At 31.5% G+C, this 213,116-nt stretch overlaps 7 protein-coding genes and 1 long non-coding RNA gene across 12 annotated transcripts; 5 read left to right on the top strand and 3 right to left on the bottom strand.

The window, feature by feature from the left end:
* The first annotated feature begins 54,270 nt into the window (after positions 1–54,270).
* Positions 54,271–57,602, top strand: LOC121130136 (uncharacterized). The gene is given in 4 exon segments (XM_040725863.2): positions 54,271–55,023; positions 55,026–56,515; positions 57,258–57,441; positions 57,444–57,602. Coding segments are annotated over 4 exon segments (2,361 nt in total). The 5' UTR covers positions 54,271–54,407; the 3' UTR covers positions 57,515–57,602.
* Positions 57,603–63,076: 5,474 nt separating this feature from the next.
* Positions 63,077–74,735, top strand: LOC121130297 (uncharacterized). Of its 3 annotated transcripts, none has more exons than XR_011783798.1 (3): positions 63,280–69,800; positions 69,871–70,120; positions 74,686–74,735. It is a non-coding gene; the product is annotated as an uncharacterized lncRNA (long non-coding RNA). The 3 variants fall into 3 exon arrangements; XR_005868652.2 differs by lacking the exon at positions 74,686–74,735 and adding an exon at positions 72,103–72,302 and having other exon boundaries at positions 63,284–69,800; XR_011783799.1 differs by lacking the exon at positions 74,686–74,735 and having other exon boundaries at positions 63,077–69,814; positions 69,871–70,351.
* On the bottom strand, positions 74,580–89,581 carry LOC121130464 (uncharacterized). The gene is made up of 7 exons (XM_040726208.2): positions 89,212–89,581; positions 87,872–88,273; positions 84,221–85,464; positions 80,399–80,745; positions 77,332–77,864; positions 74,888–75,178; positions 74,580–74,825 (listed from the first exon to the last, which is right to left on the bottom strand). The coding sequence occupies exons 2-7, from the start codon at positions 88,103–88,105 to the stop codon at positions 74,739–74,741; spliced, it is 2,736 nt and encodes a 911-aa protein (XP_040582142.2). The 5' UTR covers positions 88,106–88,273; positions 89,212–89,581; the 3' UTR covers positions 74,580–74,738.
* Positions 89,582–92,501: 2,920 nt separating this feature from the next.
* Positions 92,502–101,688, bottom strand: LOC139907305 (uncharacterized). 2 transcript variants are annotated; one of them, XM_071893671.1, is made up of 8 exons: positions 101,558–101,688; positions 100,584–100,741; positions 98,466–98,855; positions 97,286–98,397; positions 96,050–96,363; positions 95,312–95,845; positions 94,949–95,247; positions 92,502–92,651 (listed from the first exon to the last, which is right to left on the bottom strand). In XM_071893671.1, exons 1-7 carry the CDS (start codon positions 101,643–101,645, stop codon positions 95,243–95,245), a joined length of 2,601 nt encoding a protein of 866 aa, XP_071749772.1. In that variant the 5' UTR covers positions 101,646–101,688; the 3' UTR covers positions 92,502–92,651; positions 94,949–95,242. The 2 variants fall into 2 exon arrangements, with proteins under 2 accessions (XP_071749772.1, XP_071749773.1); XM_071893672.1 differs by having other exon boundaries at positions 100,584–100,735.
* Positions 101,689–101,809: 121 nt separating this feature from the next.
* LOC121130583 (uncharacterized) lies at positions 101,810–117,522 on the bottom strand. Its single transcript, XM_040726326.2, has 11 exons — positions 117,166–117,522; positions 116,936–117,104; positions 116,677–116,882; positions 115,305–115,557; positions 112,069–112,337; positions 111,115–111,355; positions 110,592–111,058; positions 108,541–108,806; positions 106,283–106,673; positions 103,446–103,745; positions 101,810–102,328 (listed from the first exon to the last, which is right to left on the bottom strand). Exons 4-11 carry the CDS (start codon positions 115,555–115,557, stop codon positions 101,873–101,875), a joined length of 2,643 nt encoding a protein of 880 aa, XP_040582260.2. The 5' UTR covers positions 116,677–116,882; positions 116,936–117,104; positions 117,166–117,522; the 3' UTR covers positions 101,810–101,872.
* Positions 117,523–128,080: 10,558 nt separating this feature from the next.
* Positions 128,081–146,275, top strand: LOC121130446 (uncharacterized). Its single transcript, XM_040726192.2, has 2 exons — positions 128,081–128,415; positions 144,712–146,275. Exons 1-2 carry the CDS (start codon positions 128,119–128,121, stop codon positions 145,000–145,002), a joined length of 588 nt encoding a protein of 195 aa, XP_040582126.1. The 5' UTR covers positions 128,081–128,118; the 3' UTR covers positions 145,003–146,275.
* A 10,123-nt stretch (positions 146,276–156,398) lies between these two features.
* On the top strand, positions 156,399–162,981 carry LOC121130547 (uncharacterized). Its single transcript, XM_040726280.2, has 5 exons — positions 156,399–156,556; positions 158,601–158,786; positions 158,851–159,079; positions 161,775–162,459; positions 162,651–162,981. The coding sequence occupies exons 1-5, from the start codon at positions 156,417–156,419 to the stop codon at positions 162,926–162,928; spliced, it is 1,518 nt and encodes a 505-aa protein (XP_040582214.1). The 5' UTR covers positions 156,399–156,416; the 3' UTR covers positions 162,929–162,981.
* Positions 162,982–173,281: 10,300 nt separating this feature from the next.
* LOC121130376 (T-box transcription factor TBX1) lies at positions 173,282–176,221 on the top strand. 2 transcript variants are annotated; one of them, XM_040726126.2, is made up of 6 exons: positions 173,282–173,686; positions 173,750–174,071; positions 174,528–174,801; positions 174,871–175,032; positions 175,263–175,339; positions 175,414–176,221. In XM_040726126.2, exons 1-6 carry the CDS (start codon positions 173,425–173,427, stop codon positions 176,045–176,047), a joined length of 1,731 nt encoding a protein of 576 aa, XP_040582060.1. In that variant the 5' UTR covers positions 173,282–173,424; the 3' UTR covers positions 176,048–176,221. The 2 variants fall into 2 exon arrangements, with proteins under 2 accessions (XP_040582060.1, XP_040582059.1); XM_040726125.2 differs by having other exon boundaries at positions 173,747–174,071.
* The last annotated feature ends 36,895 nt before the right edge of the window (positions 176,222–213,116 follow it).

Here is a 213,116-nt window from a genome sequence, read left to right as displayed (position 1 = left end):
AAGTTTCCAGCTGGGTCCATGATGCTCGGGGTGGTCAAATCAGATGGGAAGACGAGCCAGTCCTAATGGTTCCTAAATGGTTTGAGTATCTGGACTAAGAAGTGTCAGAACGTCAAGTGGAACATAGATAAGCCCTGGAGGAATGCCAATTATTGTGGGATCTTCTAAGTGTGGAAACAGAACGGCGCAGGTCTCGTGTGAAGGCCATGGTTGCTACTGGAGGATCACATTTTGAATAGAAAATATATTTAATAGTTATGTTAATACATTTAAAAAAAGTATTAAAGTTGTCCTGGAATTATTTTGCTTAAATTCTTATTTAACAATTTTTCTCGTACCCACTACATTTTCCATTTATTGGTTAAATGGAGTTGTCGTTCAATTTTGACTAATTCAAATGTAATTTGCGGGAAACCCAAAGGATTACTAAGAATAATTTGTCGATAGAAATGGATGTTGATTAATATAATAGATTTAACCTTCCATTTTGGGAAAAACATTCTAACTACGAACCTTTGAACGCTGAGTTACATTAGAATAATTTCTTCAAAGCGCGTTGAGTAATTGAATATTGATTCGGGATTGTGTTTTAGAGTAATGGCTAACAAACTCAAAAAAGCTACCAAAGCCGCCAAACAGCCTCTGAAAAGGCTGCAAAGGTCAAATCCCAAGCCATAATTCTGGTAAATCCACCCGTGGTAGAAAGCGATCAATATTTAATGTTGTTTCATACCTAACGAAAAAAAAGCAGTCAGTTATATTTATTAATCAAATAATGTAGATAATATACGAATACATATATTTGAATGATAGGAAATTTACTGGATTCTCCAAGCCTTCAGGGCAATATAAATTATTTCACTAAGTTCGTGAGGGGTAAAACTGTGATTATTTTTACTGCTATAAAGCTAATATCATGGCAAAAATGAGACAAGGAAACCCTCAATAAAAATGTATATACGACTACTACAGATTAAATTAATCTGTATGTGTGACCCTTCAACACAAAAGCCAGCCACAATAATTTTTTGGATAACATTTGTATTCTTCAATAAACTATATTGTTAATATCTATCACAAATGATTCTTATGAAGTATTTTGGGACGACGTAAATTACACTTAAAGTAGTCAAAATTGATCTTCAGAGTAAATCAATGATAATTTTTATTTATATTTTATTTGAAAGAGCCCATATCGGGGTTCATAAAAGTCTCATAAATCAAATCAAGGTTCTCAACTATACCTAAAATTCATAAGTCCCATAACTCATCCCACTCATTTGAATAGAAAGCCGGTAATTGACTCAAATATGACTACGAAATATTAGACTGTATACATATACGAAGTAACAAAATTTATTTGTATTTTCTACTTTTCTGGATTTATTTGAGTTTTGATCATTCGAATTTAAGTTTACGCATAGTCTAGTTTTCAAAATAATAATCTTTCAAATTGTATGTCGCACTAAAATATGAGCAAAAATTGATCGATTTTATGTTTGAAAGATGCCATATCGTGGGCAATCTAAGTGTCTTAAATGAAATATCTATTTAAACTACAGGTAAAGTTCTTGGGTATCCACACTGATCCAAGTTATTTGATTAATAAGTATATTATTTGGAGGGAAAAAAAAATCAAAATCCATAGATATCTCATAAAATTACATTTTTTGGATTTTTTTTTTTTTTAATTCACAGCTATTCAAACTTTTTCTGTAAAGACTGACATTGAAAGTGCTGGAGCTGCCATTGTCGGAGTTGCAGGATCTGGAGCTGGTTTTGGGAGCGGTTTTTGGCTCTTTGGTAATTGGCTATTTCCGTAATCCATCTCTGAAACAACAACTTTTCTCCTACGCACATTCTTGGATTCGCCCTCTCTGAGGCTATGAGTCTTTTTTGTTTGATGATGACCTATTTACCTTCTTTTTACATTTTAAGAGACTTATTAATCCCCCTCTCCTCTCTCTTAACACCTAAAAATCCATGTTTCATTGTTAGTATTTTGTCTTATATCCTTTATTATTAAGATTGGTAACATAACGAGTAACATAAAAGTCAGAAAAGTTATCTCATTTCTAAAAGATTCAAAAATTGGAGGGGAAATGTCTACTGATACGGAAAAAATATATATAATATTAATTTCTCGGAAATAGGCACTTTATATATTTCTATCACTGTTGGATATCTCTTGGGTTTTTATAAGTCTATATTCTTTAGACTTATATATCTACACACACACACTTAAGAAATCTAAAGAAATGTCCTGGTTTTAGTGGATTCTAAGGAATTAATCAAAGAAGACAAACACTCATTAATTCATTTGTACATAAGAGGTGAATAGTCTGTCTAGGCATATATTGATAATTATACTTGTTAGATATAGAATGTATTTCAGTTATTTGACGAAATAAACGTATTATACATAATTAAAAAAAGCCTATAATTGACTCAAATATCCTTATGAAATATTGGTCTGTAAGTAAAGAATGGATTACATTGAATTATGTATCTCAATATAATCTTAAGTTATTTTCGAGTATGCAATAACGTACGTTTGACATAAATGTGAATTAAAGCCAATAAAAAAATTGTCGTTTTCGTAAATATTGTTCAAGATTTTTTTTTTTTTTTTGGGGGGTTAACCCACTCCATCCTACATAATATTAAAATAATAAAAGTTGTGCAGAATTTTGAGTTACGTACTTCAGGCTATGTATAATTCTTATCAGACCAAATTCTTGAAGGGTAAGTTTTTTTATTGTTTTTTTTGCTAATAAGTTAATTTTTTCACACAACAAGATCGATTCCCTATCTCTCAAAGTTTTTTTTAAGGTATAGATTGTAGATACGAAAATGCATCAAAAAGAATAAAAATCCCCCCAAAAAAACAACGAATTATTGTACAAACGGAAAAAGGGAGAACTTACATTGAATACGAATTAAAAAGGGAATTAAGAAGAGGATGAACATGTTCATCTTTGTATGTACCTTCAATCTTCAATATGGTGGAAGAAGGAACATGTCAAGCAAGTAATGACAATAAACAAATTAGAATGTCAAACATTTGAAAAAATTGCTTAATATTTACCAAAATCTGTATTTTCACATGGTCCATATGTTCCATTTTCAAGAGTGTTAAACTGGGGGTGTTGGTTTGATTATATTTACATCAAATGTATAGATACAACAAAAAAATTATATTCAAAGAGGTTTGACAAAAAAAGTTTACCTATTATCTAATGATAGTTTATTGTAAATCATTTTATTTTAGAGTTTTTACATAAATAAGCTAAACATGGATAAAATCTTTTTAATTTTCCATTGGCTATCTTTAAGATTACGTATTTGTGCAAGTACACTTTCATATTTCGAATTTTGAAAATCCGGGTTGGACTTGAGAGTGTTTTTTTTTAAATATAGAATAATATATTTGAGCAGGGGGGAGCCATTTCAGAAAAAAAAAAATTCTCGGTCTAATATAATTTCCTTTCCGAGTTCAAACTCTACTAATCGTATGCAAACCTAGTTTTCAACATACATATCTGTATATTTTATATATAAGGAAAAGAATTGTGTGTATGACTAGAAGAGGAGAAGTGGTCTGTGTAGAGGGGGGGGATATTCCCTCACACATATAGATATATATTCACCCCCCTCTAGTCCCCTCTTAGTCAGAGCTGCAAATACTACTCGTCTTAAATATTTTCTCTCTCTATTTTCTCTCAAAAAACCGATTCCAATGGGATTCTAGTAAAAATTACCATTGATAATTCAGATTCTTTAATATTTTAAATAATAGTTAAAACTTACAGTTTGGCATCAGGGGGTGTTCTCAAAAATAATATAATAGAGTGGGGGATTGGTTCTAGGAATTTTTTTGGAAAAAAATCCATAAATTGAAATTTAAAAAAAACAAATTTGATAAATTAAATCTTTTCTCAAATCTACTACTTATCATAAAAAATTTGATTTTTTGGGAAAAAAATTCAAAACCCCATTGAAATTTAATTAAATTTTCAAAAAAATTTAATTTTCGGTGAATGCCTTTGTATTTTTTTTAATTTTTCCGAAAAAATGGAATATTTTGAATAAATTTTATATTTCAAATTTAATTTTGATTTTTTTTCCTACTTACTTTTTATTTAATTTTGAGAACAGCAAGAAATATTTCAAATTTTTTTCAAAAAATTAGACTTTTTGAAGAAAAATTTCTAAAATCCACAATTGTTCCCCAAAATAGTTTTTTTTTCTCGGAACAAAATTTCAAGGTTTAAATTTTTGTGAAAAAAATTTCAAATTATACAATTTGATATTTAAAACTTTTTCACAAATGTATTCACAAAAAGTTAAACTTTTTGAAAAATTTCTGGCTGTTCTCAAAAATAAGATAAAAAGTAATTAGGAAAAAAAAATCAAAATTAAATTTGAAATATAAAATTTATTAAAAAATTAAATTTTCTCGGAAAAATTAAAAAAAATACCAAGGCATTCACAGAAAATTAAATTTTTTGTGAAAATGTAATTAAATTTCAATTATTTATAACCATTCGTTTTGGACATGATTTAATATATTTGAAAAGGGGGGGAGTCATTTCAGATAAAAAATATTTTCGGTCTACTTTAGTTTGCTTTTCGAGTTCAAACTCTACCACTCGTGTGCAAATCTAGTTTTCAACCTACATAAATGTATATTTTATATATAAGAAGAAATGAATGTGTGTATGTTAGTTGGACTAGTGGAGAAGAAGTGGTCTGTGGGGGGGAGATATTCCTTCACACATATAGATATATATTACCCCCCCTCCTCTAGTCTCGTCTCAGTCAAAGCTGCTTTTACGATTCCTCTTACAGTATGTTTTTCTCTTTCTATTTTCTCTCGACAGAAAACAACAGTCATAATATAAAGTACTAAACATAGAATATTAACATTATTGCCAAGTATACGTAAAATTTTATTTCATAGAATAAGAGGAAGGATAGGCATTAAAGCATATACAATATACATACATACATATATATATATTAGTGATGGGACATTAAAAAAAAAAAACTCTTTGCTAATGCGATTCTGGTCAAAATTACCAGTACGGGTTCTGAGTCTTTCATACTTTAAATAATATTTGATTAAATACAATTTTGCAATCAAGGGCGTCCACAAAATTATATTTTAGATCCCAAGATTGAAAGTTTTTGGAAATAAATTTGAAAAGTTAAATTTCAAATTTACAATTTCATATTTAAAAGTTTTTCCAAAATTTACAACTATTCACAAAAAATTCAAAAACTTATTGATATTTTCAAAAATATGAATATATATTTGAAAATATTTGAAGAAAAATTTCCAAAATCCACAACTGTTTACAAAAAATGTATTTTTTGTGAATTAAAAATTCAAATATTAAATTTTTTAGGAAAAAAATTCAAAAAATTCACAGTTGTTCTCAAAAAAAAAAAAAAAAATTGAATATTAAATTTTTGGAGAAAAAAACAAATTTTCTAAATTTGTTCACAATTGTTCACAAAAATATTTTTTTTTGCTGAACTTGTAAAGAATACTTAGTTATTCCCGGAAAGTTAATTTTTTTGGAAAAAAAATTGAAAAATTTAATTAAATTGCAAGTATTAAATTTTCCGATATAAAAGCTAAAATTTTTTAATTTTGTATGGGTTTTTTTTACTTTTCATAACCTAGAAAAGTAATAAATAGACAAACACCAGTAAAAAACAAGAATAGTAATCAGGAATTAAATTTTATTTTCCGGATTCCAATTAATTGTCCCATCCCTAATATATATACATATTGTAAGGTCCTTATTACATACATGACATGCTTTTTTATGCATGTTTTTACGTATATTCTATGCAAAAAAAGCTATGAAACGACATACACAACATACAATTTTAAGTATATAAAAATATGTATGCTTTTAATCGTGTACCGTAATTTACCCGCATAGATTTTCGCCTCTGTTAGACTTTGCCGCATGACATATTCCCTAGTTTTATAGCTGTATCTTCAGTCGTGATGAAAATCCGATGTATTTTGGGCATGTTAAACGAAATAAGTCAACATGGTCTCTAGTGTTCCAATAATGGTGACTAAGACCGGAGGAGTGGCCCGGAGGAAGAGCTAATAAAGTAGACGATTGGATTGGGGGTACAATCATACGCTAACTTAGATTTTACATGGATTACTGTTTAAAAGGGTGTACATAAAAACTACTATAATAAACTATATATAAATATATATGTACACTGCTGCTAAAAAAAGGTACATTCATTGACTTGGGATAAAACTAATTCCTCCGTCATATTAATAAAAGTAAATAAAATAAGGACGCCCATCAATTTGAAGAATGTATTAGAGGAGAGGCGCTTGGCTGTCATGACACTTTATTAGATCAGCCATTAGCAGCTGTGACAAAGGAGGAGGGGGAGAAGGAAATAAACAAGGATGTCGGCAAGAATGACTCTGATGTTCATCCCGAATTCTACTCTGAGTGCAACAAAGGCTTACAATCAGGGGTGTTGCTATCTTTCATCATTTCAACACTGTTACATTACTACTTATATAAGAAGATTTATTATATATATATACTGGCAGAGGGTGCTTGCGTTGTAGGGCGGAATAGAGAGGAATGGAAACAAAGAATGAAGGTAGAAGAAAAGTGACTGAGAGATGGTTGTAGAAAGATACAGGAGAGAAGGGAAATGAGGGTGGATTTCGGTCAAAATAGGCTTTTATTGACCTGGAAGGCCCAAAAAAATATCAAAGGGAATTGCTTGGTTATTTTATACGTCTATTGCTAAATTTAAGACTGATCTGTTAGACCATAACAAGTAACTAATATAAGATATGACATATCTTTATATATATATATATTTTAGAAACTTGTAGTACTCTATTAGATATTTTTTGAACTTTATATTATACTAGCAAAGGGTGAGCCGTCGTTGTTTGTCCCAACGAGGGAGTAGGAAATCACATTGACAATGTTCAATAAAATTCCTTCTGAAAGTTTAGACCCCTTCGGCGCGGGTGGGCATTATAATATATGTATTATTATGAATTAAAATATATATATCCCGATATTTGTTATTAACTTCAAATAACATACCATAGATTCTATTTATGAACTAAAAATATTCAAAATAGTATTAGCAAAAACTTATATTTATATATCTTCCCGTGGAAAATAAAAACTATTAATAATAAAACATAATTAGATAACCGTTTCAAAATTGTAATTTGGTATTATTTTAATACATTTATGATATTTTTATCATCTTAGGATTCAACCTCATAGTTCTAAAAAATAATCATTATTGCTTACGTGATTGATATAATTTCTATAAAATATGAAATACGATATTATCTTGAACTCGATTCAGACTTTTTTCAAAAATAATATTCTCAGATATCCTATAAATGATCGAAAATCATCATAAAGGGCGTCAGGGTATAAATTATTCTATACAAGAGTAAATTTAGCTCAATTTTTAACATTTTCTGGATGAAAAATGTTAGAGGAAATGTCTGTAGAACCAATAGGTCCAAGCATTTACTTAAAGCAATTAATTTTTTTTATTCGAAAACGTTGGCTTTTAATTTAAAAAAATGTTGTTGTGTTAGAAGGGACATAATTTTAAGCATGTGACCTCACCTTGTTTCCCTGGTGCTGATTAATAAGCAAGGGATAGAGCGATATTGTACTATAAAGGATTCATAGTAACAGCCAAAGATGTGGACTTGGACTCAACACTTTACTTGCAACCGAGTCCATATTTTACTCAAAATTATCTCACAATGATTGACTCCCAACTACATATGGAACACGAAAGTTCGAACTCAATACTCTGTACCATTATTATATATTATGCCATGGCCCATGGGTACATACTAAATCATATATATATATCTGATCTCCTTACTCATAAGTCTTCTTACATATCCTATCTAATATTATATATTTAAGCAATATTAAATAAATAGTAAAAAAAAATAAAAAATATAATTTGTTGAAAATGAAATGAAATGAAAAAGATAAATGAATATTCAATTATTTAATATCATCAGTTGTGTATGAGACACTCTTTGGATAACTTTGCTCTGATTTGAGGGTGTGCTTCCGAAGATTTCTTCCGCAGTTTCCTCACATAAAAAAGGTCTCTTAACATGCTCAAATTAAATTCAAATAATTTTTTACTGGTCCTTCCCTATCTCCACATTGCGAGTGAAGGAACTGAGCTCCATGTTTATTAGTTTAGTTTATTTTCGGACTTTTTTTTCCTTGTCCCTTCGGTCCGGAGATTTTTATCTGGAGAAATAGCGACTGAACAACAAAGTTGTATAAGGTACGCCGTTGTGTTTGGGGTTCACAACTCAATACGTCCCCCCGTTGTATGAGATAATCTATTAATTTGGCTGTACTCATTTGAAAGCTTTAATTCTTATATATTTGGCTCAAAAAGTCCTCCTTTTTTTATTTCGTATTTAATCAAATAAGAGAAGAAGAAATCTTTATGGTTTCAATTTCAGTTAGAATAACAAATTCAAAATTCAGAAATATGCATGACTGCTTTGAAACAAGTAATGAATTTATTAGTACATTTATAACTGTGTTTAGTGCTGATAGGATCTGTAGTCATTTTTGTTTATGAAGAGATCTTTCGTAATAATATTATTTACAGGAATTAGTTATTTTGATGCAAGATCCAACTTTTCATTATCTCTTACAATAATATATTCTAAATTAAAACTCAAAAATGTAGGAGCTTTCTGAATTTATGATTAATAGTAAAAGTCAAATATCCATTCTGCTGTTCTCAAAATATGAATGTATGTGTTTGAATTTCTTATTATGTTAAAACACTTGGACGGATATGATCAAATCATAATTATATAAATAGTTACTCTTCCATAGTTTTTAAAATTTACCTTGAGTCCAATTTAGTATTCAAAAATTTTCTGATGTTTGATGTAATGTCAAATATTCATCTAGATATGTATATAAAACAATCTTGAACATAAAAAAATGAAGAAAGATGAAAATATCAATTTTCGTGCATATATTTGACACCATGGTGGGTCAACATAAAAACAATCTTGAACAAAAATGAAGAAAGATGAAAATATCTAACATTTACAGTTTATGAATAAATCATAGTTATTCTTTATCTTATATACAACCTGTTGAGACTTATAGGATATTTCAGAGTATCTTCTCCAGAGTTTGAAAGTTACACCTTGCAATGCAAAGAAAAAAACAAAATGTCCATTAGAAGTCATGGGGAAAAAATGAGTCTCAGTAATTTCAAAATGTAATTTTTAGTTATGAAAAGAGGAGGTTAAGTGAGTACAGAGACATACAAATATCCGCTGATTAAATTGCATATTTAATCAATGATTACTATTTGCATATATATACATGGACTTCAACCAAAATAAAATATAACTTGTGGCATTTGTACTCCTAAAACTAGGTATTAATATAAATAAGTCTGAATATCACTCGTTTTAGTAAAATAAAATGTAAATTAGTAACGAATATGATATAAGGGCCTCAAGTATGCATTTAAATTCACAATTTGTTAAGAAATAACAAATCATACAATCAGTTATCATTAAATGAATATATATTAAAAAACCAAATTAATATCATAGAGCTTAGATTCTCAGATCTCAAGTAATTTACCTTATCCGACCTTATCCGAAATACTTATTTTTGTTGTTTTTGGATGTTTCTTTCGGTTTTCGTGAAGTAAGTTATGAATTCATAAACAATATTTTTGCTCATGATACAAAATAACTTAAATACATCTTGCCTCTTATATTTTTGGAATGAATGACCATTTTCAGATTGTCGTCGAGCGAAACAGTGGGCTCATTTTTCAAGTGCTGAATGAAGCTTTCAGCGAAGAGATTTTGTGGATTTGAATGATTTAAAAGTATTATTTTATTCTCAATGGATTGAAAAATAGTTACATAAAATTTTCAGGCTACCTGAATAAATATAAATAGTTCTTCTGATGATGGCTCTATTCAAAATCCTCTCGAGATATTTCTGATAAAATCCATATGTGACTCAAGGTTGTGGTATTCGATTTCGTGAAACGGAGATAGTATTGAAACATTATTTTGCGTGTTGTCCTCTCCAGTTATTAAGTAAAGTTTACAAAAGGAACATTTAACTACATGTACAAAATAGATTTTGCACAATATTCTGCTAAGATACTACTGATGAAGCATTTTCTTCTCTCTCTCTCTCTTATCCTCACCGATGTACACTCTCCTTTCCTGTAAAAAAAATGGTTTACGTCCATGTACAAAACATATATAAGAGTAATTTATTTAATATAAAATATTGACCTTTTTGACTTTGACTCCTGTATATTTATCAATGAAGCTCCAAATTGTCATTACCATACAAAGTACGTTGTATAGATCTTTTCATACATTTCCACACGATACTTATTTTTTATATCAAAAACTTTAACATGGTTGTGCAGCGGAATCAACGAGGATCAACAGTCCTTCACCTAAAAGGACGTCCACAGTGAGTGGGCTAGATGGGCTGTATCCCACCCTCCAAAAAAATAAAGGAATAATTGCTTTTTACAATTGTAAATTAAAATTTGAGATAAAATTTGATTTTTCAAATTTTTCTCCAAAAAACTTAATATTTGAAATTTTAATTCAAAATATATTAGATTTCAAATTCAATGTTTTATTCCAAAAAATCTAAAAAATTTTGTCAACAGCTGTGGATTTTTGATTTTTTTCTCGACATTTTCAAAATTAAAAATTTTTTGTAAAAAATTTAAATATTTAAATTTTTTTCAAATAATTTAAGTTTTGGGAACAACTGTATGTTATTGAATTTTTTTCCAAAAAATTTAATTTCTTGAGAACAGCTGTGGATTTTTGAAACATTTAAAAAAAATTCCAAAAATTTAATTTTTGAAATTATTTTCCAAAAAAATTAATTCTTAATATTTTCGAAAAAATTTAATATTTAAAAAGTTTCATAATATTAAACAACAATATATTTTTTTTGAAATTTTCTAAATAATTTCAAAGTTGAAATTTAATTTAGGAAATTTTTTTCCTAAAAATCTAATTTTCTTTAAATAACTATTGATTTTTTTAAATTTTTTTCCCAAAATTGTCTTATTGCGAATAACTATAGATTTTTGAATCTAAAAAAAATCAAAGACCAAGCCACCCCAAAGTGTGACTGGAGGGCTGTATTAAGGAGTTGTTGCTTTTTACTAGAAAATTTAACATTAGCATTTTCTTTCAAAAAATTTAACATATGAAATTTATTACTATTAACAGAAAATTATTACTTTTTTTAAATTTGAAAAATCGAATTTTATATTTGAAATTTTTTTCCCGAATACTTTTAATTTTTGTAAACAGCGGTGGATTTTGAAACTTTTTTCGATAAAGTTTAATATTGAAAATTAAAATTTTTATTTGAAATTTAATTTTCTGAAAGTAGCTATGGATTTTTGAAATTTGTTTAGAAAATGTTTAATAATTGAATTTTTTTTTATAAAAACTAAATTTTGTGAGGAAAGTTCTGGGTTTTGAAAAAATTATTAAAAATTAAATTTTTTGAGAATAACTATGGATTTTTGAAATTTTTTTCGAACCAAATTTAATTTTTGTGAATAGCTGTGGATTTTTGAAAAAATTTATAAAAAATTCAAAAATAAAATTGATACTTAATATTGATAGTTAATGTTCATCTTGTATTACTTAGATTGTTGCTGAATTAATGACGTTAATCATCTATTTATAGTACCTGAGTTGTTGAATTGTTGGAGTAGTAGCTTTTTAAAATTATTTATGATTTTGTTCTTATTAACTCAACCATGCTTGTAAGAATCCCGCGACTTTGGTTTCCTGTTTTTTTTTTTGTTCCATGTTCAGCAATTATTTCCGTTCGTTCTGTTCCCCATTCAAATCCATAGCAAATCGAGACTTCCACCATCATTTTTTCAGGGACACCTCATTTGAAAAATTAGGTTTCAAGATTTTTTAATAAAATAATTCGGTGAATAGTAGTATTTAAATTATATCCAACTTACTAAAATCAGTACATTCATTGTCGAGATGGAGGCCAAAATGAATCGAGCCCACCACAGCAACAAGACAAGAAAAACTGGACCATGGACTAGTCGAGAAACTCCAAGAACGACCGCTACCTCGCCAAAATAGTCGATTAGGTTCCGTTGGTCAGCTACATTGAGTTCTTAGCCTGCCAGATAATGATGAGAATCGTGGCATCAGGCGGGAAGATGATGCCCCTGTATTGGTTCCGAAAGGACCGAAAATCAGTGTCAACCTGTCTTAGGACATCCTCAAGGAGATGGTTTTACAATGGGATTTCTGGATTTTGATAAGAGCCATCAAAAAGTGGCCTCTCACTGTGCAACTGCCACGGAATAGGTCTCCAAAGTGTTAGAAACAAAAAAGTATTTAAACTTTGATTTCTTGAGTTTTTGTAAGTCTTATTGGTACTGAACGCTAAAATCTCATTTTTAGCGTTCAGCGTTCAAAAATAAATTCAGTTTTGTCCACGTTCAATAGAATGGTGTTCAATTTTGCGTTCCGTTCACAAGTTTTAATGCAACAAATGGAGTAACTTAACCAATGATAACAACTTTGGAAAATTTAAAAGACTGTTGAGTAGAAAAATTGCCTAGCACTTTTTAGAACATGATTTATACATCTCAAATTAATACAATCCAACATGAATCCGTTTATACGTACGATAGATGTGGAATAAAATAAAATTAGATAAAAAATACCGATATTTTTTTGATCTTTTTTACCTTTATGACAATACAATACACTTTAGTGAGACTGGATTATATTTATGGAGGGGGGAAGGAAAGGCCCCTTAGGTCGTATGATTGAACGTATCCAAAGCGTTAGTTTATTTAAAAATAAAGATTATCCTTGCTTTATATTAAAAACCAATGATTTGTAATGACTATCTTTTTTTTCCCGCCGATTTTACGAATTACAAGAAAAAAAATAAGTCCCTGAATAAAATTAATATTTTTTTTTTCATTATGAGGCTGCATCAACAGGTGGTTCAGACCACTATATAAACCTTGGGCATAAAAATCACGGCAATCGCCCAATAAATAAGTAAATTGGAAAGTGAAAAATGTTTAAAGAAGAGAAGGTGTCAATCAATCAATCAATGATTGAGACTCAATGGACAATGCGAATAAATAATCGTTTGAATCAAATATGTTGGAGCTCTATGTACCCTGCTCAAGTCCTGATCAACACTCCTCTATCCCGAGGTCGTCTCTGACTCTATAATTCTCAAAATGTGTTTGCCATTGGAGATCATAACGAAAATTACATAGATATTTTTTTCCGGTCAGTTGTCCGTGCGACAGAGTGTTCATTTGGCAATGTGGCTTTCACCACTAAAGTTTTTTGGCAGAGTGCATTAGAGCAAAAAAGTAGAACTAAAAGAAATGAGTCTACTTTTCACACACTGAAACATCAAGGTTAAAGTATTACAGTAGCTATTATTATGGTAGTTAAATTGTTGTAGTCGAAAATTGACACTGAATATTACTCATAATTAGGGATCGAACAAATTAGTTAAGTTTTTTTTTAAAGGAAAATATGTTGTCAATTTGTTAAGAAAAATGCAAAAATATGTTTTGGTTTTTTATGTACTTTATATTACTTATTACATTTTGAATTTATAAAACTATTACAACAAAAAAAAAATATTTCTCTTACTGAATTCATCTTGTGATTTCCTTTAATAAAGTAATGGGAACATTAATCGGAATCGGGAATCGTGTATTTTTTCTAGAATTGGGATTGACATCGGAAAAATAATCTTAAAATAACGATTTCAATTCTTATTTATAACTATTTATTACTTATTAAAAAAAAGAAAAAACTTTGTGTTTTTACTTGAAAAAAAAAAAAAATTAATTAAATATTTGAAATTTAATTTCACTCATCAATTTTTTTTTCTTTTTTAAATATTTAATTTTTCATATTTTTTTCCAAAAAATGTGATTTTCTGTATTTTGAAATTTTTCTCCAAATATATGAATGTTTTTTTTCAAGGAAATATATATTAGAAATTTAATTTTTAAAATTTTTATGAAAACAGTTGGAGATTTTTGAAATTTTTGTTTCCAATGAATTTTATTTTTTGAATGCCTGTGGAGTTTTGAATTTTTCCACCCTAAAAAATTAATTTTTGTGAATTGTTGTGGATTTTGAAAAAAATTTAAATATTTAATTAATTTTTTTTTTTTTAATTTAACAATCAAAATTTTTTTTTCCAAATACCAAAAAAAAATAGAACTAATAATCCTGTATTTTTTAACTATTCAGAATTGAAATCGGCATTGGGAATTTTTAATAGAATCGCATCGAAATCGGCATAAGGATTTTTTTAACTCATCCCATTACTAATTAATATGGGGAATTCATGTTACTTATAAAGAAATTGATCACGTATTCATTGTATAAACCATTGATTTATAGCTTTGTTTAAGTGCAAAGCTAGGTGAGCTGCACAGACTGGGCAGATCCGGCAGGGGTTATGCAAAGCGAAACTCCTTCCACATTATTTAGAATATTTAACTAATAATATTTTTTTTAATCCGTTATAAAAGGGCGAAATCTAAGCGTGTTCCTACAAAAAGTGTAAAATATTGTATTTTTGTAACCAAAAATAAAAAACATGTTGTGTTTGACCCTCATCCAAAACTATGTTATTTAAAAAAAAAAAAGTTAAAAATATGTCTTTAAATGTATATTCATATACTTTTCGGAACCCTAACATATAATTAACAAAAAATTAATCTGAATAAATCCCATTTTCTGATTAGAAAGCTATTTTCTTAAAATGAATTTTATGTCACATTGTTTTTTTGGTTTTTTCCATTAAGATGACCCCTTACTTTAAGAAATAAAGTATTTAATACTAACTCCAATTTTTGCTAATTATTTTGTAATGAACTTGTAGTAAAATGTTACAAATAATATATGTACGTCGCAAGTCATCGCAAACTTTATTTTTTATCCAAAAGATAATGTTTATCCTTTCAAAAAGGTTTTTTCATTTGAATGAAGCATTCATTGTAGACTTCACCTAGATACTATAACGCTGATAAATTGATATGGGAGTGATAAAAGTGTACAAACTAGTAAGTTTTTACCATTCAAGCTTTGATTCTTTTAAAATCAATTCCAACAACCGGAGATGGAGTAACCTAGCCTTGTTATAAAAAGAAGAAAATTCAGCAAATATTTTATTTTGTATAATTTTGTGTAATAGTAGTATACGCCAAATTATTTTCTTTCTTTCTTTTTCCACTAAATTTATTCATGTAAAATACACAAGCAACACTTGGACCATAAGAAAAACTATAACGAAATAAATTGAAAAAGTTAAATAAACAAATTTCAACTCTCTACTTCTTTATGTATACATATTATTTATATTTAAATAGTATCCAATTCTAATCAAAACTGCCCATCATTTATATTGATCTCTTGACCATCCTCTCCATCGCTTGACGTAATGCCTTTTATTAAGTGCTTGACAAGTACACGACTGACTGTATTTTTCCTATCAAATCTTCTTTTTTTTTTTAATTTTCCAGAGTGGCTTGATACACTTGGCACTAACCAATCACTCTTCGTGATTCTGCAGTTCCATTTTTACTGTACTTTCTCCTCCAGTCTGTTAATCAATTGTCGTAGGAGCCATGTCAGATATTTAAACAAGTAAGTAATAAGGTTTTTTGACTTTGCAGAAAACTTTTACTTCCAAACTCTACTGTAGTTCTATAAAAAAACATGTTTAATAAATTTGGAATTACAAAATAAATGTGTTAATTAAATGTTCTTCCGGTATGAATAAAAAACGAAAGTTGAAATTTAAACCCTTACAATTTTGATTAATATTTGGGGTAAGAGCCGCAGTTGCAGTTGTGATATAAATGCAATGGACTCAAATCCCACTTTGTATATAGCAAGATAGGGAAATAAGGACTCTTACTGTCAATCTTCAACTCAACTCTTAATATAAAAGGGTGTTAGACTTGTAATAGTAATATACTTTTTGAATGCAAAAGCATATTTTATGCCGTATAGGAAATATAATTTTTAATTATTAAGATGTGTTTGACATTAGAGTAGCCTTGTAGATAATTAAGTTCGAGCAAGTTTTTGAAACATTGTCATAATGAAATGAATCACTTGAAAGTCAATTAATTCTGAAGTATTGCGCATTGTAACAAAGAATTAAATATTCTATTTTTTTAAATTGGTGTAGTATGATTATTTTTGTTTTTCACAACGTGTTCTAGAACACGTCATACATATATATAAATATATACCAAAAAAAACAAGGATTCATAAACAAAAACACGCATCATAGTCCAGAGCGAATCATTAGAATTGCTTTCCATCATTCATGAGAGCAAGGACTTAATTTTTAGTTGGTTTTTCCCAAGAATGACAAAATAATTATTTGAGCTAAAGACAAAATAAAAAAACCCACTTCAGATTGATAAATAGAAATAAATGCTGCATTAATTTAAGGTTATATTGTTTATACATCTACATTCTACAAATGGAATCAACATTTTGAGGAATAATACATATATGAACAAGGTCAAAAAGGACTATTCAAATTAGATTTGATGTACACTAAAATTGATATTCGGAACGATTTGAATATTGGAGGAGTTCAACTTATATTTAGAGATGTGAATTTTGTCTAAATTGCAGTCAAAGTAAAAACCCTGTAGAAGAGGATTTCATGTAAAATATCTGAGTGTCCAAGTTTTGCTACTGTTGACAAATGTAAGTCCTTGTTGGGGACTCAGATTAGAATTGAGGATCCATATCGGTGTAATTCCACGCTAAATATGGAGTAAGATTTGTGTTTCTCAGTTTTGTTGTTAGGTTAACCATATTAATTTTGGGTTTGTTATTTGTTTTACATACCGAAAATGCTTACGACAAACAACCATCCTCATATACCGGGCCTCTATTTACTCATTTCTATTATGTAAAAATTTAAGAGGTTAAGAGTTTTTTTTTTTTGAAAATGTTCCGTTGAGCAATGTTGTAGAGCACATACTTAGATGTTGATTCTTATGATTGACAATCATAACAATATAATTTATTATAATATTTATTGACTATGTAATATTGGAAAACCTAATTATCATACCCAAGTCTTAAAGCGAAGTAAGTAGTCTCAGACAAACTAATTGCAAACCATCCAAAGCTATTACCCCCGTTGTTTGACCATTTAAGCAGTTGTTTTTGCCCTTTACTGAGTTGTGTATCATAATACTTGATATGTTTAGCTAAAATAGAATCGTATTTTATGGTTAGATTTAAAAAAAAAAAATGAATACTTACTGTGAGATAGTACAAAATTCAAAGTTCCATTTCGATATTCGTAAATACTTTTTACTGTTAACTTGATCGTCATTTGGTGTGGATGACTCAAAACATTTTTATATGTATTTCTATATATGACATCAGTACCAACATCCTCCATTAATTTAATGATGGTTCCTCGGGAACCAATATGTTTACCCTTGTATTTCTCCATAAATTTTTTGAACGTAGATGATTAGCAATGGATAAGGTTATATTACATGCAATAAGCATCGTTGTGAGATCAAAGTTAAAGTCTGACTTGATGTATTCATCGTTAAATTGATTTTATAGATGAATATCCATACTCTAGATATGAGATGAGGATAATGAGTGGCGTGTAATTCTAGACAGGGGACTAAAGGCACATTTATATCCACAAATCCGACAAACCATCTGTTTCTCATCCGGTAAGTTATTTCCAAATTCCTAGACCTCCATTTTCAGAAATCCAGACAGAAGGCGACGTTATTTTATGCATTTTATTCAGTTCTCTATCGACTATCCCCATCTAATATTATTATAATAATATTGAATAATAAAGGCGAGAATGATAACATTCATGATTGATAGAGGAAGATGTATAATATTTAATCAATGATGCCATAAGTATTTCTTCTTTTCTCCTCGCACGCTTTTCTATTCTTACCAAAATTATCACCCTTAATGATTGTACTAGTCGCCACCATGATAATACAGTACGAGAAGAGGATTGAGATCGTAGCATTTCCCCGCTCGGGATTGCCCCAGAAAGTCATATTGGAATAGGCTGGGTCCAGGAGGAAGACGATTTACAATGTATCCATGCGGTTGAAGGTCGAGGAGGACATCAGACACTCTCCAGGAGCAGGGAGGGAAACTACCTTGTCCGTCAACCACCTGATTTCGACCATCAAGAAAAAGCCGATGTAGTGTCTTGTCACTCCTTCTTCTTTATGTGTTATCATTGTGTACCTTTTAATACACAATGTTTCCAAGTTTATACATTTTTATATGGTTACTCCCTTTTAACCGTGGGTCGGGTCACTTCCCTCTATTTTAGCTCTTTTGTATTTTAGACGTGTATTTAAGTGCATCAACATAATATACTCTTTTTATACTATACAGCCGAATTCCTCAATTACGGACATGGCTAGGAAGGTTCAATAGGTTCTCCAAAATTTAATAGGACACCCGTGTCCCTCTGGGCATGAACGGTAATTTTTTGTTAAGTAAAAACCAAATACTATGGTTACACCATGGAGTTGAATTCTTAGCATTTATTAATTCTTTTGATATACTTTTCATTTCTAATTCAAGCAAGAAATAATTCTACATTGGATAATGGATTAATATTAATATAATAAATGCTTTAGATGCAGAAACATAACGAAGCAGTTCCTATCTCTTACCTAGCAGAAAGCAAGATTTTAAGCCATACTAATTACCAAAGTTTGTTTTTGTATTTTTTTGCTTCCACAGTAGTAACATCTTTTTCTTTTTGGTTCAAACTCCTGTAAATGTTCACCATGATTGTCTATTATAACAGATACATTTTTTATTTTCATTGGTCTAGACTAGTGGTTCTCAAATGGGCCTCCAAGTACCCCTAGGGGTACTTGAGATTTTAAAAGAATATTTTAAAAGTGGTACATAACTCAAGGGCGTCTGCAGGGATTAGCCTGGAGGATGTAGCCCCCCACCCCAAATTAAGGATTTATTGTTTTTTACTAGAAAATTTGATGTTTGACTTATTTTTTTCAAACTATTTAACATTTGAAATTTAATTGATTTTTTGGATGTCAGTAAACTTGCAACGAACATATATTTACCCTTAAGGCTATATAATATGTTTAGTTTGTTTGTGAGAGGCATAATAGATAGAAGTATTTTGCGCGTTCGGCGCGGTTTTTTTTGTGCTATTGAAAAACATGGATAAAAGTCTTTGCATCATCAAATTTTGTCTAAAAAAGGAAAAGAAAGTACTCCAAAACATTTAAGATGTTAACAGTGGCATACTTTGAAATTCTTCTGAGTAAGTAAAAAAAAATGTTTACAAGTTATACAAACTCTTCCAAGATGACCAAGAAGATGCCAATGATGCACATAGCTTTTGTATCTTTTGAGGAATGTTTTTTTCGACTACTGTGGAGTAGTACATCAGGAGTTCTTACAACATGGTCCTACGGTCAATAAGGAGTAGTATCCTTTAGTTATGACTTATGTGCCGCCTGCGATAAGCAATACAGAATAAAACGTTCGGAATTGTGGAAAAACAATTAATGGTTTTTGCATAATATTAACGTCCTGCACACTCATCTTTTGCTTGTTTGAGATTTTTGGCCAAAAATAACAGCACAATCATGCCTTATGATCATATTCCCTGGATTTGTGCGGATTTTTCTTTTTCCCAAATGGAAGAGACCTATGAAAGGACAGAGATTTGGAACGATTGAAGAGATAAAGACTTCATCGCTGGAATAGCTCATGCCTCTACCGAGGAGTGCTTATGAGAAGTACTCAGCAGATGGGGGGAAAAAGTCGCCACAAGTGTATCTAACGGGGATTACTTTGATGGGGACAATTTAAATTTTGATGAATAAATAAATATTTCCTCCTGGAAATACAAAGCCACCTTACTTTTGAACACACCTCCTATAGGTATAGTGTAATCAAAGACAACGTAATATCAAGGCTTGAGAGATAACTTGTCTTGATAAATGATATCAAACATTCACACATTTTGATAGGTCTTCAGTTATCGAGTAAAGTGCTCCAGATTGGGATTAATCAATAACAGGCTAGAATCAATCACAGTAATTAATTAGTTGAATGAATAAAATGATTTGTGAAATGATAAAATAGAATATTAACCTATTTCTTTTAAATAACAATAATCAAAATAGTCTCTTAAGCAAAATAATCCATGTATATTTTGCCATAAAAATTGAGGCAAATTTTCATCACCCATACTCTGTGATAAATCCTGATACTAACTCTCTCCCCTTCCGAGAAGTCAAAAGAGGTAGGGTTAGTTTCAGCATGGCCTGCCATAAACCGCAGTCAAACAATCAAAAGGATAAAAAAAATCAATGTCAAAATTCCCCCTGAACAGTATATTCCTCACTAAACTTAATCTCCCTCTTAATCCCACAAGTATAAATACCAAAATTCTGAAAGGTACTTCATTGGAGATTACTGAATTAAGTAGAAAATCTAATCACAGTATATATTTGGTTTTTTTTTTAAAAAACTTACATAAGTACATAAACTATTTATGTACTTATATTGATGTTTTCTATGTTTTGGAGTACTATAAACAACAAATGAGCTTTAAAGAAATGAATTACCCATCTTAGTAAAAGTAAAAATAAAAATTCTACTTAATTTTATACACTTTTAAAAAAATAGGCTGTTCTGAAATGATAGAGACTTCCAAAGGAAGACAAAAAATTACATTCCAAAATATAGTAAAAAAATAATCAATCATGTCATATAGTCTTCTCCAACTCGGATAACGTCGTGTCGGTGCAATGGTTCTCCAACTCCCAACACTTCCTGGAGAGCTCCTCTTCATTCACTAACTTTATCACCTACTAAACGCCACGTTTCGGAAGAGAAATCGGTCACAGAGATTAATGGGCCTCCAAAAACTGCTTGTCATGGTCCTGGAAGAGCTTAATAAGGAACCTACTGTAAATTCAATGGTTCATCCTTGTTGGCCAGAGAGAGAGAATGGGGTACCCACACGCTGAGGAGGGTTTTGAAGCGGAGATCATCAGTCAGGATTCTAAAAATTGATGTGGGTAGTAGGTAAAGCTCTACTGAGACCCATCAAACACTCAATCCGGGTTTGTTCTTTACAAGGTCCTTAACTTGAGCGATGTTTTTGGGTGCCCTTCCCTCCCTGGATCTCACTAACCAATTGAAAGATGGTTTGTACGACCTGTGAAGGCATCAGGCTAAACGAGGGTGAGGTCGGTGTGGATCTCAGAGACTGCTTTGGCCAGTTTGTGGCGTATCAAAAAGTACAAGGAAAATTATGAGTCTCCATGATCAGGGACAAATTGAGAAACATGTGCCAATGTGGTATGTAGGCATTAGCTATTTAGTCTCTGAATAACTATGGAATGATTTTCCACCATAAAATTTATGAGAAAATCGATGCTGGTGGAACTCTTCTTTCTTTCCCTTCAAAACAACCTTCTCCAATCATTTCGGAACTTTGTGAAGTCCTTATGATTTATAGTAGGTATGGACTGTACAAACACGAGATTGAACAATTGATTTTTTTTTTTAATGTATTGATATTAGGTTCGAATTTCGTTAGTGGTAAGAATATCTCATCAATGTCTCATCAATGGAAAACCCCCTTTTTTCCACATCAATAAACCATGTCATCAGGGGCGTCCGGAGGATTATATATATATATATATTTTTAAGGAAAGGGGGGCTAGTTGGCTTAGACTTTAGAAAAAATAATCGAAAAATTAAAAGATTTTGATACAAAAATCAAAAATCCATAGCTAATCACAAAAAACTTCAAAAATTAAATTTCTGATATTAAATATTTTATGGAAAAATTTCAAAAATTCATAGTTGCTCACAAAAGATTAATTTTTTGGGAAAAAAATTCAAAAATGAAATTTCAAATATTCAATTTTTATAGCCAAATTTCAAAAATGAAACTTCAATTATTCAATTTTGTGGAAACAAATTTCAAAAATCTATCGCTATTTATAAATAAAAAATTCAAATATTATATTTTTGCTCTGCTGCATAATTTGCTCGAATGACGAAAAAACTTTCTTGTCAAAAGTAAAAATTCCTTAATTAGCCCCTGCAATCACACCCCCTTCAGACGGCCCTGGTTCTTTGGGATACAAAGAAATGGAAAATCAAAGAAAACCTCTACGTATTTTACAAATTGCCAAAAATCGTTAGAACAAAGAAAACTACAGAAAGAACTTTACAGAGTAGGGAAAACTAACTTTTTTTGTATAATGCTTGATAAACAGGATATTGAAGTAGGGACGTGGTTCATTCTAGAGGTGAGACTTTGAAGTTTTCTTACAAATGCAGTGCCTTATTTTCTCCGTAATCTTTAAATAAAGGAACTTTTGCCGCAGGAAATTATGCTTTAAACCACTTTTCCTCATGGATTTTCCGCCTTAACCTATAAATAAATGAGATTTAGAGGGAAATTTATACTCTGTCTGTTCATTCCTAGTAAGTTCATTCACAGTAAATGTATTCCTTGTAAAATTCATCCCCAGACATTTTATTTCCGCATGGAAGTGATGTATTTAATTATTTTATACGGTGAATGTTTCTAAACTAGTTATTAGTTTTTGTGTAAAACTATAGAGGGAAGGCTTGCAGTCGGCACGGAGATGAGTCACAAGGTGATTATAAATAATATGTGTCGATATGAACTTTTGCTTTTGTTTACTGGCTATTTTGATGACGTCACAGAGGAGCCAATTTAGGAGAAAATTTGATAAAACAAATTGTATACATACACAATATAGTATATAATTTTCTCATCAGACAAAAAATTATTAGTGCAAAGTTTTCCCCTCCAACGATTACGGTGCTAAAATTTTTTTTTTTTTTTAAAATTAATTAAAAGTTTTGCTTTAATGAAAAATAGGTCAGAACATACATTTTGAAATAAATATATAAAAATATTGGGCATCTAATGGATTTGTAGAGATTGCCACAGCCTAGTGTCTCTAGAATTCTTAGAATAATATGTCAGTAACACTGAACTTGGCTCCGTTGTGACGTCATGAAAAAGTTTTCATTTCAGTAAAACAAATTATGCAGCAATATAATATTTGAATTTTTATTTATAAATAGCTATAGATTTTGGAAATTTTTTCCACAAAATTGAATAATTGAAGTTGCATTTTGAAATTTGGCTTCAAAAATTGAATATTTGAAATTTCATTTTTGAATTTTTTTTCCAAAAAAATTAATCTTTTGTGAGCAACTATGAATTTTTGAAACTTTTTTATAAAATAATACAATATTTGAAATTGAATTTTGAAGTTTTTGTGATTAGCTATGGATTTTTGATGTTCGTATCAAAATCTTTTAATTTTTCGGTTATTTTTTCTAAAGTTTAAGCCAACCAGCCCCCTCCCCCCACTTCCTAAAAATATATATATATATATAATCCTCCGGACGCCCCTGATGACATGGTTTATTGATGTCGAAAAAGGGGTTTTTCCATTGATGAGACATTGATGAGATATTCTTAACAGACTGCCTAGCAAGTTTCTTATTAACACACCTTATATATAGTGACTTTTTATGGATTAGAAATGACGTCATGATAAATCTATAACAGTGATTAGGAATGGAATCCCAATCCGTGGATATTATTTGTACCTTGGGAAATATTAATTCATCCTGTCATTCCTCCCTGTCTCCTTTATCGTCTATTATTACTCGCTCCTACGCCTTCTCATCAATCCGCAATCCTCCATTTTATTAATTTCCTCATCCCCTTTACTCTTCCTTCCTTTTTTCAAGATTCAAATCCACGTAAACAATAAGCAAGCTGGCTCGGGCCCCTCACTCCCTTTTCCAGGATTACTTACTCTCTCCTGCTTCAAGCTCAGCTCCGGATTGAATCCTACAACAATGGAGACGAGGATCATGGTAGGACTCGTAATAGATCTTTGGCATATATACTGTTCAAACTTTACAACTATGGGTTCAAAGTATTTTGAAGTAATCACGGAATCTTCTGCTACGGTTGTTAGGCAGAATCATTGACATTTTTATGCAGGCAATTTCTTTATCAAAAGGCCATGAAGAGGATTATATTAGAATTATAGAACTAGATCAAGATGAGGACCTTGTCAGGGCGTCTGCAAGGGCTATACTTCCCTCCAAATAAAGGAATTTTTTAATCATACAAGAAAATTGAATACAAAAAAAAAAATTCAAAAAATTTAATTAAATTTTCAATTTTCCTTTCAAAAAATTTAATTGTCTGCGAATAGCTAATAAATTTTTTCCAAAAAATACCAGTCTTTTTCTGAGAAACTCCGGATTTTTTAAATTTTTTTCTAAAAAACTAGTTTTTTAGTGAAAAGCTATAGATTTTTGAAATTATTTTCCAAAAAATTTAATAATTGAAATTTTTTTTCAAAAACATTTTATATTTGAAATTTAGTTTTAGAAATATTTTTCATAAATATTTCATTGTTTATGAACAGCTTATAATTTTTGAATTTTTTACAAAAAAAATTAATTTTTCAATTTTTTTTTCCCAAAAAATTTTAATTTTGATTTTTTTTTTTTACAAAATTCCAAAAAGCAAGCCCTTCCAAAATATAATCTCGCAGATACCCCTGCTAATCCCTGAAAGTATGCATGCATTTGTGAGTTTGATAACATATATATAAACTTCATTAACTTATTACAATCATAGATTGTGGTGTGCTCGCTTCGATCATAGGGCATGTGCTTCCCTACCTGTACCTCGAGAGTAAATTATCTTGCAATCTTGCGTGCTTACATCCTAAACGTATTTTGTGAATTTATATATGAACCAGGTAGTTTGTTTGTGGCAATTAACCATCATCCTATTACTGGGAGGATTTTCTATCCTAACAAATGGAAGAAGAATGGTTTCCATCCAATTTACGTTTGTATATTTTGGGTGAAAATTGATGATTCCTTTGAATTTTTTAATCAAAACACTATACAACACTTTCAATGGTTGTTCTCCCTTAGAAAAATGATTATATCATTCCCAAAATTTCAACCATTAGAACAATAAAATCTTACTATGCATTGAAATAGAACCAGAAGCAAAATAGGTAATAACTTATTTCTCCGTTATCAATTCTAACTAGACATTATGAATTATTCATACAAAAAAAGATTGAAAAACAAACATCATAATTTGAACAGAAAACAATTATTTTGTAGATTAATATTAATATTAGATTTTTTTACTAAAGAAATTTAAAAGTAGATCAATTTTAATCAAAATAAACAAAAAAAATATTATCGACTTATAAACTAGTGATTGGAAAAAAAAATCCCGATGCTGGGACAATTCTACTAAAAATTATCAATGACAATTCTGATTCTTTAATATTTTAAATAATTGATAAAAAACAACGTTTTACAATTTACCACAGGATTATATATATATTTTTTATTTTTAATATTTGGCTTTTTTTTTAAATTCCAAAAAGAATTATTTTTTTGGAAAAAAATTATAAAATTAGATTTCAAATATTAACTTACACACAATTTGATTTTTTTTTTTTTTTTTTTTTTCAAAAACCAATTTAATTTTTTGGAAAAAATTCAAAACCCCACAATTATTGATAAGAAAATAAATTTTTTGTAAAAAAATTTCCAAAATCCCCAGCTGTTCCTAAAAAAATAAAAAGAATTCAAATATTAAATTTTGTATAATTTTTTTATAAATTGTTCTCAAAATATATATATATATTTTTTTTTAATTTCAAAAATTATATTTATAAAATAGCATTTAAAAAAAAAAAATCAAATATTATTTGGAGAAATATTTAAGAAATACGTATTTATGCACATAGAATTCAATTTTTTGGGAAAAAATTACAAAAACTATATTTCAGATAGTAAATTTTATAGGAAAAATTAAAAAAATTCTTCCTTTTGGGAGGAGTGGGTGGTATTGTTTTTTATAACCTAGAAAAGTAATGAATAGATAAATACCAGTTGTAGACAAGAATCAGAATCGCAAATTAACCGAAAAAAATCCCATGTTGATCCCCATGCTCCAATTCTTTATCCGATTAATTGTCCCATCACTTGTATAAACTTCATTTATTTATTTATTAAATATCCTTGAGGCAAAATGTTTAAACAAAATAGTTAGTAATTTTATTGAAATTTATTTACATCATCGGTTGGAATAATGATGGTAATATGCTCCCTAATTTCGAATCATATAATCAAAATCTCACCATTTAATGAGCTCGAACCAGAGTCAAAATAGGAAATACGAAAGTTACCTCAACATGAAAATAGAAGCTCGTGCTAATAAAAGCTAATCACATATATCTAACATCTCATGACAGTTACTCTCCTAAGTTTTAGCCAATTTGAACATGCAGCTATAATGTAACAAAAGTTTGAGTGAGTTGAAGAGATTGTCTTTGTGGAAATGGACAAAATCGAGTATGAAGTTGTCATTAAATATTTGTTTTTGAAGGTGTAACATTTCAATAAATTCAAACAATAAATAAAGACTTTTTTCAAATTTGGAAACCTCAATTAAATTTAATTTCAAAATTTAAATTTTTTGAAAAAAATTCCATAGCTTTTCTCAAAAAAATTAATTTCAAATAGTAATTATTTTTAAAAAAATTCAAAAATTAAATTATTTGGAAAAAAAAAAATGAAAAACCGAATCTATTCTCAAAAAGGCAATAGTTTTGAAACTAATTTCAAATATTCAATTTCTAGGAAAAAAAATTGGAAAATTAATATTTATTTTTGAAATGTAATCTTCAAATATATTCAAACAACAATAGGCATATAAAGGGTAGTTGTTTAATATTTTCACGCCTCGATTAAATTAAATTTCAAACTTTACATTATTTGAAAAAAAAAAAAAATCCATTGATATACTCAAAAGATTAAAATTTAAAAAAAAATCTACGGCTGTTTTCAAATTCATTTTCAAACATCCAAAGCTTCTTACAAATAAATTTTAAAAATCTATAGCTTTTGTCAAAAAAATAAGTTTAACATAAAAATTCACAGATTTATAGTTTTTGACAAATAAATTTAAATAATCCTGAGATATAAAAAAAATCGAAAATCTATATTTGTTTGATATTAAATTTCAAAAATTAGTAGCTATTCTCAACAAATTGAAAATTTTTTTTAAAAATATTTCAAAAATTAAATTTTAAGTTTGCTTTTGAAAGTGTAATCTTCAAATATATGCAAAAAATAATAGACATATTAAGCCTTGGTGTTTTAAATTTGGACACTTCAATTAAATTAAATTTCAAATATCTAATTTTTGGAAAAAACAATTTCAAAAATTCACTACTTTTCAGAAATAAATTTCAAATATCTAGAAAAATCCTTAGCTATTATACAAAAAAAATTGAAATATTATTTTTTGGAAATAAATTTCAAATATTATATATTTTGGAAAAAATATTAAAAATCCACAGCTTTGTATAAATCAATTTCATTAATCAACAGCTGTCATAAAAAAAAAATCAAAAATTTCTAGCTATTCTCAAAAAGTTAAAAAAACAGTTGAAAAAATTTCAAAAATTAATTTATAGGAAAAAAAAATTCAAAAATCATAATCTATTCTCAATAAATTAAATTTTTAATATACAAATTCTAAAAATTAAATTTTTTCGGAAAAAATTAAAATACAGAATGTTTTGTTTTTCTTTTCTTTTTACCAATAGCTATCCCAGGAAAATTAATATTTGTTTCTGAAAGAATAATCACTAAAATAGTTTTACACAATAAAAGACAAATAAAGGCTTAAAGTTTTAAATTTTGACGATTCAATTAAATTAAATTTGAAACATTGAATTTTTTGAACAAAAATATAGTTATTCTCGAAAAATTAAACTTTAAACCAAAATTTAAAATATATAGCTGTTTTGAAAAATTATATTTTGGAATATAAGTACAAAAATACAAAGCTTTTCACAAATAAATTTCAATAATACACAATTCTTCACAAAAAATTTCAAAAATCTATAGCTTATGTCTAACAGTTTTAAAAATTCAATTTCAAGTATTAAATTTTTACGAAAAAAGCCTTACATAAATAAATTTCAATGATCTAAAACTGTTCAAAAAAAATAATTAGAAATTTTAGAAAAAAATTTCAAAATCCAAAGCTATTCTCAAAAAAAAAATTAATTTTAAATATTCAAATTTTTGGGAAAAAATTTCAAATACATTATTTTTTTGAATTTTGAATTTTAAAATCCATAGATATTCAAGGAAAATTAATATTTATTTTTGAAATGTAATCTTCAAATCTAGTCAAACAATAGTAAACATATAAAGATTTAAAGTTTTAAATTTTGATTCAATTAAATTAAATTTCAAAAATTACATTTTTTGATAGAAATTCCATTGCTTTTCTCAAAAAGTTATTCTATTTGGAAAAAAAAGTCAAAAATCCACAGCTGTTTGCAATATTAATTTTATAAAATTAAAATTTTTTAGAAAAAAATTTCAATAATTTAATTTCAATATTTAAAAATTAATAAATCTGCAGATTTTAACAAATCAATTTTTTAAATCTATAGCTATTGTCTCAGGAAGTCGAACATTTAAGTTCAAATATTTTATATTTTGTAAAAAAATCAAAATTTACAGCTTTTCACAAATAATTTTATATAATCTACAGCTGTACACGTATAAAGAATCTAAAATATAAAGCTATTCTCAAACAGTTTCAAATAGTATAATTTTTTTTGAAAAACATTAATAAATCCCAGGTTTTCAGAAAAAATTTATAAAAATTAAATATTTAATTTATTTTTATTGAAATGGTTATTCAATGAAAAAAAAAAATTTTAAATATAATCTTCGAATAAATTGAAACAATATATAAAGGATAGTTTATTAAAATTTTAACGCCTCAATTAAATTTAGTTTCAAACATTACATTTTTTGATAAAAAATCCATAGCTATACTAAAAATATTTAAAAATTTTGAAAAAAAAGTCAAAAGACAAAAGCCTTTAGCAAATAAATTCCACAAATTTAAAGATATTTCTAACAAATTTCAAAAATTGAATTCAAATTATAAATATTTTTTAAAAAAATCATAAATTTACAATTATTCAGAAATCAATTTCAAAAATTTGTTGCCTTTGTCAAACAGTGTCAAAAATTTAAGTTCAAATATTATATATTTTGGGAAAAAATTCAAAAATTCACCGCTTTTCACAAAAAAAATTCTATAGTCCACAGCTGTACAAAAAAAAGTTATTTTATGTCTATATCCATTCTCCAACGGTATCAAAAAATAGAATTTCAAATATAAATTTTTTTTAGAAAAACATTTGAAAAACTCAAAGCTTTTCACAACAATTTAAATAATCCAAAGCTTTTCAGACAAAAATGTTATTTTATTAAAATTTCCTTTTCCTCGGAACAGTTCTATAAATTTTGAAGTCCGCTTTTAGGCAACAAAAAAGGAACATGTTCTCTTTTCTTTGTTCTTTTTGGACTTTTCTTTTTTCTATAAACGCTGGAGGTAGCGAGTATGTATCTGAGCCATTTTTGACTCGAGTAGGTATACAGGTTCTTCATTATGGTGTACCAGCAGCCTAAAAAATGCTTGTTTCCCTCTTCTCCAAGGCTTATTCATTTCGTTCTTAATTGATTTGCAGGAAAGAGGCTCAGGGGCTATGTAAAATGGAGTGAACGGACTATGGTACTTCTTTTGGAATTTCCAGCTTCCTCATCGCCAATCTTGAGGCAAGCAAAAACGTCTGCAGACGATGTTCTGTTTTTTTATTGCAAGAGTTGACCTCTAGAAGTCATTCCTGTGTTATAGATAAGGGTGATAATTTTGGTAAGAATAGAAAAGCGTGCGAGGAGAAGAGAAGAAATACTTATGGCATCATTGATTAAATAATATACATCTTCTTCTATCAATCAGGAACGTTATAATTCCCGCCTTTATTATTCAATATTAATATAGTATTAGATGGTGATAGTCGATAGAGAACTGAATAAAATGTCTAAAATAACGTCGCCTTCTGTCTGGATTTCTGAAAATGGAGGCCCAGGAATTTGGAAAATACTTACCGGATGAGAAACAGATGGTTTGTCGGATTTGTCGAAATAAATGTGCCTTTAGTCTCCTATCTAGAATTACACGCCACTCATTATCCTCATCTCATATCAAAAGCATGGATATTCATCTAAAAAATCAAGTTAATGATGAATACATCAAGTCAGACTTTAACTCTGATCTCACAAAGATGTTTATTGCATGTAATATAACCTTATCCATTGCTAATCATCTATGTTCAAAAAATTTATGGAGAAATACACGGGTAAACCTATCCTTTCCCGAGGAACCATGATTAAATTAATGGAGGATGCTGGTACTGATATCATTTATAGAAATAGATATAAAAATGTTTTGAGTCCTCCACACCAAATGACGATCAAGTTATCAGTAAAAAGTATAAAATATTTACTAATTTCGAAATGGAACTCTGAATTTTGTAATATCTAACATTAAGTATTCAATTTTTTTTAAATCTAACCCTAAAATATGATTATATTTTAGATAAACATATCAAGAATTATGATAAACTACTCATTAAATGGCAAAAACAACTGCTTAAATGGTCACAACAACGGGGGTAGTAGCTTTGGATGGTTCGCAACTAGTTTGTCTGAGACTAGTTTCTTCACTTAAAGACTTGGGTATGATAATTAAGTTTTCCAATATTACATAGTCAATAAATATTACTTTTTTATCACTTAAGGCTTAGCTATGGTTGATAGGCTCCAAGAAATGGTCTTCAGAAAACACATAAAAGGCAAAAACAACTACTTAAATGGTCACAACAACGGGGGTAGTTACATTGGGTGTATCATTATAATTAGCAATTGTGTAAATCCTTCATGATAATATTATGTTGTTATATAAGCAGAAATAACGGGGATCATATCTTTTTTGATGCTCATAATAAGGAGTAATATCGCCGGACATTACTACATGATTAGCTTTTGCTCTAAATCTTCAAAGATGGATTTATTTCTAACATTTTTGTATTAGTATATTTATTGTCTAATTTTATGATTTTGACATTTACTTTATTATTAATAATTAGTTAGATCTCATCGGTAGAGGTATATCTATCCTGTGCACAATTGTATATAGCAACTTCCACATGAAGAAGAGGGGTGATTATCTTTTTGATTAAACTCCACGTCTCGCTTGTTTTTTGCAACCTAAAGTTATGACATATATAACTGGTTTCCGGTGTCAGAACAAGAAAATATTATTTGGATCAATCTATAATTTCAATATTCTGTATATATAATTTATTGTTATCAGTTATATGATTCCAATTGTTTAATTTTGTATATTTAACATAAATGTATTATTTATTTTATTTGCCCAGAGTTCTACACATCCCCTTAGCCATGATAAATTTAAGGTCTTCCAGAAAGAGTCAACATTTGTAACCCACACCTCCCATTCATTCATAGACATCTGGAGCCTAATTTCGGATATATATGGTATTATCGAGTTCCAAAGAAATCTTTGAATGATGAGATCTATCTTGCTTTTGATTGTAGTAAAGCAGGTGACATACCTGAGCAGGTGAACTACTCAAGTAATAATGTTTTATTTCCACACTTTAATTTTTGTCTATAAAATTTAAACTATACTTTTGATAATGGGCTGAAGAAATTTCAAAGGATCTCAGAAGGAATGCTCTATTCCTCTGATTTAGATATCTGGATGCCAAGAAAACTAGCTGATAAAGAATAACAAAAGATTGGGAAATTTTCCCTTAGATAGTTATTCACAAATAAATCTCAATCCACAGCTCTACACAGAAAAAAAAAAATCTAGAGCTATTCCCAAAGGATTTCAAAAAATATTATTTTTAAATATTTTGTTTTTATAAAAATATTTGCAAAACTCAAAACTGCTCACAAAAAAATAAATAATCCAAAGCTATTCATAGAAAAATATTGTTTTTAAATAAAAATTTCAAAAATTATAACCTATTAAGAAAAAATTAAAACTTTTTGAAATTATAAGTTTTAAATATTCAAGTTTGTAGGAAAAAAATTCGAAAATAAAATATTTTATTTTTTTTATTTAGAAATCCATAGCTTTTAAAAAATTAAAATTTTTGAAAAATAAAGTCAATAATCCACAGCTTTTTACAAATCAATTTCAAAAATATATCCAATGTCAAACGGTGTTAAAAATTTCAGTTTAAATATTTATCTTTCGAAAAAGAAAATCAAAATTTACAATTTTTCACAATAAATCTTATCAATCCACAGCTCTGCACAAAAATAACAAAAATCCTCAACTATTCAAAAAAAAAAATCGATTTTTTAAAAATAATTAACAAATTTTTGAATTTTTTATGAAAAAAAATTCAAAAGTCCACGGTTTTATACAAATCAATTTGAATTATAGTCAGCTGTTATCAAAAAATTCAAAAATTTATATCTATTATAAAAAATTATAAATTTTTAGAAAAATTTCAATACTGAATTCAAATTTTTAATTTTTTTTGGAAAAAATAAAAAAATACAGTGTTTTTCACTAGTCAATTCCAATAATCCATATCTATTCACAAAAAAAAATCATATAAATACTTTTTGGATTATTTTTTAAAAATCTATAGTTGATGAAGGAAAATTAATATGTGTTTTTGAAATCATTAAATAGATTCGAACAGTAGTAGACATGTAAGGGCTTGTTGTTTTAATTTTTTTAATATTAAATTACAAACAATATATTTTTTGAAACAAAATCCAAAACTATTCTCAAAAGATTAAAATTTATGTGGAAAAAAAATCCTAAATCCAGTTGTTTGCAACTTAATTTCAATAATCCACAGTCGTTCACAAAAATAGTTTCGAAAAATTTAGAGCCATTCTCAAATAACTAAAATTTATTGCAAAAAAATTTGAAAAATTAAATTTAAATATTAAATTTTTGGAAACAAAATTCAAAAATTAAATGTAAATGTTAAATTTTTGGAAACAAGATTCAAAAATCTTCACCTTTTCACAGATCAATTTCAATAATTCACAGTTGTTCACGAAAATTTTCAAAAAATTAAAGCTATTCCCAAACGGTTTCCAAAAATAAATTTAAATATTAATTTTTTGGGAAAAAATAGTTCATAAATTCACAGCTTTTTTCAAAAAAAAAAATTAATAGCTTTTAAAAAAAAAAATCAAAAATTAATAGCTGTTTTTAAAAAAATTTCAAATATTAATAGCTTTTTTCAAAAGGATTCCAAATTTTTAAATATTTCATAAAAAAATGCAAATCTGTTCTCAAAAAAATTCTATCATTTTTTAATTTAAAAATTATAATTTTTGAAAATCTATTTCAAATATTCAATTTTTAGGAAAAATATTTCTAATATATAATTTTTTCATTTCAAAATCCATAGCTATTTATGGAAAATTAATATTTGTTTTTGAAAGTGTAGCCTTTAAAGAGATTCCAACAATAGTAGACATATAAAGGCTTGTTGTTTTAGATTTTGACGCCTCAATTTAATTAAATTGAAAAAATTAAATTTTTTTTTTAAATCAAAAATTAAATTTTTTAGTAAGAAGAAAAAATCCTTTCATCCATCCCATCCCCAGTGTATCTTTGTTGTGTAGAAAACTTTTCAGAGCAGCCTCGTATATGTCATTAATAATATAAAAATATAAATAAACAAAAATGAATGTGATTCAAATTGAAGACTCTCACAGTCTCCCATAGCAGTTATCATTCGAAATGATGGACCATTATTACCAACAAGCATTGTAATAGGTAAGAGCTGGAACTTTCACTACCTAATTACCTAGGTTTAATCAAAAGAAGAGTCTGTTAATTATTATTCAACCTTTGAGTGCCTCCAAAATCCTCTATGTGTTTTTCCTCACTACAGCCAAACGTCTCTTCCTCTTACACATTCTGGATCGTAATGAAGTGGATATCATTGGTCTTTACTCATAACAATCATTTACTGTGTTTGATAGTAATAAACATTACATTTTTTTATTTAAAAGTTCAAAGGGAACATCAAATTTCAACCAAAAAGAAATAATAGAGATATTATTTTTATATTCTGACTAAATATCCTTGAGGTAAATAGTTTAGGACGAAATTACCTAGCTCCGATTTGAACAACTTCCGTGATAATTCACTTTTGAGGAGTATAGCAGATTTAAATTTTTATCAAACTGTTTAACTGACTCTCCATCTAGTCGTTCAATTCAATAAGGAGTTAAGATTCAAAGGCATCAGAGGGGGTCTTAAAACCTCATTTTTTAAGTACACTATGTGATATGATTCATGACTTTTTTTTCAACTTTTGAATGTAATTTCTTGTCTTACGGGGGCAGACTCAATATTTCGGAGCAACCTAATATATTTGTAATTGAATATATATATTTTGTGATCTTTTGTCCTTCAATATTATGTAAAAACCCATGTATTTTAGCTTTAATAAATATAATTTTGTTTTAGGAAAATGAGTCATCATCCACTGTATGGTTGCAAAGAGGACGAATATTACTCCATTAATCCTTTTTATTATTTTGTCAAGAGTAAAATCAATATATGCTTTTAGAATAGATGAGTCAAGGGGACCTCCAATATTGGGTTAGATAGAGTTGTAAAAAAAATGACTTCCCCCCATACTTCAGTGTTACTTTCCGCCACTTATGAACCCACATACACACGTGGTCACTTTATACTTTGATGTTCTCCCATAAATCATTAAAAAATAATACTAACAGCTTTCTAAAAACATTTTGCATAGCGGCAACTACAAATAAAAAAAATCATGCGAGTAAAGGAAGATTTTCACAACTCTAGAGATAATATTGTGCTTCTCGCCTCTTGATAATTTTTGAGCTATCAAAATTTGGAAGACTATTTAATAAGAGCACAAATGTTTTACAGGTTACCAACATACATTTTTTTTATAATGTACGCTTCCGGGATTACAGCAATTTTTACATCTCTAGATATCGTCTTCCCGAATTAACTAAATAATTTACCATCACTATGCCCCAAAAAATATTTTTTTTTCCAATTGAACTTCTGAAAGCTTGTTGGATTCTGATATATCTTGTTCAATAAAATCATCTTTAGTCTCAATTAGAGTTTCCATACGAGGCCGAAAGGGAGTGCACGCCTTTTCCACTTGGTCCTTTTGCGAATCCCTGGAATTCTATCCTGATCCGGAGAATAAGTTCGTCGACGGTGCTTCAGGGGATTTGGTTCGTGTGTGGGTTCGATCGCGCCCCATACAAAAAAATCCATTCGATTGAGATCCGGCGAATTTGAAGGCCAAAAGTACGACAAGGTGAAGTCGCCAAAATGGTCTTGGAGCCATTGGCGACCTTTTTGAGGTTTGGCAGGGAGTAGAGTTCTACTTCCACATACAACTCCTCCAATTGGCAACCATGTCTGTCCAGAGCTTCACCAAAGCCTTTACACGTCCAAGAAGCCATCGGTGTTGTCCCTTAGGCCTTGGTGGAACTCATGAGAAGGCATGACAGCCGTCTGAACACAGTCACTTCTACCTTGCTATTGCCTCAAAGTCACGTTCAGAGGCCTCAAATTCCCTCCTAACCTTGCCCACGAACGTCTTACTGAGTCCCAGATTTCGAACAATTGTTGCTCCAGGTGCGGATTCCAAGGAGGGCTCCGTGCCTGTTCAAATATTTAGCACCACGAATTCGTCTAATGATATTTTTTTTTCTAACTCAAGCAGGTCTGAACAAGTAACAAACAAAAAAATCAGCTGCCTTAGAGCCCGCATTTGCACATGAGAGGAGCCAATGTGGCTGCATAGATAGCTTGCGCACCCTGTACTACATAAAGAATAATATACCTTTATTAGAGTGACCAACTGTTCTCCCTCCCCAACACATAAACTTTTTTTATATCTTGTCCAGTTACTTTTTTTATAAATTCATGGAATTTTAAGCTTTATGACAGCGGGGTAGTTAACTCACTTTTTGCCACATTACTCAGTTTGTACCGGCTGGTCCTTTGAAATCTGAACATTTACTTATTCAATAGTTAACTGATATTGAGTGATTGAAATTAATTCGTATTTCGATATATTAAAGCATTAACAATTAGTTACAAAACAAAAAAACAAGCATGAGCTCTCTAGTTTACGTACTAGTCAAGAAAATGACACTTGAATGTGATCAACGAATAACCATTCTTGCACTTCAAGCAGTTGGACGTCTCCAGGACCACTATCTATGCCGTCAGCAAGTACGAAACATTAAAGAGGAAGAAAGGATGTGTCAAAAAGTCCAAACTGAACCCTGAGGAGTTAAAGAAAACAGCCCAGAACAATCTCTTCAAGTCCCAGAGAGCCCACGCAAGAGATCTCAGGGTTTTACAGCAGGCTATCCAGAGAACTATCAAAAAGTGGGGGGACAGAGCCTTGAAATAACCAAGGTCATTGGTAAGAATTATTCCAATGTCGATTCCCAGTTCTACTTAGAGTCCAATAAGGGCTAACAATTATAACTCCCCCAACAAATCCTCAAAGTTACTCTCCGCCTTTTATGAGCCCACCGCATTTTCAATCAGAGAATAATTGAATGAAATTCACTCTTAAAGAGTTCAATGACAACAGCTGAGGAAATCAAAATTCATTCTTCAGATCACCAATTCAACAAAAAAATGGGTCTGCTAAATAATGCACACAATTTACATCACTAAATATAGATAAAAGTACTTTTTTAACCCTCCCTTACTTCCCTACAAATCCTAAACCAAATATGTAACTACCCTGTGGTGCTTTATGCAAATGGATAGCTTAGCAATACAAAACAGTATTTGCCCCTTGTAGTTGTTACATATGACTATGGATGTTAATATTGGTTAAATGGGGGTGAGTGTTAATTCATAAAAAGTATATGTTGGATAGACAAAATACACTTATTAATCCTTCCTCTCAATATGATGGAGGATTGGAGAAGAGCAGCTTAGCTGTCAGGACATTTGATTAAATTAGCCATTAGCATCTATGAGATGAAGACTAAAAAATAATGTGACCAAGTGATTTTACCAATGGTCATTTTACTTTGAGGAGATTTTGGCGTATGACATATTCACTGCTTTCATTGTTTGATCTCCCTCAGATTATTTTAAAAGCTAGAAAAAGAAGAAAAAGTCAAATGATAATTAAATAGTTAATTAATGAGCATAAAAAAGGAACATTACATGAGTTTTAATACTATTTGAAGGACACAAGTTCCAATCACGCGACCGGTTGTTGTGAAAAACATTATTTCCAATAAGAAAATCCTGTTGGTCAACTCTTATGAACTTTGTTCAATTATAAAGCTATAATATTTTTGTCGTAGTTGTAATTTTATATAAACATCACGTAGTATTTTAAGCAACTCAAGCATTTTGGGATACTATTTGAAATCTCAAAAATTGATGGATCGACTAAATGTATAGAATTCAAAAACAAAGAAGAACAGGGCTGACTATTAAGTTCATTTATTCATATTGATATGATTTCCTTTTTTATTTTTCTCTTAGCTATGTAATTATTCTAATCGAGGTACAACAGTAAAACTCGAACCGATAATGTAAAAACAATTAAGGTGTCGAATACGTAATACGGCAAAATCTATTCGTAACAAAATTAACGGCAGTGAAACTGTTAGCGGCAAAATTGCCTTAATTACACAATAGGCACAAACCCCATTATATATTTAGCAATGATACAGGAAGAAATGACTCCGATGCTGATCCTCAATTCTACTCCCTGTTCAATAAGGACTTATACTTCTAATTACGCAACAAATCCTTAGTGTTACTTCTCCTCTTTGACACACTAGTGATTAGATTATCACTTTCTTCGAGAATAAAAGAATGAGGATAAGATCTTCGGAATGTCAAAAACATCTATTCACAAGCAACTAACAAATTATTATATTTTTTTCATCTATGGGCATCTCCAATGAGGGTAATTGAAACCATTATTGATATATACGAAACCGGGTTGAGCAGTTAACATGTACTCATACAAGACGAAAAGTAACCCGTAGGATTTGTTGCAGAGTTACAATTGTACGTCCTTGTTGGACTTCGAGTATTATTTTATTATGCATTTATGCTTCTTGATCCTTTGGATATTCCCCTTCTTCTTTTAAGTAGTATGCTTATTCCATATCTGTGTTTTATTTATGACATTGAGTACTTGTATATTTCATTCAATAAATACCCTAACAAGACTGTTAATGTCAGAGAAGTATGATAGTCGTTTTATCATATCTTATTCCTCCACGAAATCTCTTTCCTTCCCTCGGTCATCCTGGATGCTGGATGTAGAAACAACAAGTTTACGTATACTGTATAGCTATGATGCTGCAATACATCTAAGTACTATGTAGAAATAAAGAAAGTAGTCACATGGAACTATTTGATAAGTTTACTTTTCTTGTTTCATATATTGCTTGTTCGTCAATCCATAAGTGTTTTTCTAGTATGAATAATCCCTCATGTCTAATGATAATTACTAATTGAGAAGTAATTAGAAAATCTTTTATTCGAATAGTTGCCATCTATATTTATTTTGGCTTTTCTTATGATACTAAATTGATTACCTATCTTTTTTCTGATTCGAATTCATTACATAAAGAGATCTTATTGGTGTATGCATTGACATTTTGGGGCATGAACCCATCATGAGTTTTCCAGACTCACCTACTCAAAATGGGAGATAGAAAATAACGGAAAAATATGACTTTCTCTCTCGAAACCTTATAACTTTCTTCCCTTCTATCCTCCTTTGCTCTTTTCAAGAAGCAATTCACTTCTGAAGTATAATACAGATTATGTAATTCTATGCTATTTTACCCTGTCTTCTCCTTTGTCGAAAAAAAAGAGGCAAATTATATCTCAAAATCATAGATATTGTACATATGTTCCCTAGCCTCTTTGACAAGATGGTCCAGATAGATATGAACGAACGAACTAGACGGAGTAGAAACATAAATTTATATTATTTAAAAGGTACATATAATGACATTCAATTATTCATAGGGAGAAGTCTACTACCCCTACAATGCCAAAGTTGGATCGTCACGAGGTCGCCCGGGCCTGCCACAGCTTCCGGCACCGTGTGGCGGATTTCATTATGAATAATTGAAGGTCATTAAATGTAGTTTTCAAATAATTAAAAGAATGATAGTTTATTCGTTATAAGCCTTTAGATATTTTCCCATGTATTTGAACCATCCTGTACATTATTGATGCATGGGTTGACTTTTAACTTATGAGACTCACAATTTTCACTTGGGTCAGATCGTGTATTTTCAACATGGTGTTCAAACAAAAATGTACTCGTTCCTCATTTAGTAGTTATATTTTTTTATCACTTTAATTTCCATATTTCCTACTAAATAAAAATGTCCCCATTCCAGGTGTTGTGTATTCAACCTGTTCCTACCTTCCTTCTTTTACGCTCTAGTACTTCATATGTTTTACCATGTTATTCTCCTTCAGTCTTTTAGTGTTGATCTTACCTCCTATTCAGGACCATCGAATGAATAATTTACACTATCGCTGTTAAGTCATTTGGGGGATCGTCGTCAAGAATGGGATTCTAATATCATATTACTAATCTCCACTTGGTATATACATACATAACACCAGGGATCTCAAATCTCTCACAATTTAGTTTATATCCCAAACGAATCCGCCCTTTCTCATGAGTCATGTTTCTATCCCCCACTTTGAGTTTTGTATACATTTTTTGAAGCATAGAAAAGTAACCCTGAATTTGATATTGAAAGCTTTTTTTTTAAAAAACTAACATTGATTCACGCCATTACCTCACTAAGACAAAAATACACGGTGTATTTTGTTGTAAGCTGTCGATTTTTCTACATTTTTTCTCGTAATAGTTGACCAAGATCAATAAAATTACAAGATTATACTATCATGTTATCAGGCTTTCCAGAATATTCAATTTGATGTACCCTACCGACTGTTAGATTTTGACGTAATAGAGTATAACAGTGGTACTCTCACAGTCGAGGAAGGCGATTTGTATTCTTGATAACAGTTATACTATATGACGTCACTATTTAAAAGCGTGGTGGAAGTCGAACATCAGTCGGAGAAGCGTTATGGTATAACATTGTTTTTTATTTATTTTATGATATTATAATTACCATTATGTAAGCAAAATGCTAAGTTTAGGAAGAAGAAAAGGGAAGAAGAAGAAAAAAGTTGTTGTCTGTACTCTTGCTTCTTTTTTGTTCATTATTTAATGAGTCGTGGGGGTGTCAACATCCCCTCTAAAAGAAGAATTTTCTCCTAACCTTGTTGGTAATTGATTTAAAAATTCATTATATAATAAATAATTATAATATTTTATCTGCACTAATACTATTTTAATTGTATTTATAGGAGTTTAAACATTTTCCCCCTCCAAAATTATAAAACAAGCAGCTGATATTAACAAAAGCTTTTATTCAGGTGTACCATATGTCTTCTCCTCGTGCTCTTATAAAAAACCACATTAATTCAATAAAAATAACTTTTCAACATGGTATTTGGAATACAATGTTCATTGTATTTTCTCCCGATAAAACTACTCAAAATCTCTACGGAAGAGTCTTTCTGGTTCAAAAGTCCAATAAGTAGGGGGGAGGGGGAGAGTCCTTATACTAAAGTCCAACTGGTGCCTCAAGTCAAGATAGGACGTGTGGTGGACCTGGATCTGAAGTACCCAGGTACTTCAGTAAGTAAAATGGTATTACTCAAAAAGAACCTAGACCTGAGCAAGCTTCGCAGGGGCGTTTGCAGGATTATATATATATATATATATAATTTTTTTTTTTTGGGGGAAGGTTGGTTTTTGAAATTCTTTTGAAATTAAACCCAATAATTAAATTTGTTTAAAAAAATATCCTAAAATTAACTTTTTGCAAAAAATTTTTGAAAAATTATATTACAAATATTAAATTTTTTCGAAATTTTTTTTCAAAATTCCACAGCTATTCACAAAAAAGTTATTATTTTATATTTTTGAAAATCGGTTACGAAAATCCATAGCTTTTTCCAAAAAATTAAATTTTGGGGAAAAAATTTCAAAAAAATAAATTTTAATATTAGTTTTTTAGGTTTTTTTCAAAAAATCCACATTTGTTCACATAAAATTAAATATTTTGGAAAAAAAATTATCAAATCTACAGCTGCTTACCAAAAATTTTTAGAAAAAAATTTTAAAAATCAATATCTATTTACAGGAAATTAAATTTTTTGGAAAAATAATTTGAAAAAATATTTTTTTTTTAATAAAAATTTGAAAAACTCAATTAAATTTCAATTATATATTTTGAAGAAAATATATAATAATAAATTTTTAGCTAAAAAGCAAAAGTTCCATAATTAGGTTCCTGCTTCGGGTACACGGACATTTTACGGATCTTAAAAAATATCAGATGGATTTTGCAGATCTTAAAGAGCTTATAATATTGCATAATACTAATATGTAACTATTATTCAATGATTATTGAGAATGGTTCATAGTTTAAAAGGATCTAATTAAAGTACAATCAATCAATGCTAAGAACAATTATTTGAGAAAAAGAAGCAAAAACGTTGACAGCTGACAATGTATATATACACCGTGTATTTTTCTGTTAGGCAAGGCTAATAAAAATACAAGGTTATACCATAACGCGTGTACGACGGATGTTTGACTTCCACCACACTTTTTAATATTGACGTCATAGTCTATTAATGGTTGCGTGTTTTGTCAAAATCTATCTTCTTACCCGGCAGTTTGTATCATACATCAAATTAAAAATTCTAGCAATAGTGACGTCATAGACTGATTGGTTACATGTTCTGTACGGAACACTCTGTAAATTTCAATTCCAGAACCGGCGAATCTAAATCTAAAGCACTTTGTGTCCTCGTATCCGATTGGACAAAACGGTATTGCATTTGGGGTTCCCTTCGAATCTAAGTTAATCAAATATGCCCTTATACTAGATACCAAAATATAAGCAGTTTATATTTTGTAGTATTTTTGTGAGTAATTTTTCCACAGGGCTAGAAAAAAAAATTAACTATCCCTGTTGTCCAATACTATTTTTAGGCCCGTCAATAATTCTATAATAACTATTATGTCTTAATAATATTAACATTGTGTTATTCGTTGTTTTAGCATCAGTTATTAGTAATGATTTAACTTTAATCCGAATTCTATTTTTTTATGTCCGAACTTGAGATAAAATGCTTGTACAGGAGAAGTAACTGTCTAATTTTGTTTTCAGATCTGTATTCGATAGTTTGGTTACATCAAAAATAACTCGTATATTTATGTCTTAAGATACAAACCGACCTGGGTCCGAGAAAATGTGAAACCATCTTTACTCTCAAGGCTTTGCTAACAAGTCCAGGTCAAATTTTCCTTTGTGGTCTTTGTAATTACATGATTATAAAAAATTCGTTGTAAATTAAGAATACATACATACTTAGAAACTTAATTTAAAAAACATTGCAATTAAATGAAGTTTTATTTTCTATGTTGTTACTAAATTAAATTCCAATATACACTTCCAACTTAATTTATTAAAAACATACTTGAACTTAATTGAATGTATATTTTTTTACAAGATTAATTTGTAATAAACACAAAGAACTTCAAGTTTTGTAAAAACAAACTTGAACTTAATTTATTTGCAATGTGTTTACTAAATTAAGTTCTAAGTACCTAATAAAATTATTTGTATATAATTGGAAAAATGGAGAGTTCAATCATTAATTAGAATTTTTGCTTTCCTCAGTGAGATAGTGCAAATTTCACAAATTGAATGTTTACTCCAGAGTTGGTAGTATGTTAAAAATACTAAAATATTCGTATATGATAAAAAAAACGTACTCGAAATGTGAAAAAGTTGAATTTTCTATAACTGTAAAAACCATGTCCGAGAAAATGCTATAAAATATCACTAGAAAGAGATGCTACATCACTATAGTGTGTTCCTTCTATGGTGAAATGTTTGCTTGAATTTTCAAAAGAATTAATAAGAAAACCAATAACTTGTAGATTATCAGTAGATTTAAAAAAATATATATACTCTTATTTGCATGTAAAAAAGTTTTTTTTTTTTTTTTACAATCTGAATGTGGTTTTTTATGTTCTAAAGCTGTATATAATAAGTGTAAAGTAACCACTTGTTCAAGTACATTTGAAAGTCGGAAAGTATTATTAATGCTTATTTAGGGATTTCTATGTGGAAGCAGGAACCATTTTTAGGATTTTTCTCTCATACTTTTTTATTGTTATATAATCTTAAGAGCCATTTTTTCTGTCTCTAATAGGAAATGCCTTTATTTAGGAAATAAAATACAGGGTCCTTTCATTTTTTAAAAGGACCCTGATGTGGGTTTTCATTGATTTCCATTAAATAATCCTAAAATTGGGGTTAAATGGAAAGTAAATATCTATGTGGACAAAACCTCCATAACTAAATAATTGCTCTTCCACACAAATTTTATTATGATACTAAAAAATAGGGGCCTTACGAATTGAAGAGATCTGCGCGGTATATTTTGCTACTGGATGTATTGAGTTTTCTCTCAAGAAAAAAAATCATTGTAAAATATCTTGGAGAAGATGTATAGCCTGAAAAGATACTTATCCAGATAATGTTACCAGGTTTGAGGTAGAATTGAATTTGTAGGATACGTCGAAATCATGGTTATTAACCTCTTTCACACATCTATGTATTCTTTTCGTTATCTGATTTTATATTGGATCACGAGGAAAGAAAAAAAAACCATCGAATGAGCTCTTCTAATCCTACAACATCGTTTGTTGCAACTTTTATTGCAAGAATGAACGAGAGCTCAACGATGTTTGCTGAAACAATTATGTACACAATTGGTGATGTAACTCATTCCTCAGTAAAATCATACAAGTACTTTTTCATATTATGATTGATGAGTAAGAATATCATAGCCCAAATCAAGTATAGTTCTGTTCAGAGTAGAAAGAGACTATTATTAATAGAATAATAAAAAAGCTCCAATCACCATCAAAGTAAAGTTTGAGTTAAATGTATGTTCATCTTGATTTGTTTAATGGTATCTTCTTATATTGGAAATATATATCAACACAGTATTACAGTTAATACTCATTTAGGCCATCTTTTGTGAAGGTGTGTTTTTTCAATCCTTTCCAGTAGACTCCGGATTAGTAATATATATTTCCCTCCAACCTTCTCCTTGCACTTACCAATATCTTCAGCTCTACAGTTGTTAGTGTCGGTTTAATAAGTTGCCAAATACAACTTTTAATGTATGTTTTGTGTACAAGTTACAATTTGTATTATCAAGTTTTAGAAGTAACAATTTCTTTGTCTTAAAATGTATTATTTAATTATAACATAGGACATTCCAATAACTGTCAATATATTATTACTAATAATTAATTTTACCTATGTATATTAATTTACATGGTAATTATGATTGATTCAACTATACAAGGAGAGGACTCAAAAATTAGAATTCTCTTCCAGGGCATTAAGTCTTGGTTCTAAAAGATTAACAATTTTGTTCTTGGCGCCATTCCAAACAACTGACAAAAAATCTATAATTTCATATTTGTTTTGTTTCTGTGCGATCAAAAATGCCAGAGCAACGAGCAGCACGATAGAGGGTGTGCGATTTCCTCCCCACAGAATCCAAGAAGATCTTGACAGTGGACATTGTTCTGAATAGGAGAAGTGATCGCTTCTTGGATAAATAAAGAGCTCGGGTCAAGGGACTCTTCAGCGCCAAACATTCAGCTCAGGGCATGGTCCTCGGTCTCGTGGCGTCTGACGGCAGCAAGATGCCTCCCTACTTCTACAAGGCCAACGAGAAAGTCACAAAGAACGTCTACTAAAAGGTACTTAGGTACCATGGCTTGCCATGATTGAAGAGAACATTTCCCAGGGACAACTATTTGTTTACAAAAGACGGCGTCCCACCACACACGTCCATTAAGGTGCAGCATTTCTGCAGGGAGAACATGGCTACCTTATGGCCTGCAGACTCTGGCCTTTGTTCTAGACCGGCGTAAATCCCCTGGACTTCGCTGTTTAGAGCGTCTGGGAGGGCAAGACGAACAAAACTTATTAGCGAAATGTTGATGCCATGATCAAGCAGGAGTGGAACAACTTGTCTTTGGACTTCATCAAGACCAAATGGGCTTCTGTTCGTCTCCGTATTGAGGACATCATTCAGAATAGTGGTGTACATATTCAATAAAAAGTCTAGAAAATTGTTGACTAATACAAATTTTGCTTCAAAAGTTTAACATAAAAATGGCACAAAATAAAAATATGGAGAAGTGAAGATAGCTTTTAAAACTTTCTAATATTTGAAGCCTCGCCCTGTAGGCATTTGAATTGTATAATGTACCACATAATACTTATTTATTAGTCATTTGTATTAAAATAGTCATAAATTACATCATTAATATAAAGATCCGCCATATAATATTCAATTAGAATATTATCCCCATCTCAAGTACTCTAATCCCTCCATATAAAATTATTAATCTCCTATTCTTTCTTTTTTCTTTGTATTGCAACATGACTATTCAGTTCTCTAAGTTCCAACGTGACCTGAACTGGCTTCAGGTACCCAAATTTTACGAGTCATAAAAAAGATGCAAGACATATTCCAGATCTTAAAAAGCTTATAAAAGTATTGCTTAATACTTAATAATTGTAGTTATAAAAAAATTATATTTATCTTGATTAGTGATTTGAGCGCGACATCTACATAAGCTATAGCATCGCGTTATAGTCTGGTATCTTTTTGGGAGTATCCTGTATCACTCACTTCAGCAAAAGGTTGACATGGCAGAAGTTTTAAACTATCCACTTTTACCAGTTCCACTCTCTTTTATTCATGTAGGTGGAACAATGCAGAAATCTTCCATGCAGTAGTTGTGAAGTATCTCGAGTCTCAAGCTTTAATAACCCCTCCAGCATCAATTAATGCAATCATCATCGACGCTTCTTTCTTCCTGCATCTTCAGAGGAGCTCTGTGATTCCATCCAGATGTAGTGGAATCCCTCACTTTCTTCTCAGGAGGGTGATATTTTTATCAAATGGTGACATTATTCACTTTGTTGCTGTCATATGCCTGTCTCCATCAATCAAGGACTGGGATACATATTCAAGAACTTCATATTCAATTACATACCATATTACTGGACCATCACAGAAACGCCCAAGTAACTGGATTCAATCCCTCGGAAATACTAGTTTTACAGAGTCAATGATCAAGTTCCTAGTCGACAGTTGGGAAGATAATAGTTTTGTTTGTGTATTGTAACAGAATACACTCTTTGCTAGTTCAGGGGGGGATATATGCTTCAGCTACAAAATTGTCAATGGAAGAGTCGTTAGAAGGGTAGAACCTGGGGCATGCAGCGATCATGAAGAAGATGGTCGTTGTTTTACCATCTTGCAAACATACCGTCTCCAATCAACTTTGTTATCCGCACATCCGACACCGATTGTCTTGTAATTGACCTAGGTTGCTGTTTCTCTTACGACCCTTTATTGAATATATGACGGATTAAAAACCAACAACGCTCAGTGATATATAAGTATAACTCAGATGCATGCAGCACTTGGCGATACATTCTGCAAATCATTGCCGGCCTATCATGCTTTCACGGGTCGTGACTATACATCGACATTCAATGGAATGGGGAAATAAGAATACTTAAGCTCCCCCAGAAAAACAAAGAAGCACAGTCAGCTTTTAGCTCGATTGGACATCTGTAAACGAAGTGTAGTACCAGTTTTTTTTGTTTTTTTGTTGAAAAGTACAAAACAAAGAAAGCTAAGGATCGAATCACTTGTGTGCTGAATTTGGATGGCACTTCTTTATCACCATGTTCAAGATCACTACCCCAAAAGATACTCATTTAATTACAAGACTCTGGCTTACTGGAAATAGGTAAACCCGAATTATGTGCCCAAGAGTATGGATAGAAGAATGTAAATGGTTTCTACGAGTTAGTGTATTTGAGGGTGATTCTTCCCCAAAGTCATAAGATGTTGTTTGCATAGAGGCAGATATCTTCCAGGAAGATAGTGCAGAAGGTAAGTTACGAATTGCATGTTTGTGTAACAAAGTTTTGGATGTTAAAAAAAAAACATCTAAAAAAAACTGGAAGTGTAGAAACTGAAAAAGTATGCAAGATCCCCCAATAAATAACTAAAATAAGCATAACTGTTCATATATTGGATAAAAAAGGGTGATTTCAGTTTAAAAACTGAAATTTATCGTGCCTGAATTTTATCCACCTAAATTCCTTACTAATGTTGCATACATCAAAATTACATTTTATCTCAATTTTAAAACTGGTAAATAGATAACATTGTTTAGAAAATGATCTTAATGAATTTATATTTCTTCTGTGTTTTTTCTTTTAGTGCACGTTGACAAAGTTGACGATATTAGTGATGAAAGTAAAAACAGTGACAAGGAGATTTTAAATCCACACTATCCAGTGTCCAAGGCAAATGTCTTTGTAATTATTACTTAAATATGTGTTTATATCAATCTATAACTGAAAATATGGTGCGATCATGATTATTATAATGTCTGGAGAAAGCGTTATTAACATATTGCTTAAATTTAGTACATTTTGAGGTCTGACATAATTTTCTAATAAGGTCATTTGTTGTTCGTCATTGTTTTTTATGATATCCTGAAAGAGTACTATACATTGATGCAATTTTTGTCCATGCACTTTCAGGGTTGAAAAAATGTAATTTTGAAGGTTTTTAGGGATACTTTTTGGTGGAGTTTCCGACCAAATTTTTATTATCATTCTTGGTATTTTATGATGTCCTGACATTGGTGCAAGTTTTTCCCATGTACCTAATGGTGTCAAGTTGACCTTTTTTGTTACTTTTGACCTTTTATATTACATTAAAGCTGTACTTTATAATCTTAAAATGTTATATAACTATTGTTTTAAGCATAAAAAGGTCCATATGATGAAAACTAGGAACAACCCTGATGTCATTATTTATCAAAAATTGTTCTATGGTTCGACTTTTGCATACAATTTGGCAATATTTTCAAAATTTGAGACTCGGCGGGACGTCCAAATTATTGGACCGTTATATCCCATTGCGAAATTATATGGTAGTTATCCACTTCATTGACTATCATTTTTTTTAAATATTGGGGATATATTATATCAGTGCTTAACAAATGTATTTAAGTGCTTTCCAACATAGTGTAGTAACAAGTAAGTCATTAAGTACATATTATTATTTATTTCACCTGTGACGTCTGTTTCTTGATATCTGGATGTGTAGTGATGTGAGCATGCTACTGCTGAACAAAGTCTCGTACTTATAGTATATTATATAAATATTTTAACAACTGGAAGTAATGACGTAATTGGCTATTTTTCTAATGATTTTAAGCTCTCTTTCCATTGTAAATAGTATTTTAGTTTGGCTGTAAAGGTACACTTGTGTCAATGGATTTACTTTAATCCCGGATCTAATTTCTATATATTTAAAAAGACATAGTGTTAAACATAAACGTACCGGAAGGGGCGTCAGGGATCTCGCAAGACGTCCCTAGCGTCGGTTTCATTTTCAAAAGGGAGAAAAAATTAATATTTCAAATTTAATTTTGAAAATCCACTATGATATTTGCATGATAATTTGTGAATAGAAACAGAAGATAATTAATGAACTAGTCGAAAAAACACGATGTCAGTATGTTCGTTCTTGCTTGCTTTTGTTGTTACGGACCGCATATCTTCTTTATTAATAAAACAAACTTTGTTTGTTTTATTGATTACATGGTGATAACTCATTTTTAACAACGAGTGAGTGTAGCTATTGCTCGGCGCGTCATATGCAACAAGAAAATAAACACGAGGGTGTGTAGCTAAAGGTCAGGCAGATAGCCTTCTACAGACTAAAGTACTCCCTTGCTCAGCACGTCAATTTCTAAAAGAAAAAAGGAGTACATATATTAACGTTTGTAAATCCTAAGTATTTTACAGCGTGTGTGTTGTGTTGCTGTTGAGAATTTGTAGAATGCTTTATTTTCTCAAATATTCTATCATTATCTTTACTGGAGATGACATCCAAGTATGGAGTAACTACGTGTAAGTGTCTTGATGAAAAATAGAGAGTAAGACTGAAGATTTCTTGGGGAGTTCCTACTATATTAAATAAGTAAATCAATATTATTGAAATAAATTTTGTGCCTATTTCGACGCTTAATAACTGTGGACCATGCCGTGCACTGGTGCAACAAACAGATCTGTGCATAGAAAGCGAACTTTATAAAAAAAAAATTCTCTCACAAGATTTAAAAAGAGGACTTCATAAATCAATTTTTTATCTGAATTTTTGACTCTTACTCGAAAATTCAATATTTAAAAAAAAATCAAAAATTTATTATTTAAAATTTAATTTAATTTTTTTATTTTACAAAAAACTTTAATTTTCTGCGAACGAATATGTATTTTTGAAATTTATCTCCAAAACATTTAATTTTTGAATTTTTTTTTCAAAAAATTTTATATTACAAAGCTAATTTTTGAATTTAAAAAAAATTAATTCAAATTTTGTATTAAAAATTTAATATTGTGTGATAAACTATGGCTTTTTGAAAAAAAAATTAATAATTTGAGAATAACTTTGGATTTTTGGGGCTATGATTGATATATGAATGTTCAAGAGGAGTTGGTTGTAAAACTACAATTAAGTAAACAAAGCTCATGTCCTATTAGCTATTATCCTTCTTGGCGTTGTATTATTTCCCCGCAACACGGATCCACTCGCTGAAGCAATGATTACAAACAAATATAAGTAAACAACGTTCTTATTCACTGCTTAGCTCATTGTATTTGAACCACTCAACGTTCAGAGCATTGATTAGGTCTAAAGAAGTAAAAACATCAATAGCTGACAACAATATAGGTTGACTGTAAATTGATTGTGGTAAAAAGATTGCAGACAAAATGGTTAGAGTAATATCGTGGCATGGTAAAATCGTGCTGTACATTATCACCACTAAGCAATTTCGTTGTAAGCAATATGATTATGAGTAACTTCATTGAAAGGCAATGTCATCGTGTACAGTTTCACTGCAATTACACGATATTTGACATACAGAATTATAAAAAAAATAATCATCGCAGCAGCTTCCCTCAACATCATTGACCCCTTTTCATATCCAAAAATACACCCTAATCATCAGATTGTGCAGGTAAATGCAGTTTTAACTCCATCGACGCCACATTGCAAAACATTAAGACCCATTATAATATGCTATAATACACCTCGGCTGACAGACTGTGCAGGTAAACTTTTGGCCCTAAAGAAAGTTTTAAAAAAAATCACCACCGCTTCCCTGAACATAAAGAAACACTTTCAATATCCAAAAATGCAGCTAGGCTAACGGGTAGTATAGGTGAAGTACTGGGCCCCCAAGGCAGGTTAAATTCTTCCATCACCGCTTCACTATTTGTTCAAGGGGGGCACAGTCTTTCCAGCGCCTGATTTTGTCCCACTATGGTAAGGTACACTACGATCTTACCATGCAACGACATTACTCCAACGATTTTACCACCATCATTTTATCAGACACCAACAAAATATAGAGTATACACCTAGTCTCAAAAAATGTAACTACTAAGGTTGTGCCCGGTTCAGGCTCAGCGGTTCTATCCGTCCCGTTTCTTTTGTATACAGGATCATGTTTTAACAGGTACTTAAAACAAGGGCCGTTCCTATAAAATTGAAGCCCTGGAAATAATGTTAGATACAAACAGTGCAGTAGCTACTTTATAAGCAGAGTGCATATTGACCCAAGTTCAAGTAGGGCCCCCGAAAACTCAGATTGCTTAACACAATGGTGTTCAAAGTGGAGGCCGTGAGGGGAGGCTGGGCGTAGGAAGATGGAGAATTGAAGATTACATTCAGTCTACACATACATATTACACGTGTTTTGTATAAAGAGGGGGCTCGCCTTAAAATGTATTAGTGTAAGGGATTGGCATAGTAAAGTTTGGGAAACCCAGGCTTAAGAAATATACGGCCCCGACAAGCTTAGTAGCGGACCTGGATCCATAATCTACCTACCCCTTCCCTCTTTTATTGATATGGTCTGGCGCTTAAACCACTCTTCCGGATCCATTTTTGCTTTTTGGAACTCAGATACCCAGACGACGTAATAAAATTATTGGAAGACGCTGCAATGGCACACAAAAAAAAAAAAATAGAAAATTGACTTATTGATTAAAGGTAATGTATATTTTATTATACATATAGTATTTTCTTCATAATTTTATATTGGAACAGAAGTACAAGAACCGATACCAATAAGCAATATATGGCAGGTTCTAGCAGTTCAAGAACCGGAACTGTTTGAACCGTTACACCGATCAAGACACAACCTTGGTAACTACTTATTGGATTTGATCAAAATCAATGTTTATTCATTCTTTATGAGAACATCTTGCTAATTTGTTCAATAAGTAGATAGCCTAAATTCCACAAATTCCAAACCGTACTTTGTCTCCGTTTTATTACTTATTATGATGTGATATGTAAAGATTTTTAAAAACTTCATGCTATTTTAGCAATATATTAATGATAGATTTAATAATATCAATGCTGTCCTAATAGAGAGTAGGTGTTTAGAACAAAGTATTAGCTAAACAAATATGTAATACATTTTTTTGCATTATCTAAGGATTTTTCATGATATCTTTTAAAGCATAATTCGTTCTGCAGAATTAGTCATAAATATTTTCCCTTAATAAATAGTTAGTCATGAACTCACTACGATAATATTGTATATTGATAGTCTTTAAAATATTACTTATATTCATTAAAGACAGCGAAAATAGACCCATTTGCAGGGTCAACAATCCGTCACATCGATAAGTGATGAAAAATGATCAAGGTTGTCCCCTTATCGGTCAAGCAGTTCCGGTTCTTGAGCCGCTATAACTGGAACAGAGACTAATATATATATTGCTTATCGGGTAGCCTATTGAGACATTTCCGCAATACACAATCTGCGTATATGGTTGCAGCAGCCCTTTTTGTATCTTATATCATTTCCAGGGCCCCAATTTTTTAGCGACGACACTTGTTTCAAGTGCTTAATATAAAAAAGAACCGAGACCGGACCAATAAAGCTGAACTGAAACAGTTGGAATGCAAGAACTGAGACCGATAGAACCTGAACCGGGCACAACCTTGACAATAATATATGTCTTCGGCCCCATCTAATGTTCCTAATGGTACAATTAGCAGAAAGCAATATGAAACTTAGTACAAAAAACGATAAGGGAATAAAAAATTCACGTGACTTGACTATAATTTGTAGCTGTAATATGAATATCATGAAGTTGCACAAAAAAACATAATACTCATCATAAAATGATTCTAAAGAATCAAAGAAGATAATTAAAAATATTATATTATTTCATGAAAATGTCGAACATTTGATAGGATCGAGCAGCAATACACACAGAAATCCAACTCAAAAAGCGGCTGAGGGGAGAATCAAGATAGTAAGAAAGAAAGAAAAAACAGGGCTGTGAGTGGCTATGCATGTATTTAAGTAAAGGCCTTGATCTTATTGGAGGAATTGGAAGTGTTTATTTATATTTATACGCAAATGCTAATAGCGCTACTAGCGTTTACTAGCTGTTAGTGAATAACTTATAAAGTTATAAGTAACTAAGTAACTAGCTACTACTAAGTACATAAGTACTCGTCATAATAATAATAATTCTAAATAACAATGGAGAAGCTGAGAAAGAGGGAGCTAGAGAAAGAAAGATAGAGAGTGAGTGAGTTGGAGTGTGAGGGAAAGAAAGAAGCAGGGAAGAAAGAGAGAGAAAATGTATATAGAGAGAAGGAAGGAAGGAAAGAGAGAAAGAGAAGGAGAATGAAATGCCGAGTTAGCTAGAATTATAAAGAGGAGAAGAAGGAGAAAAAAAGGAGGAGGAGGACTAGTTCATGGAAAACTAAAATAAATATGGAGTGATATCTTTTTCTGGCGTGCGCTTCTTTTGACTGTAGTGCAAAATAATTGTAGTATACTTATGGTTAGTAATGTCTTAAAATTCCAACTTTAAATGCTAATATCTTACCCATTCCAAGAAATTATTAAATGTTTTATATTTATAAAGTTGAACCATAATATGTATTAAATATTTGTAATGTAATCCATATTTTATAATGAGGAACACATAATATGATGTACATTATATACTTTCATATTGAGGGAAACTTGTAGGTAATTCACATTTGAGTCAAACATTTGGAGAAAAAATAGGAGTAAAAGAATTATTTGCAGGACTTTTTCATTGTTCTATTTGCATGAATTTGGCGGTTTGCTTCAAAAGCGTTGATTATGGCACAGATATCAAAGGATTTTGATGTAATTGGATTGAAAAAAAAGGGATATTGATATGACGATTTTTGAAAGCATTTTCGTCGAAAAGAACTTTGATTTCCTCTTATTTGTGTGCTTCAGAAACAGCCTTAGATGTTAAAGAATTTCGATACTATTTGATTAAAAAAAAGTACTTTATTAGGGGGTTAAGTGATGTGAACATTTTTGAAGCTATGTTCATTGAATAGGAAATGGATTTGCTCTGCCCCATTTGCAGAAATTGGCATCTATATATAGTGTATATTGAGTATAATATATGCTTCATTTAATACAATAGCGTTGCGTTGATAATATATTATACATATTCTATGTCATTGGAATGATCCGTCTTAATGGTTCAGTTTTCTATTTATAACGATTGCATAACTGAATGAAATGAGTGTGATACTATGATTTATGAGGTATGAAAGTTTGGAATGAAAGCATTTGTTTTATGAATATGAGAGAATGATTTTGCAGTTGCGTCAAGCATAAAAATAGAGGGCGGCGTGCATATTGATTTAAGCGCTCCCCTTGCTAGCTGCTCTTGCTTGAAAAGAAGAAAGAAAGAAAGAAAGAAAGAAAAAGGAAAAAAGAAGAGGAATGAATTTCTGGAGTAGTTAATTTGTGAGTTCTAAAAATTGTGAATTGGAAGTCCAGAATCGAAGTGAGGAAGGAAGGGAGGGTATAATGATAGTACCTGAGATGTAAAGATGTATGCTCGTCGCGGAGGCAGTCTGTATCCACCAACTCGAATAGCCTGTTTTGTTTGTGGTAGCGACGTCCCATCGGATTATCCTCTCTTTACGGAAAAGCCTCCCTCCGGCTCCAACTCTCCCCATTTCCCGTTTCTGAAGAATCAAGCGCCGCCTGCAGGCTGCAAATCCCCCTTAGAGACCCACGGAGTTGCAAAGTCGTGCCGTGTGTGTTATAGCATGCTCATGAGTCAGTGGGATGAATACGTCAAGTCTGGAGTTCCTCTAGACAAGCGCGTCTATTGGCTCAAGCGTAACAACATCGCAGAACTCATCGCCCCTCCGCCGCCCTCGGCCCCCACGCCCAATCATATCATGAAGGACAATGACTCTGCTCTGGATCTGAGCTCTGGCTCTCGCGACCGTGACACTGTCAAGTCCCGGAGCTCCCTCCATTCTAACCCTAGCTCCTGTATGAGCACGCATTACAGTTCTCTACCTTGTGATAGCCACGTACCAGGAACCTCAAGCTCAGGATCCTCCTCCAGCTCAGACAATTTAGCGGATCTGGCTCTCCCCGATAAAAATGCCTCTCATGAAGTCTGCTACGTCTGTGGAGATGAATATAAAAAGGGACGCTAAGTTACAGCTTTGCCAAATGTCATACTGCTAAAGAACCCTTTTATCCTAGCTTTCTTCGTCATCCACGTCCACCACGATCTAGACCTATCGATCCCGCAGGAAGAGTCTTAACCTGTGACAAATGTCGTCTTCATCTTCATCGTCAATGGTTACAGTTTGAGAATGAGGACGTGCCACACACGGATCGTAACTACTCTCTTCGCAAAAGGGATAATACACTTGAGTCCTACGACTTCACCATTTTCGTTTGTTATATCTGTTCCTTGGACTATCATTCCTCATGTTTGAGACTTCTCTATTGTCGTTCAAACTCGGATAATGAGCCTTATTATCCATTCATAGAAAATCAACCTAAACCCCCTGGAGCTAGTTCAGTTTCACCCCAAGGTATGGTGCAAGTCTGCATGGTATGCTACCAATCCATCAAGGAAAAACATCGTGGTATTCTAAAAAACCCTTCCACGACGGATCAACAACCTCCTCCAAAAAAGAGAAAAACGAATCTAAGACCTTCAGCAGGATTAGGTAACGATGAAGTGGAAGTCATAGGTGGTTCAATTGCTGGCGTTCCCTATGGAGACGCTGCCACGGATGATAATGACAATCTTCCTGAGGACATAAGTTGTCCTATGTGTAAAAGGAAGTTTAGTATAGGAAGTTTTAAACTTTTGCACGTTTTACCACCTCCTGTGGGAGGAATACCCTACTTTCCGTTCCTTGAGACTCTTCATTTTACAGAAGAAGAAAAAAGTCATTTAACCGAAGATGGACCTAAAAAGAGAGTTCGGGCATGTCGTTCATGTACAACAAGTCTAATGAATCAATGGACTCAATTTCAAAGAGAAGATGTTCCTGTGGAGAAGAGGGATTACACATACTCTAGTTTAACCTCCAACTACAGACGAATAGCCTCTCCTTCCCCAACCCTTGTTACTAATGCGGAAAAAGATCGTTCTAAAGAAATAGATAAATTATCACCGTCTGGCGTGGTGGTGGAGCCTCCTATACGAGCTAGGTCAAATACTTTAGAATCAGTGGGAGCAAGGTCAAACAGTCCACGTACGCAAGGGCATCCATGTCACTCACCTTCTTCTTTTTCTACCCGTTCAGAGCCTGTTGGAGGTGGTGGACAATCTAATAAAGTATCCACATCCTCATCGAGCTTTTATTGTTTTCTCTGTGGATTGCATTCGGAGCTAAGTTTTTCTAGAGTTCTGTATTCCTCAGCTCCAGCGAAAAAAGCACCTTATTTTCCCTTTATGAAACTTCATGTTCCTAAACCTAGGGCCGAAACTCTCAGAGAGGACGGCACGGCATTAGTATGTACTTTTTGCTATCATTCAGTGATGGCTCAATGGGTCAAACACAATGAAAGTAAACATTCCGTTGAGGCCAGTCAAAGAAAATATGACATTCATAATTTTATCTGCTATGTATGCTGTATTACAACTTATAGGAAACGAATTAGAGCCTTGAGAGTTGTGGTAAGTGAATTATTCATAACCTAATTAAATTAAATATCTTGTTTTAAAAAGGGAACTCATCCTGAAGGCATCAGATTCGAAGCTTAATAATTACTATTCTTACATCATTTTTATTTTTATTCATATTAGTACTTGATATGATTAGTAACTTTTAATACGATTCTCATCACTGTCGTCATTCGACTTTTTCATTATACATGCATATATATATCAAGTAGTAATATATTATAATGATATATTTAAGCCACACTCAAGTATCATTTGCGTTAATGCTTTATATAGGATTAATTCTTATTGTTTTTTCTACCATCATTACAGTTTTTTTTTGTTCCAACAGTCAATCATAGTAGCAGCGGCAGTGAGCATCTTTCTATTTTAAGGAAAAAGTTGAATCAATAACAAGCTTCGCATTTGACAATGAGCTATTTGAAGGACGTTATATATGTATATATATATATATATTTTTATTGGACTTATTTAACTCCATACGTAGAAATAATACTGACGCCTCAAAAAAACAAAATATGCAATTTAGATTTTCAAAGACATCCCTGCTTAAATCATGCATCGCATCAGTTTTTTTTTTTGTATTTGCGTAATTTAAATATAATAAATGTTTGAATGCAACGTAGTAGTATTTATATACGCATAATAATATTTCAATGCCTACAATTCAATTATGATTAATATAAATCCTATATCATAAATGAATTATTATTAATGCATACATTATATGTTCCAGGACTTTCCTTTCTTGCGACAACATCGAAGTAGAAGCAAGAATGTCATAACCATGGAGAATGGTGAAATGGTCGCGGTGTGCTTAGATTGTTTTGAAAGTCTTAGAGGTCAATTTAGTGAAGGAGCTAAATATGGCATTCCAGTAGCTAAAAGACAATATAATTGGATTCAAATCCCTCCTCCACCCCTGAAGATCCTCATATTACTACGCCGCAAGAGAGGCTTCTCAAAGTGGAGCGAAATCCTGTGGCATCGTAAACATTTCTTAGTTGATTTGATTATTATTTTTTTTTGTCAAAAAAAAAAAAAAAAAAAATCTATATATTTAGCCTAAAGAAGAGAAAAATGAGTGAGTGTGGAGATGAGCCTTCATTATCAACACTCTATACTATTATAAAATAATAATAATTTAATCATAATTACTATATATATATATAGAGTTCTAGGGTATTATTCTAAAACATTTTTTAAATAATTGCCATATAAATGTTATATGTATATTTATATATTAAGCGTATGGAATTAATTAGCTCTGCTTCTCCTATTGAGATGCAATTTTTTTCTTTTTTTTTTTAGTTTAATCATATCCTTATTAACTTACTTTCATATTTTCATAGGCTATTATTAATTTATATATCTAAAGTTTTTTTGTTCCTATTGTCCATTAAATTTTACATACTTTTAAGAAATTATTATTATAATTACTTTTACTAATTAATACTTTTTTTTTCTTTTTCTACCATTGGAAATAAAGATTTTGAACGTTATATACAAATTTTTTTGATGGAATCTTGATCTTTTTTTATTTTTTAAGGAACGCAATATTTAATTAATGTGGGTATATTAAGATGGCAGACTCATGGGGTGTAGGGCAAGAGAAAAACAAAGAAATATCAACATTACCACCAATCAAAGCTTTCAATTATGTTATGACTTTATGTACTAAATGTATTTAGGGTCAAGTTAAATAACATGGTGTACCATAAAATAATCCTTGTCAATATTCACATACATACAAAAAAAACACAAAGAAAAAAAGAAATAGTTAATTATGTACAGATTTTTTGAAAGAAAAGAAGAATAAATTATAAGAAAACGATACTAAATTGTATTTTTAATCCCTAATTTCATTTAAAAATATTTAGTAACATTGATTAATTACACAAGGGAATCATTAGGGGGGATGGGGTACAAATGAATTGAAGACAACAATCAAATTTATCTGCGAGCGTACAATCCAAAATTGATCTCAGATTCTACAGAATACTATTTACAAGCCAATATTTCAAACATATTTCCGTTAATGAAATGTTTACTTTTCAAATTTGTGGTATGAGTTGAAGTAGTCAATAACTTAGCCTATAGCATAGAGCCTTTATTTTATTTGAGAGGCATATATACCCCCTCCCCTGATATCCGTCTCTTTCGACCACAAGCTTGAAATCTATCCAATTTCTCATTTTTTATTATGACGATGAATTTTGACACGGGTAAAGGCAATTTACGAGACACTCAAAGGGTTAGTTGGAATAATTATTTGAAATAAACAAACATTAATTTGCTGAAGTTTTCAAATGTAATCCACGCTCAAAATCGAGAAAAATCATTCTAGCTTACTTTTGTGCTAACGTGTCACATGTGTGAATAATAAAACTTTGTCTTAAAGGGTTCCAAGAATTATAAATTGTATAGTTTAGCAAAATAATGTGCAATTATTTACAGATTGTAAACATGGAGGAGCCGAGACAGAGTGACATAGCTCTTGTATTGTATGGCACCGGGAGGGAATTAGAGTGTTAATATAGTAAGATGTTGACTCCGGCAAAAAAAGAAGAAATGGTTGACCAAAACATTCGAATTGTAATTTTTGGATAAGTTAAAAACATGGAGAGAATTTCAAATATTTAAAAAAAAATGGAATTTCACTTTTTTTCTAACTATCTATGACTTTATCATCAGGTAATACAGTAATTAAAATGAAGAAAAGTGAAGGTTCAATATGGGGATGAACATTTATTATGTAAAAAATCAAAGTATTTATTTTTAAATTTTAGCTTAATCAAAACATCCTCCCTTTGCGTCTATAAATGCTTTACAGTCTTTTGGCATTCCTACTCTCAGTTTTTCAAGATATGCCGATGTGATATCCCTCCAAGTATCCTTCAAAAGATTTTAAGATACTAGTAGTCGTTTTAACCCTTCCTTTTCTACTTATTCCTTTATGTACATTGAAAATTGATCGGTCCAAAGGAAAAATTAGGTCCCAAAAAAATCAAACTAGACCGATTTTAAAGATAAATTGTTTATAACATTACTTCATTTGTTTGTTTTTTTCAAGTATAATGACGTTATAGGAAGTTGAAACGGGATAGTTCGGATTAATTTTGATCCCGCAGTCTCTTATATATATATATGTAAAGTATTTTTTCTAGAACTCATCGCGTACTTTCGAGATATTTGAGAAAAAAATGAATGACAATTGATCTACAAAAAAAAAAAAAAGTATCTCTTAATATATGAAACCGAAAAAAAATCGGTCCATAAAGTGAGACCCAAAAAAAAAGGTCCATGGTCCGAAACCGTGGTATGAATCGGTAAATAGGTCCATATCGGTTTAGAATTTTTTTTAAATTTTAAGTTTTGGATTTTTTTTTCTCAAAAAATTCCAAAAACTAAGCCCTCGTCAAAATATAATCCTGTGGACACCCCTGCTTTTTGGGTCTAGCCTTTGGGTGACGATGTATCTTACCGACTGCTGGGCAAGAAAAACAGATTTTGACAAAACAACGCAACCACTCATACACTATGACGACGATATTAAAAGTGTGGTGGAAGTCAAACATCAATCCTACATGCGCTATGCTATTAACTTTGATTTCTATTAACCTTGGTGTCCCATTGAAAGAGTTTATGAATCATGATGTAACTTCAGCGATTCAAATGACGTACTTAGTAGTAACTAACTTTTTCTTTCTATCTCAAAATTGGAGACATCCACAACAGAAAGTTGAAATTCAATTATCAAAACCTTTTAATAAAAAAGAAATAAGTTAATTATGTGAAGCGACGCGTAAACTATATTATTGGAATAGGAGGAGAGGCTCTAGGAGTCGATCCGTGGACTGAAGGACTCATTATGTAAAGTACTTTTCTACTGTTTCTACGATGTGATTTCCTCTGGCATCGTTCTATGCATCGACTCAAAGTCCTTATCCCCCTTCCCCCCCGGTCCATAATGTGAGACCCATAAAAATGGTCCATGGCCTGAGACCGTGGTCTGGATCAACATGTATCAACTTTTGAATATGAAAATAGAAATATACGAAAATAAATTTGCTTCACAAAGTTATTTCTTATCCTTTAAAGTTGGCGATAATTGAATTTTAACTCTCCACTGAGGCTGTCTCCAATTTCAAGATAGAAAGAAAAAATATGACAAGTGGGCATATTTATACAGTGTACCACATTAACGTTTTAATTTTACTCACTTTAATATCTTTATTGGGAATCAATATAGACTCTAACTATTCCTGCTAGTGGAAATGAATAAAACTAAAGTCTTAAGTTGTTACTAGATTCTGGAATCGAAATCGATTCCTCCCCTACTATGGCAGAAAATGAACTGTGATTCCCATTTCAGCCCTAAACAAACAGAACGAGGATTGGGGTTGTGTATGACGAGGTTACCAAAACACAGACCATAAAAGAGGACAGACTGAGATAATTAAGGGAATTTTTGCTTTTTATTAAAAAATAAGAAACATTTTAGGATGACAAAATTTGATGGAAAAGTAGAAGTAATACATTTAATTTTTAAGAATTTCTATTCTAAAAAAAAGGTCATTCGGGAAATATGTGGCAAATGATTTTTTCCAAAATATATTCCTGCGGCACTGGTGTTTTTGGAAATGAAATTGCAAATATTCATATTTTTTCAAAAATTCATAGCTAACCTCAAATAATTCAATCTTTTGGGAAAAAAATTCAAAATCCGTAGTTAATCACAAAATATTAATTTTTTTCAAAAAAAAAATATTTTAATATTAAATAGGTTCAAAAATTTTCAAAAATCCCTAGCTATTTACAGAAAATTAAATTATTTGGGAAAATAATTCAAAAATCCGCAGCTGACCACAAAAAAATTATTTTTTGGGAAATTTTTTTCAAAAATTAAATTTCAAATATTACATTTTTTGAAAAAAAATATTGGAATATTAAATATTGTTGAAAAAGTATTGGAATATTAAATATTGCAGAAAAAAAATTCAAAAATCCATAGCTATTCATAGAGAATTACATTTTTAGGAAAAAAATTGAAATATTTAATTTTTGATGAATGAATTCATGAAATGAATGAATCTTTTGGGGGGGGGGGAGGGCTACAAAAATCAGAAGAGCCTTTTGGAAGCCAAAAGTGGCAGCTGTTTTAAATGAGCCGAGCCGAAAGATCAGAAACCCCCATCACTAACGTGGGAAAATAATATATTATAAAATTGCATTTCATAAACTACAAGAATACAAATATCACATTACCCCTCAAGGAATAAATCCATGCAGGTGCTTATCTGGGTTAACCTCGTCATACACAACAATTGGGATTAATATTACAATAATAATATTCATTAGTGTTGTATCAGTTCTTATTTTTTCGCCGGTCCTATTAGTCCAAGAGTCGAGTCCTTCTGATTAAAAGAAGAAGGAATAAAGTTGAGTGACTTTATCAAGAACCGAACTTTATAAGTTTTAGAATTGAATTGGACCGGACTGAGACACACGCGACGTAACTGTAGTCCTATATTGACTGACTCAACACTAATTTATACTATTATTGTAATTATATCGACTCAGGAGCTCTCAACTACCAAAAAGTAGCTTGACTAGTGTTATAACATAAATTATTGCGTTTTCTCGAAAACTGCGTCGTTAAATGTGATGATAACATATATATATATTGTAATCTTAAACGTAGAATAGAAGTGATTATTATTATTCAAGCTTTTTTGTAAAGCCTTATGTAGTAGTAAGTAACTGGGTAAAAGAGTTGAACTTGCCTAGTAACATTTGTCACAATAATCATTTATCACCTATAAATAATAAGTGTTTGCCGTTGTTTTGCTTTCATCATAGACTAGCAACAAAAAATCTCTAATCACGTCAATCAGAAAGAAAATGATAATTATTCTATTATTTTTGTTTCACTTTTTATATTATGAATGTTTATTTTTACAAAATACAGTACAGGGGTGTCCGCAGGATTATATATCTTTTGGGCTAGGGCTTTTTTTGTAATTTTTCCAAAAAAAAATTCAAAAATCCATAGCTATTCATAAAAAGTTTCATGAATTTAAAATATCAAAAATTAAATTTTTTGGAAAAAAATTTTAAATGTTAAATTTTTTAAAATCCATAGCTATTTATAAAATTTAATTTTTTGGAAAAAAATTCAAAAAATCCACAGCTGTTCTAAAAGTGATTTTTTTGGGAAAAAAAAATTTTAATATTATATTGTTGGATAAAAAAAATTAAAAAATCGTCAGCTGTGCACAAAAAATTTAAAAAATTAAATTATAAACATTCAATTTTTGAATAAAAAATTTCAAATATTTAATTTTTTAGAATTCTTGTTCAACAATCGATAGCCATTCAAAAAACAAATTAAAAAAGGAAATATTTTGGAAAATATTTTCAAATATAGAATTTTTAGAATATTAATTTAAAAAAATCGTGTCATTTGTTCACAAAAGATAAAAATATTAAATTTTGGAAAAAAAATTGAAAAAATTCATACTTATTTAAAAAAAATTCAATTTTTTGGAATTTCTTTTTTGATAAATTGATTTTTTTTTGGAAATTTGGATATTGGGAGGGGGGGTTATCAAGGGCGTCCCACTGGAGACGGCCTTGATATATTATGTAGAACATACATATCTTGACTCCCAATGATGAGCTACTGTTGCCAAGTAGTTATTTTTATGTTCAATAGTTATGTAATTGTTTTTACTTTTTTTACTAATAGGGATTATATTCAATATTGAGTAACAGGGCATTTTTTAGGATTTCCCTCTGGCTCGCATTCTTGTATTTTACAATCCTGTTTGATGATATTTAGGTAGGTTCGTAAAATGTAAGAAAATTGAATCAATCCCATGAAACTTATTTTTGTGAGTAGATAAATACATCATTAATGTGTAAGAACCCGTTTTCCATTTTTAGAGTTCATAAGGGATCATTTTTTTTTAAATGCTCATTAATTGGTCAAATGGAGTTGCAATGAATATAAAGTTATAAATAAACACTCTACGACACTATTGGAAAAGTACTTGCAAAATCCATGAGATGGCAGTACTAGGGCACCTAATCAAAGGCAAAACGTATCAAGAGACTAAAAAGAAGCTTGATAAACATTGTGGGGACTCCGCATCTGCGATTAAAAACAGTTTATAAGTGGTTTCATAATTATTGGAGTGGCCATAGGGGCACAAGTGCCGTTGAACATTTTGTACACCGTGTTAGGGATACTACTCTAGAAATCATTGATGTGGTGATGGATGACGGAAGAATTAAAGTGCTTTAGATTGCTAGTGCTGTGGGCATCTCGAGTTGGAGCCCTATTCCCATTAGTTTTGCGACCACAACTTCTGAGGTGTGACCTGGTGCATTGCCGTGATGAAAAATTACTTTTTTGTGGGCCAATTGTGGGCGTTTTTCTTGCAACTATGTCTTCAGCCGCGAAATAACGATGAATTATATGTACCTGTAATAATTTTACTCTTTTCCAGATATTCGATGAGGATTATTCCTTGCGAATCCTAAAGACAGTCACCACAATCCTTCCGGCAGATTCCTCGATTCAAACGAATGCCAAAACAGAAAGAAATAGACCAATCTGGCTGAAAGTTGGTGTGTGTTCTTCCAAGAGAAGGTACTAAGCAAGGAATGCCATATACATGGAGAGTGCACGCATTTTCAGGAAATACATTGGTTGACATAAACAATCATCTTTAGTATTACTACGAGGCTAAGAAAACTCTTTGATTTTATCAGATTATGGGTAGTTATTTAATTAATTATTCAACCAAAGGACTTTATATTTGGGCAACCATAGCATGTCTTTATGAGAAACACTGATTACAGAATCGCAATCGGCACTGATCTTTATATAGCTACAGAAATAGCAAAAAAATATGCCACCCCATCAATATGGTCAAAATTACATATAATGTATTAGTGCTGTGGTTTTCAATACCGTTCTTTGCCTTGAGACTTCCCTCGAGACTGCTTTGGTCTTGTCACGGTCTAGATACATTAAAGTCTAGGTATTGAGTCTAATAAACTCGGTCTTGGTCTCGTACTAAAAATATTGGTCCTGATTTTCGTCTCAATCTTTACAACCTCGGTCTTGACTTGGTGTCGACCCTTATATATGTCGTGGGAACTGATTTTGGCCAATATTTATAAACATGAATTTTGGCACTGTATATGAGAAGTAATTTATTCACCGAACGTCCCAAAAAGATTGATACGGGCTAGCTGGAAGTGGAAAGATAGCTGGTGATGACTCGGAAGGGCTGAAAATGATCGTAGTCTACTGGAGGGTCAAAAAGGTGTTTCAAAGATACAATGTCGTGCTTCCTAGTAGTGCTAGTAGCCAGTGTTTGTTCTCCAAGGCCAAAAAGATCCTGAGGAGGACTAGACAGAGGCTGAGAGACAACAACTTTGAGAAGCAGCTCCCGTTAATGTCAAATAAAGAGCTTGGAGAGAAATAATTTATGTGGATATTCTATTATTCTTAAATAAATACATTTGAAAAGGGTGTAAAAATAGATAGTTTCAGTTAAAAAGATATATATTTATAAATATATGTAGATTTAGTTATTGACTTAAAGAAATAGTATATTTGAATATGATCACAATATAATTGATTGGATTGCTGATCGTAAATGGCTCTGATCGTTATCTCTCTATATCGCAGTGAATATTGGTTAATGTTTAAATATTAATATCATTTCTATCCTTATTTTTACTCTCAATTTTAGGTTCAAAAATGGTCCCTATTAATTTCTAAAAATGTACAAGTAATCGAATAAACTTAAATAAACTAATTTGTAAGTAACTACAACCATGGATTTTTAACTAAATAATTGCAATTCTAACATAATGAAAAAAGTATAGGTTAAATCAGGGATTCTCAACCTTTCTTAGTGATATACCACTTGTACATTATTTATTAACCGAAGTAGCCCTTACCAGCACAAAGTATTTTTAGATTCAATGGCAAGAGTGTCCGTCGGATTATATTTTGGAGGGGATCTTGGTTTTTGGATTTGTTTCAAAAATAAATCCAAAAATTGAAAAGTATTAATTTTTTTTGGAAAAAAAATTCAAAAACTATTATCAAAAAAATTAAATTAATTGTTTTAGAATTTTTTTTTCAATATTGCTTAGCTATTGACATGAGATGTAGTTCTTTATGGGAAAAAATCAAATTCCATAGCTGTTCACCAAAAATTTAGTTTTTTGCGAGAAATTTCTTATATTAATTTTTTGGAGAAAAAAATATTATTTTTCGGAGAAAATTTCTATATTATTTTTTTTGGAGAAATTTCTAAATAATTTTTTCGGAGACAAATTTTAAATATTTGGGAGAAAATTTAAAAATCCTATGCTATTCACAGAAAATTAATTTAAATTTTTGAAAAAAAAATGGGAAAAAAATAAAATATTACATTAGCTAGTAAAAAACAAGAATTCTATATTTTTTTAGGGGGGGAGGGGCTACAGCCCCTCTTGCCCACTCTCTACGAACGTTTCTGATTTCTGTACTACTTAAAGAATATTCTTTCAAAATCTGAAGTACAATTTGTGTCCTTTCAACTACCCCAAGTGGTACGCGTGCCCCCATTGAGAACCACTGCGTTAAATAAATAAACCTAATGACTTTCAATATACAAAAAGAAATTTATGAGGACATCTTATATGTATTAAAAACTAACGTTCTTTGAAGAAAAATATAATAGTCAAATTGATAAGAAGTATGAGTAAAAAGTAACAAATTCAAAATTCGTTACTCTTTTAGACCAAATGATAACAAAATTTATATTTCTTTCCATGGTACAAGAGATCAGAGGGCTCTAATAAACATAGTATTTAGATTTCTATAAATTATAAGAAGATAAATTCTTGATAGATGTTTGTGTCTGTTGTCGTAGCATCTATTTAGCCATGGTTAATAGAAATCCAAGGTTAGACACAAGGTTACCATCATGTAATCGGGCTGGCTAGAATTTTCAATCTGATGTTCCGACTGCTGGGTAAGACATGCAACAACCACTTATAGTCTATAACGTCACTATTGCTAGAAATTTTAATTTGATATATCAGACCGACTGCTGGACAAAAACAAACAGATTTTGATAAAACACGCAACCACTCATCTACTATGACGTCAATATTATAAAGCGGGGTGGAAGTCAAACATCAGTTGTACACGCCTTATGGTATAACCTAGTATTTCTATTAACCTTGATAGGAGGTAGAAATAGAAAAAGCAATACAAACTTTTATCGCTCTTCTAAATGATGAGCGCGCTACTGGTCTAACTCGTTATTTTAAACAATAAGCACACTCAAGAATTTTTTAACGTCGCTCAATTGATCTCTTGAGGAGATCAATTTCCGAAGAAAAAGAAAAACTGAAGAAAAGAGACGAATAAGTGCATTTCTCTTGGTAAAGGAACTTTTTCATAAGGACATGCTATGGTAACCCAAATATAAAGTCCTTTGGTTGAATAATTAATTAAATCATTACCCATAAGCTGATAAAATCAAAGGGTTTTCTTAGCCACATAGTAATACTCTAAAGATTATTGTTTATGTCAACCAATGTATTTTCTGAAAATGTAATTTTTTTTAATGTAAATAGGTGTCTTTGTGCTAACTAAACATATCCTCGATACGTGCAGTATTGCATTTTCTCGTACTTAGCCCGGAGTTTTTAAACTACCCACGTACACGGAGTTACCTTGCTAACACAGAAATAGAGATTGTTAGGCTATAAACTATTTTTAACAATTATTATCTCTGCCGAAGAAAGTTATGCAATTCTATTTGTTTGTTAGTCAGTCCCCGTGATTACGGCAAAAGTTACAGATCAACTTTTATCAAACTTGATACAAAGATTATATATGGTCACAGTGGTATGCTATTCAGTTTTGAGAGGTCAAGCTAACACAAAATGTTAAAAATGCATTATAGACCAAAACTTTGTATCAAATTTAGATACATAACTCAATTTGATTTTAGGGCGACGTTTTGCACTCTACTATGAAGAGTATAATATTATTGGAGATTTTGGCAATTATACAGGGTCTTGCAGATAAATTAGGACTTGCTTTAAATGCATCCACATCAATAAAGAGAGCATGTATATGTCATAGTAGAGATTGAAATCCATATAATTCTACTAGTGGAGATTACAATCCTATTCTCTCCTAGGAAAAATTACAATTTTATTAAGGGAAATTTAAGTAGCATTGAATATTTGAAGAGGCTGCGTGTTTTAGATAATATGACGCCAAGTCATACTCTTTATGGTACCGTGACCGGTAATTTTATTCCCAGTAAATTAATTCCCGTACATTTCATTCCCATTTTGAAGTGGGATATTTAGCGACGTAATACGGCTTATGTTTCAACACTAGTTAGTAGTTTTTGTGAAGGGGTGTAGAGAGAGGGCTTGGCAATGGAGATGAGTGATGGGTGAGAGACGAATACGAATGAATTTTGGTCTTTATGGATTAGAAATGGCGTCATGATAAATCTTTAATAGTGAGTAGAAATAGAATCCCAATCCGTTAATACTATTTATACCTTGGGAATTACAAGTAAATCCCGTCATTGCTCCTACTCCTTCTCATCCATCGACAATCATCAATTTCATCATCCTCTTTTCTTTTCACAATTCAAATCTACGTAAACAATAACTATTATCAAATTGCTCCGGGCTCCTAACTCCCTTCTCCAGGATCACTTACTCTACCCTGATTCAGGCTCAATTCTGGATTGAATCCTAAAAATTACAACAATTATCATCATTCATAGGATCATTCTGGGACTCGTAATGGATATATCATTCATCCAATCACAACTGTTTAAACTTCAAAACGTAGATTTAAAAAGATTTTTAAGGAATCATAGAATATTACTAATATGGTCCGTTACAAAGAATCCTTGTCATTCACATGCAGTCCATTTCTTCATCAAGAGGTCAAGAAGAGGATTGTACTAGAGTTATAGAACTAGATCAAGATGGATACCTCGTCCATGAAAGTTTGCATGCATTTCTGAATATGATATAATATTAAATATATCTAAATACTTCATTAACTTATCACCATCATAGATTGTGCTGTGTCAAATCGACCCTTCACTTGTGCTTCCCTCACTGTACCTTGGTAAACAACTCAATTCTTTGCAGTAATTAATCATCTTCATATTACTGGGAGGATTTTGTATCCTAACGAATGGAAGTAAATTTTATGTGCTGTCATTTCCTATTCATAGTAAGTATGATCATTTTTGCACTTAGTTAGAACATGAATAACTATACTATATGGATGATCACGATCTACGCAACATCTGAAGCTCACCTTTTCAGTTAGTTATTAAAACGATATTGTTTATTACCATTGTGATACTTAGGACTTTTAATAATGCCATCAATTACATGTGTGTGACTCGTAAAAAGTAAAGGAATCAGTTTTTGAACATGAGCAAGTCTTTTGAAGTCCTTATTTCTTCCTCTCATCACGAGGCAGATAAGTATCTAGTTCATAGTCGTTATATAGGATTCAAGATTTCAAATTTTACTCTGAGACAGCAAGTGTATTTACATATAGTGGTGGAGGATATCCGCCTCCTTAGGGAAGGACTTTAATGATAGGAAGATGAAAAACACCAATCTGATCCCTCATTAATTTGGATGGGCCTTTCTGACCTTAAAATTCATCAAGGAGGGTTATAATAATCTAGTTGCTGGATTTATTTCAGGATCATTAGTACACGAGTTTCCCTAATTTACATACTACAACGTCAATATATATTATTATATCTGCGATATCTTTAAAAATGATTGAACACGTTGAAGTTTTCGAGGAAGAGTTATCAGCATAAGAGGATGGAGATATATCATATTCTATTCATATATATAGCCTTATAAATTTATAGGGATTTCCTGGTGGGGCAATGGGATGGTTGCCCTCACCTCAAATGAAAAATGCCTGTCTCCTCCTGGGTTATTTTCCTTATCCCATTCAGTCCAAATCTTTCTTTCATCCTTTGGTCAAGACTCCAAAACCTTTTAAAACGCAACGTTTCTATGGCAACTCCTTTCGTTGTTTCCTTTCCTGCTGATCCCATCATTGGCTCGGTATACACCTCATATCAATATATTCTATGAGCCTAATGATATATGAATTCGATGTTCCAACTTTTTCTAATAGTATAGAATTAAAGCTCAACGAAAAATGAAAAATCCAATACTGGAGGTAATCAGATTAGGGTATTTGTGAGCTCCTTAATTTGAATTATTTTATTAATATCATTATTACATTTCAGATTTAGTGTTTCTGAAATCTTTGTTTAAATTAATGGACGCAGTGACTGGTCAATTTAATTGCTTGCTCGAAATTCATATAGTTAGAAATTTACAATGACTTAGCTTCATCAATATTTCAAGAAAGTTAGAAGTTGATTCAGAATCCAACTACTTTGAATCTGGATACCTATAATATAAGTGTTCTGCTTTCTGGAAGTATTATGAAGATTTAATTCCGGAACTACATCTTCATTCAGTGGACCGTGTTTGGTAGGTTTTTACGAACATATATATTCTCTAAAAAAAATTCTTCGTCTTTGAAATGAAGGGAACAAATAAACTTCTTTTTTACTATCAACTAATTTTTCATCTAAAAGTTGATGGGTGAGGTGTTTTAAAATGTATTTAAAAAATATTTGTCAAATATAATTTTTAAATCATTTTCCTGAAGCAAATATGTTGTTTCCAATTTCAAAGTCAAATACAAATTCATAACATTTATTATGTCTCTTGAATTTTTAATGTAGTTATTTCAAATAAATTTAGTTATTTAAGTACAATTTGATTCTATATTCGAGTGTAATTCTATTTATTACAAAATTAAGGGAAGTATCAAAATAGATTTAATGAGCATCTACTTTCGAGGTATGATAGATTTCCATTTTTCTAAAAGGTCTTGATTTTTGATAGGAAATCAATAAAAGGAAGCTTCTTTATACTCTTTAAATTATAAATTTCAAGCAACTTTTCCAAATTTAAAAGATTGAACTACGCATGTAGATAGCATCTATATTTTTAATAAAAGATACTTTTAAAAATTTAGAATAAAGTTAATTTAGAAAATAATTATACGGATACTTATATTCAGTTATATTTATACTGTTTAAAAATATTTACATTAATTTTATAAATCCAAAATATTCCAATGTAAGACTTGTAGCTCACTCCCTGTTTAAAAATTCAAACATAACTATTTATTTACTTCATTATTCAACGTATTTATAAATGACTACTAATAATAGAAAAAGGTGAGGTTTTGTTGACTTTTAAAATTTCCGCTCATCCATTTATTCATGGTTTGAATAGAGGGAATAAAAAAATTGTTAAAAAGAGGCTGTGTTGATTTAATGAAAAAATATTGCGTTGATCTTATATCATAATTATTTTGTATAAATCTGATAAGTACTTTAGACTATATATACATGGACTTAAAGCAAAATATAACTTGTGAATAGGGGAGCCCACTATTAAACCTGAAAGTCTGAATATCACTCATTTTATCTACATTTTAGTAAAATAAAATATAAATTAAATACAAGTATGACAAATACTCGATATTTGGACCTCAAGCTATGCAATTAAATTCCCCACTTCTTAAGAAATAATAAACCATACAATCAGTTATGATTAAATAAATATATATTTCAAAGCCAAATTAATATCTTAGAGCTTATTTCTTCTCAGATTTCAACTTCTTTACCTTACCCGAAATAGTTTTTCAGCTGTTTTTGGCATGTTTCTTTCGGTTTTCATGAATTAAGTTATTCCTTTCTTGAGCCAACTTTTTGCTCATGATATTAAATAACTTAAATACACTTTGCCTTGTAATATAGTAGTAAATGGATTAGATTAAAATACTTCTATATTTGTATTTCCTTTAGTAAAAGTTGCTCAGCTGAATATTTTAAATATAATAGTGTATCTTCTGCTCTTTCTCATGAATATAGTTGATAATATTGTAGAGAAAAACGCGTGAAGGAGGAGGGGGGAAAAAGACATATGGTATCATTGTTTAGAATACTGATGTGATTATCATCTGCCTGCTTTATTATGATTTTTGAGGGTATAACGAATGTATTTATTAGCAAAATGTTTAATGAAGATATACTACGTATAATTGACTTCGACGTTTTTTATCCGTTACAGTAGATTTGAAAACGTCACACTCCATGAAATTGTAATTCATTATGAACCTTATTCTCAGAATTATAGCTAATGAAACGACAAAGTAGAGTATTTGAAATATATTTGAAGCTCAAAGTTTAAAAAAGAAGGCTTTAATTAAATATAATCTACATACTAAAAAATAAACCATTACACATTTAAGTTAAATATACAAAATTAAACAATTAAAATTATATAACTATAAATAATAATAAATTATAAATACAGAATATTTAAATAGTAGATTGATCCAGATAATTTTTTCTTGTTCTAACATCGGAATTCAGTTAAATATGTCATAACTTTAGGTTGCAATACACAAGCGAGACGTGGAGTTTAATCAAAAAGATAATCACCCCTCTTCTTCATGTGGAAGTTGCTATATACAATTGTGCACAGGATAGATATATCTCTACCGATGAGATCTAACTAATTATTAATAATAAAGTAAATGTCAAAATCATAAAATTAGACAATAAATATACTAATAAAAAAATGTTATAAATAAATTCATCGTAAAGATTTAGAGCAAAAGCTAATTATGTAGTAATGTCCGGCGATATTACTCCCTATTAAGAGCATCAAAAAAGATTTTCCCCGTTATTTAGGTATGCTTATATAACAACATACTATTATCATGATTGTTGTGACCATTTAAACAGTTGTTTTTGCCTTTTATGAGTTTTCTGAACACCATTTCTTGGAGCCCATCAACCATAGCTAAGCCTTTAGTGATAAAAAAGTAATATTTATTGACTATGTAATATTGGAAAACCTAATTATCATACCCAAGTATTAAAGCAAAGTAAGTAGTCTCAGACAAACTAGTTGCAAACCATCCAAAGCTACTACCCCCGTTGTTGTGACCATTTAAGCAGTTGTTTTTGACCTTTACTGAGTTGTGTATCATAATTCTTGATATGTTTAGCTAAAATAGAATCATATTTTATGGTTAGATTTAAAAAAAAATTGAATACTTACTGTGAGATAGTACAAAATTCAGAGTTCCATTTCGATATTTGTAAATACTTTTTACTGATAACTTGATCATCATTTGGTGTGGATGACTCAAAACATTTTTATATGTATTTCTATATATGACATCAGTACCAACATCCTCCATTAATTTAATGATGGTTCCTCGGGAAGGGATATGTTTACCCTTGTATTTCTCCATAAATTTTTTGAACGTAGATGATTAGCAATGGATAAGGTTATATAAGCATCGTTGTGAGATCAAAGTTAAAGTCTGACTTGATGTATTCATCGTCAAATTGATTTTATAGATGAATATCCATACTCTTGTTATGAGATGAGGATAATGAGTGGCGTGTAATTCTAGACAGGGGACTAAAGGCACATTTATATCGACAAATCCGACAAACCATCTGTTTCTCATCCGGTAAGTATTTTCCAAATTCCTGGGCCTCCATTTTCATAAATCCAGACAGAAGGCGACGTCATTTTGTGGATTTTATTCAGTTCTCCATCGACTATCCCCATCTAATATTATTATATTAATATTGAATAATAAAGGCGGGAATGATAACGTTCATGATTGATAGAAGAAGATGTATATTATTTAATCAATGATGCCATAAGTAATTCTTCTTTTCTCCTCGCACGCTTTTCTATTCTTACCAAAATTATCACCCTTACTCAGGATATAATATACACATTTATACATCAAAAGAAGCTGTTAATATTACCCTTTTAAAAAAGGGATCAAGAATCGGCACGAAGTTTACGTTTTGACTTATACATGATTAAAAACAAGTCTGCTATTATTTCTAATGAAAATATCTACAAAGAGTCTTATTTACTATTCCACTTTACTGAGTTGAATGTAATTAATAATTTAAAAAAAAATGAAGAATTTGCATGATAGGTACTACATCTCTTTATAATCCTACTAACATTTTCCTTCTGTATTATCAGTGAAGAAATACGGACTCCATAGTATTTCCATATTTGACGTCGAACAAACAAAGAATTATAATCCATCATTTTTTGCCAAAATATGTACTTATTTACGGAATAAGTCGAATTTTAATTTAGTGACTATTGATTTCACTTAGAAATCACAAGTTTTTTTTAGATATATATATATCTTTACAATTTTAGAACATCTGCAGAAGCTACAGAACCTCAAGGCTCTCTCTCCTTAACCCCTTTGCTTCCAGAAAATCACCAATACGTAACTTATTTATTGTCTATTACTGATAATAATTAATAATAAAAAAATTATAAATAGAAACATACTTCTGAAAGGTAAAAAATTCCCTTTTCTATGTAAATATTATAGCAGTTATAATTTCTGGAACTCCGCAAAGTTTAGGAAGTGTTAATCTCCTTTTTTAGTGACGTCATAGACTATGAGTGGTTGTGTGTTTTTTCAAAATTTGCCTCTCTTTGCCCATCAGTCAGTACAATACATCAGACTGAAAATTGTAGCAAGCTCAATTACATGATGGTCTAACCTTGGTAGAAAAATACATATTAGTCCAAGCCAGATATTATTACAGAAATATGTGGATCCATTATATGTATTATTCTTTATTTAAATTCTTAAAAACCATGTCAGGAGGATAGTATATGACGTCACTATTACTAGAATTTTCTATTTAATGTATCGTATCGACTGCTGGGCAAGAAAAACGGATTTTGACAAGACACGAAACTACTCATAGTCTATGACGTCAAAGTAAAAAAGCGTGGTGGAAGTCACACATCCATCGTATACGCGTTATTGTATGTATGGTATCTCTGCTTATTACAATGATTACGCTATTAATTGTTATATTTGAAACAAATGATTATCCTATAATTAAATCATTTTTGTACAAAATGAAGATGCTTAATATATAATTTTTTTCCTTTTAAATTTTAAGAATTGACTTGAGTCCAAATAACTTTTACGTGATTTAAAATAACAAATGGTATATTATTGAGGTTCATCCAATTTGGAGATATCTTGAATTGATGTTATTTGAGAAGTACTCCTCGATTTTTTAAACTTTAGATGGTTTTTCTAATTATGGAAAAATATATATTGTTATTTGGGATAAAGGATACATTTGAGGCTCAACTTACCTGAATACACATATTCTTTCTAAATTTTTTAGAAAAGATGCCTAGACATATGAAAAATACGACTCCAATCAGGGCATTGCATATTTGAAATGGGGTATTCAAATCCAAAGTATCATTATCGAATAAAGGAATGTTGTAAACAAAAGGAGCCAAAGTCCAAGTAAAACCAAAGAAGAGTGTAAATATAATTAATCCCAGGAGTAGGGAAATGATTTGACCCAGATGACCCTCACTTCTGATCGCTGGTGTGATTATATTACATACAACAATCCAAATTAGAACAATACTAATCTGAAAATAATGTTAGTTTCTAATATTTGAAAATAAATTCAACTTATGGGGCATGAACAATGTAAACAAATCTGCTAGGCAGCGCAGCAGTATTATGCCAGGTACTTTCATCTTAAACTATTTTGCATCAGGTATATTTCCCCTTAATATATAAGTAATTGACATTTAATTTATACGTGGATTTTGTTTATTTATTGTTGAAATTGATGCTCCCATCGGATTTGGAAATTAAAACATATTATGAGTATTACTTTAAAAAAATTAAAAAGAAACTATCGAGAAGATTCGAAGAGGCACTCAAAGGTTGGGTCATAATTCAGGGGCGTCCGCTGGGGGAGCTGGAGGGCTGCAGCTCTCTCTGAATTAAGAAACCTTTGCTTTTTATAAGAAATTGTTTTCTTCATTCGTGCAAATTTTACAGCAGAGAAAAAAATTATATTTGAAATTTTTTAACGAAAAATTTAATATTTAAATTTTTTTTTCAATAATTTTAATTTTTTTTCAAATAGCTATGGATTTTGAAATAATTTTTGATTGGATTTTTTTGTAAAAAAATCGTCATTGGGAAAATAATGCGAAATTTGCAATTCTGATTCTTATTTTTCTACGTTATATAAAAAAAAATACCCCCACTCCCACAATAAACAAATTTTTTATTCTTTTTGCTAGAAAATTCAATATTTCAAATTTTTTTATTTTTTTCCTTTAAATTTAATTTTTTGTATATTCTTAGTTGTGGATTTTTGAAAAAATTATATATTTAAATGTATATTTGAAATTAAAAAAAAAAAAATTTAATAGTTAAATTTAATTTTAAATTTTTTAAATTTTTTTCTTTAAAAAAATCTAATGAGTATCTTCATCGGGAAAATAATCTGGAATTTGCAATTCTAATTCTTATTTATTATTTTTCTAAGTTATAAAAAAATCCCCCCTCCCCTCCAAAAAAATAAAATAAAATAAAGAATTTTTTTCTTTTTACAAGAAAATTTAATATTCCAAATTTGTTTCCAAAAATTTTAATTTTTTCCATTAATTTTTGTTTGTATATACTTGATTGTGGATTTTTGAAAAAAATTATATATTAAATTTTTTTTTTCAAGAATTTTAATATCTAACATTTATTAATTTTTGAAGAAAAAAAAATCAATAAATGAATTCCTTTCCCCCTAAAAAAACTATGTAAAATCCTGTGGACGCCCTTGATAGCAAAATTGTATTTTTTAGCTATTATTTAAAATATTAAAGAATCGGAATTGGGATCTTTTGTTCTAATTTTTACATTAATAATATATAATAAATAATAGTATTACAACTTGCAACTTTTTCTTCTCAAAAAAGAAACAGAGGAAAAGTCACACAATCCTTTGTTACTTAACCAATTTTTCCTAAATATGAAATTATGATTCAATAATGATTGGATACTATTGATAGCTTAACAAATGAACATTCTCATTCAACCAATCAAATTTCAGAACACTGGTTAAGATAAATGAAAAAAAATTTACAGTAATTTTTTATATTAGAAACGTCATGCTTAGCCTACTATTGGCTTTATCAACAATCACCTATCATTGGTGGCGTCAGCAGGGTTATATATATATTTTTTGAGCATGGGTTGAGGAATTTCATTGAAAAAAAAATCCAAAAATTATTTTTTTTTGGAAAAATTCCAAAAATTATATTTTAAATTTTTTGCGGAAAATATTTCAAATATTAAATTTTTGAGATAAAATTTCAAAATGTCTTATTTATTTACAAAATATAAGCTCTTGGGAAAAAATTTCAAAAATTCTATTTTTTGAATTTTTTTAAAAATCTATAGCTATTCACAAAAAATTACAAAAATTAAACTTAAAATGTTCAATCTTTTCCTAAAAAACTCAAAAGTTAAATTTAAATGTTTCATTTTTTGAAAAACATTTCAAAAATATACAGCTTTTCATAGAAAATTTAATTTTTTGCATAAAAATTCTCATAATTTACAACTTTTTACAAAAATTTGAATTTTTGAAAAAAAATTAAAAAGTTAATTATTTTCCAAGGAGCAAGAATTCGTTAATTTGGGGGTGGGGATTCAATCCCTTCATCTCACCTCCTGCAGACGCCCCTGCCTATTAATTACCCTCATGCCCCATTGTTCAAACGTTTACCCAAAGAGATAGCAAAAGTGGAATAAAGAAGTAGAGCTTGGGCCCTGTATTCCATGAAATCATACACCTTGGATCCGTTCCCATTTGATTTATATTAAAAAAAGTATTTAATCCAAGGATCAAAAAGGATGTACCCCATGAGAAACTTAGATAGATGCGAGCTCTTCCACGAGTAATACCATAGACCACAGCTTTGAAAAGTGAGTGACTCAAAGATAGGAGTATGAAGCCTCCAGATAAGTAAAAGAAGGAAATACAAATCCCAACAATTGTACAGAGATGTCGAGCATCTCTTATTTGATCAAATTCGGATAAAATCATCGTTGAGTGTGCTCCAATTAATGCTATGGCGAGGCTTAAACTTAGGAAAAAAAGCATGTCCCAGAGCTGGCTTGATTTAGTAACTACTGCAATGAAACAAATGAGGCAAAATATGGACACTCCATGAAGAACAAATTTTGTTATTTGAAGCCAATTTCGTTTTTGGGGTAGAGTTGGAATATCATGGAGCTCACCAATAATTGTAAAGGTCCCTAAAAATATAAGTATATTATTGTAGGTAATAAATAGGTATTACTAGTTTTGTGAGAGTCATTATTTAGGACAGATGACAACAGTCCTGTCCAGTTCAGTCTGTGTCCTACATATCAGGCCTAAAACTTGTACACAAGGTTTTGCCCTGTTCAGGTTCAGCGGTTTTATCGGTATCGATCTTAGAGGCTTTTATTTCAACAGTTTTGGTCTCCATTCAGCTTTATCTGTTTTGGTTCCGGTCTTGTTTCTTTTTTATACAGGCTCAGTTTGGTGACAGGCACTTAAAACAAGAGATGTCACAAGAAAATTCTGGGTCAAGAAATGATATTAGATACAACCCCGGCAACAGCTACCTTATACGCCGAGTGCAAAGTGCCTCTAGTTCCAGCAGGGGACCCTAAAACTAAGGTTGCTTAGGACAATCGTTTTCAAAGTGGGGACCGTGATTGGGAAGATGAAAAATTAAGGATTGCTTTCAGTCTACATATACATAGTACAGGTGTTTCAGATAAAAATGTATTAGTATTGGGTGACCTTGCCATAGTAAAGTTTGGGAAACTTGGCTTAAGAAATATTATAGGTCTCCGACAGGCTTAGTAGTGAACGTAGATCCATAATCTAACCCTCCCTTCCCTCTTCTATTAACACCGTCTTGACCGTAAAACTACTTTTCCAGATCCATAAGAAGCTATTTGGAACGGAACTCAGATACAACTCTATCACCCTGGAGACGTAAAAAAATAATAATTGGGAAACGCTACAATTACACAGAAAAAACTCAGAAAAATGACTTATTTATTAAAGATTCGTGTTTTCGTATTAAATTGGATTTAAATATATAATATTACATGTTTTTGAGTATTTATCAATTCAATAGGTTTGAGCTTACTTCTAAATATGAAAAAAAAAAAAAAAAAAAATATTCACTTTAAAATTAATATATTATTTGCCAAATTTTATGTTGGTTTAGAATATCTAGATTGATAAAGCCATGATTGTATTTGTACGTATTGATGAATATATGAGTACAAAAAAAATGAGTCACCCGGTGCACTGCCATAGATATCATCATGTAGCCCACCCTCTAAATTGAAGGAATTTTTTCTTATTACTAGAAAATTAAATTTTTGAAATTTTTTTCGAAAATAATTCCTTTTTTCTGATCAGCAGAAGGCTTTTGAAATTTTCTTCCAAAAATTTAATATATGAAGCTTAATTTTGGAATTTTTTTTGGAAAAAATTTAATTTTATTTGAACAACTGTAGATTGTTGACTTTTATCATTTTTTTTTTTTTTTTTTTTTTTGTGAATAGTTTTGAATTTTTTTGTAAAATTTAAAAAAAAAAAATATTTGAACAGCTGTAGAATTGAAATTTGTTTTTCAAAAAATTCAATTTTTGGATTTTTTTTCTCAAAAACGAACCACCCCCCACCTCCTCCCTCAAAAAAGAAAATATAATACTTTGGACGCCCCAGACTGTACATAGTGCTCCATAATGTATATCATAAACATATGTATATGGATCTAGGAAATAACTATGAATTAGTTGTTATTGTAGGTGTTTCTATGTAGCATCGAGCGTGTATACTGTGTGCACTATATATAGTGCTTCCTGATGTTAATCATATAAATCTTTTTGATAGAAGAAATACATATCTAGTTGTATTAATGAAATATTGCAGGCATCTGTATATAGCATCGAATGTGTAAACTGGGTCCACTGTATAATGTGATCCCTGTTGTTAATAATATAAATCTTTTTGATATAAGAATTACTCTTGTAGTTGTATTAATGAAATACTGCAGGCGTGTGCAATTTACATATATATAATAAGATCACTTTTTTTGGCTGTTTTTGTGATTGTTCTTTTATTTATATCGTAGCAGTATTATATAATACCGGGTACTAGCGTTAGTACGCTTATATTTTCGATACAATCATCTAGTTATGACAAAATTCAATTTTAAGGTTTTAAAATCTCCATATTTTAAATGTTTTGTTCGAATAGAAATCACATCTCGGGGGGTTTCAATTATTTTTACGCCAAAGGAGATTATTTTTTGTAAATAATTAGGGTTTCATTTACAAAAGAGTAGTTGGCTCGCTAGCTCAAGCCTCTCCCCCCCTCCTAATTTTTATCATATGCAGTCAAATCCCGATATAATAAAAATACAAATGTAATTACAATTTGAACACAGTATATATAACTATTGATATATGACACCCTATTATATTACGTTGTTGATAATTTTTGGTACTAAGCCTTCCAAGTGATGAAACCTAACATCACATCTGAAAAAGTATTTGATTCTAAGAGGTCTACTGAGGATGTCTATTTTTTTTTCTTAGTCAGAAGTTGCCTAAAAACCTACTTAAAAAAAGGGTACACATATTCTAGCAATTATCACAAACGCGACTTGATACAACAAAAACTCATTATAGACAATTGAGTATTGAATTGAAAAGATTTTCGAAACAAAAAAATAACTCAACTTTCTTTGGGTTGCATTATATATATAAAAAAAACTTACCAAACTTATGTGACATACAAGTTGTCATATCATCTTCATCCCTAACTTTCGAAATCCCCACTGTATCCCATCCTCCATGTAATCCTAAATTTGGGTTCCAAATGGCGCAGTGGACTTTTTTAATACCTGACTCCATCATGTCAGAATCAAATTCAAGTGTTCTCGTTCGGTATATTCTGGGTACGAAATCTGTTAAGTAACGAAGGCTTATGATTAAAGGTTTTCGTATAAGAAATTGATCCAGTGGACTACAAGGAATTGAAGGTTGAGAAATATCCTCATTTGTCACGGTTACTTTGACGGAAACAATTCGACTCATGAGAAGAATCTTTCGGGATGGAAAGGCACTAAAATTATTAATATTATTGAAGGAAAATTATTCCAGGGTTTGATTAGGGTGACCAACCGTTCCCTTTCCCTCGGTCATGTTCTCTTTTTAAATTCTGTCTGAGACTTTTTTTATAAACTAATTATAGGATCAATTCTTTTGTGGATTGATTTTCATTCGACTTAAAATACGTTAAATCAAAAATAAAGATGGACAAAAAAAAAAATATATATATATAGTGTGTTGAAGGAAAAAGGAAACATCCCTTTGATTACTTGTATCCTTATATTTCTTATTTGAAGGCCTCTTTTGTATGGTATCAGTGATTAACTTGACAATTTTGATCCCTGAACAATTTTTCTATCTACACCTCCGTTCAAGATGGAGTCCATGAGGCAGTGCTTGTCAGATCTTCTCGACGCACAACTCTCAACTAGTATACCGGACCAACCGTTGCAAATTTTGAAAGGTTAAGAGTCATTTTTTGATAATTTTCCTACAACCAATGTTGAAGAACACATAATTAGCTTTCGATTGGTTAGAAAAACATTGTCCTAGTCACCATCATGATCACACAGTGCGAGGAGAGGATTGAGAAAACAGCACTCCTCTGCAAGGGATTGTAAATCGTCTTCCTCGAAGACTCTTAACCTCTCAAAATTTGCATAATAGAGATGAATAAAATATAGCCCAGTATTTGCAATATCATTTCCTGCTCAAGAAAGCGTGTGGCTACTGTTAAGAAGATTAAAGAGAGTGAAGAACATTCTAAGAGGAAGCCAGGTAGTGAGGCCTAGCCAATGACAAGCATGCGGACCCATGCTAAGGAGCCTCAAATTGATCCTAAAACAAACCGATCGGCTGTAAAGGATCTTGGGATGGTCATTTATGTCATACAAGAACTCATTGATCCAAAATTGGCGTTAGAAAAACTTGATGGAATTCTGTAAATGTGAAATGTGGCCTCTTTATACAGTATACTTTATCCCTTTCACACCTCTCGACCATGCTGTGTGGAATGAATTTGAGAGGAAGACTTGTGTGACACCTCACAAAAAATGGGGCAGATCTCAAAGCTACGGTTGAGAAGGAGTCCGGCTAATATGTCTGAAGATCGTGATTTCAAGGGGAGGGGTGCATTTTGAGAGACGAATTTTGTATATACATACAGTTAATCTTTTTAGGTCAAAAATTATTGGCCTAATTTTTGCAGTTTATGAGCATCATCCTGTTAAAGTTAACACACACTATATATCAAAAAAGCCAAGAATAAAAATAAACAAGAATCGTAATGTATTAATATGTATTTTTACTAAATTTTTGAACTTTATTAATTATATAATATCACCCCCTGGATAAGTATATATTACTTGAGGTGCTGTCCTTTCATAATTTCAAGTCAACTATTATAGTGAGGACATTATATTGAGCTACTGATCGTACGTCTTTTATAAAAATACAATTGTAAATTGATTAAGCACAAGGAGTAAATATTAGTAAATTTATTTATCTCAAAATTTTTAGATGAATCAGTAATACATTTTGGGTGGAGGGGAATGTTGTACAAATGATTTGAAGACAATAATCAAATGTATCTATGAGCGCAAAATCCAAAAAGAATCTCTGTTTTTCTCTATGTCATATGAATTCTAAAATATCTGGGATTATAGTAATGGGGGATATTATCGTTTAAAGTTATTTTTTACTCTTAAAACAATCCCTAATTAAAAGTAGTGATTTATTCAACATTATCGTCATATTTTTTCTGATTTGACTGCCATTTTTATGACGTCATGTCACATAAAGGGAAGATCGAGGCAATCAAGGACAGATACTTTTAACTTGGTCATCCATCTGAAGAGATGTTCGAATTTGTATTCCACGAGGGACGGCGGAAAGATAATTTAGCCTAGAAAAACTACCAGGCCTCATAAGGAAGTAGAGTGGACTCATTCTTTGGGAATGAGATACCAGGATCGAAACAACAAAGCGATTCATTCACCATGAGTAGATAATTGTAATATTTTAAAATGGGACTACTTAAAAAATACATCATGGGGCAAAAATCTTTGGATATGCATATTTTTTATATAGACCTTTTTTAAATTATACATTGAATATTTCCCTATAATATAAGAGATAATATTCCTCATCAATATATATTATGAATAAGTTGTAAGGCCTTACAGAAAATCGTCGTTTTTCATCATTTTTTTAGCTTAAAAATGACAATATATCGAGTTCAGAACAAGATACAGAATCAACTAAAACACTTTTTCATCATTAAAAACCCTTTTACATAAGTTTTATTAATCTTACTTTTAATTTGGGGATTGTTTTAAGGGTAAAAAGGGCCCTGAATGATAATAGAGAAAAACTAAGATCAGTTTTGGATTCTGCACCCAAAGATAAATTCCTTTTTGGCTTAAATTTAGTTGTTCAAAATGAGTCTTCCCCTATTTAATTAAGTCAAATAAATGTCAACAAATTATTATTATTAATCAATGTAACAATTTGAAACTGTATAAGAACATTTGCAAGGTCCAGTTTCTTCGTCTTAAAATGCCTTATTTAATTACAATATTGTTCATTCTAATTACAAATATATATTGAACTTATCATTTGATTTTGATTTATTAAAATTACGTGGCTCATATTTTTTAAGATTGAAATAACTACAGACTATAAAATTCACATTTTATAAAAAACTACCCTATTTTCTTTTGGTAATTATTAAACCAAAAATATTTCATGCATCATATGACGAAAGTTCTTATATATAATAATAGCCAACTATGCGATCTTTAATCATTTATTTTTATCGTCATACTAATAGTATCTTTTTTGTACTCAAATAAATTATGAATTTTTGTCTAGAACTTCGTAAAGATATTGTGATTTTTTTTTAATCGTAGTTTTATTTATGTGCCACTACTTCCGATATTTAAAAAAAAAAGTATTTTTGCATTTCCAGAAATAAATTATGCTTAATTCAAGTCTATAATAACCGTATTCATTTTCAAAGCGGGTTTTCTAGTGATTGTTTAGAACGTAAATTACTCAACCAAAATACTTCATCTATCATCAGATAAAATTGAATAAAGCTAAAATTAAACATCTATGCAATATTAAATCATTTTACTTATTATCGGAAACCAAAAGGTATTCCTCCGACATCAACTGACGAGATCTTAAACTACATAAAACAGCGCCCTCAATTAAAACTCAGTCACTCTATATATATTTTCTTTGCCTGTTCCTCTTCTGAAATGCCTAAAACTGTCCTGTATGTTCTCTTATTTTGGGGAAAGATACAAAGTGTGAAAGGATGTTTTTGGGGATTTTTTGCCCCCTCCCTATCCCGGTATTGTTATTTGAGAAACCTTTCTTTCATTCCCTTTCCTTAAAAAGTATTCAATTTCAAAACCATCGTATGTACTTTGTAGATAGCCCCAAATCAAAATATGGTCACCCTGGTTTAATAGAATACGTACGTTGGATTCCTTCGCCCCCCATCAGCAAAGTTATTATAGATTGTTGACATAATATTCGAGAAATACCCTGGTTTGGAGCAGGCCATGGAGTAAAGTTTGGTTGGTATTTGGATTTGATCGTCAAGGGGAGCCTCGGATTTCCATGAATCATTAATATTCCTCCAAAATTTCATTCCCCAGTGAGGAAATACAAAATATCCACCCTCTGACGTACCTTTCTTTTCGAGAATTAAGTTTTGAACTTTGATTAATTGCACTGCTCCATTTTTGGAGGACTTAAACTTCAAAGTACTCGGAATCAATTTTCCAAAGTATCGGCTACCTAGTTTTGCAAGAGTTTCCTGAAGCGTTGGTAACTTATAGGAAAGGATATTCTCAAGATCTATTAAGCTCTGAGAAAAAGTTTCTCTTTTTAATCTTGGAATTTCATGGATTGGAGTCAACTCCATCAATTTAATCAAGTATTTTTCCATATCCTCTCGTCTCAAATGACTACCTGCGTCTGTGCTGTTCGCATAAAGAGCCTTCCAGGATGACTCAAAGACACCCTTTTCTCCCAAAACATCCATTGTTGTAGAGGCAATCCCTAGTCTTACATCTAAATCCATTGAGTCTATATATTTAGGCAGTGTTGTTCGATCCATTAGGCGATCCAGCTGAGACAGCGTTACCAATAACTTATCAACTTCCCTTATTGCTGCTTTTTTTGGTCCATGGTCTGTCGCTGTCGTTTCATTCCTTTCCAACTCCTTTTGAGGAGCAGATGTGCTCGTTGTTTTGGTCGAACTAAGAGTCGTGGTTGTAGTAGTTGTAGTGGTCGTTTCTTTTATCGTATCATCAATGTTTGCAAAAGGAACAATTTGATCGTTCCCTTCCGATGATCCAGCAATAGATGATAATAACATAATCGCATCTTCTACTTGCCTCGTATCAGACGGATCAACTTTCTTCAGGAGCTGGAGCCGTATGTTATCTGAAGTGGATTTCGAGTTTTGGGTGTAGCCACCCCAGAGGAATTGAATATCTTTTTTTTCGTCGATTGGATACGTCCAGATTGCTGGCTCATCATACATGATTTGAGTGGTCGGAAAATTGCGAAATTTTGGCTCTGACTTTGTTGCATGACAGCCAATCATTATTTTTATCGGATCAAAGAAATTTGACGTTGCTGTAGAACAAAGGCTGCTATGGCTACAGTTCTTTGGAATGAGAGCCCTTCCAATCAATTGTAAATTTTTGTAGACCTGGAAGGGATAACTGATTATATTTAGACATAATATGATATTTGATTGCTTCATTTTGAAGTCTTCAGAGATTTTAAAATGTTCAGCTATTGTCCCAAACTACCTAAAACTAATAAAATATTTATCTGTTGGTTATTAGCCGAAATTCAATGATTACTAATATTAGAATAAAAACCCTAGGAACTCCCCTAAGGATCTAAGTTAGCAAATCTATGTTCGTTATCATAAACTCAAAAATATATTCGTCTGCATAAGCATACAGAAAACCTAAGATGATACAAATATGACTTCTTCTGGTAAAAATATTTCTTAAGGAATAACCATAAGAGAATGATTTAGAAAATCCTTAAGAACACCCCCATAAGTTTAATTAGGTTGCTGCTTATATTTCTGGCTTTATTATCTAGTTGATTGATTGATATTTACAAGTATCAACTCTATAATAACGTTTCGTTATATGCACGTGATTTGAAAAAAACATTGTGGTTAAAGAATGGAATTGACTCGTGGACATTTTCGTGGGATCATAAAGGATAACTTTGGACGTAGATTATCAAGGCAAAAGTGCATTAATGACTTTAATTCCTTATATGGTGATCATGCACCATCCGAAAGTAAATTAAAAAAACTAGCTTAACGAATACAAGTGAGACCGGAGTTCGCTCGACGAAAATTTTGTGAAGGTCGTCCAAACTCGGTTGTTGTGCCAAAATACATCGCTGCTGTGCATGAAGTAAAAAAAAAAGATCGTCATATGACTTACTAGGAGATCGATGCATCTTTGGGGATCAGTATAACTAGCATCTACAGGATATTGCCTGATAATTTGGCTGTAAAGAAGATTTGTTTACAATGGATCCCACGTTATCTGACAAATGATCAAAAGAAGACTATTTATTAAATAATATTTCTAATCCCAACAAAATACTCAAATCACATATAAATAACTTAACGTTATTATAATATTGACACTTTTAAATAGCAAGCTATCCACTGGATACAATAGACGTAGCTTACACCGTATAGTTTTGTTGAGGCCAGAAATCTAAGTCACAACCTACGGTTAACCGCACTTTCTTTAATAAAATTTTATGATGTGAATAAATTGCACCCAAGAAAGCAAAAAAACAAACACTAGTTCTATAATTTAAAACCCTGACCATTAATTAATACATAGAAAGTACAATTATTCTTGCACCTACTAGAGACACATATCAATTTGTTAACACATTTGCGTCAAATCTCGTAGCTAAAGAATTTCTTTCATGGAAAATTTATATACTATTAGGAGAGTCAAATACCTTGCCAATTAGCTTTACATTTTTCCTTTTGCCTCGTTGGGGATCATTTTTTGTCCAAGTACATTATTTGGATTGTAGCATAAATCGTTAAAAACTTTAAATTAAATAAATCTGCAGTATTTATTCAAAGTTTTATTGAAGTTTCATTTCATAGAAAAAGCTTATACTATAAAATATTCAACCTTCAATTTCCAGGAAATATTTTTTATTCTCTTGACTTTCTCATAGGTGTAAAAACCTGAGAAATATCTAGAAAAAACCCCCGTACGAACTTAAATTAATCCCCTTAAAAATAATTACGATTTTAAGACTCAAAATCTGAATCATTTATATTTTTAAAGTAAAGTTTATCTTTATGAATGTACGCTTGAATAAAAAACACAATTTTTTTTATCAAATTAAGAAAGTTTTTCTTTTTAAGAGTATATTTATAAAAAAATCTAATTTTTGAAATTTTTTCCAAAAAATTTAATTTTGTTACAGTAACTATTGATATTTGTAATTTTTTGTTCAACAAATTCAATATTTTTAATTTAAATTTTTACTTTTTTTTTTTTTTTTCTTGAATAGCTATAAATTTTGAATTTTTTCATTTTCAAATTTTTTTTTTTTTTTTGAATAGGTATGGATTTTTGAATTTTTTTTTCCAAATTTGTTTAAAAAACTAAGCCCTCCCAATAATATATTCCTGTGGACACCCCTGTGTAATCATATTAATGCAATCTCACAGCCATTTTTCATTTAGCACCGAGTGTGTGTAGCTAAGGCTCAGCCACTGTGCCCTCTAGAGACTAAAATACTTCCTGGCTCATCGCCTCATATGAAAAAAAACCCAAACCTGTCAAGATATTATTTGTTCATTCTTGAGGAGATAATATCTAAGTATTGAGTAGTATCGTGTGTACAGAGAGCTCAGTTGATAGTGCTCCCATATGTATACCATATACATACGTTTGAGTGTTCATGAAAAACGCTGGCCGACACTGATGATTTCTTATGGAGTTACCTTCTTTATTATGAAAGCAAAATTTGTCTGTTTATCAAGACCAAATAACCCCGGGCATTCCTTGGTACTACCGCTATTATTTAAATAAAGGATTACTCACTCTTAAACCACCCAAATTTTCCCATTTGATGACTTTGTCAATGTATTCCATTTGATTTTTGAAATGGATGTCCTCCCAAATAATGGCAAAATTGGTCCATTCATTTGCTAAAGGAATTGCTCCCTTTACCTCAACCTCCCAAATTTTTTCTCCTGTTGACACAACAGCTCCAATATGATCCCCACGCTTGTAAATAGCAAATCCAGGACTACCACTGTCTCCTCCAGTACTCATCAAGTACTCTTTATAGTCGACTTCTTTTGTCTTGAGAATATTTTTCGGCTCATTCTCATCCTCATGTTGTATTCTTATGAAAATTGAAGCTGAAATCCCTTTATCGCAACCCTTTATAGTTTTGGAACATGTGTCATCTTCCTCAGCAAAATCGGATTTTGACAAGCACTAATTAAAATACATAATATATTATTTGAATTTTATAACATTATAACTTAATTGTAATAGGGTTTGACAAATAAATAGGTGGGTCAATTAATTATAGACGTTATTTTTAAACTAATTTTTTTATTATCATGTTAAAATAAGGTTGTACTACTGTATTATAGTTATTTTTGATTATTCCTTGAAAAAATTTTGTTCAAATTTTGCTAAAATATCTGACAATCTTGCCCAAAATCTCAGGCATTGATTAAAATTTTGTTTTTACGGAACCTGAACTAACATTTCAAAAAATTATTCAAGGATAAATTATAGAATTTCTCAAAATCTTAGAAGAAGAGATAATTTGCTATGATTATATAGCAAGCAGTTCCCCGTCAACACAAAAAAAGTATGACATTTTTCTTCTCAGAAGAAAGTTTGGATTACATTTGTATACTCAATCAAATTATTTTACATTTCTATTAATAAGTTATTTTTATACATCCTTTGAAAGTGCCGCAAATGGCAAATAAAGGTCGACAAATCCCCTCAATAATTTTGTAAAAAGGATATTATTGATTTGATTTGAAAGGGCATATTGGAGCTATACAAAATCTTATGTATCAAGTGAGGGTCTTTGCACATAACGTTGAAAGACAAAATGTAGAAGGACCTAGCGTCCAACGGACAAAACGTCAAATGTACAAAACAACGAACATACTAAAAGTAGAAACGACAATTTTATGAGGATATTTCGAAACAAAAAAAAAAGAAAAAAGATCACAATAAGAGGGAGGGGCACCCACAGAGAGTGGGCTGGAGGGGCTTTAGCGCCCCTAAATTAAGGAAATTTTGCTTTTTACTATAAAATTTAATGTTTTAATTAAAAAAATGTAATATTTTAAAATTGATTTTTGGAAGCATTTGTGGATATAGTGTTATATCTATTTAATTCTACCCACCTTAGATTCCTTGAGCTTAAAAGAAGTTCCAAATTGAAGAGGCCCTCTTGTAATCTCTGCATTCTCTTCCACATAATTTCCCGATTTCGCAAAATTTGGCCAATGATAGGTGGAGGTTTTAGAGAACTCTAACTCGCTTAGGTCAACATTCACTTCCTCTTCATTTGATACTACTGAAAAAGAAAGAAAGAAAAATAATTCATAATATAATTTGAACACTTTAAGAAAGGGTATAATCGAATAAGCTATGAAATATGATGCAGAAATGAATATAGTTGAAAAGTCAAAGTCAAAATCTCTAGAAAAAAATCCGTGTTCTACTCATGGTGTGAGTGTTGACTGAAGAATTAAGGCTTTGTGTTTATGTTTTTGCAACGTATCCTGTTTGTATATCCATTGGTTACACGATAGTAACCACTGTATCTAGGCTTTGTACGAAAAATAATTCAAACATTCAATTATGAGCTGATGGGCATGTATAGAGTTGTGAATCCTATGGATTTTTCATGAGTAGAAAAAGAAAAAGAAACACATATAGAAATGGAAACAGGGGCGTCCGCAATGGGGTGGGCTGGAAAAGCTGTAGCACTCCCTAAATAAGAGGATTTTTTACTTTTTACTAGAAACTTTTTTTTGGTTAGAATGAAAAAATGTTACACAAAAATAAGGGTAATTTTTTATTTTTCAAAAAATTGAATATTGGAAATTTTTTGCCCGAAAAAATTAATTTTTTATGAATAGCTGTGGTTTTTTTAATTTTTTCCCGAAAATTTTAAGATTTCGAATTGCTATGAATTTGGTAAAAAAATTCAAAAAATTGAATATTTGAAAGTTTGTTTTCCGCAAAAAATGTCATTTTTTGAATTTTTTACTATTTTTTTGTAAAAAATTTTTGATTTTTTTTAAAATTTTTTTCCAAAAACTTAATAATGGGAATTAAACTGTGAAATATTTTGAAAAATTTTTGTCCAAAATATTTTATTTTTGGGATTTTTTAAAGAAATTTAATAATGGGAATTAAATTGTAAAATATTTTGTGAAATTTTGTTACAAAACATTTTATTTTTTGGATTTTTTAAAAAAATTTAATAATGGGAATTAAACTTCGAAATATTTTGTAAAATTTTTTTTCAAAACATTTTACTTTCTGGATTTTTTTTTTTTTCAAAAAATTTCCAGAAACCAAATCATGGGAAAGTAGACTATACAGACAAATCCCATTCCTAATCCACCCAGAATAAAGGCAGGAATTACTCCGAGTTTGATAAGGATATTTTCATTTATAGCTAGGATGGTATAAAATGTGACAAAGAATAAGTGAGCGGTGCTCAAAACTCTTCAATGAGAGCGTGATCAGCTTTAAATAACAAGCGAGAGTGCGTTCATCATTTTAAAAGAACGATAAAATCGTTTTAATTTTTACTCATTTACGAGGGTAGTTTGAAATGTCCGTGCAAAGTCCAAGAGAGGGGACTACTGGTTGGTATAGATGTTATGTATAATTAGTAGCATCTTTTGGAAGATCACACGCAACTTTCAGCCCGATCCGTTAGTTTCTTTCTGTTTGGCATTCGTTTAAATTTAAGAAAAATGGATTTGCCAGTTTACAAAGTATTAGTGAGCGGCGCTATTGAGATATTATATATCCAAACAAAACAGGATTAGTGACCAAAAACTTCATATATCATTGGTTATTTGGCGATTTATAATACCATTTGACAAAGGTTAAGTTGTATCATTGATTCAACAGAGTGAATCAATATATTCTCGCCAACTCATACAAAAAATCGTTCTAGGGCTTTTAACCTTTGGTCAACTACACCATTTATGTTAATCGCAAGTTAGAGCTTCGTTTCTGTGAATGCAACTGTAAGAGGAAGTGTCTAAACTATCCTGAGAGCTACCCACACAAGCGATAAAAAGGCATAGAATATTTGATTGGTCCACTAAACCTCTGGGGTTGATTAATTAATTGAGTAGAAATAGGCACACTTATCTTGAAAGTGGAGGTCAATTGAGCGACACTCCAAATTCTTAACCTTGCTCATTGTTTTAAATAACGAGTGAGACTGGGAGCAAGCTCATCCTTTAGAAGAGTGATAAAACTTTGTTAACTTCGTCTGTTTCTACCTCTTCTCAAGGTTAATAGAAATGTAAGGTTATAACATAACGCATGTACGATGCATTTTTGACTTCCACCAATGTTTTTAATATTGACGTCATAGTGTATGAGTCGTTGCCTGTTTTGTCAAAATCTGTCTTTCTAACCGAGCAGTCGCTACCATATATCAAATTGAAAGTTCTAGCAATAGTGACGTTATAGACTTTGATGAGTTGTATGTTTTGTCAAAATTTGCCTGTCTTGCCCAGCAATCGGTACAATACATGAAATTGAAAATTAGAGCAATCCCGATTAAATGATGGTCTAACCATGTATTTCCATTAATCTTGCCTCTTATGAGATGACATCAAAAAAATTAGAAAGATGAAGAATAATTTTAAAGATTCAAAGAATAGAGGGTTGAAGTTATGTCTCAAGATCAGCAAAAAATCTTTTTTTCCATGCCGGATCTGTTACTCTCTGCTGTTTTGGATGCGAGTCTGACTCTCATATAGCTGGCCACTTTAAGAAGACTCAGCTATCGGTTCCCCTGAAGACACACCCAGCTCTCCTTCCTTTGTGAAATTAAAGTTGAAAGAATAATCTTTTTTTTTTTGTAAATGAATTTTCCCAACTGAAATACGATTTTCTTATATCTTTATGAAGTAAATTGACATAAGATCTCAAGCAAGCATTAGTCTACAAAAAAACTTGAGACACCTTTCTTCAAGCACAAGCTAATTATCAGGCTTAACTGGATAATAGCTCCTGAAACCTCGAAAATACATGTCCCCTAAAACAGTGGTTTCAGTGGATTACCATAAGCTATTGCAAATAATGTTTGGTTGTCACAAATCGTAAGGCACACTTGAACTTGAAATATATTGAATTTAATTACAATCATAAAGAGTTGTCAAATTCAAATACATCTATAGGAGCGGAAAAATAAGTGGCAGAGCGGATATGGTTCAGACCTATAAACTATTTAGGCCTCGCATCAAGTGAATGATTGGCAAAGATGTGCGCACTCATTGAATGAATTTTTCTTTCATAATATTAGAACATGTAAGTAGAATTTAAAACCTCTACTTGATTCCCTTAGTAATCAGGCTGTAGTTAAAGGTGGTCCGGATTTACTTGAATGACTTTGTAATATTACGCCTCCGTGCTAAATTCAAACTCATAATACTACTCTTTTGAAAAGAGACTTTATTTGCAATTTAATTATACATTTTGTAAAGAACAGTTTATTTATGTACATAGTATATAAAATTGTGAAACATTAGTTTGACTTTGGGTTCTTAAAGTATGTGCTCGCCAATTTCAACATTTGCTCTTTCTGAAAAATAAGTAAATTAATCATTAGTATTGAGAGGAATCATATGCAAATGGTTGTTTGGACAAACTGAAAAGTATTATCATTTGTAAGGTGGCGCCATTGTATTTAGCTATAGTAGTAAACGAATAATTATTAAGAAAAACAACTTGTCATGTATTGTGTTTAAATCTTTAATTGGCAAGTAGGCGCGGCGTTATCGAGTGCTACGTTGAAATCTGAACATGAGGATTATTGTCAAATTGAGAGGTTTTGTTGAGTTTTTAAGAGACAAACATAAGTAAAGTGAGGCACGTTGAACATTTCATAACAATGTGTAAAAAAATAATTTGTTTATCTTTCTTTAAGTTATCAAGAAAATGGCGTCTGAGCGTGACACTCACCTGAAGATCACTTGCACTTCTTTATACAGGAAATAAAATCCGGAGGTGCACTTCCTCCCGTGGTTTTGAGCTAAATTGCCAGATGATAGTGTGGTCTTTCAGGAAGACGGTGCTCGTGCACACACTGTCAAAGCTGTTCAAAGATGTTGAGCAATCATATCAATTTATGGACAAAAATATATGGCACCCGTATTCACCCTACGTCATCCCTTTGGACTACACCTTCTGGAAGCTTTTAAAGTGCAGGGACTGTACTCTTAGGCACGAAAACATAATGACCATGAAAGCTACCATAGGGGTGTCCGCAGGGTGCGGGTTGGAGGGGCTGTAATTTTTGCTTATTACTAAAAAATGTAATATTTGATCTTTTCTTTGTAAACCTATGGATTTTTAAAATTTATCTCTAAAAAAACCAACGTAAATGAACACTTGACCGATATATTCAAAGATTACAGCCTTCAGAAGGTGTCTTGAGGCCGTCGTGGTCATCAAAAGGCGCCAAATCAATGATTAGAGTTGACAATATAGCGTTACAGGTGGTCTTCAAATATTTTTTGTACATGTCCTGTAGCGACATAAATATATCCCAATAAAGTTGAAAGTATATATTTTTCAGATTTCAACGTTACACCTGGTAGATTAACTTTATCTCCAAAAAACCAACGTAAATGAACACTTGACCGATATGTCCAAAGATTACATTGCAAAGACGTGCCTAGCCTTCAGAAGGTGCCTTGAGGCCGTCGTGGTCATCAAAAGGCTCTATAAACTATTAAATCAAGGTTTAAATCCTAAACATTTTCTACCCTGCATAATTTTTTGTACTTGGGAATCTGAGTGGGTTTTTTATTTTCCAAAAGTGCATGTCATCATTAATTAATTCTAGAACGGAGAACATCGAAATTGGGGAGTTATAATTATTCCTTGATTTTTCTCTGAGTAAAATTGAGATCGACAACAGGGTAATTTCTGCCTATTCCTTTCTATATAAGGCAAGGGGTCCACAGGGGTGGGATGGAGGGGATTTAGCCTCCATCCCCCAAAAATAAATAAAATTAAGGAATTTTTCCTTTTATTGGAAAATTTAATATTTGATTTTTTTTCCAAAAAATTCAAATATTAAATTTAATATTTTTTTTTTAAATTTAAGCTTTTTGAATTTTTCAAAAAAAATTTAAAAAATTTTTTGAAGTATAATTTTTGAATTTTTGTTATAAAGAGCTGTGAATTTTTTTTTTTTCTTCCAAAAATTTTATATTGCAAATTTTTTCCACAATATTAAAAAAAATTACATTTTTTGATTTTTTTTCAAAAAATTAAGGTCTCCCCCAAAAAAAAAAAAAAAAGAAATATATATTTAATTCTACAGATGCCTCTGTTTATTTCCATAGTCTTGTAGTACCTTGAAGTTTATGCTAATAAAATCAAAAATTCAATTCTAATAACCAATCCTCCCATTAATGTGGGATTTTGAAACAAGAACAAGCTCGTTATTTTTCCTCCAAGTGAAATGATCGAACAAACGATATCTTTGCAACCATACTTCCCCCGGAATCCAAAAGCTTTGGTTTCCCGGAAGCTTCCCGCAGAGTCGTAAAAATAAACAACTGCGGATCGCTAGCTGGCATCGTTTATGGCTAGAACTAGGGCGGTATTCTGGCCTTTAAGAATATTATAGTCTTCGATGTTTCTGTGACTACTTATTACCTTCTGATAGCTTCCTAGATGCACCTTATTTCTCTCAAAATACGGCGTTGAGGTGCCGTATACGTTAAGACAGCTAGTCTGCTCTCTTTTGAAACAATTTTTAAATTATCAGTGTGACGATCTCATTTTTTTTTGTAATATACCAAGTGTTTAGAATTTACAACTGTACTGTTAAATAAAGAACATTCATGTCCCGTTAAGACTTCTTACTCTGTCCTTGCTTTTTCCATATAGAAGAACTCTGTTCTTATTCGTTACCAGTCCGTCAAAAATGAAGAAAAAGAGGCCAATTAGAGCATTCATGACTTGGAATGCTGAATAAAAGTCGGGTCCCTGACCATATAAACTACTTATGAAAGTCATCGGGCTCCAACACCATGTAAGAGCAAAAACGAAAGCAAATATTCCAAAGCCTTTTGACATTGACTCTATTTCATCTGCTAGATTGTCCTTTTTGATCACTTGGGACGAAACATTACAGGGACAATGATCATGATAAATAAACTAACCTAAGTAATTGTACATTAAAATTAAGAGGAATTGATGGATAGTAATGAAGGATACAAAACCCACCATGCTGATGAACATCATAGGTCCAAAAAAATATCCATTGTACGTCTGGTAAATGGCTAATCATACACCTCGGTCCCAGGCCCATCTCTTCTCCCTGCATAGCCAACATATAGCCCAGTAATGCAACACCACATCCCCATGATATTGTCAAATAGTTTAGAGTTCGTCCACGAATGATTCCAACTGTAATTGCTTCAAGTAGAGCATAGGATTTCAGCAGAATACCCACTGCAGAGGCTACGTAGAAAAGGAGTATACTCAATCCAGCAATGGAGCAGGGGCACAAATTCTGCCTCACAATTTCCAATTCAGAGAAGAGCATGAAGAGATGTCCTCCCATAAGTCCAGATGCAATACTCAGACTCAGACACTGAAACATATCCCAATCAGCTCTTGAAAAGACCATACCTCCTATGAAAAATATCAGGGATAAGATGGACAATATATGGCCCAAATATTTGAAGATTAGGAGCCAAACTGGATCAGGCGTGAGTGAAGGTTCATCATATAACTGAGCTAGTATGCCGTACGTTCCTAAAAGAGTACATTATAATCTATTATTTAACCATTATAAAATTTTCCTTGTAAGCATGGCCGGTTTTAGGGGGTACTTCCTGCAAGCTTTGTTCTTGCTTGGGGGTATTTGTATTCATGAAAAAGAAATGTTTATAAAGGTGGGTATAATGTTTGTTTCAGGCCCTGCTCACGCTAAAACTGGCTTTGCGTGTACATACATACCAATTTTGCTTGCAATGCAATTAGATAAAATTTCATCGGAGTAGAGGATACGAATGTTTTCTATGTCCCAACCTCCATTTATGCCGATGTGTTTATTCCAAACGGCACAATGAATAGATTTAATTCGGGTTTTAAGAGGATTCTTTTGAAATACAAGGGATTGAATTAAGGGGATCTTGTGGCTGAGTGTTACAAGAATGTTCAAATGTTCTTCATTTAATGGACATGGGCTCTTTCCTTTAATAAATGGACTATGAGATATTTTTAGTGAAAATACTCGACTGATTAGAAGAGCTTTATTCGTTATGAAATAGCTGCAAAAAAAAAAAAGAGAAAGAAAGATGTATTCTTTACAAAAAGATTATTTGCATAGTTGGGCAGTAAACATGGATTGTTAATTAATATTGATTTTTTCATTAATATAGGAAGGCTTACTGATTATTTTTTCACATTCTGGTTCAACCATCCTTTGTGAATAAACAAACGTGAATAAGTATTACGTTATCTTGTCATCATGAGTGAACAAAAAGACAAAGGGCAGAGTATATCAGATCTCCTTGAGGCTGAAGTTGGAGTGGATAGGATTATGGACACTCTGAAGTACTCCAGGGCCCTCATTTTCGAGGTGACCAAGACGAAGAATGATGGAGAAGACCTCTTCAGGAAATCAGGAAGTGGGGGGCAAAATTTAAAGAGGGATCCGGTGTTCCTGTCCTCCCTGTAGAAGAAGATAAAGGAGGACTCCCCCAAATTGATTAATCGCTTCGCCAACGACTTTTCCGTAGCTAATAGGGGCGTTAGGAGGGTCGTGGAGGGAGACTTGGAAATGTCCTGATACACAAGGATCCCACACCACCTTCTGGTAATGTTCTGATAAAGGAGTCTCGAGAGGTAAAGACGAAAATATATCTAACCCTCTTTCTTGCAAGATTTGACCCCGCTGGACTTTGCTGCATGGGGCATTTTGGAGAGGGAAAATACAACATTCCACATTCAAATGTGGGCTCACTGAAGGTCGCCATAGCGGTTCTGTGGTATAACTTACCCAAAGAGTTTGTCATTTACTCCTTCAAGGACTTCCAGCGAGGTGAAAACGGCTGTTAAGTGACCAAGTTAGTAAAGGTCTTGTATACAAGTTTAAAAAATATATACTTATGACAAAATATCGAAGGATTCCTAAAGGAACCTCTAGAGTCCACGTTTTGCTGCCCAAACCTATACATCTAAAGCCCTCACCTTGGATTCTTATTTTCTGAGTCTGGAAAAGTATCATAGACACTCAATGCGTAGTTAATCATATCTCTCTTAGATGGGTTACAGTCCTTGTCAGTTATTATCAAAGGGATTTTCACGGATTCTGCTGGCTCCACGGTTTCTCCCCATAACTTCCTCGCCTTTTCCCAAGCTGGCAAATCCCAATGTGGAAACTGGAATGTATTTCTTTGAAACAAACTTCGTTTCTCCAGCACCCCAATGGACACGGACATCAATTGAATGGCGTAGTTATCTGATGAATAGTATTTGACATAGTCCGGAGTCAGAGTATCATCGAAATCATATGGAACATTATGCATTTCGGATAAAACAAGGTACTGATTCCGCAACTCAAGATGTGAAACGAGAAATTCTTGTTCTCTCCATTGAGCCTCGTTTTTTAAATTACGACACTCCAAGGACTCTAAAAGGTAATTTTCTATTCTTTCTCTTAGCTTATGAGCATCCGGTTTGCTGCTATTCATATGTAGTCTATTCCAGTCCGGAGCCAAATCACTTTTCTTTAAATTAATGACGGTGGGAAATGGAATAATGGATCCAAGTATAATTTCAAGATCCCGTCTGTTTAACTTCATGCCTTTGAGTGACTCTGTATCTAATATTTTATTCATGATTTTGATCACCTTTTCAAGGATTGTCATATCAGATTCCTTATTTGATTGCTCCTCAATTTGAGTATTGTTACGATTTTCATTTATTAAGGTCATTAAAATGGATGAAGCGGACTCTAATTCCCTTTGATCTCTTATTTGAACATGACTCATCCAGTCCATTTTCTCCGAAAAAAGCATGTTTTCCAAAGACTTTTTATAACCTCCCCATAGATAAATCTGTTCATTCCTTCTAAGAGCTTTGGTCCAAATAGCAGGTTCATCAAAGGATATGTCTCTCTTGATATTCCCTTTATTTCTTCCTTCTTGTGAAGTAGCATGGCATCCAAGAGTCAGTCGTGGTGGATTCAGAGGAGAAAGGACCTTATCAATTTTATCTGTGCAGTCATTACTTTGTATCTCTGTTGAATAGCAGGTTCGATTCAGTAAGGAAAAAGCCACTCTCTCAGTATCCAGAAACAACTATTGTACGATTTAAAAGAAATATTTATAAAAAAGATGGACTCTGGATTGAAGGACTTAAACTAAACCTGAAGTCCACCAAGACTCTGATTATTTTTCAACTTATCCAGATACTCTTTTTCCGTGCTAAAGGTAGGCATTTCCCATGTTATACCAATGTTGGTCCAAACATTTGGATGAGGAAGCAAGCCTTCGGCCACCACATTCCAATATTCATCCCCAAGTGAAACAAGCCCACCAATAGTTGTTCCTTTCATAAATATTGAGGCTCCAGAGCGGCCAACTTCTCCTCCAGTACTCATGAGGTATTCCATATTATCTTTGGTTGATTTAAGCATTGAAATAGACGGAGTATACGATATTTTCACAAAGACAGACATGCTAAAACCTTTCGAACATTCACGTAAATTTTTGATGCATCCATCTCCTGGTTTTTGAAATCCTTCCTTGAGGGAACACTATATGTATATAGAATTAAAATAATAGAAAATTACGTCTGCATTTGATGTTTTTGTAAACAGTTTTCACTGGCGTCATTGATTGCATAATACTTCAAGATATTTTGGGCTTATTTTTACTGCATAAAATGTACACATTCACTATCAATCTTGATAAAACACATCAAATGACTTTAGAATAAAGAATACTTTACAACTGCATTGAATACTAATTTATGTGTATGGATAAACAGTGATACTTGAATAATTTATGATTTAAATGTACTGAAAATCCTTTTTGAAATGGCTGGATTTGTAATATTATATATATATTTTTTTTTTTTGATCAAAATACCATGTTCCTTACATTATAATAGTTAATTTATTGTCTTCAATATGGACATAAGATTACACAATGATGTACAGCGGCGTCCGCAGGAGTGGGCTTGAAGGACTGTAGTCCCCCACCCCCCTCCCCAAATAAAGGGATGATTACTTTTTACTAGAAAATTTGATTTTTGAAATTTTTTTCGCAAAAAAAATGAATATATGACATTTTTTTTCGAAAAAACAGTATAATTTTATGTGAGTAGCTGTGGATCTTTGAATTTTTTTTTGGAGAAAATATAATTTTTAAAATTTTTTGAAAAAACATTTAAAATATGAAATTGAATTCTATGTCAACAGCGGTGATTTTATGAATTATTTTTCTAAAAAATTAAGTTTTATTCAAACATTTGGGGATTTTTAATAAATATAAATAAAATATTTTTTGTTAATAGCTGTGGATTTTTGAAATTAATTTTGAGAAAGTTTAAAATTAGAAAAAAAATTTCCAATTTTTTATTAGATGAAATTTACTTTTTGAATTTTGTTTTCTAAAAAAATTTTAAATTTTATAAAATTCAAAATCCAAGCACTTTCAAAAAAAAAAAAAAAGGTATATATAAATGTTACGGGCAATGCTAAAAATACCCATCCATTAGAGTCGGCAATGTGCAAAATGCCCGTTAGAGCTACATTGTCAGATGAAGTTATTTTTTGTAATTTGATTATTAAACCATTCCTTGCCAACAATTTGGTAATTTAAAGTAACGATAGATTACAACCTATTTTTTAATGTTTGTACGTATTATAAGCGTTCCACGATTATTAATGATAAATCACCAATATTGCTAAAAAAATACTACTTGAAGTAAGAATGAAAAATAGGCCACACCTAAACATTAGGCTGGTTGCAATGTAGCCTACGATCCACAGGTTGGAGATCCCTGCATTAGATTATCAAATTGCTTTGAATTAAATTTTATCATAATCAAATCCTTAATCATCAAATTGCATAGAAAAAAATTGTTTAATAATCAAATTACCCCGAATCATTTCACTTGGCAATGTAAATGAAGTTAAAATTACTATTGACTTCTCTATTTTAAATTTCATAGATTGCCCGGGTATTTTGCAAAATGCCTGATTTTCCACATTGACCGTAACATATAATCATGCGGAAGCTCTTGATGCAATAGCATATTTTTAATACATTTTAGGAATTATCCAATAGATATTTTTGATAAACAGTAAGGTTTATTGTTGCCCCCATTTTGACATTTCATAGTCAATATTAATGAAAAAATGGTTTCCATTCATATAAAACTTCATTATTTAAGCCCTCTAAATGACCAACATCAAAAATGCAGACGTCACATGAAAACACTCTATAATTCAAGATGTAAAATAGATAAATGAACTAACTTGTCCTTCGTATAAATTTAGTCCTTTTCCAAATTGAAAGGGCCCCTTCACTTCCATGGATCTTTCATCCCCGAAAAATCCCCAATGATAATTTGTCGTTTCCTCATAGTCAGCTGTTCTTATTCCGTTGGGCAGAGTGGGTAATGTGAAACCTATTACTTGACCATGAATAATGGATTATAAAGTTATAGCAAATGGCGGGTTACGGGCCAAAGGTTCCCTGCTTGTTTTGTTTCTTGGCTAGTGTCTACTTTCAACTACTGAGGAGCTCTGATAATAACTCATTATAAGTGCACGGAAAACTGCCCTTGAGAAAATTGCCCGTGGAAGATTGCGAATGAGGAAAATTGCCCGTATTTTGTTCAAACATCATGCTGAATAATAACAATATTATTTATGACAAATATCTAAAAACATTTGTTTGTTCCATCCCCTAAGGGAGTACCTTCAAGTGGGGGAGGATTAAATAGCTTAGGGTCTCTTAAAATATGGTTGAATACTCTATGCCCACAGATTGCCCAGTGTCTCAGGTGTAGTGTGGGATTATATTTGATGAATTGGTGTTTTTTTTAGCAATCCCATACTATCCTCGGTCCAATCCAAGAGCGGATGCTATTCAACCATATTTTAAGAGGTCCCAAGTATTTATCCTCCCCCCTCATTACCAATCCCTCGATCCATTTCTTAAAAGATTGGATTGATTTTTTTTTTTTAAATGCGTGGAAATGTTATTGCAATAATATTACTCACACTTGAAGGTTCTCCATTGGACGTTGTACAAACTATTATGTTTAGATATTTGTTATAAATAATATTGTTATGATTAATCACTAAGTTTGAACGAAATACGGACAATTTTCTCTCAAGCCGTTTTCCTAACGGGCAATTTTCTCCAACCAGTTTTCCTAGTACCCTCATTCTATATTCAAAATATTTGATTTCCTGTCCGGTAAACCTTGTATGCTGTATCTTACCAGTAAGGTTATTCGAAGAAAGAACATAGTATTTTGGAATAATTGTGATCCATATTACCAAAGGACTTAAAAACAAGGTACAAGTCATGTTGAATAATAACCTCCTCTCAGTCCTCCTTCCTGACTACAATAACCCAGGAAACAATTTTTGTATTTTGATTATTACGTTATGAGAGAAAGTTCTTCTCGGTCAATACTTACTTCGTAATTATTAAATATTTGAATGTGCTTGAAAAAAATGTCTACTTCTTAGGTATGAATCAGTGGTTTATTATAATTGTTTTAAAATATAATTACAAACATGCAAAATAAACCTTAATTCGAATCACTGCTCTCCATATATTTGTTATAATTCATTTCAACATCACTTGAGGAAGATAGTTCCGAGGACTCCAAAGAGCCTTCATCGATGGACATGGAATCCTCCGACTCAGAAGAGAACTCTACTTTCTTTCTTTTTGTATTATTCACTTTTTTGGGTGGACCCTTTTCTTTTTCTAATATTGGGCTTTTAGAACCCATTTCCCCATAATCGTTTTTTTCTTCTTTTTCATCAACTTTTGAAGGATCTTCTTTTACAGATCTTGGCGAATTGTTTTGATTGTGGGTGGAGGCACCAAAGTCAGAAATATGATCCTTGTTTTCTTCTCGCGTTCCTTTTACTTTTCGACTTTTCCGGATTGCCAATCGTCTCTTTCTTTGTTTCCGATTCTTTCTTTGTTTTTTCAGTCTCATTTCCTTAGTAGTCATTCTTTTAAACTTCCTAAGTCTCTGAAAGATATGATAAAAATGTAAAGCTAACCAGAGTTTTTAGCAAGTTAAGTACAGGGTCCCAGGACGAAATCGGTGCAAAATATAATCTATAGTATATCCTGGATAGCATATAGTAAAAATGTGCTTAATATGCCATTAAAACGCGTAGGTTCTTAGCTATATAATATTTGTTAATCATGTTACGATGGCATGGATACATAAAGAACTAAGGGAAATTCAATTCAATGCAGACACACCGTGATAATGATTTGGGGATACTAAGAAGGGGAAAATATCAAACAAGGTGATATCTGAACTAACCTTAATATCTTTGATAACGGTGTTCAGAGTTGATACTCAAAACTTGCATTAGCAAGACTAATTTACGAAAAAAGGGATTTCTTATACAATATGTTCTGCTTCTCAATCAATAATAGCCAATTTACGCTGGTGAAAATATTGGTGGCTCTTGACAATGAAGGCTGTGTCCATGGCGTACCAAGCTTTCATGATGGCAGCTAGAAGTGAATTCAAATTTAAATGATATGCATAGAAGATATTCTTTTTCCAAAACACTCCAAACTGAAAATTCTAAGGAGTTGAAGACAAGACTGGAGGAAGGGCGCGGATAGATGTACACTAAAAGTCAGCTAAATTGTTGCTCTGACATTTTTATTGGAGGGTAAATTGGTAATTAAATGCTACTGCAAGTTTTGGCTCTCACTATGTAGAGGGAGATAAAGGCATTAAAGTGCACAAATGATACTCGAGGAGGTATCAATAGGGAGTCAAAATCATTGTTGGAAGGAGATATGACCTCATATTATTGATCCTATGGATTATTTTGTATGGGGCTATATTAAATCTCATACTTATATATGCTCTTATAGGACTAAGGCCTCTCTAGTAAACTCCATCTAGGAGAGATGAACAATATCTATAGAAGCAGGAATGAAGTTATATATACTGAAGGAAATTAATTTTATTATTCATCTTGGCACAGGATATCAGTAGTTGTATATTAATTTTTTTTCATTAAAAATCTTTAAAACTAACGATTATATTGCATTTTTTAACAGAAGGGTTTTCAGCCCCGATTTCGTTCCGGATCCTGAAAATATGTAAATACTCGTACATTCGAGTGAAAGTTCCCAAATAGAACATCACTGATTTGATTTGAACTTAATCCAAGGAATGCAAAAGCCAATACGCCAAGAAGCGATGTAAACACCCAAAAGATCGGATAAAAATCCTTCATTTCTTCACGAGGATGTCTTATAATTGTAAAATATGCAAAGGCCCATATAACAGTAACAAAGTATGTCATTGCAACGATCCCAGTACTCATACTTCTCAAATCATCAATCATTGAATCCTTACGAGTTTCAGGTGATGAATTATTGCATAAAATAATGACGGATAAAATGATGGAGATCTATTTAGTAAGGAAGTAAAATATTAAAAGACAATTATCATATTATGATAGAGTATCATAAAAACAAAACTTCGAAAAAAACCAGGGGCTAGACTCCAAAGTTTTAGGCCTCCATGTCTGTCCGTCATATGAAGTTTTTGTCTGTTATGATGTAAAGATATTTTTTTTTTTTACAGATATGAAGTTTAAACCATTTAAATATATTAACCCTCTGTTAGTAAACTTCCTTTTTTGACATAGTTGATGACTTTGGATTAAACGTTAATACAAATATTGTTTCGTGATACACATAGACTTAAAATTACGCAAATTAGACAACATCAAATTTGGGCATGAACAAGATATAATTTGTGATTATTATACTTGAAATACTATAATTTCATTTTTAATTAAATAATTCTATGAAATATTGATTACATTTAACTAATATTTTATTAAAGTAAATTTATTGTAATAAGGCACTTGAGTTTCCATTATTGCTAATATAGAAAAAACAATTTTTTAAACTCATTTTCATAATTGGAAATCTGCGAAATTATTTAAACACGAGTAACTGCAGAGATAACTGTAAGGAGTCTAAATTAGTGCAGTTTTTTTAAATCGGGTAATTGGAATTGGATTTATTCCGGGGAAACCCCAACAATTTAAAAACCTTTGCAGAGTCGCCAATTATTAATTATGTCATCAACTAATCATCTATTATTAGGAAATAAGATATGTTGTTTTGTTGCAATGTATTTTGCATTTTTTGATATAGAAAAATTAACCCTGTAAAACCTCTCAATGAAAAGTTATTGAAGGAGAAACAGAAAAACAAAAAAAATACCAGGTATTTAAATACCGAAGCGGGGGTTACTCAAAAATGAGGGAAGTCAGCTGCTATCTGATATGACTATAAATTTTTTTTAAAACAAAGCTTTTAATATGGACTATCATTATATTAAAAAAATCTGATTTATAGAGCTTCTTTTATTTTCTGTTGGAAAATAGACGTTATGATACTACATCCTGTATATACGAGGGACGTTTGAAAAGTCCGATGCAAAGTCCAAGAGATGGCACTACTGGGGGGGTACCGGGTTATTTTTAGTTGGGTTCCTCTTTTAAAAGAACATACACTAACTTTCACCTGGGTTGTTCTATCTCTTTCTGTTTGGCATTTGTTTGAATCAAGGAAACGGAGAATAATGTATTCCTATCTGCAAAAACAAGGGCTTAAAACAGCTTTGAATCTTAAAAATAGCCAAAAATAATAAATAATGTATGGCCTTTTTCTGAAAGCCACGAGGCTTTGAGAGAAAAAATAAGACCATATTTAGAATTCTATTAGATTGAGCATATATTGTTTTTGCACCATTTTTGCTGTTGGATAGTGTAATGAATGATAAACAGAGGGCACCACATTATAGTGTATACATGACACCCCAACTCATTAGCTGCTATATGGTTGATCCAATCCTGGGTGTACTGTTTCTTATTTAATTGAAACTTTTAATTTGAATGTAATCCATTTGCACCCTCAAAATCAAACCTATAATTTTTTATTGTTACATTTCCGACATTACTTAAAAATTAGTTATGCTATTGCAAATATCTGTTAAGATTTCTAGCTATATTTTTTCCAGCTATAATAGTCTAGAATCATCTTGGGAGATGGAAGTAAATCCCGTCTTTGCTCTTCCCCTGCTATCAACCATCGACTATCTCTACTAGAGATATGATTTGTGTAAGAGTGGAAGGAGAAGGCTGGAGCGAGACTTATCGTAGTACATTAAGAAGACCCTTCTTAATATCAGCTCCCCTGTTATATGATTTTAGGTGCAGAAAATGGATCTCTGGGATAAAGAGGAGAACCATTTATCATATTTAAAAGAGATTCAATAGAGGGAAAATGTTATAACTATTTTCAAACTCATGTACATTTATTTTAATATGCATTTTTAAATGATTTTACACCAAAGAATGACAAGAGTTCTTCGTTTAGAGGGAGATTTTAACACGCCCACATCTAATGAAATAATGTACAAAAAAAGAAGAAAGAGCACACGCTTCAAACGTTTTTCCTTTTTCTAATCGCTAAACTTAGTTTTTTTCTCAACAAATATACCCTCTTTGCTCACTACTCCTACTCAATCAACTGTAATAACCCCTTTGTCTCTCTCTGTCCTCTCATTACAAATTAAATCTACATAAGCAATGAACATATTGTTCGGACCTCTATCTGTACGTTGCTACTCAAAAACAAGTAACAAGTTTAGACACAAAAGCTGCACGATGCCACAGAATATTCCTTTTCAAAATGGGTATGACATGTCCGGGGTTGAGTTCACTTTCAACGAAATTACCAGGGTTGAAAAGACAGGGAACGAATTTACCTAGGAGCGAAAATATTATAAAGACTTTTGAGTAGAATATGAGTCGCAAGTCAGAGCACATTTGATTCCTAGTCAAGTCTCGAGTCTTTGATTGGTTGATATAGTGGAATCGCTATTCTCATGTACCAGACCTTGCCCCTGATATTTAGTTTCCTGACTTACTCCAAGCATTGTGTAGATATGTATGAAGAAAGGATACTTGGTATAATTATTCCATCCCATGAAGCACAAAGGATCCGTTCCTATTTCAACTCCATAATAATACCATGTCAACCCAATTGGAAACATTGGAATACCCCATCCAAATAGCACATAGGAAGAAGTGTATCCTCCAATCACTCCATCCGTAATCCCAGCGACATACATGATGGACTCCATCAAGAGAAACGCTGTCAAAGAGCAAACGAAATATACAAGGCACGTTCCAATGCCCGCATTATAGTGAACATCTTCACGAATAGTGTCTAGTTGACTCAGGAAGGCGAAGAGAAGGGTTAGTAGGAGAGAAATTAGAGTATTGAGCCGGACTATGTGGAACATGTTCCATAAAAACCTGTTTAAAAAAGTTGTAGTAATGAAAGGATGTTAAAAATTAGGGATGTATCGGTTCCAAAACTTTAACACTCCGTCTTAAAATCTATGAACGTGTCTGATTTGGACGTCAGCTGTCCCATAGAACAATATGATCATAGATATCAACTAGGGGTACAATAGTCTTTGAGGGAACTTTTGTTCCAAAGTATTTTTGAGCATGACATTTTGCAAATAGGACAATTTGCCGAACATACATTTCACACAAGGACCATCACGGACATTTTGCCAAAAAATTATATTTAATTTATAGATATATGCGATTGAATATTTTAATTCAATATGAAGTCCTGCTATGATAAATAGATATTGTTCACCCTTTATTTTATCCATAAAAATATCTAATATACAGGGAGCGGGGATCAAATTGTCGCCTACTTTAAACCTTGATAACTTGAAGACGACATTATCAAATAAAAAACCGGTTACCAAATAGGAAAGCCATTTTTGTCAGCTGACGATACGTAGTTCATTTAGCATCATGCCGTCATCATATGAGGAGATAAAGAGCTATAAGTGGAACGAGGAGCTTTCGAGGTCCGCCGTAGTCATGGTATTGGTTAATATTGGAGGTGAAATCTCCAATTCAACGATTGCTTCAACCTTAGGAGTGAATTTACGGACTGTTCAGGGTATCTGTAAGAAGCTAGAGGACACCTGGGATGTTGATGCCACCATAAAGAGGGCACCCAAGGAGGAGGGCGCCGACAGGAAGGTCAGGGACACCGACTTTGTTGACAAGGTGAAGAAGATGGTTGAGGATGACCTTACCAGGTCCATGAAGGCCATGGCGAGGGATAAGGTGTAGGAGCTACAAGATGCAAGTGGGCCAGATCTTGACCCAGAAGGCAAAGGACAACAGGCTGATGAAGTCAGCAAAATTGCTCAACAAGCTCAAGCCCCCAAAGCAGCCCGGGATGCTGTAGTTTTTCTCTGATGAATTTCTATCAAGATCAGAAGGTCAACTAGCAGAACAACAGGTGATAGCCACCTGCACCAGCCATGTGAGGAAGGTAATGAAGACCAAGTTCCCTGCAATGGTCATGGTGTTCGGGGTGGTCAGCAGTGAAGGTCATGTTATGCCTCCCCACATGTTTGAAACGGGTCTAAAAGTTAATACAGAGGTCTACCTGGATGTTACGGAGAAGGTGGTTCTGCCCTGAATCCAAGGGGTGGCCAGAAACAGGCTCTGGGTGTGGCAACAGGACTCAGCACCCTGCCATGTGTCCAAAATCTCCATACAGTGGTTAACCAAGAACTGTTATGACGTCGTAACCAAGGATTTGTGGCCTCCTAACTCTCCCGACCTTAATCCTTTGAACTATTTGGTTTTAGGGCTATGTCGAGAGACATACTAACAGACATCCCCATAGTACCAAGGCCAGCCTGATGGACTCCATCAAGGAGGTATTCGGCAACATGGACAATGAGATGGTCAGAAGAGCCTGTGGCCGGTTCAGAGGCCGTATTGAGGCTGTTATTGATGCCAACGGTGATTATATCGAATGAATGGCTACTCTATACCTATATGCTCGTCATAGTTTTGATTTTCAATAAAAAAGTTAAAAAATGTATATTTTGTGTTATTTTTGTAGAAAAATATTTTGCCGACAATTTGATCCCCGCTCCCTGTATTTTATATTATGACTTTATAATTGTATTCATTAATAATCACTATATTAAACCCAAGAGATTCGTTGTCAATCGAATCCTTTATACTACTATGTTATGTGCCCTTGCTTGATACAGAGATACAAAAATGCTTAACATTGACAACCTTACCTAAAATATGAACCGATACGACCCTAATAAAAATTATTCATACATACTTTTGGCTGACTATGATAATGATCAATAAACCCACAAGAAGGAATGATACGAAAAATCCCATGTTTGGTAGGATTGAAAGCCAAATCCTATATCTTGGCTTCACCACTGGTTCAACAATCTCTGCAATGATGGCATAGGTTCCATATGTATGGAACTCACAAAGAGTGGAATCCTGCTCAGTAATGAGGGTTGTGGATTCATCAGATGTCCAACCTCCGTTCTTCCCAATTTTCTCATCCCAAACAACACATTTTCTCTTTTCTACCTACAAACATATTCACTAGATCACTAGAGCCTTGATGTCTCATCATCCCAAAAGGCCCTGACTATATTTATGCTGTGTGTATAAGTATATTGCACAAGCTACGATTTCATCGTCGTCTTAAAATGTACTATTTAATTATCACATTGGTTATTTTAATGAACAGTGTGTTTATGGATACAACCATTTCATTTAAATCTATTGAAATCTGGGGCATCCGCTGGGGGGTGGGGGGGGCTGTAACCCCTCAAATTAAGGAATTTGTGGGTTGTACTAAATAATTTTTTCCACGAAGTTGAAATAATTTTACACTAAAATTAGGGTAAAAATTATTTTCTAAAAAGATAATTTTTTTGAGAATAACTGTGGATCTTTAAAAAATTTCAGAAAAATTGAATATTTGAAATTTAATTTTTAAAATTTTTGCTCCGAAAAATTTAATTTTTGAAATTTTTGGGAATAGTTATGGATTTTAGAATTTTTTTCTGCCAAAAATGTAATATTTATTATTGTTTTCTAAATAAAAAAAATATTTTTTTGGAACTGTAGATTTTGAAAAAAATTTCCAAAAATTTAATATTCGGAATATAATTTTTGAAATCGTTAAAAAATTTCATATTTTAAATATCATTTATGAAACTGTTAAAAAATTTCATTTTTGAAATTGTTAAAAAATTTCATTTTTGAAATTGTTAAAATTTTTTTTGTTATTTTTACTTCAAAAAATTTAGTTTTTGAAAAAGCTATGGATTTTTTAAATTTTTCCAAAAAAAAAAAAAAAATATATATATCTGAAGACGCCCCTAAAAATTTTATGATTATTATGTATTTATGAGTAGTATAATTATAACTGTGGGATTTGAGCTTTATAATAGACCTCATAATACTTATATTTTAGTAATTTATCTTCAACTAGTCAAAAATGACATCATTGATACATTGATCATCCATGAAATATTCAATTATTGAATGATCTTCATCCCAAATACTATATCCATTATTCATCCCATATTTTGCTTGCAACTTGTATACAAAATATACTAAAATGGTCTCAAAAGTTTCCGATCTAACAAAACTTAATCTCTTTGTAACACAACACACTTCTCCGAGCGATGCTCCCATCTCTTTAACCTGTCCAAAAAGAATTTGGCATTTTTTGCTGCAAAATAATTGTTCACAAAGTGGACTACGCCTTCATTTTACAAAAATACTTTCAGTCCGCATTTTAGACTATATTTTTGTTTTGAACGTATAATGATGTATCAAAGTTTCATCTACAGTAAACAATCCGTCCCAAAACTTTATTTTGTCTATTTTCAGAAAATCACTCACATCCACTCACTCAAATAACTGTTTCATAATAACTGCACCTCGAAAATGGCCTGAAACTTTCGTAAAATGCTATGTAGATGTAACTAGCCTTCTTTTACGAGCACTGCACTCTTCATGTTGAGATCGGAAACTTTGAAGACACTCTCGTATATATACCATATATAATTTTTTTTAGAGGAGGTATTACTTCTTGAAAAAATGATATGCAAAAATAATTTTTGGGGGAATTTTTTAAAATAAAAGGCAACTTTTTATAATGGACAACATTAATTTCATTTCAGTCGTTTTTTAAGGATGTATTCTAATTTTGACAAAAAAAATATGTTATTAAATATTTCAAACTTTAACAACATCATTTTATTTTTGGGTAACATAATTTTAGTCAAGGGGATGTACTCCTTTTCAACATGCCCCCCCTCCCCCAAATCCACAGTCCCTCAACCAAACATGATTTACCTCTGATTGGAGCTCACTTTCGTGATGTAGGATTTTCCTTCTGGAAGTGTAAAGGTGATTGTGATAGAACCGAATACGAACCCCATTTGTCATATGAGCCTTTTGATGTAATGAACATAACTTATCTTCCGAACTGCTACTTCTATTCCCTCTGAACATATGCACGGAAATGACTTTGCTATTTATCGTAAAGTTGTGGGCTTTGATATTCACAGAATTCCGTCTTTTTGGAGCAATATATCCAAACCATGGATAAATCCCTACCAAAATATTGATGGCCTCGTATTTACAGAGCTTTCCCTGTGTTTTGAAACTCTCATCCCATGGGATATTAATTTTTTCAAAGGGCTGTCTCCATGTGTTGAGAGGCACTCTCCAATTTGAATCGAACTCGTTGTAGATATTTAAGGGTATATCTTTAGTTTTTGGCTGCGTGTGAGGAGCAGGAAATTTTAAGGCCATAAAAGCTGTGACAACAATGGCATGTACAATTCAATATGATCAAAAAAGGATGAGAACATACCAGCATCCGATGTTGAGATGGTTACATTCAAACGCTGATATTTTGGTGTAAAAAATGGAGTTTCATCATAGTCCGATATATTGGCTGAGGCCATAAAGTAAAGTAAATACTTTTGAATATATTTCAAGAAGCTAATGGAGCCACCAGGATAGTTTTCTTTCAGATCAATGTTAATCAAATTCCAATCTTCCATGTTTTCTGGATCGCTTGAGAACATGTTAAAGGTGGACTTTAGGGACATCTACAAATAGAGATAAATTGTAGTATGAATTCTTACAGGCTAACGAAAGAGAAGGGTTATTTGACACCAGGGGAATTGCTAGCTTACATCTTTTGTGGTGCTTACGGCAAAAAAATTATCAACACGGATATATAATTTCTTACATCAATAGCTTTATTTAATACGTAGAGGTTGCCCGTGTTACTAAGCTGAATAAAGGGGGATATAAACAAAGAATGAAGGCAGAAGAAGGGAGACAGACAGATAGGGATTTAGAAAGAGAGAGAGAGAGAGAGAGAAGAGAAATGAGACAAAGCTAAGAAGAGAGATATAGAAATATTAAAGGAAAAAGAGATTTATTTCTGTCAAAAACAGGGTTTTAATGACTTTGGAGGAATAATAAAATGCTATAGAAACATACAGGGTTATTTTATCAGTCTACTTGCTATATTTAAGACTACTGATCTGCTCTACCATTTGGACTTTATGTTTGATATCCCCAAAAACAGACTTATCTGTATATATGTATATAAAAGAGAGATTATGGGTGTCCATTATGCATGCCCACAAAGTTGAGCCTAGAAGGCTCAAATTCTGCATGGGTACCTCTCTTGAACGGGTGCAGGTAAAGAAAATATTAACGTCTTAATACCACTTTGTACTAGTAATAAATATCCCCAAAATCTTAATTGTGTCAACAAGCCCCTCTCCCTTCTACAGTCTTAAATACTTACAAATCGATAGGTTAAATCCACAGGATTGATTCGATAAATCGATTTATAGGGCAATGCGGATTCCACTATTTTGAGTACTTTGATTTTATGCTCTGCTCTTTGAACTGCACAGTCCATGGATGTTGAGTTCAAACACTGAAATCCAATATTTCCCAATACTCTTTGAGTTAATTCGAAAGCAGAGCGAGATTGTTGTGGATCTTCAAAATGAAACCTGGCTATATCTTTTTTGAGTTTATCCATATTTTGATATTTTTCCACGTCTGGATCTGTGAGTAAAGGACATAACATTTTTAGTTATGAGAGTGAATTGCTAAAATATGTCCATAGTATTTATTGTAAGTTACTGATTTTTTAAATTTTTTTATTCATATCATATATGTAGATATATAGAGCCATAAGACATTATTATAAAAATTGCTAGGAGGAATTGCGTTGTATTAACATAAATAAGTATTGTGGCTTAAAATTAGTAGACCTAGGTCAATCTACACCTAAAAAACAGTTAAACATTCCGACAATCAAAAAGTCATAAAAGAGAATCAGACACTAAAAAATATAAAAATCAATCCATTGGCCTCTCTCGATGAAAGGGTTCATACCTCCGTACTGAATTTAAAAATGCATAAGATTTTAGTGATAAAGTTATTTAGTTTTTAAATACATTTTTGGGTACATTTTGTAAGTTTTCCCCCGTCTATTTTTAGATTTTTGAGAATACCTATGGACTTTTGATTTTGTTTTCCAAAAAATTTAATCTCTTAAGATTCCCCCTCCCCCAAAAAAAAGAGTATACATATATATATATATATATGGATGCCCTGCGCACCCTAGTGTTATAGTGATCTTTTTCCGTAGATATGTCGTTTATCAAAGTTGCCAACACAGAGATAGATTTAGACTCAAAATACATAACAAATACGTTGTTTCAATAGATCAAAATAAAAGGATATTGAAAGGGTCTTTCAAAGTTCCCCACATATACATTTCTTTTGGATTTATACTAACAGGGATTTAGACAATTTTTCCAACTTTGCTTATTATATGTAATATACTCAAGAATGAAAAAATAGGAATAAGTATTTCAGAAAAAATAAATAATATGATATGACGAGTCCAGGAGTACTTTAGTCTCTAGACCGTTTACTAGCAGTACTTTACCTACACACGCTCGTTGCTAAACCTCATTATATTTCACGTTCAGTATTTTGTATTTTATTCGAGGGACGTTTGAAAAGTACGTGTAAAGTGCGAGAGATGGTACTACAGGGAAGATCGAGGTTAAGTTTAGTTATGAGTGATTTTCAAAAAATTGACAAAAAAGAATTTCTTATGTTGATGAAACATTATTTTATCAATTATAAACGCCTTCCAAGACTAAACAGAAGCTTGATACACATAATGGGGACTCTGCACCTTCAATTAAAACAGTTGAAAAGGGGGTTCAACATTTTGGGAGTGGACATATGGGCACAAGTGACGTTTAACGTTCTGTACGCCCATTTGAGATTACTACTAAATAATCATTGATAAAATCCACGATATGTTGATGGAGGACAGAAAAGGGAAAGTGCTTTAGATTACTAGTGCTGTTGCATCTCGAGTTGTAAGCCTATATCCATTAATAGGGTGACCACAACTGCTGAGGTGTGAGCTGGTGCATGTTCGTGATGGAGAGGGAATTTATTGAGGGCCAATCGTGGACGTTTTTCTTGCAGCTCGGTTTTCAAACAGTTCAATAATGATGAATAATACTTTTATTGTTTTACTCTTTTGGAGATAGTTGATAAGGGTGATTCCTTATGAATCCAAAAGACAGTTTCTTTAATCTTTATGGCCGATGTCTCGATTCAAACGAATGCCAAACAGAAAGAAATTGAACAATCTGTTTTAAACTTGCTGTGTGTTTTTCCTATAGATGCTTCTAACTAAACAAAACCTTTATACATGTAAGTAGTGCCATCTTTTGGACTCTGCACGGATTTTTCAAACGACTCTCATATATGTACAACTTCAATCTTCTTTTCTTTTTGAATATAAGCTTGTTGTTAAATTAAGCTCTTTTCTTAGTTTAATTCATTTCAACGAATATGTTTAGAGCGTGCGTCCATTGTACTTAAGTTTATCAAAATTATATTAGATATTGTACATTTTAAGGGTTTCTACTTGGGAGAAAAAATGTGATGGGATGTTTAAGATTGAGCATGTTCTATACACAATGTTAATATCGGAATCCCTTTAATTTGTTTAAGTATAATTCCTCACTCGTCCTCGAGAAAAATAATTCCTTCCTGAGCTTATACTAAAATTACGAAGCCTCATGTTTCTGGGTGCAGAATGGGGACCCAAAACTTGCATTGATATTTAATTACAAAACATCCTCGTTATTTTGAACTGCGAGGTTATATTGCGCAACCAAACGACAGTGGGAAACAAAAAAATAAAGTTTTTTTTTTTATTCCAGTACTCTATTCGTAAAAAGGTCGAGCAAGAACAAAAAATTCAACGCTTGTGCGATCTCCTCTGGCTACATAAACCATCTATATCTTCATCCAAACTGCCTATAACATAAAGGAGTCCATTACAGCCACATACAAAAAAACTTATGCAGCAAGAATATGTCTGACTTCTATCCTGCCTCTATGTGGGCCTCTTCCTACCACTGACGTCAAACCCTTTGCCATTTGGAGCGTTTAGGATATAAATGTCTGCCGCACCTTAAATTCACTCTCATCTGTCCTCATGACAGCGATGTACTGATGTCAATTTATTAACCGGCGTCTACAGGCTGTTATTGATTGTGAAGGAGGACATATTGAATAATAATAATAATAAAAAAATAGCTTAAGAAAATTCCCAAAATTGATTTGGAGTTGTGTTTTCTTGATTCATTAAAAAATACGTTTTTTGTCATTCAGTCATGCTAGTACAAGTTTCTGGTTACCACTCTGTACACTCACAGGTAGGGTCTAGTTACGCCCTTCATGATATGGATGTCTAATTTTTAAGTGTAGGCATGGATATGCTTTTTTTGAAATGGAATACATATACAAGTAAATTACTGTGTACACATATTGGTTGATAAGAAACAAAAATTAATCACTATGGACAACTATATATTCACGACACAGTCCTATTTAAAAAATCAATGGATTGTAGAGCATTTCGAATGGTCATGAATATTCTATGATCTTTTCACGTGAATTATATTATGATTTAAAAAAAAAGTAACTTACTATAGCCTCCTAAGAAGTATTTGATCTCATTTCTCTGAGGACTAACAACCCTCAGCCTCTTGTTCCAAAATGCAATCTCGTCTAATTGAAAGTTTTTAGGTAGAAAAGTATTGGCTTCCCTCTTTTTCAACTCTGGATGACACCCAAAATGTAGTTGAAGATTCGTTATGCTGCCATTTCCTCGTTTTACACTCCATGGTTTTGAGTTGAGAGGATAAATGGACTGAGCCACTCTTTCTTCATTGACAAACATCTTTTGACAGCCGAAAAAATATTCAAATATACAATTAATTGTCTCCTTTTGGGTGGGGGGTTCATTTTTTAATATTATGTTTCTTTAATTAGTGAAAGGGAGTTGCACTTCAAGTACAGGAAATCATAGTTATACAAATACTCCATCTTACTTAGAAATTGTCTTTGAAGCCCATGTACATATTATATACGTTAACTTCCCGAGGAGCGATCGTATATCGAACCTACGCACATTGATTTCCCAAAGATTAATTTATCTCGAGTGCGTTCTGTACTGAGCTACGTTGCTGTATTTATACTTTACATATAGTTTTTTATTAAAGAACATTAAGAAAATACTATGAGCCATATTACAGGTGTATCATGGCATTTTTGCAACAAGACATAGTATTTTAAAGTTGAAAAAAAGTTGAATTTTTAGGTCATATTTTATATAGGTTGTACCCTTTCAAATTACTATCAAATCCATGACCTAAACATACCACGTCTAGAGGCAGTAATTCTAGCAAAAGTTGCACATTTTCTATTTTAAGGAACTTAATAAATTTCAAGATGCTAACCTTAATCACGTTTGAGCTCTTGATAATTTTGTTAATGCTGTCGCCTTGATGCATTTTTGCTTACATTCACTTTAATTTACAATATTATTTTATGGAATGATTAAAAAAATGGGGAAAAAAAGTCATTAATGACGTCACGAGGGATCGGGTTTTGCCCTCTTTCAGGACCGACAAGCGGGAATGGACTAGATGGAACTGGATTCTATATAAGAACCAACCCAACACTAATTCTTACACCTGACTGTGGTCTATAGTTTTTTTCGGTAGATCAATACAAAATGCAAACGTGAGATATATTTGACCCATATGCTTAAGATTTAGATGATACAAAACATATCTGCACATGGACGATCATGGCTGGAAAATGCCACTTCTTTTCATCTTTGACGTACTAGTACGATTTCAAAAAAGGTATGAGGGATATGAACTATAGTTTTCTATAATGCCCTTCCGGAATCAAAACAGGATACTATAATATAGTACACATATTTGTATACAGGGGTAGTTTAAACGTGAGGGGCGTATAGGATTAATATAAGTATAAGGCCTTATATTCATACTTCAAGTCCGGAGTAGGACGTCCAATTCCCTCCAAAATACTCCCACGTTACACCAATGTTCGTCCACTTATTGGATCCGACTTGACCTAAGGCCTTTGCCTCCCAAACATATTTATCCGTCGCTAGTAACACAAACAGTGTGTCCCTTACAAGGTACAAGGAAATCCCTTGTCCAATGCTTTCGTCCTTTGTATCAAAGTATCCACCTAAAAAACAGCGATTATCTTTTTTAACGCTTATTTCAGAATATATTACTTACCCGTGCTAAATATATAGCGTTTTCTAGGAGATACAGACGGAATATACGCATGGTCTGAAGTGTCATCAATCTTTAGCCAAAGAGAGAATGAAAAACCAGAACTGCAATCCTTGATCTCACGAATGCACGAGTCAAATGGGTTATCAAAATCCTTCTCCAAAGCAAAGCACTGGAGAAGGAAGTGATTGACGGTTAAACCATATAAGGGAGGGAATGAATTTTGTCTTTACCTGATCTCCATGGACCAAGAGTCCCTTTCCAAAACCCACTGGACCGTTGATCGGAAATTTTTCATCAAGATGGGTTGAGTTGCTCCGTGTAAGAAGTGATACATGCTCTTCAACGTTGGGCCAATGGTAGGAGGCTGTTTGTTCGTATTTGAGAGGATAGTTTGGGATGATTGGTAGGAGCTGACTGTCTTGGAGGGGTGGTAATGGACCTATTAATAAATTAGTTAAATATAAATTGAATCAAATTGTTGTTATATTTGAACAAAATTAAAGAGTATCATGGAATCAAATATAAATAGTTGTGAGAGCAAAGACAACAATCTTTGATCTGATAACCAAAAGGCAATATTTGTTTGTTTCAACTTTTAAAGTCGTCTTGGTTAAATAAACAAATCGCCCCCCCCCTCTGTTCCCAAGGATTCTTATCTACATATGGTATACAGTATACATGGAGACACATATCAAAAATAAACAAAAACCTTAGACGACCTCAAGGAGTTAATTTTATATTACAGGGTTAAGATATTTTACCACGACCCTTTTCGTTTTCAAATCCCTCTTCCTTGCTTTTATTCTCTTTTTTTTCTTTACCAAGAACTACTTTTGCATCCCACTCCCTGAACTCAATCGGGAGAACGAATATTTCATTATATAGAATGTGTATTCCTAGAGTTGTACAGAATATGACCTAGAACGTGTGCAATTTTTTTTGTAATTGGCAACCTGAACATTTTATTTTTATTTTCTAAAGCTGCTATAATTATTCTTTAATTCTTGGAAGAGAGCATTTATGTAGCAAATGGTCTATTAAAATTTGTACACTTTGAATTTTAAACTTCAACAAGATATAAGTTATTAATGAATAATAGAGTTACTACTATAATTAGATGAGTGTCTGAGTTCCCTTAAAAATTAATTAATTAACGCGGCAATAATGGCTTCAAGGTGGTGATGGAAGGCCTGAAACCCTGCTGCAGATGTAATTCTCAGTTATGGCGTCCCAGTACTGGTTGAAAGTAGTTTTGAGGGCCTCGGTGTTTAGATGAAGGGCACTGCAGGCCTTCCCCTCGACATGCCCACAAATGGGCTAAAAGTGTTTAAAAAAAAGAATTCAAAAGACTCATTCAGAAGAATCTTGCAAGGAAGGAGATGGGTTTTTTTAATTGTTGGTGTCAAAAGTGGCCCTCACAAGGGTATTTTCGCCCACTTTTTTTTATATCTCTCTGGACAGTGTGGCGTAAAATCCCAAGATCTCTTGCATGGGCCTTTATAGAGTTGAAGAGATTGCCCTGGGATGTTTTCTTTAACTCCTGCGTATCCAGTTTGGCCTTTTTGACAGAGTATTTTTTCCTCTCCAACGTTTTGGACTTGCTGATGCGGAGAAAATATTCTTGGCGACGACAATTTGCTTGGTGTGTGCGAATATAAATTCGTAGATCCCGTTCAAGTGACACTTTAGACAACTTGTACGTAGGCTAAAGAGCTCAGGTTTTATTTTTGTTTTGTAAGTAATTACTTATACTTTAATGAATTTTACTCACCCATCCTTAATTAATTATTGAATTAGTAAGTGTTAAGGCTACAAAGGAACACCCGGTATATAACCATATATTTGAAATCAACACACCATTTTGCAATGGATAATCTTTATTTCATGTGGATTATTGATTACGACTTATTCAATAGTTGAATCTACCCTATGAAAAAGGTACAAATATTCAAATAACAAATCTTAAACCTCAGATTTGAGGACAAAAAGCTAATTACAGATTCGTAATTAGTGTGACAAGTAATACTATAATTGAATAATGAATTTTGGGAGGATAGCCAAGTTTCATTACATCACCTACAATCAGCTGTGACGATGGAGGAGTGGAAGAATGAAATAAACAAGGATATTGGCAATAATTATTACTCTTATGGCGATCTTCAATTCTACTCTAAGTTCAACAAAGACTTACAATTATAAGTATCCAACAAATCCTCAGGGTTACTCTTAGTCTTTTAAGAGCACCCAAAAATGTTAAATCGGGGTTTGAATATAATTGAATGTAGTAGAAAAGGAAGTGAACTACTCAGAAGTTAAATAATAATACCAACAGCTGTGGAAAATAATATTCATTCATTAGATTATGTTCTCAAAAAAAACAGCCCAGATAAAAAATACACCAGATTTTCATCTCTAAATATGTGAAATAGAGGCTGTAAAGTCCAGCCTTAACAAAGAAAACACTGTTTTTATCCTTAGAAATTGACCTTTTTTAAATTATTATTATTCGTTTTTTAGAGCAAAGTCTCCATAACACTTTTAAAGACATTGTTTAGCTTGAACATTATTTTTTCACATCTAGAAGTAGTTTAAAATTATAATACGAAATTGTTTTTGATCCAATTGTTTTGGAAATAACAAAAGTAGTCCCACACCTGGTACAATAACCCACATTCTAAAGAACAGATTGTACGTTTTGACAGCTGTCTTTTCAAGGTTGGTACTAACTTAAAATGAGGTTAATATAAAAAAAAAAGTTCCAAATATGTTTTTTTCAGCACATGTGTTATGTATTCCCCGTGCATGGAAAATCGCCATTGTGGAAAATTGCCATTGGTAAAATTTCCCATTAGTTACTTACAAAGTCGAAATACCTCGGCCCAAAACTTTCATTATGAAATGGCAAGGTTAAAAACCCCCACTGCCACTTCACAAGGCATTAAGGCTCCTTCGAATACTTCAAAAGGAACCCCCATCCCACGGCTTCAAAAGTACATTAATTACGCAGCTAACAAAGAAGAACAATTATTTATGTCCATTTTTAAATTGGACAGTCACGGTAAATTTGTACAATATGTGTGGGCTCAAATTCATTTAGAAGTATTCGAAGGGAGCCTAAACAGTTTTTGATGTGTTGCTGGTGATTTTTAATCTGCTTGATGGCCCTTTTGTAGTCTTAATCAACCAATGGGTTTTATTTTAGAGTATTTGGAAGAGGCATATATGCTGTGTGAAACAGCTGCGGCCGGTTTGAAGCTACTTGATGTCTTTGCCGTATCATTAATCCATTCATGGGACAGGGTTCGTTTTGAAGTATTTGAAGGAGGGCTAAGTGGGTGTTGAAGTAGACGGGGGTGGTTGTTAATCTGCATGGTATCCGTTCCCTTAGTCTTAAATCACTTTTGGGGACGGAGTTCATTTTGAAGTATTTGGAGGCCCATAAATACTTTTTGAAGTGGTTTAAACCTGCTTACTGGCCCGGCCATTCAAAAAACAAGTTTTGGGATGAGGTATTCCGATTTTGTAATTAAACAAATGGAATTTTTTCCACAGGCAATTATCCTGGATCCGTATTCTCTCGTAGAGTCCGGGGAAAGCCATGGAAGAGAAGCTCTTGCTATGGAAATATATTCTTATATATATATATATACAAAACAAAATATGGAGACTTGTATATTAAAAATAAACATAAAAAAAAATGTAGACAAAATCAAGGAGTTAATTTTATATTCATGAGAATTAATCATTATAAGACTTAATATTTGTTTACATGATCTCTTTTCTAACACATACATACTACTTTTGAAGATATGTTAATATGCTTTAATTTATTAGGGGTCATAATTCAGGAATGATGTAATTACTATTATTCAAAACTACATGTGAGAAAAGTCATTTCGTTCTCAGCCATAAACAATCGGTAAAATGTGAATTCAATATACCTCTCATTCTTAAGCTTGTCTTGAATTGAAGTTAAGTATGCTTTTTGTTTGTTTTTGTTTTTAAACAGAGACGGTAAAAAGAACTCCCCATTCTGCAATTTTAAGTCGAGTCTCAAATCTTTGCTCAAATCCCAGTCCTTGAATACTTTAAAGGGCTTTAATTCCATTCCTATAAATTTGTTCGAGTTCATTTTGAGTCAATACATTTCACTCGAATGGCTTTTTCCCTATAAATGATGTGTACAGCGGTTTCTTTTACTTGGGGTTCCGTCATTTCTCTGGGATTTGCGGCGACATAAATTCATTTTTTTAAATGCGTGGACATTAGACTGTAGAAATAGAAGCACAAATAGCGTAATTTCATTATGGAAGCTAGATTCTAATATAATTTATGTAATACAGTCCGTCGCTATCATGCATTGAAGTTGAGAGGGACGTTTGCAGGGGTATACTGAAAGGGTATGCTGGAGGGCTGTAGTCCGCCTAAAATTAAGGAATTTTAGCTTTGTATTAGAAAATTTTATATTTGACATTTATTTTAATTTTTTAATTGTCTGTGAAAAACAATATTTTTTTTTTTCTTTTTTCTCCAAAAATTTATTTTTTAAATTTAATTTGTGAAATTTTCTTCCAAAAACTGAATTTTTTGTGAACAACTGTAAATTTTTGAAATTTTTTTCTAAAAATTTTATTTTTTGACAATTAGTTACGGAGTTTTCAAATTTTTTTTTTAAATTTAAATTTTTTTGTGAATGCCTGTGGATTTTTAAAATTTTGTTCCAAAAAATTTTAATTTTTTGATTTCTTTTCAAAAAAAAAAAAAAAATCAGAACCCCCCCCAAAAAAAAAAATATATATTCCTGCAGTGAGGTGTGTCTTCGAAAATAAATATAACACAAAAAATGGCTTGACGTTATCTTTATAGATAAAAAATAGAGTTTGTGTTAGTGGATATTTCATTTGAACCTGGTCACCACGCTAAGACGGGAATAGTGATTATATATATAGATAAGGGGCATTATTATATACTTAAATAACAAAAATTGTTTTTGAAACTCAACGAGAATAGACTTTAGGAACTTGAGTTATAAATCAAATAGTGACTACTGTCTCAAAAAACAACTATACGCATGACTACTTTTTCTAAATTTATTCAAAAAACAAAAGTTATGGGGAAAAAAGTGCAAAATTTTTTATTCGTAGTTAAAATAAAGTTTGTAGAAATTTCTTTGGAGATTCGTTTGCATATAAATATGACTAATTGATGTTAATCTGAAATATTTGTCATTTTTAAATAATTTTCTAATTTCCCCCCGCCCTTTTTATTTCATCCAACGTCAATTTTCAATTTTTAAGAATAAATGCCAAAAAACAATAAATTTTGTGAATAAAATCCATTCCAAAAATTTTAAATCATTTTTTAATTTGTAAAATTATTTGAACCCAAATAACTTCGCAAATATTGATGCTAGATCCGGTGTTATGCAAAAATTTTAAATCAATACAATTAGTTTGAACAGAATGATTGAAACTGGATCTTTGCCAAATCCCCAATAACAAATTACTCAATCAACTGTCATCCACAGTTATAATATAAAATATGTTGTTAATTAAATTATTGATATATTTTTATAAAACATTTTTGCATAAAAAGTTACCCAATTATGTATAATTAGACATTATCATGGGGGATACGCAGGATTATGTTTATTTATTTTTTAGGATGGGGTCTTGGTTTTTTGATATTTTTTATTAAAAAAATATACAAAAATTACAATTTTTTGGAAACAAAATTGAAATTTTTTTTTTTCTGAAAAACTAATCGGAAAATAAAATTTTATAAGAAAAACATTCAAAAATCCAGAGTTACTCTCAAAAAGTTTCAAAAATCTACAGCTATTTTCATAAATTTATTTTTAGGGAAAAAATTTCCAAAATTAAATTTCAATTATTAAACTTTTGGAGAAAAATTTCAAAAATCCGTAGCTAATCCCTGACAATTAAATTTTTTGGAAAAATTTCAAAAAATTAAACTTCAAATATTAAAACTTTCGGAGAAAAATTTCAAAACTCCATAACTAATCACTGACAATTAAATTTTTTGGAAAAAAATTTCGAAAATTAAATTTCAAATATTAAACTTGTCGGAGAAAAATTTCAAAAGTCCATAGCTTGTCATTGACAATTAAATTCTTTGGAAAAAAATTTAGTTAAATTACAAATATAAAATTATTTGAATTTTTTTTCACATATTACATTTTCTAATAAGAATAAAAAAATTCGTTAATTTTTTTTTTAGTCCTCTCCCTGCAGACGCCCCCGATTATAGTATTACAATGACTGTATTTGACCTTGGAATAGTCTTCACAATCAATATACATATATTATGAATATTTTCTACCCACAAAACTAGAGAGTGAGAATATTGTACATTGATTGCTTGATTATTATTTTCTAAAGAAATGAGTAAATATACTTTTTAAAAACAGTTTTAAATTTCTTATAAAAAGGTCAAATCTTAAGAAAAGAAAGAAAAGGTCAGCTGCATTTATCAATTCGAGTCGCAAGTAGTCTTGTATCCGTCCTTATTTATTTAGTAGAGTCTTAGGACCGTTCGTATTGGTTCTTAGGACTACAGTTCTCGATATCGGTCCTTAACTCTCGGCCTTTGGAATTTTGTGTACAAATATCGATGATTTATTAAGCCAAATAAGATACGCGGGTGGCTTGTACACACTCCCACCTTAACATCAAGATGACAGCACTCCCAAAATAAAGCTAGTTAAATATATTTAGCATCTGTTGGCAGTTTCTCACCAAAACTTTTCAGCCATTTTGAAGGTACAGCTGTCGTTTCGGGAGAATTGATGTGAGTGTTGAGGAAAAAATTGAGTATAGAGCTCCTATGAAATGATTGTTTTTGAAAGGCAATATCCCTACAAAAAATCAAAGCTGAGCTGGACTCTTTCGTATGGAAAATATGGACCATCATTTGGCAAAGTAAAATTTCGGGATGTTGAATTTAAACATGAGCTTGAGATACGATGAACATTCAGGGCGTCCAAAAACTGCAACTACTAACGAAAAGATCCTTAAAGTTTTGTTTATGTATATTAGGGGGGGGGGCTGCTTTTTGGATTAAAGAAAAAATTAAGTGATGGCAATAGTGTTTTTTTTTAATAGTCATGGACTTATTTTAATCTATTATTCTCAAAAAAACAAAGAAAACTGAAGCATATAATTTATAATTTCTGAAATCAGAACTTGTTGGAAAACCTAAACATTTGCGAACCAAGAAAATCATGTTTCACCAAGATAACACTCCGCCTCACACTTCAGTGGTTACCACTACGAAAAGCCAAGAATAAAACAAACATATCAAATTTTTACTTGATTATATAATTTATTTAATTATATGCATAACCGAATAATTAAAAAAAACAAGAAAAAAAAACTACATGACGTCTTGAAGAATCAATTTTAACATTTTTAATGACCAACAAGTGAGACTGATCTGAACTGCACCGCAGTCCTAAATAATGACTGACACTACACCAGTGGCACTATGCCCTTCACTTCTTCCTCTACAATGATTAACGTTTTTAATTGCATGTTTGAAACAAATACTAAATATCATCTAATAAAATCATTTCTGTATAAAATTAAGATACTTAATATTTTTTTCATTATATTCTAAGAAGGAACTTTAAGTCCGCACCTTTGTTGTTTAATTAATAAATCAATCAAATAAATACGTAGATTTTGAATTCATATCGTGTTGTTAGCAATCATATGGTAGCATATGGCTGTTAAATATATATAATTAATTATTAATTAAGCATCAGCTTAAAGGACAAATATGGGCGGGTTCAAGTATTTTCTATAGGCAAAAATATTTATTTTACAGATTATATACCATTTAGCAAAAAATATTAGTAATATTTTTTATTAAAAAAAATGTAATTTATTATTTATGAGGTTTAGTGAAGAGGAAACAATGTAATCTATATTGAATTTCTCAACGATTCCTCCAAGAAGAGAAAGGGTCGTCGTGTAGCGAAGGTATTTGATTGCATTTTGAGCATGTTTAAAAAAGAAACCGAAAATCAAAAAGGTAATCCTGATAATTTTAGGAATGTTTTGCTTAGCTGTCATGATATTTCATTAGATCAGCTACGGCAGCTGTGACGAGGGGGGTGAAAATAAAACAAGGGCATTGGGAAGAATTACTCCAATGTCAATCCTTAAACTTACCGACTTCGAACCCAAAAAGGACTTATAACTCTGCAACTAATCATCCGGCTATTATGAGCACTCCCAAATTTTCATGCTATTTTGTCTATGTTTTTTTTTGTTTTTTTTTCTCACTCGTTGCACTAAAAATAATAATTCAATCTGATCATTATATATAAAAAGCCGAATAGTTTTAATAATTCCATCATTGATTTATCTAAATAAGCCATTTTCGAAAGGTTAAACATTCGTGAATTTCTATCCGAAAGTTTTAAATGCCATTTCATCTTGAAATGATGAATTTAGCTTAACTTTCTTAGATTATCTTCGATAACACTCTCGTTTATGTTGATCCAGCCTGATAAAAGGGAGTTACTTTAAAATGCTTCAATCTACGACATATGCGTAATTGAGTTGATTTGATATAATTAAAATAGGCTTTTAAAAATAGCCAAACAGGCAAAAAATGATAAAAACTGTTCCAACTGCAGACTCAGTTTTTATTTTATTTTAGAAATGAAATAAAATGGGTTCTGTATAATTTTTTGTTAGGAAATATATTCAACACCCATATTTCTGAAATTAATCGACCAATTGATCTCAAATTTTTAGTATCCAGTTAGTTTGTAGGCCAAAGTCCGGCAAGAGTAAGTCGTCAAAATGGTTTTTGGAGACATTTGAGATTTGTTTTCGAGGTGTAGTAGGGATCCAAGTCCAGCAGCCACATTTAAGGCCTCCCATTGGCAAATAGGGTAATCTTGCACATCTAGGTTATTGATATTTTGTCACTCCCGGTGCAGATTCCATAGAGGGATTCGTACCTTTTCCAAATATTTGGGATAACGAATTCGTCGTTTTTTCCCCCCAATTGGTGCAAGTTTGAACAAGCTGTCTAAAAAAAAGAGAGCTTCCTAAATGCCTTTATTTACGCGAAGAATACTCCCCGAAGTGGCAGCATAGATAGCATGGGTACCAAGTACATTTATAGTGATTCATTCACCGATTTGTCTCATCTTAGGATCCCTTGATATTTTTCCCCTATGCAAATGATTGTCAAAAAATATCCATCCTATTTTCCCATAATTCCACCCCAGGCATATGTAATTTCTGTAGGATAACTTTGGGACCTCGAGACAGGTTAAACAACCTACACTTTAAAGAACCTTTTATAGAATCGTCTATGCTCCAGGTCAATAATATTTGTAGTATAAGTTCGCAGTCTATTGACAGATTGAAAACAATCACCACTGCATCTGAATCCATAAAGGATTCCTCCAAATTTTTCAGGTCTTATATTTTTTTTTTTTACAATGGTAGCTTCTACTGCCCCTATCTATGTTTAACAAATTTTCTGCAGATGAGTAAACTATCTACGGATCCTTGGAAAGGTCTCTCCCATCCGTAGATTAAAATAATTACATAAATACTAAAAGTGGATTACATTTATATTCTTTGACAAATTATCATCAATTTCTCACAACAAATTATTCTGATAAACCCTTTGGCTATATCAAAAATGCCAGGCTTAAAGTAGCCAAAATTTGTGATCACAAAGAATGAAGAAATAATTGATAGATTTTATATCAAAGGCTAAATTATGGGGGGGGGTCAAATCATGTCTTATAAATCAAAATAAAGAATTTGAACTTTAGGTAACATTCTTAAGCCTTTCAACTCATCCAAGAAATTTGAACAGCAGGCCTATAGTTGACTCAAATAAGTTCATGTAATAATTGGTGGATCTATATATGAAGTAACACATTAACTCATAGCCGGAACTTCAACAAAAAAAATACTCGTATATGACCCACAAAAACGGATACCCTGTGGGAAATATTCGTTAGTGGAAAAAAGTATTAAAAGTATTCGGATCCTTCTCTTAAATTAAATGAAGGTTATGAATGAAAGTTAACATTCTTGAGTATCTCAACTCAACCCAGAATTTTGGACATAAAATCTATAATCATAATTAATAGTTAATTTATCGAAATACGTCTAAAAAATATTGAGCTGAATATAAAAACAAAAAATGGTAAAAATAATCTTTAGAAACTCCCTTAAATTGGATCATAAGTCCCTAGAAACTCCATCAATTCATCTAAAAAATTTGTATGTACTACGTATTTCAGCTATATACTATAATTCAAATGTGGTATGTTAACATAAAAACAATCTTGAACAAAAATTAAGAAAAAAAAAAATTAATTATTTTTTTCATTTCTCATAAACACTACATTGATCCAAATATATCTTTGATATATTTGGATCAATTATGAGCTTTATATTCAAATTTCTGGGATTATTTAAGTTACCCAAGTATTAAAGCTATAGTTTAAAACCTTTGTTTGATGTATGCCACATGATTTAGGCCCGATATAGTCTTTGAAAGTAAAGCCATTAATTTCTCATTGTTTCATTATTGTGACGATCAATTTTGTCTACTTGAAGTGCTATTTGGGGTGTTACCAGAGGGTTAAAAGGAGTAATTTGTTGATCCAAATTGACGAATATGTGTCGAAAAATACAAATGTAATCCACTTTTTCAGCTGGATTTTGTGTTGAGGGGCCACATTTCGGGGATTTATTTTGGAAAAAGCTACGTGATATTGTTTTTTTTTTTAAAGTTAAAAAAATATATTTTGATTTTGACGAAAATGAATGTGAATTCTTTGATATTCAATGATTATCCAAGTTATATTTGAGGCATCTTGACACGGATCGGACTTAGCGTAAATACACATAAATACGTTCTACATGTACATTGAAGACTATCCAATGAAAGAGTCTTCAAAGGCGTGGTTTCTTAAAGAGGACGAAGCACATTACTTCCTAGAGTCTGTCATGTGAAAGGAGGAAGGGGAGGGAAAAACTTTTCTCCGCTTTCATCATTTCAAACACCAGTGCGGGAATTCAGCTGTCAACTCTCAATTATGTATTAATCATTCCTACTCTTCTTCTTCTTCTTCCTTAACAACTTCTTAGTTCAAAGACTTTTAGTCTAAAGAAAGAATGCCGCGACGAAAGAAGGAAGATGAGATCCCAGGAGAGAGACCTCCTCCTCGTGGAGCTGCTAATGCACGGGAACGTACAAGAATGAGAGTCCTGAGTCGTGCCTTTGGCCGGCTCAAATTAACACTACCCTGGGTTCCTCCGGATACCAAACTCTCCAAATTGGATACTCTACGACTCGCTACATCCTATATAACGCATTTAAAAAAAGTGTTGTTAGAGGATCCAGGCTCTTCGGACTCTTCAGCCTCCCCTTCCACTGCGTCATACTTTGATCATGATTCCAAAATTAATTTGGTAAGTCTTTTATACTACAATAGTCTTTGACCCAAAAATGACTTACAATCACTTATGTACATTTGTTTATAATACTATATTTACCATAAACAGTTTAGAGATCACTTCAGACACTCTTAGGGGAGCTTGAGCGCCCCAAAAGAGGCTAGAAAGATCACTGTTGCAAATAATTAATTAATGTAATTGAAATTTGATTTGCATTGCTTATTATTATTTTATTGAAATTTTTTAAGGCAGAGCAGGTCGCGGAATAGGTGTTTAAAAGTATATATATCCAATCAATACTACTGATCAGTGACCTATAATACAAATATTATTATATCTTAATCAGCTATAAAACATTACCTGTAATAAGTGAAAGGTTAAAGTAAAATTGAAGGGTTTAATGCCAACTTTCTTAATTTCTAACGCCTATCCATTTAAATACAATTACAGCTGTTTTTGGCTTAGGAACAGTTGTAACATTTGAAAAAACTGCCACCTGGTACAATAGTTATATCAGTTTTAACAATTTCAGTTAAAAATCAGTCAAATCAGCTCCCATAATTTAACCAACAGCAAAAGTGTTGCAACTCTTCAAAGTCTGTCCTAAAATTAGTGATGATAAACTTACAGGAGAATATATTTGAACGAAGACAGATTGCTGATTTAAATCAGAGGATTATTTTTTGATAGTTATTATACAGAGACACATTTTAATAGTGACTTAAAGTAGAAAAATTTCATTTACATAGATATTGAATTTCACGTTTACCGTCAAAAAAATTAGATTGATTTTTCCATTTATTTACATATACATGATCTTTCATCAAAGTTGAGGGGTAGGCCTCAACATTAAAATATTAAATAATTATTAATTTATATATTTAATAAACGTGTTGCTACCCACCTATACAATAACCTATTATACTTCGACTTATATTTTTTGTACAAAAATATTTATTTTTATACATGTCAGTAAAAAAAAAAAAAAAATCGTTTAGAAGATAGTATTTAAATTGCTAATGGCAAATTCACAATAAATTGTTTTAAATCAAGTTATATTTTGAAGGATTATATACTTCATTTTTTTTGGATTAATTGATAATTATGATTTTTGCCATTTTTCTTAGATAATCATTTTTGTGATATAAGAAATGCACTTTTAAGTAATTATTATTCATAAAAAATGTAATGCTAATTTCAAATACATATAATTGTAATAAATTAATTATGATATTCAAATACTGCGAAAATCAAGTATCAAACTTTTTCCACGAAAATTATTTTGATGTTGACTTGTGCCATTTCTATTAAATGCATTGAAAAAAGCTCTTCCTAAATATCCCAAAAATTAACTATTAATTTTTTCCAAATTTCATTTTTAAAATTTTCTTCCAATTTTTTTTTTTTTTTTTTTTGAATAGTTTTAAATTTTTCCAAGAAAAATACGAAAACCAATCCCCCCGTTCCCTTATGGGCTGTATTTGGGGGATGATTAACGCATTGGAATTTCAACTGTTGAGTGTAGAAGAGGCTATATACATATATAAAAATGTTATTTAGTGTTAAATATATTTAATATATATGAAGTAACTGATCTTTTATTTTCAAAACATTATACGATACTAAATGATAAATCGTGTCCAAATTTTTGAATAAAAGTTCGAAATCCATAGAACTTTCCACTAGTTATATCTAAAATTAGAATTACAAATCCCCAATCCCTTCTCAGGGGCGTCCAAAGGATTATATTTTGGGACTTGTATATAATTTGGTCAAATGACCATTTTAAAAAAGAAAGAAACCCTTAAAAAAAATTAACCACTATTTTATAATTCCATTTTTCGTTAATTAACAAAAATTATTTCATTTGGGCTGTGGTTCTACACCTTGCCCTCCCACTGCACCTGATTCATAGCAAACCTACGTAAGTCATCCCTTTAGAATCCCAGTTCTAAGTGACCTATTTTAGTAACCCACTAATTGTATTGCACTTTTTAAAATGACAACTGTCACTCAAAGTTGTTGATGTAATTATTGTAGCAAATACTTTCTAAAAAGAGTCGTAATTAATAGTACAAAAACTGCTAGAATCAGGGGTTTGGAACACAAGACACTTTGGATAAAGAACACATATTTCCTTTTCCAAATGAGTCATTTTCCTTTAATTGTATGCTACGTACAAGTTGCAATTTCCTTTAATTGTATGCTACGTACAAGTTGCAATTTCTTCGTTTTAAAATGCATGAATTATTTACAAGATGGATGACTCTAATATATTGATATGATCATTTCATTTTGATCCATTAAAAATACATGGTTATTGTGTATTTATGAGCTATATTTGTACTCTTGGCATTTGAACTTCATAGTGTGTAACGTAGCACTCAACTTCTAGTAATTTGTACTGAAATAGTAAAAAAAGTTACCTCATTAATATATTGTCGATTATGGAGTATTGAATTATTGCATGATCCTCTTCCCAAGTCCTGCAAATCCTTCATTCGTAGTTGTTGGAGTCAAGGCTCGCCGCGTCTTTGACATTGAATTCAACTCGAATTTAAGGTATTTAACTTCAAGTTGAGTAAAAGTCGTCCTTGGTAAGAGGACGTGTGTTCTAGTAGCAAATGCGAGTAGATAGCTCTGATTCCCATCTACATATAACAATAAAATCTCTAATCCCACTCCTTCCTCATAGCTATTCCTATCATTTTAATGACTCTAACAGCAAACGTCCAATTTTTCAAAGACAAAAAATAACAGTATTAAACAAATCTTCAAGAAGAAAAAAAACACCATGAAATTTTTTATGACTTGACTCATTTTTTCCTAACAACAAAAAAAAGTAGTTTTTTTTTAAGTTACCAAACATTTAAAGGTAATCGGTAAAAAGGTAAGATACATTCCTAGAAGTTGTTTTTTCTTTCTTTTTTTGATCTCATTTGTGCACATTTGAAAATGATACCAATTACAATTTATAAACTCCTTTTTTGTATTTATTAGAACCATTAAAAAAACCAAGTTTTGCCTTGACCACCTCAATGAAAACTTGAATATGACCTTTTAAAAACCTGAAGCATAGCAAAAATATTGTATTTCTCAGTATTTTTATGTGATATTGAAAAGTGGAATAACATTCTTAATAAGAAAATATTTCTTTATTTGGACTTGTATCCAAATAAAAAAACTTATTTTTATAATCTTTGGCCAATGCTTATTTTGTATGACGACTTAGTGTGTCAACAAAAGATATTCCTTTTCTTTGAAGGTATTGCAGTAGGGATCACAGAGTTTCGACGTCCCTCAAAAATCTGTAGAATGCGTCCAAACAGGATACAAAATGACTCTGTAAAGTTTATTTCAAGGCAAGCTTATAGAAAAAGTGACAAAACTTTACTTGAGGGTGCTGTTAAGGTAGGATTTTATTTCAGCTATTGTAGAGTGAATTGATAGAATATATATATATATATTCCCCAGTTTATAAAATACTGTAAGATTTTCAAGTTTATATATAAAGTTTGTCTCAATATCCCTTGCACACTTATTTATGTAGACAAATAATTTAGTGATTATTTTAGCACTAATTTCATATAATTAATACTATTTAAAAAAAAGTTAAACTACATTGTGGGGATCCTAAACTTTGCGTAGAAGGATTAAATTGAGAAAAACGTGATTTTTAGGGAATCAAGAAAATACAAAGGTCAATAATACCAATTGATGATCTGTTTCAATACTATATATTTCTATATTATTTAGTCAACAACATTTTCTCCTTCTCAACCCGTAACAGCTTTGATACGCCGAAGAACAAATTGCTAGCTCTTGACAATGAAGGCCGCGTCAATTTGTTTGTTGCTCCCAAGGTTAATAGAAATACAAGGTTATACCATAACACGTGTACGACTGATGTTTGACTTCCATCACACTTTTTAATGTTGACGTCATTGTTTAATTATAATTAAATGTTACATCAGGGTTTGAGTCTCCACCATGCAGATATATTGAGGCATTCATTTGCAAAAATTTCGATGCTTTTGTTTACGAAATATCCCTAATCAAATATTCATCAAAATGCTATTTATTTTCATCTTTAAGGCCTCAGAATTGAGTTGAGTTACAGAACCGAAATTTCATAAATTAGCTTGTCTACTCCCAACATTAGCACATCCTGAATTTTAATCAAAAATTACCTTATTGGAATGACGTAGCTCAATGTACGTAGCTTCGTGCCCCCTCGTTCCCAGAGAAAGAAATAGACTTTACATTGAGGGCCTTGAATGTGTATTCCTAGGTCAGATGTTGTAATAGTAATACTTGAATCCACCTCCATCGGACCAATTAAAAAAAACAAACATTATAAAATATATTAAACTTTTTTTAAATCTACAACACAAATTTGGTAACACTATTCGTCAACGCATATCTGAACAATCCTGTATATATACTTAAAAAATAAACCTATTTATACAAGTAATTATATGTCAGAGTGATTATCATTTTTGGGACTAAGTCCATCAAAATATGAAAGCTAACATTGCCTCTGGTAGTACCTATCTACATATGTTTGACCATTTTTACACAAAATAACCCCCCCCCCATAGACGTGCCAAAAGATAATACATAAGATATTATCATATTCTAACAACATGTTATTTTAGGGTCATCTTGCTACAAGATAATCCTTTTTATTTTTTGTCCGAGAGGAACAAGGATTATTTAAACATTACATCACACGCACAAAAACACAAACTCCATTTCAGTAGTACGGTTTTTTATTGTTTAACACATACTATTATAGCTCCTGGAAAAGATTGAATATTTTTAATGGAGTAAGTTGAGTTTAAAAAAGATGAAATCCCCATCATAAAATAATTAAGTTCAAATGTAAGAACGTTATATACTACGAATGTTTGTATGTGACGTAATTCAAGGGAAACTAATTGATTACTTTTGGCTATGCAACAAAGGCCGTGGCAAGGATTTTTGTTTGTTTCAAAAACAATTTTAAATGACTTTTTTTTATCTTATAAAAAAAATTTGACAGAATGTTATATAAAATACTTTAGATGACTTTTTTTATTATAAAATATACTTTTTTTTATGTCAAAAAAAAAAAAAATATATATTGAAAAAACGTTAACCCAGCAAAAACATCCATTCTGTAGGAAAGCTTGAATATTTGGGTTACTATCATTATAGAATGGGTCCTAAGACTCAACGTCCGTAAAAACCAATACCTTGGACCTATATTCCTACAGTCATAGCTATTTTATAGCCATTCTCATAGCTAAGATTGAATAAAGGAAGTAAAAAATGAAGGTCTAATAATAAGTTCTAGAGAATCGCCTCCTACTTTAAAATTCAGCTATCCTGAAAGAGGTTTTGTTGAACGTCTGAATGACCAAAGTTAGTAACTACGTCATTTCAGCTGTTGCTTTAGTTATAATAACAGACTAACGAGGATCCGTCCTAGGAGTGACTGATGTTATTAGGATCGGACTGATAGGTCCGCATTCTTTTTAGTTTTATTAGACCGATCCGATACTAGGTACTATATTCAAATTTTGCTAACATTATGCACATAATCTAATCAGTATATTATCAGTTTTTTTAAATAATTTGTGCACAAGATAGTACATTTTTGTAGGCATCTAAATATCTCAAACCCAGGTCTAAAAACTTGGATTGTATTACCATGTTTACATCTTAAGGATATACAACTATTTTATTGACCTTATACATGATACAATTTACCTAAAATGTTGTTGCATAGTAGTACAGGTAGCCATTGAAGTAAAATATTGTTATATTATGTATGTTAAAGCTAACACTGTGGATTACAAACATCTGTAGCTAATAGTCTAAGTAACTCTCGTAGGCGTTTTGTATATTGTATCTGATTTTTGTTAGTGTGTGCTCTAGAACTAAAGTGTTCATCATATATAGATGTATATCAAGGCTAATAGACATACAAGGTTATACCATCATGTCATCGGGCTTGCTAGAATTTTATATCTGATGTATTGTACCGACTGCTTGACAAGACAGGCAGATTTTGACAAAACACGTAACCACTCATAGTTTATAACATCACTATTGCCAGAATTTTCATATATATATGTGTATAATTCAAATCATCCAAGTATGATGTACTTTAATTAATTCCAAATCCCCATTATTTAATTTTAACTTAATTGTGTCATTGAATTAAATCAATGGAGTGAATACAAAGTCAATAGTTTAGTGGATAAATCATGCCTTCTTGCGAATACATCAACGTATTTCACAGAATCATTATTTTCAAGACCTTGATGTATACCAATATAATCCTTTTTCGTAAATAGAAGCTTGCATGATTTAACAAGTTGACCTAAATTTCATATATTATTGAATATAAGACTGTTCCTTTTTGGATTAATTTTTTGTACCCTTCACAAATATTTATTTTTCTGCAAGAAACAATAAAAAAAAACTGACTTTCGGATAGTTTGAATGCTCGTAAGCCGCTATTGCCGTGATACAAACTATTTTATTTGACAAATAAATATATTTAACTCGAATTGACAACTGTTAGGCCACCTTAACTCTCCCAAATATTAGTCAAAAATTGTACTTAATATATTTTTTAGTATTTAGTTTATCTTTGTTATTCAATAGTAAAGTGTTCATGGCCCCTATCTGTTTTGCAGCCCCTGAAAAATAATTGTCCATAGGGCATGTTTCAAAATTATACACGTCTGTCACTGAATCTTTATCAGTTACGTTGAAACTCAACCTAATTGACACAATTATTAATTTCAAGAAAGATGGCCCTTATAGAGATGCCTTAATATTTTGGAATGAATAAACTGAAGCTTAAAGTATTATAGATTATTGTATTTTTGGATAAAGTTATTTTCGACTTTTGTCTTTCCGTAATTTAAATCAAGGTTCTATTGAAGTCAATTTGAATACACACCTTTTGATCCCTTATAAAACTTGATATTTCATGAATTCATATAAAAGTCCACTGACAGGCCGGACATGATTTAAGCAGATTACATATCCAGGGAAAAATAGAACCGTTCGTCACACTACATGAAACTATCTTTTGAGTCTGAGAAATACATAATTATTGTACAATATTGAACATATTATTTGACTCATAAGAAAACAATAATAAGTTATCAGGATGGGAAAACTCTTGTCCTTTTTGAAGAAGCTTTCTTGAGAACCCCCTGCTGGTGGGGAACCACATTCATAATTGTAATAATAAAAATAATAACAAGATAAGGAATGAAAGAAAAACAAAAAAAAAATCTACGTGGTGTCAAATAACTATTAATTCATTATTAAAATGCCCATAATATAGAGATAATATAAGTCAATTTTAACAATTCTACCACAACTATAAAAACAGATAGAAAACAGCGTATTACTTGGACACAATACAATCACGGAGCAGATGGAGAGAACTGCTGTTCACTAGTAAATGAGTGAGTGATTTGTAGGGTAGTATTTTTGTGTAGTTTTGTGTCAAACATTATTTATTCGGTCAAATCCAGTTTTAAGACCGATCCTCTAAGTCCTTAAGACTGTTGGTCCTTCGGACAGTCAGTACTAGAACTGATTAGGAAAAAGAATAAACAAAGAAGAGTGACGTCATCAAGGACGGATCTTTATAAGTTTTGGAACTGATATTAAGGACTGAACTGGACGGACTACAGTCTTCAGTCCTATATAAGGACTGACACATCACTGTTTTTGTGTATATATTACCGATGCATCGGAATGGCAAAGAATTGGTAGCTTTTAAAGTATTGGAGTCGGCTCAATAATACCGACTCCATCTGTACTTGATTAATTATATACATTATTAAGCAAAAAAAAGGATCGCCATAAAGAGGCCAGCAATTTCCTACGCAATTCGTTTCCGAGTTAAACAAGGACTTACTCTTTTACTCCCGATCAAACTATTAATTTTAATGGCCATTGACTTGTAATTCTTTACGAGTATATTTTCATGTTCTTTCTTCAATAATTAAAGAATAATCATCACAGATTTGGAAAATAAAAAACTCCTGGGATTGCAACAACAAAAAGTATTGTCCTCTTCCAATATCATATTTTTTAACAACTATAACGATCCCCTATCCCACACTGCCTATGTGACATAGGTATTCTTTGAATGATGAAATACCGCGTTATTCCAAACCAATGTCCTCGAAATTTTCGTTCAATGCTAGTAATAGACTACAGTTTTTTGGCGCATGATGAGAGTAAAGTCTGTCGTACACGTCCAGGAGCATCTGCATGGTTTGAGTGGAGGGTCGTAGCTTCTCCCCCCCCCCTAAAAAAAATTAAGGAACTTTGCTCATTATTAGGAAATTCAAAAAAAAAATTCAAAACATTTATGGATCTTTGAAATTTTTCTGCAAAAATTTAATATTTTGCAAAAAGTCGAATATTATGGGTAAAGCAATCGATTTTGAATTTTTCTTTTCGAAAATTTCATATATATTATTTTTTTTTTCAAAAAGCTTAATATTTTGTGAATAACTGTGGATTTTTAAAAATATTTTGTAAACTGTGTAGATTTTGAATCGTTTATTCTCGAAAATTAATATTTGAAATTTATCTGAAGAAAAATTAATTTTCTTTGATTTTTTTTTCAAAATCAAGCACCCCCCCCCCCCAAAAAAACAAATAAAAAAAATCCTGCAAATGCTCCTGACACCACCTTTAATTTTATTGAAATTTAAAATTTATGGGCTGAGCCTGAATTTGAGGGAATGACCATTTTGAAAGGAAACTGGAAGTAATTTTTTTAGTGAGAGCGCCCCCTCCAGCACAAAGTGCCTTTATCACCTTCAAAATCTGATTGGAGGCTATAATCGAGGCACGTCATTACGTGTTGAATGATAGCCATCGAACTTTCCTAAGTTTTTTACTCTTGCAAACCCAGTTTCCTGTACATATAGATCTTGAAAAAGTTTTTGGACAAGCGATGGGAAAATAGCGATATGAGAAAAGATGCTTTTATTTTCTTCCTTAAATCTTTTCCTCTATCTTTCCATTGTGAGGGACAACTCCTTTTTGTAACAAATTGTTTACAATATATTCTCATTAATAAAAATAACAAATTAATAAATAACATTCGTTTTTTTCTTTCTTTGAGGGATGCGTCCATTCCGCTTGATTTTTGAAGGAGTTGTTAAGAAACTCTTAGATAAATAAACATACACTTTGTTTCATAAACATCATTTATTATAAATATGTGTTGTCAGCTCATCCTGTGAACATACGTCTCAGGGTATTGCTAATTATAATTTTACGTGGGAAATGAGAGTCTGATTATTTTCAATTATATTTGATTTGTAGAGGATTTGAATTTTGAAGCAAGTATTTCCATCTTCTTCACTTTAAATCATTTGTCTCAAGCCATTTTTGCCTTAAACCAAGGATGTTCAACCTTTTAATATAATAGGCTACATTGACACTTGAAATATTTTAATGGGCTTCAGATGGCATTTAATTAAATTTCATGAAAAATGCCTTCAAAAACTAAATAATCAAATATACAGTTTATTTTTAAAGTAGGAAAATATATTTTTTCAAGGAAAAGCTGCTATTGATCCGCTGCCTAATTATTTGATATAATTACCTCTTTTTTTTTTCTCAGAGCGATAATTTTTCCAAAATTCCTTAATTTGGGAAATATTTTTTAATATTTCCACGTATAATGCGCGTTCTACGCGTTTTGATGATATTGTGACAATTTTGCCAAAAATACTAGATACGTGGGAACAAGTAGTCCCTTGAACTTACACATTAAGTGGGATGGACATCCCTGCCTTAAACCATATCGTCTTGCAACATTTTACAAATACATTTTGCCTCAGAAAATGTGTCTTAATATACAAAGCCTTTAGATCAAATCAGTGCTTGTATGCACCAGCAATTTTCTTATGATGAAGCTATTTGATGTCGTTTCTTTTTGTATTCGGCAGAAACGTTGTCAACAAACTTTAGTAAAGCTTAGGACATCATTGCAACAGCTGTCCTAAGTTATAAGGGAGATTGAATTTAAGGTGGAGGAAAGGCGTTGCGTCCTGACGATGATTTTTGTCCTTAATAATACGGACATTGTACTTTTTTGAATACAAAAACTCCTTGGCGATCTGCCTTGGGTGTGGCAACAAGACTCAGTATCTTTTCATGTCACACACAGGTCGCTGAAGTTGCTGAGTGAGGACTACTATATCTTCATTGGGAAGGAAATATGGCCCCTTGTAGGTCGGATATTAATCTGATGGATTATTTTGTCAATGCTACGTTGAATCTTACTAAAATTGAACATCTCATGCCATAAAGAACTCTCTAATTGCCTTCATCAAGGAGACAATGACCAACAAATCAAGGAACTACCTCATAATGCCTGCTCCTACAAATGGACCTGGATCTAGACTCTGATAGGAGTACATAAATTTTTTTCTACATGTATGTTTTCAACTCAAGCTAATTTTCAAAGCAATCTCCCGAAAAATGTTGCCTCTTTGAGAATTTAGAGATTTTTAAGAAATCCAATGATTTGATCTTAACGCTCTGAATAAATAAATGTGGTCTATACGTCGTTATTGTTTATTAAAATTCATGTTTCTTTTCAATTTTTTTAATCAAAATATGAAAGATGTATTACTATCAAAAGTGTGAAAAATAATGAATGATTCATATTGGAAAAGGACTCATGGATTGACATATGAGCATAATAAGAAACAAGAGAATAATTCCATCGTTATTTTAACAGAAGACAATCATTTTATCCTAGATTTTTTTGAGCCATTAGAATCCTCTCTTCCTTATAGGGGCATGTGCATTTCCACCTTGTTCAGGCTGTGCAAAATATATATACCACCAATTTGGCCAGCTCTCTTCGGTAAATTATTTTGTCGAGGCAACGTTGAATATTAAAAAATCGAACATCCCATGCCATCAAGAACTCTCTAATTCCCTTCATCTTAAATAGCTGATTTTTGTTTCTTAAAAAGCTTGTTCAAACCTGCACCATTTGAAAAAAAAATTATATATATATATATACATAATCAATTGATAAATTTGTAGTCCCACATATTTTGAAAGGCACGGAGCCCTCCTTGGAATTCCAGGCAGGAGCGAGAACGTAACAATTGCTCGAACTCTGGAACTAAGTGCAAGATTAGGAGGGAATTGGATGTCTCTAAAAAAGATTTTGATGGATCAAACATTGTAAGATCGAAGTGACAATTTTGATGGCTTCGTCTCGCCGGGTTGAATCCGATTGATATTTGTAATACGGATTTGTAAATTGGATTCATACCGAATCCATCGGTTTGAATCCGATGGATTATTATTTGTAATACTCGATCGAACGACAAGCCAACCGAATCTCCTGAAACACGAAAGATAACTAATCAGTCGGATCAAGAAAAAATGACAGGATTTACTAAGGGACCAAATTGCGAAGCCCTGTTCACGCTTTCAGCCTCGTATAGAGACTGTAACTGAGGCTAGAGGTGATTTTATTATATGAAATAAATCCAAATCTATCAAGCTTTGGGAATCTGGTTTTATATTTTTAATCTGATCACTGGTTGTTGGAGAGATAATAGCTTCTGAAGAAAAAAAATGTATACAAATATATAATACCCCCTCCCCTCCCTTACAAATACTTTTTTGGGTCAGGTGACTCTTGTTGAACTAAAGTAGTAAGTCTCGAGCTCAAGTCTTTACCTCTACTGATTGCATCCTCTTGGACTCCCTTGGAGTGTGTATTGATTCCGTCTTCATTTATCAATAAAGGAAACTCGTATCTTCAAGGACCGAAGATTATGCGCTTCAGGACTGAACTGAACGAGACTGTAGTCTTCAATACTAAATAAGGACCGTTCACAAAACTATTTACAGTTATTACAAATGAGTCCACTGGTATTTGTAATTTTGAGAGTAGATCGATCATATAAGCTGTACTATGAAAGTGATCCATGATGGATGATGATCGTCATTCATCATGGTAGTTTGTATGTATATCTCTAAGGCATTATTTTTGTGGGGAGGGGTTTTCTTTTTACACGTAGGTAAAACTACTGTATATAATTCATTCACCTTTGAACAAATCATCATAAATGCAGTGTGTAAAAACTAAGTCAAGTAGAATTTCTTGTAGCTACATGGGATGTACATACATACATACAAAAGAACATACCTCATTTAAAAAAAAGTCCATATGGAACATCTCAAAAAAATTTAAAATCTACAATTTTTTCTAACATACTTTGACATTTCAATAACTTTTACTGCATAATATTGTTATTTCTGTTTTAAGTACATCCTTAGAAATTATACAAAATATTTGAAGGAGGGGGAAAAAGAAATTTCTAAGAGACACGCGATGATCTTTCATTTGTCATTTTGCTGAATGGATAATGGTGATGAGTCAATACGTTTGTCGAGCTACCGGGTGTTGATCAAAATCAAAGACACTTAGATTCCTATTACTTATACGTGGTTGCAAGATGAACTCATCAGTCAGATCATTAAGGAATTTCAGGATTTGCCAAACGACCAAGTAGCAAATCCCTGCTCCTGCTTTTACCCTCGTATAGAGAATGTAATTGAGACTGGAGGGGATTTTATTCAATAAAATAAATTAGAATCCATCAAGATTTCAGAATCTATCTTTAATTTTTTTAATTTGATAACCGGTTGGAGAGGAAATTGCGTGGTATAAAATAAAATTGGTACAGATTTGAACATGAATTTCAGAGGAAGTTCAGTTGGTTGAAGATAATTACCTTCTGGATACATGAGCATTGAGATCCAAATTTGGTTGGCTTCCATTTTAGTTCCACAAGCACTCATCTATCTAAACATTATTTAAAAAAGTTTCATCACGCACTTTCTCAAACTACAGCTAAGTGGCTTCGAAGACAATGGTCTACATTTTAATCTACACCTGGTCTGGAGTTAAATGAACTAATACTTTTGAATAAAGCCATCAACACCAACTTTTGAACTCAATAGATTTCCTCAAATTACATTTAAAAATAAAATTATACAATTACTCATTTTCATCATTTAAATAAGATGATGAAAGATTAAGAGATATGGAGATGTGGAGCTGATGCAATATTATACGTTTAAATGCAATGGAGCAAGAGTCAAAAGCCTCGAGTCTTGTTATTAACCTTCCGTTAGTGAACTGGGATATTATGAACCTCAAGATTAAAACAAAAAAACTAGTGATGGGATAATGAATCGGACAATCTAAGAGCAAGACTGCTCAAAGTCTGTAAAGAGGTTTTATGATCAAGCTAAAAAAAAATAAATTATACTCATATTGAACCTGAATCTGTCTTCCTTTCATTAGTCGAATTACTGTGTTACCTGATGATTAAGCCATAGGTAGTTGGAAAATAAATGATATTCCGGTTTTTTTTTTCACAAACTTTTTCTTCCCAGAGTATTATTCCTTCTAGAAACCCCAAAGTGATGCTGTTAAGTTTATTTTAACACAAGGATTTTTTTTTTCGTGTTCTTATATTCTTACAAGTATTTTTAGCGTATTAGTTGATATTTACGAGTGCAAAATGAATGTAATAGTTAAAGAATGAAACAAAATTAAAAGACGTAATCAGAATAATTGTTGAATTGTTTATCCTATATTTAAATACGCTTTGCTTTTTGGGGCTTTCTGTTTTTAGCAAGTCATAAAAGGAGGTTTACCAATAGAGGTTTAAAATGTGAATATTTTAGTTGTATGTACATCTAAAATAGCAGCTTTATGAGATCTAAGTGGAAACAAATCTTCAATAAAACATATTTCAAAAAGGTGTCAAATTCTGGCACAAGTCAAACTCTCTCTCTCTCTATCTCCCTGCAAATCCGTATTAAAGATAAATACAATTTCCTTTAAATGAAAAAACAATAATAAAAAGTGTATGAAAAAATTAAATGCTCTTGTTAGTGTAAGACATCAAATTACAAGAATAACAAAAAACGACAGAAGAAACAAGAGAAAGAGGTGAAATAACTTGTCAACGTTTGACGTTTAGGTACATCAACTGATGAGGGAGTAGATAACTCTTGAGTCTTGATTTACATCATTGTTCTGTTCAATGCAGTTTTTTTCACAAAAAAATAATACACAATGTTCCTTCACAAATATGTTTTGAACCGGATATTTCCGTTTATGTAAGGTAGCTTACTAATAGGTACTCAAATACATCCTCTTCATTCTCTACCGGGTGTCACATAAGATATAGGCTCCATCACAACATTGTATTATGATCAATTTCTGGAATCTGATGTGCAAGAAAAGTATAAGAAACTTTGCCTATGTGGTAATTTAAATTTCAATATGATCTCCCTTGACAACAATGATGACCTCTCACCTGGCCCTGAATAGAGGATATGACCTTCGAATAAAGTTATCCATTCCCACTTTGCATCGATAGATAATATTTGTGCCCGACATTGGCCTCCATACATGCCCAAAATACAAAGTCTTGATTATTTACAAGTGTGGAGGTCAAATTTTAAACCCTAGAAATAAAAGGGCACTCCCAGTTGTCAGCTCTATAAACTTTTTTTTTTAAAGATAATTTTTATGAAAAAATTCTACTTTGTTGCATTGAAACTTGACTAAAAACTCAATTGAAACTGATTTCTGACACTTTTTTTTCTAAAGTGTTTCTAAAAAAGGTGGCACCCATCTTCTACACAGCTTTCTCGTATCCAAATTTTCTTATAATATACGATGTACCACGTTTTTGCCAGCTCGGAAACGTTCAGTCAACGATCCGCCTCTGCCACTATATGGATTTTCTTTACAATTTTTGGAGTCGTTATCTCATTTAATTTAGTAATACGATGCTCGTTTTGGCAGCTTGTTCTAGCCTCGTTTCAACTCAATTGGTCAAAATTGTACTTATGTAAACGATGCAGTAGAATATACCTGAGTAGAATTCAGTTCAGCTTTTCCATTGCTTGGGCTCAGGCCTTTCAAATAAAATTATTGTATTACATAGCAATCACTAATTTTCTTCATTCTTGCAAATTCTCAAACAATGTTCAGTATTGGGGGCTGCCAAACATGTACAGAACAACATGGGGCCTTCAAACTTGAAACACATGCTAATTTGATTGTATACTTTTTAAAACAGCGATTTCTCTAACACTAGAACGACTAGGTTATCATTTTTGATAACCATTTGGGATTCAATTTAATATTTTGATGCATTTGTTCATAAATTCTTGAATTTTCATAATTCATTTTACTAACCACAAAGAACAATATTAAAAATTAAAATTAAATCGTTTCGTTGATATAGTGAACACTACCTAGACAGACATTACAAAATATTTGTATTTTCTACATTTGTGTATGAAAAGGCTCAAAGCAAGTTAAGATATGAATTAAAAAATGAATGGGCATCATTTTTGATATCCACCGTCGTTTTAGGGGGGGGTAATAACCCTCTGTTATTTTCTAGTGTTAAAGAGTAAGACCAGGTACTTTTGGGACCACTGTTGTATATGTTACATCATGAAGGAAACGTTATGTCAAATTGACTCCAGCAGTGAAATGGCCATCATTCTGCTGTAGGTCTACGTTATTGTGATGGAAGTTGGGCATGACTCATGACGGGTTTGACTTGATCTTGTGAACTGTATTTGCTTCAGTTAGATAGTATCCCTGTTAAAAAAAGAGGAGACCAAAGTATCATGGGCCTCCCCCAGTTATTTTTCATCTTCTGGACGCTTCTAATGCAGTTGACAGTTTTCAGGTTGACTTCAACCTGCATTGGAATTGTCCCTTAAGTAATTCCCGTACGGAAAAAGCTGCAAATTTAACTCGGATGGATCTCACTAAGATTTTATTTGTAGCAAAAATAAACAAGGTCTATTTTACCTACATCTACATATTGGAGATTTAATTCCAATCTTCCTTCATTGATCACTTTAAAAAAAAGAATCAGGGGATCGTCATGTTGCACCCTGTAGAAGGAGGAGTAAGTGAAGAAGAAGTATTATTGGGTTATGAGGTCTAACATGGGTATGCTCTACATATGTGAGAAAAATCACATCATGAGTAATTGTTGAGTCATTACTCTCATCACATCATGGTAATTAATTATTAATTACCCTCTGAAAAATGAGTTGAACAAAGGTGTTGAATTGATAAATGGTAACTATATATGTATTTTTTTGATAATTGCTTCTATGTTCCCCCCCCCTCTTCACCTCTTCATCTCCAGATATAAAATTACAATTCCTATTTATTTTCCTTTTCAGCATTGTTGGCCGTATGGGCATCATCTCCGCAACAGTAGTAGCAATGGGCATAATAACTCAATCTCCTCGGACAACCCAAAACCAGAGCCACATCTTCTTCAACACGAGTCTGACGAGTTGAAACAAGGGCATGAGGGCTCGTATTATTTTAACCATTCAACATGCCACTCCTACTCTCATGCGTCTCAACAATTAGATTACATTGACTACAATAGTCATACAGGGGCTTCCTCTCAGGATTTAGCACACTATGAATTAGCATATGATTCCTCCTATTCTATGGGGGAATGATTATAGGATTTGGAATATGGGGCAGTCAAGGCTAAAATGTCAGTAAATTACAGAAAAAATAATCATGTATCTGAGAATTAGCTTCTTCTTTTTACTAGATGTAAATACTACTTTGTAAAGCATGTAAAAGTCGATGTAAATTTTACGCCTCTTAAAATAAAAGTGATAGGTAGAAGTGGTGTTTTGTTGGTCCTTATTTAGGATTGCAGTCCAATGTAGTCCCGTCACACTTGTCGATCCTTTAACGATTTAAATTCAGTCCCTTGTGATGTTATTGCGGATTTCTTTCCTTTTTATAATTGTTATGTTGTGTAATATAATATATCATGTACCTAGTGTTGTGTGGGTCCTCATTTAAGACTTGAGTCCCATCAAAACAGTCAGTCTAGGTCCGGTCCGGTGGCATCCTGTGTATCAGTCCTTAAACTTATTAATTTGAGTCCTTGATGACGTTTCTGAACTCTATATATCCTTCTATTAAACAGTTTTAGTACTAACAGTCCGAAGGACTTCTAGGACCGATCCTAAGACTGGAATGGACCGAATAAATAACGACTGACACAACACTAAATATAACCAAGTAAAATGTTCCATTCCACCGGTCCCAAAATGGAATTTCTCAAATGTTATATTAAAACGACAGGATCACTTCTAAGACTACACTGCACCAAATAAATGAGGACCGACTCAACACTAGATAAAACCACTGTAAAATAAGTAACAGACAGTTTCAAGGCAATTTTTTTGTGGTCCAATAACGAGCGGCTTAAGGGGGGCATAGGGGACACTTGTCTCGGATCCTTATCATGATGGAAATCCTTATAAATATATTTACTATGAATAAATTTACAAAAGAATGAACCTTTTTCTATTTAAAAAAATGTATGTATATTAAAAAAACGTCATTTGATGATGAAAATAAAAATAGCCTTCTGCATATGTATCTACTTGGCCCAGACCCCTCTATCACTAACAATACCCTACGAATGTGGTGGAACATAGTGGAAAATATAAATCATTTTTTTGTAAACTGCATATACCAACTTGGAGCTAATTCGGATATAATATATGGATAATCCCCATTGGTTGTATTGCCGCGGAGTGTCCCCATTGTGATTATAATTTTATTATTATATACATACTCCGTTATAGAATTATACATATATACAATAATTATTTAATTATTTGTCTTTCAATTACAAAAAAGTCTTGAATATATTTGTTATATCACAATGTTATATAAGAATAAGAAATATATTATTTTTTTAAATAGTTTGAAATGACTATAATTATTATTAAATTCGTATTACAGACAATTCAACAGCTTGTAATTTCCATATTCTATAGGAAGGTGATGATTATTAATTTGTAGTTAGTGTGTGTTTTTTTTTTTGGATCAAATCTGGTTTTCAAGAATTTTCGATTCCATTTTTTTGTGTGTTTCTATCCTTTTTATATATTTAAGCCAGTGTTCTGCCATGAGCATAAAAAACCAAGTATTTCTCGGAAATCCTCAAAATTTGGGATCCTTTTTTTTTTTTTTTTGAGTCCATTATAACATGTAAATCTTCCTAGACTGACTTCCTTGCTTTGCAAGAATTAGAATTGATATATTCCCACAGGTAGAAAAGTTAGTTCGTTTTAAAAATAATCCTTTTTTGATTTTTTGAAATACTAGTTGCAGTACTCGACATTGCTTGGAATTACTTTGCCGTCTAAAAACTTAGGCCCATTTCACATTTTATTAAAAAAAATATGATTTTTTTGACTGTCGAGTTTTTATGGAGTAAAAAGTTTAGGATTAGTATTGAGTGTTCAGGCAGTAATGAGTATTCGAGTGACTAACGAGTAATGCTTGTAGTTCCTTAAAAAAAATTCTCGCTTGTAGCACATCACTAGATTGAGCATTAAAGATTAATAATATACAAGAAAATTATTATATTCAATTCAAATATCTGCTTGTTATTTCAACAACGAAGATGAGCGGAGGTAATGGTTTGGCCTTTCTTTGTTCTTCACTTGGATAGAAGCTAAAATTAAAAATTGATTTTGATTAAACTTTAGACAAAGCGAATATATAGTACAGTAAAGGTCTTCTAAATTTTGAGAGGTCAAAGTTCAAGTTTAAGGTAATATAAAACGTAAAAATGACCAATCTTTCCAACAACCTAAGCAGGGCGTCTGAAGAGTGTGGCTGGAGGGGCTGTAGCCCTCTTCTTAAAAAAAAATATAAGGAATTTTTGCTATTTAATAAAATAATTTAATATTAAAAAGAAAAAAAAATCCTAAAAATTGAATTTTCTGTAAATATCTTTGGATTTCTGAAATTTTTCTACAAAAAATTTAATATTTTGGATTTTTTTTCCCCAATTATATTTGAAATCTAATTTTTTTGTAATTTTTTCTGAAGAGCTTTGGATTTTTGAAATTTTTTCCAAAAAATTAATATTTTTGTGAGTATCTGTAGACTTTTTTATTTATTTTTTTAATTTAATATTTGAAATATAATTTCTGAAATTTTTTTCCACAAATTTGATATTTGAAATTTTTTCCAAAAAATTTAATTATAATGAAAAGCTTTTTTTGAATTGAACAATATTTTTTTGGCAAAAAATTAATTATTTGCTGAATAACTTTGATTTTTAATTTTTTTTTCTTATTTCTGAAAAAAAAGTTAAAAAAAAAATAAAATTTTGGAATCTTTTGTTTTCTAAAATTTTAATTTTTGAACTTTTATTTCCAAAAAATTACAAAAACCAAGTCTTCCCCAAAATATAATTTTGTGGACGCTTTTACTGAGATACATAAGTCAATTTGATTTTAGGATGTAGTTTTTTACTCTCAACAACGCTCATTACTTCCTGAAATAATAAAATTTAAAGATTAAAAAAAAAAAACCCGTATATTTTGGTTTTTGTCTGAAAAGGAAACACGTTTTGGTATTTTAATTGTGTGTACAACTATAGAGTTTGTTTGAAGTGAATAAGGTGTTGCGGTTTTTTTATCTCATTCTTACAATGTATTTATGAAGTAACTAAATTAATCGTAAAAGTATATATTGTCTTGCTATTTAGTCAATATTCTTATTATGTTGACGCAACATATATTTTATTTATTAGTAAAAATAGTATGCCTTTATTCTTCCGTTGGATGCTAATTAAATTGCATTTACCAGCTGCACTAGACTTTCACACCTCAACAATTAGACACAATTATACATAATATGCAAATAAACCACATCTCTAAACATGGAAAAATATGCAATTAAAATTTCTTTGAGTAGTGATGTTCGAGATCGATCCTTGAAGACATCGTCTTATTCTTAAACCTTCAAAGTCAGAGCATTATATATATATTTATACAGGGTGCGGTTTTACAATGAAGAATTTTCGAGAACAGGGGACATAAACCTTTTTATTTCTTAAATTAGTAGAGATATTCACAAATCCGTTTATATACAAACGTAGGGACCCTCCATAAACCTAATCGTACAATCCAACCACCTTTAACCTCAACCACGGCCTCCTACCTGGCGCGGAACCCACTGCATGCCTTGATCAGTTGATCTTTATTCATATTATTCACAGCCTCAATAATGGATGCGATCAGAGAAGCCAAATTGTTGTGAGCACGCCTGTTGGACTCCCTCTTCAAGACACCACACACGAAATACTCAAAGGATTGCAGTCCCGGGTGCTAGGGGGCAATATGTCCTCAAACTAAAACATCTGCAAATTGTTCGAAAGCCAATTTTGTACCCAGATGGATCTACCTTCTTCCTTGCTGGTGTTTCCATCCCTCCAGACTTCTTGAACTCTTTTGTAACTTTGTTCTTCTAATCCTTTTTTTTTTCTTTCAGTGTACATTATATTTTTAATTTTAACCTTTCTCAAAATCCTTATACTAAGAACAAAGAAATTGTCATTCAGTTGTACATAATTGAATATAAGTGTTGCATCACAATCTCATAAAAAAAATTTAATAATATGACAACAACAGATGGACAGACTATTGAGTAGTAAATACAAAATATCAAACATATATAATTTATAAAACTAGATATATGCTTAAATAAAAACACATCAACCCTAGAAATTAAGGAATAATGAATATAATGTCGTATTTTTTAGAGTTTAATTCAGAGTTTTTGTTGTTCAAAATTATAAATAGGTAAAGTAAGTTGTCTTATTTGTGAATAATGAATAACAAAAGTATATTAGATAATAATATATTTTACACTTTATATTAAAAAATAAGATTTTAACAATAAAAATGAATAGAAACATCAAAATACATGCGAGGAGTAATACGCGGTACCAATGGAAAATTTTAATTCATTGGCAACATGTTTGGAATTAAAATACTCATACCATGAGGCAACTTATAGAAAAGTTGTAAAATATTGTCGCAAAGTATATTTTATATCTATAATACTTAAGTAAACAAATATCCTGTAACTAGATTCAAATCGATTATTTTAACTCAACAACACCAACGAAATTTTACAAATTTTTAAATGAAATGCATCCATTAAGAACCATTTTTACCAATGCATACACATTGTTTATTGTGAATGCGATTCAATAAGATTCTTTGATTATTGAAAATGTATAGAGCTCAACAATATTACCTATATCCAATAAACATACTGCACTAAAGTACAAAACTGCCCTAACTGATATATTTTTTTTAAATTGATTTTTTTCTTGCGGAAATGGTCTTTATAAACAGCTTTGTAAACATAACTTATATAAAATTGTCTGCTGAATCTGATAAACTAGTTTTTAAAGCTGTATGACCATGGGTTCCCAAGAATAATCGGTTTAAAAAATAATCTTAATTGGAAAATTACACACTGTATACATATATATATTTTTTTTTGGGGGGGGGGATTTTTTCTTTTCAAATCTGATCAGACCAAATTCCTGAGCCCTGGTTAACAAATTTGTTTTTTTTGCTAAAAAGTTCATTATTTTTATAAAACAAGATCAATTTCCCACATCTCAAAGATTTTTTTTTATGGGACCAAAAAATCCAAAAAACGAATTATTTTCCTAACAGAAATAGGGAGAAGATATATTGAATACGCATAAAAAAGAAGGAAATTAGGAATTAGGAAGAGTGACTTAGTCTTGGTAGGTATCTTCATAATGGTTGAAGGAGAAACATATTTCTCATTATCATATTGTCTATCGATAACTTCTACAAATATTCATTAAAATCCTGTTCTAGCTCTGTGTCTAAAAAATAAAATAATAATCAAGGGCTTTAGTAAACCCTGCTTTTGATATTTCGTTCACGCTAAAACAAAGTTATGATTTGTACATAATTCTCCTTCGTCCCATAACGTTATAATTTGCTGATTTCACTTTTTTTTTTCTTCAAGGGAATGATTACAACTTACAAACTAGAAAATGAAAGTGCATTCTATAACGGACAGCCTGCCCTTGAAATGCACAATGTATTTCATCATGAAGATTACATATAATTGTGTACTAAAGTAACATGGACTGGAACCAAATTTTAAACTCCAATTGGATTATTTTAATATAATTTCTTTCTCCAAAAGCCTTTATTTTAGTGTTTTTTTTTTATAAACTAATAATATGCGGGTTGTAATAGGATTGCATCAAATTTTTATATCCCTATATAAAGATTTACAAATACATGATGAAAAGTTTTATCCAGAACTATAAAAATATAATATTTTATCTGCCAAAAAATAAGGTGTCAATTCATTGAATTACCCTCAACAGATCATCTGCGTCAAAATTATTATGAGCAAACTCAGGGTCCATTCAATTCCAAACATCCTCTTCATCCGTATCCACGAACATAAATTTCATATATAGAAATACAAAAATAATGTTATGTGATTAAAATACTTGCACGCTTCGACAAACTGTCATCAGGGGCGTCCAGAAGATTATATATTTATTTTTTTGAGGGGGGGGGATCGTTGTTTTTTAAATTCTACAGTTATTCACAGAAAAATAAATTTTTTGGAAAAAAATTTCAAAAATTCATAACTACTCTCAGAAAATTAAATTTTTTTTCCCAAAAAATTTCAAATCATTAAATTTTTTGGAAAAAAAAATCCATAAACCCATACCTATTAAAAAAAAATTATATTTTTTAAAAGAAAATTTCTAATATTATATTTTTTGCTTCACTGCGTAAAATATATTTTTATGTGGAGGAGGCTACATCCCTTCCAGCCTCCCCTTCAGACGTTCTTGGTGATCCATCACTTTCATGGAGTAGAAACCTATTATTTTTGCATTATCTAGGGCTCTTTGAGGGTGACGAGTACACCCCTTATTCAGCTTTCTTAATTTAATAGTCTCGGAGTCATTTATTCCGAGTTCATTAATTTTCTTATAGAACTTAAGAATTAAATTCTATTTCTTATATTTTATGAACATACCAATACCCAGCCTTGACCAGAAGTTATTTACCGCTGATGAACAGACATACTTAGCTATCAATATATAGACAAATCCTCTTTCTAAAATATGCAATGTTACTCACCACTTTTGATGGCCTGACACGTGTTTCTTCCCTCAAGACGGAAAAATATTAATAACAGTTAGATATTTTTTTAATATAACGTGCTGAGCCAGAGAGTACTTTAGTCTCTAGAACTCTACATGGCTAAGCTAGACCTATACACACTCGTTGTTATACCTCATCTAAAGAAATATTCATTGTTTTTATTATTTTTCTTAAAATATGAAGTTAATCTCGATGCTACAAGCAAAACCCCAGACAGATTTCATTAACATAATTTGTCATAATATTTAAAATATAAGTCATAGTATATGAATACAATATTATTTCTTATATCAAAAATGACTTTAATTTGCATCCATAATTTCTTTTTTACTCACTAAATGTCTCTTAAGTTGAATCAATGTTACTTTTTTAGGAGGAATGGCAAGATTTTTTTTTTGCAGTAGAACTGATGTTTCATGCGTTGACGTCGCATTGTTTCATCTCACTGTTTAGTTCAATTATATCTCATAGTCACATAATGAAATGCATAAACGTAACTCAAGAATGAATTAATAATAAAAAGAGATTGAGGGTAGTTTCATTATATTTCAACAAATGTTCAAACAATTTTATGGCCACTATAATGAAAATTTATTTTAACTACGCTGTTGCATAGAGTATCATTAAATATGATCATCTAAACAAATGATTTTAAAATTGGCCAATCGGCCAGCCAGCTATGATTTTTTTTAAATCTTAACCACTAGGTGGCACTCACATAGTGAAAAAGATATGTCCCTCATTTTTAAGGTCTTACTTTTGATAAAAGTATGATTTTGGTATCGTATTATATATTTTAGGGGGTGAGAAGCTTGAATTTGAGTGTATAGTCAGAGTAAAACTAAGGAAATGCAATGATTTTCAATGTTTTCACGCTTTGACAAGCATATCTTTGGGGCCCAATTTGAGGATTCACCCAATTATTTTAAATATATTTTTCATTTCTTTAAGAGTTCCATATTCCACTCAATTTTTTTATTCATTATAGTTAATTCCTTCAACTTTAATTCAAACATACTAATTTAATGTTATTATTACATAGTACATTGTATTAGTATTTAAAGACCATTGACAACATTATCAAATTGACTGATTTACCAAAAATATATAAGCAAACTTATAAAAATAATTATTATTATCCTCATCTTAAAAACTGAACGTGGTAAAAAGAAATATAAAAAGCTGTTGGATACACTGGAAATATATAATTTCTGATCAAAATTATATATTGATTTATGTAACAAAATTTCAACAAAATTAATACTATAAATAGATGTGTATAAGAGCTCTCTGAGTCATTAATGTAGATCCCCATTGGAAGGCCTGGCACCCACTGCGGATGTAGTCCACTGTCATGGCGTCCCAGTACTAGGTGACAGTGACTTTGAGGGACTCGATGTTGGGATGAGAGATCCTGCAGTTCTTCCATTCGACATTCATCCAAAAGTGTCAAAAAAGTGTTCAAAAGACTATTGTAATGGAGGAGATGGGATTTATTTCATTGCTGGTGTCAAAAGTGGCAACTCAAAAGTTCTTTCTGCCCATTTTTTTTATAGTTCTCTGAACAGCCTGGTGTGAAATCCTGAGATCTCTTGCATAGACCCTCATAGACTTGAAGTTATTGGCCTGGGCTGTTTTCTTTCACATCTCTGGATCTGGTTTGCCCTTTCTGAAAGAGCCCATCTTCCTCCCCAACGTTTTGGAATTGTTGACGGCGTAGAAGGGAGTTCTGGAGACAAACAACTGCTTGGAGATCACGAATAGTAGTTCACATTTAAGTATAATTTCTATGACTTGTACGTACACTAGGGAGCTCAGTTTTTGTTCGTTTTCTAACCAATTGTTTATGCTTTAATATATACAAAATTGAATTAATTTCAATCACTCAACAACCTTTATTAATTATGGAATTAGTGAGTGTTCAGAGTTCAATGGACCACCCAGTATTTATTACGAATGCTGCCATCTTCACGCTGAGCTTGTATATTTTTCTGATCACTCTTGTATACTTGTACAAATAATGATCACGTGGTCTCCGTTTCCTAACTTGATTAGACATCTTAGTTACATTAGATTCATATCCATTTTATTTTTAGGGTTTGAGTTGACTCAAAAGCTCGTTATGCTTTTAGCTGATCTGAAAATTGGTTATCATATCCTGCCAGTAGTACCGGATTGACATATTTCATGTGATGTCATCCTTCCGTCCTGGAATAGATGCGTAAGAATTATAAGTACTCTTTTCAGAAGTTTTCCTTATTGTTTCATTTCTGCGTTAAGCATTTCTCCGCAATATTTTCTAGAGTGCAACATAAAGGATACAAAATATGAAGACATCAACTGAGCAATATAATCGTTTGATTACTGTTTGTGGTATGTCTTTAGTAATCTTCTGGGTAGTACTGCTAATCGGTATGAATAACAGTATGTAGTTGGGTTTATATAGGCACCTTAAAGCTGACGTTGAGACCTATCTGTAAAACGTATCCAAATATTTTGTGTTTTGTGAATAGATAAAATATTTCCACAAATGATTTTATATATCATAATTTATAAAACTCTTAAATGTAGTTAAATAGAATCAGAAAAATATATCAAAACAATTTTTGTGGAGAGAACATCTAAGTATTGAGTAACTACGTATAAGTGTTCTCATGAAAACTGAGCGTAACATTGAGATGACTTATCATCTATACTATTAAAGTAAAGTTTGTCTATCCGTCGCTCCCTAATACTACCACTAGCTAATTTATGAAGCAAGAAACTATCTCTTAACTTTTAATGAATCCAATTTAATGCATCAATTATATTAAATACAATTCTAACCTCATATTTTAAGTGACACAACTAGACTAAGCATTCTATGCCTTCTAATATCAGACATACCATTTTTGTAATAAACATTGTACTTTTGGAAGGATACATAGTAAATTTTATGTTCAAAGGAATTTCTTTAATGACATTCTTATTCGAGATAATCATCACTTAAGGGATTTGTCAACGGTTTACAATGTAAATTAATAGAATATATAATCCTGAATGTTCAATTAAAGTATGATTTTGTATTGAATTTAATGATTCAAATATATTTTATAATAATTTAAGGTAAAAGTTCGGAACACTTTAATTGGTATGGTCTAAAAATCCTTGGCATTGGGGATACTTGAAATATTTAATAATAATAGATCATTAAAATATAATTTGTATGGAAATTACTCACTGATATAAACTATAAATTGATTTAAACAATAGCAAGCATATGTTGGTTTGTTGTACTAAGCTTTAGCTAGGTTTAATAAAACCAGTTCCGCTTAATTGATTCAAAAATAATCTTTAGGATAATTTTTAATTATATTCAAACAATATTAGACCTACAGGGTTGTCCAAAAGTCTTAAGCCTCAAAGATTTGGCCACTAATATTTTGATGAAAAAGTATCCTATCTGCGATTTGATTGCTTGTAACGCAATTTATGTTCAATTTTTCTCATCTGCCATTAAACGAATCCAATTAAAGTCCTTTTTATTATTTAAAATGCATCATATAAGAAAGTAAGTATAAAATTTTTATCCAAACCAAATATATTTAGTCTGAGTTCTTCAAATATAACATCGAGAACATTTGAGATGGTAAAAGTATTGAGGACAAGCCAAGAAATATACGCCCAAGGTCGGCTAGCAATCCAAAAAGTGTCCTAAAAATTAGAGCAAAGCTTTACAGGAACTCCTACAAACTTCCCAAAGATATGGTGTGTGCAGCGTGGGTGGCAATTTAATTTCGTTTAAGAGAAGCAGTTTATAAAAGAGGTGGATATATTGAATAAATTATGAAATATAGACTAAAGTCCAAAAAATTTTCTGAAATAATAAGACATAGCTTTTTAATCCCCAATGAACCTATTTCTGAAATAATAAAAATTAAATAGGCATAAAACTTATAGTTAAATCTGTATAAGCGAATATCAAATATTACAGGTTAAAGACTGATGAGTATGTCAAAATTCTGGAAATCAAAGCTCTCCTATGGATCAAATACATCGTTGGCATTTCCACCTGGATGTTCCAAAAAGATGGAGCACCTTCTTACAGCATAATGAAAACTAAGAGTAGCTCCAAGCCAACATGCACTTCCGGACAAAGGACTACTGGATGCCGCAGAGGCCAGACCTCAGTCCCCTTGACTATTCCATCTAGGCCAGTAGAAGACGACACAACAGCACCTGCGCCCTGAAGACCTCTTTCAAAAACACCTGGGCCTTCATGAGCGCCGAGTACACCAAGGGGTCAGCATTATCTTTCGCCACCGCTTGGAGCTTCCCATCAATTCCGAGGGGGGGGCATTTGACTACAACATGTTCTTTTTGTTTCAATTAACAGTTCATAAACTTGTTTTCTAATTCACCCAGGATCCTAAAATTGACTTTAATACTTTGTGTGCTAAAATGGGTGAATAATAGTGGTCGGCCCCGTACGTATGTTGTGTTGCAATTATTCCCCAGGTGCCCCTATATTTCATGATATGATTCTTATTATTTTCTTTCTTGAAGATATCATCGAATTAAATGTTCAAAGAAAGATAACTACTATTATTGATTCAATTTTTATCCATATGAGTTAATTTTTATTTATGTTTATGTCAGGTTGGAGCTAACACGTTATTTTTATTTTAGACCTTGAATGAAATTACAAGTTTTTTTTTTGTTTTTTTTTTAATATGATTAAAGAAGGCTTTTTAATGTTTCGATGTATATACATAGTTTAAAAAACAAAAATTGGACTGCCATGTGAATAATAATAATAAAAAAAACGAACCTGGAAGTTTCTTCATTCACTGACTGGAAACGTAGTTTCATTTTTAAATATGATCCAGTGTATTTTACAACTGCAAATAGTGCTTATTTTAATATTCATTCATTTCTATGAGGGTGAAGCCCTGGATGAGAAGTTAACCAAAGCAATAACCGAGAGATATGTGTCTGAAATCATTGGGGCACTTACAAAGTAAGATTATATTACTTTATACATGTTATGAAAAGTCCCGGATATTTACAAAGAAAACACATGTTTCCCATTCAAAATTGTTTATTATTATTGTTTTTAAGTTGCTTTATAAATCGGAGTCCCCATAACACTTTTCAAGCCCTTTCTTAGCTTGAAAAGGAGTATTTTTCCCCATCAATAAGCACTGTAAAATTAAAACAGACGTAGTTTTTGATCCATTGCTTAGGAAATATCAAATATTGATTGACGCATAGTATAACAACTCACAAACAAACGATTAAATTGGCATGATGTTTGGACAGTAGTCTTTTAAAGGTGGATACAAATGAAGTTAATCAAAAAAATAGGGCCATCTATATGTGAACCCCTGTACTTTTCTGCCCATTTGATATCCTTTACACAATTCTTGTTTTTCGTTTTGAAAGAGGATAAAGAGAATATCATAATATGGTCTTATGATAGTTTGATCAAAACACCTCGGGCCTATTCTGATAATTGAGTCTATTTATTTGTAAATAACTAATATTAAGGTTCAACATCCTGTTTTTTTGCAAAAAAAGAAGTCAATGTTTTTAAAAGTTTAAACCGTTTATCTTTACGATGCGTTAGAATTTTAAGTTTGGTCAGGTGTGCCTTAAAATATGAAATGAAAGAGGGAGTAGAGTTCAAGCAACCATTAAAGACCTTGTTTGATCTATTAATTTCATGGCATCTGAATAATAATTATTAAAAAAAATTGTTTTAATTCTTTATTATGCAAATAGAAAATAGCCTTAAGTTGGTTTTAAAAAAAAAGAAGAAAAAAAAAGAGTGTACATTTCATATATAGAATATTCATAAATTTATCTCATCGCAAAAGTCAAACCACTTAGAGGGCTTTACAGAAAAAAAACCGAATTGATTCTCGTCAAATTATAATATCGGGGGCTTCCGCAGGAGAGGGAGAAGGGGCTGGATTTTCGGAAAAAATTTAAAATATTAAATTTTTTTGAAAAAAATTAAAAAATCTACAATTGAAATCAAAAAAATGTATTTTTTGTAAACAATTTCAAAAATTGAATATCAAATATTCCCTTTTATGCAAAGATTTATGGAATTTTTTTCGAAAGATCCATAATTATTCTCAAGAAATTAAATTTTCTATAAAAAAAAATATCATATATTACATTTTCTAGTAAAAAGCAAAAATTCCTTAATGGAGGGGGGCTACAGCCCCCTCCCAACGTACGTTGAATATTTATAGTATGGTTAATCATTGTTCAAATCTAGTTAAAACTTTGTGAATTTGTTGCAAGTAATCTTGTGTTTTGATTCATTTGATGTGACTTCCTCCAGCTTAAATAACCTTTGTGATCCTTGGTCTGAATCATGCTACAGTCTTGATTACATGATCAGCTGGGATCCTCCTACAGTTCTTGATGATAATAGTCTTTAAGGAACTAATACTGTGGTAGAATCATTTTTTGACCTGTTCTTGAAGGCTAAATTTCAATCTTCGCGAGAAATGGGACCCCTCACGTACCATATTGTTCAAACCAAAATTTTCCTTCGTCATGTTAGCAAGACGTCCTTCGGGATATTAAGGTTCTCTGTTCTATCGGAGTACATCGTTGTTCACTGCTACAAAAACCAGGACGATTCTTTTACTTCAAAACTGGCTGGACTTCAGTCGAATCGGAGGTGATGACTCTTGTATTTTGCCATTTAATTTCTGCGTTCATCTCAACTTTTTATCATCGACGTGTACAATGACTTTTGCAACCTCATTTTTCTTAAAGTTCAAAAGTTTTTACAGAAATGACTAACTTTGTAAACAAAGTTTTATAATTCACCCATTCACACCAAACCAATTTATATCGTAAAGTTCAAAATGGGAGCTATGATAAAGCAGTTTCCAAAATTTATTTACAAAGCCGTGTAGATTATGTTTAAAGTGACCTTCCTCCCCTTACACATTTAGTTGAATGATATTAAGACTGTAGAAAAACGGTCGACCAATATTAAATTGTTAATAACTAATTTCCCATCCTTAACATTTGTGTAGAAATGAAAGCAAAATGGATCATCTACGATCGGAAACTAAATTATTTATCAATCCAAAGAGCTTACTCCTCAAAGAAAATTACCATGAATCGAAAGCAATGCAAATATTTCTTAAAAAACACGTTATTCACCTGAGTGAAAAACAAGTTGATTTGAATGAGTTTTCACTTTTCCAAGAAGTTATTATGTAAGTACTACATTCGTATTTGATTCCATGACAAAAAATATCTATAATTGGGATTTATTCATAGGGAAAACAGACGTTTAGATGGATACGTAAAATATTCCGGACCTTCTATTAGTAAACTACGTCTAAGAACTATTTTAGAAAATGTTTTTACGGTGCCCCGGAGTTTTGAAACGGAGAAGACATGGAAAAAGGATGTGGGGAATTTTATAACCGGGCAAATTCACTCCAGTGGACTCATTGGAGGGATTCAACTTTTTGAATGTCAGACGTTGTACATAAATGAAACTACTGTAAGATATATCTCTGCACGAAATTGCTGGAATGTTGGTTAGTGATAAAAAAACGTCTCAGATATTGTCATAAAAAAATTATAACTCTGAGAGATGTCATATCTCAGTCAGTTAGCTAGATTATATTCCATAACTAGAGTTGAGTAGTTTGTGCTGAAAAAACTACTTTTAAAAATTAGAAAATGAAAAATGACTTACTTGGAAAATGTCATTGAAGTCCATTTATATAATGCATTTTTCTTTCTATAGGACGTACCGTGAATCGAACCTACACGCATTGAGTAAAATATATATTTTTTTCGTGTGCATTTAAATCTTTTTTTAGAACGTAACCGGTACAAATTGAGCTTGGACAGATTAACAAAAAAATATAACTGTCATAGATCGGTCTATAATTCCTAGATTTCCAAAACCAAAACCCAACAATTTAAACTAAATACTACTTCCAGTTCTCTGATTTAAAGGGGTTTTCCCGTCTAATTTAACAAATTATAAATCTATTTATCAATAGATGCTTTTTTTTGTAATGAAAAAAACTACTTTTAAAAATTTAAAAAAGGAAAAAGCGTTCTTAATTGGGCTCTTTCCTGGCTTTGGTCATCATTTATGGGTCGTCAGAGTGTTAATTTCTTCCTCAAACGTAAGCATTCTCGCCTACATTTATTGCAAATCGTTTTAGAAATTCATAATACAATATTATATCATAGAAAAATATTAAATGTTTCATTAAACAATTTACTAATCATCCTTTTAATTCGAGATGAAAAAAAAGAAAAAAGGAAGAGCATACGCAACAGCTGTTTTCACTTTTCTAATCGGTAAACTAATTCTTTTCTTTACACATACCCCTTCCTTACTTATAATTAAAGATGTCCTTTTTGTATAGAAAAAAGTTAGCTTGAAAATAAGGTGAGAGCGAGATATATATAAAGCTAAAATAATATAGATAAATACCTGTTTTGAGATTAGAAAAGGAAAGACAGCTGTTGTTTGTCCTTTTTTTTTTTTTTCATTATTTACCAAATAGTTGTTGGATTATCATTTTTCCTAATATACTTTTTTGCCGCTAAGCCTTGTGCAGTATAATTAGTATAATGATATTGGTGAAATGTATAAGAGTCTGATTTCTTGACGAGGAACAATTCAAATCATAAAATAACTTTAGTACTTTAGTAATCTCGCTCCTGCTCACCCAGTTGCCCACCCTTAGAAATATGATACTAATAAATTAAAACCCTTGTTAGATGGTGCTGCCCGTTATATGATTTTGGGGGAAGAAAATGAATAACTGTTTTAGAGTGGATAACCTTCAATATTAAAAATAACATTAGTACAAGGAAAATATTTTTGAATTTCTATGTATTTAAATAAAAATTATGCATTTTTAAAATAATTTACACTAAAGATAGGGGAGGATTCTTAATTTAGAGGAACAAGTTTTCCTTTTCTAATTTATAAACAACGTTATTTTTTTTTAATAAAAAAATAACCTCCCTATTCATAACCTTTCCACAAAAAGATAAACCGGGGACAAAAGGCCCAAAATCTCTTGCTATTAGTAAAACCATTCATCTCAACTATGAAACCATTACAACAGGAGAAGGCTCATTTTGTACAAATGAATTCAAGCCAAAAAAGTAGTTTATCTTTGAGCGAACAGTCCCAAAGCTGATCTCAATTTTTTTTAGTCATCTGAAACATCTAAAATTATAGTAATCCGAGACTATTATTGTTCAGAGACCTTTTTTGTCCTTAAATCAATCCCCAAATAAAAAGTAGGATTAATAAAACTTATGTAAAAGTGTTTTTCAATTAAAAAGTGTTTTTATTGATTCTGTATCTTGTTCTGCACTCGATATATCTCTATTTTTAGGCTAAAAATGATGAAAAACGGCACTTTTCCTTAGACTTTTATAATTAATTCATAATACATAGTGATGAGGAATATCACAGCTAATGCCATCGAAAAAATTTCAATTTATATTTAAAAAATATGCATCAATAATTTATCACTCTAAGCCAGGGATTCTCAAACTTTTTTAGTGATGTACCCCTTGTAAAGTATTTATTTAACCCAAGTACTCCCTTACAAGTAGAAATCAATTTAGTTTCAGTGACAGGGTTGTCCATAGAATCCTTTTTGTTTTTGGGATTTTGTATAAAAGATATCCAAAAAAAAAAAAAAATAATAATTTTTTCAAAACTTTAATTTTTTGAAAAATTTTTAATTATTGATTTTTTTTCAAATTAAAAAAACAAATACCATAGCTATTTACGAAAGAAAAAAATCCCCAAAAACTTCAAAAATCCATAACTTTTTAAAAAAATTAAAACTTTTTTCAAAAATCCATTTATATTCTCAAAAAGTTATGTGTTTTTTTTGAAAAAAAATGCAATTTCCTAGTAAAATAAATTAATTCCTTAATTGGGGGGGGGGCTCCATCCCACCCCCTGCAGACGACCCCTGAGTTATGTACCACTTATAAAATTTTCTTACCAAATCCCCTCCTGTTGAACCACCCTTTAAACAATACTGCTGACAACGTTTGGATTTTCAAAATAATTTAATAAAAAGAAAAGAAATATTTTTCTAACATACATTTCATTTTTGTAACGGGATTCCAGCAAGATTTAATAATCAATTAATAAAAGTCTCCTATATTTACCTCATAATACCTAATTAAATATATTTAAGATGAATAACAACATGTTTGGGAAAAACATCTTTGGAATATATCCAGGAAAGAAATGGGGCACACCTGAAGATGAAATCGTAATAATAGGATCTCATTGGGATACTCTAGAAACCACTGATGGACTGAATGACAATGGATCAGGATCGGCTGGAATACTCGAGATCACTCGCGCCTTTATGGCAAGGAATGTTATACCCGACAATAGTTTTATAGTCGTGGCTTTTGATGTTGAAGAGTATGGTCTACAGGGAAGTTTGTTTTTCGTTGAAAAGTTCCTCATTCCTAAAATACTATTACCATATGGCATTAAGAGTCCTCCAAGAGTCATCATACTCGATACTCTTCTCAATTACGATACAAAGTCAGAATCTCAATTCATTCCTGAAAATTGGGTCAAACCTGCTCCTAAGGCTGTCAGTTGGGTCAAAAAAAATAAAAATCAAGGGGATTTCTTGGCTATTTATAATAGAGAAAAGACGGATGCTGGACTCGTGGAGACATTAAAGAAGCAGTTGACCAAAGACTCCAAACTAAAAATGTTAGAATTTGATTTGAAGTTGAACAAATCAGATAGGGAAACTATTTCAAGTAACGTAGAATTTCTCACAAGCGATCACACACGATTCTGGTTTCCAAAGAATATACTTGCCTCTGGATTTCATGCAATACTGGTGACAGACACAGGTTGGTTCTGACTTTTAATTAACTCCCCGTTACTTCATTTGAAGTATTGCGGGATTTTGACACTCCATCATTAAAATATCTTTCATTTTTTTAAATATTATAAATTGCAGCAATCAAAACAAATAATAATTAACAGATTATTAAATATAAATATAATACTTACTCAATGAATGCATGTATATATATTTCAGGTCCATATAGAGGGGAAATGGCAAAATGCTACCATTCTGCCTGTGATTCTTTACGATTTGGATACACGGCCTCTTTTAAAAATTATGACTACTATTTGGAAAGCATCTCTCTGATCTATGATGCTGTCGTTGAAATGACTACCACTCCTACAAAGAATACGCTTATGAATCCTTTTAATTTGTTCAATTTGGACGAGTCATCTTCAATGGTTAACATTCCAAATTTTTATTTAATTGTATCTGTTCATTTCCTTCTTTTCCAATTTGTAGCTCTATAAATTACCGACTGTTCCATATAAATCGAAACACTAAATAAATCAAATCCCGAACAATGACACAAAATAAAAGATAAACAAGGCTTAGTAAAAGATTTAACCTTTTGCAAATAAAATTTGTAGCTCTATAAATTACCGACTGTTCCATAAAAATCTAAACACTAAATAAATCGAATCCCGAACAATGACACAAAATAAAAGATAAACATGGCTTAGTAAAAAGATTTAACCTTTTGCAAATAAAATTTCATATTCTTTTCCCCATTGATTTAGTTGCAAACACTTTAATTAGAATATCATTAGATTGATATGTTCCTGACACAATTTAATACAACATGGTGTCATGTATTCATTCGTGATCCTATGGATCTTCTTCCCACGTCTTCTTGTTCTGCTTGTTGGCATCTTTTAATATGTATTGTAAACAGGAGCGACCTCAAAGGATGGGGTGGAAGGGCTGTAATCCCCCTAAATTTAGGAATTTTTACTCTTTAAAAAAAAAAACATTTTTTCACTCTGGCAAATTATAGTGCAAGGCATAAAAATGTATCATTTGATTTGATTTCTTAAAAGGTAATTTGTGTGAATAATTATGGATTTTTGAAAAAAAATTCCATATTTGAAATTAAATTTTTTAAATTTTGTATGAATCTTTGTGGACTTTTGAATTTTTTTTTCGAAAAAGTTTAATATTTGTAATTTCATTTTTGAATTTTTTGGAGAAAATTTCTGTGAGTAGGTATCGTTTTTTTTATTAAAAATTTAATTTTCTATGAATAGCTATGGATTTTTGAAATTTTTCTCAAAAAAGTTAATTTTTTCTGAATAGTTATGAATTTTTGATTTATTTTTTTTTCTAAATTTAATTTTTGGAGATTTTTTTTAAAAATCCAAAAAACCAAGGCCTCTCCATAATATGTTTGACAAAAACTTTTTAATTTAAATTTTAGTCTAAAAAGGAATAACTAATTTATGATTTATTATTATTGTGATGTCTATGAAAATTTCGTAAAAAGGGAGGATGAGGCAATAGCTCCTTGGCCCTATAGTTCTTGTACGACCGGTTCCTTAGCCATTTCAAAAATACTGATCCTTTAAAAAATTAGTATTACCCCTCAAAAACTCGGTATGCTTAACATCTCCAAAAAACGCTTACACAAGTCATTGATTTTTTTTTTTTTTTTCAAGAATTTAATCTCCTTGATATTCTACAATTAGTGTTGTGTCAGTCCCTCTTTATCGATCCTATCAGTCCTTGGGAATGGTCCTTAAGACTTTGTCTTTCAGTACAAGAATAGATTAAAAAAAAGAAAACAAATAAAATTTAGTAAAGTCATCAAGAACCGTAAGTTTTGGACTGGACAGAGGGCTGCAGTCTTAAATAAAAACTAAATCAACACTATCCATGGGCGTCCGCAGGGGATGACCTGAAAGGGCTGTAGCCCTCTCCCCAAATTAAATTTTTACTAATAAGAATTTCGTCATTCGGCCAAATTATGCAGCATAGTAATAAATGTTATATTCAATTTTTGTTCACTAAAATATTTTTATGAGGTTTAAGAAGTTTCTCCAAAAAAAATGAATATTTTTATTATATTTTTTGAAAAATAATCCAAAAACTTATCCCTCCCAAAATATAATCCTAGAGTGATCGTCCTTACTATTATACTTAAGAAAAATAACCTGTTACAACTCTACACCGTCTCTTATACTTCCTTCAAAATGAATAAAAATTCAGGATTTGAGATTCTTATAGTCTGGAACCTAGATTGAAATGAATATTCAAACTTATTTAAATAACTATTCATACATATAAATTAAAGTATATGCCAATTAATAAAAAAAACATTGGAGGATTTGAAGAGTACATAGATCCTAAAAATAAGGTGTTACAAGGTTATGTTGAATTAAGTTACAATAATATCCCGAAATTAAATATAATTAAGTTGATTAAATGGCTAAATAACTCATTAATATTGCAGTAAGCAAGATGACTCACACCTGCCAAAGATGCTTTATAAATAATGTATTTGTATTGATTAATCATTTAGTCATATAATTGAGTAAATATAATTAAAACAATTATATGTCTACATAAGAAATTAATATTTAAGAGGCTAGTGGACTATGGACAGTTTACATGTATTTCAAAGTAATGAATTATCTAAGAACACAAATGGAGTTGACTTAAATTTATGCTTTGGTGACCATCAACATAAACACAACCTTGAACATGAATAAAAAAAAGAGGGGAAATCTCGATATATGTTTTTATTTTATAAATCCCAATATCACGTAGATATATTTGAGTAAATAACATTTATCAATTTTTCATTATTTTATTATGACTATAAATTTTCAACACATTAAACTCAATTACCGGTCCCTACAAGATGTTAATTAGAATAATTTCAAAGAGTACAAATCAATTCCACACTCCATTTTGAGAAAGATCCTTATTACCCGAGTTGCTCTGCCTATTCAGGGTATTTTGTTCTCAGATGTCAAAGAAAAAACCCTATATTACAAGTTGTAACGATTTGCTGTAAAAGAAAAGGTGGAGTCTGATAGATTTTTCAGTTTAACTTTTATTTTCTTATAGAATATTTGATAAATATTAAGTTTGAGGTTGCGTGATCAAATGTTCCAAAATAAAATATAATAAACTGTATTATTTAACGAATTGTAAAAAGTAATTGATTTTTAGGGCAAGGAAATTAATCTTAATTTTAATTTTATTACGTATGAAATGTATTTGGTTAGTATTTATTACAGATTTAGACATCTAATCGGCATATTTAAGTTCGGAACTTTTCATTTATCTAACTTTTTTTATTACATTTTCCAAAAAAAAATGAAAAGTTAAACTGAAAAAATTAATCAAAATCCACATTTTTGTATGTACGACAAATCTTTTTAAGTTGTAACAAAGGGTTTATTCCATAGTTTTAGCTATAATATAAAGAAAATGAATACAATATGACATAAATATTATCTTCTAAATAGATATTTCATATTATAAGACCTTGTTTGTAGGAACTTTAATCACAACTACTTAATAAATAATGTATTTTTCAAATACTGCAATGCTTCATGAATTGTTATTATACTCTACAAAATTGATTTAAAAAAAGGGCTGTAAAGGCCAAAACTATTGTGGTTGAAGGTTTAATATTCATTTTTGTGTTCTACGTCATAAATATCAATAAAAACCGTAGGTTTTACATGAAATAGAGCCCAGAATAGAACTTTATTTGTGTTATATTTGAGAGAAGTCAGAGTTACAGTTGTTAACTCAACCAAGTTGTATAAAATAAAGACCTTTTTTCATTCATATTAAAGAAAATAGTGAAAAATTGGATGTCAAAATTGGACCAAGAATTAAAAGATCTTAAACCCAACTGTTTATCAAGAAAATATTCCTCAATTGCCTAGTTTTATTATGTGTATTGTCTTAAAATGTATTAAAAATATGTTATTACATCGTTAACCAATCTTATTTTTAAATTGTATATAAAAAATAACCATAATAATAGAAAGAAATAAAATATTTTTATACAATTTTCCTATTTTTCTTGTCCCAATCGGTTTAAAAAATATTTATAAATCTACAAATATCGCCATTTTTAGTAGATTTTACTTTAATTTTATACAAATATCACTATTAATAATTGGATATCAAGTAGTATTTAATGAGCGTATTAAGTCTTTTTTATTTATTCATTAAGACATTTGATGAAGTTCACGAATACTTATTGGGATATTTGTCCATTTTATGTAGTAAAAATATCAATTTTATCTCCCAGAAATTATCTTGGTTCAATAATTAAAATATTTATTTGATTAAGTACAACTTTAGTTATTACGGAATATTTGACTCTACTATCACGCAACCTTTCATACTCTTTCATAGACCTCATGGAAAGATATGTAGGTATTTTTTTTAAAATAACAATGTAAATATTTTATTTTAAGAATTTATTCCTTATATATACTTGAAACAAAAGAGAGATGCTTTATTTTCTTAATCGTACTTGCTGATCATTTACACTTTATTTAATTTCAAAAAGTACTAACAACTAAATAACATTGTTGTTCCTCATGAATTACGTGACAGGTGCTTCTTCTCTGAAGGAAGCGTATAGCAAATAATTATCTGACCATTCAATTTGACATCTAATAAATAATCGGTGTAATCATTCTTCGTCTTCTTCTTCTTGGAAAGAAGAAGGACTGGAGAATTATGTTGTGAAATTCTACTAATAACTTGTTTGCAGATGTCTAACACAATATAATATAATATTACTGATTTGTAAATCCATAAATTACGTGGAATAGTCGGGAAATATGTGTATATTTGAGTTACACAACATATAACGGAATATCCTGATGATTTAAATTCAGTTATTTGATGTGAATTACATTCATAGAGTTGGATATGAAATGAATTCAAGGTGCAGTGAAATTGTATTTATATAATCATATAAACCTTTTAATAAAATACCGAATTATACACTACATAGGTAGGGGGAGATTGACTGTCTGCTTGTCTGATTGAAATTTATGGGGAAATTTGTGGATATAAACCATCCCGCTACCTTTAATGTATGACAGAACCTTCCCTCCCCCCCTCCCAAAAAAAAAAAAAAAAATAAGGCCCGAAATCCCTTGGTATCTAGCCAAATTAATTTCATTACAATTTTCAAAATGAATATCAACAAAGTCCATTGGGTATTTTTGTGTTTGCGAGATAATGCCCTGACCCGTGAGGATTCTTTTATTTATTTATTTTTATAAGTTATGATCGAATTGAAAAGTTGTTGCAATTTAAAAAAAAAAATCCTTTATTTTTTTAACCTCAGCAGAAACAGTTAGTCACATATTGTTGACAAACACATTTTGTTTTTATTTATGAATAAATATTCTAATTTCAGACCATTTATTTTAATTGCTATTTACGGTACATCAAAAGTATATATATAAGAATAATGTGTGGATAAAAATGAACGATAATTTCTCAAAGAATACAAAGTTAATCTACACTCAATTTTGAGACAAATCTTTCCGGCTTGCTTTTGTGTTGATTGAGTAGTAATAACTCACATTGGAATTATTCCAATTAGTTTATAATCGAGAAATAAGTTATGATGGTTGGAAGAGATGGAAAATCGTTTATATTTAAAGGAGAAATATTGTGTGATTGGATACTATTAATCTGTTATGGGTAAAGGTCATTTTGTAGTATTTGTAACAACATATCCCTCCCCCGGATTTCATTACGGATGAAATGTTCAAAGAAGTGAGTGAGTTATTTTCCTTTCCTCCGACCTTCTCCTTTTGTCATTACCCCCCATAACAAACGTGCGTGGTATTGTGACGTATTATATAGAGATATTAAGCCATTGCCTGATTGGTGGTTTATAATCAATTCTCATAAATCCCTTATCCGCGCCCCTCCTCAATGCTAATATTATTCAATGCTCTCCTATTTCCACGGTGTTTATAATTGTTAACTAAGCACCTATGATGTCAATTGTCACTCACATAGTTGACAAAGATTGAACTGAATAGCAAAAAAAAAAAAAAAAAATTCAAACTATGTTCATTAATGAAGAATCCCTGAATGTTGTCATCTCACTTCATCGGTCCATTTTCTAGAATATAATGTGTATATACAAAGCGGAGAAATTCATTAATCAAAATATCTGATAAGTTTCTACCTAAGGGAGCGAGGAGAAAAGCCGGTTATAGAAATACTAAATAACCCCCCCCCTCCATGAATATGACGATATTTCTGGGGCATGACCTTTCAAAAGACTATATTTTCTTCTAAATTATTTATTATATTGGTGACATTATTTTATTTCTTTATCTTTTGACGAAAAAATATTTGAATAACTTCTTACTGGTTATTACAATTATTAAATTGTTAGTAATCACGGAACCTTTGTATGTTTTTTTGAATAATATATATGCTATGTAGAAGTTGTAACGTTTGTACAGCTTGCAACTTTTGTAAAAAGAAGCGTACATGCTCCAATTTCTTCGTCTTAAAGTACATTATTCAATTAAAACTTTGAGCATTCAAATTACCAACTCTATACCATCATTTCATTTTCATCCATTCAAATTAAATGGTTAATATGTAGTTATGAGGATCTGTAAGGATTTGAAATTCATAATGTGACACAGTATACTTTTATTTTAAAACTTGTATTAAAATATTCAACAATTACACCATTAATATATATTGATTATCAAGGGAATAGTCAATAATTGCATGATCCTCATCCCAAGTGCTGTAAATCATTCATTTAAAATCATTTATCTCATTTTTTGGTTGCAAGCTGTACAATTTTCTTTTACAAGTTACAGCTTGCATAAAAACGGGATTTGAACATAACATACGCGGAAATCATATACGTATATATACATTGACGGAACACTACTTAAAAAATATCTATCAATTATTATTATTCAATATCCAAACACTTCTAAGACAAAAAACAATTTAATTTATTCAATCACGGAACCTTTCCTATATGGGTTCTAATAATCTATTCATATGACTTTTTTTAAAGAAAAACAATTTGATTAATATTTCCCTATTAATTACTTTTTCCAATCACGCAACTTTTCTCATTTAACCGTTATTTATTTTTCTTTCATCAATCTTGACACATTTTTTTACGGAAAACAATTTGAATGAGAATTAAAATTTATTTGGATATAATCGCGCAACCTTTCTTCTTTGAATATCATTTATTTTTGATGTACTCTTCATAACTTATTTCTAGACCAAAAACGATTTGGAATACTTATCTATGATCAACTATTACAATCCAATCAAAAACTTTCCGTACTTACATATGTGGCCCGTCAACACAAAAGCAAGATAGATCATTTTTATTAAATTGAGTCTGGATTAATTTTGTAGTCTTTGAAGAAACATCCACAATTTCCATCAATAAATTATTTTTATATAACCTTTGGGATTGTGGATAACTGAACTTTTCCAAAAAAGTTTCGAAAATCTATAACTATTCGCAAAAAATTAGATTTTTTTTGGTACAAAAATTTCATATATGGAATTTTTTTGATAACAATTTCTAAAATCCATAGTTATTCAAAAAAAAAAAATTCTAAAATCCACAGCTGTTAAAAAATATAACATTTTTTGGGAAAAAAATGGATAAATTCAATTTCAATTATTCAATTTTGTATAAAAGAAATTTCAAAAATGAAATTTGAAATATTAAATTTTTTATAAAAAATTTCTAAAATCCGAAATTATTTAAAAAAAAAAAAAAAATTTGGGGGAAAAAGTTTCAAAATCCACAACCGTTATTGAACAATAAATACTTTTAGAAAGTTTTTTTCATAAATGTAATTTCAAAAATTAATTTTTTTAGCAATTTAAAAAAAAATCCATAGCTATTTTCCTTATTTTCGCTACAGCCCCTCCACCCCACCCCCTCCATACGCCTCTGTATATCAAACTATAAATTTAAACTATAAATAAATTTCTGTAGTATCTTAAATCAGCCCACAAATTTAAATAATAAGCTTATAATTGATTCAAATATGTCTATGAAATATTGGCTTCTATATATATATGAAGTAATCATATATATATATAGCGTGAATCGGCATTTTCTCTTTTCTTTCATTTTTTAAAATTGGATACAGGGAGTATATGTCCCCCGTCAACACAAAAACAAACTACGAATGATTTTTTTCAATATTGAGTCTTGATTACATTTGTATTCTTCGACAATCTATCGTCAATTTTTTTCAACAAATTGATCCTCTCCTTAAAAGAAGGAGAAATTGATGGATTTTAAGGTTGAAAAGTGACGTATGGGGGTCGATCCGTGATGAAAATCCTGTATATAATGGTGGTGTTAAAAAAAGAAACTGAAAATCGACATGATAACCCTGACAATTTGAAGAAATGTTTGTGGGAGATCAGATACAGTCAGCTATGGCAATGTAGGAGAGGGCAACGGAAATAAAGAAGGTCATTGCAAGAATTACTCTTATGGTGTACCTTGATCCTCAATTCCTCTATTCTCAATTGTAAGTCCAACACGGAGGAAAAGCCTTAGTCCTTCGGATGGTCATTATTAGAACTGATTTCAAATAAAAAAGTTGAGTGACTTTAATAGTTTTAAGACGGAAAAGCTGGACTAAAGTGAACCGGACCGAGAGTGAACTTGACGTGATTGGTACCTTCAGTTCAAAATAAGGACCAATCACAAAACTATTTAAAATGGACTCAAATATTGGGTTAATAAATATATAATTTTCATCTTATCTTGACTTTTGTTCAAGATTTTTTTTATGCTGACGCATCACATAGCATCCCTTTTTCCTTTCTATCCATCAGAACTTATGCCTTATTAACAAAAAAAAGCAAAAAACATTTAGATTTATAGGTACACATTTCCTAAGGAATACTAGTTATATATATATATAACTTAACGAAAAATAATTTCCATTAATGAATAAGCACTTCCTAATATTATACATCACGAAACCTTTCCTCCCAGTAAACATTTTTATTGATGAGTACCTCGTTGAAAATGACGTGCTATTTATAAGTAATGTTAGTATAGAACTTGGTTGGAGCTGACGGGAGAGAGAAGAGGAAAGGGCTATTATTATTATTATTATTGCTGTAAGCATCATATTTTGTTAATTGTTTTTCTTTCCCTCTGTTTTTGCCTCAAACGACAGCACGTTATTTTACCAACGTCATCATAACATACATAAATATAATGGTTATTCGTTAAAATTCATAGCGAGTTTGTATTATTAAAATATTATTATCTCTACTAGAGAGGAGTCACATCTCACTGTAATAATAAAAATAATAGCATTAGCACACCACTCAGTCCTGTAGTCGTGATGTTGGTGGTGGTGGTGGTGGTTTGGTAACAATCATCATCGACATAGACTCATAAAAAGTAGGCGACGATGTTGAAAACTTGTAAAAACTGCCGGGGTTTTATGAGGCGGGCCTGCTACAGTGCCAAAAATATGTATCTATGCCTGCATAGTCATCAAAAGTACTCGGCAGATAGAGAGAGATAGAAAGAAAGAGAAAGGAGGGCAATGAGAGAGGGAGTCGTACAGGGTGCAGAAGACAACTTTTCCAAACAAAAACTTTATTCGTTGTATTAACTGATTTGAAAAAAATTATTTACAACAATTATTTCCAATTCACTTCGGCCGTATCTTATTCAATATAGCCTCTATTAGAAGCAATGACAGCCTTAATACTATCTCACAAGCTGGTAGATGCTTTGACGATTTATTCATTATGGTAATATGATATTCTGGACTACAAATCAGAGGTAAAAAGGTGTCGTGTATCTGACATTGCTTGACGCTCATATCCTGGTAGTTGGCCCAGACCTTGTAGATAGCGGACATAAGATCATACCACATTCCGTTGTTGGGATGCATTCGATGGCACTCCCACTAAAAATAATCATGGTGGTTCATGTCAGGGGATGAATGAGGCCACGTGTCCTTGGGTCAGGAATAAGCAAAGTTTGGGCCGCAGAACTCCAAGGGCAAAAACAATATCCTTTTTCAACGTTCTTGCCATGCTGGATATTATCCTTACATTGACCTGCATCAGAGTAGAGCTTATTTATGACTTAATTACAAGATTAAAAAAATCCAGACACATCTTACTCAAAAATACATTAAAATGCGATGAAAATAACCAAAAATGTTTTCTTTTGCACCCTGTAATAAGACAAATAAGAATAAATAAACGCATAACTTTTGATAGAGCCAGCAGAGTAGCTAAATGCATCATTTGATAAAATAAAAGAAAGAAAGAGAAAAAACATGGAGGGGGGATAAAAGAGATCAACTCGTTCTTGTTTACTTGTGTATATAAATTGTATATATAAATTTGCTTTTTAGAGCCATCCATACTCAAAATAATATTAGAAATAAGAGGAATTATTTTTTGTCAAAATCCGTCTATTTCTTCGTTCTTATAATAATAACAATAATGCAATAGAAAGTCGCGCCTGCGTTTCGCCTTTTTTTTTTTTTTTTTTTTCTTCAAAGAAAACAAAAAACCCAGAAAGAAAATCCAGTCTCTACGCGTGTTGCCACTTTAATTTTATTAACTCGTGTCGTATACAAACAAAAATATCGCTTCTCCGTCACTTATTTCGCTCCTCCTTTTATTTCTTGCGGTTATGCATCATTCATATATATATTAGAGAGAGAGAAAAAGAGGAGTGAGAGTAGAGAGGGGGGATAGTGGCGGTAAAAATAGGCGCACGTCGTCCGTTAATTTTTATAAATCAAAATCACCATACTCTCAGTTACAGTTGGGTAATTGAAGAGTGATAATATACATTTATTTTATAATCAGTGATTCTTTATGCATTAATTAACATACGTATTCAAAAAGAGAGCTCTTATTGTATTAATAAGATTATTGAATCAACTTTGACACTTACGTAGTTATGCATATGATTTCGTCAGTTTCATCAAGGAGTCCTCTCACACCTCCTAACTCCTCTCCACCCTCCGCCGCATCCCATCATCACCATCCAGAGCATTCGAATCAGTTGAAAATGACCAACTTTTCCATTGCAGCCATTATGAACAATAATAACAGTCGTAAAGAGGACGAGGAAGAAGATTCATGTTCTGGAGGAACGTCACATAGAGGCGGATCGTTGAACTCTTCGACTTTTGGTCCCTTCGGATCCCCGCCGTTGAGTAGTAAGATTTGCAATTTTCATAATTGATTTTCACCCGCGTAAACTCTTGTTATTTCATTAGTAGGAGATCGCTCCGCGATTAAAACCGAGTTGGAAGAAGAAGTAGACGTGGAGCAGTGCTCCGATGGTGAAGGGGCTGAGAAAGAACCACCTCCACCTCGGATACCCACACACTCCGACTCCAATCATGCCCATACGTCGGCTAATACAACGACAACGAATATCACTGGCTCAAAAAAGAAGAAAAAGGATGAAAAGACAAAGGCCATGAAACCCAAATGTAATTCTCCAGAACTGCTATCCGTGGATTGTCATTTAGAGACCAAAGAGCTATGGGATAAGTTCCACGAGTTAGGGACGGAAATGATTATTACTAAAACTGGAAGGTAACTCGATCTCCTCTTCCCCTTATCATTTCATTCATTGACCATTGAGTCGTCACTACTTCTTAAAGAGGAGTCGTCTATTTCTTCTTCTTTGCATTTCCCCCGGGAAAAACATCTCAAAATTAATTATATTCTCATTGTAATGTAAATGATGCCCGCCCCGGTCAGTTCTCTACAAACACCTTCGTATATATATATACAAGGGTAATTGTATTAATATTTATTTTACGGCTCCATCTCTCTTCTTGATTAGCATCTATTCATATGTCGGAAAGAGAGGTGAGAAAGGGAATGGACTGTACATATAAGTTATAAGTCTAAGTAGTATTAGAAGCTAGCAATCAAGCAGATGACGACGACTACCACAAATAAATAAATAAATCATGTTTTTATTTTATTTTACGATGTTCTATTATATTCAATAATAAGAGTATTATTCCCTTATTCATTTTCCAGACGAATGTTCCCAACCGTGCGCTGTAGTTTTACGAATCTAAGACCAGATAGGAAGTATTGGGTTATCTTGGATATTGTTCCATGTGATAATAAGCGATATCGCTATGCGTATCATCGATCCTCCTGGCTTGTTGCTGGTAAGGCGGATCCTCCTCCGCCCCATCGATTTTATATCCATCCGGACTCTCCCTTTACGGGGGATCAACTACGGAAGCAGGTCGTCTCCTTTGAAAAAGTAAAATTAACGAATAATGAAATGGATAAGAATGGGCAGGTAATATTCATTTGTATATACTATTCCATGTTTGGATGAGTCATGTTTGTTTTTTCTTTCTTTCTATAGGTCATTTTGAATTCAATGCATCGTTTTCAACCCCGAATATATCTTGTGATTCGCCCTGAAGGTGCTTCTGGTCCCGTAACCGATATAGAACTCTGTCGCTATCGCTCGTATATATATCCAGAAACTATCTTCACGGCTGTTACTGCATATCAGAATCAATTGGTATGTATGTAAGACTATGAATGAAATATCTTTAATTAGATAAGCTATTTCTTCGAAAAAAATAAACCACACACCAAAAAAATAAAATAGTAATTAGTGTTTTGTTATGTTAAACTTCTTTTTCTTCAGATAAAGAAACTTCTCTTTTTTTTTTCTTCTGTTTTGTTTGTGGTTGGAATCTCCTCATACATCATTTCAGAGAGTAATAAATCATTTTTCATCTTATTTAGATTACAAAGCTGAAGATCGATAGTAATCCATTTGCCAAAGGCTTCAGAGATTCTTCCCGGCTAAATGACTATGAAGGGTAAGTTATTTCATTCATATTATTACTTCTTGGAATTAAGAGACACTAATTATTATCAATCCATGTATTTTTAGGGATTCATATGGACTCCTACCTGGACTGGACCCCGCATTCCTTCTACGCTCACCCCTTCTATCAGACGCTGAAAATAACAATCTAATGGTCGTAGCCGCAGAGAAAGCACGAGCCATCATGCTCATGAATGGCCGAGGAGGCCATCCACCTCATCACTTGGGTTTCTTTCCACCCCTCACATCCGGAAACTCCCCTAGTGGGGTTGGACCACCTTCAGGTCCAGGCTACGTACCTCATCCTGGTCTACTCATGGGATCCCCTCCCACCTCCTTACCTCAACTCTACACCCTCAACGCCGCTTCAAGAGAAAATCCATCACCTTTATCCTTATTCTCCCAATGGAGTGCGGTGCAAGCCGCAGGTCTTCTTGCCTCATCTTCATCAACCATTACAAATACGACATCTACCCCTTCTTCATCCCCTCCTACGTCATCTGGGTCGTCATCTTGTGTGCCATCACGGCCCTCTCCTTTTTCTTCATCCCTTCGCTTCTCTCCCTACATTCTTCCTCCCTCGAAGGGAGGTTCTTTCAATACGGCAAATGTGTGTGGTAGCGGTGGACGGGACCCATCTCCTTCGCGCCTCTCCCCTCCCACGTCCGAAGGGATCCCTTCATCCACTCCCTCTCCTTGAAGAGGGATTTGAAATTCTTTTTTTTTCTTTTTTTTATCTAGTTATTCATTAATATTATTTTATTTACTAATTTAATAGCATCATCATACATATTTTAGTCAATAGCTTTACTTCGAAAATGATATACTTTCAGTTATAATTATTACCATAATATAATTCTATATATACATACAATCATATTCTTTTATTCTGAGGGCTACAGGGTGCGCAAGATATATTTAAAAAAATGACTTATGACTTTGCATTCGCGCGGTCTTTTGGACATATGTGGGCAGTTCGGCAGATGATTTTTTTTTAGTTGAAAAGCTTGTTCAAGCTTGCACTAAATGACGTTTGTTCCCAAGATTAGGGGGGAATTTGATGCCTCTAAAAGTCATTTTAAGTCAACAGTAATACGGGCTAAGGTCAAATGGTCAATGATCACCAAGGGAAGTAGATAAGGAGAATTGCTCCAGAACTTGGGGGGATCAGAGGTGAAGTACTGGATCAATATGTTTGCAAATGGGAGGCCTCAGATGTGGCATAAGGACTCGGCTCCCTCCAAATCCTTTAGAAAAAAGTATCAAATGGCTCCAGGAGATTTTTGACGACTTCACCTTGCCTAAATTTTGCCCTCCAAAAACCCAGATCTAAATCTAATGGATTTTTTGAGTAGTAAAGCACGATATAATGACAAACCAACCGAACCCCCTGCAAATCCAAACCTATTAGTCGGATCATGAAATATTTCCAGTTTATGCCAAGTTGCCTGCTAGCCCCTTTGGCCTCGTATAGAGACTACTGTAATTGAGGCTGGAGGTGGTATTATTAAAGTAAATACTTCAGAATCCGCCTTTACTTTTTTAAATTTGATAACTGGTTGGAGAGACAATTCTCTTAGGAAAAGAAATCCTTTTCGCGGGACAGATAGCTTGTGCACTCTGTATAAATAGCTAGGTAGGTAACTATAACTTACAAGAGTCGTGTGTGGTCCGTCTTGTCTTTTTCTCTCCTACAGATGAGTGGAGGAGGGTGAAATCTTGGAGTTTTCTCTTTTTTCTTATTCTCTTTGTAATAATAATACGTAAAATTGTTACAAAGCTAGGGAAGAGAGAGAGAGAGATATATATAGATAGAGACGACGCAAGACACTTCTTGAGCTAACTACTTGAGTCTCTAATGCCAATTAAGTATTATAAGAAGAAGAAAACATAGAGTAAATAAAGACGAAAGAGAAAACAGCTCGTTTTCTATTCCTTCCTGGGCCAGTATATTATATATATATATAAAATCGTTACATACTAATATGGTATTATTCTATCGCCTTATATGAGCCTAATACTTATAACTGATATAAGTCAGATTCTATTAGTACAACAATTTGTCTTAGAGCGAACATAAAAAGCCAAGAAAATAATAAAAACAAAGGCTATTACTTTTTGTTTCTCTTTATTTCTCTTAAAAAATAGGTGGTGGAAATAACTGATGGATATCTCCTAACCTACGGACGTGTAGAATCAACTTACATATTATTGTATGTGAGAAGGACTCTTTAAAAAATAAAAACAATCACAAAGTGATTAAAAGTGTGTTTTAATCAGACTAAATAACATTGATGGGGGGATAAAGGAAAGTGGAGTATCTCTGATCATCACGTAGCAACCTTTACCCCTCCACATATTTTTAATCAGAAGGTTGGGATCGGTGCAGAAAGGATTTCTTAAAAATAAATATTCAGGCTACTATTGAATCAAAGGAAATAAGATTAAAAAGTCGAGTATTTATTGCAAATTATTTGAGTAAGGAGTTTGACGCAGTAGTATGTCGTAATTTTATCTTTTATTTAGTAAGCAAATCCATAGAGAAACTCGAGTGGAAATGCTGAAATTGTCTGGTAGGACTTAGTTAATTCTTCATTGGGATTAAATTATTATTCAAGTTTTGTGGAATTTCTTCACAGCTCATTATGAAATACTAATTCTCTTTAAACACATCATTATATATTTTTTATGACGTGGTGGAGGGGGACTCCGGTCCTCTATCCCTTGTGGACGCCCCTGTGAACGTTTAGAACACTTAGTAAGGGTCACAGTGTTATCTGCATTGTACTCCTCAACCATTCAATACTAAGAAACCGGAGGAAAAGCCAGAAAATCTGGTATAGTTGGCCAACTCCTCGGAACTATGGAATTCTTAATCAATAATTGATGGAAGTTATTCAACAACTAACACGGTCTAAATATAATTAAACCCATCAAAAATTGCAAAACCTAATAAGGAGAAAATAATGGTGACACATCAACAGCTGACCACAAAGTATAGCGTACATACATTTTTATGTTCTTGAATAAATGTCGTATTTTCGAGCATTTTTATGTGACGGATATAGATCCTTTTTTGAGGCGTCAAACGATAGAAGAATAAAAACATTTTTCATTAGGATTATAAGGAAAATGGTAAATTAGTGCCGTCATGTATTTGGGACACAGGGTCGTAATTATCAGGGGTCTGTCCTTTAGTAATTTTTTAGTAGAAGTATTTATCGTTCTATTTAGGATGATCCACCCAAAGCCACTCCAACCCCAATAACAAAAACGTTATTGCAGTACTCATATGCAGGAGCGTCCGCAGGGTGTTGGCTGTAGGGACCTTCCCCCCCCGCCAATTCAAATATAAAAATAATAATTATCTGTGAATAGCTATGGGCTTTTGAAATATATTTTCAAAAAATAGAGTATTAATAATTTAATTTTTGAAACTGGTCTTCTAAATAGGTGGGATTTTGTTTGTAATTTTTTGTTAATAACTATGGATTTTTTAAATTTTTTTCCACAAAATTTAATAATTCTAATTTAATTTTTGAAATTTTTTGTTTATAATCGGATTTTTTAAATTTGGTTATAAAAAATTTCATTTTTGGTGAATAGCTATTTTCGAAAAAATATATTATTAAATTTTTTTTTTGTGAAATTTATTTGCAAAAACGTTAACTTTTTGTGAGCAGCCGTGCATTTTTTCAAATTAATTATATATCAGACCCTAATATGTTTTAAAAATATGTTAATATACTTTATTAATAATATAATTTAAACAATAGATTAACTATAACATTGACAGGGGTCATATGCTTTTCTCTAATTAATTATCCTATGTTTCTTGTCCCAAATCGGTCCATAATACAAAAATAATTCTACGAAACAAGTATTTATATATGGGGATTTTTAGTATCTGTTAATTAGATTTGATATAAATATCACTTTTTGTCATTGTCATAAAGTAGTGTGGGATACAACTTGCTTTTAATTGATACAATCATTTGATAAAGGAGTTCCATCAAGATTTCTTGGAAATGCATTGTATTTTATAGTGGATCAACTATGAGTATAGACGTAGTAGATAGGAGCTGAATATTTGCACAAATAATAATAGATTTGTGCAAATATGACCTGCCGATTAGTTAAAATAAAAGAAAGTGAAAATCCACATTCTAACACTATACATTTGAATAGTATTTTTAGGGGGAGAACAGCTTAGAGCTCGTAGCTATGGGATGTGTCAAATACACTTGTAAGAACATGGTCAGCAATTACCCTTGTCTCGATCCTCAGTTCTACTCTGGAGCTTAGACTCTGAGCCCAACAAGAACAAATACTAATACCGTTTTTCTATAAATTTTTAAGAATTACAGTTGATAAAATAAATCCCAATTTTAAGTCAAGGAAAACGATTCCTCTGCCGGCGAGCTTTTTCCTATGGTGAGTAATCCCACGGCAAATTTTCAAAAGGCGAGCTCTCATAGATCACATTACAAAACTGATTCCCCTAAAATAACAGTATCTGCACCAACAAACTGTGTTTAAATCACTTTTGTTCCCGTTTAGTTTGCCTATAAACTTTTTTTTCTCAGTTTTCAAAGCATTTTTAATTAAAACTTTTTTTAATACAGTATTTATAAAATCACATAATCAAATAATAATAAGAATCGCGAATTATGGTCAACAAAATTTCCCCGATGCCGATTCGAATAAATCGTCTCATCACTAACAAAAACACACGCTTTTCATCACCATACATGTAAATCCGGTGTGTTTTTGAGCTGGCCGTTAATTTTTAATTGGTAGCATAGAGAACGAGTTTTATTTTCCTTAGCAGTTGTCATTATCATTTAATTCCTGTGTAGTCAACATCCCTTTCTAAATATATTCAAAACCTGATTGAACGTTCGTGTGCACTCATAAAAGACGGAGTGCACCCCTGAGGATTTGTTGCGGATTTATGATTGTAAGTCCTTGTTGGACTTAGAGTAGAATTGGGGATTAAAATCGGAGTAATTCTAGCAAATGTACTATTTTATATTCTTTTTTTCTTCCTCTCTTGTTACAGCTGATTGTAGTTGATCTAATGAAACGTCATGAGCAACATTCTTTCTCTCCTCCAAAACATTCAAAAGTTGTTCCGTTTACCATGTTGATTTTCGGTTTCTTTTTTTTAACATGCCCATTCCAACCCGGATTAACACCTTTGTTCATCACTATTAATCAGCGAGTTTTGAGTTTTGTTCAACTGTGAACACTTTTGAACAATTATTGAATAATAATGGCATAATTGAGCAGAAGAATTGGCTAACATCCAACTGGTTTCCCCCCCCCCTTTCTTTTCGTATAAAAGGTTGCGTGATGCAATAAGGGTCGATATGCTAGTGGCTTTTAATTACAGGAAGAAATAAACATGTCAAAGATTTATTTGTATACCAAAGTAGTACATAGACTTCTTCAAGATGTTACAAGTCTTTTGTATTGTATAAATATACACCTATATTATATATACAACAATACATAAGACATCTAAAGAAATGGGAAGGAACACACGTCAAGAAAGAGGGAGATAAAAGAAGAACCTTATTTAAAATTCTATCTAGAGGGTTACATATTATTGTGGAAGTGTTGTATTTGTATAAATAAAGAAGGAGCGGATCTGCTACTAACTTGAATTAGGTACTACCAACCAACTGAACGTCGTTTATTTAATATTATAACACTGCTAGTCTTCTTTATGTTCAAAGATAATATCATCATCTGTGACGACAATGATTGGTTCTTTTTCACTCTCATACGGAGGGAGATCTCTCTTTGACTCAATGTATCTGGTGATGAGTTAACAAAAAAAACAATCTTGAACAAAAATCAAGAAAAGGGTTTATGTCCAATTTGTCCTTTTTACAGCAACCATGTTGTGAACACGTTCTAACTTGGTTGGACAAATTGTGCAAGTTACAACTCAAAAATTAAATATTTTAAATGAAGGATTTATAGTAGTACTTAGTGTTGTGATTAGTGATTACTTTCCGTTTTGAGGACAGGTCCTTAGGACTGTCAGTATTGATTCTAGGGTTCTTACCTCCAACCGGTGCCCTACTCCCTTGGAGTTGACTCCCTGATCCACTTACCGCCTGAACCATCAACCCACTAGCATTTTACCCACTATTACAATAAATAGGAACAATTCCTTCAAACATTTCATTTCTTAACAACTGTACAAACCAAAGATTCAAATTTTTAACAACCATACAGCCAAATATTTAATATTTTAAAAACCATAGAACCAAACTTGTAACAACCATACAGCCAAACTTTTAACAGTCATACAAACCAAACATTCAATCTTTTAACAGCCATACAAACCAAGTATTCAATCTTTTATGAACACTACAGCCAAACATTCAATCGTTTAACAACTCTATAAACTTATAAAAGCCATACAACCAAACATTTAATCTTTTAATAACTATAAAACAAACATTCAATCTTTCAACAACCATACAACCAAACACGCAATCTTATAACACCCATACAACCAAACATTCAATCTTTTAACTATCATACAAGCGTTATTAGTAATGTATTGGACTTTTCCTGACGTTTTTCTTGTCACTGTGAATTATTTAAACTTTATTAATATTTCATGAGGGATCTGGAATGCCTGCAATCCAATTCATAAGCATGCACACTTGCATACACCTATTTTATCAGTAACTATTTAAATATTATGATATGTTTAATTATGTAAGAGATATGGTGCTTTCAAATCTTATTACAGATACCACCTTAACAGTTATGCAAATAAGATCATATTATGTACACATATGAACGTATATACAATCCACAACTGATGTACCGTTTATTCATACAAAACCGTAGAGATGTACATTAGGTAGGAGCTTATTTTTTCGAATGTTTGAAATATAAAGTCCTTTGGGTCTCAAAATGTTTCATTTAGTTTATAGGTGTCATGGCTAACTTTGAACTTTATGGAAAAATATTCAGAGGTAATTCAACGGCCTTCCAGTTTTGAAATTAATTAAAAAGTTTGGGTTTATTTTAATATCATCTTCTTAGTGTATATTACATCTTTTTGTGATGAATAACAAATTTAGACGAGCAATGCTTCTATAAACATTATTGAAAACATTTATATAAGAATTCTATATCTACGTCTCCACAAAAACGATAAAATAAGTGAAATGTATTGTAGCTAATGCCTATCTGCCTGTTTTTTAGCGTATTACAGCCAAAATATTCAACTAATTCAAACCAAAATTTTCAAATACTCATATTGTTTACTGAGATAAACAAAAAAGTGTAAATGTGGATGACCTTGGTGACCTTTTAATGATATATATTTGAAGAAAAATATGTATATAACTAAACTATGAATTACAAAAGCAACATTACTTGGAAAATAGCTCTTTATTTTAATAACTTTTGCTCGTCAAATCTCTGTTTAAACCCATTGTGTCTCTATTAAGAATAAATTGATGAATGTTTTTGTTCAATAGTTGATTTATATCGAGGAAAATTGACACAACTTCTGGGTCTGATACTGAATAATTGTGAAATAATACATTTATATTGTAAAGTCAATCCTTGCTATTGGCCTCAAATGATCTCGAATGTAATTTTTATAATAATATTCCTTCTGTCAAATTTATTTTTAAGTCACAAGATTTTTATACAATTTAGTCAAATAAATATTTTTCTGCAAATAATGGTCATGAAAACATTTTGGAGAAGAATGTCTGCCTTCATGTTAATGTTATTGCCTGTGAAGGAGGACATATTGAATACAAAATGGAGCTAAATATGGTAATTAAAGAAACCAAAAATTGGTTTTGAGTTAAAAACATACTAGATACATGACCTCCTAAGATCTCTAAAATCCTGTTCTTGGACTAGAAAACGATCGATCACACTTATGGCTTTGTGACATCTCCGTTAGAAATTCCAGTATCGATAAAAGTTATACAACAAAACCTCTCTTATAAGATTCCAATCCCAGAATGAGAATAAAACTAGGTAATTACCTTCGATGAGCTAATAATCAAGAGTGTAGATTTAGGGTAGCCAGACTGTATCAATTGGTTTAAAGCATATTTTCTATAATTGGTTTTGAGTTGCCTATCTTTGATTCCATACAAAATCACAATTTGTGTCATTTAGTCCTGCGTCTGCAAGTCCTGTAAGTGATTATCTTACCGTATGACAACCACAGGATTCATAATGGAAATTCGAAAAAAAGACAAAAAACAAACCGACCTAATATGCATAATACATATTTAGGAATTAAAACTTTTTTTATATTTTATTATTGTTGTTATTTTCGACTCCTATCATTAAACTGACTCTCTGGCAAGGCAGGGTGTGAGAGTTGCCATACTACTATCATATTGAGATTGAAATGATTTTATGTCATTGGATAAATGATGAACTTACATTGCAGTTAGTCAATAGAAAATGAGAAGTAAGTTACATCTGCAAGGGATGAGTATCACATGATGATAAGGATCACCCCCTCCTAGTACTCTGTAGTCGACAACGACGTCGACGGAGGGGTAGATGATAATGTTCAATGTAATGTGTACATTGTACAACAATATATGTAGAGTCAAAAATATAGTCGAAGGTACAAGGTTCGAAAAATCATTATTGAATGACAAAAGAACGCTTGTTTTCGAATCTTACTTAGGGCTGTCTTGATTATGGGTTTTGTAAATTTGGTGTGATTTGAACTTCACACTTGACCTCTCAAGTATTGGTGGGTCTCTTACTGTTAACATATATGTATAATCTCCCTACAAATTCACACTAAATTCGCTCTGTAGCCATCATTAATCCAACGGAAAACAATCATTTAATTCGTTTTATATCAGTAAATATTGGATATTTTGATTTAAAAACATCCATTTTGAACAAAAAACTAACCATTATAAACTATAATGGGCACTCAGTAGAGCGAACACCTCTGCTTCAAATCATTTCCACTAAAAATTATGGTCAATTATGCGTGACCTCTCCAAAATGTATTGACCTCTTACATTTCATATATAAAATGTGTATATAAAATCAATCAATCAAATTTCCAATAGCCGACTTTACATAAGTACAATAATCAATTTACCCAAGATATTGTTAGAAAAGATAAAATTTTCTACAAAAAAAAGAACAACCCTTTTTTACTGTTTTGTGATTGACAAAGTGTTGTTTATGCAATCGTCAAAAATGAGCATTAACAAAGCAAAAAGTTACCATATTTTAGATTTTTCCTTCGAACAAGGTAAAAACGAAAGCCAGTATTGATGGTAATGATACTGTAACAGCCAATCACATGGTATTTTTGTGACATAGATTTCGTTCTGGTAATTTTGATGTCAAAGATTCCCCAGGCTCTGGACGGTCAAATGTCGAAAATGTAGATAAAATAATGGAAACTATAAAGTCCGACCCTCATGTACGCACTGTTTTGATTATCAAGGAGATATAGGGTAATGGAAAATAAAATAAAAAACTCATTAAAAATAATGGGGTTCTATTTACTGCATTCCGAGTAATCTTCTGTCAAAGTTTAAGCAAAATATCCCTGAAACTTTATCCTGTATTCATCATTACAAACAAACAAAGGCGATTACTCAACCCCTTTGGTGTAGGAAATAAAAGAATTCTATGAGTTTCTGTCTGAAATCAAACTCTTTTTACTTTAGGCCCCACTCAAGTATGAAGTATTTAACTTCATCTCCAATTTGATTCGCCATAGACACGAGTCATCAGCTCATCTGGTATTAACTTATAAAGTCTAAATATATGTGTAAGACATTCTAGTTCATTGAGGCTCAAATGAAGCGATAAATTGACGGATAAATCCGTATCAAATCATGGTTAAATACTACTAGAGCCATAAATATCCTCATCATCAACATTGATAGAAGGAATTGAGGCGTAATAATCCCTCTGTGCTTCCCATTCCCCAAATATCTCTTTTCTAAACAATCTACATTTAAATGTGATTAAGTACATATCATTAGGATATATAAACGTTAGGGTGGTTGTTACATTTGGTTTTTTCCCCCCTCATAAGTTTAGAGGATATAGTCCGAAAAGTTCCTATTAGTAAGAAAAAAGGGCATACTGGCTATAACAAAGCAATTCAAGCGCTTTTGATCTATCTATTTTAAATTAACTTAAAATGGTCAGTTCATAAGAGACATTCAAAAACAAAGAGTGAGCGATGTATACAATCATTGACAATATATTTAACTCATTGTTGACTCTGTTGGCCTCCTTTTGAGTCCTGGATCACGCACTGGAAACTCAAGCCTGATCTTGCATTTCCAAAAGATAGAGTCGATAAGCGACTTTTTGGTGGTGTAATGATCTTAGCGGTATTCTTGGAGCACATTGATTCACAACCAGGGCCTTTCTCAACTATATCAACCTTCTCCTGTCGATTCTTTTCATTTTTGTGACCTCAACATTCTTAAAATGTTATCAAACAAAATCATCATAACAAAAACCACACTTAAAGTGAAACGTTTATATTTATATTTCACAATAAAACAAACATTGAGTAATTTCGTCATCAAATATTCCCGGAAATCTGAGGCCCTCGATTTCGTTATTTCACCCTGTATAATATTTTATCAATCAATGATCAATGGTTTAATGTTGCAGTTCACCATTGAAGTGCATTGTGCATTTTGTAATTTATTGAGGGAAAATATAGAATCCCTTCATAAAAAAGTCAATATAAGTCAAGATAGAGCAATTTATAATATATAACTATTTTGGATAAACTACCAATCTTTCAAAAGGGGTCTCGATTATTATCCTCTAAAATGATGATGGAAGTTAAAAATAACAAATAAATCATTATTGTACCGCGTATAGTGCGCACTTTTTTTGTGCATGTTATAACAAAAGATTTAAACTCCTTTTTTTTTTTCTTCCAAAGTCTATAATCTAAATATTGAATATATCCCAGTTAGGCATCTACCCAGCAACTAGTTCATTTCTTTTGACGGAGTTTAATTGTATTACTTCTTGCGGTGATTTTATGGATATACCACCTAGAATAAACTTCAGAGCCACTCTATGTTACATAGAGAAAGCCAGCCATAAAACTGAGAGAAAGAGAGAAATAACGAAACTTTTGTCACAAAATTTACGACTGGGAAAAGGAATAATATCTATACTTTCTCAAGAAGAAGAAGAAGAAGAAGTAAAAGAAAGAGGCGAATCTCTCAAGAGACAACTGAAAGAAGAGAGAAAACAACAATTCGAATGGAGATAAGAGACATTCTTATAAATATTATATTTATATTTCTAGTAGAAGCTCTACTACTCTTTAAAGAGTCCCCTCGGATAAGGGGAGCAGAGGGCTCACTTATGTATCCATCCTACAAACATACCCTATAAAGGAAACATAATCTTTTTATTAACTTATATAAATTTATTTAGGAATTTTATATAGGAGAAGAAAAATGTTTTTTTTTATATTTTATTTATAGTCTACATTTTTTAATGTATAATATTTAACAAAACCTCACTAATACAGTTCTTTTGTAGATTTTTTCTTCTTTTTTTAGTCTTATCAGTTATGATTAAATCCAAGCTGTGATCCATTGCTTTGAATGATATAAAGGGTGTAGCAAATCAATCCGGCATGTTCCAGGTATGTGTCTATAAAATGATATTTAAAAAAAAAAATAATATTTAATATGTATTGTGAAAATGGTTACAAATTTAATTTTCATAGTATGCTGCTTCGCTAGTCACACATTTCCCCCATCTTTGAGGCAATTTATGGATGCCTTTCTAAAATCAAATAAAAATTGTTCGTCTTTGGCTGACAACCAGTCATCGATCCATTTTTGACTTCAGCGTGAGAATCGAACCGTAAATCATTGAGTGTATGGCCCATCGATACAAACAAGTGATAATCTGAAGGTGCAGGTCCTGTGAGTAAGCCGCATGAGCAAGAGGTTCCCAGTTGTACGAGTCAAGAACCTAGCGGGTAGCTATAAAATGATGCCGTCATACGTTGTCATGAAGGAAAATTAAAATTAAATTGCTTTTAGAAGTTTTTCAACGGTCCGACGGTCAACACTCAATTGTTTTGCAAGCTGCTATTGCATTTGGCCATAATATTAATCGAGCAATGCCTGTAATTCGGTGTCTTCAAACTTTTTGGGTGGTCCGCCGCGTTCTTAATTTCTCACGTCAAAATCACTACTTTTGAATTTTTCAAACCACCTGAGGCACTGTGCTCTGCTTAGAGCAACTCCCCCGTAAGCTTCCAAAAGCATTTGATGGGCTTGAGAAGCGTTTTTCTTCAATTGGTAAGAGAAAATCAATGATGTCCGCACATCGTAGTTTATAGGAACAAAATAAGACATTTTTACGCGCGAAAAAAGTGCGTTTTTGATTGAAACTATACAAAAAATGAATTAAATATTGTTGAAAAATGTCTAAATAAGCATTTAGATTTTTGGACCAGTTCATAATGTCTAACTCGTGATACCTAGGGAACAATAGCCAAAAGTCTCATTTCGTAGGCGCATACCTTGTATGAAACGAAAATTGCACATTACTTTGTTTACGGTGAAATATTTGTATAAACGTTTTACTAATTGTTCCATTCAAATCTGAACACTTTTAATTTTAAAATTCCACAACATATATCCAGTGTGTCAATAATGTCCGAGGCTGACAAATCAAACGAAGCTTATTTTTTAAAATTAGAATTTAACTTTGAAGATATTTTCCTTCAAGAGTGATACAATCAGTCGAGCACTTCTCTAACATTTCGATCCCACTTTTATTGTACGATTTGTCAAGTCCCTTAAAATAGGCTTCAGTTCTGGCAATCACCTCAAACATATATTTTTCCCTGTTGCATTTTTTTATATAGTTCTGCGAAGAGCCAATAGTCGTTAGGGGCCAGATCTGGAGAATACCTTGATAATATATTAATTAACAATAGAATTTCAACAAAATTTATACAATAAATAAATGTGTGTTTGAGCTCTTTTAATAAATTAATGTAGCCGCTCTTAGTGGCAATGATAGCTTCAAGGTGGCAGTGGAAGTCTTGGCAGCCGTTACAAATGTAGTCCTCTATCATTGTGTCCCATTGCTTGCTGACAGTGGGTTTGAGGGCCTCGGTGTTTGGATGATAGACACTATAGAACTTCCCTTCGACATGCACCCAAAATTTGTAGTCATGGGGGTTGGCACCAGGGTGTAGGGAACCCAAAAGGGTCATACAAGAATTCAAATAGTCTTACAACAAAGGAGATGGGTTTCTTTGATTACTGGTGTCAAAAGTGCCCTCTCCATCCCCACAAGGCTCGGTCTACCCCTTTTTTGATAGCTCTCTGGAGATCTCTGACATGGGCCCTCATGGACTTGAGGTGATTGGCCGGCTATTTTCTTTAACTCTTCCCGGATCCAGTTTGGTTTCTATGATGGATCCCTTCTTCCTTTCTAGCGTTTGAACTTGTGGATGGCGTAGACGGTGGTCCTGGAGATGCCCAACTGCTTGGAGTATGCGAATGGAAATTCATCTATCACGTTCAAGTTTAATTTCCTCCACTTGTACATAAGCATCTGTATATATGAAAGGCTGAGATCATGAAGATGACAGGAATGGACAAGAGAAGGACATCAGACTCTGCTTCCCACCACACCTACAGAACCACTCCTGATTGGCTAAAGGAACACTGCTATGACTGGCTATGACAATGAAATTCGGTTTTCTAACTACACCACCTTAATCTCATTTTGCCTGAATCTAACTTGAGTCAAAGGTCAACATAGTTTTTCACAGCATTAAGAAGTCCCTAATCGACTTCGTCGATATGTAATGCAATGATTTAGATCAGGCTCTAATTTCCAGGGCGTGTGTAGCTAAAGCTCACCACCTCATATATATAAAAAAAGAGGAAATGAGAGGCTGTTGAATGAATTGTAAAGTAACGTTGTCCGGATTGATGTTTAGATGTACGCTGGGATAGTTTTTTGGATTCTCTAGAGTTATTTTTGATCTATAAAGTGACAATATAGCCATATCAATGAAATCTTCCTGCCTTTTGGCCAAATCATATTTGATACAACTCTACAATGTATTGTTTTGGGCTCAATTACTCCGAGATGGTTTGAGTTGGAGTGCAAAACTTGTAGTAGCCATTAATTACAGTCTTATCCCTGTTCTTTTTAAGAGCGAGATGTCATTACACAACGAAACAACAGCTGGCACATAACATAACTACCTTGTCTCTAAGTGTAAAAATGTGGGGGAGGGGGACATAACAAAATAGACCCACGCTGGTGCATTGCCCAGATGTCTCCAGAAGCCTTCAACGAAGTATGAAAAGGTTTTGAACAATGGAGCCACTCTACCAATTATGAGTGAGGATGATGAAATAGAGGAAATAAGAGGTAAGAATATTTGGGTATGACTATCTTGAAATATCCATTACCTCTTCTTAAAATATATAAATAAATGATTATGCTTCGAATATTAGTATTTATTAATGGGTCAAGTAAAAATTTAGGAAGCGTTTTTCGCTAGATGTCCTCAGTGATTTATAATACATCACGATTAATACATTGCATAAAAAAAAAAAGCTTCAAGTATACTTAAAGATCAAGCGTACATTTAAAAAAAAGTTCATCTACAGTTTTGTGTTTGGTGAAGCCAGTTTTGTGTTACAGCGTTCCAAAATGGAAGTTGAAAAAAGAGCAAATCACTATGAAATAGGTGAAAAGGTAGAGCAGACGTTGTGTTGTTTTTGTACCCAATACAGTATTGAATGCAACCGCAAAACAGTGGCTCCAAAGATTCCGTTCTGGTTCTGGAAAGTAAACTTAGCCAGAAACCCGTCTGGAAGCATCTAAATGGTATAATTCCTAATAACTGGATCCTGATATGTTTTGGAATCTCACTAAACCACACTTTTTTGAGAAAAGAGAAACCCAAGTACCTACAGAAAGAGAAAAACCTTGGTTCCTGTTACTCCTAATGAAATATATCATCGATCTATCCATCCTCCTACTCACAAACTAAGTAAGCGTGTGATTTGGTTGGTTGTACACACAATGTATATGTAGTAAATAAAAAAACCATGAAACGTAAGTGATTTTTGTGTCGTGATGTTGAATACTACACAAACACACACACACACACGGAACACGGACACAGCATGACTATGAAGGATGATTTTATTATTGTTTTTATTTTGGTTTTTATTAGTAGTATTATGATTGAGTCTCTTTGAATATGGAGAGAGGAAAAAAATCATCAACAAACCATATTATCTGATGGTTGGTCGTTAGGGTGAAGCTAATTCCCCTACTTTGTCCAATGAGCTCTACCTTTTATTTGATGGACTCTGCATGGAGCTAAGGACCACGTCCTTGTCATTTCATGCACATAGTTTACCTTCACCTCTGTATGCTAGTTTGATTCTTTGTTAGTCACGCATTCAGCAAGTACAACACGTCAAAGAGAAAGAAAGGCTCTGTTAAAAAGGTCAAAGGAGGATCCGGAGGAGTTAAGGAAAACAGCCCAGTCCAATACTTTCAAGTCATGAGGCCCAATGGAAGAGAGCTCGGGATTTCATATCAGACTGTCCAGAGAGCTGTCAAAAAAAAGATGTTGGAAAGAGCCTTCTGAGGGTAGAGATCCCGTTTTTAAGACCAGCAATCAAAGAAACCCATCTCCTTCTTTTTCAGACTCTTTTGAACTCTTTTACCTTTTCCCCCCCTTTTACCCCACTTTATACTCCCCAACCCTGTCGACTACACGTTTTTAGGTGCATTTCGAGGGGAAGGAATGCATTGTCCTTCATCCAAACACTGAGGTCCTCAAAGCCACTGTCATCCAAAACTGGGATACCATGACAGAGGACTACATCTGCAGTTGATACCAGACCTTTTGCAGCCACCACGTAGCCAGTAAGGGCAGCTACATTAATGATTAAGAGAGCTTAAACACTCAACGATTAATAGAATTCATTTTGTTGAAATTCTATTTTTATTAATAAATTATAGTTTGCTCAAGTTTAAAATTAATTGTGTTCAGATGTAGTGATTTTAAATAGTCCTTACCCCGTGTCTGATATAGCAGCGGTATAACAAAGAACACTAGACTATACAAAGACCCCCAAAAAAAAGGTTAAGCGTGTTCCGTCAAAATCCAGGAATTTGTTGCTCACTAGTCTCACCCTAATAGCCATATGACAAAAAGAATATAAAATATTATGTATAGAATATAGATAGTCATTTAACGAACTTCTAAATATGTAGATTGTCAGTTTACATATAAAGACCATATAGAATAATTTTTCTACTAAGCAAGAATGATTGCATGCACCTATGCAATAATAACAGCTCATTTGTATACATATAATTAGTTTGTTCAAATGAAAAAATGATGCATTTTTGTAAAAAAAAAAAAAAATTATAAATAGGGAAAAAGTTTTTTATTATTCTTTTTATAAAAAAAAAAACATCATTAAAAACATTCAAAAGTAGTGTTGTGTCAACTCGAACAACTATCAACGACGACTCAGTTCGATGATTTTCCGACTCGAATAAAATGGGAGTGAGTAAAAAACAAAATATAGTTGGCTTTATATTTTATTATTGGGTTAGGTTCAATATTTATCACTTAACCTCATCATATGAGTTCTTGTGACTAAGTTAGAAAATCTAACTTTGTGATTTTTTAATCCATCACAATTTCTAAGGAGGTTCTTCCAATCTTTGAGGAGACAAACCATGGTTAAAGCATAAACAAACGATAAAAACATGAATATCCGCTAGATGGCGCAAATGTACTAAGTTGTTATAATACACAAATAAGTAAACTACTAAATAACAATCCTCCCCATGCAATGTGGCGCTACCATCCTCTCGTATGTAAACCAAACTACTAATAAGTAATCAACCCTTCTGCTCCTTCGTTCGATCTCAGAGTTACTATAAAAATATAAGTCATTTGTGCTCAGAATACAAACCCATGACAAAAAATCATAGAAATACAGAGTGTCCCTTCAAATCGTGAAGAATTTGCCCAGCGAGCTCACAACTTTATCAAGATTCTCAAAAACTACAAGTAGCCATATAATGAGACATACGCCTCCATCCAAGGCCCAAAGGCCTGCAAATCTTCTTCACGTATTTCTCCGACATGTCAGCCCACTCATTTCTCTACAGAAAACTTTCGGGTAATCACTTGGGAGGTGGCACATACCTTCCTTTCAATGGCACTCCAGATTCCATAGTCGAAAGGATTGCAGTTTGGTGAGAAGGGATGCCTCAGTGACCATGGCCAAAAATTTGTCAAGTTGTTTTCACAGCACTTTTGAGTTTTACTGGCTTGTAGTCGAGAAGTGGAGAAAATATATCTGAATGGTAGCCAGACTTTATTTGGACAAGCAATGAAATAACTTTCTTCATAGAGTCACTGAACAGACTTTGTTTGATTTTTGAAAAAAGAAAAAAAAAATCGCCCCTGAGTCGGTTCCTAACGTCTCGACTCGGTTCGATTCATGTCAACACAACACAATTCAAAAGCAATTATGACTTATTTCTTTCTCCTTTAAAGAATATATCGTAAAAATATCTTATCTAATTATTACGTCTCTATAATTTTTGCAATAAAGAAATGAATAATAATAATATCCTTGGGTTTTCATTAAAAAGTCCCTCAAGGATTACTTTGCTCCATCATCTGTTTGTTTATTGAAATATGAGTGGCATAAAAGGAGGTAAAAGGGAGAGGAACGAAGGAAGGAACGTCATCATCTGAAACGAGAGAATACAACATGAATAGTTATTATATACATTTGTATTTGAACACACAATAAACCTTAATCAGTAGAAAGAGTCCATAATTCCTTACGTGTGAGTGTCACAGCAAATCGCCAGGGGGGTCGTCCGACTTCATACATATTATTACACTCTAGCATATACACAAATAATAATAATTTCTTCGAAATCCTACTTCTTTCTGGCTAGATGATAAAGGTAACAACATCACACCACCACAAGCAAACACTCCCTCTTAGCCTAAGCTGCTTATGCTCATTAGGGATGACCCGCTTCTAAAGATCGGACTTGAATCTATTTAACGTTCAAATTCTCCCATAGATCAGTGATCCCCTACCTTTTTCGAAGAGTAATGGAGTAAAAACGAAAGAGTGGAACATGCTCTATGCCCGATCTTTCCTAATATTAAAGGGTGTCCACAACAGGGGTAGGAAGGTTTGTTTGCTAGAGAAAATGTTTTTTTTTCTGGAACAGTAATGTGAAATCAAATAAACTAAATATAATCCTGCAGACTTATATGAGAATATATGCCCTAAAAGACAGATTCCAATAACTATCAGGCTTTAAATCAGGGGGCATCAATTTTGCTTTGCTCGGAGATCCACATTTCCCCATAGTTATTATGCCGAGACCCATTTTTATTGTCCTTCAAGTCGAGTAATTTCCTTTACATAGAGATTTTATTTCACGTTTACAGTCAATAAAAGTTATTTAGTCTGATTTTTAAATTTTATTTATACATAATTTTTTTAATCAAGGTTGAGAAGGTCCTAAAATATTGAAATATTAAATAAATACTTTTTATTAATATTGAGTTTTTCATTTAATATGCAGAAATGACAAAAGAAATATATATAGAGAAAAGGATAATGGAAAAAAATAACATAAAAAAACATTTTTGTTTATAATTATCCCTCTCGTAAAAAAACACCTAATCATTTTACACGTATTACAAATAAAAACAACTAAATTTAATCCGTCAACTTGGAGAATTCGGAAAACATAAACAAGTATATAAGTAGCAATTCAACCTTAAAAGTACCAACAATCCCCATAGTATGTCTGTTTCTTTTTAAAAGCTTTGTAAGACCTTCCAATCCACTTGAAAGAGTCCAAATATTTTGGAAACATGAAGAAGTAATAACTAATAACATTTGTACCATATCTCCATCCAGATACAGAGGTGTCCAGAACTATTTAGGAGAAGGTAACACATTTTGCAATAGCTGAGATGATATTAGCATTTATCTCCTTAGCAGCAGCGGATTCATAGTTCGTAATTTTGCTGTCAATAAGAGCTTTGGAACTCAACAATGCTCATTCCAATGCCTTCGTCTTTCCTGAGATTATCTTTCGTTTTTTTGAAAGTCCAAAGAAAACCAGTGCTTCTGCGAATATTGATTCGGGGCCGTCCGGTCCCTTTACACAAAAGGCAATATATTGTTTTATAATTCGAAACCTGAGGCCCATTTTTATTGCCCTTCAAGTCCAGAAATTTTATTTCCATAGAGATTTATTTTCATATTTACAATAACTAAAATTTAATTAGTATTATTTTTTAGTGTTCTTTTCATATATATATATATATATATGATCTTTAATCAAGGTTGTGAAGGCCCTTGATTTCTTTACGAAGGACACTATTGAAATATCAAATAATTATCTATCTATATATATATATTGAAATTAAGTTTATTATCTCACTTCTTTCCCAAAGACATGGTCGATTATGCATTTCTTTACGTTTCGTGATACTTTGAGCATTGATCTAAACTTTATAAAATTTAATGTCTACTTAATGTGATCATATTTAGTCATTTGCCGTAGTTTTACTGACTAACATACAAAAAACATAACCTCCTTTCAACTTTTCTAGCGGATGTACTAAACAAATAATTTATTTAGAGATATTTTTTTAATATTTATTTTTAGAGTAAAAGTTGCAAGGTGTAATAAAGATAACGAAGAGTATGAGGTCATACTGGGTTCTCCCATGAAAAAGAGTCTTCAAATTGTCAGGAGGATTACTAAATTAATTTAATTTCAGACCGTTGAATATACGTAGGCCAAAATTTCCATATAATATCATTTTTATAGATAGATTTTACAAGGATTTCACCGAGACGAAATTTAGACCGAATTAATTACAATCATGACGAGCTCAAAATGGTCAAGGATTTCCAGACCGAACCCCAAACCTAATAATTTCGTAGTTAGAAAGATGAATAGTCCTTCAGCAATAATACCTCCCATAATATAATCATGTGGACATCCCTGTATAAGCAACTCATTTTAACAAATTAATTGATTGCTCCTTCAGCTCGGCGTTCTATTTTCATTCCCTCACGATCTACCTATGTACATTCTAAGCATTTTTAATGTCAGCTACGTAGCTTTAAAGATATTTGTTGTAATTCTTCCATCTATATATGTGTATAAATCATATAAGGATTTGTCTCCTCTTCTGACTTCACTGCATTCGTGCTTATCAAATTAACAACTCCCTCCTCCGTCTTCTTATCCATCTTTTAAAAGTCATCTCAATACACACATCCTCACCAAAAATAAAGCGAACGACAGGCTACTGCCATTTATATTATAAAAATAACAATACTATATATAGACAGGTATAAAAAGCGAGTTGAAAAAAAATCCGATTGGGTAGTTGCTTTGAGTGTCTAAAAATATCATGTTGAAATGATTTGATTTGATCTTTTTTTCCATATATTATTGTATATGGGTAGAGAGAGAGTGAGACAGATGAACGCTTTATTAAATAATCTTTTGTAGATAATCGGATATTATGAAATTCTGAGTAGATTATACAGATAGATTTATAATAGGTACATTTATGTATGTACTTGATTAGGTAAGAACCAAAGATAAATTGCTGACTCATGCGGTGACGTCATGTCATTGAGAGGTTTGGTGACATGATCTGATATATAAATATTGTAGGACTCAACATATACAGATTATAACAACGAAATCAGACAATTTTGCTCTATTAACTTTGAATTAACATTAAATGGCCATTTTTTATGATTTATTCAAAAAACAAAAAAGTGTGTAGGAGATACAATCATTAAGAATATATTTCCTATAATATGAAAAAACCCTCAACAAAAACCCCTCTTTTGAAGAAATATGATCAATAGATCAAGGGACTCATTAACTGAAAGAATAAATCAAAATTTTATTGCTATTTCAGCCGTGTCCGTAAAATTTTTGTTTGCGGGGGCTGAAAAAAAAATTGAAAATTAAAGTTTTAAGAAAAAAAGTTTAAAAATTCAAAGCTGTTTTCACAAAAACAAAAAACTTTTTGGTAAAAAATTGAAATGTTTATATTCAAAAATCAAACTTTTTCAAAAAGAATTTGAATTTATTGAAAAAAAATTTCAAAAATACTATTTAAAATATAAAAATTTTAAATTTGTCAGAAAAAAACTTCCAAATTTTTAAACTTTTCTCAAAAAAATTGTAAAAACCAATCATTTTTCGGGAAAAAAATTAATTTCGAATATAGCACTTTTTCCGACAAAAATTTTAATAACCAATACCCATCTACAGAAAATAATTTTTTTCGAATCTGATATTTCATTTTAGAAAAAGTTTTACGGATTTTTTCTTTCTGTTCATTAATTTTAGGATTTTTTCTTTCTGTTCATTAATTTTAGGATTTTTAATAAATTTAGAAACGATCTGAAGGATTTTTAATAAATTTAGAAAAGATCTGAAGGATTTTTAATAAATTTAGAAAAGTTCTTAAGGATTTTTAATAAATTTAGAAAAATTTTATACCTATAGTTGTCTTTTGAAACGACAGTTACTTTTCATTTAAAACTCGACCCCCTATTTAGTCTCTTTGAACTAAAAAAAAAAAGTGTGTTGGGTATAGACAACTATGACCTCCCCAAAAAATCCCCATTTTACCCTGGAAATGTTCAAAAGAGGTACTCATTTCTCCATTTTTCCTCTTAGGCTCAAGGGTCTGCGCACCCCTAAAACGTACATACGCACACACAAAATGAATTATATATATAAATATATCTACAGATAATTTGTTAAATAAAGTATGCAAACATAGAAAATATCAAGTATGTTTACTTCAATAAGAATAAAAGATAAAAACGAACTGAAAATAGGCTAAAAAACAATGTTATGAATATGTCTCAGACAACATATTCTCTACTACGTTAAAAATCAATGCTCCATTTAGCTAAGCTTCGTTTTTTATTTGTGTTAAGGTGACAATATTTTCAAGTTTTTTTTCCCTCCCATTTTTTCTTTGAGACAAAGTGAAGAATATAATTTATTATCATTTTTTTTTTCCTTCTATTTAAATATGTACATATACGAACATATTTCCAGCCTAGCTACGTTTTGAAAGATATGAGAAATATTTAATGCATATATATATATGTATTTTCAGGAAAGAACGAAGCAATCTCTCTACTTTTACAAATAATGTATACGTTAGAGTGGCCCCTAAGAAACTTTTTCTGGGAAATGTAGTGCTTCATAATGTTCCTTTTGATACAGACTCAACGTTTCATCCTATTTGAAAGTAAAGGGGCCATTAACAGTTATTAAAAAAAAAAAAGACCTTAATCCTTTTTCTTAGAATAATAAATTATCAAAATATGGGTATGACCTATGGCTGTTGTACGGGGCCTATGACCCAAAAATCCGGTTTATGTCGACTTCAACAATTATATAGTGGGTTTGTCACTAATCAAATGAACTAAAGTCCACACAAGTATAATTAAAGAAACAGGCATTTTAGAGTGGGGACCCAAAACTTGCAGGATCATTGAAATCATTACGATGTTATATCCGTTATTACTTTTAATGGTAAGGTTTTATAATTTAACCAAAATACAGCTGATACAAAAATATATCTACAAGTTGTTTTCCTTTACCATGCCTCTCAGCGTAAAAATGTCGAAGTAATAACAAAAAAGGCAAATCGTTTACAATCTTCTCCGCGCCTATGCCAGTACTTTGGCATCTCCATGTGCATTGCGTATAACTCCAAGAAGTCTATTACATCCCCATGCGCCCAAGAAGAAACCAAAACTCATAGACCAACAAATTGACCGACTTTTGGGATGCTCCATGTGGCCTTCCTCTAGCTCTGACCTTTGGACGTTACAGTTTAGGACGTCTTGATCAAGAATTTCTGTCGTATCTCTCATACAAATTTGAATTCGCTCAGATGCGACAGGTGGTACGCCTTGTCAAGAATTTTCGTTATTGTTTCAGGAGAGAACGACTAAGTACTGAGTAGCTACGTGCAAGGTTTCTTTTTGAAAAACGTAGATTAACATACTCTATTAGCATATAATTATTTTAGAGCCTATTGATGTACATCAAGGAATATTTTGAGACTTTAATCACACTACATTTTTAGAAAAATGTAATTAGGGGCCACTCTAATATATATCTTCTAAATATATTAAAGTATATTGATTGTTGTGTTAAACGATTGATGAAGATATTGAAAGACTTTTATTACTATTAAAATGATGAAGAAAAAGCTATATTTACATACTTATTTATTTTAGTGTCAAATCACCGACTTGCATTTCTTTTAAGAGTAACAGGGCTTAGGAGAAAGTGAGAGGTCAATTGGCCACCACATCAACTTTGTACAAATTAAATATACTATCCTTCAATATTAAGTATAAATATATGTTGTTGTTGTTTTTTTGGGGGGGGGGCAAAAAAAAAAAAAAAAAATTAAATTTGAAAATTTAAATTTCCAATATTACATTTTTTTGGAAAAACAGTTCAAAATTTCAAAACTGTTCACAAAGAATTCAATTTTTCGGAACAAAATTTAAAAAATTAAATTTTAGTTATTAAATTTTTTGGAAATTTTTTTTTTTAAATTTCTACAGCTAATCATAAAAATTAATTTTTTTGGACAAAAATTTAAAAAACCTATAGCTATTCACAAAAATTTGAAAATTAAATTAAATTTCAATGTTAAATTTTTTTGTACAAAAATCTAAATTTCACAAATGTTTGCAACAAAATAATTTTTTAGGAACAAAATTTCTAATTTTAAATATATTTTAGAAAATAATTTCAAAAGTAAACAGTTCAGAATAAAAAAATAAATTTTAAAAATTATTTGTAAAATACTAATTTTTTTGGAGAAAAATTTCAAAAATGTATAGTTATTTACAGAAAAATAATTTTTTTTTTTTTTTTAAATTCAAAAAATCATTCTTAAATTTCTAGTAAAAACAAAAAATCCTTAATTTGGGAAGGGGCCTACAGCTCCTCCAGCCAACTCCCCGTGGACGCCCCTGATTTTGTTGGACAAATATTACTAATTATGTACATAATTAGGTTTTCTCACATTTCGTGTCAAATTGTCGTGGAGCTAAGTACTGTAGTTAAATAATTCACTACTGTGGGGTAAACACTGAAGATTATTTTTTATGAACTATGATGACGTCAGTCTTCAATTGTTTTCAGCCTTGCACCCAGGAGATGCTGGAGAAGTGAGGCCTTTGTTATACTAATAGGAAATAAGTTACTTTTTAAATATTAATCTACCGTGTAGGAACATCCAACGATGATTATCCCATAAAAGGGACGACTGGATTCTTATACTTAAGAAGTATCCCATTACATATGTTCGTATATCCATCACTAATCTTTTCAAATGGAATGGAATGCTTATTAGTCCCGTGTAATTTATTTGATGTGAGGGACTCTATGATTCTTTGAACGCTTCAAAGGCTTGTACGAGTAAAATATGTTGTGTACAGGGTGGTCCATTGAAATTGAACACTGCCTAATTCAATAATTAATGAAGGTTGTGGATTGAACGTAATACATATTTCATTTTACAATTAGTTACAACACAAAACCAACTTGAGCTCTCTAACCTTTTTACAAGCCGAGAAAATAACACTTGAATGTGATGGACGAATTTCCATTCGAGTACCTCTAGCAGTTGACCTCCTCCAGGACCCATGTCTACGCCGTCCACAAGATTTTAATGAGCCACTCGATACAAAAGAACTAAAATATTAAGCCCACATTCAAATTGAGGCTTTGGCAAACAACCAGACCCACAAACTTTACTTTATTAATATGTTTGTACAAAGAATACAATTGTCGACATTTGAACTTTATAATGTGCAATGGAGTATGCCTTATCAACCCTTACTCAGCCATTACACAATTAATTTCTCGACCATCCATGAAAAATTATTGAATGATTGAATTATCTTTATCACTTGTTCACTTTACATCGTTCATTTAAAATGATTCTTCTAGTTTTTGTGTTCCATCTTGTAAACTCAGCTTATACAAGTTACAACTTGTACAAAATCACAACTTGTACACAATATATACTTACATATGTATGAAAAAGGAGTTGATTTGAAAACCAAGGAACCCAATTATTCAATTGATGAGTATCGCGCCTCACTTATAAAAAGAACCTCTCAAAAAAAAACATTGAAAAGACTTGAGAAATTTATTGGACCACAAGGATAGAAAGAACGTTGAAATGAATTGGTTCACCCCCCCTACTTGGCATAATAAAAATAAAAGGTCTTACCACCACGAGCTGAAAAAAAAATCCTTTTTTTTCAGTTCATCATTTTCAATGAAACTACTTTTTTTTTTCTTTCAAGGAAGAAAAAAAAAAAAAGAAAAAAAAGGTTTATTGTCTTTTTGTTATTATATTCAAGCAATAGGTTTTTTAACCATCTTAATGACTTTTGACCAGGTGGTTTTACAATTCTTCTTTCTCCTCACTATGAATGAAAAGTCCTTCCCTAACTCGCCGACAGTCTTTTAAAATGTTGAACCCACCTATGACCTATGAATGCACACATATTATGCAAATCGATAATCACTACTAAGCAATAATATTAGGTAGTGAAGTTATACGATTACTCAATTCATTCATTTCAGAATGGATTCCCTATCTATAGATTGTAAGAAGAAGTAGTTGTAGTAGTTACGACTCTCATAAAACAATCAAGAAAGTTTTCCATTAGCTAAGAAATTTTCTTATGAAATTTTACAATCCAGTTATAAACCCAAAGGTTGTAGGAAATAGCAATAAAGTTATGATTTGTTCTTTCAGGTAATGAGTCCCTTTGATCCGTTCTTGCCCTAGTTCCTGAAAGTAAGGATTTTCAACAGGCGGTCACTTGTGGCCCAAGTTGTTTAGTAGGTAAGTGCATTGAGTACGGAGAGTAAAAAAAATTGATAACAATAAATAAATACAAAATAATTACTCGAGATCATAGGATTTGATCAAAGATTCAAAAACTTTGATAATTGTGATGGTGTATTTCAACTGGTTAAGTACCCATTTTCATACCGACCAAATGTTCTATAGCAGGGATTCTCAACCTTTTTTTAGTGATGGACCACTTGTGAAAATATTTATGTAACTCAAGTACAAAACGTTCTTAGATTAAGTGACAAGGACGGCCGGAGGATTATATTTTGGAGGGGGGCTTAGCTATTCATAATAAATTAAATTTGTCGGGAAAAAATTTCAAAAATCCATATCTATTCTCAAAATATAGAAATTTTCCGGAAAAAAATTCAAAATATTGAAATTTTCCGGAAAAAAATTCAAAAGTTCATGGCTATTCTAAAAAGCTTAAATTTTCCGAAAAAAAATTTCAAAAATCTGTAGTTCTCAAAAAATTTAGTATTGTGAAGGGGAAAAAATTTAAAATCCAGAGCTATTCACAAAAAATAAAATTGTTTGGGAAAAAATTTCATTTGCAAAATTTTAAGAAAAAAAATAACAATATTAAATTTTTTGGCAAAAAACTTAAAAGTCCAAAACTATTCACAGAAAAATAAATTGAATTTCAAACATTAAATCTTCTACAAAAAAAAAAAATCCTTAATTTGAGGAGCTACAACTGCGGACGCCCCTGAGTTATGTACTGCTTTTAAAATATTCTCGAGTAGCCTTTGCAATGCATCCACATACCTTAAGGGGTACGCGTACCCCCATTTGAGAACCACTGGTATATAGAATGGGCTGGTTCATCACTTTAAAAAAAAAATGGAAATGTTCCTGGACTACATATCGAGTTGAAGTCTAGCAATCAAATTTTGAATTGAAGAATGTGTTCAAATCATCATTTCCTACTAAATAGTTATCTATTGGATTGTCACCATAAGCTTCTAAAACTATTGGAACTTTGTGTTTGTGGACTGTTAGGATCAACATGTTCTGGGAGTTTTTTGTGTCTTTAATAAATGTGTTAAAAAATAAATACCTTAATAAACTCATTTCTGAGCACTTTTATCCGATAATAAGGATTGCCACTAACCATAACGTATATTAAGACTTTAATCATGTTTATATTATTTAGTGTTCAGTTAAAGCCTTTATTTCATTAATGTTTCCTGGGAGAAAATCTCTTAATCTCATTTTGCCAAACACTCAAAAGCTGTTGAGAATATCTGCTTTAATGCAAGGGCTCCCAAGATGTGGATTCCAGAACACACTATCGAAGTTCTCTACTTGTCCAGGGATCAATTTTTTTTGGAGCTCAAATCTAAACCGAAACACTCTTTCAATTCAAGTCCATGTCGAGGCAAGAGTATGAAGGTCTAGTTCTATTATATTTAAGGTCGACTCAATTCTGATTTGTGAATCCCAAAGTCTGTGCTATTTACAAATCATTTTTTAAGTGTCCAAATCGAGTCATGAGTCTTTCAGTTTGAGTCACGAGTCAATTAACTTCAAATCCGAGTCGAATCTGAAGTAGCCCTGTTATATAATATTTTCACTGACGTCATTAAGTGCATCGTAGTTAAAGGCGGCGCCATTTTGGAGGCACAAACCTGATATTTTACTACATCATATGAACTAACTATGATGAAACTTTATTAAATGGATTTAATAATAAAAAAAAGGCTTAACAGCTGCATTGAGTACAACTTTATGCCAAGGATCAAACATATTATATTTGAATTAAATCAAATTATTATCTTCTTAAAATCCCCATTAAAGGGCTAAATTTCAACAATGATTATTTTTTGATCTTTTTGGCTTGAGAAAAGTGGGAAAGTTATTGAAAAGTATTTTGTTCTATCCATTTTTAAAAATTAATTATTTGTCTGCTCTTTGAAAATAAGTATGCTTGTATAATGATGGAGTTAGATATTTTTAATTATTATTAGGGTCTGATATACAGTGAGACTGGATGCACTTTTAATAAAAAGTAGGATCTACGTCCTTGGTCCTATATGAGATCCAATAGTTAACTTTTTCGTTTAATATAAAAAAAAAGAATTTATTTCCTATAAAACTTGGCTGTTGTTAGTCCCCAAAATGGCTGTCATCAATAATAATGACGTCACATGATAATGCTCTATTTAATTTTAGTTAAACTCGATTCCGAGTTGGCAGTAAATGTACTCAGGGAAGTCTTCAGGGGGTGGGCTGGAGGGGCTGTACCCTTCCCTCCCAAAAAAGTCAAAATTTCCATAAAATTAAATTTTATTTGAAATGTTTTCCAAAAATTTCATTTTTTGCCAAAAAATGTAATATTTGATATTTTTTAAGGCTCTCCCCTTCAAATATAATCCCACGGACGCCCCTGGTACCCAAGTCAACTTTTAAACCTTTGATCTTCAGTTCAATTTCAGATGGAATTATAGGTTAATTAGGCTTAAGATTGGATCGAATCCGAATATAATAAGTTATTCACTTTACCCCTTTGAGGAGTGATATTTTATGTGCCCATGTATAGGTTCGATTCTTTGAGCTCCTATTCTAAGTGAAGTTGTGAGTCTTTGAGTTCCTATTCTAAGAGGAGTTCCGAGTCTCTTCAGTTCGTTTCCTTGTCTTTTTCTATGTTTTCATTTCGTCAACGTAAAAGTAATTTGATTTAAAATTATGAAAAGAAGGAAAAAATCCCAACTTATTTTAAAGTTCATATACAGAAACGGTATTCAAGAAATTTACCTTTAGTTTAGAAAATATATATATTTGTTTTAAGATACATAATATGTTAATAGACATTGTATCAACTTTGATATGGCTTCATTTAAATAAAACTTTTAAATTTATCATCCTTTTATTGTGACCATCGATTAAGTGGAAATTGCGGGACCTCTCAAAAGGTTATAAATGATAATTTTTCTTAGAATTTGACGAGAATTCGTCAAATAAGTATAAATTTGATCTACATACATTTTTGAGGAAATCATTCTAGCTCGGATTTGTGGCCAAGGGGAACAAATATAGTTATTTCTATGATCAAATTGAGATACCCAAGAATGGGTAATTATCGTTTAGTGCTTTTATTTGATTTGTGAGGCTAATCAATTTCAAATTATATCATTATGAAAATTATAATTAATAATTTGGTGATATAAGTAGAGAACTGCTCGCAGAATAAAAAAGTCAACCACGCTCAATATCTAGCTCGCTTTTGAGTTGATAGGCCACTTGCAGCAAAATATTTCCCCCTTCAAACATCTTTAGTTTGTGAACCTTTGACTTCCTTAAATTGTCCATACTCTGAACTTTTTACACTATATAATTTAGAACCCCTTGTCTTTAATGGATGCGAACATACATCACATTCCATCCAGAAAAAATAATATCTATCTACAATATGTAATATTAGTCTCAAAATAATTCACAATATGTATTTTTTTTAGACATATGTATCTTTTAAAATAACAAATTTACACCTAATTGTTTTTCTTTCCTGAGTACATATAATGTAAAAAAAAAAAAAAATACATTCTTTTAAGGACCGTGGCTAATGTGTCTAAATAATATCTATGTTTTTCTAAGCCAGTGGCTCTCAAACTCTGCATATACTTATGCTGATGGACTTCAAATACTATTCTTAGGGTGGATGGAGTCAATACAGTATTGGTACAAAAACGTGTACATATATTATTAAATATAAAACGTAAGTTTGAAAGCAGTCAAAAAAATTATAAAAATTGTTTTTTTTTTAATTACATATAAAGGTAGATAAGAAATATTATTAACTTATTGAATATATCAACGTTATTTTGAATTAAAGCCTCCAAACGATTTATCAGAGCGTTGTAGTAGTCAAAAATATATTTTTGTGGGGAACTTTGTTTTATTTTTGTAATTTAGCAGGTTTTAAAAAGCTGACATCATGATAATTGGATTGATTGACCTTGTATGGTTGTATTTTCTACGAACCAAGGTGACACAACCAGTCTTTTAATTTTTAATCTTAGTACGATAAAAATATGTGGAAGTATCTTCCCTTTGGATGAAATTGCTGCCCAGACTATAACAGATGGAGGTTTGACACGTCTAGTCATTATTTTCTGGACCTTTGTTCAGAATTTTATAACCATGATTATTTTAATCGTCTCCACAGTGAAAAAGCATTTCGTCACAGAAAAATAACTATCAAAATCGTGAGGTTTGAAAGTATTTTTCGTATTTTCCTTCTGGAGTCATCAGAAAGTCGGGGTTGGTGTCTGTAGCAATTTATTTTCAGATCCTCCAAGACACTTCTTTTTATTTTTTAATTATTAATTTCCTATTGAATGAGCCATCCCATGCAGTTTCGATAGATTCTCATTCTTACGGAGTTAACGACTTCAGAGATCGTTAAAAACAAATTATCCTTTTACAAGATTTTGATTAAGCACTTCCAGTCTTCCCATAACGTTTTATAAATCCCTTTGATTCTTCTAATACGTCTATCTAAGATCCGAAAATTTTGAAGAGGCTTATTTCCTTTGATTTCCAATCATCTTGACAAAGTATTCTTAAAGGTCAAATATTTTATTGCAATTACAGCGGGTTATAATTACTTGTCATCCCTTAATTTTTGGGGCAAAACTTCGGCGCCAACCCAAGATTTGATCCTTATTTAGAAAAGTGTGCACACCTATTTTCCCAATACTGTATATAATACTTATACTTAATGAATGCCACGCCATCTGACAAATTTAAGGAACATTAAACAAAAACTCGGCGCTCACAACTTTTACAAGGTCTAGATATGGAAAGTATGTAATTAAGGCTCGTTCTGGTCTAATATTTCTTACAGCCACTGATATAAATGATCTTTATTGACGGTTGTTCAATATGCTTTTAGTAAATGCATATTATGATTTTTCTAATAGCAAGTGTTTGTAGTATTATAAGCGCATACAGATTGTATAGAGTTTGAGAACCACTCTCCGAATGTAAATGCGTAGCCAAAAAGGATATGAATTCTTGGCTATTCTCATGTGTTTCGTTCTAAGTTCATTTACTTTCTTGTACCCTCAAATAGTACCTAATAATAATAATAACATTGAACAACGATAAAATGGGTCAGTACACCTATGTATTTTTTTTGTGTTCAAAATAACTTTTATGCACGCTTTTCAAATTGAAAGAGGGGGTTGTACTCCTAGAGAACAAAAAATAATGTTTAAAAAAAATATATATGAAATAATAGTGCCCATTGAGGTCATATATATTTCTCTTTCAAAAAAAAAAAAAAAAAAAATGATTTGCAACCAGTTTAAGCTTAAGATAAGAGTATTAATATTTTTCTATTTTTTATGGTATAGGCGTAATTTGGGTCTTTTTCTTCTTCTTTTCTTTCTTACTTTAACTCCACTTGTTGAACGAACAAAAATGAATGGAACTGCTTGTAAAAAGTGTTGTAATAATTTGACTTTTTTATGTTTTTATGAAGTTTTTTTTTTTTTTTTTTTTTTAGTGAAAAGTTTATAATTGTAAAAAGAGAAGCTCATTTGAATATGTAAATGTCGTGCTTAGAGTGGAGACACTAAACTTGCAGTAACTTCTAATGACGATATTATCCCTCTTATTTTTAATACCAAGGTTTCATTACTCAACTCAAGACAGCTGAAACCAAAATAAACAAATTTTAGTTTTAATCCCATGTCTTTAAATGTACAACTATCAAAGTAGCAACAAAAACTGCAAGAAATTTCTTCTGCAAGGGGAGTGAGTGGTGAAAAGGCTGCAAAGACCATTGTTATCTCCATCAAAAAGTTCATTCTTAGACCTAAACAGCCATAAAGAATCCCAACTTCTGTAGGAACAACATGTCTTACTTCTGGCCTTCACCCATGTGTCCCTCCTCCAGCCCTGAGTTCAACCCCCAGGACTTTGTAGTTTGAGTGTCTTGGAGTAGAATGCCTGATGCACCTCACATCCAAATTTGGACTCGCTCCAAGCTACCATCTTGAAAAAGTGGTAGTCCATGCACACGGTCTTCATCGTCAAGAGCTGCTAATCTGTTCGTCGGTGCTTCGAGGTTGTTATTGCTTGTGAAGGAGAACATATTGAGTTGACTTTAAGTTTTGGGTCCCCACTCTGTGCAGAAACTTCTCATACTAATTAAGAGAAGAGTTGATGTGTTAAAAGTAAAAAGAAACAAATAATATATTATATGAAAATAGTCAAAATTCGAACTAGAATATTGATGTTTTGTCTTAAAACTTTTTGGATTCCAACCCTGTTTTTTTTTTTACTGTACTTTTGACTAATACTAGAAATTGAACTATGAACTTTGATTAATGCAGTTCAAGTAAATACAATTATTTTCCGTTTTTCTTTTTGTACAGCTTGAATTTAAATCGGACTAGATGAATCCATTCAATGACGACTATAGGTGATACCATTCTTTTGAAGAGTGCCCAGTTACACAATTTATCTAGGTTCTAATTATTAATATAATTTATAATGGAGATCCTTTTTGGTGCAACAAATGAAGGTTTCAGCTCTTGGTACAAAAGACTATTTGGATGAGTACCATTAACTGGAAAGAAAAATTCTCAAAGTGATGGAGATGAAGGTGAAGTTTGGTTTGGAGAAGATAGCCTCAATCGAGCATGTCAATCCCTAATCCCAATATAGGTATAATTAATGTTGACTCAGTAATGTGAGCCACTTCCATTGAATTGAGACAGAATCATGGATTTAATAGTAACATTGGAGTAGACTAGTCTGAAGATGTAGTCAACTTAGCGAGAGAGATTGAGAAACCTACGGAGGGTTGCTCAAATTTGAGGTTCGGCACTTGTGCACCGATACTTTGGATCTAGATTATTCAGTTCTACGTCCCAATCACTTGGGTGCTATTTTTGATACAGGAACCTACGAGTCCATCACCCTCTGTCCAAGCCATGTAACAAACCTGAGAATTCACTCTATTAAAAATCTTAAAATTCTTGAGAGTGGTAAAGATTATTTAGTCCTGACGTCCTGCAATTGGACTGAATCAGAAAGGAGGGATTTGAATACGTCAAACTCTTGGTGTTGTTCCTATTTGGAGTTAAAAGGGTCAAAAGACGACATGCTTGATGTTTGTGAAAAGGATAAATGAATCATGATGAATAATAATTATAATAGAAAAAAACAAAAAAAACTTTAGCTTCCGGTATTTGGACTAGCGTTCTTTGGCACCCTTTTACTTTACTAGTAATGGGTTACAGACTCATCGATGAAGTTCCTCCCTAAATTTCTAAGACTCCCACTGCAAACAAAATTGTATTTTTTTAATAAAAAGAACCAAAAATAAATTGCTTTTTTTTATATAAAAAATAGTCTTCAAATTTCTACGATGATTCTCACCCATGACAAAGTTCAGTTGCTCGCCTCTATAAATGCAAGAAAAATATACAAATTATAATGGTATTTTAACAATACTCATAAAAACCCTTTTCCCCACCTACGTTTAGCATAAATTGACTTTGAATCAAACTATAGAAATATAATATTTATTTGTTTATTTTTTTTTACAGTCTTCCAAAAATTTAAACCTGAAAAAATATACATATACAAATTCCAAAACACTATTAATAATTAAACAAATAAAGATGAGAAAAAAGTTTCATTCACAGGAAGAACCTAAAACAAACAGCGTTCTTCACTAATGACCCAACAGGAAATTCTTCAAAAAAAAAAAAAAAAAAAGAAAGAAGATTTGAAAAAACAAATAATGGAAAAAAAACCCCTCTATAAATAATTATTTATCATTTCTCAATCAACAGTGTCCTTTTATGTGTTTATGTGAAAATCTTTTATCACATCTTGATTTCATATGTGTATATATATATTTATATATTCTTAAAATAAATTGACTAATTAGCTAACCCATCCACCCACTCACTCATCCGCCCCAAGTACCAAATTGTTATTTTTCTTCATTTATTCCTGTGTTCTCTACTAGGACTTAGACATAGAGTGTTTTTAAGAACAAATCATTAAATGGTATCTGAGGCCATTTTTTTTTTTGGCAGATTTATTTAAAAATTGTGCATATAAATATTGAAACAGAGATTATTTAATGTATTCACCTCCAGTACCAATTACAGTCTGGATCCGGGCCCGGAAGGAGGGGCAAGTGTTGATGAAAAAGTAGCTCCCTGGGATTGTCTCCTTGATGGAGGGCATCAGAGAGTCTTTGATGGCTTGAAAGGTTCCATTTGTTTTATATTCAACGTAGCTCCAGACAAAATAATCCATCAGATTAAAATTCAAACTGATGAGGGGCTTGTTTTAAATGCCCTGGTCGACTTTTGGGTGGGTGATGAAGGATCTATGATTATCATTCTCCAGAAGAGTTTCTCAATGTCTTTTACACAACAGAATATGAGGATAATGATAAGAAGAACCTAATAATTAACGTGGCACTACTAAAAATTTGAAGAATGTTTGTGAGGGGATTAGCTTTAGCTGTCATGAGATCTATTCAATAGATGAATGTTGTTGATGACGCCATGTGTGTTTTAAAATAGTGAACATCAGCCTACAATGACGTCATATGAAGTTAAACCTGTTGTATAAATCATATAGGTAAAACTCATGAATCAGGCTATGGGAGAACATTGGTTCAAGAATTGACTCACAATTTGAAAACGACAATAAATTTCGGTCTAGGGTCTGAGATTCCAATGAGGAACAAAACTAAAACGGTTTAGAAAAAATCCCTTTAGACCTAAACGAACTTTTAAAAAATCGGCTTTGGACACAGTTTTAAAGCTAACATATAACAGGGTATCCAAAGGGGTGGGAAGGAGGGGCTGTAGTCCTACGTCTCAAATATCTGTAGACCTTTGAAATTGTTTTATACAAAAAAAAATCATATTTGAAATATCAATTAAAAAAGTTTAATTTTTCAAAATTTTGATTTTTTTTCAAAAAATTTAGTTAAATTCAATCCCCCCCGAAAAAAATAGATATATATATTTATATAATCCTGCAGTCACCCCTGTATAATGTTTACAAATGGAATCCAGTAATTAAAAGAATGTTGTGACTCCCGGGAAATGATGATAAAACCCACCATAAGGTAATAGTTGTAAAGAATGTTACTCTGTTATTGAAAGGCAACAAATTTGTGACTAATTACCTAGTATTCCTACTCCTCTTTCCATTCTCTTCATCTCTTGTTGTTGTGTGTGAGTTTAAGAACTCATAAATTCTTTTTTGTATTTATGATAAGTAGAGAAAGGGGGACAACACCAGACGTATACTAAGTAGGTCGTGTGCAAGTTGGAACTCAAAACGGAGATGTAACATTTTAAGCTAGAATGGGCGTCTAGAACCTTTTTTTTTCTTACTTTCTTAAATTGGATTTTTTTTGCTATATGGAGTATCTATATTAAACCCACTAAAAGATACAAAATCTTCGTAGCAAGTTAGATAACAATTCATTTGTAACTTTTGCCGTCATCCTGGTGACCAACAGATGTACAATCAGTGACTAAAACCTGCCTTCAACTTCGTTTGGAGAGATAATGAACAATTAGTGTTGCACCAACTCTAAGTAAATTTAAACTACGAATCAATAGCAGCATTATATTGAAAATGTTTTAAATTTTAAGTCCGAACTAAATTCGAATTGATCTAATGCAACTGGGCCTTAGAGTATTTGCCGTTTATGTGACTGATTTCCTAATCAATCTTTTTTTAACCTCAGCCTTTTTTACCATTCATCAGTCTTAAGGTCTGATGTGTCCATTCTTTAGTCCTACGGTCCCAGTAATTTGTTTTATTAATATGTTTACTCCTAGCTGTGATTAAATGAACTAAAAACAAAGAAGTTTTTGAAATTGTTAAAAGAAAGAAAACCGAAATACCGTAGGACTTTTTGTTGGACCAATACAATTCGGTCCAACAAAAGAGCTTGGTTTGGATCGGTCAAAAAGAAAAGTTCAGTCTGGATCGATCCAAAAGAAAAATGCGGTCTAGTTTGGTCCCAAAAAGATCGGACTAAACCGATTTTACAGATAAATTGTTTATAACATGACATCATATTTTTTTTGCAAGTACAATGACGTTATACGATGTTTAAACAGAGATAGCTCGCATTAATTTTGATCCCCCCGTCTATTATACATATGTATAAAGTATTTGTTCTAGAGCCTATCGTGTACTTTTGAGATTTTTTTGAAAAAAATGAATGAGAGTAGATTTAGAAAAGAAAAAAATTGGTCCCTCATAATATATGAGGCCGAAAAAAATATGTTCATAGAGTGAGACCAAATCAAAATCTGTCTACAAAGTGAGACGGAAAAATTGGTCAAGAAAATCAGCTGTCACAAGGGGCGAGGGGGAGAAATATATATATATATAAGTGTAATGGACCCGATGAAAACTCCGATGTCAATCCTCAATTCTACTCCGTATCCTCCATAAAGGGCTTACATTTATAACTCATCAACAAACCCTTTCTCCCTGAGATCGCTGTCTGGAGCAAAATATCAAAGAAAATCGATCTGAAAAAGAAAAAAATCCAATAGGACCGAACCGAAAAAAAAGTTTGGTCCGGACCGAGTCTCATTACTAATATTTATATATGCAAATGGTATTTAAAAAAAAAAGAATACAATTATGAATTAACTCTGCGTGGGAAAAAAGAGGATTTTGAACCATCGATGTATGATAAATGGTTCTTCTTTTTTTATAAATTATTTTTGAGTGTCTAATTAGATAGTATTTCTTGTCTACCAAATACCTCCTACAATTTGCCAAATTTTCTACTACTTTAAATTTAAATAAAAATAAGGTGACACTTTTTCACCTTGTTATTTTTTAAGTCAAAGTCAAAATAATTACCGGTGCTCCATCAAAATATTAAAATGTTAGATGAATAAGTTAGATATATACATATATTTGTTCAAGAGTAACTATTCAAACTTTACGCCTCTAGCAGTAACGGGTTTATTTATTCTAGAAATGGAATCTTGAACAGATCTAATCAATAATTTCTGCCGGATTAACTCATGCTCAAACTCAATGAAGGCCTCAAGGGCATCAAAAACAGAGTGGAGTAATTGAACCGACTTCTTCTTGATTATGTCTCAAAAAGCATAATATGGGAGAGTTATAATTTAATTTTAATTTCTTAAAGTTGTCAAAGATTTTTAAGCTTTTCTATGAAATGTGTGATGGGATGGTGTCTTCCTGTCAAGAAATCCCTTCATTCCGCTTTAGATATCAAGCAGCACATGAAGATTGCTAGTAATTCATGATAAGAGACTAAATGTGTATACATTTTAACTTTTCATGAATGTAAATAAAAAGTTTAATAATTCAATCAAAGGGGCCTTGACTTGAATAATGGTAGAATTGTTATGCTCATTGTTATATTGTTAATAAAGAACTTCTTTCTAAGTGAATCATTCGTTAAAGAATGTTACATTATTTTGAAAAATGTGAGTTTTATCTTAAAAACTATCGAAATGCTGCTGATGATATCAATGTTTTTATGATTTATTTATTTATTATTATTATTATTAAACTACTTATTGTGGTCTAAATGGACCTTCATATTATGTAGTCATAGATGAGGTTAAGTGCTACGATGCCCTAAAAGAGCCTGTCTAATTTCTTCTAGGTATACAGATTATAATATATAGACAAGAAGATATTGACT

Source organism: Lepeophtheirus salmonis, chromosome Z (assembly GCF_016086655.4).
Source record: "Lepeophtheirus salmonis chromosome Z, UVic_Lsal_1.4, whole genome shotgun sequence".
In the NCBI taxonomy this organism is placed as follows: Eukaryota; Metazoa; Arthropoda; class Copepoda; order Siphonostomatoida; family Caligidae; genus Lepeophtheirus; species Lepeophtheirus salmonis.
The sequence above is the reverse complement of the archived record's forward strand: the minus strand, read 5'-3'. Positions and strand labels throughout refer to the sequence as shown.

Coding starts and splice junctions, on each gene's coding strand:
- LOC121130464 (XM_040726208.2), bottom strand. CDS start 88,105: ATGAGTACTGGAGGAGACAGTGGTAGTCCTGGATTTGCTATTTACAAG. Junction 75,179..77,331: donor CACTTTTGCTATCTCTTTGG/GTAAACGTTTGA, acceptor CATTATTTTCAG/ATTAGTATTGTTCTAATTTG. Junction 74,826..74,887: donor GAAAGAATATGTGTATTCAG/GTAAGTTGAGCC, acceptor TTCCATAATTAG/AAAAACCATCTAAAGTTTAA.
- LOC139907305 (XM_071893671.1), bottom strand. CDS start 101,645: ATGACTTGTACCTTGTTTTTAAGTCCTTTGGTAATATGGATCACAATT. Junction 98,398..98,465: donor AGAGTCTTGGTGGACTTCAG/GTTTAGTTTAAG, acceptor ATCGTACAATAG/TTGTTTCTGGATACTGAGAG. Junction 96,364..97,285: donor TCAGAAAATAAGAATCCAAG/GTGAGGGCTTTA, acceptor TTTTTTTTGCAG/CTATTTCATAACGAATAAAG.
- LOC121130583 (XM_040726326.2), bottom strand. CDS start 115,557: ATGTTTGTCAATGAAGAAAGAGTGGCTCAGTCCATTTATCCTCTCAAC. Junction 108,807..110,591: donor AAAGTGAGCTCCAATCAGAG/GTAAATCATGTT, acceptor ATATGTTTGTAG/GTAGAAAAGAGAAAATGTGT. Junction 103,746..106,282: donor ATATCTACACAATGCTTGGA/GTAAGTCAGGAA, acceptor CTTACTAAATAG/ATCTCCATCATTTTATCCGT.
- LOC121130446 (XM_040726192.2), top strand. CDS start 128,119: ATGCCGCGACGAAAGAAGGAAGATGAGATCCCAGGAGAGAGACCTCCT. Junction 128,416..144,711: donor ATGATTCCAAAATTAATTTG/GTAAGTCTTTTA, acceptor TTTCCTTTTCAG/CATTGTTGGCCGTATGGGCA.
- LOC121130547 (XM_040726280.2), top strand. CDS start 156,417: ATGATCCAGTGTATTTTACAACTGCAAATAGTGCTTATTTTAATATTC. Junction 158,787..158,850: donor CTTTTCCAAGAAGTTATTAT/GTAAGTACTACA, acceptor ATTTATTCATAG/GGAAAACAGACGTTTAGATG. Junction 159,080..161,774: donor TGTACATAAATGAAACTACT/GTAAGATATATC, acceptor AATATATTTAAG/ATGAATAACAACATGTTTGG.
- LOC121130376 (XM_040726125.2), top strand. CDS start 173,425: ATGCATATGATTTCGTCAGTTTCATCAAGGAGTCCTCTCACACCTCCT. Junction 173,687..173,746: donor CGGATCCCCGCCGTTGAGTA/GTAAGATTTGCA, acceptor TTATTTCATTAG/TAGGAGATCGCTCCGCGATT. Junction 174,072..174,527: donor ATTATTACTAAAACTGGAAG/GTAACTCGATCT, acceptor TTCATTTTCCAG/ACGAATGTTCCCAACCGTGC.